Below are 288,358 nucleotides of genomic sequence, written 5' to 3'. Positions count from 1 at the left end.
TTTTCCAGCATAGCCCTCAAAGCGCTCCAAATATCCACTTGCAGATTCTACAAAAAGAGTGTTTCGAAACTGCTCTTTCAAAAGGAAGCTTCAAGTCTGTGAGTTGAATGCACTCATCACAAAGACGTTTCTGAGAATTCATCTGTCTAGTTTTCATGTGAAGATATTTCCGTTTCCTGCATAGGCCTCAAATCGCGCCAAATATTCACTTGCAGATTCTACAAAAAGGGTGTTTCAAAACTTCTCTATCAATAGGTAGGTTGAACTCTGTGAGTTCAATGCACTCATCACAAAGAAGTTTCTGAGAATGCGTCTGTCTACTTTTGATGTGAAGATATGTCCTTTTCCAACATAGGCGTCAAAGCGCTCCAAATAAACACTTGCAGATTCTACAAAAGGAGTGTTTCTAAACTGTTCTATCAAAAGAAACGTTCGAGTCTGTGAGTTGAATGCACTCATCACAAAGAAGTTTCAGAGAATGCTTCTGTCGAGTTTTTATGTGATGAGATTTCGTTTTCCAGCCTTGGCCTCAAAGCGCTCCAAATAGCCACTTGCAGATGCTGCTAAAAGAGTGTTTCAAAACTGCTCTATCAAAAGGAAGCTTCAACTCTGTGAGTTGAATGCACTCATCACAAAGGAGTTTCTGAGAATGCTTCCGTCTAGTTTTTAGGTGAAGATATTTCATTTCCAGCATAGGCCTCAAATCGCTCCAAATATCCACTTGCAGATTCTTCAGAAAGAGTGTTTCAAAACTGCTCTTTCCAAAGGAAGGTTCAAGTGTGTGATTTGAATGCACTCATCACAAAGGAGTTTCTGAGAATGCTTCTGTCTAGGTTTTATGTGAAGATATTTCCTTTTCCAGCAAAGGCCTCACATCGCTCCAAACATCCTCTAGCAAATTCTACAAAAACAGTGTTTTAAAACTGCGCTCTCAAAAGCAACATTGCACTCTGTGAGTTGAATGCGTAAAGCCCATTGAAGTTTCTGAGAATGCTTCCGTCTAGTTTTTACGTGAAGAGATTTCCTTTTCCAGTGTTGGCCTCTTAGCTCTCCAAACATCCACTTGCAGATTCTACTAAAAGAGTGGTTCAAAACTGCTATATCAAAAGGAAGCTTCAACTCTGTGACTTGAATGCGCACATCACTAAGAAGTTTCTGAGAATGCTTCTGTCTAGTTTTGATGGGAAGATATTTCCTTTCCCAGGATAGGCCTCCAAACCTTCCAAATATCGACTTGCAGATTCTACCACAAGAGTGTTTCAAAACTGTTCTATCAAAAGGAAGGTTCAACTCTGTGAGTGGAATGCAGAGAGCACAGGGAAGTCTCTGAGAATTCTTCTGTCTAGATTCCAAGTGAAGATATTTGCTTTTACAGTGTAGCACTCAAAGCACTCCAAATATCCACTCGCAGGTACTACAGACAGAGTGTTTCAAAACTGCTCTATCTAAAGGAAGGTTCAACTCGGTGAGTTGAATGCGCACATCAGAAAAACTTTCTGGGAATACTTCTGTCTAGGTTTTATGTGAAGAGATTTCCTTTTCCAGCATAGGCCCCAAAGCGCTCCAAATAGCCACTTGCAGATTCCACAAAAAGAGTGTTTCAAAACTGTTCTATCAAAAGGAAGGTTCAACTCTGTGAGTAGAATGCAGTCATCACAAAGAAGTTTCTGAGAATGGATGTATCTTGTTTTCATCTGAATGTATTTCCCTATCCACTAGATGCCGCCATCGCACCAAATAAGCACTTTCACTTTCCACCGAAAGGGTGTTGCAAAACTGCTCTATGTAAAGGAATGTTCAACTCTGTGAGTTCAATCCCCACATGACAAAGAAGTTTCTGAGAATGCTTCTGTCTAGTTTGTAGACGAAGATATTTCCTTTTCCAGCATAAGCCTCAAAGAGCTCCAAATAGCCACTTGCGGATTCTACAAAAACAGTGTTTCAAAACTGGTCTATCGAAAGGAAGGTTCCACTCTGCGAGGTGAATGCACTCGTCACAAGGAAGTTTCTGAGAACGCTTCCATCTAGTTTTTATGCAATGATAATTCCTTTGGCGGCAGAGGCCTCAAAGCGCTCCAAATATCCACTTGCAGATTCTACAAAAAGAGTGTTTCAAAACTGCTCTATCAAAGGGAATGTTCAACTCTGTGAGTTGAATGCACAAAGCACAGGGAACTGTCTGAGAATGCTTTTGTCTCGTTTCTACGTGAAGGTATTTCCTTTTCCAGCATAGGCCTCAAATCACTCCATCCATCCACTTGAAGATTCTACGAAAAGAGTGTTTCAAAACTTCTGTATCAAAAGAAAGGTTCAACTCTGTGAGTTCAATGCACACGTCACAAAGAAGTTTCTGAGTATGCGTCTGTCTAGTTTTTAGGTGAAGGTATTAACTTTTCCAGCATAGCCCTCAAAGCGCTCCAAATATCCACTTGCAGATTCTACAAAAAGAGTGTTTCGAAACTGCTCTTTCAAAAGGAAGCTTCAAGTCTGTGAGTTGAATGCACTCATCACAAAGACGTTTCTGAGAATTCATCTGTCTAGTTTTCATGTGAAGATATTTCCGTTTCCTGCATAGGCCTCAAATCGCGCCAAATATTCACTTGCAGATTCTACAAAAAGGGTGTTTCAAAACTTCTCTATCAATAGGTAGGTTGAACTCTGTGAGTTCAATGCACTCATCACAAAGAAGTTTCTGAGAATGCGTCTGTCTACTTTTGATGTGAAGATATGTCCTTTTCCAACATAGGCCTCAAAGCGCTCCAAATAAACACTTGCAGATTCTACAAAAGGAGTGTTTCTAAACTGTTCTATCAAAAGAAACGTTCAAGTCTGTGAGTTGAATGCACTCATCACAAAGAAGTTTCAGAGAATGCTTCTGTCGAGTTTTTATGTGATGAGATTTCGTTTTCCAGCCTTGGCCTCAAAGCGCTCCAAATAGCCACTTGCAGATGCTGCTAAAAGAGTGTTTCAAAACTGCTCTATCAAAAGGAAGCTTCAACTCTGTGAGTTGAATGCACTCATCACAAAGGAGTTTCTGAGAATGCTTCCGTCTAGTTTTTAGGTGAAGATATTTCATTTCCAGCATAGGCCTCAAATCGCTCCAAATATCCACTTGCAGATTCTTCAGAAAGAGTGTTTCAAAACTGCTCTTTCCAAAGGAAGGTTCAAGTGTGTGATTTGAATGCACTCATCACAAAGGAGTTTCTGAGAATGCTTCTGTCTAGGTTTTATGTGAAGATATTTCCTTTTCCAGCAAAGGCCTCACATCGCTCCAAACATCCTCTAGCAAATTCTACAAAAACAGTGTTTTAAAACTGCGCTCTCAAAAGCAACATTGCACTCTGTGAGTTGAATGCGTAAAGCCCATTGAAGTTTCTGAGAATGCTTCCGTCTAGTTTTTACGTGAAGAGATTTCCTTTTCCAGTGTTGGCCTCTTAGCTCTCCAAACATCCACTTGCAGATTCTACTAAAAGAGTGGTTCAAAACTGCTATATCAAAAGGAAGCTTCAACTCTGTGACTTGAATGCGCACATCACTAAGAAGTTTCTGAGAATGCTTCTGTCTAGTTTTGATGGGAAGATATTTCCTTTCCCAGGATAGGCCTCCAAACCTTCCAAATATCGACTTGCAGATTCTACCACAAGAGTGTTTCAAAACTGTTCTATCAAAAGGAAGGTTCAACTCTGTGAGTGGAATGCAGAGAGCACAGGGAAGTCTCTGAGAATTCTTCTGTCTAGATTCCAAGTGAAGATATTTGCTTTTACAGTGTAGCACTCAAAGCACTCCAAATATCCACTCGCAGGTACTACAGACAGAGTGTTTCAAAACTGCTCTATCTAAAGGAAGGTTCAACTCGGTGAGTTGAATGCGCACATCAGAAAAACTTTCTGGGAATACTTCTGTCTAGGTTTTATGTGAAGAGATTTCCTTTTCCAGCATAGGCCTCAAAGCGCTCCAAATAGCCACTTGCAGATTCCACAAAAAGAGTGTTTCAAAACTGTTCTATCAAAAGGAAGGTTCAACTCTGTGAGTAGAATGCAGTCATCACAAAGAAGTTTCTGAGAATGGATGTATCTTGTTTTCATCTGAATGTATTTCCCTATCCACTAGATGCCGCCATCGCACCAAATAAGCACTTTCACTTTCCACCGAAAGGGTGTTGCAAAACTGCTCTATGTAAAGGAATGTTCAACTCTGTGAGTTCAATCCCCACATGACAAAGAAGTTTCTGAGAATGCTTCTGTCTAGTTTGTAGACGAAGATATTTCCTTTTCCAGCATAAGCCTCAAAGAGCTCCAAATAGCCACTTGCGGATTCTACAAAAACAGTGTTTCAAAACTGGTCTATCGAAAGGAAGGTTCCACTCTGCGAGGTGAATGCACTCGTCACAAGGAAGTTTCTGAGAACGCTTCCATCTAGTTTTTATGCAATGATAATTCCTTTGGCGGCAGAGGCCTCAAAGCGCTCCAAATATCCACTTGCAGATTCTACAAAAAGAGTGTTTCAAAACTGCTCTATCAAAGGGAATGTTCAACTCTGTGAGTTGAATGCACAAAGCACAGGGAACTGTCTGAGAATGCTTTTGTCTCGTTTCTACGTGAAGGTATTTCCTTTTCCAGCATAGGCCTCAAATCACTCCATCCATCCACTTGAAGATTCTACGAAAAGAGTGTTTCAAAACTTCTGTATCAAAAGAAAGGTTCAACTCTGTGAGTTCAATGCACACGTCACAAAGAAGTTTCTGAGTATGCGTCTGTCTAGTTTTTAGGTGAAGGTATTAACTTTTCCAGCATAGCCCTCAAAGCGCTCCAAATATCCACTTGCAGATTCTACAAAAAGAGTGTTTCGAAACTGCTCTTTCAAAAGGAAGCTTCAAGTCTGTGAGTTGAATGCACTCATCACAAAGACGTTTCTGAGAATTCATCTGTCTAGTTTTCATGTGAAGATATTTCCGTTTCCTGCATAGGCCTCAAATCGAGCCAAATATTCACTTGCAGATTCTACAAAAAGGGTGTTTCAAAACTTCTCTATCAATAGGTAGGTTCAACTCTGTGAGTTCAATGCACTCATCACAAAGAAGTTTCTGAGAATGCGTCTGTCTACTTTTGATGTGAAGATATGTCCTTTTCCAACATAGGCCTCAAAGCGCTCCAAATAAACACTTGCAGATTCTACAAAAGGAGTGTTTCTAAACTGTTCTATCAAAAGAAACGTTCGAGTCTGTGAGTTGAATGCACTCATCACAAAGAAGTTTCAGAGAATGCTTCTGTCGAGTTTTTATGTGATGAGATTTCGTTTTCCAGCCTTGGCCTCAAAGCGCTCCAAATAGCCACTTGCAGATGCTGCTAAAAGAGTGTTTCAAAACTGCTCTATCAAAAGGAAGCTTCAACTCTGTGAGTTGAATGCACTCATCACAAAGGAGTTTCTGAGAATGCTTCCGTCTAGTTTTTAGGTGAAGATATTTCATTTCCAGCATAGGCCTCAAATCGCTCCAAATATCCACTTGCAGATTCTTCAGAAAGAGTGTTTCAAAACTGCTCTTTCCAAAGGAAGGTTCAAGTGTGTGATTTGAATGCACTCATCACAAAGGAGTTTCTGAGAATGCTTCTGTCTAGGTTTTATGTGAAGATATTTCCTTTTCCAGCAAAGGCCTCACATCGCTCCAAACATCCTCTAGCAAATTCTACAAAAACAGTGTTTTAAAACTGCGCTCTCAAAAGCAACATTGCACTCTGTGAGTTGAATGCGTAAAGCCCATTGAAGTTTCTGAGAATGCTTCCGTCTAGTTTTTACGTGAAGAGATTTCCTTTTCCAGTGTTGGCCTCTTAGCTCTCCAAACATCCACTTGCAGATTCTACTAAAAGAGTGGTTCAAAACTGCTATATCAAAAGGAAGCTTCAACTCTGTGACTTGAATGCGCACATCACTAAGAAGTTTCTGAGAATGCTTCTGTCTAGTTTTGATGGGAAGATATTTCCTTTCCCAGGATAGGCCTCCAAACCTTCCAAATATCGACTTGCAGATTCTACCACAAGAGTGTTTCAAAACTGTTCTATCAAAAGGAAGGTTCAACTCTGTGAGTGGAATGCAGAGAGCACAGGGAAGTCTCTGAGAATTCTTCTGTCTAGATTCCAAGTGAAGATATTTGCTTTTACAGTGTAGCACTCAAAGCACTCCAAATATCCACTCGCAGGTACTACAGACAGAGTGTTTCAAAACTGCTCTATCTAAAGGAAGGTTCAACTCGGTGAGTTGAATGCGCACATCAGAAAAACTTTCTGGGAATACTTCTGTCTAGGTTTTATGTGAAGAGATTTCCTTTTCCAGCATAGGCCCCAAAGCGCTCCAAATAGCCACTTGCAGATTCCACAAAAAGAGTGTTTCAAAACTGTTCTATCAAAAGGAAGGTTCAACTCTGTGAGTAGAATGCAGTCATCACAAAGAAGTTTCTGAGAATGGATGTATCTTGTTTTCATCTGAATGTATTTCCCTATCCACTAGATGCCGCCATCGCACCAAATAAGCACTTTCACTTTCCACCGAAAGGGTGTTGCAAAACTGCTCTATGTAAAGGAATGTTCAACTCCCTGAGTTCAATCCCCACATGACAAAGAAGTTTCTGAGAATGCTTCTGTCTAGTTTGTAGACGAAGATATTTCCTTTTCCAGCATAAGCCTCAAAGAGCTCCAAACAGCCACTTGCGGATTCTACAAAAACAGTGTTTCAAAACTGGTCTATCGAAAGGAAGGTTCCACTCTGCGAGTTGAATGCACTCGTCACAAGGAAGTTTCTGAGAACGCTTCCATCTAGTTTTTATGCAATGATAATTCCTTTGGCGGCAGAGGCCTCAAAGCGCTCCAAATATCCACTTGCAGATTCTACAAAAAGAGTGTTTCAAAACTGCTCTATCAAAGGGAATGTTCAACTCTGTGAGTTGAATGCACAAAGCACAGGGAACTGTCTGAGAATGCTTTTGTCTCGTTTCTACGTGAAGGTATTTCCTTTTCCAGCATAGGCCTCAAATCACTCCATCCATCCACTTGAAGATTCTACGAAAAGAGTGTTTCAAAACTTCTGTATCAAAAGAAAGGTTCAACTCTGTGAGTTCAATGCACACGTCACAAAGAAGTTTCTGAGTATGCGTCTGTCTAGTTTTTAGGTGAAGGTATTAACTTTTCCAGCATAGCCCTCAAAGCGCTCCAAATATCCACTTGCAGATTCTACAAAAAGAGTGTTTCGAAACTGCTCTTTCAAAAGGAAGCTTCAAGTCTGTGAGTTGAATGCACTCATCACAAAGACGTTTCTGAGAATTCATCTGTCTAGTTTTCATGTGAAGATATTTCCGTTTCCTGCATAGGCCTCAAATCGCGCCAAATATTCACTTGCAGATTCTACAAAAAGGGTGTTTCAAAACTTCTCTATCAATAGGTAGGTTCAACTCTGTGAGTTCAATGCACTCATCACAAAGAAGTTTCTGAGAATGCGTCTGTCTACTTTTGATGTGAAGATATGTCCTTTTCCAACATAGGCCTCAAAGCGCTCCAAATAAACACTTGCAGATTCTACAAAAGGAGTGTTTCTAAACTGTTCTATCAAAAGAAACGTTCGAGTCTGTGAGTTGAATGCACTCATCACAAAGAAGTTTCAGAGAATGCTTCTGTCGAGTTTTTATGTGATGAGATTTCGTTTTCCAGCCTTGGCCTCAAAGCGCTCCAAATAGCCACTTGCAGATGCTGCTAAAAGAGTGTTTCAAAACTGCTCTATCAAAAGGAAGCTTCAACTCTGTGAGTTGAATGCACTCATCACAAAGGAGTTTCTGAGAATGCTTCCGTCTAGTTTTTAGGTGAAGATATTTCATTTCCAGCATAGGCCTCAAATCGCTCCAAATATCCACTTGCAGATTCTTCAGAAAGAGTGTTTCAAAACTGCTCTTTCCAAAGGAAGGTTCAAGTGTGTGATTTGAATGCACTCATCACAAAGGAGTTTCTGAGAATGCTTCTGTCTAGGTTTTATGTGAAGATATTTCCTTTTCCAGCAAAGGCCTCACATCGCTCCAAACATCCTCTAGCAAATTCTACAAAAACAGTGTTTTAAAACTGCGCTCTCAAAAGCAACATTGCACTCTGTGAGTTGAATGCGTAAAGCCCATTGAAGTTTCTGAGAATGCTTCCGTCTAGTTTTTACGTGAAGAGATTTCCTTTTCCAGTGTTGGCCTCTTAGCTCTCCAAACATCCACTTGCAGATTCTACTAAAAGAGTGGTTCAAAACTGCTATATCAAAAGGAAGCTTCAACTCTGTGACTTGAATGTGCACATCACTAAGAAGTTTCTGAGAATGCTTCTGTCTAGTTTTGATGGGAAGATATTTCCTTTCCCAGGATAGGCCTCCAAACCTTCCAAATATCGACTTGCAGATTCTACCACAAGAGTGTTTCAAAACTGTTCTATCAAAAGGAAGGTTCAACTCTGTGAGTGGAATGCAGAGAGCACAGGGAAGTCTCTGAGAATTCTTCTGTCTAGATTCCAAGTGAAGATATTTGCTTTTACAGTGTAGCACTCAAAGCACTCCAAATATCCACTCGCAGGTACTACAGACAGAGTGTTTCAAAACTGCTCTATCTAAAGGAAGGTTCAACTCGGTGAGTTGAATGCGCACATCAGAAAAACTTTCTGGGAATACTTCTGTCTAGGTTTTATGTGAAGAGATTTCCTTTTCCAGCATAGGCCTCAAAGCGCTCCAAATAGCCACTTGCAGATTCCACAAAAAGAGTGTTTCAAAACTGTTCTATGAAAAGGAAGGTTCAACTCTGTGAGTAGAATGCAGTCATCACAAAGAAGTTTCTGAGAATGGATGTATCTTGTTTTCATCTGAATGTATTTCCCTATCCACTAGATGCCGCCGTCGCACCAAATAAGCACTTTCACTTTCCACCGAAAGGGTGTTGCAAAACTGCTCTATGTAAAGGAATGTTCAACTCTGTGAGTTCAATCCCCACATGACAAAGAAGTTTCTGAGAATGCTTCTGTCTAGTTTGTAGACGAAGATATTTCCTTTTCCAGCATAAGCCTCAAAGAGCTCCAAATAGCCACTTGCGGATTCTACAAAAACAGTGTTTCAAAACTGGTCTATCGAAAGGAAGGTTCCACTCTGCGAGGTGAATGCACTCGTCACAAGGAAGTTTCTGAGAACGCTTCCATCTAGTTTTTATGCAATGATAATTCCTTTGGCGGCAGAGGCCTCAAAGCGCTCCAAATATCCACTTGCAGATTCTACAAAAAGAGTGTTTCAAAACTGCTGTATCAAAGGGAATGTTCAACTCTGTGAGTTGAATGCACAAAGCACAGGGAACTGTCTGAGAATGCTTTTGTCTCGTTTCTACGTGAAGGTATTTCCTTTTCCAGCATAGGCCTCAAATCACTCCATCCATCCACTTGAAGATTCTACGAAAAGAGTGTTTCAAAACTTCTGTATCAAAAGAAAGGTTCAACTCTGTGAGTTCAATGCACACGTCACAAAGAAGTTTCTGAGTATGCGTCTGTCTAGTTTTTAGGTGAAGGTATTAACTTTTCCAGCATAGCCCTCAAAGCGCTCCAAATATCCACTTGCAGATTCTACAAAAAGAGTGTTTCGAAACTGCTCTTTCAAAAGGAAGCTTCAAGTCTGTGAGTTGAATGCACTCATCACAAAGACGTTTCTGAGAATTCATCTGTCTAGTTTTCATGTGAAGATATTTCCGTTTCCTGCATAGGCCTCAAATCGCGCCAAATATTCACTTGCAGATTCTACAAAAAGGGTGTTTCAAAACTTCTCTATCAATAGGTAGGTTCAACTCTGTGAGTTCAATGCACTCATCACAAAGAAGTTTCTGAGAATGCGTCTGTCTACTTTTGATGTGAAGATATGTCCTTTTCCAACATAGGCCTCAAAGCGCTCCAAATAAACACTTGCAGATTCTACAAAAGGAGTGTTTCTAAACTGTTCTATCAAAAGAAACGTTCGAGTCTGTGAGTTGAATGCACTCATCACAAAGAAGTTTCAGAGAATGCTTCTGTCGAGTTTTTATGTGATGAGATTTCGTTTTCCAGCCTTGGCCTCAAAGCGCTCCAAATAGCCACTTGCAGATGCTGCTAAAAGAGTGTTTCAAAACTGCTCTATCAAAAGGAAGCTTCAACTCTGTGAGTTGAATGCACTCATCACAAAGGAGTTTCTGAGAATGCTTCCGTCTAGTTTTTAGGTGAAGATATTTCATTTCCAGCATAGGCCTCAAATCGCTCCAAATATCCACTTGCAGATTCTTCAGAAAGAGTGTTTCAAAACTGCTCTTTCCAAAGGAAGGTTCAAGTGTGTGATTTGAATGCACTCATCACAAAGGAGTTTCTGAGAATGCTTCTGTCTAGGTTTTATGTGAAGATATTTCCTTTTCCAGCAAAGGCCTCACATCGCTCCAAACATCCTCTAGCAAATTCTACAAAAACAGTGTTTTAAAACTGCGCTCTCAAAAGCAACATTGCACTCTGTGAGTTGAATGCGTAAAGCCCATTGAAGTTTCTGAGAATGCTTCCGTCTAGTTTTTACGTGAAGAGATTTCCTTTTCCAGTGTTGGCCTCTTAGCTCTCCAAACATCCACTTGCAGATTCTACTAAAAGAGTGGTTCAAAACTGCTATATCAAAAGGAAGCTTCAACTCTGTGACTTGAATGCGCACATCACTAAGAAGTTTCTGAGAATGCTTCTGTCTAGTTTTGATGGGAAGATATTTCCTTTCCCAGGATAGGCCTCCAATCCTTCCAAATATCGACTTGCAGATTCTACCACAAGAGTGTTTCAAAACTGTTCTATCAAAAGGAAGGTTCAACTCTGTGAGTGGAATGCAGAGAGCACAGGGAAGTCTCTGAGAATTCTTCTGTCTAGATTCCAAGTGAAGATATTTGCTTTTACAGTGTAGCACTCAAAGCACTCCAAATATCCACTCGCAGGTACTACAGACAGAGTGTTTCAAAACTGCTCTATCTAAAGGAAGGTTCAACTCGGTGAGTTGAATGCGCACATCAGAAAAACTTTCTGGGAATACTTCTGTCTAGGTTTTATGTGAAGAGATTTCCTTTTCCAGCATAGGCCCCAAAGCGCTCCAAATAGCCACTTGCAGATTCCACAAAAAGAGTGTTTCAAAACTGTTCTATCAAAAGGAAGGTTCAACTCTGTGAGTAGAATGCAGTCATCACAAAGAAGTTTCTGAGAATGGATGTATCTTGTTTTCATCTGAATGTATTTCCCTATCCACTAGATGCCGCCATCGCACCAAATAAGCATTTTCACTTTCCACCGAAAGGGTGTTGCAAAACTGCTCTATGTAAAGGAATGTTCAACTCTCTGAGTTCAATCCCCACATGACAAAGAAGTTTCTGAGAATGCTTCTGTCTAGTTTGTAGACGAAGATATTTCCTTTTCCAGCATAAGCCTCAAAGAGCTCCAAACAGCCACTTGCGGATTCTACAAAAACAGTGTTTCAAAACTGGTCTATCGAAAGGAAGGTTCCACTCTGCGAGTTGAATGCACTCGTCACAAGGAAGTTTCTGAGAACGCTTCCATCTAGTTTTTATGCAATGATAATTCCTTTGGCGGCAGAGGCCTCAAAGCGCTCCAAATATCCACTTGCAGATTCTACAAAAAGAGTGTTTCAAAACTGCTCTATCAAAGGGAATGTTCAACTCTGTGAGTTGAATGCACAAAGCACAGGGAACTGTCTGAGAATGCTTTTGTCTCGTTTCTACGTGAAGGTATTTCCTTTTCCAGCATAGGCCTCAAATCACTCCATCCATCCACTTGAAGATTCTACGAAAAGAGTGTTTCAAAACTTCTGTATCAAAAGAAAGGTTCAACTCTGTGAGTTCAATGCACACGTCACAAAGAAGTTTCTGAGTATGCGTCTGTCTAGTTTTTAGGTGAAGGTATTAACTTTTCCAGCATAGCCCTCAAAGCGCTCCAAATATCCACTTGCAGATTCTACAAAAAGAGTGTTTCGAAACTGCTCTTTCAAAAGGAAGCTTCAAGTCTGTGAGTTGAATGCACTCATCACAAAGACGTTTCTGAGAATTCATCTGTCTAGTTTTCATGTGAAGATATTTCCGTTTCCTGCATAGGCCTCAAATCGCGCCAAATATTCACTTGCAGATTCTACAAAAAGGGTGTTTCAAAACTTCTCTATCAATAGGTAGGTTCAACTCTGTGAGTTCAATGCACTCATCACAAAGAAGTTTCTGAGAATGCGTCTGTCTACTTTTGATGTGAAGATATGTCCTTTTCCAACATAGGCGTCAAAGCGCTCCAAATAAACACTTGCAGATTCTACAAAAGGAGTGTTTCTAAACTGTTCTATCAAAAGAAACGTTCGAGTCTGTGAGTTGAATGCACTCATCACAAAGAAGTTTCAGAGAATGCTTCTGTCGAGTTTTTATGTGATGATATTTCGTTTTCCAGCCTTGGCCTCAAAGCGCTCCAAATATCCACTTGCAGATGCTGCTAAAAGAGTGTTTCAAAACTGCTCTATCAAAAGGAAGCTTCAACTCTGTGAGTTGAATGCACTCATCACAAAGGAGTTTCTGAGAATGCTTCCGTCTAGTTTTTAGGTGAAGATATTTCATTTCCAGCATAGGCCTCAAATCGCTCCAAATATCCACTTGCAGATTCTTCAGAAAGAGTGTTTCAAAACTGCTCTTTCCAAAGGAAGGTTCAAGTGTGTGATTTGAATGCACTCATCACAAAGGAGTTTCTGAGAATGCTTCTGTCTAGGTTTTATGTGAAGATATTTCCTTTTCCAGCAAAGGCCTCACATCGCTCCAAACATCCTCTAGCAAATTCTACAAAAACAGTGTTTTAAAACTGCGCCCTCAAAAGCAACATTGCACTCTGTGAGTTGAATGCGTAAAGCCCATTGAAGTTTCTGAGAATGCTTCCGTCTAGTTTTTACGTGAAGAGATTTCCTTTTCCAGTGTTGGCCTCTTAGCTCTCCAAACATCCACTTGCAGATTCTACTAAAAGAGTGGTTCAAAACTGCTATATCAAAAGGAAGCTTCAACTCTGTGACTTGAATGTGCACATCACTAAGAAGTTTCTGAGAATGCTTCTGTCTAGTTTTGATGGGAAGATATTTCCTTTCCCAGGATAGGCCTCCAAACCTTCCAAATATCGACTTGCAGATTCTACCACAAGAGTGTTTCAAAACTGTTCTATCAAAAGGAAGGTTCAACTCTGTGAGTGGAATGCAGAGAGCACAGGGAAGTCTCTGAGAATTCTTCTGTCTAGATTCCAAGTGAAGATATTTGCTTTTACAGTGTAGCACTCAAAGCACTCCAAATATCCACTCGCAGGTACTACAGACAGAGTGTTTCAAAACTGCTCTATCTAAAGGAAGGTTCAACTCGGTGAGTTGAATGCGCACATCAGAAAAACTTTCTGGGAATACTTCTGTCTAGGTTTTATGTGAAGAGATTTCCTTTTCCAGCATAGGCCTCAAAGCGCTCCAAATAGCCACTTGCAGATTCCACAAAAAGAGTGTTTCAAAACTGTTCTATGAAAAGGAAGGTTCAACTCTGTGAGTAGAATGCAGTCATCACAAAGAAGTTTCTGAGAATGGATGTATCTTGTTTTCATCTGAATGTATTTCCCTATCCACTAGATGCCGCCATCGCACCAAATAAGCACTTTCACTTTCCACCGAAAGGGTGTTGCAAAACTGCTCTATGTAAAGGAATGTTCAACTCTGTGAGTTCAATCCCCACATGACAAAGAAGTTTCTGAGAATGCTTCTGTCTAGTTTGTAGACGAAGATATTTCCTTTTCCAGCATAAGCCTCAAAGAGCTCCAAATAGCCACTTGCGGATTCTACAAAAACAGTGTTTCAAAACTGGTCTATCGAAAGGAAGGTTCCACTCTGCGAGTTGAATGCACTCGTCACAAGGAAGTTTCTGAGAACGCTTCCATCTAGTTTTTATGCAATGATAATTCCTTTGGCGGCAGAGGCCTCAAAGCGCTCCAAATATCCACTTGCAGATTCTACAAAAAGAGTGTTTCAAAACTGCTCTATCAAAGGGAATGTTCAACTCTGTGAGTTGAATGCACAAAGCACAGGGAACTGTCTGAGAATGCTTTTGTCTCGTTTCTACGTGAAGGTATTTCCTTTTCCAGCATAGGCCTCAAATCACTCCATCCATCCACTTGAAGATTCTACGAAAAGAGTGTTTCAAAACTTCTGTATCAAAAGAAAGGTTCAACTCTGTGAGTTCAATGCACACGTCACAAAGAAGTTTCTGAGTATGCGTCTGTCTAGTTTTTAGGTGAAGGTATTAACTTTTCCAGCATAGCCCTCAAAGCGCTCCAAATATCCACTTGCAGATTCTACAAAAAGAGTGTTTCGAAACTGCTCTTTCAAAAGGAAGCTTCAAGTCTGTGAGTTGAATGCACTCATCACAAAGACGTTTCTGAGAATTCATCTGTCTAGTTTTCATGTGAAGATATTTCCGTTTCCTGCATAGGCCTCAAATCGCGCCAAATATTCACTTGCAGATTCTACAAAAAGGGTGTTTCAAAACTTCTCTATCAATAGGTAGGTTCAACTCTGTGAGTTCAATGCACTCATCACAAAGAAGTTTCTGAGAATGCGTCTGTCTACTTTTGATGTGAAGATATGTCCTTTTCCAACATAGGCGTCAAAGCGCTCCAAATAAACACTTGCAGATTCTACAAAAGGAGTGTTTCTAAACTGTTCTATCAAAAGAAACGTTCGAGTCTGTGAGTTGAATGCACTCATCACAAAGAAGTTTCAGAGAATGCTTCTGTCGAGTTTTTATGTGATGATATTTCGTTTTCCAGCCTTGGCCTCAAAGCGCTCCAAATATCCACTTGCAGATGCTGCTAAAAGAGTGTTTCAAAACTGCTCTATCAAAAGGAAGCTTCAACTCTGTGAGTTGAATGCACTCATCACAAAGGAGTTTCTGAGAATGCTTCCGTCTAGTTTTTAGGTGAAGATATTTCATTTCCAGCATAGGCCTCAAATCGCTCCAAATATCCACTTGCAGATTCTTCAGAAAGAGTGTTTCAAAACTGCTCTTTCCAAAGGAAGGTTCAAGTGTGTGATTTGAATGCACTCATCACAAAGGAGTTTCTGAGAATGCTTCTGTCTAGGTTTTATGTGAAGATATTTCCTTTTCCAACAAAGGCCTCACATCGCTCCAAACATCCTCTAGCAAATTCTACAAAAACAGTGTTTTAAAACTGCGCTCTCAAAAGCAACATTGCACTCTGTGAGTTGAATGCGTAAAGCCCATTGAAGTTTCTGAGAATGCTTCCGTCTAGTTTTTACGTGAAGAGATTTCCTTTTCCAGTGTTGGCCTCTTAGCTCTCCAAACATCCACTTGCAGATTCTACTAAAAGAGTGGTTCAAAACTGCTATATCAAAAGGAAGCTTCAACTCTGTGACTTGAATGCGCACATCACTAAGAAGTTTCTGAGAATGCTTCTGTCTAGTTTTGATGGGAAGATATTTCCTTTCCCAGGATAGGCCTCCAAACCTTCCAAATATCGACTTGCAGATTCTACCACAAGAGTGTTTCAAAACTGTTCTATCAAAAGGAAGGTTCAACTCTGTGAGTGGAATGCAGAGAGCACAGGGAAGTCTCTGAGAATTCTTCTGTCTAGATTCCAAGTGAAGATATTTGCTTTTACAGTGTAGCACTCAAAGCACTCCAAATATCCACTCGCAGGTACTACAGACAGAGTGTTTCAAAACTGCTCTATCTAAAGGAAGGTTCAACTCGGTGAGTTGAATGCGCACATCAGAAAAACTTTCTGGGAATACTTCTGTCTAGGTTTTATGTGAAGAGATTTCCTTTTCCAGCATAGGCCCCAAAGCGCTCCAAGTAGCCACTTGCAGATTCCACAAAAAGAGTGTTTCAAAACTGTTCTATCAAAAGGAAGGTTCAACTCTGTGAGTAGAATGCAGTCATCACAAAGAAGTTTCTGAGAATGGATGTATCTTGTTTTCATCTGAATGTATTTCCCTATCCACTAGATGCCGCCATCGCACCAAATAAGCACTTTCACTTTCCACCGAAAGGGTGTTGCAAAACTGCTCTATGTAAAGGAATGTTCAACTCTCTGAGTTCAATCCCCACATGACAAAGAAGTTTCTGAGAATGCTTCTGTCTAGTTTGTAGACGAAGATATTTCCTTTTCCAGCATAAGCCTCAAAGAGCTCCAAACAGCCACTTGCGGATTCTACAAAAACAGTGTTTCAAAACTGGTCTATCGAAAGGAAGGTTCCACTCTGCGAGTTGAATGCACTCATCACAAGGAAGTTTCTGAGAACGCTTCCATCTAGTTTTTATGCAATGATAATTCCTTTGGCGGCAGAGGCCTCAAAGCGCTCCAAATATCCACTTGCAGATTCTACAAAAAGAGTGTTTCAAAACTGCTCTATCAAAGGGAATGTTCAACTCTGTGAGTTGAATGCACAAAGCACAGGGAACTGTCTGAGAATGCTTTTGTCTCGTTTCTACGTGAAGGTATTTCCTTTTCCAGCATAGGCCTCAAATCACTCCATCCATCCACTTGAAGATTCTACGAAAAGAGTGTTTCAAAACTTCTGTATCAAAAGAAAGGTTCAACTCTGTGAGTTCAATGCACACGTCACAAAGAAGTTTCTGAGTATGCTTCTGTCTAGTTTTTAGGTGAAGGTATTAACTTTTCCAGCATAGCCCTCAAAGCGCTCCAAATATCCACTTGCAGATTCTACAAAAAGAGTGTTTCGAAACTGCTCTTTCAAAAGGAAGCTTCAAGTCTGTGAGTTGAATGCACTCATCACAAAGACGTTTCTGAGAATTCATCTGTCTAGTTTTCATGTGAAGATATTTCCGTTTCCTGCATAGGCCTCAAATCGCGCCAAATATTCACTTGCAGATTCTACAAAAAGGGTGTTTCAAAACTTCTCTATCAATAGGTAGGTTGAACTCTGTGAGTTCAATGCACTCATCACAAAGAAGTTTCTGAGAATGCGTCTGTCTACTTTTGATGTGAAGATATGTCCTTTTCCAACATAGGCCTCAAAGCGCTCCAAATAAACACTTGCAGATTCTACAAAAGGAGTGTTTCTAAACTGTTCTATCAAAAGAAACGTTCGAGTCTGTGAGTTGAATGCACTCATCACAAAGAAGTTTCAGAGAATGCTTCTGTCGAGTTTTTATGTGATGAGATTTCGTTTTCCAGCCTTGGCCTCAAAGCGCTCCAAATATCCACTTGCAGATGCTGCTAAAAGAGTGTTTCAAAACTGCTCTATCAAAAGGAAGCTTCAACTCTGTGAGTTGAATGCACTCATCACAAAGGAGTTTCTGAGAATGCTTCCGTCTAGTTTTTAGGTGAAGATATTTCATTTCCAGCATAGGCCTCAAATCGCTCCAAATATCCACTTGCAGATTCTTCAGAAAGAGTGTTTCAAAACTGCTCTTTCCAAAGGAAGGTTCAAGTGTGTGATTTGAATGCACTCATCACAAAGGAGTTTCTGAGAATGCTTCTGTCTAGGTTTTATGTGAAGATATTTCCTTTTCCAGCAAAGGCCTCACATCGCTCCAAACATCCTCTAGCAAATTCTACAAAAACAGTGTTTTAAAACTGCGCTCTCAAAAGCAACATTGCACTCTGTGAGTTGAATGCGTAAAGCCCATTGAAGTTTCTGAGAATGCTTCCGTCTAGTTTTTACGTGAAGAGATTTCCTTTTCCAGTGTTGGCCTCTTAGCTCTCCAAACATCCACTTGCAGATTCTACTAAAAGAGTGGTTCAAAACTGCTATATCAAAAGGAAGCTTCAACTCTGTGACTTGAATGCGCACATCACTAAGAAGTTTCTGAGAATGCTTCTGTCTAGTTTTGATGGGAAGATATTTCCTTTCCCAGGATAGGCCTCCAAACCTTCCAAATATCGACTTGCAGATTCTACCACAAGAGTGTTTCAAAACTGTTCTATCAAAAGGAAGGTTCAACTCTGTGAGTGGAATGCAGAGAGCACAGGGAAGTCTCTGAGAATTCTTCTGTCTAGATTCCAAGTGAAGATATTTGCTTTTACAGTGTAGCACTCAAAGCACTCCAAATATCCACTCGCAGGTACTACAGACAGAGTGTTTCAAAACTGCTCTATCTAAAGGAAGGTTCAACTCGGTGAGTTGAATGCGCACATCAGAAAAACTTTCTGGGAATACTTCTGTCTAGGTTTTATGTGAAGAGATTTCCTTTTCCAGCATAGGCCTCAAAGCGCTCCAAATAGCCACTTGCAGATTCCACAAAAAGAGTGTTTCAAAACTGTTCTATCAAAAGGAAGGTTCAACTCTGTGAGTAGAATGCAGTCATCACAAAGAAGTTTCTGAGAATGGATGTATCTTGTTTTCATCTGAATGTATTTCCCTATCCACTAGATGCCGCCATCGCACCAAATAAGCACTTTCACTTTCCACCGAAAGGGTGTTGCAAAACTGCTCTATGTAAAGGAATGTTCAACTCTGTGAGTTCAATCCCCACATGACAAAGAAGTTTCTGAGAATGCTTCTGTCTAGTTTGTAGACGAAGATATTTCCTTTTCCAGCATAAGCCTCAAAGAGCTCCAAATAGCCACTTGCGGATTCTACAAAAACAGTGTTTCAAAACTGGTCTATCGAAAGGAAGGTTCCACTCTGCGAGTTGAATGCACTCATCACAAGGAAGTTTCTGAGAACGCTTCCATCTAGTTTTTATGCAATGATAATTCCTTTGGCGGCAGAGGCCTCAAAGCGCTCCAAATATCCACTTGCAGATTCTACAAAAAGAGTGTTTCAAAACTGCTCTATCAAAGGGAATGTTCAACTCTGTGAGTTGAATGCACAAAGCACAGGGAACTGTCTGAGAATGCTTTTGTCTCGTTTCTACGTGAAGGTATTTCCTTTTCCAGCATAGGCCTCAAATCACTCCATCCATCCACTTGAAGATTCTACGAAAAGAGTGTTTCAAAACTTCTGTATCAAAAGAAAGGTTCAACTCTGTGAGTTCAATGCACACGTCACAAAGAAGTTTCTGAGTATGCGTCTGTCTAGTTTTTAGGTGAAGGTATTAACTTTTCCAGCATAGCCCTCAAAGCGCTCCAAATATCCACTTGCAGATTCTACAAAAAGAGTGTTTCGAAACTGCTCTTTCAAAAGGAAGCTTCAAGTCTGTGAGTTGAATGCACTCATCACAAAGACGTTTCTGAGAATTCATCTGTCTAGTTTTCATGTGAAGATATTTCCGTTTCCTGCATAGGCCTCAAATCGCGCCAAATATTCACTTGCAGATTCTACAAAAAGGGTGTTTCAAAACTTCTCTATCAATAGGTAGGTTCAACTCTGTGAGTTCAATGCACTCATCACAAAGAAGTTTCTGAGAATGCGTCTGTCTACTTTTGATGTGAAGATATGTCCTTTTCCAACATAGGCGTCAAAGCGCTCCAAATAAACACTTGCAGATTCTACAAAAGGAGTGTTTCTAAACTGTTCTATCAAAAGAAACGTTCGAGTCTGTGAGTTGAATGCACTCATCACAAAGAAGTTTCAGAGAATGCTTCTGTCGAGTTTTTATGTGATGAGATTTCGTTTTCCAGCCTTGGCCTCAAAGCGCTCCAAATAGCCACTTGCAGATGCTGCTAAAAGAGTGTTTCAAAACTGCTCTATCAAAAGGAAGCTTCAACTCTGTGAGTTGAATGCACTCATCACAAAGGAGTTTCTGAGAATGCTTCCGTCTAGTTTTTAGGTGAAGATATTTCATTTCCAGCATAGGCCTCAAATCGCTCCAAATATCCACTTGCAGATTCTTCAGAAAGAGTGTTTCAAAACTGCTCTTTCCAAAGGAAGGTTCAAGTGTGTGATTTGAATGCACTCATCACAAAGGAGTTTCTGAGAATGCTTCTGTCTAGGTTTTATGTGAAGATATTTCCTTTTCCAGCAAAGGCCTCACATCGCTCCAAACATCCTCTAGCAAATTCTACAAAAACAGTGTTTTAAAACTGCGCTCTCAAAAGCAACATTGCACTCTGTGAGTTGAATGCGTAAAGCCCATTGAAGTTTCTGAGAATGCTTCCGTCTAGTTTTTACGTGAAGAGATTTCCTTTTCCAGTGTTGGCCTCTTAGCTCTCCAAACATCCACTTGCAGATTCTACTAAAAGTGTGGTTCAAAACTGCTATATCAAAAGGAAGCTTCAACTCTGTGACTTGAATGCGCACATCACTAAGAAGTTTCTGAGAATGCTTCTGTCTAGTTTTGATGGGAAGATATTTCCTTTCCCAGGATAGGCCTCCAAACCTTCCAAATATCGACTTGCAGATTCTACCACAAGAGTGTTTCAAAACTGTTCTATCAAAAGGAAGGTTCAACTCTGTGAGTGGAATGCAGAGAGCACAGGGAAGTCTCTGAGAATTCTTCTGTCTAGATTCCAAGTGAAGATATTTGCTTTTACAGTGTAGCACTCAAAGCACTCCAAATATCCACTCGCAGGTACTACAGACAGAGTGTTTCAAAACTGCTCTATCTAAAGGAAGGTTCAACTCGGTGAGTTGAATGCGCACATCAGAAAAACTTTCTGGGAATACTTCTGTCTAGGTTTTATGTGAAGAGATTTCCTTTTCCAGCATAGGCCCCAAAGCGCTCCAAGTAGCCACTTGCAGATTCCACAAAAAGAGTGTTTCAAAACTGTTCTATCAAAAGGAAGGTTCAACTCTGTGAGTAGAATGCAGTCATCACAAAGAAGTTTCTGAGAATGGATGTATCTTGTTTTCATCTGAATGTATTTCCCTATCCACTAGATGCCGCCATCGCACCAAATAAGCACTTTCACTTTCCACCGAAAGGGTGTTGCAAAACTGCTCTATGTAAAGGAATGTTCAACTCTCTGAGTTCAATCCCCACATGACAAAGAAGTTTCTGAGAATGCTTCTGTCTAGTTTGTAGACGAAGATATTTCCTTTTCCAGCATAAGCCTCAAAGAGCTCCAAACAGCCACTTGCGGATTCTACAAAAACAGTGTTTCAAAACTGGTCTATCGAAAGGAAGGTTCCACTCTGCGAGTTGAATGCACTCATCACAAGGAAGTTTCTGAGAACGCTTCCATCTAGTTTTTATGCAATGATAATTCCTTTGGCGGCAGAGGCCTCAAAGCGCTCCAAATATCCACTTGCAGATTCTACAAAAAGAGTGTTTCAAAACTGCTCTATCAAAGGGAATGTTCAACTCTGTGAGTTGAATGCACAAAGCACAGGGAACTGTCTGAGAATGCTTTTGTCTCGTTTCTACGTGAAGGTATTTCCTTTTCCAGCATAGGCCTCAAATCACTCCATCCATCCACTTGAAGATTCTACGAAAAGAGTGTTTCAAAACTTCTGTATCAAAAGAAAGGTTCAACTCTGTGAGTTCAATGCACACGTCACAAAGAAGTTTCTGAGTATGCGTCTGTCTAGTTTTTAGGTGAAGGTATTAACTTTTCCAGCATAGCCCTCAAAGCGCTCCAAATATCCACTTGCAGATTCTACAAAAAGAGTGTTTCGAAACTGCTCTTTCAAAAGGAAGCTTCAAGTCTGTGAGTTGAATGCACTCATCACAAAGACGTTTCTGAGAATTCATCTGTCTAGTTTTCATGTGAAGATATTTCCGTTTCCTGCATAGGCCTCAAATCGCGCCAAATATTCACTTGCAGATTCTACAAAAAGGGTGTTTCAAAACTTCTCTATCAATAGGTAGGTTGAACTCTGTGAGTTCAATGCACTCATCACAAAGAAGTTTCTGAGAATGCGTCTGTCTACTTTTGATGTGAAGATATGTCCTTTTCCAACATAGGCCTCAAAGCGCTCCAAATAAACACTTGCAGATTCTACAAAAGGAGTGTTTCTAAACTGTTCTATCAAAAGAAACGTTCGAGTCTGTGAGTTGAATGCACTCATCACAAAGAAGTTTCAGAGAATGCTTCTGTCGAGTTTTTATGTGATGAGATTTCGTTTTCCAGCCTTGGCCTCAAAGCGCTCCAAATATCCACTTGCAGATGCTGCTAAAAGAGTGTTTCAAAACTGCTCTATCAAAAGGAAGCTTCAACTCTGTGAGTTGAATGCACTCATCACAAAGGAGTTTCTGAGAATGCTTCCGTCTAGTTTTTAGGTGAAGATATTTCATTTCCAGCATAGGCCTCAAATCGCTCCAAATATCCACTTGCAGATTCTTCAGAAAGAGTGTTTCAAAACTGCTCTTTCCAAAGGAAGGTTCAAGTGTGTGATTTGAATGCACTCATCACAAAGGAGTTTCTGAGAATGCTTCTGTCTAGGTTTTATGTGAAGATATTTCCTTTTCCAGCAAAGGCCTCACATCGCTCCAAACATCCTCTAGCAAATTCTACAAAAACAGTGTTTTAAAACTGCGCTCTCAAAAGCAACATTGCACTCTGTGAGTTGAATGCGTAAAGCCCATTGAAGTTTCTGAGAATGCTTCCGTCTAGTTTTTACGTGAAGAGATTTCCTTTTCCAGTGTTGGCCTCTTAGCTCTCCAAACATCCACTTGCAGATTCTACTAAAAGAGTGGTTCAAAACTGCTATATCAAAAGGAAGCTTCAACTCTGTGACTTGAATGCGCACATCACTAAGAAGTTTCTGAGAATGCTTCTGTCTAGTTTTGATGGGAAGATATTTCCTTTCCCAGGATAGGCCTCCAAACCTTCCAAATATCGACTTGCAGATTCTACCACAAGAGTGTTTCAAAACTGTTCTATCAAAAGGAAGGTTCAACTCTGTGAGTGGAATGCAGAGAGCACAGGGAAGTCTCTGAGAATTCTTCTGTCTAGATTCCAAGTGAAGATATTTGCTTTTACAGTGTAGCACTCAAAGCACTCCAAATATCCACTCGCAGGTACTACAGACAGAGTGTTTCAAAACTGCTCTATCTAAAGGAAGGTTCAACTCGGTGAGTTGAATGCGCACATCAGAAAAACTTTCTGGGAATACTTCTGTCTAGGTTTTATGTGAAGAGATTTCCTTTTCCAGCATAGGCCCCAAAGCGCTCCAAGTAGCCACTTGCAGATTCCACAAAAAGAGTGTTTCAAAACTGTTCTATCAAAAGGAAGGTTCAACTCTGTGAGTAGAATGCAGTCATCACAAAGAAGTTTCTGAGAATGGATGTATCTTGTTTTCATCTGAATGTATTTCCCTATCCACTAGATGCCGCCATCGCACCAAATAAGCACTTTCACATTCCACCGAAAGGGTGTTGCAAAACTGCTCTATGTAAAGGAATGTTCAACTCTCTGAGTTCAATCCCCACATGACAAAGAAGTTTCTGAGAATGCTTCTGTCTAGTTTGTAGACGAAGATATTTCCTTTTCCAGCATAAGCCTCAAAGAGCTCCAAACAGCCACTTGCTGATTCTACAAAAACAGTGTTTCAAAACTGGTCTATCGAAAGGAAGGTTCCACTCTGCGAGTTGAATGCACTCATCACAAGGAAGTTTCTGAGAACGCTTCCATCTAGTTTTTATGCAATGATAATTCCTTTGGCAGCAGAGGCCTCAAAGCGCTCCAAATATCCACTTGCAGATTCTACAAAAAGAGTGTTTCAAAACTGCTCTATCAAAGGGAATGTTCAACTCTGTGAGTTGAATGCACAAAGCACAGGGAACTGTCTGAGAATGCTTTTGTCTCGTTTCTACGTGAAGGTATTTCCTTTTCCAGCATAGGCCTCAAATCACTCCATCCATCCACTTGAAGATTCTACGAAAAGAGTGTTTCAAAACTTCTGTATCAAAAGAAAGGTTCAACTCTGTGAGTTCAATGCACTCGTCACAAAGAAGTTTCTGAGTATGCTTCTGTCTAGTTTTTAGGTGAAGGTATTAACTTTTCCAGCATAGCCCTCAAAGCGCTCCAAATATCCACTTGCAGATTCTACAAAAAGAGTGTTTCGAAACTGCTCTTTCAAAAGGAAGCTTCAAGTCTGTGAGTTGAATGCACTCATCACAAAGACGTTTCTGAGAATTCATCTGTCTAGTTTTCATGTGAAGATATTTCCGTTTCCTGCATAGGCCTCAAATCGCGCCAAATATTCACTTGCAGATTCTACAAAAAGGGTGTTTCAAAACTTCTCTATCAATAGGTAGGTTGAACTCTGTGAGTTCAATGCACTCATCACAAAGAAGTTTCTGAGAATGCGTCTGTCTACTTTTGATGTGAAGATATGTCCTTTTCCAACATAGGCGTCAAAGCGCTCCAAATAAACACTTGCAGATTCTACAAAAGGAGTGTTTCTAAACTGTTCTATCAAAAGAAACGTTCGAGTCTGTGAGTTGAATGCACTCATCACAAAGAAGTTTCAGAGAATGCTTCTGTCGAGTTTTTATGTGATGATATTTCGTTTTCCAGCCTTGGCCTCAAAGCGCTCCAAATAGCCACTTGCAGATGCTGCTAAAAGAGTGTTTCAAAACTGCTCTATCAAAAGGAAGCTTCAACTCTGTGAGTTGAATGCACTCATCACAAAGGAGTTTCTGAGAATGCTTCCGTCTAGTTTTTAGGTGAAGATATTTCATTTCCAGCATAGGCCTCAAATCGCTCCAAATATCCACTTGCAGATTCTTCAGAAAGAGTGTTTCAAAACTGCTCTTTCCAAAGGAAGGTTCAAGTGTGTGATTTGAATGCACTCATCACAAAGGAGTTTCTGAGAATGCTTCTGTCTAGGTTTTATGTGAAGATATTTCCTTTTCCAGCAAAGGCCTCACATCGCTCCAAACATCCTCTAGCAAATTCTACAAAAACAGTGTTTTAAAACTGCGCTCTCAAAAGCAACATTGCACTCTGTGAGTTGAATGCGTAAAGCCCATTGAAGTTTCTGAGAATGCTTCCGTCTAGTTTTTACGTGAAGAGATTTCCTTTTCCAGTGTTGGCCTCTTAGCTCTCCAAACATCCACTTGCAGATTCTACTAAAAGAGTGGTTCAAAACTGCTATATCAAAAGGAAGCTTCAACTCTGTGACTTGAATGCGCACATCACTAAGAAGTTTCTGAGAATGCTTCTGTCTAGTTTTGATGGGAAGATATTTCCTTTCCCAGGATAGGCCTCCAAACCTTCCAAATATCGACTTGCAGATCCTACCACAAGAGTGTTTCAAAACTGTTCTATCAAAAGGAAGGTTCAACTCTGTGAGTGGAATGCAGAGAGCACAGGGAAGTCTCTGAGAATTCTTCTGTCTAGATTCCAAGTGAAGATATTTGCTTTTACAGTGTAGCACTCAAAGCACTCCAAATATCCACTCGCAGGTACTACAGACAGAGTGTTTCAAAACTGCTCTATCTAAAGGAAGGTTCAACTCGGTGAGTTGAATGCGCACATCAGAAAAACTTTCTGGGAATACTTCTGTCTAGGTTTTATGTGAAGAGATTTCCTTTTCCAGCATAGGCCCCAAAGCGCTCCAAGTAGCCACTTGCAGATTCCACAAAAAGAGTGTTTCAAAACTGTTCTATCAAAAGGAAGGTTCAACTCTGTGAGTAGAATGCAGTCATCACAAAGAAGTTTCTGAGAATGGATGTATCTTGTTTTCATCTGAATGTATTTCCCTATCCACTAGATGCCGCCATCGCACCAAATAAGCACTTTCACTTTCCACCGAAAGGGTGTTGCAAAACTGCTCTATGTAAAGGAATGTTCAACTCTCTGAGTTCAATCCCCACATGACAAAGAAGTTTCTGAGAATGCTTCTGTCTAGTTTGTAGACGAAGATATTTCCTTTTCCAGCATAAGCCTCAAAGAGCTCCAAACAGCCACTTGCGGATTCTACAAAAACAGTGTTTCAAAACTGGTCTATCGAAAGGAAGGTTCCACTCTGCGAGTTGAATGCACTCATCACAAGGAAGTTTCTGAGAACGCTTCCATCTAGTTTTTATGCAATGATAATTCCTTTGGCAGCAGAGGCCTCAAAGCGCTCCAAATATCCACTTGCAGATTCTACAAAAAGAGTGTTTCAAAACTGCTCTATCAAAGGGAATGTTCAACTCTGTGAGTTGAATGCACAAAGCACAGGGAACTGTCTGAGAATGCTTTTGTCTCGTTTCTACGTGAAGGTATTTCCTTTTCCAGCATAGGCCTCAAATCACTCCATCCATCCACTTGAAGATTCTACGAAAAGAGTGTTTCAAAACTTCTGTATCAAAAGAAAGGTTCAACTCTGTGAGTTCAATGCACACGTCACAAAGAAGTTTCTGAGTATGCTTCTGTCTAGTTTTTAGGTGAAGGTATTAACTTTTCCAGCATAGCCCTCAAAGCGCTCCAAATATCCACTTGCAGATTCTACAAAAAGAGTGTTTCGAAACTGCTCTTTCAAAAGGAAGCTTCAAGTCTGTGAGTTGAATGCACTCATCACAAAGACGTTTCTGAGAATTCATCTGTCTAGTTTTCATGTGAAGATATTTCCGTTTCCTGCATAGGCCTCAAATCGCGCCAAATATTCACTTGCAGATTCTACAAAAAGGGTGTTTCAAAACTTCTCTATCAATAGGTAGGTTGAACTCTGTGAGTTCAATGCACTCATCACAAAGAAGTTTCTGAGAATGCGTCTGTCTACTTTTGATGTGAAGATATGTCCTTTTCCAACATAGGCGTCAAAGCGCTCCAAATAAACACTTGCAGATTCTACAAAAGGAGTGTTTCTAAACTGTTCTATCAAAAGAAACGTTCGAGTCTGTGAGTTGAATGCACTCATCACAAAGAAGTTTCAGAGAATGCTTCTGTCGAGTTTTTATGTGATGATATTTCGTTTTCCAGCCTTGGCCTCAAAGCGCTCCAAATAGCCACTTGCAGATGCTGCTAAAAGAGTGTTTCAAAACTGCTCTATCAAAAGGAAGCTTCAACTCTGTGAGTTGAATGCACTCATCACAAAGGAGTTTCTGAGAATGCTTCCGTCTAGTTTTTAGGTGAAGATATTTCATTTCCAGCATAGGCCTCAAATCGCTCCAAATATCCACTTGCAGATTCTTCAGAAAGAGTGTTTCAAAACTGCTCTTTCCAAAGGAAGGTTCAAGTGTGTGATTTGAATGCACTCATCACAAAGGAGTTTCTGAGAATGCTTCTGTCTAGGTTTTATGTGAAGATATTTCCTTTTCCAGCAAAGGCCTCACATCGCTCCAAACATCCTCTAGCAAATTCTACAAAAACAGTGTTTTAAAACTGCGCTCTCAAAAGCAACATTGCACTCTGTGAGTTGAATGCGTAAAGCCCATTGAAGTTTCTGAGAATGCTTCCGTCTAGTTTTTACGTGAAGAGATTTCCTTTTCCAGTGTTGGCCTCTTAGCTCTCCAAACATCCACTTGCAGATTCTACTAAAAGAGTGGTTCAAAACTGCTATATCAAAAGGAAGCTTCAACTCTGTGACTTGAATGCGCACATCACTAAGAAGTTTCTGAGAATGCTTCTGTCTAGTTTTGATGGGAAGATATTTCCTTTCCCAGGATAGGCCTCCAAACCTTCCAAATATCGACTTGCAGATTCTACCACAAGAGTGTTTCAAAACTGTTCTATCAAAAGGAAGGTTCAACTCTGTGAGTGGAATGCAGAGAGCACAGGGAAGTCTCTGAGAATTCTTCTGTCTAGATTCCAAGTGAAGATATTTGCTTTTACAGTGTAGCACTCAAAGCACTCCAAATATCCACTCGCAGGTACTACAGACAGAGTGTTTCAAAACTGCTCTATCTAAAGGAAGGTTCAACTCGGTGAGTTGAATGCGCACATCAGAAAAACTTTCTGGGAATACTTCTGTCTAGGTTTTATGTGCAGAGATTTCCTTTTCCAGCATAGGCCCCAAAGCGCTCCAAATAGCCACTTGCAGATTCCACAAAAAGAGTGTTTCAAAACTGTTCTATCAAAAGGAAGGTTCAACTCTGTGAGTAGAATGCAGTCATCACAAAGAAGTTTCTGAGAATGGATGTATCTTGTTTTCATCTGAATGTATTTCCCTATCCACTAGATGCCGCCATCGCACCAAATAAGCACTTTCACTTTCCACCGAAAGGGTGTTGCAAAACTGCTCTATGTAAAGGAATGTTCAACTCTCTGAGTTCAATCCCCACATGACAAAGAAGTTTCTGAGAATGCTTCTGTCTAGTTTGTAGACGAAGATATTTCCTTTTCCAGCATAAGCCTCAAAGAGCTTCAAACAGCCACTTTCGGATTCTACAAAAACAGTGTTTCAAAACTGGTCTATCGAAAGGAAGGTTCCACTCTGCGAGTTGAATGCACTCGTCACAAGGAAGTTTCTGAGAACGCTTCCATCTAGTTTTTATGCAATGATAATTCCTTTGGCGGCAGAGGCCTCAAAGCGCTCCAAATATCCACTTGCAGATTCTACAAAAAGAGTGTTTCAAAACTGCTCTATCAAAGGGAATGTTCAACTCTGTGAGTTGAATGCACAAAGCACAGGGAACTGTCTGAGAATGCTTTTGTCTCGTTTCTACGTGAAGGTATTTCCTTTTCCAGCATAGGCCTCAAATCACTCCATCCATCCACTTGAAGATTCTACGAAAAGAGTGTTTCAAAACTTCTGTATCAAAAGAAAGGTTCAACTCTGTGAGTTCAATGCACACGTCACAAAGAAGTTTCTGAGTATGCGTCTGTCTAGTTTTTAGGTGAAGGTATTAACTTTTCCAGCATAGCCCTCAAAGCGCTCCAAATATCCACTTGCAGATTCTACAAAAAGAGTGTTTCGAAACTGCTCTTTCAAAAGGAAGCTTCAAGTCTGTGAGTTGAATGCACTCATCACAAAGACGTTTCTGAGAATTCATCTGTCTAGTTTTCATGTGAAGATATTTCCGTTTCCTGCATAGGCCTCAAATCGCGCCAAATATTCACTTGCAGATTCTACAAAAAGGGTGTTTCAAAACTTCTCTATCAATAGGTAGGTTGAACTCTGTGAGTTCAATGCACTCATCACAAAGAAGTTTCTGAGAATGCGTCTGTCTACTTTTGATGTGAAGATATGTCCTTTTCCAACATAGGCGTCAAAGCGCTCCAAATAAACACTTGCAGATTCTACAAAAGGAGTGTTTCTAAACTGTTCTATCAAAAGAAACGTTCGAGTCTGTGAGTTGAATGCACTCATCACAAAGAAGTTTCAGAGAATGCTTCTGTCGAGTTTTTATGTGATGATATTTCGTTTTCCAGCCTTGGCCTCAAAGCGCTCCAAATAGCCACTTGCAGATGCTGCTAAAAGAGTGTTTCAAAACTGCTCTATCAAAAGGAAGCTTCAACTCTGTGACTTGAATGCACTCATCACAAAGGAGTTTCTGAGAATGCTTCCGTCTAGTTTTTAGGTGAAGATATTTCATTTCCAGCATAGGCCTCAAATCGCTCCAAATATCCACTTGCAGATTCTTCAGAAAGAGTGTTTCAAAACTGCTCTTTCCAAAGGAAGGTTCAAGTGTGTGATTTGAATGCACTCATCACAAAGGAGTTTCTGAGAATGCTTCTGTCTAGGTTTTATGTGAAGATATTTCCTTTTCCAGCAAAGGCCTCACATCGCTCCAAACATCCTCTAGCAAATTCTACAAAAACAGTGTTTTAAAACTGCGCTCTCAAAAGCAACATTGCACTCTGTGAGTTGAATGCGTAAAGCCCATTGAAGTTTCTGAGAATGCTTCCGTCTAGTTTTTACGTGAAGAGATTTCCTTTTCCAGTGTTGGCCTCTTAGCTCTCCAAACATCCACTTGCAGATTCTACTAAAAGAGTGGTTCAAAACTGCTATATCAAAAGGAAGCTTCAACTCTGTGACTTGAATGCGCACATCACTAAGAAGTTTCTGAGAATGCTTCTGTCTAGTTTTGATGGGAAGATATTTCCTTTCCCAGGATAGGCCTCCAAACCTTCCAAATATCGACTTGCAGATTCTACCACAAGAGTGTTTCAAAACTGTTCTATCAAAAGGAAGGTTCAACTCTGTGAGTGGAATGCAGAGAGCACAGGGAAGTCTCTGAGAATTCTTCTGTCTAGATTCCAAGTGAAGATATTTGCTTTTACAGTGTAGCACTCAAAGCACTCCAAATATCCACTCGCAGGTACTACAGACAGAGTGTTTCAAAACTGCTCTATCTAAAGGAAGGTTCAACTCGGTGAGTTGAATGCGCACATCAGAAAAACTTTCTGGGAATACTTCTGTCTAGGTTTTATGTGCAGAGATTTCCTTTTCCAGCATAGGCCCCAAAGCGCTCCAAATAGCCACTTGCAGATTCCACAAAAAGAGTGTTTCAAAACTGTTCTATCAAAAGGAAGGTTCAACTCTGTGAGTAGAATGCAGTCATCACAAAGAAGTTTCTGAGAATGGATGTATCTTGTTTTCATCTGAATGTATTTCCCTATCCACTAGATGCCGCCATCGCACCAAATAAGCACTTTCACTTTCCACCGAAAGGGTGTTGCAAAACTGCTCTATGTAAAGGAATGTTCAACTCTCTGAGTTCAATCCCCACATGACAAAGAAGTTTCTGAGAATGCTTCTGTTTAGTTTGTAGACGAAGATATTTCCTTTTCCAGCATAAGCCTCAAAGAGCTTCAAACAGCCACTTTCGGATTCTACAAAAACAGTGTTTCAAAACTGGTCTATCGAAAGGAAGGTTCCACTCTGCGAGTTGAATGCACTCGTCACAAGGAAGTTTCTGAGAACGCTTCCATCTAGTTTTTATGCAATGATAATTCCTTTGGCGGCAGAGGCCTCAAAGCGCTCCAAATATCCACTTGCAGATTCTACAAAAAGAGTGTTTCAAAACTGCTCTATCAAAGGGAATGTTCAACTCTGTGAGTTGAATGCACAAAGCACAGGGAACTGTCTGAGAATGCTTTTGTCTCGTTTCTACGTGAAGGTATTTCCTTTTCCAGCATAGGCCTCAAATCACTCCATCCATCCACTTGAAGATTCTACGAAAAGAGTGTTTCAAAACTTCTGTATCAAAAGAAAGGTTCAACTCTGTGAGTTCAATGCACACGTCACAAAGAAGTTTCTGAGTATGCGTCTGTCTAGTTTTTAGGTGAAGGTATTAACTTTTCCAGCATAGCCCTCAAAGCGCTCCAAATATCCACTTGCAGATTCTACAAAAAGAGTGTTTCGAAACTGCTCTTTCAAAAGGAAGCTTCAAGTCTGTGAGTTGAATGCACTCATCACAAAGACGTTTCTGAGAATTCATCTGTCTAGTTTTCATGTGAAGATATTTCCGTTTCCTGCATAGGCCTCAAATCGCGCCAAATATTCACTTGCAGATTCTACAAAAAGGGTGTTTCAAAACTTCTCTATCAATAGGTAGGTTGAACTCTGTGAGTTCAATGCACTCATCACAAAGAAGTTTCTGAGAATGCGTCTGTCTACTTTTGATGTGAAGATATGTCCTTTTCCAACATAGGCGTCAAAGCGCTCCAAATAAACACTTGCAGATTCTACAAAAGGAGTGTTTCTAAACTGTTCTATCAAAAGAAACGTTCGAGTCTGTGAGTTGAATGCACTCATCACAAAGAAGTTTCAGAGAATGCTTCTGTCGAGTTTTTATGTGATGATATTTCGTTTTCCAGCCTTGGCCTCAAAGCGCTCCAAATAGCCACTTGCAGATGCTGCTAAAAGAGTGTTTCAAAACTGCTCTATCAAAAGGAAGCTTCAACTCTGTGAGTTGAATGCACTCATCACAAAGGAGTTTCTGAGAATGCTTCCGTCTAGTTTTTAGGTGAAGATATTTCATTTCCAGCATAGGCCTCAAATCGCTCCAAATATCCACTTGCAGATTCTTCAGAAAGAGTGTTTCAAAACTGCTCTTTCCAAAGGAAGGTTCAAGTGTGTGATTTGAATGCACTCATCACAAAGGAGTTTCTGAGAATGCTTCTGTCTAGGTTTTATGTGAAGATATTTCCTTTTCCAGCAAAGGCCTCACATCGCTCCAAACATCCTCTAGCAAATTCTACAAAAACAGTGTTTTAAAACTGCGCTCTCAAAAGCAACATTGCACTCTGTGAGTTGAATGCGTAAAGCCCATTGAAGTTTCTGAGAATGCTTCCGTCTAGTTTTTACGTGAAGAGATTTCCTTTTCCAGTGTTGGCCTCTTAGCTCTCCAAACATCCACTTGCAGATTCTACTAAAAGAGTGGTTCAAAACTGCTATATCAAAAGGAAGCTTCAACTCTGTGACTTGAATGCGCACATCACTAAGAAGTTTCTGAGAATGCTTCTGTCTAGTTTTGATGGGAAGATATTTCCTTTCCCAGGATAGGCCTCCAAACCTTCCAAATATCGACTTGCAGATTCTACCACAAGAGTGTTTCAAAACTGTTCTATCAAAAGGAAGGTTCAACTCTGTGAGTGGAATGCAGAGAGCACAGGGAAGTCTCTGAGAATTCTTCTGTCTAGATTCCAAGTGAAGATATTTGCTTTTACAGTGTAGCACTCAAAGCACTCCAAATATCCACTCGCAGGTACTACAGACAGAGTGTTTCAAAACTGCTCTATCTAAAGGAAGGTTCAACTCGGTGAGTTGAATGCGCACATCAGAAAAACTTTCTGGGAATACTTCTGTCTAGGTTTTATGTGCAGAGATTTCCTTTTCCAGCATAGGCCCCAAAGCGCTCCAAATAGCCACTTGCAGATTCCACAAAAAGAGTGTTTCAAAACTGTTCTATCAAAAGGAAGGTTCAACTCTGTGAGTAGAATGCAGTCATCACAAAGAAGTTTCTGAGAATGGATGTATCTTGTTTTCATCTGAATGTATTTCCCTATCCACTAGATGCCGCCATCGCACCAAATAAGCACTTTCACTTTCCACCGAAAGGGTGTTGCAAAACTGCTCTATGTAAAGGAATGTTCAACTCTCTGAGTTCAATCCCCACATGACAAAGAAGTTTCTGAGAATGCTTCTGTCTAGTTTGTAGACGAAGATATTTCCTTTTCCAGCATAAGCCTCAAAGAGCTTCAAACAGCCACTTTCGGATTCTACAAAAACAGTGTTTCAAAACTGGTCTATCGAAAGGAAGGTTCCACTCTGCGAGTTGAATGCACTCGTCACAAGGAAGTTTCTGAGAACGCTTCCATCTAGTTTTTATGCAATGATAATTCCTTTGGCGGCAGAGGCCTCAAAGCGCTCCAAATATCCACTTGCAGATTCTACAAAAAGAGTGTTTCAAAACTGCTCTATCAAAGGGAATGTTCAACTCTGTGAGTTGAATGCACAAAGCACAGGGAACTGTCTGAGAATGCTTTTGTCTCGTTTCTACGTGAAGGTATTTCCTTTTCCAGCATAGGCCTCAAATCACTCCATCCATCCACTTGAAGATTCTACGAAAAGAGTGTTTCAAAACTTCTGTATCAAAAGAAAGGTTCAACTCTGTGAGTTCAATGCACACGTCACAAAGAAGTTTCTGAGTATGCGTCTGTCTAGTTTTTAGGTGAAGGTATTAACTTTTCCAGCATAGCCCTCAAAGCGCTCCAAATATCCACTTGCAGATTCTACAAAAAGAGTGTTTCGAAACTGCTCTTTCAAAAGGAAGCTTCAAGTCTGTGAGTTGAATGCACTCATCACAAAGACGTTTCTGAGAATTCATCTGTCTAGTTTTCATGTGAAGATATTTCCGTTTCCTGCATAGGCCTCAAATCGCGCCAAATATTCACTTGCAGATTCTACAAAAAGGGTGTTTCAAAACTTCTCTATCAATAGGTAGGTTGAACTCTGTGAGTTCAATGCACTCATCACAAAGAAGTTTCTGAGAATGCGTCTGTCTACTTTTGATGTGAAGATATGTCCTTTTCCAACATAGGCGTCAAAGCGCTCCAAATAAACACTTGCAGATTCTACAAAAGGAGTGTTTCTAAACTGTTCTATCAAAAGAAACGTTCGAGTCTGTGAGTTGAATGCACTCATCACAAAGAAGTTTCAGAGAATGCTTCTGTCGAGTTTTTATGTGATGATATTTCGTTTTCCAGCCTTGGCCTCAAAGCGCTCCAAATATCCACCTGCAGATGCTGCTAAAAGAGTGTTTCAAAACTGCTCTATCAAAAGGAAGCTTCAACTCTGTGAGTTGAATGCACTCATCACAAAGGAGTTTCTGAGAATGCTTCCGTCTAGTTTTTAGGTGAAGATATTTCATTTCCAGCATAGGCCTCAAATCGCTCCAAATATCCACTTGCAGATTCTTCAGAAAGAGTGTTTCAAAACTGCTCTTTCCAAAGGAAGGTTCAAGTGTGTGATTTGAATGCACTCATCACAAAGGAGTTTCTGAGAATGCTTCTGTCTAGGTTTTATGTGAAGATATTTCCTTTTCCAGCAAAGGCCTCACATCGCTCCAAACATCCTCTAGCAAATTCTACAAAAACAGTGTTTTAAAACTGTGCTCTCAAAAGCAACATTGCACTCTGTGAGTTGAATGCGTAAAGCCCATTGAAGTTTCTGAGAATGCTTCCGTCTAGTTTTTACGTGAAGAGATTTCCTTTTCCAGTGTTGGCCTCTTAGCTCTCCAAACATCCACTTGCAGATTCTACTAAAAGAGTGGTTCAAAACTGCTATATCAAAAGGAAGCTTCAACTCTGTGACTTGAATGCGCACATCACTAAGAAGTTTCTGAGAATGCTTCTGTCTAGTTTTGATGGGAAGATATTTCCTTTCCCAGGATAGGCCTCCAAACCTTCCAAATATCGACTTGCAGATTCTACCACAAGAGTGTTTCAAAACTGTTCTATCAAAAGAAAGGTTCAACTCTGTGAGTGGAATGCAGAGAGCACAGGGAAGTCTCTGAGAATTCTTCTGTCTAGATTCCAAGTGAAGATATTTGCTTTTACAGTGTAGCACTCAAAGCACTCCAAATATCCACTCGCAGGTACTACAGACAGAGTGTTTCAAAACTGCTCTATCTAAAGGAAGGTTCAACTCGGTGAGTTGAATGCGCACATCAGAAAATCTTTCTGGGAATACTTCTGTCTAGGTTTTATGTGAAGAGATTTCATTTTCCAGCATAGGCCCCAAAGCGCTCCAAATAGCCACTTGCAGATTCCACAAAAAGAGTGTTTCAAAACTGTTCTATCAAAAGGAAGGTTCAACTCTGTGAGTAGAATGCAGTCATCACAAAGAAGTTTCTGAGAATGGATGTATCTTGTTTTCATCTGAATGTATTTCCCTATCCACTAGATGCCGCCATCGCACCAAATAAGCACTTTCACTTTCCACCGAAAGGGTGTTGCAAAACTGCTCTATGTAAAGGAATGTTCAACTCTCTGAGTTCAATCCCCACATGACAAAGAAGTTTCTGAGAATGCTTCTGTCTAGTTTGTAGACGAAGATATTTCCTTTTCCAGCATAAGCCTCAAAGAGCTCCAAACAGCCACTTGCGGATTCTACAAAAACAGTGTTTCAAAACTGGTCTATCGAAAGGAAGGTTCCACTCTGCGAGTTGAATGCACTCATCACAAGGAAGTTTCTGAGAACGCTTCCATCTAGTTTTTATGCAATGATAATTCCTTTGGCAGCAGAGGCCTCAAAGCGCTCCAAATATCCACTTGCAGATTCTACAAAAAGAGTGTTTCAAAACTGCTCTATCAAAGGGAATGTTCAACTCTGTGAGTTGAATGCACAAAGCACAGGGAACTGTCTGAGAATGCTTTTGTCTCGTTTCTACGTGAAGGTATTTCCTTTTCCAGCATAGGCCTCAAATCACTCCATCCATCCACTTGAAGATTCTACGAAAAGAGTGTTTCAAAACTTCTGTATCAAAAGAAAGGTTCAACTCTGTGAGTTCAATGCACACGTCACAAAGAAGTTTCTGAGTATGCTTCTGTCTAGTTTTTAGGTGAAGGTATTAACTTTTCCAGCATAGCCCTCAAAGCGCTCCAAATATCCACTTGCAGATTCTTCAAAAAGAGTGTTTCGAAACTGCTCTTTCAAAAGGAAGCTTCAAGTCTGTGAGTTGAATGCACTCATCACAAAGACGTTTCTGAGAATTCATCTGTCTAGTTTTCATGTGAAGATATTTCTGTTTCCTGCATAGGCCTCAAATCGCGCCAAATATTCACTTGCAGATTCTACAAAAAGGGTGTTTCAAAACTTCTCTATCAATAGGTAGGTTCAACTCTGTGAGTTCAATGCACTCATCACAAAGAAGTTTCTGAGAATGCGTCTGTCTACTTTTGATGTGAAGATATGTCCTTTTCCAACATAGGCCTCAAAGCGCTCCAAATAAACACTTGCAGATTCTACAAAAGGAGTGTTTCTAAACTGTTCTATCAAAAGAAACGTTCGAGTCTGTGAGTTGAATGCACTCATCACAAAGAAGTTTCAGAGAATGCTTCTGTCGAGTTTTTATGTGATGAGATTTCGTTTTCCAGCCTTGGCCTCAAAGCGCTCCAAATATCCACTTGCAGATGCTGCTAAAAGAGTGTTTCAAAACTGCTCTATCAAAAGGAAGCTTCAACTCTGTGAGTTGAATGCACTCATCACAAAGGAGTTTCTGAGAATGCTTCCGTCTAGTTTTTAGGTGAAGATATTTCATTTCCAGCATAGGCCTCAAATCGCTCCAAATATCCACTTGCAGATTCTTCAGAAAGAGTGTTTCAAAACTGCTCTTTCCAAAGGAAGGTTCAAGTGTGTGATTTGAATGCACTCATCACAAAGGAGTTTCTGAGAATGCTTCTGTCTAGGTTTTATGTGAAGATATTTCCTTTTCCAGCAAAGGCCTCACATCGCTCCAAACATCCTCTAGCAAATTCTACAAAAACAGTGTTTTAAAACTGCGCTCTCAAAAGCAACATTGCACTCTGTGAGTTGAATGCGTAAAGCCCATTGAAGTTTCTGAGAATGCTTCCGTCTAGTTTTTACGTGAAGAGATTTCCTTTTCCAGTGTTGGCCTCTTAGCTCTCCAAACATCCACTTGCAGATTCCACTAAAAGAGTGGTTCAAAACTGCTATATCAAAAGGAAGCTTCAACTCTGTGACTTGAATGCGCACATCACTAAGAAGTTTCTGAGAATGCTTCTGTCTAGTTTTGATGGGAAGATATTTCCTTTCCCAGGATAGGCCTCCAAACCTTCCAAATATCGACTTGCAGATTCTACCACAAGAGTGTTTCAAAACTGTTCTATCAAAAGGAAGGTTCAACTCTGTGAGTGGAATGCAGAGAGCACAGGGAAGTCTCTGAGAATTCTTCTGTCTAGATTCCAAGTGAAGATATTTGCTTTTACAGTGTAGCACTCAAAGCACTCCAAATATCCACTCGCAGGTACTACAGACAGAGTGTTTCAAAACTGCTCTATCTAAAGGAAGGTTCAACTCGGTGAGTTGAATGCGCACATCAGAAAAACTTTCTGGGAATACTTCTGTCTAGGTTTTATGTGCAGAGATTTCCTTTTCCAGCATAGGCCCCAAAGCGCTCCAAATAGCCACTTGCAGATTCCACAAAAAGAGTGTTTCAAAACTGTTCTATCAAAAGGAAGGTTCAACTCTGTGAGTAGAATGCAGTCATCACAAAGAAGTTTCTGAGAATGGATGTATCTTGTTTTCATCTGAATGTATTTCCCTATCCACTAGATGCCGCCATCGCACCAAATAAGCACTTTCACTTTCCACCGAAAGGGTGTTGCAAAACTGCTCTATGTAAAGGAATGTTCAACTCTCTGAGTTCAATCCCCACATGACAAAGAAGTTTCTGAGAATGCTTCTGTCTAGTTTGTAGACGAAGACATTTCCTTTTCCAGCATAAGCCTCAAAGAGCTCCAAACAGCCACTTGCGGATTCTACAAATCAGTGTTTCAAAACTGGTCTATCGAAAGGAAGGTTCCACTCTGCGAGTTGAATGCACTCATCACAAGGAAGTTTCTGAGAACGCTTCCATCTAGTTTTTATGCAATGATAATTCCTTTGGCAGCAGAGGCCTCATAGCGCTCCAAATATCCACTTGCAGATTCTACAAAAAGAGTGTTTCAAAACTGCTCTATCAAAGGGAATGTTCAACTCTGTGAGTTGAATGCACAAAGCACAGGGAACTGTCTGAGAATGCTTTTGTCTCGTTTCTACGTGAAGGTATTTCCTTTTCCAGCATAGGCCTCAAATCACTCCATCCATCCACTTGAAGATTCTACGAAAAGAGTGTTTCAAAACCTCTGTATCAAAAGAAAGGTTCAACTCTGTGAGTTCAATGCACACGTCACAAAGAAGTTTCTGAGTATGCTTCTGTCTAGTTTTTAGGTGAAGGTATTAACTTTTCCAGCATAGCCCTCAAAGCGCTCCAAATATCCACTTGCAGATTCTACAAAAAGAGTGTTTCGAAACTGCTCTTTCAAAAGGAAGCTTCAAGTCTGTGAGTTGAATGCACTCATCACAAAGACGTTTCTGAGAATTCATCTGTCTAGTTTTCATGTGAAGATATTTCCGTTTCCTGCATAGGCCTCAAATCGCGCCAAATATTCACTTGCAGATTCTACAAAAAGGGTGTTTCAAAACTTCTCTATCAATAGGTAGGTTCAACTCTGTGAGTTCAATGCACTCATCACAAAGAAGTTTCTGAGAATGCGTCTGTCTACTTTTGATGTGAAGATATGTCCTTTTCCAACATAGGCCTCAAAGCGCTCCAAATAAACACTTGCAGATTCTACAAAAGGAGTGTTTCTAAACTGTTCTATCAAAAGAAACGTTCGAGTCTGTGAGTTGAATGCACTCATCACAAAGAAGTTTCAGAGAATGCTTCTGTCGAGTTTTTATGTGATGAGATTTCGTTTTCCAGCCTTGGCCTCAAAGCGCTCCAAATATCCACTTGCAGATGCTGCTAAAAGAGTGTTTCAAAACTGCTCTATCAAAAGGAAGCTTCAACTCTGTGAGTTGAATGCACTCATCACAAAGGAGTTTCTGAGAATGCTTCCGTCTAGTTTTTAGGTGAAGATATTTCATTTCCAGCATAGGCCTCAAATCGCTCCAAATATCCACTTGCAGATTCTTCAGAAAGAGTGTTTCAAAACTGCTCTTTCCAAAGGAAGGTTCAAGTGTGTGATTTGAATGCACTCATCACAAAGGAGTTTCTGAGAATGCTTCTGTCTAGGTTTTATGTGAAGATATTTCCTTTTCCAGCAAAGGCCTCACATCGCTCCAAACATCCTCTAGCAAATTCTACAAAAACAGTGTTTTAAAACTGCGCTCTCAAAAGCAACATTGCACTCTGTGAGTTGAATGCGTAAAGCCCATTGAAGTTTCTGAGAATGCTTCCGTCTAGTTTCTACGTGAAGAGATTTCCTTTTCCAGTGTTGGCCTCTTAGCTCTCCGAACATCCACTTGCAGATTCTACTAAAAGAGTGGTTCAAAACTGCTATATCAAAAGGAAGCTTCAACTCTGTGACTTGAATGCGCACATCACTAAGAAGTTTCTGAGAATGCTTCTGTCTAGTTTTGATGGGAAGATATTTCCTTTCCCAGGATAGGCCTCCAAACCTTCCAAATATCGACTTGCAGATTCTACCACAAGAGTGTTTCAAAACTGTTCTATCAAAAGGAAGGTTCAACTCTGTGAGTGGAATGCAGAGAGCACAGGGAAGTCTCTGAGAATTCTTCTGTCTAGATTCCAAGTGAAGATATTTGCTTTTACAGTGTAGCACTCAAAGCACTCCAAATATCCACTCGCAGGTACTACAGACAGAGTGTTTCAAAACTGCTCTATCTAAAGGAAGGTTCAACTCGGTGAGTTGAATGCGCACATCAGAAAAACTTTCTGGGAATACTTCTGTCTAGGTTTTATGTGAAGAGATTTCATTTTCCAGCATAGGCCCCAAAGCGCTCCAAATAGCCACTTGCAGATTCCACAAAAAGAGTGTTTCAAAACTGTTCTATCAAAAGGAAGGTTCAACTCTGTGAGTAGAATGCAGTCATCACAAAGAAGTTTCTGAGAATGGATGTATCTTGTTTTCATCTGAATGTATTTCCCTATCCACTAGATGCCGCCATAGCACCAAATAAGCACTTTCACTTTCCACCGAAAGGGTGTTGCAAAACTGCTCTATGTAAAGGAATGTTCAACTCTCTGAGTTCAATCCCCACATGACAAAGAAGTTTCTGAGAATGCTTCTGTCTAGTTTATAGACGAAGATATTTCCTTTTCCAGCATAAGCCTCAAAGAGCTCCAAACAGCCACTTGCGGATTCTACAAAAACAGTGTTTCAAAACTGGTCTATCGAAAGGAAGGTTCCACTCTGCGAGTTGAATGCACTCATCACAAGGAAGTTTCTGAGAACGCTTCCATCTAGTTTTTATGCAATGATAATTCCTTTGGCAGCAGAGGCCTCAAAGCGCTCCAAATATCCACTTGCAGATTCTACAAAAAGAGTGTTTCAAAACTGCTCTATCAAAGGGAATGTTCAACTCTGTGAGTTGAATGCACAAAGCACAGGGAACTGTCTGAGAATGCTTTTGTCTCGTTTCTACGTGAAGGTATTTCCTTTTCCAGCATAGGCCTCAAATCACTCCATCCATCCACTTGAAGATTCTACGAAAAGAGTGTTTCAAAACTTCTGTATCAAAAGAAAGGTTCAACTCTGTGAGTTCAATGCACACGTCACAAAGAAGTTTCTGAGTATGCTTCTGTCTAGTTTTTAGGTGAAGGTATTAACTTTTCCAGCATAGCCCTCAAAGCGCTCCAAATATCCACTTGCAGATTCTACAAAAAGAGTGTTTCGAAACTGCTCTTTCAAAAGGAAGCTTCAAGTCTGAGTTGAATGCACTCATCACAAAGACGTTTCTGAGAATTCATCTGTCTAGTTTTCATGTGAAGATATTTCCGTTTCCTGCATAGGCCTCAAATCGCGCCAAATATTCACTTGCAGATTCTACAAAAAGGGTGTTTCAAAACTTCTCTATCAATAGGTAGGTTCAACTCTGTGAGTTCAATGCACTCATCACAAAGAAGTTTCTGAGAATGCGTCTGTCTACTTTTGATGTGAAGATATGTCCTTTTCCAACATAGGCCTCAAAGCGCTCCAAATAAACACTTGCAGATTCTACAAAAGGAGTGTTTCTAAACTGTTCTATCAAAAGAAACGTTCGAGTCTGTGAGTTGAATGCACTCATCACAAAGAAGTTTCAGAGAATGCTTCTGTCGAGTTTTTATGTGATGAGATTTCGTTTTCCAGCCTTGGCCTCAAAGCGCTCCAAATATCCACTTGCAGATGCTGCTAAAAGAGTGTTTCAAAACTGCTCTATCAAAAGGAAGCTTCAACTCTGTGAGTTGAATGCACTCATCACAAAGGAGTTTCTGAGAATGCTTCCGTCTAGTTTTTAGGTGAAGATATTTCATTTCCAGCATAGGCCTCAAATCGCTCCAAATATCCACTTGCAGATTCTTCAGAAAGAGTGTTTCAAAACTGCTCTTTCCAAAGGAAGGTTCAAGTGTGTGATTTGAATGCACTCATCACAAAGGAGTTTCTGAGAATGCTTCTGTCTAGGTTTTATGTGAAGATATTTCCTTTTCCAGCAAAGGCCTCACATCGCTCCAAACATCCTCTAGCAAATTCTACAAAAACAGTGTTTTAAAACTGCGCTCTCAAAAGCAACATTGCACTCTGTGAGTTGAATGCGTAAAGCCCATTGAAGTTTCTGAGAATGCTTCCGTCTAGTTTTTAGGTGAAGAGATTTCCTTTTCCAGTGTTGGCCTCTTAGCTCTCCAAACATCCACTTGCAGATTCTACTAAAAGAGTGGTTCAAAACTGCTATATCAAAAGGAAGCTTCAACTCTGTGACTTGAATGCGCACATCACTAAGGAGTTTCTGAGAATGCTTCTGTCTAGTTTTGATGGGAAGACATTTCCTTTCCCAGGATAGGCCTCCAAACCTTCCAAATATCGACTTGCAGATTCTACCACAAGAGTGTTTCAAAACTGTTCTATCAAAAGGAAGGTTCAACTCTGTGAGTGGAATGCAGAGAGCACAGGGAAGTCTCTGAGAATTCTTCTGTCTAGATTCCAAGTGAAGATATTTGCTTTTACAGTGTAGCACTCAAAGCACTCCAAATATCCACTCGCAGGTACTACAGACAGAGTGTTTCAAAACTGCTCTATCTAAAGGAAGGTTCAACTCGGTGAGTTGAATGCGCACATCAGAAAAACTTTCTGGGAATACTTCTGTCTAGGTTTTATGTGAAGAGATTTCCTTTTCCAGCATAGGCCTCAAAGCGCTCCAAATAGCCACTTGCAGATTCCACAAAAAGAGTGTTTCAAAACTGTTCTATCAAAAGGAAGGTTCAACTCTGTGAGTAGAATGCAGTCATCACAAAGAAGTTTCTGAGAATGGATGTATCTTGTTTTCATCTGAATGTATTTCCTTATCCACTAGATGCCGCCATCGCACCAAATAAGCACTTTCACTTTCCACCGAAAGGGTGTTGCAAAACTGCTCTATGTAAAGGAATGTTCAACTCTGTGAGTTCAATCCCCACATGACAAAGAAGTTTCTGAGAATGCTTCTGTCTAGTTTGTAGACGAAGATATTTCCTTTTCCAGCATAAGCCTCAAAGAGCTCCAAATAGCCACTTGCGGATTCTACAAAAACAGTGTTTCAAAACTGGTCTATCGAAAGGAAGGTTCCACTCTGCGAGTTGAATGCACTCATCACAAGGAAGTTTCTGAGAACGCTTCCATCTAGTTTTTATGCAATGATAATTCCTTTGGCGGCAGAGGCCTCAAAGCGCTCCAAATATCCACTTGCAGATTCTACAAAAAGAGTGTTTCAAAACTGCTCTATCAAAGGGAATGTTCAACTCTGTGAGTTGAATGCACAAAGCACAGGGAACTGTCTGAGAATGCTTTTGTCTCGTTTCTACGTGAAGGTATTTCCTTTTCCATCATAGGCCTCAAATCACTCCATCCATCCACTTGAAGATTCTACGAAAAGAGTGTTTCAAAACTTCTGTATCAAAAGAAAGGTTCAACTCTGTGAGTTCAATGCACACGTCACAAAGAAGTTTCTGAGTATGCGTCTGTCTAGTTTTTAGGTGAAGGTATTAACTTTTCCAGCATAGCCCTCAAAGCGCTCCAAATATCCACTTGCAGATTCTACAAAAAGAGTGTTTCGAAACTGCTCTTTCAAAAGGAAGCTTCAAGTCTGAGTTGAATGCACTCATCACAAAGTCGTTTCTGAGAATTCATCTGTCTAGTTTTCATGTGAAGATATTTCCGTTTCCTGCATAGGCCTCAAATCGCGCCAAATATTCACTTGCAGATTCTACAAAAAGGGTGTTTCAAAACTTCTCTATCAATAGGTAGGTTCAACTCTGTGAGTTCAATGCACTCATCACAAAGAAGTTTCTGAGAATGCGTCTGTCTACTTTTGATGTGAAGATATGTCCTTTTCCAACATAGGCCTCAAAGCGCACCAAATAAACACTTGCAGTTTCTACAAAAGGAGTGTTTCTAAACTGTTCTATCAAAAGAAACGTTCGAGTCTGTGAGTTGAATGCACTCATCACAAAGAAGTTTCAGAGAATGCTTCTGTCGAGTTTTTATGTGATGAGATTTCGTTTTCCAGCCTTGGCCTCAAAGCGCTCCAAATATCCACTTGCAGATGCTGCTAAAAGAGTGTTTCAAAACTGCTCTATCAAAAGGAAGCTTCAACTCTGTGAGTTGAATGCACTCATCCCAAAGGAGTTTCTGAGAATGCTTCCGTCTAGTTTTTAGGTGAAGATATTTCATTTCCAGCATAGGCCTCAAATCGCTCCAAATATCCACTTGCAGATTCTTCAGAAAGAGAGTTTCAAAACTGCTCTTTCCAAAGGAAGGTTCAAGTGTGTGATTTGAATGCACTCATCACAAAGGAGTTTCTGAGAATGCTTCTGTCTAGGTTTTATGTGAAGATATTTCCTTTTCCAGCAAAGGCCTCACATCGCTCCAAACATCCTCTAGCAAATTCTACAAAAACAGTGTTTTAAAACTGCGCTCTCAAAAGCAACATTGCACTCTGTGAGTTGAATGCGTAAAGCCCATTGAAGTTTCTGAGAATGCTTCCGTCTAGTTTTTACGTGAAGAGATTTCCTTTTCCAGTGTTGGCCTCTTAGCTCTCCGAACATCCACTTGCAGATTCTACTAAAAGAGTGGTTCAAAACTGCTATATCAAAAGGAAGCTTCAACTCTGTGACTTGAATGCGCACATCACTAAGAAGTTTCTGAGAATGCTTCTGTCTAGTTTTGATGGGAAGATATTTCCTTTCCCAGGATAGGCCTCCAAACCTTCCAAATATCGACTTGCAGATTCTACCACAAGAGTGTTTCAAAACTGTTCTATCAAAAGGAAGGTTCAACTCTGTGAGTGGAATGCAGAGAGCACAGGGAAGTCTCTGAGAATTCTTCTGTCTAGATTCCAAGTGAAGATATTTGCTTTTACAGTGTAGCACTCAAAGCACTCCAAATATCCACTCGCAGGTACTACAGACAGAGTGTTTCAAAACTGCTCTATCTAAAGGAAGGTTCAACTCGGTGAGTTGAATGCGCACATCAGAAAAACTTTCTGGGAATACTTCTGTCTAGGTTTTATGTGAAGAGATTTCCTTTTCCAGCATAGGCCCCAAAGCGCTCCAAATAGCCACTTGCAGATTCCACAAAAAGAGTGTTTCAAAACTGTTCTATCAAAAGGAAGGTTCAACTCTGTGAGTAGAATGCAGTCATCACAAAGAAGTTTCTGAGAATGGATGTATCTTGTTTTCATCTGAATGTATTTCCCTATCCACTAGATGCCGCCATCGCACCAAATAAGCACTTTCACTTTCCACCGAAAGGGTGTTGCAAAACTGCTCTATGTAAAGGAATGTTCAACTCTCTGAGTTCAATCCCCACATGACAAAGAAGTTTCTGAGAATGCTTCTGTCTAGTTTGTAGACGAAGACATTTCCTTTTCCAGCATAAGCCTCAAAGAGCTCCAAACAGCCACTTGCGGATTCTACAAAAACAGTGTTTCAAAACTGGTCTATCGAAAGGAAGGTTCCACTCTGCGAGTTGAATGCACTCATCACAAGGAAGTTTCTGAGAACGCTTCCATCTAGTTTTTATGCAATGATAATTCCTTTGGCAGCAGAGGCCTCATAGCGCTCCAAATATCCACTTGCAGATTCTACAAAAAGAGTGTTTCAAAACTGCTCTATCAAAGGGAATGTTCAACTCTGTGAGTTGAATGCACAAAGCACAGGGAACTGTCTGAGAATGCTTTTGTCTCGTTTCTACGTGAAGGTATTTCCTTTTCCAGCATAGGCCTCAAATCACTCCATCCATCCACTTGAAGATTCTACGAAAAGAGTGTTTCAAAACTTCTGTATCAAAAGAAAGGTTCAACTCTGTGAGTTCAATGCACACGTCACAAAGAAGTTTCTGAGTATGCTTCTGTCTAGTTTTTAGGTGAAGGTATTAACTTTTCCAGCATAGCCCTCAAAGCGCTCCAAATATCCACTTGCAGATTCTACAAAAAGAGTGTTTCGAAACTGCTCTTTCAAAAGGAAGCTTCAAGTCTGTGAGTTGAATGCACTCATCACAAAGACGTTTCTGAGAATTCATCTGTCTAGTTTTCATGTGAAGATATTTCCGTTTCCTGCATAGGCCTCAAATCGCGCCAAATATTCACTTGCAGATTCTACAAAAAGGGTGTTTCAAAACTTCTCTATCAATAGGTAGGTTCAACTCTGTGAGTTCAATGCACTCATCACAAAGAAGTTTCTGAGAATGCGTCTGTCTACTTTTGATGTGAAGATATGTCCTTTTCCAACATAGGCCTCAAAGCGCTCCAAATAAACACTTGCAGATTCTACAAAAGGAGTGTTTCTAAACTGTTCTATCAAAAGAAACGTTCGAGTCTGTGAGTTGAATGCACTCATCACAAAGAAGTTTCAGAGAATGCTTCTGTCGAGTTTTTATGTGATGAGATTTCGTTTTCCAGCCTTGGCCTCAAAGCGCTCCAAATATCCACTTGCAGATGCTGCTAAAAGAGTGTTTCAAAACTGCTCTATCAAAAGGAAGCTTCAACTCTGTGAGTTGAATGCACTCATCACAAAGGAGTTTCTGAGAATGCTTCCGTCTAGTTTTTAGGTGAAGATATTTCATTTCCAGCATAGGCCTCAAATCGCTCCAAATATCCACTTGCAGATTCTTCAGAAAGAGTGTTTCAAAACTGCTCTTTCCAAAGGAAGGTTCAAGTGTGTGATTTGAATGCACTCATCACAAAGGAGTTTCTGAGAATGCTTCTGTCTAGGTTTTATGTGAAGATATTTCCTTTTCCAGCAAAGGCCTCACATCGCTCCAAACATCCTCTAGCAAATTCTACAAAAACAGTGTTTTAAAACTGCGCTCTCAAAAGCAACATTGCACTCTGTGAGTTGAATGCGTAAAGCCCATTGAAGTTTCTGAGAATGCTTCCGTCTAGTTTTTAGGTGAAGAGATTTCCTTTTCCAGTGTTGGCCTCTTAGCTCTCCAAACATCCACTTGCAGATTCTACTAAAAGAGTGGTTCAAAACTGCTATATCAAAAGGAAGCTTCAACTCTGTGACTTGAATGCGCACATCACTAAGAAGTTTCTGAGAATGCTTCTGTCTAGTTTTGATGGGAAGATATTTCCTTTCCCAGGATAGGCCTCCAAACCTTCCAAATATCGACTTGCAGATTCTACCACAAGAGTGTTTCAAAACTGTTCTATCAAAAGGAAGGTTCAACTCTGTGAGTGGAATGCAGAGAGCACAGGGAAGTCTCTGAGAATTCTTCTGTCTAGATTCCAAGTGAAGATATTTGCTTTTACAGTGTAGCACTCAAAGCACTCCAAATATCCACTCGCAGGTACTACAGACAGAGTGTTTCAAAACTGCTCTATCTAAAGGAAGGTTCAACTCGGTGAGTTGAATGCGCACATCAGAAAAACTTTCTGGGAATACTTCTGTCTAGGTTTTATGTGAAGAGATTTCCTTTTCCAGCATAGGCCCCAAAGCGCTCCAAATAGCCACTTGCAGATTCCACAAAAAGAGTGTTTCAAAACTGTTCTATCAAAAGGAAGGTTCAACTCTGTGAGTAGAATGCAGTCATCACAAAGAAGTTTCTGAGAATGGATGTATCTTGTTTTCATCTGAATGTATTTCCCTATCCACTAGATGCCGCAATCGCACCAAATAAGCACTTTCACTTTCCACCGAAAGGGTGTTGCAAAACTGCTCTATGTAAAGGAATGTTCAACTCTCTGAGTTCAATCCCCACATGACAAAGAAGTTTCTGAGAATGCTTCTGTCTAGTTTGTAGACGAAGACATTTCCTTTTCCAGCATAAGCCTCAAAGAGCTCCAAACAGCCACTTGCGGATTCTACAAAAACAGTGTTTCAAAACTGGTCTATCGAAAGGAAGGTTCCACTCTGCGAGTTGAATGCACTCATCACAAGGAAGTTTCTGAGAACGCTTCCATCTAGTTTTTATGCAATGATAATTCCTTTGGCAGCAGAGGCCTCATAGCGCTCCAAATATCCACTTGCAGATTCTACAAAAAGAGTGTTTCAAAACTGCTCTATCAAAGGGAATGTTCAACTCTGTGAGTTGAATGCACAAAGCACAGGGAACTGTCTGAGAATGCTTTTGTCTCGTTTCTACGTGAAGGTATTTCCTTTTCCAGCATAGGCCTCAAATCACTCCATCCATCCACTTGAAGATTCTACGAAAAGAGTGTTTCAAAACTTCTGTATCAAAAGAAAGGTTCAACTCTGTGAGTTCAATGCACACGTCACAAAGAAGTTTCTGAGTATGCTTCTGTCTAGTTTTTAGGTGAAGGTATTAACTTTTCCAGCATAGCCCTCAAAGCGCTCCAAATATCCACTTGCAGATTCTACAAAAAGAGTGTTTCGAAACTGCTCTTTCAAAAGGAAGCTTCAAGTCTGTGAGTTGAATGCACTCATCACAAAGACGTTTCTGAGAATTCATCTGTCTAGTTTTCATGTGAAGATATTTCCGTTTCCTGCATAGGCCTCAAATCGCGCCAAATATTCACTTGCAGATTCTACAAAAAGGGTGTTTCAAAACTTCTCTATCAATAGGTAGGTTCAACTCTGTGAGTTCAATGCACTCATCACAAAGAAGTTTCTGAGAATGCGTCTGTCTACTTTTGATGTGAAGATATGTCCTTTTCCAACATAGGCCTCAAAGCGCTCCAAATAAACACTTGCAGATTCTACAAAAGGAGTGTTTCTAAACTGTTCTATCAAAAGAAACGTTCGAGTCTGTGAGTTGAATGCACTCATCACAAAGAAGTTTCAGAGAATGCTTCTGTCGAGTTTTTATGTGATGAGATTTCGTTTTCCAGCCTTGGCCTCAAAGCGCTCCAAATATCCACTTGCAGATGCTGCTAAAAGAGTGTTTCAAAACTGCTCTATCAAAAGGAAGCTTCAACTCTGTGAGTTGAATGCACTCATCACAAAGGAGTTTCTGAGAATGCTTCCGTCTAGTTTTTAGGTGAAGATATTTCATTTCCAGCATAGGCCTCAAATCGCTCCAAATATCCACTTGCAGATTCTTCAGAAAGAGTGTTTCAAAACTGCTCTTTCCAAAGGAAGGTTCAAGTGTGTGATTTGAATGCACTCATCACAAAGGAGTTTCTGAGAATGCTTCTGTCTAGGTTTTATGTGAAGATATTTCCTTTTCCAGCAAAGGCCTCACATCGCTCCAAACATCCTCTAGCAAATTCTACAAAAACAGTGTTTTAAAACTGCGCTCTCAAAAGCAACATTGCACTCTGTGAGTTGAATGCGTAAAGCCCATTGAAGTTTCTGAGAATGCTTCCGTCTAGTTTTTACGTGAAGAGATTTCCTTTTCCAGTGTTGGCCTCTTAGCTCTCCAAACATCCACTTGCAGATTCTACTAAAAGAGTGGTTCAAAACTGCTATATCAAAAGGAAGCTTCAACTCTGTGACTTGAATGCGCACATCACTAAGAAGTTTCTGAGAATGCTTCTGTCTAGTTTTGATGGGAAGATATTTCCTTTCCCAGGATAGGCCTCCAAACCTTCCAAATATCGACTTGCAGATTCTACCACAAGAGTGTTTCAAAACTGTTCTATCAAAAGGAAGGTTCAACTCTGTGAGTGGAATGCAGAGAGCACAGGGAAGTCTCTGAGAATTCTTCTGTCTAGATTCCAAGTGAAGATATTTGCTTTTACAGTGTAGCACTCAAAGCACTCCAAATATCCACTCGCAGGTACTACAGACAGAGTGTTTCAAAACTGCTCTATCTAAAGGAAGGTTCAACTCGGTGAGTTGAATGCGCACATCAGAAAAACTTTCTGGGAATACTTCTGTCTAGGTTTTATGTGAAGAGATTTCATTTTCCAGCATAGGCCCCAAAGCGCTCCAAATAGCCACTTGCAGATTCCACAAAAAGAGTGTTTCAAAACTGTTCTATCAAAAGGAAGGTTCAACTCTGTGAGTAGAATGCAGTCATCACAAAGAAGTTTCTGAGAATGGATGTATCTTGTTTTCATCTGAATGTATTTCCCTATCCACTAGATGCCGCCATCGCACCAAATAAGCACTTTCACTTTCCACCGAAAGGGTGTTGCAAAACTGCTCTATGTAAAGGAATGTTCAACTCTCTGAGTTCAATCCCCACATGACAAAGAAGTTTCTGAGAATGCTTCTGTCTAGTTTATAGACGAAGATATTTCCTTTTCCAGCATAAGCCTCAAAGAGCTCCAAACAGCCACTTGCGGATTCTACAAAAACAGTGTTTCAAAACTGGTCTATCGAAAGGAAGGTTCCACTCTGCGAGTTGAATGCACTCATCACAAGGAAGTTTCTGAGAACGCTTCCATCTAGTTTTTATGCAATGATAATTCCTTTGGCAGCAGAGGCCTCAAAGCGCTCCAAATATCCACTTGCAGATTCTACAAAAAGAGTGTTTCAAAACTGCTCTATCAAAGGGAATGTTCAACTCTGTGAGTTGAATGCACAAAGCACAGGGAACTGTCTGAGAATGCTTTTGTCTCGTTTCTACGTGAAGGTATTTCCTTTTCCAGCATAGGCCTCAAATCACTCCATCCATCCACTTGAAGATTCTACGAAAAGAGTGTTTCAAAACTTCTGTATCAAAAGAAAGGTTCAACTCTGTGAGTTCAATGCACACGTAACAAAGAAGTTTCTGAGTATGCTTCTGTCTAGTTTTTAGGTGAAGGTATTAACTTTTCCAGCATAGCCCTCAAAGCGCTCCAAATATCCACTTGCAGATTCTACAAAAAGAGTGTTTCGAAACTGCTCTTTCAAAAGGAAGCTTCAAGTCTGAGTTGAATGCACTCATCACAAAGACGTTTCTGAGAATTCATCTGTCTAGTTTTCATGTGAAGATATTTCCGTTTCCTGCATAGGCCTCAAATCGCGCCAAATATTCACTTGCAGATTCTACAAAAAGGGTGTTTCAAAACTTCTCTATCAATAGGTAGGTTCAACTCTGTGAGTTCAATGCACTCATCACAAAGAAGTTTCTGAGAATGCGTCTGTCTACTTTTGATGTGAAGATATGTCCTTTTCCAACATAGGCCTCAAAGCGCTCCAAATAAACACTTGCAGATTCTACAAAAGGAGTGTTTCTAAACTGTTCTATCAAAAGAAACGTTCGAGTCTGTGAGTTGAATGCACTCATCACAAAGAAGTTTCAGAGAATGCTTCTGTCGAGTTTTTATGTGATGAGATTTCGTTTTCCAGCCTTGGCCTCAAAGCGCTCCAAATATCCACTTGCAGATGCTGCTAAAAGAGTGTTTCAAAACTGCTCTATCAAAAGGAAGCTTCAACTCTGTGAGTTGAATGCACTCATCACAAAGGAGTTTCTGAGAATGCTTCCGTCTAGTTTTTAGGTGAAGATATTTCATTTCCAGCATAGGCCTCAAATCGCTCCAAATATCCACTTGCAGATTCTTCAGAAAGAGTGTTTCAAAACTGCTCTTTCCAAAGGAAGGTTCAAGTGTGTGATTTGAATGCACTCATCACAAAGGAGTTTCTGAGAATGCTTCTGTCTAGGTTTTATGTGAAGATATTTCCTTTTCCAGCAAAGGCCTCACATCGCTCCAAACATCCTCTAGCAAATTCTACAAAAACAGTGTTTTAAAACTGCGCTCTCAAAAGCAACATTGCACTCTGTGAGTTGAATGCGTAAAGCCCATTGAAGTTTCTGAGAATGCTTCCGTCTAGTTTTTAGGTGAAGAGATTTCCTTTTCCAGTGTTGGCCTCTTAGCTCTCCAAACATCCACTTGCAGATTCTACTAAAAGAGTGGTTCAAAACTGCTATATCAAAAGGAAGCTTCAACTCTGTGACTTGAATGCGCACATCACTAAGAAGTTTCTGAGAATGCTTCTGTCTAGTTTTGATGGGAAGATATTTCCTTTCCCAGGATAGGCCTCCAAACCTTCCAAATATCGACTTGCAGATTCTACCACAAGAGTGTTTCAAAACTGTTCTATCAAAAGGAAGGTTCAACTCTGTCAGTGGAATGCAGAGAGCACAGGGAAGTCTCTGAGAATTCTTCTGTCTAGATTCCAAGTGAAGATATTTGCTTTTACAGTGTAGCACTCAAAGCACTCCAAATATCCACTCGCAGGTACTACAGACAGAGTGTTTCAAAACTGCTCTATCTAAAGGAAGGTTCAACTCGGTGAGTTGAATGCGCACATCAGAAAAACTTTCTGGGAATACTTCTGTCTAGGTTTTATGTGAAGAGATTTCCTTTTCCAGCATAGGCCCCAAAGCGCTCCAAATAGCCACTTGCAGATTCCACAAAAAGAGTGTTTCAAAACTGTTCTATCAAAAGGAAGGTTCAACTCTGTGAGTAGAATGCAGTCATCACAAAGAAGTTTCTGAGAATGGATGTATCTTGTTTTCATCTGAATGTATTTCCCTATCCACTAGATGCCGCCATCGCACCAAATAAGCACTTTCACTTTCCACCGAAAGGGTGTTGCAAAACTGCTCTATGTAAAGGAATGTTCAACTCTCTGAGTTCAATCCCCACATGACAAAGAAGTTTCTGAGAATGCTTCTGTCTAGTTTATAGACGAAGATATTTCCTTTTCCAGCATAAGCCTCAAAGAGCTCCAAACAGCCACTTGCGGATTCTACAAAAACAGTGTTTCAAAACTGGTCTATCGAAAGGAAGGTTCCACTCTGCGAGTTGAATGCACTCATCACAAGGAAGTTTCTGAGAACGCTTCCATCTAGTTTTTATGCAATGATAATTCCTTTGGCGGCAGAGGCCTCAAAGCGCTCCAAATATCCACTTGCAGATTCTACAAAAAGAGTGTTTCAAAACTGCTCTATCAAAGGGAATGTTCAACTCTGTGAGTTGAATGCACAAAGCACAGGGAACTGTCTGAGAATGCTTTTGTCTCGTTTCTACGTGAAGGTATTTCCTTTTCCAGCATAGGCCTCAAATCACTCCATCCATCCACTTGAAGATTCTACGAAAAGAGTGTTTCAAAACTTCTGTATCAAAAGAAAGGTTCAACTCTGTGAGTTCAATGCACACGTCACAAAGAAGTTTCTGAGTATGCTTCTGTCTAGTTTTTAGGTGAAGGTATTAACTTTTCCAGCATAGCCCTCAAAGCGCTCCAAATATCCACTTGCAGATTCTACAAAAAGAGTGTTTCGAAACTGCTCTTTCAAAAGGAAGCTTCAAGTCTGAGTTGAATGCACTCATCACAAAGACGTTTCTGAGAATTCATCTGTCTAGTTTTCATGTGAAGATATTTCTGTTTCCTGCATAGGCCTCAAATCGCGCCAAATATTCACTTGCAGATTCTACAAAAAGGGTGTTTCAAAACTTCTCTATCAATAGGTAGGTTCAACTCTGTGAGTTCAATGCACTCATCACAAAGAAGTTTCTGAGAATGCGTCTGTCTACTTTTGATGTGAAGATATGTCCTTTTCCAACATAGGCCTCAAAGCGCTCCAAATAAACACTTGCAGATTCTACAAAAGGAGTGTTTCTAAACTGTTCTATCAAAAGAAACGTTCGAGTCTGTGAGTTGAATGCACTCATCACAAAGAAGTTTCAGAGAATGCTTCTGTCGAGTTTTTATGTGATGAGATTTCGTTTTCCAGCCTTGGCCTCAAAGCGCTCCAAATATCCACTTGCAGATGCTGCTAAAAGAGTGTTTCAAAACTGCTCTATCAAAAGGAAGCTTCAACTCTGTGAGTTGAATGCACTCATCACAAAGGAGTTTCTGAGAATGCTTCCGTCTAGTTTTTAGGTGAAGATATTTCATTTCCAGCATAGGCCTCAAATCGCTCCAAATATCCACTTGCAGATTCTTCAGAAAGAGTGTTTCAAAACTGCTCTTTCCAAAGGAAGGTTCAAGTGTGTGATTTGAATGCACTCATCACAAAGGAGTTTCTGAGAATGCTTCTGTCTAGGTTTTATGTGAAGATATTTCCTTTTCCAGCAAAGGCCTCACATCGCTCCAAACATCCTCTAGCAAATTCTACAAAAACAGTGTTTTAAAACTGCGCTCTCAAAAGCAACATTGCACTCTGTGAGTTGAATGCGTAAAGCCCATTGAAGTTTCTGAGAATGCTTCCGTCTAGTTTTTACGTGAAGAGATTTCCTTTTCCAGTGTTGGCCTCTTAGCTCTCCGAACATCCACTTGCAGATTCTACTAAAAGAGTGGTTCAAAACTGCTATATCAAAAGGAAGCTTCAACTCTGTGACTTGAATGCGCACATCACTAAGGAGTTTCTGAGAATGCTTCTGTCTAGTTTTGATGGGAAGACATTTCCTTTCCCAGGATAGGCCTCCAAACCTTCCAAATATCGACTTGCAGATTCTACCACAAGAGTGTTTCAAAACTGTTCTATCAAAAGGAAGGTTCAACTCTGTGAGTGGAATGCAGAGAGCACAGGGAAGTCTCTGAGAATTCTTCTGTCTAGATTCCAAGTGAAGATATTTGCTTTTACAGTGTAGCACTCAAAGCACTCCAAATATCCACTCGCAGGTACTACAGACAGAGTGTTTCAAAACTGCTCTATCTAAAGGAAGGTTCAACTCGGTGAGTTGAATGCGCACATCAGAAAAACTTTCTGGGAATACTTCTGTCTAGGTTTTATGTGAAGAGATTTCCTTTTCCAGCATAGGCCTCAAAGCGCTCCAAATAGCCACTTGCAGATTCCACAAAAAGAGTGTTTCAAAACTGTTCTATCAAAAGGAAGGTTCAACTCTGTGAGTAGAATGCAGTCATCACAAAGAAGTTTCTGAGAATGGATGTATCTTGTTTTCATCTGAATGTATTTCCTTATCCACTAGATGCCGCCATCGCACCAAATAAGCACTTTCACTTTCCACCGAAAGGGTGTTGCAAAACTGCTCTATGTAAAGGAATGTTCAACTCTGTGAGTTCAATCCCCACATGACAAAGAAGTTTCTGAGAATGCTTCTGTCTAGTTTGTAGACGAAGATATTTCCTTTTCCAGCATAAGCCTCAAAGAGCTCCAAATAGCCACTTGCGGATTCTACAAAAACAGTGTTTCAAAACTGGTCTATCGAAAGGAAGGTTCCACTCTGCGAGTTGAATGCACTCATCACAAGGAAGTTTCTGAGAACGCTTCCATCTAGTTTTTATGCAATGATAATTCCTTTGGCGGCAGAGGCCTCAAAGCGCTCCAAATATCCACTTGCAGATTCTACAAAAAGAGTGTTTCAAAACTGCTCTATCAAAGGGAATGTTCAACTCTGTGAGTTGAATGCACAAAGCACAGGGAACTGTCTGAGAATGCTTTTGTCTCGTTTCTACGTGAAGGTATTTCCTTTTCCATCATAGGCCTCAAATCACTCCATCCATCCACTTGAAGATTCTACGAAAAGAGTGTTTCAAAACTTCTGTATCAAAAGAAAGGTTCAACTCTGTGAGTTCAATGCACACGTCACAAAGAAGTTTCTGAGTATGCGTCTGTCTAGTTTTTAGGTGAAGGTATTAACTTTTCCAGCATAGCCCTCAAAGCGCTCCAAATATCCACTTGCAGATTCTACAAAAAGAGTGTTTCGAAACTGCTCTTTCAAAAGGAAGCTTCAAGTCTGAGTTGAATGCACTCATCACAAAGTCGTTTCTGAGAATTCATCTGTCTAGTTTTCATGTGAAGATATTTCCGTTTCCTGCATAGGCCTCAAATCGCGCCAAATATTCACTTGCAGATTCTACAAAAAGGGTGTTTCAAAACTTCTCTATCAATAGGTAGGTTCAACTCTGTGAGTTGAATGCACTCATCACAAAGAAGTTTCTGAGAATGCGTCTGTCTACTTTTGATGTGAAGATATGTCCTTTTCCAACATAGGCCTCAAAGCGCACCAAATAAACACTTGCAGTTTCTACAAAAGGAGTGTTTCTAAACTGTTCTATCAAAAGAAACGTTCGAGTCTGTGAGTTGAATGCACTCATCACAAAGAAGTTTCAGAGAATGCTTCTGTCGAGTTTTTATGTGATGAGATTTCGTTTTCCAGCCTTGGCCTCAAAGCGCTCCAAATATCCACTTGCAGATGCTGCTAAAAGAGTGTTTCAAAACTGCTCTATCAAAAGGAAGCTTCAACTCTGTGAGTTGAATGCACTCATCCCAAAGGAGTTTCTGAGAATGCTTCCGTCTAGTTTTTAGGTGAAGATATTTCATTTCCAGCATAGGCCTCAAATCGCTCCAAATATCCACTTGCAGATTCTTCAGAAAGAGAGTTTCAAAACTGCTCTTTCCAAAGGAAGGTTCAAGTGTGTGATTTGAATGCACTCATCACAAAGGAGTTTCTGAGAATGCTTCTGTCTAGGTTTTATGTGAAGATATTTCCTTTTCCAGCAAAGGCCTCACATCGCTCCAAACATCCTCTAGCAAATTCTACAAAAACAGTGTTTTAAAACTGCGCTCTCAAAAGCAACATTGCACTCTGTGAGTTGAATGCGTAAAGCCCATTGAAGTTTCTGAGAATGCTTCCGTCTAGTTTTTACGTGAAGAGATTTCCTTTTCCAGTGTTGGCCTCTTAGCTCTCCGAACATCCACTTGCAGATTCTACTAAAAGAGTGGTTCAAAACTGCTATATCAAAAGGAAGCTTCAACTCTGTGACTTGAATGCGCACATCACTAAGAAGTTTCTGAGAATGCTTCTGTCTAGTTTTGATGGGAAGATATTTCCTTTCCCAGGATAGGCCTCCAAACCTTCCAAATATCGACTTGCAGATTCTACCACAAGAGTGTTTCAAAACTGTTCTATCAAAAGGAAGGTTCAACTCTGTGAGTGGAATGCAGAGAGCACAGGGAAGTCTCTGAGAATTCTTCTGTCTAGATTCCAAGTGAAGATATTTGCTTTTACAGTGTAGCACTCAAAGCACTCCAAATATCCACTCGCAGGTACTACAGACAGAGTGTTTCAAAACTGCTCTATCTAAAGGAAGGTTCAACTCGGTGAGTTGAATGCGCACATCAGAAAAACTTTCTGGGAATACTTCTGTCTAGGTTTTATGTGAAGAGATTTCCTTTTCCAGCATAGGCCTCAAAGCGCTCCAAATAGCCACTTGCAGATTCCACAAAAAGAGTGTTTCAAAACTGTTCTATCAAAAGGAAGGTTCAACTCTGTGAGTAGAATGCAGTCATCACAAAGAAGTTTCTGAGAATGGATGTATCTTGTTTTCATCTGCATGTATTTCCTTATCCACTAGATGCCGCCATCGCAACAAATAAGCACTTTCACTTTCCACCGAAAGGGTGTTGCAAAACTGCTCTATGTAAAGGAATGTTCAACTGTGTGAGTTCAATCCCCACATGACAAAGAAGTTTCTGAGAATGCTTCTGTCTAGTTTGTAGACGAAGATATTTCCTTTTCCAGCATAAGCCTCAAAGAGCTCCAAATAGCCACTTGCGGATTCTACAAAAACAGTGTTTCAAAACTGGTCTATCGAAAGGAAGGTTCCACTCTGCGAGTTGAATGCACTCATCACAAGGAAGTTTCTGAGAACGCTTCCATCTAGTTTTTATGCAATGATAATTCCTTTGGCGGCAGAGGCCTCAAAGCGCTCCAAATATCCACTTGCAGATTCTACAAAAAGAGTGTTTCAAAACTGCTCTATCAAAGGGAATGTTCAACTCTGTGAGTTGAATGCACAAAGCACAGGGAACTGTCTGAGAATGCTTTTGTCTCGTTTCTACGTGAAGGTATTTCCTTTTCCATCATAGGCCTCAAATCACTCCATCCATCCACTTGAAGATTCTACGAAAAGAGTGTTTCAAAACTTCTGTATCAAAAGAAAGGTTCAACTCTGTGAGTTCAATGCACACGTCACAAAGAAGTTTCTGAGTTTGCGTCTGTCTAGTTTTTAGGTGAAGGTATTAACTTTTCCAGCATAGCCCTCAAAGCGCTCCAAATATCCACTTGCAGATTCTACAAACAGAGTGTTTCGAAACTGCTCTTTCAAAAGGAAGCTTCAAGTCTGTGAGTTGAATGCACTCATCACAAAGACGTTTCTGAGAATTCATCTGTCTAGTTTTCATGTGAAGATATTTCCGTTTCCTGCATAGGCCTCAAATCGCGCCAAATATTCACTTGCAGATTCTACAAAAAGGGTGTTTCAAAACTTCTCTATCAATAGGTAGGTTCAACTCTGTGAGTTCAATGCACTCATCACAAAGAAGTTTCTGAGAATGCGTCTGTCTACTTTTGATGTGAAGATATGTCCTTTTCCAACATAGGCCTCAAAGCGCTCCAAATAAACACTTGCAGATTCTACAAAAGGAGTGTTTCTAAACTGTTCTATCAAAAGAAACGTTCGAGTCTGTGAGTTGAATGCACTCATCACAAAGAAGTTTCAGAGAATGCTTCTGTCGAGTTTTTATGTGATGAGATTTCGTTTTCCAGCCTTGGCCTCAAAGCGCTCCAAATATCCACTTGCAGATGCTGCTAAAAGAGTGTTTCAAAACTGCTCTATCAAAAGGAAGCTTCAACTCTGTGAGTTGAATGCACTCATCACAAAGAAGTTTCTGAGAATGCGTCTGTCTACTTTTGATGTGAAGATATGTCCTTTTCCAACATAGGCCTCAAAGCGCTCCGAATAAACACTTGCAGATTCTACAAAAGGAGTGTTTCTAAACTGTTCTATCAAAAGAAACGTTCGAGTCTGTGAGTTGAATGCACTCATCACAAAGAAGTTTCAGAGAACGCTTCTGTCGAGTTTTTATGTGATGAGATTTCGTATTCCAGCCTTGGCCTCAAAGCGCTCCAAATATCCACTTGCAGATGCTGCTAAAAGAGTGTTTCAAAACTGCTCTATCAAAAGGAAGCTTCAACTCTGTGAGTTGAATGCACTCATCACAAAGGAGTTTCTGAGAATGCTTCCGTCTAGTTTTTAGGTGAAGATATTTCATTTCCAGCAGAGGCCTCAAATCGCTCCAAATATCCACTTGCAGATACTTCAGAAAGAGTGTTTCAAAACTGCTCTTTCCAAAGGAAGGTTCAAGTGTGTGATTTGAATGCACTCATCACAAAGGAGTTTCTAAGAATGCTTCTGTCTAGGTTTTATGTGAAGATATTTCCTTTTCCAGCAAAGGCCTCACATCGCTCCAAACATCCTCTAGCAAATTCTACAAAAACAGTGTTTTAAAACTGCGCTCTCAAAAGCAACATTGCACTCTGTGAGTTGAATGCGTAAAGCCCATTGAAGTTTCTGAGAATGCTTCCGTCTAGTTTTTACGTGAAGAGATTTCCTTTTCCAGTGTTGGCCTCTTAGCTCTCCGAACATCCACTTGCAGATTCCACTAAAAGAGTGGTTCAAAACTGCTATATCAAAAGGAAGCTTCAACTCTGTGACTTGAATGCGCACATCACTAAGAAGCTTCTGAGAATGCTTCTGTCTAGTTTTGATGGGAAGATATTTCCTTTCCCAGGATATGCCTCCAAACCTTCCAAATATCGACTTGCAGATTCTACCACAAGAGTGTTTCAAAACTGTTCTATCAAAAGGAAGGTTCAACTCTGTGAGTGGAATGCAGAGAGCACAGGGAAGTCTCTGAGAATTCTTCTGTCTAGATTCCAAGTGAAGATATTTGCTTTTACAGTGTAGCACTCAAAGCACTCCAAATATCCACTCGCAGGTACTACAGACAGAGTGTTTCAAAACTGCTCTATCTAAAGGAAGGTTCAACTCGGTGAGTTGAATGCGCACATCAGAACAACTTTCTGGGAATACTTCTGTCTAGGTTTTATGTGAAGAGATTTCCTTTTCCAGCATAGGCCTCAAAGCGCTCCAAATAGCCACTTGCAGATTCCACAAAAAGAGTGTTTCAAAACTGTTCTATCAAAAGGAAGGTTCAACTCTGTGAGTAGAATGCAGTCATCACAAAGAAGTTTCTGAGAATGGATGTATCTTGTTTTCATCTGAATGTATTTCCTTATCCACTAGATGCCGCCATCGCACCAAATAAGCACTTTCACTTTCCACCGAAAGGGTGTTGCAAAACTGCTCTATGTAAAGGAATGTTCAACTCTGTGAGTTCAATCCCCACATGACAAAGAAGTTTCTGAGAATGCTTCTGTCTAGTTTGTAGACGAAGATATTTCCTTTTCCAGCATAAGCCTCAAAGAGCTCCAAATACCCACTTGCGGATTCTACAAAAACAGTGTTTCAAAACTGGTCTATCGAAAGGAAGGTTCCACTCTGCGAGTTGAATGCACTCGTCACAAGGAAGTTTCTGAGAACGCTTCCATCTAGTTTTTATGCAATGATAATTCCTTTGGCGGCAGAGGCCTCAAAGCGCTCCAAATATCCACTTGCAGATTCTACAAAAAGAGTGTTTCAAAACTGCTCTATCAAAGGGAATGTTCAACTCTGTGAGTTGAATGCACAAAGCACAGGGAACTTTGTGAGAATGCTTTTGTCTCGTTTCTACGTGAAGGTATTTCCTTTTCCAGCATAGGCCTCAAATCACACCATCCATCCACTTGAAGATTCTACGAAAAGAGTGTTTCAAAACCTCTGTATCAAAAGAAAGGTTCAACTCTGTGAGTTCAATGCACACGTCACAAAGAAGTTTCTGAGTTTGCGTCTGTCTAGTTTTTAGGTGAAGGTATTATCTTTTCCAGCATAGCCCTCAAAGCGCTCCAAATATCCACTTGCAGATTCTACAAAAAGAGTGTTTCAAAACTGCTCTTTCAAAAGGAAGCTTCAAGTCTGTGAGTTGAATGCACTCATCACAAAGACGTTTCTGAGAATTCATCTGTCTAGTTTTCATGTGAAGATATTTCCGTTTCCTGCATAGGCCTCAAATCGCGCCAAATATTCACTTGCAGATTCTACAAAAAGGGTGTTTCAAAACTTCTCTATCAATAGGCAGGTTCAACTCTGTGAGTTCAATGCACTCATCACAAAGAAGTTTCTGAGAATGCGTCTGTCTACTTTTGATGTGAAGATATGTCCTTTTCCAACATAGGCCTCAAAGCGCTCCAAATAAACACTTGCAGATTCTACAAAAGGAGTGTTTCTAAACTGTTCTATCAAAAGAAACGTTCGAGTCTGTGAGTTGAATGCACTCATCACAAAGAAGTTTCAGAGAATGCTTCTGTCGAGTTTTTATGTGATGAGATTTCGTTTTCCAGCCTTGGCCTCAAAGCGCTCCAAATATCCACTTGCAGATGCTGCTAAAAGAGTGTTTCAAAACTGCTCTATCAAAAGGAAGCTTCAACTCTGTGAGTTGAATGCACTCATCACAAAGAAGTTTCTGAGAATGCGTCTGTCTACTTTTGATGTGAAGATATGTCCTTTTCCAACATAGGCCTCAAAGCGCTCCGAATAAACACTTGCAGATTCTACAAAAGGAGTGTTTCTAAACTGTTCTATCAAAAGAAACGTTCGAGTCTGTGAGTTGAATGCACTCATCACAAAGAAGTTTCAGAGAACGCTTCTGTCGAGTTTTTATGTGATGAGATTTCGTATTCCAGCCTTGGCCTCAAAGCGCTCCAAATATCCACTTGCAGATGCTGCTAAAAGAGTGTTTCAAAACTGCTCTATCAAAAGGAAGCTTCAACTCTGTGAGTTGAATGCACTCATCACAAAGGAGTTTCTGAGAATGCTTCCGTCTAGTTTTTAGGTGAAGATATTTCATTTCCAGCAGAGGCCTCAAATCGCTCCAAATATCCACTTGCAGATACTTCAGAAAGAGTGTTTCAAAACTGCTCTTTCCAAAGGAAGGTTCAAGTGTGTGATTTGAATGCACTCATCACAAAGGAGTTTCTAAGAATGCTTCTGTCTAGGTTTTATGTGAAGATATTTCCTTTTCCAGCAAAGGCCTCACATCGCTCCAAACATCCTCTAGCAAATTCTACAAAAACAGTGTTTTAAAACTGCGCTCTCAAAAGCAACATTGCACTCTGTGAGTTGAATGCGTAAAGCCCATTGAAGTTTCTGAGAATGCTTCCGTCTAGTTTTTACGTGAAGAGATTTCCTTTTCCAGTGTTGGCCTCTTAGCTCTCCGAACATCCACTTGCAGATTCCACTAAAAGAGTGGTTCAAAACTGCTATATCAAAAGGAAGCTTCAACTCTGTGACTTGAATGCGCACATCACTAAGAAGCTTCTGAGAATGCTTCTGTCTAGTTTTGATGGGAAGATATTTCCTTTCCCAGGATATGCCTCCAAACCTTCCAAATATCGACTTGCAGATTCTACCACAAGAGTGTTTCAAAACTGTTCTATCAAAAGGAAGGTTCAACTCTGTGAGTGGAATGCAGAGAGCACAGGGAAGTCTCTGAGAATTCTTCTGTCTAGATTCCAAGTGAAGATATTTGCTTTTACAGTGTAGCACTCAAAGCACTCCAAATATCCACTCGCAGGTACTACAGACAGAGTGTTTCAAAACTGCTCTATCTAAAGGAAGGTTCAACTCGGTGAGTTGAATGCGCACATCAGAACAACTTTCTGGGAATACTTCTGTCTAGGTTTTATGTGAAGAGATTTCCTTTTCCAGCATAGGCCTCAAAGCGCTCCAAATAGCCACTTGCAGATTCCACAAAAAGAGTGTTTCAAAACTGTTCTATCAAAAGGAAGGTTCAACTCTGTGAGTAGAATGCAGTCATCACAAAGAAGTTTCTGAGAATGGATGTATCTTGTTTTCATCTGAATGTATTTCCTTATCCACTAGATGCCGCCATCGCACCAAATAAGCACTTTCACTTTCCACCGAAAGGGTGTTGCAAAACTGCTCTATGTAAAGGAATGTTCAACTCTGTGAGTTCAATCCCCACATGACAAAGAAGTTTCTGAGAATGCTTCTGTCTAGTTTGTAGACGAAGATATTTCCTTTTCCAGCATAAGCCTCAAAGAGCTCCAAATACCCACTTGCGGATTCTACAAAAACAGTGTTTCAAAACTGGTCTATCGAAAGGAAGGTTCCACTCTGCGAGTTGAATGCACTCGTCACAAGGAAGTTTCTGAGAACGCTTCCATCTAGTTTTTATGCAATGATAATTCCTTTGGCGGCAGAGGCCTCAAAGCGCTCCAAATATCCACTTGCAGATTCTACAAAAAGAGTGTTTCAAAACTGCTCTATCAAAGGGAATGTTCAACTCTGTGAGTTGAATGCACAAAGCACAGGGAACTTTGTGAGAATGCTTTTGTCTCGTTTCTACGTGAAGGTATTTCCTTTTCCAGCATAGGCCTCAAATCACACCATCCATCCACTTGAAGATTCTACGAAAAGAGTGTTTCAAAACCTCTGTATCAAAAGAAAGGTTCAACTCTGTGAGTTCAATGCACACGTCACAAAGAAGTTTCTGAGTTTGCGTCTGTCTAGTTTTTAGGTGAAGGTATTAACTTTTCCAGCATAGCCCTCAAAGCGCTCCAAATATCCACTTGCAGATTCTACAAAAAGAGTGTTTCAAAACTGCTCTTTCAAAAGGAAGCTTCAAGTCTGTGAGTTGAATGCACTCATCACAAAGACGTTTCTGAGAATTCATCTGTCTAGTTTTCATGTGAAGATATTTCCGTTTCCTGCATAGGCCTCAAATCGCGCCAAATATTCACTTGCAGATTCTACAAAAAGGGTGTTTCAAAACTTCTCTATCAATAGGTAGGTTCAACTCTGTGAGTTCAATGCACTCATCACAAAGAAGTTTCTGAGAATGCGTCTGTCTACTTTTGATGTGAAGATATGTCCTTTTCCAACATAGGCCTCAAAGCGCTCCAAATAAACACTTGCAGATTCTACAAAAGGAGTGTTTCTAAACTGTTCTATCAAAAGAAACGTTCGAGTCTGTGAGTTGAATGCACTCATCACAAAGAAGTTTCAGAGAATGCTTCTGTCGAGTTTTTATGTGATGAGATTTCGTTTTCCAGCCTTGGCCTCAAAGCGCTCCAAATATCCACTTGCAGATGCTGCTAAAAGAGTGTTTCAAAACTGCTCTATCAAAAGGAAGCTTCAACTCTGTGAGTTGAATGCACTCATCACAAAGAAGTTTCTGAGAATGCGTCTGTCTACTTTTGATGTGAAGATATGTCCTTTTCCAACATAGGCCTCAAAGCGCTCCGAATAAACACTTGCAGATTCTACAAAAGGAGTGTTTCTAAACTGTTCTATCAAAAGAAACGTTCGAGTCTGTGAGTTGAATGCACTCATCACAAAGAAGTTTCAGAGAACGCTTCTGTCGAGTTTTTATGTGATGAGATTTCGTATTCCAGCCTTGGCCTCAAAGCGCTCCAAATATCCACTTGCAGATGCTGCTAAAAGAGTGTTTCAAAACTGCTCTATCAAAAGGAAGCTTCAACTCTGTGAGTTGAATGCACTCATCACAAAGGAGTTTCTGAGAATGCTTCCGTCTAGTTTTTAGGTGAAGATATTTCATTTCCAGCAGAGGCCTCAAATCGCTCCAAATATCCACTTGCAGATACTTCAGAAAGAGTGTTTCAAAACTGCTCTTTCCAAAGGAAGGTTCAAGTGTGTGATTTGAATGCACTCATCACAAAGGAGTTTCTAAGAATGCTTCTGTCTAGGTTTTATGTGAAGATATTTCCTTTTCCAGCAAAGGCCTCACATCGCTCCAAACATCCTCTAGCAAATTCTACAAAAACAGTGTTTTAAAACTGCGCTCTCAAAAGCAACATTGCACTCTGTGAGTTGAATGCGTAAAGCCCATTGAAGTTTCTGAGAATGCTTCCGTCTAGTTTTTACGTGAAGAGATTTCCTTTTCCAGTGTTGGCCTCTTAGCTCTCCGAACATCCACTTGCAGATTCCACTAAAAGAGTGGTTCAAAACTGCTATATCAAAAGGAAGCTTCAACTCTGTGACTTGAATGCGCACATCACTAAGAAGCTTCTGAGAATGCTTCTGTCTAGTTTTGATGGGAAGATATTTCCTTTCCCAGGATATGCCTCCAAACCTTCCAAATATCGACTTGCAGATTCTACCACAAGAGTGTTTCAAAACTGTTCTATCAAAAGGAAGGTTCAACTCTGTGAGTGGAATGCAGAGAGCACAGGGAAGTCTCTGAGAATTCTTCTGTCTAGATTCCAAGTGAAGATATTTGCTTTTACAGTGTAGCACTCAAAGCACTCCAAATATCCACTCGCAGGTACTACAGACAGAGTGTTTCAAAACTGCTCTATCTAAAGGAAGGTTCAACTCGGTGAGTTGAATGCGCACATCAGAACAACTTTCTGGGAATACTTCTGTCTAGGTTTTATGTGAAGAGATTTCCTTTTCCAGCATAGGCCTCAAAGCGCTCCAAATAGCCACTTGCAGATTCCACAAAAAGAGTGTTTCAAAACTGTTCTATCAAAAGGAAGGTTCAACTCTGTGAGTAGAATGCAGTCATCACAAAGAAGTTTCTGAGAATGGATGTATCTTGTTTTCATCTGAATGTATTTCCTTATCCACTAGATGCCGCCATCGCACCAAATAAGCACTTTCACTTTCCACCGAAAGGGTGTTGCAAAACTGCTCTATGTAAAGGAATGTTCAACTCTGTGAGTTCAATCCCCACATGACAAAGAAGTTTCTGAGAATGCTTCTGTCTAGTTTGTAGACGAAGATATTTCCTTTTCCAGCATAAGCCTCAAAGAGCTCCAAATACCCACTTGCGGATTCTACAAAAACAGTGTTTCAAAACTGGTCTATCGAAAGGAAGGTTCCACTCTGCGAGTTGAATGCACTCGTCACAAGGAAGTTTCTGAGAACGCTTCCATCTAGTTTTTATGCAATGATAATTCCTTTGGCGGCAGAGGCCTCAAAGCGCTCCAAATATCCACTTGCAGATTCTACAAAAAGAGTGTTTCAAAACTGCTCTATCAAAGGGAATGTTCAACTCTGTGAGTTGAATGCACAAAGCACAGGGAACTTTGTGAGAATGCTTTTGTCTCGTTTCTACGTGAAGGTATTTCCTTTTCCAGCATAGGCCTCAAATCACACCATCCATCCACTTGAAGATTCTACGAAAAGAGTGTTTCAAAACCTCTGTATCAAAAGAAAGGTTCAACTCTGTGAGTTCAATGCACACGTCACAAAGAAGTTTCTGAGTTTGCGTCTGTCTAGTTTTTAGGTGAAGGTATTAACTTTTCCAGCATAGCCCTCAAAGCGCTCCAAATATCCACTTGCAGATTCTACAAAAAGAGTGTTTCGAAACTGCTCTTTCAAAAGGAAGCTTCAAGTCTGTGAGTTGAATGCACTCATCACAAAGACGTTTCTGAGAATTCATCTGTCTAGTTTTCATGTGAAGATATTTCCGTTTCCTGCATAGGCCTCAAATCGCGCCAAATATTCACTTGCAGATTCTACAAAAAGGGTGTTTCAAAACTTCTCTATCAATAGGTAGGTTCAACTCTGTGAGTTCAATGCACTCATCACAAAGAAGTTTCTGAGAATGCGTCTGTCTACTTTTGATGTGAAGATATGTCCTTTTCCAACATAGGCCTCAAAGCGCTCCAAATAAACCCTTGCACATTGTACAAAAGGAGTGTTTCTTTTTTTTTTTTTTTTTTTTTTTTTTTTATGATCAACGTGGTAGAATTTATTGGCAATCTGGAAAAAATGTAGACTTATATCTAACACAATCTTAGAATTGTGAACTGTGTGATCATTACAGACTTAGGTTTTCAAAGCCCACTCTAAAACACTGTGTATTTCCTCTCAGAAGTTCACCATCGCCACGTACTAAGACGCATGGACAGAGGCATAATGGTTCTGTCTGCATGTTCCCACAGGCCCACTTCACCAAAAGGAAATGCATGACATGGTTTATTTCTGAACATATATTAAAACAGCCATCTATTATAACTGCTAAGCCTATAAATTAACTTATATTATTGATGATTGTGTTTGAGTAGGTTATGTACTGTTCATAACAGTGATTCTCACCCTCATTTTGTACTCAGTACAAAAGAAGTATAGGAAATATAGCCTATCAGTAATAGTGGCTACCCACAATAGAACTTCTCATCAGATGGAGGGTACCACAAGACATATTAGAATTTGAATGGGATGGCATAAGCACTGAAGCCGCAAATTAAGTCCTACTTCTCTACCCAAAGAGATTCTGCTACAACTTCTAAAAGCATATGGCCACTTCCTTCCCTGTCCTCAACTATACCACACCACATTAAACATCACAGATTTAAACCATAATGTGAAGACTTACAGTCATTGGACCATAACTAAACATAATTTATTCACTTATTGCCATATATTTAATGAACCCCGCCACCTGGCAGATGACAGTCGAGGAGCTGAGAGCCCCTCCCTCAAGAGCACAGACAGAAACTGCTATGCTCACAGAGCTGACAGTCTAGAGTGGGGAACGGAGATACAAACAGGCAACTACAACACACAGCCATCAGGAAAAGATCAATCAAACTGGATAAATCTAAAAGGAGTGTTTCTAAACTGTTCTATCAAAAGAAACGTTCGAGTCTGTGAGTTGAATGCACTCATCAGAAAGAAGTTTCAGAGAATGCTTCTGTCGAGTTTTTATGTGATGAGATTTCGTTTTCCAGCCTTGGCCTCAAAGCGCTCCAAATATCCACTTGCAGATGCTGCTAAAAGAGTGTTTCAAAACTGCTCTATCAAAAAGAAGCTTCAACTTTGTGAGTTGAATGCACTCATCACAAAGGAGTTTCTGAGAATGCTTCCGTCTAGTTTTTAGGTGAAGATATTTCATTTCCAGCAGAGGCCTCAAATCGCTCCAAATATCCACTTGCAGATTCTTCAGAAAGAGTGTTTCAAAACTGCTCTTTCCAAAGGAAGGTTCAAGGGTGTGATTTGAATGCACTCATCACAAAGGAGTTTCTGAGAATGCTTCTGTCTAGGTTTTATGTGAAGATATTTCCTTTTCCAGCAAAGGCCTCACATCGCTCCAAACATCCTCTAGCAAATTCTACAAAAACAGTGTTTTAAAACTGCGCTCTCAAAAGCAACATTGCACTCTGTGAGTTGAATGCGTAAAGCCCATTGAAGTTTCTGAGAATGCTTCCGTCTAGTTTTTACGTGAAGAGATTTCCTTTTCCAGTGTTGGCCTCTTAGCTCTCCAAACATCCACTTGCAGATTCTACTAAAAGAGTGGTTCAAAACTGCTATATCAAAAGGAAGCTTCAACTCTGTGACTTGAATGCACACATCACTAAGAAGTTTCTGAGAATGCTTCTGTCTAGTTTTGATGGGAAGATATTTCCTTTCCCAGGATAGGCCTCCAAACCTTCCAAATATCGACTTGCAGATTCTACCACAAGAGTGTTTCAAAACTGTTCTATCAAAAGGAAGGTTCAACTCTGTGAGTGGAATGCAGAGAGCACAGGGAAGTCTCTGAGAATTCTTCTGTCTAGATTCCAAGTGAAGATATTTGCTTTTACAGTGTAGCACTCAAAGCACTCCAAATATCCACTCGCAGGTACTACAGACAGAGTGTTTCAAAACTGCTCTATCTAAAGGAAGGTTCAACTCGGTGAGTTGAATGCGCACATCAGAAAAACTTTCTGGGAATACTTCTGTCTAGGTTTTATGTGAAGAGATTTCCTTTTCCAGCATAGGCCTCAAAGCGCTCCAAATAGCCACTTGCAGATTCCACAAAAAGAGTGTTTCAAAACTGTTCTATCAAAAGGAAGGTTCAACTCTGTGAGTAGAATGCAGTCATCACAAAGAAGTTTCTGAGAATGGATGTATCTTGTTTTCATCTGAATGTATTTCCTTATCCACTAGATGCCGCCATCGCACCAAATAAGCACTTTCACTTTCCACCGAAAGGGTGTTGCAAAACTGCTCTATGTAAAGGAATGTTCAACTCTGTGAGTTCAATCCCCACATGACAAAGAAGTTTCTGAGAATGCTTCTGTCTAGTTTGTAGACGAAGATATTTCCTTTTCCAGCATAAGCCTCAAAGAGCTCCAAATAGCCACTTGCGGATTCTACAAAAACAGTGTTTCAAAACTGGTCTATCGAAAGGAAGGTTCCACTCTGCGAGTTGAATGCACTCGTCACAAGGAAGTTTCTGAGAACGATTCCATCTAGTTTTTATGCAATGATAATTCCTTTGGCGGCAGAGGCCTCAAAGCGCTCCAAATATCCACTTGCAGATTCTACAAAAAGAGTGTTTCAAAACTGCTCTATCAAAGGGAATGTTCAACGCTGTGAGTTGAATGCACAAAGCACAGGGAACTTTCTGAGAATGCTTTTGTCTCGTTTCTACGTGAAGGTATTTCCTTTTCCAGCATAGGCCTCAAATCACACCATCCATCCACTTGAAGATTCTACGAAAAGAGTGTTTCAAAACCTCTGTATCAAAAGAAAGGTTCAACTCTGTGAGTTCAATGCACACGTCACAAAGAAGTTTCTGAGTTTGCGTCTGTCTAGTTTTTAGGTGAAGGTATTAACTTTTCCAGCATAGCCCTCAAAGCGCTCCAAATATCCACTTGCAGATTCTACAAAAAGAGTGTTTCGAAACTGCTCTTTCAAAAGGAAGCTTCAAGTCTGTGAGTTGAATGCACTCATCACAAAGACGTTTCTGAGAATTCATCTGTCTAGTTTTCATGTGAAGATATTTCCGTTTCCTGCATAGGCCTCAAATCGCGCCAAATATTCACTTGCAGATTCTACAAAAAGGGTGTTTCAAAACTTCTCTATCAATAGGTAGGTTCAACTCTGTGAGTTCAATGCACTCATCACAAAGAAGTTTCTGAGAATGCGTCTGTCAACTTTTGATGTGAAGATATGTCCTTTTCCAACATAGGCCTCAAAGCGCTCCAAATAAACACTTGCAGATTCTACAAAAGGAGTGTTTCTAAACTGTTCTATCAAAAGAAACGTTCGAGTCTGTGAGTTGAATGCACTCATCACAAAGAAGTTTCAGAGAATGCTTCTGTCGAGTTTTTATGTGATGATATTTCGTTTTCCAGCCTTGGCCTCAAAGCGCTCCAAATATCCACTTGCAGATGCTGCTAAAAGAGTGTTTCAAAACGGCTCTATCAAAAGGAAGCTTCAACTCTGTGAGTTGAATGCACTCATCACAAAGGAGTTTCTGAGAATGCTTCCGTCTAGTTTTTAGGTGAAGATATTTCATTTCCAGCATAGGCCTCAAATCGCTCCAAATATCCACTTGCAGATTCTTCAGAAAGAGTGTTTCAAAACTGCTCTTTCCAAAGGAAGGTTCAAGTGTGTGATTTGAATGCACTCATCACAAAGGAGTTTCTGAGAATGCTTCTGTCTAGGTTTTATGTGAAGATATTTCCTTTTCCAGCAAAGGCCTCACATCGCTCCAAACAACCTCTAGCAAATTCTACAAAAACAGTGTTTTAAAACTGCGCTCTCAAAAGCAACATTGCACTCTGTGAGTTGAATGCGTAAAGCCCATTGAAGTTTCTGAGAATGCTTCCGTCTAGTTTTTACGTGAAGAGATTTCCTTTTCCAGTGTTGGCCTCTTAGCTCTCCGAACATCCACTTGCAGATTCTACTAAAAGAGTGGTTCAAAACTGCTATATCAAAAGGAAGCTTCAACTCTGTGACTTGAATGCGCACATCACTAAGAAGTTTCTGAGAATGCTTCTGTCTAGTTTTGATGGGAAGATATTTCCTTTCCCAGGATAGGCCTCCAAACCTTCCAAATATCGACTTGCAGATTCTACCACAAGAGTGTTTCAAAACTGTTCTATCAAAAGGAAGGTTCAACTCTGTGAGTGGAATGCAGAGAGCACAGGAAAGTCTCTGAGAATTCTTCTGTCTAGATTCCAAGTGAAGACATTTGCTTTTACAGTGTAGCACTCAAAGCACTCCAAATATCCACTCGCAGGTACTACAGACAGAGTGTTTCAAAACTGCTCCATCTAAAGGAAGGTTCAACTCGGTGAGTTGAATGCGCACATCAGAAAAACTTTCTGGGAATACTTCTGTCTAGGTTTTATGTGAAGAGATTTCCTTTTCCAGCATAGGCCTCAAAGCGCTCCAAATAGCCACTTGCAGATTCCACAAAAAGAGTGTTTCAAAACTGTTCTATCAAAAGGAAGGTTCAACTCTGTGAGTAGAATGCAGTCATCACAAAGAAGTTTCTGAGAATGGATGTATCTTGTTTTCATCTGAATGTATTTCCTTATCCACTAGATGCCGCCATCGCACCAAATAAGCACTTTCATTTTCCACCGAAAGGGTGTTGCAAAACTGCTCTGTAAAGGAATGCTCAACTGTGTGAGTTCAATCACCACATGACAAAGAAGTTTCTGAGAATGCTTCTGTCTAGTTTGTAGACGAAGATATTTCCTTTTCCAGCATAAGCCTCAAAGAGCTCCAAATAGCCACTTGCGGATTCTGCAAAAACAGTGTTTCAAAACTGGTCTATCGAAACAAAGGTTCCACTCTGCGAGTTGAATGCACTCATCACAAGGAAGTTTCTGAGAACGCTTCCATCTAGTTTTTATGCAATGATAATTCCTTTGGCGGCAGAGGCCTCAAAGCGCTCTAAATATCCACTTGCAGATTCTACAAAAAGAGTGTTTCAAAACTGCTCTATCAAAGGGAATGTTCAACTCTGTGAGTTGAATGCACAAAGCACAGGGAACTTTCTGAGAATGCTTTTGTCTCGTTTCTACGTGAAGGTAATTCCTTTTCCAGCATAGGCCTCAAATCACTCCATCCATCCACTTGAAGATTCTACGAAAAGAGTGTTTCAAAACTTCTGTATCAAAAGAAAGGTTCAACTCTGTGAGTTCAATGCACACGTCACAAAGAAGTTTCTGAGTATGCTTCTGTCTAGTTTTTAGGTGAAGGTATTAACTTTTCCAGCATAGCCCTCAAAGCGCTCCAAATATCCACTTGCAGATTCTACAAAAAGAGTGTTTCGAAACTACTCTTTCAAAAGGAAGCTTCAAGTCTGTGAGTTGAATGCACTCATCACAAAGACGTTTCTGAGAATTCATCTGTCTAGTTTTCATGTGAAGATATTTCCGTTTCCTGCATAGGCCTCAAATCGCGCCAAATATTCACTTGCAGATTCTACAAAAAGGGTGTTTCAAAACTTCTCTATCAATAGGTAGGTTCAACTCTGTGAGTTCAATGAACTCATCACAAAGAAGTTTCTGAGAATGCGTCTGTCTACTTTTGATGTGAAGATATGTCCTTTTCCAACATAGGCCTCCAAACGCTCCAAATAAACACTTGCAGATTCTACAAAAGGAGTGTTTCTAAACTGTTCTATCAAAAGAAACGTTCGAGTCTGTGAGTTGAATGCACTCATCACAAAGAAGTTTCAGAGAATGCTTCTGTCGAGTTTTTATGTGATGATATTTCGTTTTCCAGCCTTGGCCTCAAAGCGCTCCAAGTATCCACTTGCAGATGCTGCTAAAAGAGTGTTTCAAAACTGCTCTATCAAAAGGAAGCTTCAACTCTGTGAGTTGAATGCACTCATCACAAAGGAGTTTCTGAGAATGCTTCCGTCTAGTTTTTAGGTGAAGATATTTCATTTCCAGCATAGGCCTCAAATCGCTCCAAATATCCACTTGCAGATTCTTCAGAAAGAGTGTTTCGAAACTGCTCTTTCCAAAGGAAGGTTCAAGTGTGTGATTTGAATGCACTCATCACAAAGGAGTTTCTGAGAATGCTTCTGTCTAGGTTTTATGTGAAGATATTTCCTTTTCCAGCAAAGGCCTCACATCGCTCCAAACATCCTCTAGCAAATTCTACAAAAACAGTGTTTTAAAACTGCGCTCTCAAAAGCAACATTGCACTCTGTGAGTTGAATGCGTAAAGCCCATTGAAGTTTCTGAGAATGCTTCCGTCTAGTTTTTACGTGAAGAGATTTCCTTTTCCAGTGTTGGCCTCTTAGCTCTCCAAACATCCACTTGCAGATTCTACTAAAAGAGTGGTTCAAAACTGCTATATCAAAAGGAAGCTTCAACTCTGTGACTTGAATGCGCACATCACTAAGAAGTTTCTGAGAATGCTTCTGTCTAGTTTTGATGGGAAGATATTTCCTTTCCCAGGATAGGCCTCCAAACCTTCCAAATATCGACTTGCAGATTCTACCACAAGAGTGTTTCAAAACTGTTCTATCAAAAGGAAGGTTCAACTCTGTGAGTGGAATGCAGAGAGCACAGGGAAGTCTCTGAGAATTCTTCTGTCTAGATTCCAAGTGAAGATATTTGCTTTTACAGTGTAGCACTCAAAGCACTCCAAATATCCACTCGCAGGTACTACAGACAGAGTGTTTCAAAACTGCTCTATCTAAAGGAAGGTTCAACTCGGTGAGTTGAATGCGCACATCAGAAAAACTTTCTGGGAATACTTCTGTCTAGGTTTTATGTGAAGAGATTTCCTTTTCCAGCATAGGCCTCAAAGCGCTCCAAATAGCCACTTGCAGATTCCACAAAAAGAGTGTTTCAAAACTGTTCTATCAAAAGGAAGGTTCAACTCTGTGAGTAGAATGCAGTCATCACAAAGAAGTTTCTGAGAATGGATGTATCTTGTTTTCATCTGAATGTATTTCCTTATCCACTAGATGCCGCCATCGCACCAAATAAGCACTTTCATTTTCCACCGAAAGGGTGTTGCAAAACTGCTCTGTAAAGGAATGCTCAACTGTGTGAGTTCAATCACCACATGACAAAGAAGTTTCTGAGAATGCTTCTGTCTAGTTTGTAGACGAAGATATTTCCTTTTCCAGCATAAGCCTCAAAGAGCTCCAAATAGCCACTTGCGGATTCTACAAAAACAATGTTTCAAAACTGGTCTATCGAAACAAAGGTTCCACTCTGCGAGTTGAATGCACTCATCACAAGGAAGTTTCTGAGAACGCTTCCATCTAGTTTTTATGCAATGATAATTCCTTTGGCGGCAGAGGCCTCAAAGCGCTCTAAATATCCACTTGCAGATTCTACAAAAAGAGTGTTTCAAAACTGCTCTATCAAAGGGAATGTTCAACTCTGTGAGTTGAATGCACAAAGCACAGGGAACTTTCTGAGAATGCTTTTGTCTCGTTTCTACGTGAAGGTAATTCCTTTTCCAGCATAGGCCTCAAATCACTCCATCCATCCACTTGAAGATTCTACGAAAAGAGTGTTTCAAAACTTCTGTATCAAAAGAAAGGTTCAACTCTGTGAGTTCAATGCACACGTCACAAAGAAGTTTCTGAGTATGCTTCTGTCTAGTTTTTAGGTGAAGGTATTAACTTTTCCAGCATAGCCCTCAAAGCGCTCCAAATATCCACTTGCAGATTCTACAAAAAGAGTGTTTCGAAACTACTCTTTCAAAAGGAAGCTTCAAGTCTGTGAGTTGAATGCACTCATCACAAAGACGTTTCTGAGAATTCATCTGTCTAGTTTTCATGTGAAGATATTTCCGTTTCCTGCATAGGCCTCAAATCGCGCCAAATATTCACTTGCAGATTCTACAAAAAGGGTGTTTCAAAACTTCTCTATCAATAGGTAGGTTCAACTCTGTGAGTTCAATGAACTCATCACAAAGAAGTTTCTGAGAATGCGTCTGTCTACTTTTGATGTGAAGATATGTCCTTTTCCAACATAGGCCTCCAAACGCTCCAAATAAACACTTGCAGATTCTACAAAAGGAGTGTTTCTAAACTGTTCTATCAAAAGAAACGTTCGAGTCTGTGAGTTGAATGCACTCATCACAAAGAAGTTTCAGAGAATGCTTCTGTCGAGTTTTTATGTGATGATATTTCGTTTTCCAGCCTTGGCCTCAAAGCGCTCCAAATATCCACTTGCAGATGCTGCTAAAAGAGTGTTTCAAAACTGCTCTATCAAAAGGAAGCTTCAACTCTGTGAGTTGAATGCACTCATCACAAAGGAGTTTCTGAGAATGCTTCCGTCTAGTTTTTAGGTGAAGATATTTCATTTCCAGCATAGGCCTCAAATCGCTCCAAATATCCACTTGCAGATTCTTCAGAAAGAGTGTTTCGAAACTGCTCTTTCCAAAGGAAGGTTCAAGTGTGTGATTTGAATGCACTCATCACAAAGGAGTTTCTGAGAATGCTTCTGTCTAGGTTTTATGTGAAGATATTTCCTTTTCCAGCAAAGGCCTCACATCGCTCCAAACATCCTCTAGCAAATTCTACAAAAACAGTGTTTTAAAACTGCGCTCTCAAAAGCAACATTGCACTCTGTGAGTTGAATGCGTAAAGCCCATTGAAGTTTCTGAGAATGCTTCCGTCTAGTTTTTACGTGAAGAGATTTCCTTTTCCAGTGTTGGCCTCTTAGCTCTCCAAACATCCACTTGCAGATTCTACTAAAAGAGTGGTTCAAAACTGCTATATCAAAAGGAAGCTTCAACTCTGTGACTTGAATGCGCACATCACTAAGAAGTTTCTGAGAATGCTTCTGTCTAGTTTTGATGGGAAGATATTTCCTTTCCCAGGATAGGCCTCCAAACCTTCCAAATATCGACTTGCAGATTCTACCACAAGAGTGTTTCAAAACTGTTCTATCAAAAGGAAGGTTCAACTCTGTGAGTGGAATGCAGAGAGCACAGGGAAGTCTCTGAGAATTCTTCTGTCTAGATTCCAAGTGAAGATATTTGCTTTTACAGTGTAGCACTCAAAGCACTCCAAATATCCACTCGCAGGTACTACAGACAGAGTGTTTCAAAACTGCTCTATCTAAAGGAAGGTTCAACTCGGTGAGTTGAATGCGCACATCAGAAAAACTTTCTGGGAATACTTCTGTCTAGGTTTTATGTGAAGAGATTTCCTTTTCCAGCATAGGCCCCAAAGCGCTCCAAGTAGCCACTTGCAGATTCCACAAAAAGAGTGTTTCAAAACTGTTCTATCAAAAGGAAGGTTCAACTCTGTGAGTAGAATGCAGTCATCACAAAGAAGTTTCTGAGAATGGATGTATCTTGTTTTCATCTGAATGTATTTCCTTATCCACTAGATGCCGCCATCGCACCAAATAAGCACTTTCACTTTCCACCGAAAGGGTGTTGCAAAACTGCTCTATGTAAAGGAATGCTCAACTGTGTGAGTTCAATCCCCACATGACAAAGAAGTTTCTGAGAATGCTTCTGTCTAGTTTGTAGACGAAGATATTTCCTTCTCCAGCATAAGCCTCAAAGAGCTCCAAATAGCCACTTGCGGATTCTACAAAAACAGTGTTTCAAAACTGGGCTATCGAAAGGAAGGTTCCACTTTGCGAATTGAATGCACTCATCACAAGGAAGTTTCTGAGAACGCTTCCATCTAGTTTTTATGCAATGATAATTCCTTTGGCGGCAGAGGCCTCAAAGCGCTCCAAATATCCACTTGCAGATTCTACAAAAAGATTGTTTCAAAACTGCTCTATCAAAGGGAATGTTCAACTCTGTGAGTTGAATGCACAAAGCACAGGGAACTTTCTGAGAATGCTTTTGTCTCGTTTCTACGTGAAGGTATTTCCTTTTCCAGCATAGGCCTCAAATCACTCCATCCATCCACTTGAAGATTCTACGAAAAGAGTGTTTCAAAACTTCTGTATCAAAAGAAAGGTTCAACTCTGTGAGTTCAATGCACACGTCACAAAGAAGTTTCTGAGTATGCTTCTGTCTAGTTTTTAGGTGAGGGTATTAACTTTTCCAGCATAGCCCTCAAAGCGCTCCAAATATCCACTTGCAGATTCTACAAAAAGAGTGTTTCGAAACTGCTCTTTCAAAAGGAAGCTTCAAGTCTGTGAGTTGAATGCACTCATCACAAAGACGTTTCTGAGAATTCATCTGTCTAGTTTTCATGTGAAGATATTTCCGTTTCCTGCCTAGGCCTCAAATCGCGCCAAATATTCACTTGCAGATTCTACAAAAAGGGTGTTTCAAAACTTCTCTATCAATAGGTAGGTTGAACTCTGTGAGTTCAATGCACTCATCACAAAGAAGTTTCTGAGAATTCGTCTGTCTACTTTTGATGTGAAGATATGTCCTTTTCCAACATAGGCCTCAAAGCGCTCCAAATAAACACTTGCAGATTCTACAAAAGGAGTGTTTCTAAACTGTTCTATCAAAAGAAACGTTCGAGTCTGTGAGTTGAATGCACTCATCACAAAGAAGTTTCAGAGAATGCTTCTGTCGAGTTTTTATGTGATGAGATTTCGTTTTCCAGCCTTGGCCTCAAAGCGCTCCAAATATCCACTTGCAGATGCTGCTAAAAGAGTGTTTCAAAACTGCTCTATCAAAAGGAAGCTTCAACTCTGTGAGTTGAATGCACTCATCACAAAGGAGTTTCTGAGAATGCTTCCGTCTAATTTTTAGGTGAAGATATTTCATTTCCAGCATAGGCCTCAAATCGCTCCAAATATCCACTTGCAGATTCTTCAGAAAGAGTGTTTCAAAACTGCTCTTTCCAAAGGAAGGTTCAAGTGTGTGATTTGAATGCACTCATCACAAAGGAGTTTCTGAGAATGCTTCTGTCTAGGTTTTATGTGAAGATATTTCCTTTTCCAGCAAAGGCCTCACATCGCTCCAAACATCCTCTAGCAAATTCTACAAAAACAGTGTTTTAAAACTGCGCTCTCAAAAGCAACATTGCACTCTGTGAGTTGAATGCGTAAAGCCCATTGAAGTTTCTGAGAATGCTTCCGTCTAGTTTTTACGTGAAGAGATTTCCTTTTCCAGTGTTGGCCTCTTAGCTCTCCAAACATCCACTTGCAGATTCTACTAAAAGAGTGGTTCAAAACTGCTATATCAAAAGGAAGCTTCAACTCTGTGACTTGAATGCACACATCACTAAGAAGTTTCTGAGAATGCTTCTGTCTAGTTTTGATGGGAAGATATTTCCTTTCCCAGGATAGGCCTCCAAACCTTCCAAATATCGACTTGCAGATTCTACCACAAGAGTGTTTCAAAACTGTTCTATCAAAAGGAAGGTTCAACTCTGTGAGTGGAATGCAGAGAGCACAGGGAAGTCTCTGAGAATTCTTCTGTCTAGATTCCAAGTGAAGATATTTGCTTTTACAGTGTAGCACTCAAAGCACTCCAAATATCCACTCGCAGGTACTACAGACAGAGTGTTTCAAAACTGCTCTATCTAAAGGAAGGTTCAACTCGGTGAGTTGAATGCGCACATCAGAAAAACTTTCTGGGAATACTTCTGTCTAGGTTTTATGTGAAGAGATTTCCTTTTCCAGCATAGGCCTCAAACCGCACCAAATAGCCACTTGCAGACTCCACAAAACGAGTGTTTCAAAACTGTTCTATCAAAAGGAAGGTTCAACTCTGTGAGTAGAATGCAGTCATCACAAAGAAGTTTCTGAGAATGGATGTATCTTGTTTTCATCTGAATGTATTTCCTTATCCACTAGACGCCGCCATCGCACCAAATAAGCACTTTCACTTTCCACCGAAAGGGTGTTGCAAAACTGCTCTATGTAAAGGAATGTTCAACTCTGTCAGTTCAATCCCCACATGACAAAGAAGTTTCTGAGAATGCTTCTGTCTAGTTTGTAGACGAAGATATTTCCTTTTCCAGCATAAGCCTCAAAGAGCTCCAAATAGCCACTTGCGGATTCTACAAAAACAGTGTTTCAAAACTGGTCTATCGAAAGGAAGGTTCCACTTTGCGAGTTGAATGCACTCATCACAAGGAAGTTTCTGAGAACGCTTCCATCTAGTTTTTATGCAATGATAATTCCTTTGGCGGCAGAGGCCTCAAAGCGCTCCAAATATCCACTTGCAGATTCTACAAAAAGAGTGTTTCAAAACTGCTCTATCAAAGGGAATGTTCAACTCTGTGAGTTGAATGCACAAAGCACAGGGAACTTTCTGAGAATGCTTTTGTCTCGTTTCTACGTGAAGGTATTTCCTTTTCCAGCATAGGCCTCAAATCACACCATCCATCCACTTGAAGATTCTACGAAAAGAGTGTTTCAAAACTTCTGTATCAAAAGAAAGGTTCAACTCTGTGAGTTCAATGCACACATCACAAAGAAGTTTCTGAGTTTGCGTCTGTCTAGTTTTTAGGTGAAGGTATTAACATTTCCAGCATAGCCCTCAAAGCGCTCCAAATATCCACTTGCAGATTCTACAAAAAGAGTGTTTCGAAACTGCTCTTTCAAAAGGAAGCTTCAAGTCTGTGAGTTGAATGCACTCATCACAAAGACGTTTCTGAGAATTCATCTGTCTAGTTTTCATGTGAAGATATTTCCGTTTCCTGCATAGGCCTCAAATCGCGCCAAATATTCACTTGCAGATTCTACAAAAAGGGTGTTTCAAAACTTCTCTATCAATAGGTAGGTTGAACTCTGTGAGTTCAATGCACTCATCACAAAGAAGTTTCTGAGAATGCGTCTGTCTACTTTTGATGTGAAGATATGTCCTTTTCCAACATAGGCCTCAAAGCGCTCCAAATAAACACTTGCACATTCTACAAAAGGAGTGTTTCTTTTTTTTTTTTTTTTTTTTTTTTTTTTTTATGATCAACGTGGTAGAATTTATTGGCAATCTGGAAAAAATGTAGACTTATATCTAACACAATCTTAGAATTGTGAACTGTGTGATCATTACAGACTTAGGTTTTCAAAGCCCACTCTAAAACACTGTGTATTTCCTCTCAGAAGTTCACTATCGCCACGTACTAAGACGCATGGACAGAGGCATAATGGTTCTGTCTGCATGTTCCCACAGGCCCACTTCACCAAAAGGAAATGCATGACATGGTTTATTTCTGAACATATATTAAAACAGCCATCTATTATAACTGCTAAGCCTATAAATTAACTTATATTATTGTTGATTGTGTTTGAGTAGGTTATGTACTGTTCATAACAGTGATTCTCACCCTCATTTTGTACTCAGTACAAAAGAAGTATAGGAAATATAGTCTATCAGTAATAGTGGCTACCCACAATAGAACTTCTCATCAGATGGAGGGTACCACAAGACATATTAGAATTTGAATGGGATGGCATAAGCACTGAAGCCGCAAATTAAGTCCTACTTCTCTACCCAAAGAGATTCTGCTACAACTTCTAAAAGCATATGGCCACTTCCTTCCCTGTCCTCAACTATACCACACCACATTAAACATCACAGATTTAAACCATAATGTGAAGACTTACAGTCATTGGACCATAACTAAACATAATTTATTCACTTATTGCCATATATTTAATGAACCCCACCACCTGGCAGATGACAGTCGAGGAGCTGAGAGCCCCTCCCTCAAGAGCACAGACAGAAACTGCTATGCTCACAGAGCTGACAGTCTAGAGTGGGGAACGGAGATATAAACAGGCAACTACAACACACAGCCATCAGGAAAAGATCAATCAAACTGGATAAATCTAAAAGGAGTGTTTATAAACTGTTCTATCAAAAGAAACGTTCGAGTCTGTGAGTTGAATGCACTCATCACAAAGAAGTTTCAGAGAATGCTTCTGTCGAGTTTTTATGTGATGAGATTTCGTTTTCCAGCCTTGGCCTCAAAGCGCTCCAAATATCCACTTGCAGATGCTGCTAAAAGAGTGTTTCAAAACTGCTCTATCAAAAGGAAGCTTCAACTCTGTGAGTTGAATGCACTCATCACAAAGGAGTTTCTGAGAATGCTTCCGTCTAGTTTTTAGGTGAAGATATTTCATTTCCAGCAGAGGCCTCAAATCGCTCCAAATATCCACTTGCAGATTCTTCAGAAAGAGTGTTTCAAAACTGTTCTTTCCAAAGGAAGGTTCAAGTGTGTGATTTGAATGCACTCATCACAAAGGAGTTTCTGAGAATGCTTCTGTCTAGGTTTTATGTGAAGATATTTCCTTTTCCAGCAAAGGCCTCACATCGCTCCAAACATCCTCTAGCAAATTCTACAAAAACAGTGTTTTAAAACTGCGCTCTCAAAAGCAACCTTGCACTCTGTGAGTTGAATGCGTAAAGCCCATTGAAGTTTCTGAGAATGCTTCCGTCTAGTTTTTACGTGAAGAGATTTCCTTTTCCAGTGTTGGCCTCTTAGCTCTCCGAACATCCACTTGAACATTCCACTAAAAGAGTGGTTCAAAACTGCTATATCAAAAGGAAGCTTCAACTCTGTGACTTGAATGCGCACATCACTAAGAAGCTTCTGAGAATGCTTCTGTCTAGTTTTGATGGGAAGATATTTCCTTTCCCAGGATAGGCCTCCAAACCTTCCAAATATCGACTTGCAGATTCTACCACAAGAGTGTTTCAAAACTGTTCTATCAAAAGGAAGGTTCAACTCTGTGAGTGGAATGCAGAGAGCACAGGGAAGTCTCTGAGAATTCTTCTGTCTAGATTCCAAGTGAAGATATTTGCTTTTACAGTGTAGCACTCAAAGCACTCCAAATATCCACTCGCAGGTACTACAGACAGAGTGTTTCAAAACTGCTCTAACTAAAGGAAGGTTCAACTCGGTGAGTTGAATGCGCACATCAGAAAAACTTTCTGGGAATACTTCTGTCTAGGTTTTATGTGAAGAGATTTCCTTTTCCAGCATAGGCCTCAAAGCGCTCCAAATAGCCACTTGCAGATTCCACAAAAAGAGTGTTTCAAAACTGTTCTATCAAAAGGAAGGTTCAACTCTGTGAGTAGAATGCAGTCATCACAAAGAAGTTTCTGAGAATGGATGTATCTTGTTTTCATCTGAATGTATTTCCTTATCCACCAGATGCCGCCATCGCACCAAATAAGCACTTTCACTTTCCACCGAAAGGGTGTTGCAAAACTGCTCTATGTAAAGGAATGTTCAACTCTGTGAGTTCAATCCCCACATGACAAAGAAGTTTCTGAGAATGCTTCTGTCTAGTTTGTAGACGAAGATATTTCCTTTTCCAGCATAAGCCTCAAAGAGCTCCAAATAGCCACTTGCGGATTCTACAAAAACAGTGTTTCAAAACTGGTCTATCGAAAGGAAGGTTCCACACTGCGAGTTGAATGCACTCATCACAAGGAAGTTTCTGAGAACGCTTCCATCTAGTTTTTATGCAATGATAATTCCTTTGGCGGCAGAGGCCTCAAAGCGCTCCAAATATCCACTTGCAGATTCTACAAAAAGAGTGTTTCAAAACTGCTCTATCAAAGGGAATGTTCACCTCTGTGAGTTGAATGCACAAAGCACAGGGAACTTTCTGAGAATGCTTTTGTCTCGTTTCTACGTGAAGGTATTTCCTTTTCCAGCATAGGCCTCAAATCACTCCATCCATCCACTTGAAGATTCTACGAAAAGAGTGTTTCAAAACTTCTGTATCAAAAGAAAGGTTCAACTCTGTGAGTTCAATGCACACGTCACAAAGAAGTTTCTGAGTTTGCGTCTGTCTAGTTTTTAGGTGAAGGTATTAACTTTTCCAGCATAGCCCTCAAAGCGGTCCAAATATCCACTTGCAGATTCTACAAAAAGAGTGTTTCGAAACTGCTCTTTCAAAAGGAAGCTTCAAGTCTGTGAGTTGAATGCACTCATCACAAAGATGTTTCGGAGAATTCATCTGTCTAGCTTTCATGTGAAGATATTTCCGTTTCCTGCATAGGCCTCAAATCACGCCAAATATTCACTTGCAGATTCTACAAAAAGGGTGTTTCAAAACTTCTCTATCAATAGGTAGGTTCAACTCTGTGAGTTCAATGCACTCATCACAAAGACGTTTCTGAGAATGCGTCTGTCTACTCTTGATGTGAAGATATGTCCTTTTCCAACATAGGCCTCCAAGCGCTCCAAATAAACACTTGCAGATTCTACAAAAGGAGTGTTTCTAAACTGTTCTATCAAAAGCAACGTTCGAGTCTGTGAGTTGAATGCACTCATCACAAAGAAGTTTCAGAGAATGCTTCTGTCGAGTTTTTATGTGATGATATTTCGTTTTCCAGCCTTGGCCTCAAAGCGCTCCAAATATCCACCTGCAGATGCTGCTAAAAGAGTGTTTCAAAACTGCTCTATCAAAAGGAAGCTTCAACTCTGTGAGTTGAATGCACTCATCACAAAGGAGTTTCTGAGAATGCTTCCGTCTAGTTTTTAGGTGAAGATATTTCATTTCCAGCATAGGCCTCAAATCGCTCCAAATATTCACTTGCAGATTCTTCAGAAAGAGTGTTTCAAAACTGCTCTTTCCAAAGGAAGGTTCAAGTGTGTGATTTGAATGCACTCATCACAAAGGAGTTTCTGAGAATGCTTCTGTCTAGGTTTTATGTGAAGATATTTCCTTTTCCAGCAAAGGCCTCACATCGCTCCAAACATCCTCTAGCAAATTCTACAAAAACAGTGTTTTAAAACTGCGCTCTCAAAAGCAACATTGCACTCTGTGAGTTGAATGCGTAAAGCCCATTGAAGTTTCTGAGAATGCTTCCGTCTAGTTTTTACGTGAAGAGATTTCCTTTTCCAGTGTTGGCCTCTTAGCTCTCCGAACATCCACTTGCAGATTCCACTAAAAGAGTGGTTCAAAACTGCTATATCAAAAGGAAGCTTCAACTCTGTGACTTGAATGCGCACATCACTAAGAAGTTTCTGAGAATGCTTCTGTCTAGTTTTGATGGGAAGATATTTCCTTTCCCAGGATAGGCCTCCAAACCTTCCAAATATCGACTTGCAGATTCTACCACAAGAGTGTTTCAAAACTGTTCTATCAAAAGGAAGGTTCAACTCTGTGAGTGGAATGCAGAGAGCACAGGGAAGTCTCTGAGAATTCTTCTGTCTAGATTCCAAGTGAAGATATTTGCTTTTACAGTGTAGCACTCAAAGCACTCCAAATATCCACTCGCAGGTACTACAGACAGAGTGTTTCAAAACTGCTCTAACTAAAGGAAGGTTCAACTCGGTGAGTTGAATGCGCACATCAGAAAAACTTTCTGGGAATACTTCTGTCTAGGTTTTATGTGAAGAGATTTCCTTTTCCAGCATAGGCCTCAAAGCGCTCCAAATAGCCACTTGCAGATTCCACAAAAAGAGTGTTTCAAAACTGTTCTATCAAAAGGAAGGTTCAACTCTGTGAGTAGAATGCAGTCATCACAAAGAAGTTTCTGAGAATGGATGTATCTTGTTTTCATCTGAATGTATTTCCTTATCCACTAGATGCCGCCATCGCACCAAATAAGCACTTTCACTTTCCACCGAAAGGGTGTTGCAAAACTGCTCTATGTAAAGGAATGTTCAACTCTGTGAGTTCAATCCCCACATGACAAAGAAGTTTCTGAGAATGCTTCTGTCTAGTTTGTAGACGAAGATATTTCCTTTTCCAGCATAAGCCTCAAAGAGCTCCAAATAGCCACTTGCGGATTCTACAAAAACAGTGTTTCAAAACTGGTCTATCGAAAGGAAGGTTCCACACTGCGAGTTGAATGCACTCATCACAAGGAAGTTTCTGAGAACGCTTCCATCTAGTTTTTATGCAATGATAATTCCTTTGGCGGCAGAGGCCTCAAAGCGCTCCAAATATCCACTTGCAGATTCTACAAAAAGAGTGTTTCAAAACTGCTCTATCAAAGGGAATGTTCACCTCTGTGAGTTGAATGCACAAAGCACAGGGAACTTTCTGAGAATGCTTTTGTCTCGTTTCTACGTGAAGGTATTTCCTTTTCCAGCATAGGCCTCAAATCACTCCATCCATCCACTTGAAGATTCTACGAAAAGAGTGTTTCAAAACTTCTGTATCAAAAGAAAGGTTCAACTCTGTGAGTTCAATGCGCACGTCACAAAGAAGTTTCTGAGTTTGCGTCTGTCTAGTTTTTAGGTGAAGGTATTAACTTTTCCAGCATAGCCCTCAAAGCGCTCCAAATATCCACTTGCAGATTCTACAAAAAGAGTGTTTCGAAACTGCTCTTTCAAAAGGAAGCTTCAAGTCTGTGAGTTGAATGCACTCATCACAAAGACGTTTCGGAGAATTCATCTGTCTAGCTTTCATGTGAAGATATTTCCGTTTCCTGCATAGGCCTCAAATCGCGCCAAATATTCACTTGCAGATTCTACAAAAAGGGTGTTTCAAAACTTCTCTATCAATAGGTAGGTTCAACTCTGTGAGTTCAATGCACTCATCACAAAGAAGTTTCTGAGAATGCGTCTGTCTACTCTTGATGTGAAGATATGTCCTTTTCCAACATAGGCCTCCAAGCGCTCCAAATAAACACTTGCAGATTCTACAAAAGGAGTGTTTCTAAACTGTTCTATCAAAAGCAACGTTCGAGTCTGTGAGTTGAATGCACTCATCACAAAGAAGTTTCAGAGAATGCTTCTGTCGAGTTTTTATGTGATGATATTTCGTTTTCCAGCCTTGGCCTCAAAGCGCTCCAAATATCCACCTGCAGATGTTGCTAAAAGAGTGTTTCAAAACTGCTCTATCAAAAGGAAGCTTCAACTCTGTGAGTTGAATGCACTCATCACAAAGGAGTTTCTGAGAATGCTTCCGTCTAGTTTTTAGGTGAAGATATTTCATTTCCAGCATAGGCCTCAAATCGCTCCAAATATCCACTTGCAGATTCTTCACAAAGAGTGTTTCAAAACTGCTCTTTCCAAAGGAAGGTTCAAGTGTGTGATTTGAATGCACTCATCACAAAGGAGTTTCTGAGAATGCTTCTGTCTAGGTTTTATGTGAAGATATTTCCTTTTCCAGCAAAGGCCTCACATCGCTCCAAACATCCTCTAGCAAATTCTACAAAAACAGTCTTTTAAAACTGCGCTCTCAAAAGCAACATTGCACTGTGAGTTGAATGCGTAAAGCCCATTGAAGTTTCTGAGAATGCTTCCGTCTAGTTTTTACGTGAAGAGATTTCCTTTTCCAGTGTTGGCCTCTTAGCTCTCCGAACATCCACTTGCAGATTCCACTAAAAGAGTGGTTCAAAACTGCTATATCAAAAGGAAGCTTCAACTCTGTGACTTGAATGCGCACATCACTAAGAAGTTTCTGAGAATGCTTCTGTCTAGTTTTGATGGGAAGATATTTCCTTTCCCAGGATAGGCCTCCAAACCTTCCAAATATCGACTTGCAGATTCTACCACAAGAGTGTTTCAAAACTGTTCTATCAAAAGGAAGGTTCAACTCTGTGAGTGGAATGCAGAGAGCACAGGGAAGTCTCTGAGAATTCTTCTGTCTAGATTCCAAGTGAAGATATTTGCTTTTACAGTGTAGCACTCAAAGCACTCCAAATATCCACTCGCAGGTACTACAGACAGAGTGTTTCAAAACTGCTCTAACTAAAGGAAGGTTCAACTCGGTGAGTTGAATGCGCACATCAGAAAAACTTTCTGGGAATACTTCTGTCTAGGTTTTATGTGAAGAGATTTCCTTTTCCAGCATAGGCCTCAAAGCGCTCCAAATAGCCACTTGCAGATTCCACAAAAAGAGTGTTTCAAAACTGTTCTATCAAAAGGAAGGTTCAACTCTGTGAGTAGAATGCAGTCATCACAAAGAAGTTTCTGAGAATGGATGTATCTTGTTTTCATCTGAATGTATTTCCTTATCCACTAGATGCCGCCATCGCACCAAATAAGCACTTTCACTTTCCACCGAAAGGGTGTTGCAAAACTGCTCTATGTAAAGGAATGTTCAACTCTGTGAGTTCAATCCCCACATGACAAAGAAGTTTCTGAGAATGCTTCTGTCTAGTTTGTAGACGAAGATATTTCCTTTTCCAGCATAAGCCTCAAAGAGCTCCAAATAGCCACTTGCGGATTCTACAAAAACAGTGTTTCAAAACTGGTCTATCGAAAGGAAGGTTCCACACTGCGAGTTGAATGCACTCATCACAAGGAAGTTTCTGAGAACGCTTCCATCTAGTTTTTATGCAATGATAATTCCTTTGGCGGCAGAGGCCTCAAAGCGCTCCAAATATCCACTTGCAGATTCTACAAAAAGAGTGTTTCAAAACTGCTCTATCAAAGGGAATGTTCACCTCTGTGAGTTGAATGCACAAAGCACAGGGAACTTTCTGAGAATGCTTTTGTCTCGTTTCTACGTGAAGGTATTTCCTTTTCCAGCATAGGCCTCAAATCACTCCATCCATCCACTTGAAGATTCTACGAAAAGAGTGTTTCAAAACTTCTGTATCAAAAGAAAGGTTCAACTCTGTGAGTTCAATGCGCACGTCACAAAGAAGTTTCTGAGTTTGCGTCTGTCTAGTTTTTAGGTGAAGGTATTAACTTTTCCAGCATAGCCCTCAAAGCGCTCCAAATATCCACTTGCAGATTCTACAAAAAGAGTGTTTCGAAACTGCTCTTTCAAAAGGAAGCTTCAAGTCTGTGAGTTGAATGCACTCATCACAAAGACGTTTCGGAGAATTCATCTGTCTAGCTTTCATGTGAAGATATTTCCGTTTCCTGCATCGGCCTCAAATCGCGCCAAATATTCACTTGCAGATTCTACAAAAAGGGTGTTTCAAAACTTCTCTATCAATAGGTAGGTTCAACTCTGTGAGTTCAATGCACTCATCACAAAGAAGTTTCTGAGAATGCGTCTGTCTACTCTTGATGTGAAGATATGTCCTTTTCCAACATAGGCCTCCAAGCGCTCCAAATAAACACTTGCAGATTCTACAAAAGGAGTGTTTCTAAACTGTTCTATCAAAAGCAACGTTCGAGTCTGTGAGTTGAATGCACACATCACAAAGAAGTTTCAGAGAATGCTTCTGTCGAGTTTTTATGTGATGATATTTCGTTTTCCAGCCTTGGCCTCAAAGCGCTCCAAATATCCACCTGCAGATGCTGCTAAAAGAGTGTTTCAAAACTGCTCTATCAAAAGGAAGCTTCAACTCTGTGAGTTGAATGCACTCATCACAAAGGAGTTTCTGAGAATGCTTCCGTCTAGTTTTTAGGTGAAGATATTTCATTTCCAGCAGAGGCCTCAAATCGCTCCAAATATCCACTTGCAGATTCTTCACAAAGAGTGTTTCAAAACTGCTCTTTCCAAAGGAAGGTTCAAGTGTGTGATTTGAATGCACTCATCACAAAGGAGTTTCTGAGAATGCTTCTGTCTAGGTTTTATGTGAAGATATTTCCTTTTCCAGCAAAGGCCTCACATCGCTCCAAACATCCTCTAGCAAATTCTACAAAAACAGTCTTTTAAAACTGCGCTCGCAAAAGCAACATTGCACTCTGTGAGTTGAATGCGTAAAGCCCATTGAAGTTTCTGAGAATGCTTCCGTCTAGTTTTTACGTGAAGAGATTTCCTTTTCCAGTGTTGGCCTCTTAGCTCTCCGAACATCCACTTGCAGATTCCACTAAAAGAGTGGTTCAAAACTGCTATATCAAAAGGAAGCTTCAACTCTGTGACTTGAATGCGCACATCACTAAGAAGTTTCTGAGAATGCTTCTGTCTAGTTTTGATGGGAAGATATTTCCTTTCCCAGGATAGGCCTCCAAACCTTCCAAATATCGACTTGCAGATTCTACCACAAGAGTGTTTCAAAACTGTTCTATCAAAAGGAAGGTTCAACTCTGTGAGTGGAATGCAGAGAGCACAGGGAAGTCTCTGAGAATTCTTCTGTCTAGATTCCAAGTGAAGATATTTGCTTTTACAGTGTAGCACTCAAAGCACTCCAAATATCCACTCGCAGGTACTACAGACAGAGTGTTTCAAAACTGCTCTATCTAAAGGAAGGTTCAACTCGGTGAGTTGAATGCGCACATCAGAAAAACTTTCTGGGAATACTTCTGTCTAGGTTTTATGTGAAGAGATTTCCTTTTCCAGCATAGGCCTCAAAGCGCTCCAAATAGCCACTTGCAGATTCCACAAAAAGAGTGTTTCAAAACTGTACTATCAAAAGGAAGGTTCAACTCTGTGAGTAGAATGCAGTCATCACAAAGAAGTTTCTGAGAATGGATGTATCTTGTTTTCATCTGAATGTATTTCCTTATCCACTAGATGCCGCCATCGCACCAAATAAGCACTTTCACTTTCCACCGAAAGGGTGTTGCAAAACGGCTCTATGTAAAGGAATGTTCAACTCTGTGAGTTCAATCCCCACATGACAAAGAAGTTTCTGAGAATGCTTCTGTCTAGTTTGTAGACGAAGAGATTTCCTTCTCCAGCATAAGCCTCAAAGAGCTCCAAATAGCCACTTGCGGATTCTACAAAAACAGTGTTTCAAAACTGGTCTATCGAAAGGAAGGTTCCACTCTGCGAGTTGAAGGCACTCATCACAAGGAAGTTTCTGAGAACGCTTCCATCTAGTTTTTATGCAATGATAATTCCTTTGGCGGCAGAGGCCTCAAAGCGCTCCAAATATCCACTTGCAGATTCTACAAGAAGAGTGTTTCAAAACTGCTCTATCAAAGGGAATGTTCAACTCTGTGAGTTGAATGCACAAAGCACAGGGAACTTTCTGAGAATGCTTTTGTCTCGTTTCTACGTGAAGGTATTTCCTTTTCCAGCATAGGCCTCAAATCACTCCATCCATCCACTTGAAGATTCTACGAAAAGAGTGTTTCAAAACTTCTGTATCAAAAGAAAGGTTCAACTCTGTGAGTTCAATGCGCACGTCACAAAGAAGTTTCTGAGTTTGCGTCTGTCTAGTTTTTAGGTGAAGGTATTAACTTTTCCAGCATAGCCCTCAAAGCGCTCCAAATATCCACTTGCAGATTCTACAAAAAGAGTGTTTCGAAACTGCTCTTTCAAAAGGAAGCTTCAAGTCTGTGAGTTGAATGCACTCATCACAAAGACGTTTCGGAGAATTCATCTGTCTAGCTTTCATGTGAAGATATTTCCGTTTCCTGCATCGACCTCAAATCGTGCCAAATATTCACTTGCAGATTCTACAAAAAGGGTGTATCAAAACTTCTCTATCAATAGGTAGGTTCAACTCTGTGAGTTCAATGCACTCATCACAAAGAAGTTTCTGAGAATGCGTCTGTCTACTCTTGATGTGAAGATATGTCCTTTTCCAACATAGGCCTCCAAGCGCTCCAAATAAACACTTGCAGATTCTACAAAAGGAGTGTTTCTAAACTGTTCTATCAAAAGCAACGTTCGAGTCTGTGAGTTGAATGCACTCATCACAAAGAAGTTTCAGAGAATGCTTCTGTCGAGTTTTTATGTGATGATATTTCGTTTTCCAGCCTTGGCCTCAAAGCGCTCCAAATATCCACCTGCAGATGCTGCTAAAAGAGTGTTTCAAAACTGCTCTATCAAAAGGAAGCTTCAACTCTGTGAGTTGAATGCACTCATCACAAAGGAGTTTCTGAGAATGCTTCCGTCTAGTTTTTAGGTGAAGATATTTCATTTCCAGCAGAGGCCTCAAATCGCTCCAAATATCCCCTTGCAGATTCTTCAGAAAGAGTGTTTCAAAACTGCTCTTTCCAAAGGAAGGTTCAAGTGTGTGATTTGAATGCACTCATCACAAAGGAGTTTCTGAGAATGCTTCTGTCTAGGTTTTATGTGAAGATATTTCCTTTTCCAGCAAAGGCCTCACATCGCTCCAAACATCCTCTAGCAAATTCTACAAAAACAGTCTTTTAAAACTGCGCTCGCAAAAGCAACATTGCACTCTGTGAGTTGAATGCGTAAAGCCCATTGAAGTTTCTGAGAATGCTTCCGTCTAGTTTTTACGTGAAGAGATTTCCTTTTCCAGTGTTGGCCTCTTAGCTCTCCGAACATCCACTTGCAGATTCCACTAAAAGAGTGGTTCAAAACTGCTATATCAAAAGGAAGCTTCAACTCTGTGACTTGAATGCGCACATCACTAAGAAGCTTCTGAGAATGCTTCTGTCTAGTTTTGATGGGAAGATATTTCCTTTCCCAGGATAGGCCTCCAAACCTTCCAAATATCGACTTGCAGATTCTACCACAAGAGTGTTTCAAAACTGTTCTATCAAAAGGAAGGTTCAACTCTGTGAGTGGAATGCAGAGAGCACAGGGAAGTCTCTGAGAATTCTTCTGTCTAGATTCCAAGTGAAGATATTTGCTTTTACAGTGTAGCACTCAAACACTCCAAATATCCACTCGCAGGTACTACAGACAGAGTGTTTCAAAACTGCTCTATCTAAAGGAAGGTTCAACTCGGTGAGTTGAATGCGCACATCAGAAAAACTTTCTGGGAATACTTCTGTCTAGGTTTTATGTGAAGAGATTTCCTTTTCCAGCATAGGCCTCAAAGCGCTCCAAATAGCCAATTGCAGATTCCACAAAAAGAGTGTTTCAAAACTGCTCTATCAAAAGGAAGGTTCAACTCTGTGAGTAGAATGCAGTCATCACAAAGAAGTTTCTGAGAATGGATGTATCTTGTTTTCATCTGAATGTATTTCCTTATCCACTAGATGCCGCCATCGCACCAAATAAGCACTTTCACTTTCCACCGAAAGGGTGTTGAAAAACTGCTCTATGTAAAGGAATGTTCAACTCTGTGAGTTCAATCCCCACATGACAAAGAAGTTTCTGAGAATGCTTCTGTCTAGTTTGTAGACGAAGATATTTCCTTTTCCAGTATAAGCCTCAAAGAGCTCCAAATAGCCACTTGCGGATTCTACAAAAACAGTGTTTCAAAACTGGTCTATCGAAAGGAAGGTTCCACTCTGCGAGTTGAAGGCACTCATCACAAGGAAGTTTCTGAGAACGCTTCCATCTAGTTTTTATGCAATGATAATTCCTTTGGCGGCAGAGGCCTCAAAGCGCTCCAAATATCCACTTGCAGATTCTACAAGAAGAGTGTTTCAAAACTGCTCTATCAAAGGGAATGTTCAACTCTGTGAGTTGAATGCACAAAGCACAGGGAACTTTCTGAGAATGCTTTTGTCTCGTTTCTACGTGAAGGTATTTCCTTTTCCAGCATAGGCCTCAAATCACTCCATCCATCCACTTGAAGATTCTACGAAAAGAGTGTTTCAAAACTTCTGTATCAAAAGAAAGGTTCAACTCTGTGAGTTCAATGCGCACGTCACAAAGAAGTTTCTGAGTTTGCGTCTGTCTAGTTTTTAGGTGAAGGTATTAACTTTTCCAGCATAGCCCTCAAAGCGCTCCAAATATCCACTTGCAGATTCTACAAAAAGAGTGTTTCGAAACTGCTCTTTCAGAAGGAAGCTTCAAGTCTGTGAGTTGAATGCACTCATCACAAAGACGTTTCGGAGAATTCATCTGTCTAGCTTTCATGTGAAGATATTTCCGTTTCCTGCATCGGCCTCAAATCGCGCCAAATATTCACTTGCAGATTCTACAAAAAGGGTGTTTCAAAACTTCTCTATCAATAGGTAGGTTCAACTCTGTGAGTTCAATGCACTCATCACAAAGAAGTTTCTGAGAATGCGTCTGTCTACTCTTGATGTGAAGATATGTCCTTTTCCAACATAGGCCTCCAAGCGCTCCAAATAAACACTTGCAGATTCTACAAAAGGAGTGTTTCTAAACTGTTCTATCAAAAGCAACGTTCGAGTCTGTGAGTTGAATGCACTCATCACAAAGAAGTTTCAGAGAATGCTTCTGTCGAGTTTTTATGTGATGATATTTCGTTTTCCAGCCTTGGCCTCAAAGCGCTCCAAATATCCACCTGCAGATGCTGCTAAAAGAGTGTTTCAAAACTGCTCTATCAAAAGGAAGCTTCAACTCTGTGAGTTGAATGCACTCATCACAAAGGAGTTTCTGAGAATGCTTCCGTCTAGTTTTTAGGTGAAGATATTTCATTTCCAGCATAGGCCTCAAATCGCTCCAAATATCCCCTTGCAGATTCTTCAGAAAGAGTGTTTCAAAACTGCTCTTTCCAAAGGAAGGTTCAAGTGTGTGATTTGAATGCACTCATCACAAAGGAGTTTCTGAGAATGCTTCTGTCTAGGTTTTATGTGAAGATATTTCCTTTTCCAGCAAAGGCCTCACATCGCTCCAAACATCCTCTAGCAAATTCTACAAAAACAGTCTTTTAAAACTGCGCTCGCAAAAGCAACATTGCACTCTGTGAGTTGAATGCGTAAAGCCCATTGAAGTTTCTGAGAATGCTTCCGTCTAGTTTTTACGTGAAGAGATTTCCTTTTCCAGTGTTGGCCTCTTAGCTCTCCGAACATCCACTTGCAGATTCCACTAAAAGAGTGGTTCAAAACTGCTATATCAAAAGGAAGCTTCAACTCTGTGACTTGAATGCGCACATCACTAAGAAGCTTCTGAGAATGCTTCTGTCTAGTTTTGATGGGAAGATATTTCCTTTCCCAGGATAGGCCTCCAAACCTTCCAAATATCGACTTGCAGATTCTACCACAAGAGTGTTTCAAAACTGTTCTATCAAAAGGAAGGTTCAACTCTGTGAGTGGAATGCAGAGAGCACAGGGAAGTCTCTGAGAATTCTTCTGTCTAGATTCCAAGTGAAGATATTTGCTTTTACAGTGTAGCACTCAAAGCACTCCAAATATCCACTCGCAGGTACTACAGACAGAGTGTTTCAAAACTGCTCTAACTAAAGGAAGGTTCAACTCGGTGAGTTGAATGCGCACATCAGAAAAACTTTCTGGGAATACTTCTGTCTAGGTTTTATGTGAAGAGATTTCCTTTTCCAGCATAGGCCTCAAAGCGCTCCAAATAGCCACTTGCAGATTCCACAAAAAGAGTGTTTCAAAACTGTTCTATCAAAAGGAAGGTTCAACTCTGTGAGTAGAATGCAGTCATCACAAAGAAGTTTCTGAGAATGGATGTATCTTGTTTTCATCTGAATGTATTTCCTTATCCACTAGATGCCGCCATCGCACCAAATAAGCACTTTCACTTTCCACCGAAAGGGTGTTGCAAAACTGCTCTATGTAAAGGAATGTTCAACTCTGTGAGTTCAATCCCCACATGACAAAGAAGTTTCTGAGAATGCTTCTGTCTAGTTTGTAGACGAAGATATTTCCTTTTCCAGCATAAGCCTCAAAGAGCTCCAAATAGCCACTTGCGGATTCTACAAAAACAGTGTTTCAAAACTGGTCTATCGAAAGGAAGGTTCCACTCTGCGAGTTGAATGCACTCGTCACAAGGAAGTTTCTGAGAACGATTCCATCTAGTTTTTATGCAATGATAATTCCTTTGGCGGCAGAGGCCTCAAAGCGCTCCAAATATCCACTTGCAGATTCTACAAAAAGAGTGTTTCAAAACTGCTCTATCAAAGGGAATGTTCAACGCTGTGAGTTGAATGCACAAAGCACAGGGAACTTTCTGAGAATGCTTTTGTCTCGTTTCTACGTGAAGGTATTTCCTTTTCCAGCATAGGCCTCAAATCACACCATCCATCCACTTGAAGATTCTACGAAAAGAGTGTTTCAAAACCTCTGTATCAAAAGAAAGGTTCAACTCTGTGAGTTCAATGCACACGTCACAAAGAAGTTTCTGAGTTTGCGTCTGTCTAGTTTTTAGGTGAAGGTATTAACTTTTCCAGCATAGCCCTCAAAGCGCTCCAAATATCCACTTGCAGATTCTACAAAAAGAGTGTTTCGAAACTGCTCTTTCAAAAGGAAGCTTCAAGTCTGTGAGTTGAATGCACTCATCACAAAGACGTTTCTGAGAATTCATCTGTCTAGTTTTCATGTGAAGATATTTCCGTTTCCTGCATAGGCCTCAAATCGCGCCAAATATTCACTTGCAGATTCTACAAAAAGGGTGTTTCAAAACTTCTCTATCAATAGGTAGGTTCAACTCTGTGAGTTCAATGCACTCATCACAAAGAAGTTTCTGAGAATGCGTCTGTCAACTTTTGATGTGAAGATATGTCCTTTTCCAACATAGGCCTCAAAGCGCTCCAAATAAACACTTGCAGATTCTACAAAAGGAGTGTTTCTAAACTGTTCTATCAAAAGAAACGTTCGAGTCTGTGAGTTGAATGCACTCATCACAAAGAAGTTTCAGAGAATGCTTCTGTCGAGTTTTTATGTGATGATATTTCGTTTTCCAGCCTTGGCCTCAAAGCGCTCCAAATATCCACTTGCAGATGCTGCTAAAAGAGTGTTTCAAAACGGCTCTATCAAAAGGAAGCTTCAACTCTGTGAGTTGAATGCACTCATCACAAAGGAGTTTCTGAGAATGCTTCCGTCTAGTTTTTAGGTGAAGATATTTCATTTCCAGCATAGGCCTCAAATCGCTCCAAATATCCACTTGCAGATTCTTCAGAAAGAGTGTTTCAAAACTGCTCTTTCCAAAGGAAGGTTCAAGTGTGTGATTTGAATGCACTCATCACAAAGGAGTTTCTGAGAATGCTTCTGTCTAGGTTTTATGTGAAGATATTTCCTTTTCCAGCAAAGGCCTCACATCGCTCCAAACAACCTCTAGCAAATTCTACAAAAACAGTGTTTTAAAACTGCGCTCTCAAAAGCAACATTGCACTCTGTGAGTTGAATGCGTAAAGCCCATTGAAGTTTCTGAGAATGCTTCCGTCTAGTTTTTACGTGAAGAGATTTCCTTTTCCAGTGTTGGCCTCTTAGCTCTCCGAACATCCACTTGCAGATTCTACTAAAAGAGTGGTTCAAAACTGCTATATCAAAAGGAAGCTTCAACTCTGTGACTTGAATGCGCACATCACTAAGAAGTTTCTGAGAATGCTTCTGTCTAGTTTTGATGGGAAGATATTTCCTTTCCCAGGATAGGCCTCCAAACCTTCCAAATATCGACTTGCAGATTCTACCACAAGAGTGTTTCAAAACTGTTCTATCAAAAGGAAGGTTCAACTCTGTGAGTGGAATGCAGAGAGCACAGGAAAGTCTCTGAGAATTCTTCTGTCTAGATTCCAAGTGAAGACATTTGCTTTTACAGTGTAGCACTCAAAGCACTCCAAATATCCACTCGCAGGTACTACAGACAGAGTGTTTCAAAACTGCTCCATCTAAAGGAAGGTTCAACTCGGTGAGTTGAATGCGCACATCAGAAAAACTTTCTGGGAATACTTCTGTCTAGGTTTTATGTGAAGAGATTTCCTTTTCCAGCATAGGCCTCAAAGCGCTCCAAATAGCCACTTGCAGATTCCACAAAAAGAGTGTTTCAAAACTGCTCTATCAAAAGGAAGGTTCAACTCTGTGAGTAGAATGCAGTCATCACAAAGAAGTTTCTGAGAATGGATGTATCTTGTTTTCATCTGAATGTATTTCCTTATCCACTAGATGCCGCCATCGCACCAAATAAGCACTTTCACTTTCCACCGAAAGGGTGTTGAAAAACTGCTCTATGTAAAGGAATGTTCAACTCTGTGAGTTCAATCCCCACATGACAAAGAAGTTTCTGAGAATGCTTCTGTCTAGTTTGTAGACGAAGAGATTTCCTTCTCCAGCATAAGCCTCAAAGAGCTCCAAATAGCCACTTGCGGATTCTACAAAAACAGTGTTTCAAAACTGGTCTATCGAAAGGAAGGTTCCACTCTGCGAGTTGAAGGCACTCATCACAAGGAAGTTTCTGAGAACGCTTCCATCTAGTTTTTATGCAATGATAATTCCTTTGGCGGCAGAGGCCTCAAAGCGCTCCAAATATCCACTTGCAGATTCTACAAGAAGAGTGTTTCAAAACTGCTCTATCAAAGGGAATGTTCAACTCTGTGAGTTGAATGCACAAAGCACAGGGAACTTTCTGAGAATGCTTTTGTCTCGTTTCTACGTGAAGGTATTTCCTTTTCCAGCATAGGCCTCAAATCACTCCATCCATCCACTTGAAGATTCTACGAAAAGAGTGTTTCAAAACTTCTGTATCAAAAGAAAGGTTCAACTCTGTGAGTTCAATGCGCACGTCACAAAGAAGTTTCTGAGTTTGCGTCTGTCTAGTTTTTAGGTGAAGGTATTAACTTTTCCAGCATAGCCCTCAAAGCGCTCCAAATATCCACTTGCAGATTCTACAAAAAGAGTGTTTCGAAACTGCTCTTTCAGAAGGAAGCTTCAAGTCTGTGAGTTGAATGCACTCATCACAAAGACGTTTCGGAGAATTCATCTGTCTAGCTTTCATGTGAAGATATTTCCGTTTCCTGCATCGGCCTCAAATCGCGCCAAATATTCACTTGCAGATTCTACAAAAAGGGTGTTTCAAAACTTCTCTATCAATAGGTAGGTTCAACTCTGTGAGTTCAATGCACTCATCACAAAGAAGTTTCTGAGAATGCGTCTGTCTACTCTTGATGTGAAGATATGTCCTTTTCCAACATAGGCCTCCAAGCGCTCCAAATAAACACTTGCAGATTCTACAAAAGGAGTGTTTCTAAACTGTTCTATCAAAAGCAACGTTCGAGTCTGTGAGTTGAATGCACTCATCACAAAGAAGTTTCAGAGAATGCTTCTGTCGAGTTTTTATGTGATGATATTTCGTTTTCCAGCCTTGGCCTCAAAGCGCTCCAAATATCCACCTGCAGATGCTGCTAAAAGAGTGTTTCAAAACTGCTCTATCAAAAGGAAGCTTCAACTCTGTGAGTTGAATGCACTCATCACAAAGGAGTTTCTGAGAATGCTTCCGTCTAGTTTTTAGGTGAAGATATTTCATTTCCAGCATAGGCCTCAAATCGCTCCAAATATCCCCTTGCAGATTCTTCAGAAAGAGTGTTTCAAAACTGCTCTTTCCAAAGGAAGGTTCAAGTGTGTGATTTGAATGCACTCATCACAAAGGAGTTTCTGAGAATGCTTCTGTCTAGGTTTTATGTGAAGATATTTCCTTTTCCAGCAAAGGCCTCACATCGCTCCAAACATCCTCTAGCAAATTCTACAAAAACAGTCTTTTAAAACTGCGCTCGCAAAAGCAACATTGCACTCTGTGAGTTGAATGCGTAAAGCCCATTGAAGTTTCTGAGAATGCTTCCGTCTAGTTTTTACGTGAAGAGATTTCCTTTTCCAGTGTTGGCCTCTTAGCTCTCCGAACATCCACTTGCAGATTCCACTAAAAGAGTGGTTCAAAACTGCTATATCAAAAGGAAGCTTCAACTCTGTGACTTGAATGCGCACATCACTAAGAAGCTTCTGAGAATGCTTCTGTCTAGTTTTGATGGGAAGATATTTCCTTTCCCAGGATAGGCCTCCAAACCTTCCAAATATCGACTTGCAGATTCTACCACAAGAGTGTTTCAAAACTGTTCTATCAAAAGGAAGGTTCAACTCTGTGAGTGGAATGCAGAGAGCACAGGGAAGTCTCTGAGAATTCTTCTGTCTAGATTCCAAGTGAAGATATTTGCTTTTACAGTGTAGCACTCAAAGCACTCCAAATATCCACTCGCAGGTACTACAGACAGAGTGTTTCAAAACTGCTCTAACTAAAGGAAGGTTCAACTCGGTGAGTTGAATGCGCACATCAGAAAAACTTTCTGGGAATACTTCTGTCTAGGTTTTATGTGAAGAGATTTCCTTTTCCAGCATAGGCCTCAAAGCGCTCCAAATAGCCACTTGCAGATTCCACAAAAAGAGTGTTTCAAAACTGTTCTATCAAAAGGAAGGTTCAACTCTGTGAGTAGAATGCAGTCATCACAAAGAAGTTTCTGAGAATGGATGTATCTTGTTTTCATCTGAATGTATTTCCTTATCCACTAGATGCCGCCATCGCACCAAATAAGCACTTTCACTTTCCACCGAAAGGGTGTTGCAAAACTGCTCTATGTAAAGGAATGTTCAACTCTGTGAGTTCAATCCCCACATGACAAAGAAGTTTCTGAGAATGCTTCTGTCTAGTTTGTAGACGAAGATATTTCCTTTTCCAGCATAAGCCTCAAAGAGCTCCAAATAGCCACTTGCGGATTCTACAAAAACAGTGTTTCAAAACTGGTCTATCGAAAGGAAGGTTCCACTCTGCGAGTTGAATGCACTCGTCACAAGGAAGTTTCTGAGAACGATTCCATCTAGTTTTTATGCAATGATAATTCCTTTGGCGGCAGAGGCCTCAAAGCGCTCCAAATATCCACTTGCAGATTCTACAAAAAGAGTGTTTCAAAACTGCTCTATCAAAGGGAATGTTCAACGCTGTGAGTTGAATGCACAAAGCACAGGGAACTTTCTGAGAATGCTTTTGTCTCGTTTCTACGTGAAGGTATTTCCTTTTCCAGCATAGGCCTCAAATCACACCATCCATCCACTTGAAGATTCTACGAAAAGAGTGTTTCAAAACCTCTGTATCAAAAGAAAGGTTCAACTCTGTGAGTTCAATGCACACGTCACAAAGAAGTTTCTGAGTTTGCGTCTGTCTAGTTTTTAGGTGAAGGTATTAACTTTTCCAGCATAGCCCTCAAAGCGCTCCAAATATCCACTTGCAGATTCTACAAAAAGAGTGTTTCGAAACTGCTCTTTCAAAAGGAAGCTTCAAGTCTGTGAGTTGAATGCACTCATCACAAAGACGTTTCTGAGAATTCATCTGTCTAGTTTTCATGTGAAGATATTTCCGTTTCCTGCATAGGCCTCAAATCGCGCCAAATATTCACTTGCAGATTCTACAAAAAGGGTGTTTCAAAACTTCTCTATCAATAGGTAGGTTCAACTCTGTGAGTTCAATGCACTCATCACAAAGAAGTTTCTGAGAATGCGTCTGTCAACTTTTGATGTGAAGATATGTCCTTTTCCAACATAGGCCTCAAAGCGCTCCAAATAAACACTTGCAGATTCTACAAAAGGAGTGTTTCTAAACTGTTCTATCAAAAGAAACGTTCGAGTCTGTGAGTTGAATGCACTCATCACAAAGAAGTTTCAGAGAATGCTTCTGTCGAGTTTTTATGTGATGATATTTCGTTTTCCAGCCTTGGCCTCAAAGCGCTCCAAATATCCACTTGCAGATGCTGCTAAAAGAGTGTTTCAAAACGGCTCTATCAAAAGGAAGCTTCAACTCTGTGAGTTGAATGCACTCATCACAAAGGAGTTTCTGAGAATGCTTCCGTCTAGTTTTTAGGTGAAGATATTTCATTTCCAGCATAGGCCTCAAATCGCTCCAAATATCCACTTGCAGATTCTTCAGAAAGAGTGTTTCAAAACTGCTCTTTCCAAAGGAAGGTTCAAGTGTGTGATTTGAATGCACTCATCACAAAGGAGTTTCTGAGAATGCTTCTGTCTAGGTTTTATGTGAAGATATTTCCTTTTCCAGCAAAGGCCTCACATCGCTCCAAACAACCTCTAGCAAATTCTACAAAAACAGTGTTTTAAAACTGCGCTCTCAAAAGCAACATTGCACTCTGTGAGTTGAATGCGTAAAGCCCATTGAAGTTTCTGAGAATGCTTCCGTCTAGTTTTTACGTGAAGAGATTTCCTTTTCCAGTGTTGGCCTCTTAGCTCTCCGAACATCCACTTGCAGATTCTACTAAAAGAGTGGTTCAAAACTGCTATATCAAAAGGAAGCTTCAACTCTGTGACTTGAATGCGCACATCACTAAGAAGTTTCTGAGAATGCTTCTGTCTAGTTTTGATGGGAAGATATTTCCTTTCCCAGGATAGGCCTCCAAACCTTCCAAATATCGACTTGCAGATTCTACCACAAGAGTGTTTCAAAACTGTTCTATCAAAAGGAAGGTTCAACTCTGTGAGTGGAATGCAGAGAGCACAGGAAAGTCTCTGAGAATTCTTCTGTCTAGATTCCAAGTGAAGACATTTGCTTTTACAGTGTAGCACTCAAAGCACTCCAAATATCCACTCGCAGGTACTACAGACAGAGTGTTTCAAAACTGCTCCATCTAAAGGAAGGTTCAACTCGGTGAGTTGAATGCGCACATCAGAAAAACTTTCTGGGAATACTTCTGTCTAGGTTTTATGTGAAGAGATTTCCTTTTCCAGCATAGGCCTCAAAGCGCTCCAAATAGCCACTTGCAGATTCCACAAAAAGAGTGTTTCAAAACTGCTCTATCAAAAGGAAGGTTCAACTCTGTGAGTAGAATGCAGTCATCACAAAGAAGTTTCTGAGAATGGATGTATCTTGTTTTCATCTGAATGTATTTCCTTATCCACTAGATGCCGCCATCGCACCAAATAAGCACTTTCACTTTCCACCGAAAGGGTGTTGAAAAACTGCTCTATGTAAAGGAATGTTCAACTCTGTGAGTTCAATCCCCACATGACAAAGAAGTTTCTGAGAATGCTTCTGTCTAGTTTGTAGACGAAGAGATTTCCTTCTCCAGCATAAGCCTCAAAGAGCTCCAAATAGCCACTTGCGGATTCTACAAAAACAGTGTTTCAAAACTGGTCTATCGAAAGGAAGGTTCCACTCTGCGAGTTGAAGGCACTCATCACAAGGAAGTTTCTGAGAACGCTTCCATCTAGTTTTTATGCAATGATAATTCCTTTGGCGGCAGAGGCCTCAAAGCGCTCCAAATATCCACTTGCAGATTCTACAAGAAGAGTGTTTCAAAACTGCTCTATCAAAGGGAATGTTCAACTCTGTGAGTTGAATGCACAAAGCACAGGGAACTTTCTGAGAATGCTTTTGTCTCGTTTCTACGTGAAGGTATTTCCTTTTCCAGCATAGGCCTCAAATCACTCCATCCATCCACTTGAAGATTCTACGAAAAGAGTGTTTCAAAACTTCTGTATCAAAAGAAAGGTTCAACTCTGTGAGTTCAATGCGCACGTCACAAAGAAGTTTCTGAGTTTGCGTCTGTCTAGTTTTTAGGTGAAGGTATTAACTTTTCCAGCATAGCCCTCAAAGCGCTCCAAATATCCACTTGCAGATTCTACAAAAAGAGTGTTTCGAAACTGCTCTTTCAGAAGGAAGCTTCAAGTCTGTGAGTTGAATGCACTCATCACAAAGACGTTTCGGAGAATTCATCTGTCTAGCTTTCATGTGAAGATATTTCCGTTTCCTGCATCGGCCTCAAATCGTGCCAAATATTCACTTGCAGATTCTACAAAAAGGGTGTTTCAAAACTTCTCTATCAATAGGTAGGTTCAACTCTGTGAGTTCAATGCACTCATCACAAAGAAGTTTCTGAGAATGCGTCTGTCTACTCTTGATGTGAAGATATGTCCTTTTCCAACATAGGCCTCCAAGCGCTCCAAATAAACACTTGCAGATTCTACAAAAGGAGTGTTTCTAAACTGTTCTATCAAAAGCAACGTTCGAGTCTGTGAGTTGAATGCACTCATCACAAAGAAGTTTCAGAGAATGCTTCTGTCGAGTTTTTATGTGATGATATTTCGTTTTCCAGCCTTGGCCTCAAAGCGCTCCAAATATCCACCTGCAGATGCTGCTAAAAGAGTGTTTCAAAACTGCTCTATCAAAAGGAAGCTTCAACTCTGTGAGTTGAATGCACTCATCACAAAGGAGTTTCTGAGAATGCTTCCGTCTAGTTTTTAGGTGAAGATATTTCATTTCCAGCAGAGGCCTCAAATCGCTCCAAATATCCCCTTGCAGATTCTTCAGAAAGAGTGTTTCAAAACTGCTCTTTCCAAAGGAAGGTTCAAGTGTGTGATTTGAATGCACTCATCACAAAGGAGTTTCTGAGAATGCTTCTGTCTAGGTTTTATGTGAAGATATTTCCTTTTCCAGCAAAGGCCTCACATCGCTCCAAACATCCTCTAGCAAATTCTACAAAAACAGTCTTTTAAAACTGCGCTCGCAAAAGCAACATTGCACTCTGTGAGTTGAATGCGTAAAGCCCATTGAAGTTTCTGAGAATGCTTCCGTCTAGTTTTTACGTGAAGAGATTTCCTTTTCCAGTGTTGGCCTCTTAGCTCTCCGAACATCCACTTGCAGATTCCACTAAAAGAGTGGTTCAAAACTGCTATATCAAAAGGAAGCTTCAACTCTGTGACTTGAATGCGCACATCACTAAGAAGCTTCTGAGAATGCTTCTGTCTAGTTTTGATGGGAAGATATTTCCTTTCCCAGGATAGGCCTCCAAACCTTCCAAATATCGACTTGCAGATTCTACCACAAGAGTGTTTCAAAACTGTTCTATCAAAAGGAAGGTTCAACTCTGTGAGTGGAATGCAGAGAGCACAGGGAAGTCTCTGAGAATTCTTCTGTCTAGATTCCAAGTGAAGATATTTGCTTTTACAGTGTAGCACTCAAACACTCCAAATATCCACTCGCAGGTACTACAGACAGAGTGTTTCAAAACTGCTCTATCTAAAGGAAGGTTCAACTCGGTGAGTTGAATGCGCACATCAGAAAAACTTTCTGGGAATACTTCTGTCTAGGTTTTATGTGAAGAGATTTCCTTTTCCAGCATAGGCCTCAAAGCGCTCCAAATAGCCAATTGCAGATTCCACAAAAAGAGTGTTTCAAAACTGCTCTATCAAAAGGAAGGTTCAACTCTGTGAGTAGAATGCAGTCATCACAAAGAAGTTTCTGAGAATGGATGTATCTTGTTTTCATCTGAATGTATTTCCTTATCCACTAGATGCCGCCATCGCACCAAATAAGCACTTTCACTTTCCACCGAAAGGGTGTTGAAAAACTGCTCTATGTAAAGGAATGTTCAACTCTGTGAGTTCAATCCCCACATGACAAAGAAGTTTCTGAGAATGCTTCTGTCTAGTTTGTAGACGAAGATATTTCCTTTTCCAGTATAAGCCTCAAAGAGCTCCAAATAGCCACTTGCGGATTCTACAAAAACAGTGTTTCAAAACTGGTCTATCGAAAGGAAGGTTCCACTCTGCGAGTTGAAGGCACTCATCACAAGGAAGTTTCTGAGAACGCTTCCATCTAGTTTTTATGCAATGATAATTCCTTTGGCGGCAGAGGCCTCAAAGCGCTCCAAATATCCACTTGCAGATTCTACAAGAAGAGTGTTTCAAAACTGCTCTATCAAAGGGAATGTTCAACTCTGTGAGTTGAATGCACAAAGCACAGGGAACTTTCTGAGAATGCTTTTGTCTCGTTTCTACGTGAAGGTATTTCCTTTTCCAGCATAGGCCTCAAATCACTCCATCCATCCACTTGAAGATTCTACGAAAAGAGTGTTTCAAAACTTCTGTATCAAAAGAAAGGTTCAACTCTGTGAGTTCAATGCGCACGTCACAAAGAAGTTTCTGAGTTTGCGTCTGTCTAGTTTTTAGGTGAAGGTATTAACTTTTCCAGCATAGCCCTCAAAGCGCTCCAAATATCCACTTGCAGATTCTACAAAAAGAGTGTTTCGAAACTGCTCTTTCAGAAGGAAGCTTCAAGTCTGTGAGTTGAATGCACTCATCACAAAGACGTTTCGGAGAATTCATCTGTCTAGCTTTCATGTGAAGATATTTCCGTTTCCTGCATCGGCCTCAAATCGCGCCAAATATTCACTTGCAGATTCTACAAAAAGGGTGTTTCAAAACTTCTCTATCAATAGGTAGGTTCAACTCTGTGAGTTCAATGCACTCATCACAAAGAAGTTTCTGAGAATGCGTCTGTCTACTCTTGATGTGAAGATATGTCCTTTTCCAACATAGGCCTCCAAGCGCTCCAAATAAACACTTGCAGATTCTACAAAAGGAGTGTTTCTAAACTGTTCTATCAAAAGCAACGTTCGAGTCTGTGAGTTGAATGCACTCATCACAAAGAAGTTTCAGAGAATGCTTCTGTCGAGTTTTTATGTGATGATATTTCGTTTTCCAGCCTTGGCCTCAAAGCGCTCCAAATATCCACCTGCAGATGCTGCTAAAAGAGTGTTTCAAAACTGCTCTATCAAAAGGAAGCTTCAACTCTGTGAGTTGAATGCACTCATCACAAAGGAGTTTCTGAGAATGCTTCCGTCTAGTTTTTAGGTGAAGATATTTCATTTCCAGCATAGGCCTCAAATCGCTCCAAATATCCCCTTGCAGATTCTTCAGAAAGAGTGTTTCAAAACTGCTCTTTCCAAAGGAAGGTTCAAGTGTGTGATTTGAATGCACTCATCACAAAGGAGTTTCTGAGAATGCTTCTGTCTAGGTTTTATGTGAAGATATTTCCTTTTCCAGCAAAGGCCTCACATCGCTCCAAACATCCTCTAGCAAATTCTACAAAAACAGTCTTTTAAAACTGCGCTCGCAAAAGCAACATTGCACTCTGTGAGTTGAATGCGTAAAGCCCATTGAAGTTTCTGAGAATGCTTCCGTCTAGTTTTTACGTGAAGAGATTTCCTTTTCCAGTGTTGGCCTCTTAGCTCTCCGAACATCCACTTGCAGATTCCACTAAAAGAGTGGTTCAAAACTGCTATATCAAAAGAAAGCTTCAACTCTGTGACTTGAATGCGCACATCACTAAGAAGCTTCTGAGAATGCTTCTGTCTAGTTTTGATGGGAAGATATTTCCTTTCCCAGGATAGGCCTCCAAACCTTCCAAATATCGACTTGCAGATTCTACCACAAGAGTGTTTCAAAACTGTTCTATCAAAAGGAAGGTTCAACTCTGTGAGTGGAATGCAGAGAGCACAGGGAAGTCTCTGAGAATTCTTCTGTCTAGATTCCAAGTGAAGATATTTGCTTTTACAGTGTAGCACTCAAAGCACTCCAAATATCCACTCGCAGGTACTACAGACAGAGTGTTTCAAAACTGCTCTAACTAAAGGAAGGTTCAACTCGGTGAGTTGAATGCGCACATCAGAAAAACTTTCTGGGAATACTTCTGTCTAGGTTTTATGTGAAGAGATTTCCTTTTCCAGCATAGGCCTCAAAGCGCTCCAAATAGCCACTTGCAGATTCCACAAAAAGAGTGTTTCAAAACTGTTCTATCAAAAGGAAGGTTCAACTCTGTGAGTAGAATGCAGTCATCACAAAGAAGTTTCTGAGAATGGATGTATCTTGTTTTCATCTGAATGTATTTCCTTATCCACTAGATGCCGCCATCGCACCAAATAAGCACTTTCACTTTCCACCGAAAGGGTGTTGCAAAACTGCTCTATGTAAAGGAATGTTCAACTCTGTGAGTTCAATCCCCACATGACAAAGAAGTTTCTGAGAATGCTTCTGTCTAGTTTGTAGACGAAGATATTTCCTTTTCCAGCATAAGCCTCAAAGAGCTCCAAATAGCCACTTGCGGATTCTACAAAAACAGTGTTTCAAAACTGGTCTATCGAAAGGAAGGTTCCACTCTGCGAGTTGAATGCACTCGTCACAAGGAAGTTTCTGAGAACGATTCCATCTAGTTTTTATGCAATGATAATTCCTTTGGCGGCAGAGGCCTCAAAGCGCTCCAAATATCCACTTGCAGATTCTACAAAAAGAGTGTTTCAAAACTGCTCTATCAAAGGGAATGTTCAACGCTGTGAGTTGAATGCACAAAGCACAGGGAACTTTCTGAGAATGCTTTTGTCTCGTTTCTACGTGAAGGTATTTCCTTTTCCAGCATAGGCCTCAAATCACACCATCCATCCACTTGAAGATTCTACGAAAAGAGTGTTTCAAAACCTCTGTATCAAAAGAAAGGTTCAACTCTGTGAGTTCAATGCACACGTCACAAAGAAGTTTCTGAGTTTGCGTCTGTCTAGTTTTTAGGTGAAGGTATTAACTTTTCCAGCATAGCCCTCAAAGCGCTCCAAATATCCACTTGCAGATTCTACAAAAAGAGTGTTTCGAAACTGCTCTTTCAAAAGGAAGCTTCAAGTCTGTGAGTTGAATGCACTCATCACAAAGACGTTTCTGAGAATTCATCTGTCTAGTTTTCATGTGAAGATATTTCCGTTTCCTGCATAGGCCTCAAATCGCGCCAAATATTCACTTGCAGATTCTACAAAAAGGGTGTTTCAAAACTTCTCTATCAATAGGTAGGTTCAACTCTGTGAGTTCAATGCACTCATCACAAAGAAGTTTCTGAGAATGCGTCTGTCAACTTTTGATGTGAAGATATGTCCTTTTCCAACATAGGCCTCAAAGCGCTCCAAATAAACACTTGCAGATTCTACAAAAGGAGTGTTTCTAAACTGTTCTATCAAAAGAAACGTTCGAGTCTGTGAGTTGAATGCACTCATCACAAAGAAGTTTCAGAGAATGCTTCTGTCGAGTTTTTATGTGATGATATTTCGTTTTCCAGCCTTGGCCTCAAAGCGCTCCAAATATCCACTTGCAGATGCTGCTAAAAGAGTGTTTCAAAACGGCTCTATCAAAAGGAAGCTTCAACTCTGTGAGTTGAATGCACTCATCACAAAGGAGTTTCTGAGAATGCTTCCGTCTAGTTTTTAGGTGAAGATATTTCATTTCCAGCATAGGCCTCAAATCGCTCCAAATATCCACTTGCAGATTCTTCAGAAAGAGTGTTTCAAAACTGCTCTTTCCAAAGGAAGGTTCAAGTGTGTGATTTGAATGCACTCATCACAAAGGAGTTTCTGAGAATGCTTCTGTCTAGGTTTTATGTGAAGATATTTCCTTTTCCAGCAAAGGCCTCACATCGCTCCAAACAACCTCTAGCAAATTCTACAAAAACAGTGTTTTAAAACTGCGCTCTCAAAAGCAACATTGCACTCTGTGAGTTGAATGCGTAAAGCCCATTGAAGTTTCTGAGAATGCTTCCGTCTAGTTTTTACGTGAAGAGATTTCCTTTTCCAGTGTTGGCCTCTTAGCTCTCCGAACATCCACTTGCAGATTCTACTAAAAGAGTGGTTCAAACCTGCTATATCAAAAGGAAGCTTCAACTCTGTGACTTGAATGCGCACATCACTAAGAAGTTTCTGAGAATGCTTCTGTCTAGTTTTGATGGGAAGATATTTCCTTTCCCAGGATAGGCCTCCAAACCTTCCAAATATCGACTTGCAGATTCTACCACAAGAGTGTTTCAAAACTGTTCTATCAAAAGGAAGGTTCAACTCTGTGAGTGGAATGCAGAGAGCACAGGAAAGTCTCTGAGAATTCTTCTGTCTAGATTCCAAGTGAAGACATTTGCTTTTACAGTGTAGCACTCAAAGCACTCCAAATATCCACTCGCAGGTACTACAGACAGAGTGTTTCAAAACTGCTCCATCTAAAGGAAGGTTCAACTCGGTGAGTTGAATGCGCACATCAGAAAAACTTTCTGGGAATACTTCTGTCTAGGTTTTATGTGAAGAGATTTCCTTTTCCAGCATAGGCCTCAAAGCGCTCCAAATAGCCACTTGCAGATTCCACAAAAAGAGTGTTTCAAAACTGTTCTATCAAAAGGAAGGTTCAACTCTGTGAGTAGAATGCAGTCATCACAAAGAAGTTTCTGAGAATGGATGTATCTTGTTTTCATCTGAATGTATTTCCTTATCCACTAGATGCCGCCATCGCACCAAATAAGCACTTTCATTTTCCACCGAAAGGGTGTTGCAAAACTGCTCTGTAAAGGAATGCTCAACTGTGTGAGTTCAATCACCACATGACAAAGAAGTTTCTGAGAATGCTTCTGTCTAGTTTGTAGACGAAGATATTTCCTTTTCCAGCATAAGCCTCAAAGAGCTCCAAATAGCCACTTGCGGATTCTACAAAAACAGTGTTTCAAAACTGGTCTATCGAAACAAAGGTTCCACTCTGCGAGTTGAATGCACTCATCACAAGGAAGTTTCTGAGAACGCTTCCATCTAGTTTTTATGCAATGATAATTCCTTTGGCGGCAGAGGCCTCAAAGCGCTCTAAATATCCACTTGCAGATTCTACAAAAAGAGTGTTTCAAAACTGCTCTATCAAAGGGAATGTTCAACTCTGTGAGTTGAATGCACAAAGCACAGGGAACTTTCTGAGAATGCTTTTGTCTCGTTTCTACGTGAAGGTAATTCCTTTTCCAGCATAGGCCTCAAATCACTCCATCCATCCACTTGAAGATTCTACGAAAAGAGTGTTTCAAAACTTCTGTATCAAAAGAAAGGTTCAACTCTGTGAGTTCAATGCACACGTCACAAAGAAGTTTCTGAGTATGCTTCTGTCTAGTTTTTAGGTGAAGGTATTAACTTTTCCAGCATAGCCCTCAAAGCGCTCCAAATATCCACTTGCAGATTCTACAAAAAGAGTGTTTCGAAACTACTCTTTCAAAAGGAAGCTTCAAGTCTGTGAGTTGAATGCACTCATCACAAAGACGTTTCTGAGAATTCATCTGTCTAGTTTTCATGTGAAGATATTTCCGTTTCCTGCATAGGCCTCAAATCGCGCCAAATATTCACTTGCAGATTCTACAAAAAGGGTGTTTCAAAACTTCTCTATCAATAGGTAGGTTCAACTCTGTGAGTTCAATGAACTCATCACAAAGAAGTTTCTGAGAATGCGTCTGTCTACTTTTGATGTGAAGATATGTCCTTTTCCAACATAGGCCTCCAAACGCTCCAAATAAACACTTGCAGATTCTACAAAAGGAGTGTTTCTAAACTGTTCTATCAAAAGAAACGTTCGAGTCTGTGAGTTGAATGCACTCATCACAAAGAAGTTTCAGAGAATGCTTCTGTCGAGTTTTTATGTGATGATATTTCGTTTTCCAGCCTTGGCCTCAAAGCGCTCCAAATATCCACTTGCAGATGCTGCTAAAAGAGTGTTTCAAAACTGCTCTATCAAAAGGAAGCTTCAACTCTGTGAGTTGAATGCACTCATCACAAAGGAGTTTCTGAGAATGCTTCCGTCTAGTTTTTAGGTGAAGATATTTCATTTCCAGCATAGGCCTCAAATCGCTCCAAATATCCACTTGCAGATTCTTCAGAAAGAGTGTTTCGAAACTGCTCTTTCCAAAGGAAGGTTCAAGTGTGTGATTTGAATGCACTCATCACAAAGGAGTTTCTGAGAATGCTTCTGTCTAGGTTTTATGTGAAGATATTTCCTTTTCCAGCAAAGGCCTCACATCGCTCCAAACATCCTCTAGCAAATTCTACAAAAACAGTGTTTTAAAACTGCGCTCTCAAAAGCAACATTGCACTCTGTGAGTTGAATGCGTAAAGCCCATTGAAGTTTCTGAGAATGCTTCCGTCTAGTTTTTACGTGAAGAGATTTCCTTTTCCAGTGTTGGCCTCTTAGCTCTCCAAACATCCACTTGCAGATTCTACTAAAAGAGTGGTTCAAAACTGCTATATCAAAAGGAAGCTTCAACTCTGTGACTTGAATGCGCACATCACTAAGAAGTTTCTGAGAATGCTTCTGTCTAGTTTTGATGGGAAGATATTTCCTTTCCCAGGATAGGCCTCCAAACCTTCCAAATATCGACTTGCAGATTCTACCACAAGAGTGTTTCAAAACTGTTCTATCAAAAGGAAGGTTCAACTCTGTGAGTGGAATGCAGAGAGCACAGGGAAGTCTCTGAGAATTCTTCTGTCTAGATTCCAAGTGAAGATATTTGCTTTTACAGTGTAGCACTCAAAGCACTCCAAATATCCACTCGCAGGTACTACAGACAGAGTGTTTCAAAACTGCTCTATCTAAAGGAAGGTTCAACTCGGTGAGTTGAATGCGCACATCAGAAAAACTTTCTGGGAATACTTCTGTCTAGGTTTTATGTGAAGAGATTTCCTTTTCCAGCATAGGCCCCAAAGCGCTCCAAGTAGCCACTTGCAGATTCCACAAAAAGAGTGTTTCAAAACTGTTCTATCAAAAGGAAGGTTCAACTCTGTGAGTAGAATGCAGTCATCACAAAGAAGTTTCTGAGAATGGATGTATCTTGTTTTCATCTGAATGTATTTCCTTATCCACTAGATGCCGCCATCGCACCAAATAAGCACTTTCACTTTCCACCGAAAGGGTGTTGCAAAACTGCTCTATGTAAAGGAATGCTCAACTGTGTGAGTTCAATCCCCACATGACAAAGAAGTTTCTGAGAATGCTTCTGTCTAGTTTGTAGACGAAGATATTTCCTTCTCCAGCATAAGCCTCAAAGAGCTCCAAATAGCCACTTGCGGATTCTACAAAAACAGTGTTTCAAAACTGGGCTATCGAAAGGAAGGTTCCACTTTGCGAATTGAATGCACTCATCACAAGGAAGTTTCTGAGAACGCTTCCATCTAGTTTTTATGCAATGATAATTCCTTTGGCGGCAGAGGCCTCAAAGCGCTCCAAATATCCACTTGCAGATTCTACAAAAAGAGTGTTTCAAAACTGCTCTATCAAAGGGAATGTTCAACTCTGTGAGTTGAATGCACAAAGCACAGGGAACTTTCTGAGAATGCTTTTGTCTCGTTTCTACGTGAAGGTATTTCCTTTTCCAGCATAGGCCTCAAATCACTCCATCCATCCACTTGAAGATTCTACGAAAAGAGTGTTTCAAAACTTCTGTATCAAAAGAAAGGTTCAACTCTGTGAGTTCAATGCACACGTCACAAAGAAGTTTCTGAGTATGCTTCTGTCTAGTTTTTAGGTGAGGGTATTAACTTTTCCAGCATAGCCCTCAAAGCGCTCCAAATATCCACTTGCAGATTCTACAAAAAGAGTGTTTCGAAACTGCTCTTTCAAAAGGAAGCTTCAAGTCTGTGAGTTGAATGCACTCATCACAAAGACGTTTCTGAGAATTCATCTGTCTAGTTTTCATGTGAAGATATTTCCGTTTCCTGCCTAGGCCTCAAATCGCGCCAAATATTCACTTGCAGATTCTACAAAAAGGGTGTTTCAAAACTTCTCTATCAATAGGTAGGTTGAACTCTGTGAGTTCAATGCACTCATCACAAAGAAGTTTCTGAGAATTCGTCTGTCTACTTTTGATGTGAAGATATGTCCTTTTCCAACATAGGCCTCAAAGCGCTCCAAATAAACACTTGCAGATTCTACAAAAGGAGTGTTTCTAAACTGTTCTATCAAAAGAAACGTTCGAGTCTGTGAGTTGAATGCACTCATCACAAAGAAGTTTCAGAGAATGCTTCTGTCGAGTTTTTATGTGATGAGATTTCGTTTTCCAGCCTTGGCCTCAAAGCGCTCCAAATATCCACTTGCAGATGCTGCTAAAAGAGTGTTTCAAAACTGCTCTATCAAAAGGAAGCTTCAACTCTGTGAGTTGAATGCACTCATCACAAAGGAGTTTCTGAGAATGCTTCCGTCTAATTTTTAGGTGAAGATATTTCATTTCCAGCATAGGCCTCAAATCGCTCCAAATATCCACTTGCAGATTCTTCAGAAAGAGTGTTTCAAAACTGCTCTTTCCAAAGGAAGGTTCAAGTGTGTGATTTGAATGCACTCATCACAAAGGAGTTTCTGAGAATGCTTCTGTCTAGGTTTTATGTGAAGATATTTCCTTTTCCAGCAAAGGCCTCACATCGCTCCAAACATCCTCTAGCAAATTCTACAAAAACAGTGTTTTAAAACTGCGCTCTCAAAAGCAACATTGCACTCTGTGAGTTGAATGCGTAAAGCCCATTGAAGTTTCTGAGAATGCTTCCGTCTAGTTTTTACGTGAAGAGATTTCCTTTTCCAGTGTTGGCCTCTTAGCTCTCCGAACATCCACTTGCAGATTCTACTAAAAGAGTGGTTCAAAACTGCTATATCAAAAGGAAGCTTCAACTCTGTGACTTGAATGCGCACATCACTAAGAAGTTTCTGAGAATGCTTCTGTCTAGTTTTGATGGGAAGATATTTCCTTTCCCAGGATAGGCCTCCAAACCTTCCAAATATCGACTTGCAGATTCTACCACAAGAGTGTTTCAAAACTGTTCTATCAAAAGGAAGGTTCAACTCTGTGAGTGGAATGCAGAGAGCACAGGAAAGTCTCTGAGAATTCTTCTGTCTAGATTCCAAGTGAAGACATTTGCTTTTACAGTGTAGCACTCAAAGCACTCCAAATATCCACTCGCAGGTACTACAGACAGAGTGTTTCAAAACTGCTCCATCTAAAGGAAGGTTCAACTCGGTGAGTTGAATGCGCACATCAGAAAAACTTTCTGGGAATACTTCTGTCTAGGTTTTATGTGAAGAGATTTCCTTTTCCAGCATAGGCCTCAAAGCGCTCCAAATAGCCACTTGCAGATTCCACAAAAAGAGTGTTTCAAAACTGTTCTATCAAAAGGAAGGTTCAACTCTGTGAGTAGAATGCAGTCATCACAAAGAAGTTTCTGAGAATGGATGTATCTTGTTTTCATCTGAATGTATTTCCTTATCCACTAGATGCCGCCATCGCACCAAATAAGCACTTTCATTTTCCACCGAAAGGGTGTTGCAAAACTGCTCTGTAAAGGAATGCTCAACTGTGTGAGTTCAATCACCACATGACAAAGAAGTTTCTGAGAATGCTTCTGTCTAGTTTGTAGACGAAGATATTTCCTTTTCCAGCATAAGCCTCAAAGAGCTCCAAATAGCCACTTGCGGATTCTACAAAAACAGTGTTTCAAAACTGGTCTATCGAAACAAAGGTTCCACTCTGCGAGTTGAATGCACTCATCACAAGGAAGTTTCTGAGAACGCTTCCATCTAGTTTTTATGCAATGATAATTCCTTTGGCGGCAGAGGCCTCAAAGCGCTCTAAATATCCACTTGCAGATTCTACAAAAAGAGTGTTTCAAAACTGCTCTATCAAAGGGAATGTTCAACTCTGTGAGTTGAATGCACAAAGCACAGGGAACTTTCTGAGAATGCTTTTGTCTCGTTTCTACGTGAAGGTAATTCCTTTTCCAGCATAGGCCTCAAATCACTCCATCCATCCACTTGAAGATTCTACGAAAAGAGTGTTTCAAAACTTCTGTATCAAAAGAAAGGTTCAACTCTGTGAGTTCAATGCACACGTCACAAAGAAGTTTCTGAGTATGCTTCTGTCTAGTTTTTAGGTGAAGGTATTAACTTTTCCAGCATAGCCCTCAAAGCGCTCCAAATATCCACTTGCAGATTCTACAAAAAGAGTGTTTCGAAACTACTCTTTCAAAAGGAAGCTTCAAGTCTGTGAGTTGAATGCACTCATCACAAAGACGTTTCTGAGAATTCATCTGTCTAGTTTTCATGTGAAGATATTTCCGTTTCCTGCATAGGCCTCAAATCGCGCCAAATATTCACTTGCAGATTCTACAAAAAGGGTGTTTCAAAACTTCTCTATCAATAGGTAGGTTCAACTCTGTGAGTTCAATGAACTCATCACAAAGAAGTTTCTGAGAATGCGTCTGTCTACTTTTGATGTGAAGATATGTCCTTTTCCAACATAGGCCTCCAAACGCTCCAAATAAACACTTGCAGATTCTACAAAAGGAGTGTTTCTAAACTGTTCTATCAAAAGAAACGTTCGAGTCTGTGAGTTGAATGCACTCATCACAAAGAAGTTTCAGAGAATGCTTCTGTCGAGTTTTTATGTGATGATATTTCGTTTTCCAGCCTTGGCCTCAAAGCGCTCCAAATATCCACTTGCAGATGCTGCTAAAAGAGTGTTTCAAAACTGCTCTATCAAAAGGAAGCTTCAACTCTGTGAGTTGAATGCACTCATCACAAAGGAGTTTCTGAGAATGCTTCCGTCTAGTTTTTAGGTGAAGATATTTCATTTCCAGCATAGGCCTCAAATCGCTCCAAATATCCACTTGCAGATTCTTCAGAAAGAGTGTTTCGAAACTGCTCTTTCCAAAGGAAGGTTCAAGTGTGTGATTTGAATGCACTCATCACAAAGGAGTTTCTGAGAATGCTTCTGTCTAGGTTTTATGTGAAGATATTTCCTTTTCCAGCAAAGGCCTCACATCGCTCCAAACATCCTCTAGCAAATTCTACAAAAACAGTGTTTTAAAACTGCGCTCTCAAAAGCAACATTGCACTCTGTGAGTTGAATGCGTAAAGCCCATTGAAGTTTCTGAGAATGCTTCCGTCTAGTTTTTACGTGAAGAGATTTCCTTTTCCAGTGTTGGCCTCTTAGCTCTCCAAACATCCACTTGCAGATTCTACTAAAAGAGTGGTTCAAAACTGCTATATCAAAAGGAAGCTTCAACTCTGTGACTTGAATGCGCACATCACTAAGAAGTTTCTGAGAATGCTTCTGTCTAGTTTTGATGGGAAGATATTTCCTTTCCCAGGATAGGCCTCCAAACCTTCCAAATATCGACTTGCAGATTCTACCACAAGAGTGTTTCAAAACTGTTCTATCAAAAGGAAGGTTCAACTCTGTGAGTGGAATGCAGAGAGCACAGGGAAGTCTCTGAGAATTCTTCTGTCTAGATTCCAAGTGAAGATATTTGCTTTTACAGTGTAGCACTCAAAGCACTCCAAATATCCACTCGCAGGTACTACAGACAGAGTGTTTCAAAACTGCTCTATCTAAAGGAAGGTTCAACTCGGTGAGTTGAATGCGCACATCAGAAAAACTTTCTGGGAATACTTCTGTCTAGGTTTTATGTGAAGAGATTTCCTTTTCCAGCATAGGCCCCAAAGCGCTCCAAGTAGCCACTTGCAGATTCCACAAAAAGAGTGTTTCAAAACTGTTCTATCAAAAGGAAGGTTCAACTCTGTGAGTAGAATGCAGTCATCACAAAGAAGTTTCTGAGAATGGATGTATCTTGTTTTCATCTGAATGTATTTCCTTATCCACTAGATGCCGCCATCGCACCAAATAAGCACTTTCACTTTCCACCGAAAGGGTGTTGCAAAACTGCTCTATGTAAAGGAATGCTCAACTGTGTGAGTTCAATCCCCACATGACAAAGAAGTTTCTGAGAATGCTTCTGTCTAGTTTGTAGACGAAGATATTTCCTTCTCCAGCATAAGCCTCAAAGAGCTCCAAATAGCCACTTGCGGATTCTACAAAAACAGTGTTTCAAAACTGGGCTATCGAAAGGAAGGTTCCACTTTGCGAATTGAATGCACTCATCACAAGGAAGTTTCTGAGAACGCTTCCATCTAGTTTTTATGCAATGATAATTCCTTTGGCGGCAGAGGCCTCAAAGCGCTCCAAACATCCACTTGCAGATTCTACAAAAAGAGTGTTTCAAAACTGCTCTATCAAAGGGAATGTTCAACTCTGTGAGTTGAATGCACAAAGCACAGGGAACTTTCTGAGAATGCTTTTGTCTCGTTTCTACGTGAAGGTATTTCCTTTTCCAGCATAGGCCTCAAATCACTCCATCCATCCACTTGAAGATTCTACGAAAAGAGTGTTTCAAAACTTCTGTATCAAAAGAAAGGTTCAACTCTGTGAGTTCAATGCACACGTCACAAAGAAGTTTCTGAGTATGCTTCTGTCTAGTTTTTAGGTGAGGGTATTAACTTTTCCAGCATAGCCCTCAAAGCGCTCCAAATATCCACTTGCAGATTCTACAAAAAGAGTGTTTCGAAACTGCTCTTTCAAAAGGAAGCTTCAAGTCTGTGAGTTGAATGCACTCATCACAAAGACGTTTCTGAGAATTCATCTGTCTAGTTTTCATGTGAAGATATTTCCGTTTCCTGCCTAGGCCTCAAATCGCGCCAAATATTCACTTGCAGATTCTACAAAAAGGGTGTTTCAAAACTTCTCTATCAATAGGTAGGTTGAACTCTGTGAGTTCAATGCACTCATCACAAAGAAGTTTCTGAGAATTCGTCTGTCTACTTTTGATGTGAAGATATGTCCTTTTCCAACATAGGCCTCAAAGCGCTCCAAATAAACACTTGCAGATTCTACAAAAGGAGTGTTTCTAAACTGTTCTATCAAAAGAAACGTTCGAGTCTCTGAGTTGAATGCACTCATCACAAAGAAGTTTCAGAGAATGCTTCTGTCGAGTTTTTATGTGATGAGATTTCGTTTTCCAGCCTTGGCCTCAAAGCGCTCCAAATATCCACTTGCAGATGCTGCTAAAAGAGTGTTTCAAAACTGCTCTATCAAAAGGAAGCTTCAACTCTGTGAGTTGAATGCACTCATCACAAAGGAGTTTCTGAGAATGCTTCCGTCTAATTTTTAGGTGAAGATATTTCATTTCCAGCATAGGCCTCAAATCGCTCCAAATATCCACTTGCAGATTCTTCAGAAAGAGTGTTTCAAAACTGCTCTTTCCAAAGGAAGGTTCAAGTGTGTGATTTGAATGCACTCATCACAAAGGAGTTTCTGAGAATGCTTCTGTCTAGGTTTTATGTGAAGATATTTCCTTTTCCAGCAAAGGCCTCACATCGCTCCAAACATCCTCTAGCAAATTCTACAAAAACAGTGTTTTAAAACTGCGCTCTCAAAAGCAACATTGCACTCTGTGAGTTGAATGCGTAAAGCCCATTGAAGTTTCTGAGAATGCTTCCGTCTAGTTTTTACGTGAAGAGATTTCCTTTTCCAGTGTTGGCCTCTTAGCTCTCCAAACATCCACTTGCAGATTCTACTAAAAGAGTGGTTCAAAACTGCTATATCAAAAGGAAGCTTCAACTCTGTGACTTGAATGCACACATCACTAAGAAGTTTCTGAGAATGCTTCTGTCTAGTTTTGATGGGAAGATATTTCCTTTCCCAGGATAGGCCTCCAAACCTTCCAAATATCGACTTGCAGATTCTACCACAAGAGTGTTTCAAAACTGTTCTATCAAAAGGAAGGTTCAACTCTGTGAGTGGAATGCAGAGAGCACAGGGAAGTCTCTGAGAATTCTTCTGTCTAGATTCCAAGTGAAGATATTTGCTTTTACAGTGTAGCACTCAAAGCACTCCAAATATCCACTCGCAGGTACTACAGACAGAGTGTTTCAAAACTGCTCTATCTAAAGGAAGGTTCAACTCGGTGAGTTGAATGCGCACATCAGAAAAACTTTCTGGGAATACTTCTGTCTAGGTTTTATGTGAAGAGATTTCCTTTTCCAGCATAGGCCTCAAACCGCACCAAATAGCCACTTGCAGACTCCACAAAACGAGTGTTTCAAAACTGTTCTATCAAAAGGAAGGTTCAACTCTGTGAGTAGAATGCAGTCATCACAAAGAAGTTTCTGAGAATGGATGTATCTTGTTTTCATCTGAATGTATTTCCTTATCCACTAGACGCCGCCATCGCACCAAATAAGCACTTTCACTTTCCACCGAAAGGGTGTTGCAAAACTGCTCTATGTAAAGGAATGTTCAACTCTGTCAGTTCAATCCCCACATGACAAAGAAGTTTCTGAGAATGCTTCTGTCTAGTTTGTAGACGAAGATATTTCCTTTTCCAGCATAAGCCTCAAAGAGCTCCAAATAGCCACTTGCGGATTCTACAAAAACAGTGTTTCAAAACTGGTCTATCGAAAGGAAGGTTCCACTTTGCGAGTTGAATGCACTCATCACAAGGAAGTTTCTGAGAACGCTTCCATCTAGTTTTTATGCAATGATAATTCCTTTGGCGGCAGAGGCCTCAAAGCGCTCCAAATATCCACTTGCAGATTCTACAAAAAGAGTGTTTCAAAACTGCTCTATCAAAGGGAATGTTCAACTCTGTGAGTTGAATGCACAAAGCACAGGGAACTTTCTGAGAATGCTTTTGTCTCGTTTCTACGTGAAGGTATTTCCTTTTCCAGCATAGGCCTCAAATCACACCATCCATCCACTTGAAGATTCTACGAAAAGAGTGTTTCAAAACTTCTGTATCAAAAGAAAGGTTCAACTCTGTGAGTTCAATGCACACATCACAAAGAAGTTTCTGAGTTTGCGTCTGTCTAGTTTTTAGGTGAAGGTATTAACATTTCCAGCATAGCCCTCAAAGCGCTCCAAATATCCACTTGCAGATTCTACAAAAAGAGTGTTTCGAAACTGCTCTTTCAAAAGGAAGCTTCAAGTCTGTGAGTTGAATGCACTCATCACAAAGACGTTTCTGAGAATTCATCTGTCTAGTTTTCATGTGAAGATATTTCCGTTTCCTGCATAGGCCTCAAATCGCGCCAAATATTCACTTGCAGATTCTACAAAAAGGGTGTTTCAAAACTTCTCTATCAATAGGTAGGTTCAACTCTGTGAGTTCAATGAACTCATCACAAAGAAGTTTCTGAGAATGCGTCTGTCTACTTTTGATGTGAAGATATGTCCTTTTCCAACATAGGCCTCCAAACGCTCCAAATAAACACTTGCAGATTCTACAAAAGGAGTGTTTCTAAACTGTTCTATCAAAAGAAACGTTCGAGTCTGTGAGTTGAATGCACTCATCACAAAGAAGTTTCAGAGAATGCTTCTGTCGAGTTTTTATGTGATGATATTTCGTTTTCCAGCCTTGGCCTCAAAGCGCTCCAAATATCCACTTGCAGATGCTGCTAAAAGAGTGTTTCAAAACTGCTCTATCAAAAGGAAGCTTCAACTCTGTGAGTTGAATGCACTCATCACAAAGGAGTTTCTGAGAATGCTTCCGTCTAGTTTTTAGGTGAAGATATTTCATTTCCAGCATAGGCCTCAAATCGCTCCAAATATCCACTTGCAGATTCTTCAGAAAGAGTGTTTCGAAACTGCTCTTTCCAAAGGAAGGTTCAAGTGTGTGATTTGAATGCACTCATCACAAAGGAGTTTCTGAGAATGCTTCTGTCTAGGTTTTATGTGAAGATATTTCCTTTTCCAGCAAAGGCCTCACATCGCTCCAAACATCCTCTAGCAAATTCTACAAAAACAGTGTTTTAAAACTGCGCTCTCAAAAGCAACATTGCACTCTGTGAGTTGAATGCGTAAAGCCCATTGAAGTTTCTGAGAATGCTTCCGTCTAGTTTTTACGTGAAGAGATTTCCTTTTCCAGTGTTGGCCTCTTAGCTCTCCAAACATCCACTTGCAGATTCTACTAAAAGAGTGGTTCAAAACTGCTATATCAAAAGGAAGCTTCAACTCTGTGACTTGAATGCGCACATCACTAAGAAGTTTCTGAGAATGCTTCTGTCTAGTTTTGATGGGAAGATATTTCCTTTCCCAGGATAGGCCTCCAAACCTTCCAAATATCGACTTGCAGATTCTACCACAAGAGTGTTTCAAAACTGTTCTATCAAAAGGAAGGTTCAACTCTGTGAGTGGAATGCAGAGAGCACAGGGAAGTCTCTGAGAATTCTTCTGTCTAGATTCCAAGTGAAGATATTTGCTTTTACTGTGTAGCACTCAAAGCACTCCAAATATCCACTCGCAGGTACTACAGACAGAGTGTTTCAAAACTGCTCTATCTAAAGGAAGGTTCAACTCGGTGAGTTGAATGCGCACATCAGAAAAACTTTCTGGGAATACTTCTGTCTAGGTTTTATGTGAAGAGATTTCCTTTTCCAGCATAGGCCTCAAACCGCACCAAATAGCCACTTGCAGACTCCACAAAACGAGTGTTTCAAAACTGTTCTATCAAAAGGAAGGTTCAACTCTGTGAGTAGAATGCAGTCATCACAAAGAAGTTTCTGAGAATGGATGTATCTTGTTTTCATCTGAATGTATTTCCTTATCCACTAGACGCCGCCATCGCACCAAATAAGCACTTTCACTTTCCACCGAAAGGGTGTTGCAAAACTGCTCTATGTAAAGGAATGTTCAACTCTGTCAGTTCAATCCCCACATGACAAAGAAGTTTCTGAGAATGCTTCTGTCTAGTTTGTAGACGAAGATATTTCCTTTTCCAGCATAAGCCTCAAAGAGCTCCAAATAGCCACTTGCGGATTCTACAAAAACAGTGTTTCAAAACTGGTCTATCGAAAGGAAGGTTCCACTTTGCGAGTTGAATGCACTCATCACAAGGAAGTTTCTGAGAACGCTTCCATCTAGTTTTTATGCAATGATAATTCCTTTGGCGGCAGAGGCCTCAAAGCGCTCCAAATATCCACTTGCAGATTCTACAAAAAGAGTGTTTCAAAACTGCTCTATCAAAGGGAATGTTCAACTCTGTGAGTTGAATGCACAAAGCACAGGGAACTTTCTGAGAATGCTTTTGTCTCGTTTCTACGTGAAGGTATTTCCTTTTCCAGCATAGGCCTCAAATCACACCATCCATCCACTTGAAGATTCTACGAAAAGAGTGTTTCAAAACTTCTGTATCAAAAGAAAGGTTCAACTCTGTGAGTTCAATGCACACATCACAAAGAAGTTTCTGAGTTTGCGTCTGTCTAGTTTTTAGGTGAAGGTATTAACATTTCCAGCATAGCCCTCAAAGCGCTCCAAATATCCACTTGCAGATTCTACAAAAAGAGTGTTTCGAAACTGCTCTTTCAAAAGGAAGCTTCAAGTCTGTGAGTTGAATGCACTCATCACAAAGACGTTTCTGAGAATTCATCTGTCTAGTTTTCATGTGAAGATATTTCCGTTTCCTGCATAGGCCTCAAATCGCGCCAAATATTCACTTGCAGATTCTACAAAAAGGGTGTTTCAAAACTTCTCTATCAATAGGTAGGTTGAACTCTGTGAGTTCAATGCACTCATCACAAAGAAGTTTCTGAGAATGCGTCTGTCTACTTTTGATGTGAAGATATGTCCTTTTCCAACATAGGCCTCAAAGCGCTCCAAATAAACACTTGCACATTCTACAAAAGGAGTGTTTCTTTTTTTTTTTTTTTTTTTTTTTTTTTTTATGATCAACGTGGTAGAATTTATTGGCAATCTGGAAAAAATGTAGACTTATATCTAACACAATCTTAGAATTGTGAACTGTGTGATCATTACAGACTTAGGTTTTCAAAGCCCACTCTAAAACACTGTGTATTTCCTCTCAGAAGTTCACTATCGCCACGTACTAAGACGCATGGACAGAGGCATAATGGTTCTGTCTGCATGTTCCCACAGGCCCACTTCACCAAAAGGAAATGCATGACATGGTTTATTTCTGAACATATATTAAAACAGCCATCTATTATAACTGCTAAGCCTATAAATTAACTTATATTATTGTTGATTGTGTTTGAGTAGGTTATGTACTGTTCATAACAGTGATTCTCACCCTCATTTTGTACTCAGTACAAAAGAAGTATAGGAAATATAGTCTATCAGTAATAGTGGCTACCCACAATAGAACTTCTCATCAGATGGAGGGTACCACAAGACATATTAGAATTTGAATGGGATGGCATAAGCACTGAAGCCGCAAATTAAGTCCTACTTCTCTACCCAAAGAGATTCTGCTACAACTTCTAAAAGCATATGGCCACTTCCTTCCCTGTCCTCAACTATACCACACCACATTAAACATCACAGATTTAAACCATAATGTGAAGACTTACAGTCATTGGACCATAACTAAACATAATTTATTCACTTATTGCCATATATTTAATGAACCCCACCACCTGGCAGATGACAGTCGAGGAGCTGAGAGCCCCTCCCTCAAGAGCACAGACAGAAACTGCTATGCTCACAGAGCTGACAGTCTAGAGTGGGGAACGGAGATATAAACAGGCAACTACAACACACAGCCATCAGGAAAAGATCAATCAAACTGGATAAATCTAAAAGGAGTGTTTCTAAACTGTTCTATCAAAAGAAACGTTCGAGTCTGTGAGTTGAATGCACTCATCACAAAGAAGTTTCAGAGAATGCTTCTGTCGAGTTTTTATGTGATGAGATTTCGTTTTCCAGCCTTGGCCTCAAAGCGCTCCAAATATCCACTTGCAGATGCTGCTAAAAGAGTGTTTCAAAACTGCTCTATCAAAAGGAAGCTTCAACTCTGTGAGTTGAATGCACTCATCACAAAGGAGTTTCTGAGAATGCTTCCGTCTAGTTTTTAGGTGAAGATATTTCATTTCCAGCAGAGGCCTCAAATCGCTCCAAATATCCACTTGCAGATTCTTCAGAAAGAGTGTTTCAAAACTGTTCTTTCCAAAGGAAGGTTCAAGTGTGTGATTTGAATGCACTCATCACAAAGGAGTTTCTGAGAATGCTTCTGTCTAGGTTTTATGTGAAGATATTTCCTTTTCCAGCAAAGGCCTCACATCGCTCCAAACATCCTCTAGCAAATTCTACAAAAACAGTGTTTTAAAACTGCGCTCTCAAAAGCAACCTTGCACTCTGTGAGTTGAATGCGTAAAGCCCATTGAAGTTTCTGAGAATGCTTCCGTCTAGTTTTTACGTGAAGAGATTTCCTTTTCCAGTGTTGGCCTCTTAGCTCTCCGAACATCCACTTGAACATTCCACTAAAAGAGTGGTTCAAAACTGCTATATCAAAAGGAAGCTTCAACTCTGTGACTTGAATGCGCACATCACTAAGAAGCTTCTGAGAATGCTTCTGTCTAGTTTTGATGGGAAGATATTTCCTTTCCCAGGATAGGCCTCCAAACCTTCCAAATATCGACTTGCAGATTCTACCACAAGAGTGTTTCAAAACTGTTCTATCAAAAGGAAGGTTCAACTCTGTGAGTGGAATGCAGAGAGCACAGGGAAGTCTCTGAGAATTCTTCTGTCTAGATTCCAAGTGAAGATATTTGCTTTTACAGTGTAGCACTCAAAGCACTCCAAATATCCACTCGCAGGTACTACAGACAGAGTGTTTCAAAACTGCTCTAACTAAAGGAAGGTTCAACTCGGTGAGTTGAATGCGCACATCAGAAAAACTTTCTGGGAATACTTCTGTCTAGGTTTTATGTGAAGAGATTTCCTTTTCCAGCATAGGCCTCAAAGCGCTCCAAATAGCCACTTGCAGATTCCACAAAAAGAGTGTTTCAAAACTGTTCTATCAAAAGGAAGGTTCAACTCTGTGAGTAGAATGCAGTCATCACAAAGAAGTTTCTGAGAATGGATGTATCTTGTTTTCATCTGAATGTATTTCCTTATCCACCAGATGCCGCCATCGCACCAAATAAGCACTTTCACTTTCCACCGAAAGGGTGTTGCAAAACTGCTCTATGTAAAGGAATGTTCAACTCTGTGAGTTCAATCCCCACATGACAAAGAAGTTTCTGAGAATGCTTCTGTCTAGTTTGTAGACGAAGATATTTCCTTTTCCAGCATAAGCCTCAAAGAGCTCCAAATAGCCACTTGCGGATTCTACAAAAACAGTGTTTCAAAACTGGTCTATCGAAAGGAAGGTTCCACTTTGCGAGTTGAATGCACTCATCACAAGGAAGTTTCTGAGAACGCTTCCATCTAGTTTTTATGCAATGATAATTCCTTTGGCGGCAGAGGCCTCAAAGCGCTCCAAATATCCACTTGCAGATTCTACAAAAAGAGTGTTTCAAAACTGCTCTATCAAAGGGAATGTTCAACTCTGTGAGTTGAATGCACAAAGCACAGGGAACTTTCTGAGAATGCTTTTGTCTCGTTTCTACGTGAAGGTATTTCCTTTTCCAGCATAGGCCTCAAATCACACCATCCATCCACTTGAAGATTCTACGAAAAGAGTGTTTCAAAACTTCTGTATCAAAAGAAAGGTTCAACTCTGTGAGTTCAATGCACACATCACAAAGAAGTTTCTGAGTTTGCGTCTGTCTAGTTTTTAGGTGAAGGTATTAACATTTCCAGCATAGCCCTCAAAGCGCTCCAAATATCCACTTGCAGATTCTACAAAAAGAGTGTTTCGAAACTGCTCTTTCAAAAGGAAGCTTCAAGTCTGTGAGTTGAATGCACTCATCACAAAGACGTTTCTGAGAATTCATCTGTCTAGTTTTCATGTGAAGATATTTCCGTTTCCTGCATAGGCCTCAAATCGCGCCAAATATTCACTTGCAGATTCTACAAAAAGGGTGTTTCAAAACTTCTCTATCAATAGGTAGGTTGAACTCTGTGAGTTCAATGCACTCATCACAAAGAAGTTTCTGAGAATGCGTCTGTCTACTTTTGATGTGAAGATATGTCCTTTTCCAACATAGGCCTCAAAGCGCTCCAAATAAACACTTGCACATTCTACAAAAGGAGTGTTTCTTTTTTTTTTTTTTTTTTTTTTTTTTTTATGATCAACGTGGTAGAATTTATTGGCAATCTGGAAAAAATGTAGACTTATATCTAACACAATCTTAGAATTGTGAACTGTGTGATCATTACAGACTTAGGTTTTCAAAGCCCACTCTAAAACACTGTGTATTTCCTCTCAGAAGTTCACTATCGCCACGTACTAAGACGCATGGACAGAGGCATAATGGTTCTGTCTGCATGTTCCCACAGGCCCACTTCACCAAAAGGAAATGCATGACATGGTTTATTTCTGAACATATATTAAAACAGCCATCTATTATAACTGCTAAGCCTATAAATTAACTTATATTATTGTTGATTGTGTTTGAGTAGGTTATGTACTGTTCATAACAGTGATTCTCACCCTCATTTTGTACTCAGTACAAAAGAAGTATAGGAAATATAGTCTATCAGTAATAGTGGCTACCCACAATAGAACTTCTCATCAGATGGAGGGTACCACAAGACATATTAGAATTTGAATGGGATGGCATAAGCACTGAAGCCGCAAATTAAGTCCTACTTCTCTACCCAAAGAGATTCTGCTACAACTTCTAAAAGCATATGGCCACTTCCTTCCCTGTCCTCAACTATACCACACCACATTAAACATCACAGATTTAAACCATAATGTGAAGACTTACAGTCATTGGACCATAACTAAACATAATTTATTCACTTATTGCCATATATTTAATGAACCCCACCACCTGGCAGATGACAGTCGAGGAGCTGAGAGCCCCTCCCTCAAGAGCACAGACAGAAACTGCTATGCTCACAGAGCTGACAGTCTAGAGTGGGGAACGGAGATATAAACAGGCAACTACAACACACAGCCATCAGGAAAAGATCAATCAAACTGGATAAATCTAAAAGGAGTGTTTCTAAACTGTTCTATCAAAAGAAACGTTCGAGTCTGTGAGTTGAATGCACTCATCACAAAGAAGTTTCAGAGAATGCTTCTGTCGAGTTTTTATGTGATGAGATTTCGTTTTCCAGCCTTGGCCTCAAAGCGCTCCAAATATCCACTTGCAGATGCTGCTAAAAGAGTGTTTCAAAACTGCTCTATCAAAAGGAAGCTTCAACTCTGTGAGTTGAATGCACTCATCACAAAGGAGTTTCTGAGAATGCTTCCGTCTAGTTTTTAGGTGAAGATATTTCATTTCCAGCAGAGGCCTCAAATCGCTCCAAATATCCACTTGCAGATTCTTCAGAAAGAGTGTTTCAAAACTGTTCTTTCCAAAGGAAGGTTCAAGTGTGTGATTTGAATGCACTCATCACAAAGGAGTTTCTGAGAATGCTTCTGTCTAGGTTTTATGTGAAGATATTTCCTTTTCCAGCAAAGGCCTCACATCGCTCCAAACATCCTCTAGCAAATTCTACAAAAACAGTGTTTTAAAACTGCGCTCTCAAAAGCAACCTTGCACTCTGTGAGTTGAATGCGTAAAGCCCATTGAAGTTTCTGAGAATGCTTCCGTCTAGTTTTTACGTGAAGAGATTTCCTTTTCCAGTGTTGGCCTCTTAGCTCTCCGAACATCCACTTGAACATTCCACTAAAAGAGTGGTTCAAAACTGCTATATCAAAAGGAAGCTTCAACTCTGTGACTTGAATGCGCACATCACTAAGAAGCTTCTGAGAATGCTTCTGTCTAGTTTTGATGGGAAGATATTTCCTTTCCCAGGATAGGCCTCCAAACCTTCCAAATATCGACTTGCAGATTCTACCACAAGAGTGTTTCAAAACTGTTCTATCAAAAGGAAGGTTCAACTCTGTGAGTGGAATGCAGAGAGCACAGGGAAGTCTCTGAGAATTCTTCTGTCTAGATTCCAAGTGAAGATATTTGCTTTTACAGTGTAGCACTCAAAGCACTCCAAATATCCACTCGCAGGTACTACAGACAGAGTGTTTCAAAACTGCTCTAACTAAAGGAAGGTTCAACTCGGTGAGTTGAATGCGCACATCAGAAAAACTTTCTGGGAATACTTCTGTCTAGGTTTTATGTGAAGAGATTTCCTTTTCCAGCATAGGCCTCAAAGCGCTCCAAATAGCCACTTGCAGATTCCACAAAAAGAGTGTTTCAAAACTGTTCTATCAAAAGGAAGGTTCAACTCTGTGAGTAGAATGCAGTCATCACAAAGAAGTTTCTGAGAATGGATGTATCTTGTTTTCATCTGAATGTATTTCCTTATCCACCAGATGCCGCCATCGCACCAAATAAGCACTTTCACTTTCCACCGAAAGGGTGTTGCAAAACTGCTCTATGTAAAGGAATGTTCAACTCTGTGAGTTCAATCCCCACATGACAAAGAAGTTTCTGAGAATGCTTCTGTCTAGTTTGTAGACGAAGATATTTCCTTTTCCAGCATAAGCCTCAAAGAGCTCCAAATAGCCACTTGCGGATTCTACAAAAACAGTGTTTCAAAACTGGTCTATCGAAAGGAAAGTTCCACACTGCGAGTTGAATGCACTCATCACAAGGAAGTTTCTGAGAACGCTTCCATCTAGTTTTTATGCAATGATAATTCCTTTGGCGGCAGAGGCCTCAAAGCGCTCCAAATATCCACTTGCAGATTCTACAAAAAGAGTGTTTCAAAACTGCTCTATCAAAGGGAATGTTCACCTCTGTGAGTTGAATGCACAAAGCACAGGGAACTTTCTGAGAATGCTTTTGTCTCGTTTCTACGTGAAGGTATTTCCTTTTCCAGCATAGGCCTCAAATCACTCCATCCATCCACTTGAAGATTCTACGAAAAGAGTGTTTCAAAACTTCTGTATCAAAAGAAAGGTTCAACTCTGTGAGTTCAATGCACACGTCACAAAGAAGTTTCTGAGTTTGCGTCTGTCTAGTTTTTAGGTGAAGGTATTAACTTTTCCAGCATAGCCCTCAAAGCGGTCCAAATATCCACTTGCAGATTCTACAAAAAGAGTGTTTCGAAACTGCTCTTTCAAAAGGAAGCTTCAAGTCTGTGAGTTGAATGCACTCATCACAAAGATGTTTCGGAGAATTCATCTGTCTAGCTTTCATGTGAAGATATTTCCGTTTCCTGCATAGGCCTCAAATCACGCCAAATATTCACTTGCAGATTCTACAAAAAGGGTGTTTCAAAACTTCTCTATCAATAGGTAGGTTCAACTCTGTGAGTTCAATGCACTCATCACAAAGACGTTTCTGAGAATGCGTCTGTCTACTCTTGATGTGAAGATATGTCCTTTTCCAACATAGGCCTCCAAGCGCTCCAAATAAACACTTGCAGATTCTACAAAAGGAGTGTTTCTAAACTGTTCTATCAAAAGCAACGTTCGAGTCTGTGAGTTGAATGCACTCATCACAAAGAAGTTTCAGAGAATGCTTCTGTCGAGTTTTTATGTGATGATATTTCGTTTTCCAGCCTTGGCCTCAAAGCGCTCCAAATATCCACCTGCAGATGCTGCTAAAAGAGTGTTTCAAAACTGCTCTATCAAAAGGAAGCTTCAACTCTGTGAGTTGAATGCACTCATCACAAAGGAGTTTCTGAGAATGCTTCCGTCTAGTTTTTAGGTGAAGATATTTCATTTCCAGCAGAGGCCTCAAATCGCTCCAAATATCCCCTTGCAGATTCTTCAGAAAGAGTGTTTCAAAACTGCTCTTTCCAAAGGAAGGTTCAAGTGTGTGATTTGAATGCACTCATCACAAAGGAGTTTCTGAGAATGCTTCTGTCTAGGTTTTATGTGAAGATATTTCCTTTTCCAGCAAAGGCCTCACATCGCTCCAAACATCCTCTAGCAAATTCTACAAAAACAGTCTTTTAAAACTGCGCTCGCAAAAGCAACATTGCACTCTGTGAGTTGAATGCGTAAAGCCCATTGAAGTTTCTGAGAATGCTTCCGTCTAGTTTTTACGTGAAGAGATTTCCTTTTCCAGTGTTGGCCTCTTAGCTCTCCGAACATCCACTTGCAGATTCCACTAAAAGAGTGGTTCAAAACTGCTATATCAAAAGGAAGCTTCAACTCTGTGACTTGAATGCGCACATCACTAAGAAGCTTCTGAGAATGCTTCTGTCTAGTTTTGATGGGAAGATATTTCCTTTCCCAGGATAGGCCTCCAAACCTTCCAAATATCGACTTGCAGATTCTACCACAAGAGTGTTTCAAAACTGTTCTATCAAAAGGAAGGTTCAACTCTGTGAGTGGAATGCAGAGAGCACAGGGAAGTCTCTGAGAATTCTTCTGTCTAGATTCCAAGTGAAGATATTTGCTTTTACAGTGTAGCACTCAAACACTCCAAATATCCACTCGCAGGTACTACAGACAGAGTGTTTCAAAACTGCTCTATCTAAAGGAAGGTTCAACTCGGTGAGTTGAATGCGCACATCAGAAAAACTTTCTGGGAATACTTCTGTCTAGGTTTTATGTGAAGAGATTTCCTTTTCCAGCATAGGCCTCAAAGCGCTCCAAATAGCCACTTGCAGATTCCACAAAAAGAGTGTTTCAAAACTGCTCTATCAAAAGGAAGGTTCAACTCTGTGAGTAGAATGCAGTCATCACAAAGAAGTTTCTGAGAATGGATGTATCTTGTTTTCATCTGAATGTATTTCCTTATCCACTAGATGCCGCCATCGCACCAAATAAGCACTTTCACTTTCCACCGAAAGGGTGTTGAAAAACTGCTCTATGTAAAGGAATGTTCAACTCTGTGAGTTCAATCCCCACATGACAAAGAAGTTTCTGAGAATGCTTCTGTCTAGTTTGTAGACGAAGATATTTCCTTTTCCAGTATAAGCCTCAAAGAGCTCCAAATAGCCACTTGCGGATTCTACAAAAACAGTGTTTCAAAACTGGTCTATCGAAAGGAAGGTTCCACTCTGCGAGTTGAAGGCACTCATCACAAGGAAGTTTCTGAGAACGCTTCCATCTAGTTTTTATGCAATGATAATTCCTTTGGCGGCAGAGGCCTCAAAGCGCTCCAAATATCCACTTGCAGATTCTACAAGAAGAGTGTTTCAAAACTGCTCTATCAAAGGGAATGTTCAACTCTGTGAGTTGAATGCACAAAGCACAGGGAACTTTCTGAGAATGCTTTTGTCTCGTTTCTACGTGAAGGTATTTCCTTTTCCAGCATAGGCCTCAAATCACTCCATCCATCCACTTGAAGATTCTACGAAAAGAGTGTTTCAAAACTTCTGTATCAAAAGAAAGGTTCAACTCTGTGAGTTCAATGCGCACGTCACAAAGAAGTTTCTGAGTTTGCGTCTGTCTAGTTTTTAGGTGAAGGTATTAACTTTTCCAGCATAGCCCTCAAAGCGCTCCAAATATCCACTTGCAGATTCTACAAAAAGAGTGTTTCGAAACTGCTCTTTCAGAAGGAAGCTTCAAGTCTGTGAGTTGAATGCACTCATCACAAAGACGTTTCGGAGAATTCATCTGTCTAGCTTTCATGTGAAGATATTTCCGTTTCCTGCATCGGCCTCAAATCGCGCCAAATATTCACTTGCAGATTCTACAAAAAGGGTGTTTCAAAACTTCTCTATCAATAGGTAGGTTCAACTCTGTGAGTTCAATGCACTCATCACAAAGAAGTTTCTGAGAATGCGTCTGTCTACTCTTGATGTGAAGATATGTCCTTTTCCAACATAGGCCTCCAAGCGCTCCAAATAAACACTTGCAGATTCTACAAAAGGAGTGTTTCTAAACTGTTCTATCAAAAGCAACGTTCGAGTCTGTGAGTTGAATGCACTCATCACAAAGAAGTTTCAGAGAATGCTTCTGTCGAGTTTTTATGTGATGATATTTCGTTTTCCAGCCTTGGCCTCAAAGCGCTCCAAATATCCACCTGCAGATGCTGCTAAAAGAGTGTTTCAAAACTGCTCTATCAAAAGGAAGCTTCAACTCTGTGAGTTGAATGCACTCATCACAAAGGAGTTTCTGAGAATGCTTCCGTCTAGTTTTTAGGTGAAGATATTTCATTTCCAGCATAGGCCTCAAATCGCTCCAAATATCCCCTTGCAGATTCTTCAGAAAGAGTGTTTCAAAACTGCTCTTTCCAAAGGAAGGTTCAAGTGTGTGATTTGAATGCACTCATCACAAAGGAGTTTCTGAGAATGCTTCTGTCTAGGTTTTATGTGAAGATATTTCCTTTTCCAGCAAAGGCCTCACATCGCTCCAAACATCCTCTAGCAAATTCTACAAAAACAGTCTTTTAAAACTGCGCTCGCAAAAGCAACATTGCACTCTGTGAGTTGAATGCGTAAAGCCCATTGAAGTTTCTGAGAATGCTTCCGTCTAGTTTTTACGTGAAGAGATTTCCTTTTCCAGTGTTGGCCTCTTAGCTCTCCGAACATCCACTTGCAGATTCCACTAAAAGAGTGGTTCAAAACTGCTATATCAAAAGGAAGCTTCAACTCTGTGACTTGAATGCGCACATCACTAAGAAGCTTCTGAGAATGCTTCTGTCTAGTTTTGATGGGAAGATATTTCCTTTCCCAGGATAGGCCTCCAAACCTTCCAAATATCGACTTGCAGATTCTACCACAAGAGTGTTTCAAAACTGTTCTATCAAAAGGAAGGTTCAACTCTGTGAGTGGAATGCAGAGAGCACAGGGAAGTCTCTGAGAATTCTTCTGTCTAGATTCCAAGTGAAGATATTTGCTTTTACAGTGTAGCACTCAAAGCACTCCAAATATCCACTCGCAGGTACTACAGACAGAGTGTTTCAAAACTGCTCTAACTAAAGGAAGGTTCAACTCGGTGAGTTGAATGCGCACATCAGAAAAACTTTCTGGGAATACTTCTGTCTAGGTTTTATGTGAAGAGATTTCCTTTTCCAGCATAGGCCTCAAAGCGCTCCAAATAGCCACTTGCAGATTCCACAAAAAGAGTGTTTCAAAACTGTTCTATCAAAAGGAAGGTTCAACTCTGTGAGTAGAATGCAGTCATCACAAAGAAGTTTCTGAGAATGGATGTATCTTGTTTTCATCTGAATGTATTTCCTTATCCACTAGATGCCGCCATCGCACCAAATAAGCACTTTCACTTTCCACCGAAAGGGTGTTGCAAAACTGCTCTATGTAAAGGAATGTTCAACTCTGTGAGTTCAATCCCCTCATGACAAAGAAGTTTCTGAGAATGCTTCTGTCTAGTTTGTAGACGAAGATATTTCCTTTTCCAGCATAAGCCTCAAAGAGCTCCAAATAGCCACTTGCGGATTCTACAAAAACAGTGTTTCAAAACTGGTCTATCGAAAGGAAGGTTCCACACTGCGAGTTGAATGCACTCATCACAAGGAAGTTTCTGAGAACGCTTCCATCTAGTTTTTATGCAATGATAATTCCTTTGGCGGCAGAGGCCTCAAAGCGCTCCAAATATCCACTTGCAGATTCTACAAAAAGAGTGTTTCAAAACTGCTCTATCAAAGGGAATGTTCACCTCTGTGAGTTGAATGCACAAAGCACAGGGAACTTTCTGAGAATGCTTTTGTCTCGTTTCTACGTGAAGGTATTTCCTTTTCCAGCATAGGCCTCAAATCACTCCATCCATCCACTTGAAGATTCTACGAAAAGAGTGTTTCAAAACTTCTGTATCAAAAGAAAGGTTCAACTCTGTGAGTTCAATGCACACGTCACAAAGAAGTTTCTGAGTTTGCGTCTGTCTAGTTTTTAGGTGAAGGTATTAACTTTTCCAGCATAGCCCTCAAAGCGCTCCAAATATCCACTTGCAGATTCTACAAAAAGAGTGTTTCGAAACTGCTCTTTCAAAAGGAAGCTTCAAGTCTGTGAGTTGAATGCACTCATCACAAAGATGTTTCGGAGAATTCATCTGTCTAGCTTTCATGTGAAGATATTTCCGTTTCCTGCATAGGCCTCAAATCGCGCCAAATATTCACTTGCAGATTCTACAAAAAGGGTGTTTCAAAACTTCTCTATCAATAGGTAGGTTCAACTCTGTGAGTTCAATGCACTCATCACAAAGACGTTTCTGAGAATGCGTCTGTCTACTCTTGATGTGAAGATATGTCCTTTTCCAGCATAGGCCTCCAAGCGCTCCAAATAAACACTTGCAGATTCTACAAAAGGAGTGTTTCTAAACTGTTCTATCAAAAGCAACGTTCGAGTCTGTGAGTTGAATGCACTCATCACAAAGAAGTTTCAGAGAATGCTTCTGTCGAGTTTTTATGTGATGATATTTCGTTTTCCAGCCTTGGCCTCAAAGCGCTCCAAATATCCACCTGCAGATGCTGCTAAAAGAGTGTTTCAAAACTGCTCTATCAAAAGGAAGCTTCAACTCTGTGAGTTGAATGCACTCATCACAAAGGAGTTTCTGAGAATGCTTCCGTCTAGTTTTTAGGTGAAGATATTTCATTTCCAGCATAGGCCTCAAATCGCTCCAAATATCCACTTGCAGATTCTTCAGAAAGAGTGTTTCAAAACTGCTCTTTCCAAAGGAAGGTTCAAGTGTGTGATTTGAATGCACTCATCACAAAGGAGTTTCTGAGAATGCTTCTGTCTAGGTTTTATGTGAAGATATTTCCTTTTCCAGCAAAGGCCTCACATCGCTCCAAACATCCTCTAGCAAATTCTACAAAAACAGTGTTTTAAAACTGCGCTCTCAAAAGCAACATTGCACTCTGTGAGTTGAATGCGTAAAGCCCATTGAAGTTTCTGAGAATGCTTCCGTCTAGTTTTTACGTGAAGAGATTTCCTTTTCCAGTGTTGGCCTCTTAGCTCTCCGAACATCCACTTGCAGATTCCACTAAAAGAGTGGTTCAAAACTGCTATATCAAAAGGAAGCTTCAACTCTGTGACTTGAATGCGCACATCACTAAGAAGTTTCTGAGAATGCTTCTGTCTAGTTTTGATGGGAAGATATTTCCTTTCCCAGGATAGGCCTCCAAACCTTCCAAATATCGACTTGCAGATTCTACCACAAGAGTGTTTCAAAACTGTTCTATCAAAAGGAAGGTTCAACTCTGTGAGTGGAATGCAGAGAGCACAGGGAAGTCTCTGAGAATTCTTCTGTCTAGATTCCAAGTGAAGATATTTGCTTTTACAGTGTAGCACTCAAAGCACTCCAAATATCCACTCGCAGGTACTACAGACAGAGTGTTTCAAAACTGCTCTATCTAAAGGAAGGTTCAACTCGGTGAGTTGAATGCGCACATCAGAAAAACTTTCTGGGAATACTTCTGTCTAGGTTTTATGTGAAGAGATTTCCTTTTCCAGCATAGGCCTCAAAGCGCTCCAAATAGCCACTTGCAGATTCCACAGAAAGTGTGTTTCAAAACTGCTCTATCAAAAGGAAGGTTCAACTCTGTGAGTAGAATGCAGTCATCACAAAGAAGTTTCTGAGAATGGATGTATCTTGTTTTCATCTGAATGTATTTCCTTATCCACTAGATGCCGCCATCGCACCAAATAAGCACTTTCACTTTCCACCGAAAGGGTGTTGCAAAACGGCTCTATGTAAAGGAATGTTCAACTCTGTGAGTTCAATCCCCACATGACAAAGAAGTTTCTGAGAATCCTTCTGTCTAGTTTGTAGACGAAGAGATTTCCTTCTCCAGCATAAGCCTCAAAGAGCTCCAAATAGCCACTTGCGGATTCTACAAAAACAGTGTTTCAAAACTGGTCTATCGAAAGGAAGGTTCCACTCTGCGAGTTGAAGGCACTCATCACAAGGAAGTTTCTGAGAACGCTTCCATCTAGTTTTTATGCAATGATAATTCCTTTGGCGGCAGAGGCCTCAAAGCGCTCCAAATATCCACTTGCAGATTCTACAAAAAGAGTGTTTCAAAACTGCTCTATCAAAGGGAATGTTCAACTCTGTGAGTTGAATGCACAAAGCACAGGGAACTTTCTGAGAATGCTTTTGTCTCGTTTCTACGTGAAGGTATTTCCTTTTCCAGCATAGGCCTCAAATCACTCCATCCATCCACTTGAAGATTCTACGAAAAGAGTGTTTCAAAACTTCTGTATCAAAAGAAAGGTTCAACTCTGTGAGTTCAATGCGCACGTCACAAAGAAGTTTCTGAGTTTGCGTCTGTCTAGTTTTTAGGTGAAGGTATTAACTTTTCCAGCATAGCCCTCAAAGCGCTCCAAATATCCACTTGCAGATTCTATAAAAAGAGTGTTTCGAAACTGCTCTTTCAAAAGGAAGCTTCAAGTCTGTGAGTTGAATGCACTCATCACAAAGACGTTTCGGAGAATTCATCTGTCTAGCTTTCATGTGAAGATATTTCCGTTTCCTGCATCGGCCTCAAATCGCGCCAAATATTCACTTGCAGATTCTACAAAAAGGGTGTTTCAAAACTTCTCTATCAATAGGTAGGTTCAACTCTGTGAGTTCAATGCACTCATCACAAAGAAGTTTCTGAGAATGCGTCTGTCTACTCTTGATGTGAAGATATGTCCTTTTCCAACATAGGCCTCCAAGCGCTCCAAATAAACACTTGCAGATTCTACAAAAGGAGTGTTTCTAAACTGTTCTATCAAAAGCAACGTTCGAGTCTGTGAGTTGAATGCACTCATCACAAAGAAGTTTCAGAGAATGCTTCTGTCGAGTTTTTATGTGATGATATTTCGTTTTCCAGCCTTGGCCTCAAAGCGCTCCAAATATCCACCTGCAGATGCTGCTAAAAGAGTGTTTCAAAACTGCTCTATCAAAAGGAAGCTTCAACTCTGTGAGTTGAATGCACTCATCACAAAGGAGTTTCTGAGAATGCTTCCGTCTAGTTTTTAGGTGAAGATATTTCATTTCCAGCAGAGGCCTCAAATCGCTCCAAATATCCCCTTGCAGATTCTTCAGAAAGAGTGTTTCAAAACTGCTCTTTCCAAAGGAAGGTTCAAGTGTGTGATTTGAATGCACTCATCACAAAGGAGTTTCTGAGAATGCTTCTGTCTAGGTTTTATGTGAAGATATTTCCTTTTCCAGCAAAGGCCTCACATCGCTCCAAACATCCTCTAGCAAATTCTACAAAAACAGTCTTTTAAAACTGCGCTCGCAAAAGCAACATTGCACTCTGTGAGTTGAATGCGTAAAGCCCATTGAAGTTTCTGAGAATGCTTCCGTCTAGTTTTTACGTGAAGAGATTTCCTTTTCCAGTGTTGGCCTCTTAGCTCTCCGAACATCCACTTGCAGATTCCACTAAAAGAGTGGTTCAAAACTGCTATATCAAAAGGAAGCTTCAACTCTGTGACTTGAATGCGCACATCACTAAGAAGCTTCTGAGAATGCTTCTGTCTAGTTTTGATGGGAAGATATTTCCTTTCCCAGGATAGGCCTCCAAACCTTCCAAATATCGACTTGCAGATTCTACCACAAGAGTGTTTCAAAACTGTTCTATCAAAAGGAAGGTTCAACTCTGTGAGTGGAATGCAGAGAGCACAGGGAAGTCTCTGAGAATTCTTCTGTCTAGATTCCAAGTGAAGATATTTGCTTTTACAGTGTAGCACTCAAAGCACTCCAAATATCCACTCGCAGGTACTACAGACAGAGTGTTTCAAAACTGCTCTATCTAAAGGAAGGTTCAACTCGGTGAGTTGAATGCGCACATCAGAAAAACTTTCTGGGAATACTTCTGTCTAGGTTTTATGTGAAGAGATTTCCTTTTCCAGCATAGGCCTCAAAGCGCTCCAAATAGCCACTTGCAGATTCCACAAAAAGAGTGTTTCAAAACTGCTCTATCAAAAGGAAGGTTCAACTCTGTGAGTAGAATGCAGTCATCACAAAGAAGTTTCTGAGAATGGATGTATCTTGTTTTCATCTGAATGTATTTCCTTATCCACTAGATGCCGCCATCGCACCAAATAAGCACTTTCACTTTCCACCGAAAGGGTGTTGCAAAACTGCTCTATGTAAAGGAATGTTCAACTCTGTGAGTTCAATCCCCTCATGACAAAGAAGTTTCTGAGAATGCTTCTGTCTAGTTTGTAGACGAAGATATTTCCTTTTCCAGCATAAGCCTCAAAGAGCTCCAAATAGCCACTTGCGGATTCTACAAAAACAGTGTTTCAAAACTGGTCTATCGAAAGGAAGGTTCCACACTGCGAGTTGAATGCACTCATCACAAGGAAGTTTCTGAGAACGCTTCCATCTAGTTTTTATGCAATGATAATTCCTTTGGCGGCAGAGGCCTCAAAGCGCTCCAAATATCCACTTGCAGATTCTACAAAAAGAGTGTTTCAAAACTGCTCTATCAAAGGGAATGTTCACCTCTGTGAGTTGAATGCACAAAGCACAGGGAACTTTCTGAGAATGCTTTTGTCTCGTTTCTACGTGAAGGTATTTCCTTTTCCAGCATAGGCCTCAAATCACTCCATCCATCCACTTGAAGATTCTACGAAAAGAGTGTTTCAAAACTTCTGTATCAAAAGAAAGGTTCAACTCTGTGAGTTCAATGCACACGTCACAAAGAAGTTTCTGAGTTTGCGTCTGTCTAGTTTTTAGGTGAAGGTATTAACTTTTCCAGCATAGCCCTCAAAGCGCTCCAAATATCCACTTGCAGATTCTACAAAAAGAGTGTTTCGAAACTGCTCTTTCAAAAGGAAGCTTCAAGTCTGTGAGTTGAATGCACTCATCACAAAGATGTTTCGGAGAATTCATCTGTCTAGCTTTCATGTGAAGATATTTCCGTTTCCTGCATAGGCCTCAAATCGCGCCAAATATTCACTTGCAGATTCTACAAAAAGGGTGTTTCAAAACTTCTCTATCAATAGGTAGGTTCAACTCTGTGAGTTCAATGCACTCATCACAAAGACGTTTCTGAGAATGCGTCTGTCTACTCTTGATGTGAAGATATGTCCTTTTCCAGCATAGGCCTCCAAGCGCTCCAAATAAACACTTGCAGATTCTACAAAAGGAGTGTTTCTAAACTGTTCTATCAAAAGCAACGTTCGAGTCTGTGAGTTGAATGCACTCATCACAAAGAAGTTTCAGAGAATGCTTCTGTCGAGTTTTTATGTGATGATATTTCGTTTTCCAGCCTTGGCCTCAAAGCGCTCCAAATATCCACCTGCAGATGCTGCTAAAAGAGTGTTTCAAAACTGCTCTATCAAAAGGAAGCTTCAACTCTGTGAGTTGAATGCACTCATCACAAAGGAGTTTCTGAGAATGCTTCCGTCTAGTTTTTAGGTGAAGATATTTCATTTCCAGCATAGGCCTCAAATCGCTCCAAATATCCACTTGCAGATTCTTCAGAAAGAGTGTTTCAAAACTGCTCTTTCCAAAGGAAGGTTCAAGTGTGTGATTTGAATGCACTCATCACAAAGGAGTTTCTGAGAATGCTTCTGTCTAGGTTTTATGTGAAGATATTTCCTTTTCCAGCAAAGGCCTCACATCGCTCCAAACATCCTCTAGCAAATTCTACAAAAACAGTGTTTTAAAACTGCGCTCTCAAAAGCAACATTGCACTCTGTGAGTTGAATGCGTAAAGCCCATTGAAGTTTCTGAGAATGCTTCCGTCTAGTTTTTACGTGAAGAGATTTCCTTTTCCAGTGTTGGCCTCTTAGCTCTCCGAACATCCACTTGCAGATTCCACTAAAAGAGTGGTTCAAAACTGCTATATCAAAAGGAAGCTTCAACTCTGTGACTTGAATGCGCACATCACTAAGAAGTTTCTGAGAATGCTTCTGTCTAGTTTTGATGGGAAGATATTTCCTTTCCCAGGATAGGCCTCCAAACCTTCCAAATATCGACTTGCAGATTCTACCACAAGAGTGTTTCAAAACTGTTCTATCAAAAGGAAGGTTCAACTCTGTGAGTGGAATGCAGAGAGCACAGGGAAGTCTCTGAGAATTCTTCTGTCTAGATTCCAAGTGAAGATATTTGCTTTTACAGTGTAGCACTCAAAGCACTCCAAATATCCACTCGCAGGTACTACAGACAGAGTGTTTCAAAACTGCTCTATCTAAAGGAAGGTTCAACTCGGTGAGTTGAATGCGCACATCAGAAAAACTTTCTGGGAATACTTCTGTCTAGGTTTTATGTGAAGAGATTTCCTTTTCCAGCATAGGCCTCAAAGCGCTCCAAATAGCCACTTGCAGATTCCACAGAAAGTGTGTTTCAAAACTGCTCTATCAAAAGGAAGGTTCAACTCTGTGAGTAGAATGCAGTCATCACAAAGAAGTTTCTGAGAATGGATGTATCTTGTTTTCATCTGAATGTATTTCCTTATCCACTAGATGCCGCCATCGCACCAAATAAGCACTTTCACTTTCCACCGAAAGGGTGTTGCAAAACGGCTCTATGTAAAGGAATGTTCAACTCTGTGAGTTCAATCCCCACATGACAAAGAAGTTTCTGAGAATCCTTCTGTCTAGTTTGTAGACGAAGAGATTTCCTTCTCCAGCATAAGCCTCAAAGAGCTCCAAATAGCCACTTGCGGATTCTACAAAAACAGTGTTTCAAAACTGGTCTATCGAAAGGAAGGTTCCACTCTGCGAGTTGAAGGCACTCATCACAAGGAAGTTTCTGAGAACGCTTCCATCTAGTTTTTATGCAATGATAATTCCTTTGGCGGCAGAGGCCTCAAAGCGCTCCAAATATCCACTTGCAGATTCTACAAAAAGAGTGTTTCAAAACTGCTCTATCAAAGGGAATGTTCAACTCTGTGAGTTGAATGCACAAAGCACAGGGAACTTTCTGAGAATGCTTTTGTCTCGTTTCTACGTGAAGGTATTTCCTTTTCCAGCATAGGCCTCAAATCACTCCATCCATCCACTTGAAGATTCTACGAAAAGAGTGTTTCAAAACTTCTGTATCAAAAGAAAGGTTCAACTCTGTGAGTTCAATGCGCACGTCACAAAGAAGTTTCTGAGTTTGCGTCTGTCTAGTTTTTAGGTGAAGGTATTAACTTTTCCAGCATAGCCCTCAAAGCGCTCCAAATATCCACTTGCAGATTCTATAAAAAGAGTGTTTCGAAACTGCTCTTTCAAAAGGAAGCTTCAAGTCTGTGAGTTGAATGCACTCATCACAAAGACGTTTCGGAGAATTCATCTGTCTAGCTTTCATGTGAAGATATTTCCGTTTCCTGCATCGGCCTCAAATCGCGCCAAATATTCACTTGCAGATTCTACAAAAAGGGTGTTTCAAAACTTCTCTATCAATAGGTAGGTTCAACTCTGTGAGTTCAATGCACTCATCACAAAGAAGTTTCTGAGAATGCGTCTGTCTACTCTTGATGTGAAGATATGTCCTTTTCCAACATAGGCCTCCAAGCGCTCCAAATAAACACTTGCAGATTCTACAAAAGGAGTGTTTCTAAACTGTTCTATCAAAAGCAACGTTCGAGTCTGTGAGTTGAATGCACTCATCACAAAGAAGTTTCAGAGAATGCTTCTGTCGAGTTTTTATGTGATGATATTTCGTTTTCCAGCCTTGGCCTCAAAGCGCTCCAAATATCCACCTGCAGATGCTGCTAAAAGAGTGTTTCAAAACTGCTCTATCAAAAGGAAGCTTCAACTCTGTGAGTTGAATGCACTCATCACAAAGGAGTTTCTGAGAATGCTTCCGTCTAGTTTTTAGGTGAAGATATTTCATTTCCAGCAGAGGCCTCAAATCGCTCCAAATATCCCCTTGCAGATTCTTCAGAAAGAGTGTTTCAAAACTGCTCTTTCCAAAGGAAGGTTCAAGTGTGTGATTTGAATGCACTCATCACAAAGGAGTTTCTGAGAATGCTTCTGTCTAGGTTTTATGTGAAGATATTTCCTTTTCCAGCAAAGGCCTCACATCGCTCCAAACATCCTCTAGCAAATTCTACAAAAACAGTCTTTTAAAACTGCGCTCGCAAAAGCAACATTGCACTCTGTGAGTTGAATGCGTAAAGCCCATTGAAGTTTCTGAGAATGCTTCCGTCTAGTTTTTACGTGAAGAGATTTCCTTTTCCAGTGTTGGCCTCTTAGCTCTCCGAACATCCACTTGCAGATTCCACTAAAAGAGTGGTTCAAAACTGCTATATCAAAAGGAAGCTTCAACTCTGTGACTTGAATGCGCACATCACTAAGAAGCTTCTGAGAATGCTTCTGTCTAGTTTTGATGGGAAGATATTTCCTTTCCCAGGATAGGCCTCCAAACCTTCCAAATATCGACTTGCAGATTCTACCACAAGAGTGTTTCAAAACTGTTCTATCAAAAGGAAGGTTCAACTCTGTGAGTGGAATGCAGAGAGCACAGGGAAGTCTCTGAGAATTCTTCTGTCTAGATTCCAAGTGAAGATATTTGCTTTTACAGTGTAGCACTCAAAGCACTCCAAATATCCACTCGCAGGTACTACAGACAGAGTGTTTCAAAACTGCTCTATCTAAAGGAAGGTTCAACTCGGTGAGTTGAATGCGCACATCAGAAAAACTTTCTGGGAATACTTCTGTCTAGGTTTTATGTGAAGAGATTTCCTTTTCCAGCATAGGCCTCAAAGCGCTCCAAATAGCCACTTGCAGATTCCACAAAAAGAGTGTTTCAAAACTGCTCTATCAAAAGGAAGGTTCAACTCTGTGAGTAGAATGCAGTCATCACAAAGAAGTTTCTGAGAATGGATGTATCTTGTTTTCATCTGAATGTATTTCCTTATCCACTAGATGCCGCCATCGCACCAAATAAGCACTTTCACTTTCCACCGAAAGGGTGTTGCAAAACGGCTCTATGTAAAGGAATGTTCAACTCTGTGAGTTCAATCCCCACATGACAAAGAAGTTTCTGAGAATGCTTCTGTCTAGTTTGTAGACGAAGAGATTTCCTTCTCCAGCATAAGCCTCAAAGAGCTCCAAATAGCCACTTGCGGATTCTACAAAAACAGTGTTTCAAAACTGGTCTATCGAAAGGAAGGTTCCACTCTGCGAGTTGAGGGCACTCATCACAAGGAAGTTTCTGAGAACGCTTCCATCTAGTTTTTATGCAATGATAATTCCTTTGGCGGCAGAGGCCTCAAAGCGCTCCAAATATCCACTTGCAGATTCTACAAAAAGAGTGTTTCAAAACTGCTCTATCAAAGGGAATGTTCAACTCTGTGAGTTGAATGCACAAAGCACAGGGAACTTTCTGAGAATGCTTTTGTCTCGTTTCTACGTGAAGGTATTTCCTTTTCCAGCATAGGCCTCAAATCACTCCATCCATCCACTTGAAGATTCTACGAAAAGAGTGTTTCAAAACTTCTGTATCAAAAGAAAGGTTCAACTCTGTGAGTTCAATGCGCACGTCACAAAGAAGTTTCTGAGTTTGCGTCTGTCTAGTTTTTAGGTGAAGGTATTAACTTTTCCAGCATAGCCCTCAAAGCGCTCCAAATATCCACTTGCAGATTCTACAAAAAGAGTGTTTCGAAACTGCTCTTTCAAAAGGAAGCTTCAAGTCTGTGAGTTGAATGCACTCATCACAAAGACGTTTCGGAGAATTCATCTGTCTAGCTTTCATGTGAAGATATTTCCGTTTCCTGCATAGGCCTCAAATCGCGCCAAATATTCACTTGCAGATTCTACAAAAAGGGTGTTTCAAAACTTCTCTATCAATAGGTAGGTTCAACTCTGTGAGTTCAATGCACTCATCACAAAGAAGTTTCTGAGAATGCGTCTGTCTACTCTTGATGTGAAGATATGTCCTTTTCCAACATAGGCCTCCAAGCGCTCCAAATAAACACTTGCAGATTCTACAAAAGGAGTGTTTCTAAACTGTTCTATCAAAAGCAACGTTCGAGTCTGTGAGTTGAATGCACTCATCACAAAGAAGTTTCAGAGAATGCTTCTGTCGAGTTTTTATGTGATGATATTTCGTTTTCCAGCCTTGGCCTCAAAGCGCTCCAAATATCCACCTGCAGATGTTGCTAAAAGAGTGTTTCAAAACTGCTCTATCAAAAGGAAGCTTCAACTCTGTGAGTTGAATGCACTCATCACAAAGGAGTTTCTGAGAATGCTTCCGTCTAGTTTTTAGGTGAAGATATTTCATTTCCAGCATAGGCCTCAAATCGCTCCAAATATCCACTTGCAGATTCTTCACAAAGAGTGTTTCAAAACTGCTCTTTCCAAAGGAAGGTTCAAGTGTGTGATTTGAATGCACTCATCACAAAGGAGTTTCTGAGAATGCTTCTGTCTAGGTTTTATGTGAAGATATTTCCTTTTCCAGCAAAGGCCTCACATCGCTCCAAACATCCTCTAGCAAATTCTACAAAAACAGTCTTTTAAAACTGCGCTCTCAAAAGCAACATTGCACTGTGAGTTGAATGCGTAAAGCCCATTGAAGTTTCTGAGAATGCTTCCGTCTAGTTTTTACGTGAAGAGATTTCCTTTTCCAGTGTTGGCCTCTTAGCTCTCCGAACATCCACTTGCAGATTCCACTAAAAGAGTGGTTCAAAACTGCTATATCAAAAGGAAGCTTCAACTCTGTGACTTGAATGCGCACATCACTAAGAAGTTTCTGAGAATGCTTCTGTCTAGTTTTGATGGGAAGATATTTCCTTTCCCAGGATAGGCCTCCAAACCTTCCAAATATCGACTTGCAGATTCTACCACAAGAGTGTTTCAAAACTGTTCTATCAAAAGGAAGGTTCAACTCTGTGAGTGGAATGCAGAGAGCACAGGGAAGTCTCTGAGAATTCTTCTGTCTAGATTCCAAGTGAAGATATTTGCTTTTACAGTGTAGCACTCAAAGCACTCCAAATATCCACTCGCAGGTACTACAGACAGAGTGTTTCAAAACTGCTCTATCTAAAGGAAGGTTCAACTCGGTGAGTTGAATGCGCACATCAGAAAAACTTTCTGGGAATACTTCTGTCTAGGTTTTATGTGAAGAGATTTCCTTTTCCAGCATAGGCCTCAAAGCGCTCCAAATAGCCACTTGCAGATTCCACAAAAAGAGTGTTTCAAAACTGCTCTATCAAAAGGAAGGTTCAACTCTGTGAGTAGAATGCAGTCATCACAAAGAAGTTTCTGAGAATGGATGTATCTTGTTTTCATCTGAATGTATTTCCTTATCCACTAGATGCCGCCATCGCACCAAATAAGCACTTTCACTTTCCACCGAAAGGGTGTTGCAAAACGGCTCTATGTAAAGGAATGTTCAACTCTGTGAGTTCAATCCCCACATGACAAAGAAGTTTCTGAGAATGCTTCTGTCTAGTTTGTAGACGAAGAGATTTCCTTCTCCAGCATAAGCCTCAAAGAGCTCCAAATAGCCACTTGCGGATTCTACAAAAACAGTGTTTCAAAACTGGTCTATCGAAAGGAAGGTTCCACTCTGCGAGTTGAAGGCACTCATCACAAGGAAGTTTCTGAGAACGCTTCCATCTAGTTTTTATGCAATGATAATTCCTTTGGCGGCAGAGGCCTCAAAGCGCTCCAAATATCCACTTGCAGATTCTACAAGAAGAGTGTTTCAAAACTGCTCTATCAAAGGGAATGTTCAACTCTGTGAGTTGAATGCACAAAGCACAGGGAACTTTCTGAGAATGCTTTTGTCTCGTTTCTACGTGAAGGTATTTCCTTTTCCAGCATAGGCCTCAAATCACTCCATCCATCCACTTGAAGATTCTACGAAAAGAGTGTTTCAAAACTTCTGTATCAAAAGAAAGGTTCAACTCTGTGAGTTCAATGCGCACGTCACAAAGAAGTTTCTGAGTTTGCGTCTGTCTAGTTTTTAGGTGAAGGTATTAACTTTTCCAGCATAGCCCTCAAAGCGCTCCAAATATCCACTTGCAGATTCTACAAAAAGAGTGTTTCGAAACTGCTCTTTCAAAAGGAAGCTTCAAGTCTGTGAGTTGAATGCACTCATCACAAAGACGTTTCGGAGAATTCATCTGTCTAGCTTTCATGTGAAGATATTTCCGTTTCCTGCATCGACCTCAAATCGTGCCAAATATTCACTTGCAGATTCTACAAAAAGGGTGTTTCAAAACTTCTCTATCAATAGGTAGGTTCAACTCTGTGAGTTCAATGCACTCATCACAAAGAAGTTTCTGAGAATGCGTCTGTCTTCTCTTGATGTGAAGATATGTCCTTTTCCAACATAGGCCTCCAAGCGCTCCAAATAAACACTTGCAGATTCTACAAAAGGAGTGTTTCTAAACTGTTCTATCAAAAGCAACGTTCGAGTCTGTGAGTTGAATGCACTCATCACAAAGAAGTTTCAGAGAATGCTTCTGTCGAGTTTTTATGTGATGATATTTCGTTTTCCAGCCTTGGCCTCAAAGCGCTCCAAATATCCACCTGCAGATGCTGCTAAAAGAGTGTTTCAAAACTGCTCTATCAAAAGGAAGCTTCAACTCTGTGAGTTGAATGCACTCATCACAAAGGAGTTTCTGAGAATGCTTCCGTCTAGTTTTTAGGTGAAGATATTTCATTTCCAGCAGAGGCCTCAAATCGCTCCAAATATCCCCTTGCAGATTCTTCAGAAAGAGTGTTTCAAAACTGCTCTTTCCAAAGGAAGGTTCAAGTGTGTGATTTGAATGCACTCATCACAAAGGAGTTTCTGAGAATGCTTCTGTCTAGGTTTTATGTGAAGATATTTCCTTTTCCAGCAAAGGCCTCACATCGCTCCAAACATCCTCTAGCAAATTCTACAAAAACAGTCTTTTAAAACTGCGCTCGCAAAAGCAACATTGCACTCTGTGAGTTGAATGCGTAAAGCCCATTGAAGTTTCTGAGAATGCTTCCGTCTAGTTTTTACGTGAAGAGATTTCCTTTTCCAGTGTTGGCCTCTTAGCTCTCCGAACATCCACTTGCAGATTCCACTAAAAGAGTGGTTCAAAACTGCTATATCAAAAGGAAGCTTCAACTCTGTGACTTGAATGCGCACATCACTAAGAAGCTTCTGAGAATGCTTCTGTCTAGTTTTGATGGGAAGATATTTCCTTTCCCAGGATAGGCCTCCAAACCTTCCAAATATCGACTTGCAGATTCTACCACAAGAGTGTTTCAAAACTGTTCTATCAAAAGGAAGGTTCAACTCTGTGAGTGGAATGCAGAGAGCACAGGGAAGTCTCTGAGAATTCTTCTGTCTAGATTCCAAGTGAAGATATTTGCTTTTACAGTGTAGCACTCAAACACTCCAAATATCCACTCGCAGGTACTACAGACAGAGTGTTTCAAAACTGCTCTATCTAAAGGAAGGTTCAACTCGGTGAGTTGAATGCGCACATCAGAAAAACTTTCTGGGAATACTTCTGTCTAGGTTTTATGTGAAGAGATTTCCTTTTCCAGCATAGGCCTCAAAGCGCTCCAAATAGCCAATTGCAGATTCCACAAAAAGAGTGTTTCAAAACTGCTCTATCAAAAGGAAGGTTCAACTCTGTGAGTAGAATGCAGTCATCACAAAGAAGTTTCTGAGAATGGATGTATCTTGTTTTCATCTGAATGTATTTCCTTATCCACTAGATGCCGCCATCGCACCAAATAAGCACTTTCACTTTCCACCGAAAGGGTGTTGAAAAACTGCTCTATGTAAAGGAATGTTCAACTCTGTGAGTTCAATCCCCACATGACAAAGAAGTTTCTGAGAATGCTTCTGTCTAGTTTGTAGACGAAGATATTTCCTTTTCCAGTATAAGCCTCAAAGAGCTCCAAATAGCCACTTGCGGATTCTACAAAAACAGTGTTTCAAAACTGGTCTATCGAAAGGAAGGTTCCACTCTGCGAGTTGAAGGCACTCATCACAAGGAAGTTTCTGAGAACGCTTCCATCTAGTTTTTATGCAATGATAATTCCTTTGGCGGCAGAGGCCTCAAAGCGCTCCAAATATCCACTTGCAGATTCTACAAGAAGAGTGTTTCAAAACTGCTCTATCAAAGGGAATGTTCAACTCTGTGAGTTGAATGCACAAAGCACAGGGAACTTTCTGAGAATGCTTTTGTCTCGTTTCTACCTGAAGGTATTTCCTTTTCCAGCATAGGCCTCAAATCACTCCATCCATCCACTTGAAGATTCTACGAAAAGAGTGTTTCAAAACTTCTGTATCAAAAGAAAGGTTCAACTCTGTGAGTTCAATGCGCACGTCACAAAGAAGTTTCTGAGTTTGCGTCTGTCTAGTTTTTAGGTGAAGGTATTAACTTTTCCAGCATAGCCCTCAAAGCGCTCCAAATATCCACTTGCAGATTCTACAAAAAGAGTGTTTCGAAACTGCTCTTTCAGAAGGAAGCTTCAAGTCTGTGAGTTGAATGCACTCATCACAAAGACGTTTCGGAGAATTCATCTGTCTAGCTTTCATGTGAAGATATTTCCGTTTCCTGCATCGGCCTCAAATCGCGCCAAATATTCACTTGCAGATTCTACAAAAAGGGTGTTTCAAAACTTCTCTATCAATAGGTAGGTTCAACTCTGTGAGTTCAATGCACTCATCACAAAGAAGTTTCTGAGAATGCGTCTGTCTACTCTTGATGTGAAGATATGTCCTTTTCCAACATAGGCCTCCAAGCGCTCCAAATAAACACTTGCAGATTCTACAAAAGGAGTGTTTCTAAACTGTTCTATCAAAAGCAACGTTCGAGTCTGTGAGTTGAATGCACTCATCACAAAGAAGTTTCAGAGAATGCTTCTGTCGAGTTTTTATGTGATGATATTTCGTTTTCCAGCCTTGGCCTCAAAGCGCTCCAAATATCCACCTGCAGATGCTGCTAAAAGAGTGTTTCAAAACTGCTCTATCAAAAGGAAGCTTCAACTCTGTGAGTTGAATGCACTCATCACAAAGGAGTTTCTGAGAATGCTTCCGTCTAGTTTTTAGGTGAAGATATTTCATTTCCAGCATAGGCCTCAAATCGCTCCAAATATCCCCTTGCAGATTCTTCAGAAAGAGTGTTTCAAAACTGCTCTTTCCAAAGGAAGGTTCAAGTGTGTGATTTGAATGCACTCATCACAAAGGAGTTTCTGAGAATGCTTCTGTCTAGGTTTTATGTGAAGATATTTCCTTTTCCAGCAAAGGCCTCACATCGCTCCAAACATCCTCTAGCAAATTCTACAAAAACAGTCTTTTAAAACTGCGCTCGCAAAAGCAACATTGCACTCTGTGAGTTGAATGCGTAAAGCCCATTGAAGTTTCTGAGAATGCTTCCGTCTAGTTTTTACGTGAAGAGATTTCCTTTTCCAGTGTTGGCCTCTTAGCTCTCCGAACATCCACTTGCAGATTCCACTAAAAGAGTGGTTCAAAACTGCTATATCAAAAGGAAGCTTCAACTCTGTGACTTGAATGCGCACATCACTAAGAAGCTTCTGAGAATGCTTCTGTCTAGTTTTGATGGGAAGATATTTCCTTTCCCAGGATAGGCCTCCAAACCTTCCAAATATCGACTTGCAGATTCTACCACAAGAGTGTTTCAAAACTGTTCTATCAAAAGGAAGGTTCAACTCTGTGAGTGGAATGCAGAGAGCACAGGGAAGTCTCTGAGAATTCTTCTGTCTAGATTCCAAGTGAAGATATTTGCTTTTACAGTGTAGCACTCAAAGCACTCCAAATATCCACTCGCAGGTACTACAGACAGAGTGTTTCAAAACTGCTCTAACTAAAGGAAGGTTCAACTCGGTGAGTTGAATGCGCACATCAGAAAAACTTTCTGGGAATACTTCTGTCTAGGTTTTATGTGAAGAGATTTCCTTTTCCAGCATAGGCCTCAAAGCGCTCCAAATAGCCACTTGCAGATTCCACAAAAAGAGTGTTTCAAAACTGTTCTATCAAAAGGAAGGTTCAACTCTGTGAGTAGAATGCAGTCATCACAAAGAAGTTTCTGAGAATGGATGTATCTTGTTTTCATCTGAATGTATTTCCTTATCCACTAGATGCCGCCATCGCACCAAATAAGCACTTTCACTTTCCACCGAAAGGGTGTTGCAAAACTGCTCTATGTAAAGGAATGTTCAACTCTGTGAGTTCAATCCCCACATGACAAAGAAGTTTCTGAGAATGCTTCTGTCTAGTTTGTAGACGAAGATATTTCCTTTTCCAGCATAAGCCTCAAAGAGCTCCAAATAGCCACTTGCGGATTCTACAAAAACAGTGTTTCAAAACTGGTCTATCGAAAGGAAGGTTCCACACTGCGAGTTGAATGCACTCATCACAAGGAAGTTTCTGAGAACGCTTCCATCTAGTTTTTATGCAATGATAATTCCTTTGGCGGCAGAGGCCTCAAAGCGCTCCAAATATCCACTTGCAGATTCTACAAAAAGAGTGTTTCAAAACTGCTCTATCAAAGGGAATGTTCACCTCTGTGAGTTGAATGCACAAAGCACAGGGAACTTTCTGAGAATGCTTTTGTCTCGTTTCTACGTGAAGGTATTTCCTTTTCCAGCATAGGCCTCAAATCACTCCATCCATCCACTTGAAGATTCTACGAAAAGAGTGTTTCAAAACTTCTGTATCAAAAGAAAGGTTCAACTCTGTGAGTTCAATGCACACGTCACAAAGAAGTTTCTGAGTTTGCGTCTGTCTAGTTTTTAGGTGAAGGTATTAACTTTTCCAGCATAGCCCTCAAAGCGCTCCAAATATCCACTTGCAGATTCTACAAAAAGAGTGTTTCGAAACTGCTCTTTCAAAAGGAAGCTTCAAGTCTGTGAGTTGAATGCACTCATCACAAAGATGTTTCGGAGAATTCATCTGTCTAGCTTTCATGTGAAGATATTTCCGTTTCCTGCATAGGCCTCAAATCGCGCCAAATATTCACTTGCAGATTCTACAAAAAGGGTGTTTCAAAACTTCTCTATCAATAGGTAGGTTCAACTCTGTGAGTTCAATGCACTCATCACAAAGACGTTTCTGAGAATGCGTCTGTCTACTCTTGATGTGAAGATATGTCCTTTTCCAGCATAGGCCTCCAAGCGCTCCAAATAAACACTTGCAGATTCTACAAAAGGAGTGTTTCTAAACTGTTCTATCAAAAGCAACGTTCGAGTCTGTGAGTTGAATGCACTCATCACAAAGAAGTTTCAGAGAATGCTTCTGTCGAGTTTTTATGTGATGATATTTCGTTTTCCAGCCTTGGCCTCAAAGCGCTCCAAATATCCACCTGCAGATGCTGCTAAAAGAGTGTTTCAAAACTGCTCTATCAAAAGGAAGCTTCAACTCTGTGAGTTGAATGCACTCATCACAAAGGAGTTTCTGAGAATGCTTCCGTCTAGTTTTTAGGTGAAGATATTTCATTTCCAGCATAGGCCTCAAATCGCTCCAAATATCCACTTGCAGATTCTTCAGAAAGAGTGTTTCAAAACTGCTCTTTCCAAAGGAAGGTTCAAGTGTGTGATTTGAATGCACTCATCACAAAGGAGTTTCTGAGAATGCTTCTGTCTAGGTTTTATGTGAAGATATTTCCTTTTCCAGCAAAGGCCTCACATCGCTCCAAACATCCTCTAGCAAATTCTACAAAAACAGTGTTTTAAAACTGCGCTCTCAAAAGCAACATTGCACTCTGTGAGTTGAATGCGTAAAGCCCATTGAAGTTTCTGAGAATGCTTCCGTCTAGTTTTTACGTGAAGAGATTTCCTTTTCCAGTGTTGGCCTCTTAGCTCTCCGAACATCCACTTGCAGATTCCACTAAAAGAGTGGTTCAAAACTGCTATATCAAAAGGAAGCTTCAACTCTGTGACTTGAATGCGCACATCACTAAGAAGTTTCTGAGAATGCTTCTGTCTAGTTTTGATGGGAAGATATTTCCTTTCCCAGGATAGGCCTCCAAACCTTCCAAATATCGACTTGCAGATTCTACCACAAGAGTGTTTCAAAACTGTTCTATCAAAAGGAAGGTTCAACTCTGTGAGTGGAATGCAGAGAGCACAGGGAAGTCTCTGAGAATTCTTCTGTCTAGATTCCAAGTGAAGATATTTGCTTTTACAGTGTAGCACTCAAAGCACTCCAAATATCCACTCGCAGGTACTACAGACAGAGTGTTTCAAAACTGCTCTATCTAAAGGAAGGTTCAACTCGGTGAGTTGAATGCGCACATCAGAAAAACTTTCTGGGAATACTTCTGTCTAGGTTTTATGTGAAGAGATTTCCTTTTCCAGCATAGGCCTCAAAGCGCTCCAAATAGCCACTTGCAGATTCCACAGAAAGTGTGTTTCAAAACTGCTCTATCAAAAGGAAGGTTCAACTCTGTGAGTAGAATGCAGTCATCACAAAGAAGTTTCTGAGAATGGATGTATCTTGTTTTCATCTGAATGTATTTCCTTATCCACTAGATGCCGCCATCGCACCAAATAAGCACTTTCACTTTCCACCGAAAGGGTGTTGCAAAACGGCTCTATGTAAAGGAATGTTCAACTCTGTGAGTTCAATCCCCACATGACAAAGAAGTTTCTGAGAATCCTTCTGTCTAGTTTGTAGACGAAGAGATTTCCTTCTCCAGCATAAGCCTCAAAGAGCTCCAAATAGCCACTTGCGGATTCTACAAAAACAGTGTTTCAAAACTGGTCTATCGAAAGGAAGGTTCCACTCTGCGAGTTGAAGGCACTCATCACAAGGAAGTTTCTGAGAACGCTTCCATCTAGTTTTTATGCAATGATAATTCCTTTGGCGGCAGAGGCCTCAAAGCGCTCCAAATATCCACTTGCAGATTCTACAAAAAGAGTGTTTCAAAACTGCTCTATCAAAGGGAATGTTCAACTCTGTGAGTTGAATGCACAAAGCACAGGGAACTTTCTGAGAATGCTTTTGTCTCGTTTCTACGTGAAGGTATTTCCTTTTCCAGCATAGGCCTCAAATCACTCCATCCATCCACTTGAAGATTCTACGAAAAGAGTGTTTCAAAACTTCTGTATCAAAAGAAAGGTTCAACTCTGTGAGTTCAATGCGCACGTCACAAAGAAGTTTCTGAGTTTGCGTCTGTCTAGTTTTTAGGTGAAGGTATTAACTTTTCCAGCATAGCCCTCAAAGCGCTCCAAATATCCACTTGCAGATTCTACAAAAAGAGTGTTTCGAAACTGCTCTTTCAAAAGGAAGCTTCAAGTCTGTGAGTTGAATGCACTCATCACAAAGACGTTTCGGAGAATTCATCTGTCTAGCTTTCATGTGAAGATATTTCCGTTTCCTGCATCGGCCTCAAATCGCGCCAAATATTCACTTGCAGATTCTACAAAAAGGGTGTTTCAAAACTTCTCTATCAATAGGTAGGTTCAACTCTGTGAGTTCAATGCACTCATCACAAAGAAGTTTCTGAGAATGCGTCTGTCTACTCTTGATGTGAAGATATGTCCTTTTCCAACATAGGCCTCCAAGCGCTCCAAATAAACACTTGCAGATTCTACAAAAGGAGTGTTTCTAAACTGTTCTATCAAAAGCAACGTTCGAGTCTGTGAGTTGAATGCACTCATCACAAAGAAGTTTCAGAGAATGCTTCTGTCGAGTTTTTATGTGATGATATTTCGTTTTCCAGCCTTGGCCTCAAAGCGCTCCAAATATCCACCTGCAGATGCTGCTAAAAGAGTGTTTCAAAACTGCTCTATCAAAAGGAAGCTTCAACTCTGTGAGTTGAATGCACTCATCACAAAGGAGTTTCTGAGAATGCTTCCGTCTAGTTTTTAGGTGAAGATATTTCATTTCCAGCAGAGGCCTCAAATCGCTCCAAATATCCCCTTGCAGATTCTTCAGAAAGAGTGTTTCAAAACTGCTCTTTCCAAAGGAAGGTTCAAGTGTGTGATTTGAATGCACTCATCACAAAGGAGTTTCTGAGAATGCTTCTGTCTAGGTTTTATGTGAAGATATTTCCTTTTCCAGCAAAGGCCTCACATCGCTCCAAACATCCTCTAGCAAATTCTACAAAAACAGTCTTTTAAAACTGCGCTCGCAAAAGCAACATTGCACTCTGTGAGTTGAATGCGTAAAGCCCATTGAAGTTTCTGAGAATGCTTCCGTCTAGTTTTTACGTGAAGAGATTTCCTTTTCCAGTGTTGGCCTCTTAGCTCTCCGAACATCCACTTGCAGATTCCACTAAAAGAGTGGTTCAAAACTGCTATATCAAAAGGAAGCTTCAACTCTGTGACTTGAATGCGCACATCACTAAGAAGCTTCTGAGAATGCTTCTGTCTAGTTTTGATGGGAAGATATTTCCTTTCCCAGGATAGGCCTCCAAACCTTCCAAATATCGACTTGCAGATTCTACCACAAGAGTGTTTCAAAACTGTTCTATCAAAAGGAAGGTTCAACTCTGTGAGTGGAATGCAGAGAGCACAGGGAAGTCTCTGAGAATTCTTCTGTCTAGATTCCAAGTGAAGATATTTGCTTTTACAGTGTAGCACTCAAAGCACTCCAAATATCCACTCGCAGGTACTACAGACAGAGTGTTTCAAAACTGCTCTATCTAAAGGAAGGTTCAACTCGGTGAGTTGAATGCGCACATCAGAAAAACTTTCTGGGAATACTTCTGTCTAGGTTTTATGTGAAGAGATTTCCTTTTCCAGCATAGGCCTCAAAGCGCTCCAAATAGCCACTTGCAGATTCCACAAAAAGAGTGTTTCAAAACTGCTCTATCAAAAGGAAGGTTCAACTCTGTGAGTAGAATGCAGTCATCACAAAGAAGTTTCTGAGAATGGATGTATCTTGTTTTCATCTGAATGTATTTCCTTATCCACTAGATGCCGCCATCGCACCAAATAAGCACTTTCACTTTCCACCGAAAGGGTGTTGCAAAACGGCTCTATGTAAAGGAATGTTCAACTCTGTGAGTTCAATCCCCACATGACAAAGAAGTTTCTGAGAATGCTTCTGTCTAGTTTGTAGACGAAGAGATTTCCTTCTCCAGCATAAGCCTCAAAGAGCTCCAAATAGCCACTTGCGGATTCTACAAAAACAGTGTTTCAAAACTGGTCTATCGAAAGGAAGGTTCCACTCTGCGAGTTGAGGGCACTCATCACAAGGAAGTTTCTGAGAACGCTTCCATCTAGTTTTTATGCAATGATAATTCCTTTGGCGGCAGAGGCCTCAAAGCGCTCCAAATATCCACTTGCAGATTCTACAAAAAGAGTGTTTCAAAACTGCTCTATCAAAGGGAATGTTCAACTCTGTGAGTTGAATGCACAAAGCACAGGGAACTTTCTGAGAATGCTTTTGTCTCGTTTCTACGTGAAGGTATTTCCTTTTCCAGCATAGGCCTCAAATCACTCCATCCATCCACTTGAAGATTCTACGAAAAGAGTGTTTCAAAACTTCTGTATCAAAAGAAAGGTTCAACTCTGTGAGTTCAATGCGCACGTCACAAAGAAGTTTCTGAGTTTGCGTCTGTCTAGTTTTTAGGTGAAGGTATTAACTTTTCCAGCATAGCCCTCAAAGCGCTCCAAATATCCACTTGCAGATTCTACAAAAAGAGTGTTTCGAAACTGCTCTTTCAAAAGGAAGCTTCAAGTCTGTGAGTTGAATGCACTCATCACAAAGACGGTTCGGAGAATTCATCTGTCTAGCTTTCATGTGAAGATATTTCCGTTTCCTGCATAGGCCTCAAATCGCGCCAAATATTCACTTGCAGATTCTACAAAAAGGGTGTTTCAAAACTTCTCTATCAATAGGTAGGTTCAACTCTGTGAGTTCAATGCACTCATCACAAAGAAGTTTCTGAGAATGCGTCTGTCTACTCTTGATGTGAAGATATGTCCTTTTCCAACATAGGCCTCCAAGCGCTCCAAATAAACACTTGCAGATTCTACAAAAGGAGTGTTTCTAAACTGTTCTATCAAAAGCAACGTTCGAGTCTGTGAGTTGAATGCACTCATCACAAAGAAGTTTCAGAGAATGCTTCTGTCGAGTTTTTATGTGATGATATTTCGTTTTCCAGCCTTGGCCTCAAAGCGCTCCAAATATCCACCTGCAGATGTTGCTAAAAGAGTGTTTCAAAACTGCTCTATCAAAAGGAAGCTTCAACTCTGTGAGTTGAATGCACTCATCACAAAGGAGTTTCTGAGAATGCTTCCGTCTAGTTTTTAGGTGAAGATATTTCATTTCCAGCATAGGCCTCAAATCGCTCCAAATATCCACTTGCAGATTCTTCACAAAGAGTGTTTCAAAACTGCTCTTTCCAAAGGAAGGTTCAAGTGTGTGATTTGAATGCACTCATCACAAAGGAGTTTCTGAGAATGCTTCTGTCTAGGTTTTATGTGAAGATATTTCCTTTTCCAGCAAAGGCCTCACATCGCTCCAAACATCCTCTAGCAAATTCTACAAAAACAGTCTTTTAAAACTGCGCTCGCAAAAGCAACATTGCACTGTGAGTTGAATGCGTAAAGCCCATTGAAGTTTCTGAGAATGCTTCCGTCTAGTTTTTACGTGAAGAGATTTCCTTTTCCAGTGTTGGCCTCTTAGCTCTCCGAACATCCACTTGCAGATTCCACTAAAAGAGTGGTTCAAAACTGCTATATCAAAAGGAAGCTTCAACTCTGTGACTTGAATGCGCACATCACTAAGAAGTTTCTGAGAATGCTTCTGTCTAGTTTTGATGGGAAGATATTTCCTTTCCCAGGATAGGCCTCCAAACCTTCCAAATATCGACTTGCAGATTCTACCACAAGAGTGTTTCAAAACTGTTCTATCAAAAGGAAGGTTCAACTCTGTGAGTGGAATGCAGAGAGCACAGGGAAGTCTCTGAGAATTCTTCTGTCTAGATTCCAAGTGAAGATATTTGCTTTTACAGTGTAGCACTCAAAGCACTCCAAATATCCACTCGCAGGTACTACAGACAGAGTGTTTCAAAACTGCTCTATCTAAAGGAAGGTTCAACTCGGTGAGTTGAATGCGCACATCAGAAAAACTTTCTGGGAATACTTCTGTCTAGGTTTTATGTGAAGAGATTTCCTTTTCCAGCATAGGCCTCAAAGCGCTCCAAATAGCCACTTGCAGATTCCACAAAAAGAGTGTTTCAAAACTGTACTATCAAAAGGAAGGTTCAACTCTGTGAGTAGAATGCAGTCATCACAAAGAAGTTTCTGAGAATGGATGTATCTTGTTTTCATCTGAATGTATTTCCTTATCCACTAGATGCCGCCATCGCACCAAATAAGCACTTTCACTTTCCACCGAAAGGGTGTTGCAAAACGGCTCTATGTAAAGGAATGTTCAACTCTGTGAGTTCAATCCCCACATGACAAAGAAGTTTCTGAGAATGCTTCTGTCTAGTTTGTAGACGAAGAGATTTCCTTCTCCAGCATAAGCCTCAAAGAGCTCCAAATAGCCACTTGCGGATTCTACAAAAACAGTGTTTCAAAACTGGTCTATCGAAAGGAAGGTTCCACTCTGCGAGTTGAAGGCACTCATCACAAGGAAGTTTCTGAGAACGCTTCCATCTAGTTTTTATGCAATGATAATTCCTTTGGCGGCAGAGGCCTCAAAGCGCTCCAAATATCCACTTGCAGATTCTACAAGAAGAGTGTTTCAAAACTGCTCTATCAAAGGGAATGTTCAACTCTGTGAGTTGAATGCACAAAGCACAGGGAACTTTCTGAGAATGCTTTTGTCTCGTTTCTACGTGAAGGTATTTCCTTTTCCAGCATAGGCCTCAAATCACTCCATCCATCCACTTGAAGATTCTACGAAAAGAGTGTTTCAAAACTTCTGTATCAAAAGAAAGGTTCAACTCTGTGAGTTCAATGCGCACGTCACAAAGAAGTTTCTGAGTTTGCGTCTGTCTAGTTTTTAGGTGAAGGTATTAACTTTTCCAGCATAGCCCTCAAAGCGCTCCAAATATCCACTTGCAGATTCTACAAAAAGAGTGTTTCGAAACTGCTCTTTCAAAAGGAAGCTTCAAGTCTGTGAGTTGAATGCACTCATCACAAAGACGTTTCGGAGAATTCATCTGTCTAGCTTTCATGTGAAGATATTTCCGTTTCCTGCATCGACCTCAAATCGTGCCAAATATTCACTTGCAGATTCTACAAAAAGGGTGTTTCAAAACTTCTCTATCAATAGGTAGGTTCAACTCTGTGAGTTCAATGCACTCATCACAAAGAAGTTTCTGAGAATGCGTCTGTCTACTCTTGATGTGAAGATATGTCCTTTTCCAACATAGGCCTCCAAGCGCTCCAAATAAACACTTGCAGATTCTACAAAAGGAGTGTTTCTAAACTGTTCTATCAAAAGCAACGTTCGAGTCTGTGAGTTGAATGCACTCATCACAAAGAAGTTTCAGAGAATGCTTCTGTCGAGTTTTTATGTGATGATATTTCGTTTTCCAGCCTTGGCCTCAAAGCGCTCCAAATATCCACCTGCAGATGCTGCTAAAAGAGTGTTTCAAAACTGCTCTATCAAAAGGAAGCTTCAACTCTGTGAGTTGAATGCACTCATCACAAAGGAGTTTCTGAGAATGCTTCCGTCTAGTTTTTAGGTGAAGATATTTCATTTCCAGCAGAGGCCTCAAATCGCTCCAAATATCCCCTTGCAGATTCTTCAGAAAGAGTGTTTCAAAACTGCTCTTTCCAAAGGAAGGTTCAAGTGTGTGATTTGAATGCACTCATCACAAAGGAGTTTCTGAGAATGCTTCTGTCTAGGTTTTATGTGAAGATATTTCCTTTTCCAGCAAAGGCCTCACATCGCTCCAAACATCCTCTAGCAAATTCTACAAAAACAGTCTTTTAAAACTGCGCTCGCAAAAGCAACATTGCACTCTGTGAGTTGAATGCGTAAAGCCCATTGAAGTTTCTGAGAATGCTTCCGTCTAGTTTTTACGTGAAGAGATTTCCTTTTCCAGTGTTGGCCTCTTAGCTCTCCGAACATCCACTTGCAGATTCCACTAAAAGAGTGGTTCAAAACTGCTATATCAAAAGGAAGCTTCAACTCTGTGACTTGAATGCGCACATCACTAAGAAGCTTCTGAGAATGCTTCTGTCTAGTTTTGATGGGAAGATATTTCCTTTCCCAGGATAGGCCTCCAAACCTTCCAAATATCGACTTGCAGATTCTACCACAAGAGTGTTTCAAAACTGTTCTATCAAAAGGAAGGTTCAACTCTGTGAGTGGAATGCAGAGAGCACAGGGAAGTCTCTGAGAATTCTTCTGTCTAGATTCCAAGTGAAGATATTTGCTTTTACAGTGTAGCACTCAAACACTCCAAATATCCACTCGCAGGTACTACAGACAGAGTGTTTCAAAACTGCTCTATCTAAAGGAAGGTTCAACTCGGTGAGTTGAATGCGCACATCAGAAAAACTTTCTGGGAATACTTCTGTCTAGGTTTTATGTGAAGAGATTTCCTTTTCCAGCATAGGCCTCAAAGCGCTCCAAATAGCCAATTGCAGATTCCACAAAAAGAGTGTTTCAAAACTGCTCTATCAAAAGGAAGGTTCAACTCTGTGAGTAGAATGCAGTCATCACAAAGAAGTTTCTGAGAATGGATGTATCTTGTTTTCATCTGAATGTATTTCCTTATCCACTAGATGCCGCCATCGCACCAAATAAGCACTTTCACTTTCCACCGAAAGGGTGTTGAAAAACTGCTCTATGTAAAGGAATGTTCAACTCTGTGAGTTCAATCCCCACATGACAAAGAAGTTTCTGAGAATGCTTCTGTCTAGTTTGTAGACGAAGATATTTCCTTTTCCAGTATAAGCCTCAAAGAGCTCCAAATAGCCACTTGCGGATTCTACAAAAACAGTGTTTCAAAACTGGTCTATCGAAAGGAAGGTTCCACTCTGCGAGTTGAAGGCACTCATCACAAGGAAGTTTCTGAGAACGCTTCCATCTAGTTTTTATGCAATGATAATTCCTTTGGCGGCAGAGGCCTCAAAGCGCTCCAAATATCCACTTGCAGATTCTACAAGAAGAGTGTTTCAAAACTGCTCTATCAAAGGGAATGTTCAACTCTGTGAGTTGAATGCACAAAGCACAGGGAACTTTCTGAGAATGCTTTTGTCTCGTTTCAACGTGAAGGTATTTCCTTTTCCAGCATAGGCCTCAAATCACTCCATCCATCCACTTGAAGATTCTACGAAAAGAGTGTTTCAAAACTTCTGTATCAAAAGAAAGGTTCAACTCTGTGAGTTCAATGCGCACGTCACAAAGAAGTTTCTGAGTTTGCGTCTGTCTAGTTTTTAGGTGAAGGTATTAACTTTTCCAGCATAGCCCTCAAAGCGCTCCAAATATCCACTTGCAGATTCTACAAAAAGAGTGTTTCGAAACTGCTCTTTCAGAAGGAAGCTTCAAGTCTGTGAGTTGAATGCACTCATCACAAAGACGTTTCGGAGAATTCATCTGTCTAGCTTTCATGTGAAGATATTTCCGTTTCCTGCATCGGCCTCAAATCGCGCCAAATATTCACTTGCAGATTCTACAAAAAGGGTGTTTCAAAACTTCTCTATCAATAGGTAGGTTCAACTCTGTGAGTTCAATGCACTCATCACAAAGAAGTTTCTGAGAATGCGTCTGTCTACTCTTGATGTGAAGATATGTCCTTTTCCAACATAGGCCTCCAAGCGCTCCAAATAAACACTTGCAGATTCTACAAAAGGAGTGTTTCTAAACTGTTCTATCAAAAGCAACGTTCGAGTCTGTGAGTTGAATGCACTCATCACAAAGAAGTTTCAGAGAATGCTTCTGTCGAGTTTTTATGTGATGATATTTCGTTTTCCAGCCTTGGCCTCAAAGCGCTCCAAATATCCACCTGCAGATGCTGCTAAAAGAGTGTTTCAAAACTGCTCTATCAAAAGGAAGCTTCAACTCTGTGAGTTGAATGCACTCATCACAAAGGAGTTTCTGAGAATGCTTCCGTCTAGTTTTTAGGTGAAGATATTTCATTTCCAGCATAGGCCTCAAATCGCTCCAAATATCCCCTTGCAGATTCTTCAGAAAGAGTGTTTCAAAACTGCTCTTTCCAAAGGAAGGTTCAAGTGTGTGATTTGAATGCACTCATCACAAAGGAGTTTCTGAGAATGCTTCTGTCTAGGTTTTATGTGAAGATATTTCCTTTTCCAGCAAAGGCCTCACATCGCTCCAAACATCCTCTAGCAAATTCTACAAAAACAGTCTTTTAAAACTGCGCTCGCAAAAGCAACATTGCACTCTGTGAGTTGAATGCGTAAAGCCCATTGAAGTTTCTGAGAATGCTTCCGTCTAGTTTTTACGTGAAGAGATTTCCTTTTCCAGTGTTGGCCTCTTAGCTCTCCGAACATCCACTTGCAGATTCCACTAAAAGAGTGGTTCAAAACTGCTATATCAAAAGGAAGCTTCAACTCTGTGACTTGAATGCGCACATCACTAAGAAGCTTCTGAGAATGCTTCTGTCTAGTTTTGATGGGAAGATATTTCCTTTCCCAGGATAGGCCTCCAAACCTTCCAAATATCGACTTGCAGATTCTACCACAAGAGTGTTTCAAAACTGTTCTATCAAAAGGAAGGTTCAACTCTGTGAGTGGAATGCAGAGAGCACAGGGAAGTCTCTGAGAATTCTTCTGTCTAGATTCCAAGTGAAGATATTTGCTTTTACAGTGTAGCACTCAAAGCACTCCAAATATCCACTCGCAGGTACTACAGACAGAGTGTTTCAAAACTGCTCTATCTAAAGGAAGGTTCAACTCGGTGAGTTGAATGCGCACATCAGAAAAACTTTCTGGGAATACTTCTGTCTAGGTTTTATGTGAAGAGATTTCCTTTTCCAGCATAGGCCTCAAAGCGCTCCAAATAGCCACTTGCAGATTCCACAAAAAGAGTGTTTCAAAACTGCTCTATCAAAAGGAAGGTTCAACTCTGTGAGTAGAATGCAGTCATCACAAAGAAGTTTCTGAGAATGGATGTATCTTGTTTTCATCTGAATGTATTTCCTTATCCACTAGATGCCGCCATCGCACCAAATAAGCACTTTCACTTTCCACCGAAAGGGTGTTGCAAAACGGCTCTATGTAAAGGAATGTTCAACTCTGTGAGTTCAATCCCCACATGACAAAGAAGTTTCTGAGAATGCTTCTGTCTAGTTTGTAGACGAAGAGATTTCCTTCTCCAGCATAAGCCTCAAAGAGCTCCAAATAGCCACTTGCGGATTCTACAAAAACAGTGTTTCAAAACTGGTCTATCGAAAGGAAGGTTCCACTCTGCGAGTTGAAGGCACTCATCACAAGGAAGTTTCTGAGAACGCTTCCATCTAGTTTTTATGCAATGATAATTCCTTTGGCGGCAGAGGCCTCAAAGCGCTCCAAATATCCACTTGCAGATTCTACAAAAAGAGTGTTTCAAAACTGCTCTATCAAAGGGAATGTTCAACTCTGTGAGTTGAATGCACAAAGCACAGGGAACTTTCTGAGAATGCTTTTGTCTCGTTTCTACGTGAAGGTATTTCCTTTTCCAGCATAGGCCTCAAATCACTCCATCCATCCACTTGAAGATTCTACGAAAAGAGTGTTTCAAAACTTCTGTATCAAAAGAAAGGTTCAACTCTGTGAGTTCAATGCGCACGTCACAAAGAAGTTTCTGAGTTTGCGTCTGTCTAGTTTTTAGGTGAAGGTATTAACTTTTCCAGCATAGCCCTCAAAGCGCTCCAAATATCCACTTGCAGATTCTACAAAAAGAGTGTTTCGAAACTGCTCTTTCAAAAGGAAGCTTCAAGTCTGTGAGTTGAATGCACTCATCACAAAGACGTTTCGGAGAATTCATCTGTCTAGCTTTCATGTGAAGATATTTCCGTTTCCTGCATCGGCCTCAAATCGCGCCAAATATTCACTTGCAGATTCTACAAAAAGGGTGTTTCAAAACTTCTCTATCAATAGGTAGGTTCAACTCTGTGAGTTCAATGCACTCATCACAAAGAAGTTTCTGAGAATGCGTCTGTCTACTCTTGATGTGAAGATATGTCCTTTTCCAACATAGGCCTCCAAGCGCTCCAAATAAACACTTGCAGATTCTACAAAAGGAGTGTTTCTAAACTGTTCTATCAAAAGCAACGTTCGAGTCTGTGAGTTGAATGCACTCATCACAAAGAAGTTTCAGAGAATGCTTCTGTCGAGTTTTTATGTGATGATATTTCGTTTTCCAGCCTTGGCCTCAAAGCGCTCCAAATATCCACCTGCAGATGCTGCTAAAAGAGTGTTTCAAAACTGCTCTATCAAAAGGAAGCTTCAACTCTGTGAGTTGAATGCACTCATCACAAAGGAGTTTCTGAGAATGCTTCCGTCTAGTTTTTAGGTGAAGATATTTCATTTCCAGCATAGGCCTCAAATCGCTCCAAATATCCCCTTGCAGATTCTTCAGAAAGAGTGTTTCAAAACTGCTCTTTCCAAAGGAAGGTTCAAGTGTGTGATTTGAATGCACTCATCACAAAGGAGTTTCTGAGAATGCTTCTGTCTAGGTTTTATGTGAAGATATTTCCTTTTCCAGCAAAGGCCTCACATCGCTCCAAACATCCTCTAGCAAATTCTACAAAAACAGTCTTTTAAAACTGCGCTCGCAAAAGCAACATTGCACTCTGTGAGTTGAATGCGTAAAGCCCATTGAAGTTTCTGAGAATGCTTCCGTCTAGTTTTTACGTGAAGAGATTTCCTTTTCCAGTGTTGGCCTCTTAGCTCTCCGAACATCCACTTGCAGATTCCACTAAAAGAGTGGTTCAAAACTGCTATATCAAAAGGAAGCTTCAACTCTGTGACTTGAATGCGCACATCACTAAGAAGCTTCTGAGAATGCTTCTGTCTAGTTTTGATGGGAAGATATTTCCTTTCCCAGGATAGGCCTCCAAACCTTCCAAATATCGACTTGCAGATTCTACCACAAGAGTGTTTCAAAACTGTTCTATCAAAAGGAAGGTTCAACTCTGTGAGTGGAATGCAGAGAGCACAGGGAAGTCTCTGAGAATTCTTCTGTCTAGATTCCAAGTGAAGATATTTGCTTTTACAGTGTAGCACTCAAAGCACTCCAAATATCCACTCGCAGGTACTACAGACAGAGTGTTTCAAAACTGCTCTATCTAAAGGAAGGTTCAACTCGGTGAGTTGAATGCGCACATCAGAAAAACTTTCTGGGAATACTTCTGTCTAGGTTTTATGTGAAGAGATTTCCTTTTCCAGCATAGGCCTCAAAGCGCTCCAAATAGCCACTTGCAGATTCCACAAAAAGAGTGTTTCAAAACTGCTCTATCAAAAGGAAGGTTCAACTCTGTGAGTAGAATGCAGTCATCACAAAGAAGTTTCTGAGAATGGATGTATCTTGTTTTCATCTGAATGTATTTCCTTATCCACTAGATGCCGCCATCGCACCAAATAAGCACTTTCACTTTCCACCGAAAGGGTGTTGCAAAACGGCTCTATGTAAAGGAATGTTCAACTCTGTGAGTTCAATCCCCACATGACAAAGAAGTTTCTGAGAATGCTTCTGTCTAGTTTGTAGACGAAGAGATTTCCTTCTCCAGCATAAGCCTCAAAGAGCTCCAAATAGCCACTTGCGGATTCTACAAAAACAGTGTTTCAAAACTGGTCTATCGAAAGGAAGGTTCCACTCTGCGAGTTGAGGGCACTCATCACAAGGAAGTTTCTGAGAACGCTTCCATCTAGTTTTTATGCAATGATAATTCCTTTGGCGGCAGAGGCCTCAAAGCGCTCCAAATATCCACTTGCAGATTCTACAAAAAGAGTGTTTCAAAACTGCTCTATCAAAGGGAATGTTCAACTCTGTGAGTTGAATGCACAAAGCACAGGGAACTTTCTGAGAATGCTTTTGTCTCGTTTCTACGTGAAGGTATTTCCTTTTCCAGCATAGGCCTCAAATCACTCCATCCATCCACTTGAAGATTCTACGAAAAGAGTGTTTCAAAACTTCTGTATCAAAAGAAAGGTTCAACTCTGTGAGTTCAATGCGCACGTCACAAAGAAGTTTCTGAGTTTGCGTCTGTCTAGTTTTTAGGTGAAGGTATTAACTTTTCCAGCATAGCCCTCAAAGCGCTCCAAATATCCACTTGCAGATTCTACAAAAAGAGTGTTTCGAAACTGCTCTTTCAAAAGGAAGCTTCAAGTCTGTGAGTTGAATGCACTCATCACAAAGACGGTTCGGAGAATTCATCTGTCTAGCTTTCATGTGAAGATATTTCCGTTTCCTGCATAGGCCTCAAATCGCGCCAAATATTCACTTGCAGATTCTACAAAAAGGGTGTTTCAAAACTTCTCTATCAATAGGTAGGTTCAACTCTGTGAGTTCAATGCACTCATCACAAAGAAGTTTCTGAGAATGCGTCTGTCTACTCTTGATGTGAAGATATGTCCTTTTCCAACATAGGCCTCCAAGCGCTCCAAATAAACACTTGCAGATTCTACAAAAGGAGTGTTTCTAAACTGTTCTATCAAAAGCAACGTTCGAGTCTGTGAGTTGAATGCACTCATCACAAAGAAGTTTCAGAGAATGCTTCTGTCGAGTTTTTATGTGATGATATTTCGTTTTCCAGCCTTGGCCTCAAAGCGCTCCAAATATCCACCTGCAGATGTTGCTAAAAGAGTGTTTCAAAACTGCTCTATCAAAAGGAAGCTTCAACTCTGTGAGTTGAATGCACTCATCACAAAGGAGTTTCTGAGAATGCTTCCGTCTAGTTTTTAGGTGAAGATATTTCATTTCCAGCATAGGCCTCAAATCGCTCCAAATATCCACTTGCAGATTCTTCACAAAGAGTGTTTCAAAACTGCTCTTTCCAAAGGAAGGTTCAAGTGTGTGATTTGAATGCACTCATCACAAAGGAGTTTCTGAGAATGCTTCTGTCTAGGTTTTATGTGAAGATATTTCCTTTTCCAGCAAAGGCCTCACATCGCTCCAAACATCCTCTAGCAAATTCTACAAAAACAGTCTTTTAAAACTGCGCTCGCAAAAGCAACATTGCACTGTGAGTTGAATGCGTAAAGCCCATTGAAGTTTCTGAGAATGCTTCCGTCTAGTTTTTACGTGAAGAGATTTCCTTTTCCAGTGTTGGCCTCTTAGCTCTCCGAACATCCACTTGCAGATTCCACTAAAAGAGTGGTTCAAAACTGCTATATCAAAAGGAAGCTTCAACTCTGTGACTTGAATGCGCACATCACTAAGAAGTTTCTGAGAATGCTTCTGTCTAGTTTTGATGGGAAGATATTTCCTTTCCCAGGATAGGCCTCCAAACCTTCCAAATATCGACTTGCAGATTCTACCACAAGAGTGTTTCAAAACTGTTCTATCAAAAGGAAGGTTCAACTCTGTGAGTGGAATGCAGAGAGCACAGGGAAGTCTCTGAGAATTCTTCTGTCTAGATTCCAAGTGAAGATATTTGCTTTTACAGTGTAGCACTCAAAGCACTCCAAATATCCACTCGCAGGTACTACAGACAGAGTGTTTCAAAACTGCTCTATCTAAAGGAAGGTTCAACTCGGTGAGTTGAATGCGCACATCAGAAAAACTTTCTGGGAATACTTCTGTCTAGGTTTTATGTGAAGAGATTTCCTTTTCCAGCATAGGCCTCAAAGCGCTCCAAATAGCCACTTGCAGATTCCACAAAAAGAGTGTTTCAAAACTGTACTATCAAAAGGAAGGTTCAACTCTGTGAGTAGAATGCAGTCATCACAAAGAAGTTTCTGAGAATGGATGTATCTTGTTTTCATCTGAATGTATTTCCTTATCCACTAGATGCCGCCATCGCACCAAATAAGCACTTTCACTTTCCACCGAAAGGGTGTTGCAAAACGGCTCTATGTAAAGGAATGTTCAACTCTGTGAGTTCAATCCCCACATGACAAAGAAGTTTCTGAGAATGCTTCTGTCTAGTTTGTAGACGAAGAGATTTCCTTCTCCAGCATAAGCCTCAAAGAGCTCCAAATAGCCACTTGCGGATTCTACAAAAACAGTGTTTCAAAACTGGTCTATCGAAAGGAAGGTTCCACTCTGCGAGTTGAAGGCACTCATCACAAGGAAGTTTCTGAGAACGCTTCCATCTAGTTTTTATGCAATGATAATTCCTTTGGCGGCAGAGGCCTCAAAGCGCTCCAAATATCCACTTGCAGATTCTACAAGAAGAGTGTTTCAAAACTGCTCTATCAAAGGGAATGTTCAACTCTGTGAGTTGAATGCACAAAGCACAGGGAACTTTCTGAGAATGCTTTTGTCTCGTTTCTACGTGAAGGTATTTCCTTTTCCAGCATAGGCCTCAAATCACTCCATCCATCCACTTGAAGATTCTACGAAAAGAGTGTTTCAAAACTTCTGTATCAAAAGAAAGGTTCAACTCTGTGAGTTCAATGCGCACGTCACAAAGAAGTTTCTGAGTTTGCGTCTGTCTAGTTTTTAGGTGAAGGTATTAACTTTTCCAGCATAGCCCTCAAAGCGCTCCAAATATCCACTTGCAGATTCTACAAAAAGAGTGTTTCGAAACTGCTCTTTCAAAAGGAAGCTTCAAGTCTGTGAGTTGAATGCACTCATCACAAAGACGTTTCGGAGAATTCATCTGTCTAGCTTTCATGTGAAGATATTTCCGTTTCCTGCATCGACCTCAAATCGTGCCAAATATTCACTTGCAGATTCTACAAAAAGGGTGTTTCAAAACTTCTCTATCAATAGGTAGGTTCAACTCTGTGAGTTCAATGCACTCATCACAAAGAAGTTTCTGAGAATGCGTCTGTCTACTCTTGATGTGAAGATATGTCCTTTTCCAACATAGGCCTCCAAGCGCTCCAAATAAACACTTGCAGATTCTACAAAAGGAGTGTTTCTAAACTGTTCTATCAAAAGCAACGTTCGAGTCTGTGAGTTGAATGCACTCATCACAAAGAAGTTTCAGAGAATGCTTCTGTCGAGTTTTTATGTGATGATATTTCGTTTTCCAGCCTTGGCCTCAAAGCGCTCCAAATATCCACCTGCAGATGCTGCTAAAAGAGTGTTTCAAAACTGCTCTATCAAAAGGAAGCTTCAACTCTGTGAGTTGAATGCACTCATCACAAAGGAGTTTCTGAGAATGCTTCCGTCTAGTTTTTAGGTGAAGATATTTCATTTCCAGCAGAGGCCTCAAATCGCTCCAAATATCCCCTTGCAGATTCTTCAGAAAGAGTGTTTCAAAACTGCTCTTTCCAAAGGAAGGTTCAAGTGTGTGATTTGAATGCACTCATCACAAAGGAGTTTCTGAGAATGCTTCTGTCTAGGTTTTATGTGAAGATATTTCCTTTTCCAGCAAAGGCCTCACATCGCTCCAAACATCCTCTAGCAAATTCTACAAAAACAGTCTTTTAAAACTGCGCTCGCAAAAGCAACATTGCACTCTGTGAGTTGAATGCGTAAAGCCCATTGAAGTTTCTGAGAATGCTTCCGTCTAGTTTTTACGTGAAGAGATTTCCTTTTCCAGTGTTGGCCTCTTAGCTCTCCGAACATCCACTTGCAGATTCCACTAAAAGAGTGGTTCAAAACTGCTATATCAAAAGGAAGCTTCAACTCTGTGACTTGAATGCGCACATCACTAAGAAGCTTCTGAGAATGCTTCTGTCTAGTTTTGATGGGAAGATATTTCCTTTCCCAGGATAGGCCTCCAAACCTTCCAAATATCGACTTGCAGATTCTACCACAAGAGTGTTTCAAAACTGTTCTATCAAAAGGAAGGTTCAACTCTGTGAGTGGAATGCAGAGAGCACAGGGAAGTCTCTGAGAATTCTTCTGTCTAGATTCCAAGTGAAGATATTTGCTTTTACAGTGTAGCACTCAAACACTCCAAATATCCACTCGCAGGTACTACAGACAGAGTGTTTCAAAACTGCTCTATCTAAAGGAAGGTTCAACTCGGTGAGTTGAATGCGCACATCAGAAAAACTTTCTGGGAATACTTCTGTCTAGGTTTTATGTGAAGAGATTTCCTTTTCCAGCATAGGCCTCAAAGCGCTCCAAATAGCCAATTGCAGATTCCACAAAAAGAGTGTTTCAAAACTGCTCTATCAAAAGGAAGGTTCAACTCTGTGAGTAGAATGCAGTCATCACAAAGAAGTTTCTGAGAATGGATGTATCTTGTTTTCATCTGAATGTATTTCCTTATCCACTAGATGCCGCCATCGCACCAAATAAGCACTTTCACTTTCCACCGAAAGGGTGTTGAAAAACTGCTCTATGTAAAGGAATGTTCAACTCTGTGAGTTCAATCCCCACATGACAAAGAAGTTTCTGAGAATGCTTCTGTCTAGTTTGTAGACGAAGATATTTCCTTTTCCAGTATAAGCCTCAAAGAGCTCCAAATAGCCACTTGCGGATTCTACAAAAACAGTGTTTCAAAACTGGTCTATCGAAAGGAAGGTTCCACTCTGCGAGTTGAAGGCACTCATCACAAGGAAGTTTCTGAGAACGCTTCCATCTAGTTTTTATGCAATGATAATTCCTTTGGCGGCAGAGGCCTCAAAGCGCTCCAAATATCCACTTGCAGATTCTACAAGAAGAGTGTTTCAAAACTGCTCTATCAAAGGGAATGTTCAACTCTGTGAGTTGAATGCACAAAGCACAGGGAACTTTCTGAGAATGCTTTTGTCTCGTTTCAACGTGAAGGTATTTCCTTTTCCAGCATAGGCCTCAAATCACTCCATCCATCCACTTGAAGATTCTACGAAAAGAGTGTTTCAAAACTTCTGTATCAAAAGAAAGGTTCAACTCTGTGAGTTCAATGCGCACGTCACAAAGAAGTTTCTGAGTTTGCGTCTGTCTAGTTTTTAGGTGAAGGTATTAACTTTTCCAGCATAGCCCTCAAAGCGCTCCAAATATCCACTTGCAGATTCTACAAAAAGAGTGTTTCGAAACTGCTCTTTCAGAAGGAAGCTTCAAGTCTGTGAGTTGAATGCACTCATCACAAAGACGTTTCGGAGAATTCATCTGTCTAGCTTTCATGTGAAGATATTTCCGTTTCCTGCATCGGCCTCAAATCGCGCCAAATATTCACTTGCAGATTCTACAAAAAGGGTGTTTCAAAACTTCTCTATCAATAGGTAGGTTCAACTCTGTGAGTTCAATGCACTCATCACAAAGAAGTTTCTGAGAATGCGTCTGTCTACTCTTGATGTGAAGATATGTCCTTTTCCAACATAGGCCTCCAAGCGCTCCAAATAAACACTTGCAGATTCTACAAAAGGAGTGTTTCTAAACTGTTCTATCAAAAGCAACGTTCGAGTCTGTGAGTTGAATGCACTCATCACAAAGAAGTTTCAGAGAATGCTTCTGTCGAGTTTTTATGTGATGATATTTCGTTTTCCAGCCTTGGCCTCAAAGCGCTCCAAATATCCACCTGCAGATGCTGCTAAAAGAGTGTTTCAAAACTGCTCTATCAAAAGGAAGCTTCAACTCTGTGAGTTGAATGCACTCATCACAAAGGAGTTTCTGAGAATGCTTCCGTCTAGTTTTTAGGTGAAGATATTTCATTTCCAGCATAGGCCTCAAATCGCTCCAAATATCCCCTTGCAGATTCTTCAGAAAGAGTGTTTCAAAACTGCTCTTTCCAAAGGAAGGTTCAAGTGTGTGATTTGAATGCACTCATCACAAAGGAGTTTCTGAGAATGCTTCTGTCTAGGTTTTATGTGAAGATATTTCCTTTTCCAGCAAAGGCCTCACATCGCTCCAAACATCCTCTAGCAAATTCTACAAAAACAGTCTTTTAAAACTGCGCTCGCAAAAGCAACATTGCACTCTGTGAGTTGAATGCGTAAAGCCCATTGAAGTTTCTGAGAATGCTTCCGTCTAGTTTTTACGTGAAGAGATTTCCTTTTCCAGTGTTGGCCTCTTAGCTCTCCGAACATCCACTTGCAGATTCCACTAAAAGAGTGGTTCAAAACTGCTATATCAAAAGGAAGCTTCAACTCTGTGACTTGAATGCGCACATCACTAAGAAGCTTCTGAGAATGCTTCTGTCTAGTTTTGATGGGAAGATATTTCCTTTCCCAGGATAGGCCTCCAAACCTTCCAAATATCGACTTGCAGATTCTACCACAAGAGTGTTTCAAAACTGTTCTATCAAAAGGAAGGTTCAACTCTGTGAGTGGAATGCAGAGAGCACAGGGAAGTCTCTGAGAATTCTTCTGTCTAGATTCCAAGTGAAGATATTTGCTTTTACAGTGTAGCACTCAAAGCACTCCAAATATCCACTCGCAGGTACTACAGACAGAGTGTTTCAAAACTGCTCTATCTAAAGGAAGGTTCAACTCGGTGAGTTGAATGCGCACATCAGAAAAACTTTCTGGGAATACTTCTGTCTAGGTTTTATGTGAAGAGATTTCCTTTTCCAGCATAGGCCTCAAAGCGCTCCAAATAGCCACTTGCAGATTCCACAAAAAGAGTGTTTCAAAACTGCTCTATCAAAAGGAAGGTTCAACTCTGTGAGTAGAATGCAGTCATCACAAAGAAGTTTCTGAGAATGGATGTATCTTGTTTTCATCTGAATGTATTTCCTTATCCACTAGATGCCGCCATCGCACCAAATAAGCACTTTCACTTTCCACCGAAAGGGTGTTGCAAAACGGCTCTATGTAAAGGAATGTTCAACTCTGTGAGTTCAATCCCCACATGACAAAGAAGTTTCTGAGAATGCTTCTGTCTAGTTTGTAGACGAAGAGATTTCCTTCTCCAGCATAAGCCTCAAAGAGCTCCAAATAGCCACTTGCGGATTCTACAAAAACAGTGTTTCAAAACTGGTCTATCGAAAGGAAGGTTCCACTCTGCGAGTTGAAGGCACTCATCACAAGGAAGTTTCTGAGAACGCTTCCATCTAGTTTTTATGCAATGATAATTCCTTTGGCGGCAGAGGCCTCAAAGCGCTCCAAATATCCACTTGCAGATTCTACAAAAAGAGTGTTTCAAAACTGCTCTATCAAAGGGAATGTTCAACTCTGTGAGTTGAATGCACAAAGCACAGGGAACTTTCTGAGAATGCTTTTGTCTCGTTTCTACGTGAAGGTATTTCCTTTTCCAGCATAGGCCTCAAATCACTCCATCCATCCACTTGAAGATTCTACGAAAAGAGTGTTTCAAAACTTCTGTATCAAAAGAAAGGTTCAACTCTGTGAGTTCAATGCGCACGTCACAAAGAAGTTTCTGAGTTTGCGTCTGTCTAGTTTTTAGGTGAAGGTATTAACTTTTCCAGCATAGCCCTCAAAGCGCTCCAAATATCCACTTGCAGATTCTACAAAAAGAGTGTTTCGAAACTGCTCTTTCAAAAGGAAGCTTCAAGTCTGTGAGTTGAATGCACTCATCACAAAGACGTTTCGGAGAATTCATCTGTCTAGCTTTCATGTGAAGATATTTCCGTTTCCTGCATCGGCCTCAAATCGCGCCAAATATTCACTTGCAGATTCTACAAAAAGGGTGTTTCAAAACTTCTCTATCAATAGGTAGGTTCAACTCTGTGAGTTCAATGCACTCATCACAAAGAAGTTTCTGAGAATGCGTCTGTCTACTCTTGATGTGAAGATATGTCCTTTTCCAACATAGGCCTCCAAGCGCTCCAAATAAACACTTGCAGATTCTACAAAAGGAGTGTTTCTAAACTGTTCTATCAAAAGCAACGTTCGAGTCTGTGAGTTGAATGCACTCATCACAAAGAAGTTTCAGAGAATGCTTCTGTCGAGTTTTTATGTGATGATATTTCGTTTTCCAGCCTTGGCCTCAAAGCGCTCCAAATATCCACCTGCAGATGCTGCTAAAAGAGTGTTTCAAAACTGCTCTATCAAAAGGAAGCTTCAACTCTGTGAGTTGAATGCACTCATCACAAAGGAGTTTCTGAGAATGCTTCCGTCTAGTTTTTAGGTGAAGATATTTCATTTCCAGCATAGGCCTCAAATCGCTCCAAATATCCCCTTGCAGATTCTTCAGAAAGAGTGTTTCAAAACTGCTCTTTCCAAAGGAAGGTTCAAGTGTGTGATTTGAATGCACTCATCACAAAGGAGTTTCTGAGAATGCTTCTGTCTAGGTTTTATGTGAAGATATTTCCTTTTCCAGCAAAGGCCTCACATCGCTCCAAACATCCTCTAGCAAATTCTACAAAAACAGTCTTTTAAAACTGCGCTCGCAAAAGCAACATTGCACTCTGTGAGTTGAATGCGTAAAGCCCATTGAAGTTTCTGAGAATGCTTCCGTCTAGTTTTTACGTGAAGAGATTTCCTTTTCCAGTGTTGGCCTCTTAGCTCTCCGAACATCCACTTGCAGATTCCACTAAAAGAGTGGTTCAAAACTGCTATATCAAAAGGAAGCTTCAACTCTGTGACTTGAATGCGCACATCACTAAGAAGCTTCTGAGAATGCTTCTGTCTAGTTTTGATGGGAAGATATTTCCTTTCCCAGGATAGGCCTCCAAACCTTCCAAATATCGACTTGCAGATTCTACCACAAGAGTGTTTCAAAACTGTTCTATCAAAAGGAAGGTTCAACTCTGTGAGTGGAATGCAGAGAGCACAGGGAAGTCTCTGAGAATTCTTCTGTCTAGATTCCAAGTGAAGATATTTGCTTTTACAGTGTAGCACTCAAAGCACTCCAAATATCCACTCGCAGGTACTACAGACAGAGTGTTTCAAAACTGCTCTATCTAAAGGAAGGTTCAACTCGGTGAGTTGAATGCGCACATCAGAAAAACTTTCTGGGAATACTTCTGTCTAGGTTTTATGTGAAGAGATTTCCTTTTCCAGCATAGGCCTCAAAGCGCTCCAAATAGCCACTTGCAGATTCCACAAAAAGAGTGTTTCAAAACTGCTCTATCAAAAGGAAGGTTCAACTCTGTGAGTAGAATGCAGTCATCACAAAGAAGTTTCTGAGAATGGATGTATCTTGTTTTCATCTGAATGTATTTCCTTATCCACTAGATGCCGCCATCGCACCAAATAAGCACTTTCACTTTCCACCGAAAGGGTGTTGCAAAACGGCTCTATGTAAAGGAATGTTCAACTCTGTGAGTTCAATCCCCACATGACAAAGAAGTTTCTGAGAATGCTTCTGTCTAGTTTGTAGACGAAGAGATTTCCTTCTCCAGCATAAGCCTCAAAGAGCTCCAAATAGCCACTTGCGGATTCTACAAAAACAGTGTTTCAAAACTGGTCTATCGAAAGGAAGGTTCCACTCTGCGAGTTGAAGGCACTCATCACAAGGAAGTTTCTGAGAACGCTTCCATCTAGTTTTTATGCAATGATAATTCCTTTGGCGGCAGAGGCCTCAAAGCGCTCCAAATATCCACTTGCAGATTCTACAAGAAGAGTGTTTCAAAACTGCTCTATCAAAGGGAATGTTCAACTCTGTGAGTTGAATGCACAAAGCACAGGGAACTTTCTGAGAATGCTTTTGTCTCGTTTCTACGTGAAGGTATTTCCTTTTCCAGCATAGGCCTCAAATCACTCCATCCATCCACTTGAAGATTCTACGAAAAGAGTGTTTCAAAACTTCTGTATCAAAAGAAAGGTTCAACTCTGTGAGTTCAATGCGCACGTCACAAAGAAGTTTCTGAGTTTGCGTCTGTCTAGTTTTTAGGTGAAGGTATTAACTTTTCCAGCATAGCCCTCAAAGCGCTCCAAATATCCACTTGCAGATTCTACAAAAAGAGTGTTTCGAAACTGCTCTTTCAAAAGGAAGCTTCAAGTCTGTGAGTTGAATGCACTCATCACAAAGACGTTTCGGAGAATTCATCTGTCTAGCTTTCATGTGAAGATATTTCCGTTTCCTGCATCGACCTCAAATCGTGCCAAATATTCACTTGCAGATTCTACAAAAAGGGTGTTTCAAAACTTCTCTATCAATAGGTAGGTTCAACTCTGTGAGTTCAATGCACTCATCACAAAGAAGTTTCTGAGAATGCGTCTGTCTACTCTTGATGTGAAGATATGTCCTTTTCCAACATAGGCCTCCAAGCGCTCCAAATAAACACTTGCAGATTCTACAAAAGGAGTGTTTCTAAACTGTTCTATCAAAAGCAACGTTCGAGTCTGTGAGTTGAATGCACTCATCACAAAGAAGTTTCAGAGAATGCTTCTGTCGAGTTTTTATGTGATGATATTTCGTTTTCCAGCCTTGGCCTCAAAGCGCTCCAAATATCCACCTGCAGATGCTGCTAAAAGAGTGTTTCAAAACTGCTCTATCAAAAGGAAGCTTCAACTCTGTGAGTTGAATGCACTCATCACAAAGGAGTTTCTGAGAATGCTTCCGTCTAGTTTTTAGGTGAAGATATTTCATTTCCAGCAGAGGCCTCAAATCGCTCCAAATATCCCCTTGCAGATTCTTCAGAAAGAGTGTTTCAAAACTGCTCTTTCCAAAGGAAGGTTCAAGTGTGTGATTTGAATGCACTCATCACAAAGGAGTTTCTGAGAATGCTTCTGTCTAGGTTTTATGTGAAGATATTTCCTTTTCCAGCAAAGGCCTCACATCGCTCCAAACATCCTCTAGCAAATTCTACAAAAACAGTCTTTTAAAACTGCGCTCGCAAAAGCAACATTGCACTCTGTGAGTTGAATGCGTAAAGCCCATTGAAGTTTCTGAGAATGCTTCCGTCTAGTTTTTACGTGAAGAGATTTCCTTTTCCAGTGTTGGCCTCTTAGCTCTCCGAACATCCACTTGCAGATTCCACTAAAAGAGTGGTTCAAAACTGCTATATCAAAAGGAAGCTTCAACTCTGTGACTTGAATGCGCACATCACTAAGAAGCTTCTGAGAATGCTTCTGTCTAGTTTTGATGGGAAGATATTTCCTTTCCCAGGATAGGCCTCCAAACCTTCCAAATATCGACTTGCAGATTCTACCACAAGAGTGTTTCAAAACTGTTCTATCAAAAGGAAGGTTCAACTCTGTGAGTGGAATGCAGAGAGCACAGGGAAGTCTCTGAGAATTCTTCTGTCTAGATTCCAAGTGAAGATATTTGCTTTTACAGTGTAGCACTCAAACACTCCAAATATCCACTCGCAGGTACTACAGACAGAGTGTTTCAAAACTGCTCTATCTAAAGGAAGGTTCAACTCGGTGAGTTGAATGCGCACATCAGAAAAACTTTCTGGGAATACTTCTGTCTAGGTTTTATGTGAAGAGATTTCCTTTTCCAGCATAGGCCTCAAAGCGCTCCAAATAGCCAATTGCAGATTCCACAAAAAGAGTGTTTCAAAACTGCTCTATCAAAAGGAAGGTTCAACTCTGTGAGTAGAATGCAGTCATCACAAAGAAGTTTCTGAGAATGGATGTATCTTGTTTTCATCTGAATGTATTTCCTTATCCACTAGATGCCGCCATCGCACCAAATAAGCACTTTCACTTTCCACCGAAAGGGTGTTGAAAAACTGCTCTATGTAAAGGAATGTTCAACTCTGTGAGTTCAATCCCCACATGACAAAGAAGTTTCTGAGAATGCTTCTGTCTAGTTTGTAGACGAAGATATTTCCTTTTCCAGTATAAGCCTCAAAGAGCTCCAAATAGCCACTTGCGGATTCTACAAAAACAGTGTTTCAAAACTGGTCTATCGAAAGGAAGGTTCCACTCTGCGAGTTGAAGGCACTCATCACAAGGAAGTTTCTGAGAACGCTTCCATCTAGTTTTTATGCAATGATAATTCCTTTGGCGGCAGAGGCCTCAAAGCGCTCCAAATATCCACTTGCAGATTCTACAAGAAGAGTGTTTCAAAACTGCTCTATCAAAGGGAATGTTCAACTCTGTGAGTTGAATGCACAAAGCACAGGGAACTTTCTGAGAATGCTTTTGTCTCGTTTCAACGTGAAGGTATTTCCTTTTCCAGCATAGGCCTCAAATCACTCCATCCATCCACTTGAAGATTCTACGAAAAGAGTGTTTCAAAACTTCTGTATCAAAAGAAAGGTTCAACTCTGTGAGTTCAATGCGCACGTCACAAAGAAGTTTCTGAGTTTGCGTCTGTCTAGTTTTTAGGTGAAGGTATTAACTTTTCCAGCATAGCCCTCAAAGCGCTCCAAATATCCACTTGCAGATTCTACAAAAAGAGTGTTTCGAAACTGCTCTTTCAGAAGGAAGCTTCAAGTCTGTGAGTTGAATGCACTCATCACAAAGACGTTTCGGAGAATTCATCTGTCTAGCTTTCATGTGAAGATATTTCCGTTTCCTGCATCGGCCTCAAATCGCGCCAAATATTCACTTGCAGATTCTACAAAAAGGGTGTTTCAAAACTTCTCTATCAATAGGTAGGTTCAACTCTGTGAGTTCAATGCACTCATCACAAAGAAGTTTCTGAGAATGCGTCTGTCTACTCTTGATGTGAAGATATGTCCTTTTCCAACATAGGCCTCCAAGCGCTCCAAATAAACACTTGCAGATTCTACAAAAGGAGTGTTTCTAAACTGTTCTATCAAAAGCAACGTTCGAGTCTGTGAGTTGAATGCACTCATCACAAAGAAGTTTCAGAGAATGCTTCTGTCGAGTTTTTATGTGATGATATTTCGTTTTCCAGCCTTGGCCTCAAAGCGCTCCAAATATCCACCTGCAGATGCTGCTAAAAGAGTGTTTCAAAACTGCTCTATCAAAAGGAAGCTTCAACTCTGTGAGTTGAATGCACTCATCACAAAGGAGTTTCTGAGAATGCTTCCGTCTAGTTTTTAGGTGAAGATATTTCATTTCCAGCATAGGCCTCAAATCGCTCCAAATATCCCCTTGCAGATTCTTCAGAAAGAGTGTTTCAAAACTGCTCTTTCCAAAGGAAGGTTCAAGTGTGTGATTTGAATGCACTCATCACAAAGGAGTTTCTGAGAATGCTTCTGTCTAGGTTTTATGTGAAGATATTTCCTTTTCCAGCAAAGGCCTCACATCGCTCCAAACATCCTCTAGCAAATTCTACAAAAACAGTCTTTTAAAACTGCGCTCGCAAAAGCAACATTGCACTCTGTGAGTTGAATGCGTAAAGCCCATTGAAGTTTCTGAGAATGCTTCCGTCTAGTTTTTACGTGAAGAGATTTCCTTTTCCAGTGTTGGCCTCTTAGCTCTCCGAACATCCACTTGCAGATTCCACTAAAAGAGTGGTTCAAAACTGCTATATCAAAAGGAAGCTTCAACTCTGTGACTTGAATGCGCACATCACTAAGAAGCTTCTGAGAATGCTTCTGTCTAGTTTTGATGGGAAGATATTTCCTTTCCCAGGATAGGCCTCCAAACCTTCCAAATATCGACTTGCAGATTCTACCACAAGAGTGTTTCAAAACTGTTCTATCAAAAGGAAGGTTCAACTCTGTGAGTGGAATGCAGAGAGCACAGGGAAGTCTCTGAGAATTCTTCTGTCTAGATTCCAAGTGAAGATATTTGCTTTTACAGTGTAGCACTCAAAGCACTCCAAATATCCACTCGCAGGTACTACAGACAGAGTGTTTCAAAACTGCTCTAACTAAAGGAAGGTTCAACTCGGTGAGTTGAATGCGCACATCAGAAAAACTTTCTGGGAATACTTCTGTCTAGGTTTTATGTGAAGAGATTTCCTTTTCCAGCATAGGCCTCAAAGCGCTCCAAATAGCCACTTGCAGATTCCACAAAAAGAGTGTTTCAAAACTGTTCTATCAAAAGGAAGGTTCAACTCTGTGAGTAGAATGCAGTCATCACAAAGAAGTTTCTGAGAATGGATGTATCTTGTTTTCATCTGAATGTATTTCCTTATCCACTAGATGCCGCCATCGCACCAAATAAGCACTTTCACTTTCCACCGAAAGGGTGTTGCAAAACTGCTCTATGTAAAGGAATGTTCAACTCTGTGAGTTCAATCCCCACATGACAAAGAAGTTTCTGAGAATGCTTCTGTCTAGTTTGTAGACGAAGATATTTCCTTTTCCAGCATAAGCCTCAAAGAGCTCCAAATAGCCACTTGCGGATTCTACAAAAACAGTGTTTCAAAACTGGTCTATCGAAAGGAAGGTTCCACACTGCGAGTTGAATGCACTCATCACAAGGAAGTTTCTGAGAACGCTTCCATCTAGTTTTTATGCAATGATAATTCCTTTGGCGGCAGAGGCCTCAAAGCGCTCCAAATATCCACTTGCAGATTCTACAAAAAGAGTGTTTCAAAACTGCTCTATCAAAGGGAATGTTCACCTCTGTGAGTTGAATGCACAAAGCACAGGGAACTTTCTGAGAATGCTTTTGTCTCGTTTCTACGTGAAGGTATTTCCTTTTCCAGCATAGGCCTCAAATCACTCCATCCATCCACTTGAAGATTCTACGAAAAGAGTGTTTCAAAACTTCTGTATCAAAAGAAAGGTTCAACTCTGTGAGTTCAATGCACACGTCACAAAGAAGTTTCTGAGTTTGCGTCTGTCTAGTTTTTAGGTGAAGGTATTAACTTTTCCAGCATAGCCCTCAAAGCGCTCCAAATATCCACTTGCAGATTCTACAAAAAGAGTGTTTCGAAACTGCTCTTTCAAAAGGAAGCTTCAAGTCTGTGAGTTGAATGCACTCATCACAAAGATGTTTCGGAGAATTCATCTGTCTAGCTTTCATGTGAAGATATTTCCGTTTCCTGCATAGGCCTCAAATCGCGCCAAATATTCACTTGCAGATTCTACAAAAAGGGTGTTTCAAAACTTCTCTATCAATAGGTAGGTTCAACTCTGTGAGTTCAATGCACTCATCACAAAGACGTTTCTGAGAATGCGTCTGTCTACTCTTGATGTGAAGATATGTCCTTTTCCAGCATAGGCCTCCAAGCGCTCCAAATAAACACTTGCAGATTCTACAAAAGGAGTGTTTCTAAACTGTTCTATCAAAAGCAACGTTCGAGTCTGTGAGTTGAATGGACTCATCACAAAGAAGTTTCAGAGAATGCTTCTGTCGAGTTTTTATGTGATGATATTTCGTTTTCCAGCCTTGGCCTCAAAGCGCTCCAAATATCCACCTGCAGATGCTGCTAAAAGAGTGTTTCAAAACTGCTCTATCAAAAGGAAGCTTCAACTCTGTGAGTTGAATGCACTCATCACAAAGGAGTTTCTGAGAATGCTTCCGTCTAGTTTTTAGGTGAAGATATTTCATTTCCAGCATAGGCCTCAAATCGCTCCAAATATCCACTTGCAGATTCTTCAGAAAGAGTGTTTCAAAACTGCTCTTTCCAAAGGAAGGTTCAAGTGTGTGATTTGAATGCACTCATCACAAAGGAGTTTCTGAGAATGCTTCTGTCTAGGTTTTATGTGAAGATATTTCCTTTTCCAGCAAAGGCCTCACATCGCTCCAAACATCCTCTAGCAAATTCTACAAAAACAGTGTTTTAAAACTGCGCTCTCAAAAGCAACATTGCACTCTGTGAGTTGAATGCGTAAAGCCCATTGAAGTTTCTGAGAATGCTTCCGTCTAGTTTTTACGTGAAGAGATTTCCTTTTCCAGTGTTGGCCTCTTAGCTCTCCGAACATCCACTTGCAGATTCCACTAAAAGAGTGGTTCAAAACTGCTATATCAAAAGGAAGCTTCAACTCTGTGACTTGAATGCGCACATCACTAAGAAGTTTCTGAGAATGCTTCTGTCTAGTTTTGATGGGAAGATATTTCCTTTCCCAGGATAGGCCTCCAAACCTTCCAAATATCGACTTGCAGATTCTACCACAAGAGTGTTTCAAAACTGTTCTATCAAAAGGAAGGTTCAACTCTGTGAGTGGAATGCAGAGAGCACAGGGAAGTCTCTGAGAATTCTTCTGTCTAGATTCCAAGTGAAGATATTTGCTTTTACAGTGTAGCACTCAAAGCACTCCAAATATCCACTCGCAGGTACTACAGACAGAGTGTTTCAAAACTGCTCTATCTAAAGGAAGGTTCAACTCGGTGAGTTGAATGCGCACATCAGAAAAACTTTCTGGGAATACTTCTGTCTAGGTTTTATGTGAAGAGATTTCCTTTTCCAGCATAGGCCTCAAAGCGCTCCAAATAGCCACTTGCAGATTCCACAGAAAGTGTGTTTCAAAACTGCTCTATCAAAAGGAAGGTTCAACTCTGTGAGTAGAATGCAGTCATCACAAAGAAGTTTCTGAGAATGGATGTATCTTGTTTTCATCTGAATGTATTTCCTTATCCACTAGATGCCGCCATCGCACCAAATAAGCACTTTCACTTTCCACCGAAAGGGTGTTGCAAAACGGCTCTATGTAAAGGAATGTTCAACTCTGTGAGTTCAATCCCCACATGACAAAGAAGTTTCTGAGAATCCTTCTGTCTAGTTTGTAGACGAAGAGATTTCCTTCTCCAGCATAAGCCTCAAAGAGCTCCAAATAGCCACTTGCGGATTCTACAAAAACAGTGTTTCAAAACTGGTCTATCGAAAGGAAGGTTCCACTCTGCGAGTTGAAGGCACTCATCACAAGGAAGTTTCTGAGAACGCTTCCATCTAGTTTTTATGCAATGATAATTCCTTTGGCGGCAGAGGCCTCAAAGCGCTCCAAATATCCACTTGCAGATTCTACAAAAAGAGTGTTTCAAAACTGCTCTATCAAAGGGAATGTTCAACTCTGTGAGTTGAATGCACAAAGCACAGGGAACTTTCTGAGAATGCTTTTGTCTCGTTTCTACGTGAAGGTATTTCCTTTTCCAGCATAGGCCTCAAATCACTCCATCCATCCACTTGAAGATTCTACGAAAAGAGTGTTTCAAAACTTCTGTATCAAAAGAAAGGTTCAACTCTGTGAGTTCAATGCGCACGTCACAAAGAAGTTTCTGAGTTTGCGTCTGTCTAGTTTTTAGGTGAAGGTATTAACTTTTCCAGCATAGCCCTCAAAGCGCTCCAAATATCCACTTGCAGATTCTACAAAAAGAGTGTTTCGAAACTGCTCTTTCAAAAGGAAGCTTCAAGTCTGTGAGTTGAATGCACTCATCACAAAGACGTTTCGGAGAATTCATCTGTCTAGCTTTCATGTGAAGATATTTCCGTTTCCTGCATCGGCCTCAAATCGCGCCAAATATTCACTTGCAGATTCTACAAAAAGGGTGTTTCAAAACTTCTCTATCAATAGGTAGGTTCAACTCTGTGAGTTCAATGCACTCATCACAAAGAAGTTTCTGAGAATGCGTCTGTCTACTCTTGATGTGAAGATATGTCCTTTTCCAACATAGGCCTCCAAGCGCTCCAAATAAACACTTGCAGATTCTACAAAAGGAGTGTTTCTAAACTGTTCTATCAAAAGCAACGTTCGAGTCTGTGAGTTGAATGCACTCATCACAAAGAAGTTTCAGAGAATGCTTCTGTCGAGTTTTTATGTGATGATATTTCGTTTTCCAGCCTTGGCCTCAAAGCGCTCCAAATATCCACCTGCAGATGCTGCTAAAAGAGTGTTTCAAAACTGCTCTATCAAAAGGAAGCTTCAACTCTGTGAGTTGAATGCACTCATCACAAAGGAGTTTCTGAGAATGCTTCCGTCTAGTTTTTAGGTGAAGATATTTCATTTCCAGCAGAGGCCTCAAATCGCTCCAAATATCCCCTTGCAGATTCTTCAGAAAGAGTGTTTCAAAACTGCTCTTTCCAAAGGAAGGTTCAAGTGTGTGATTTGAATGCACTCATCACAAAGGAGTTTCTGAGAATGCTTCTGTCTAGGTTTTATGTGAAGATATTTCCTTTTCCAGCAAAGGCCTCACATCGCTCCAAACATCCTCTAGCAAATTCTACAAAAACAGTCTTTTAAAACTGCGCTCGCAAAAGCAACATTGCACTCTGTGAGTTGAATGCGTAAAGCCCATTGAAGTTTCTGAGAATGCTTCCGTCTAGTTTTTACGTGAAGAGATTTCCTTTTCCAGTGTTGGCCTCTTAGCTCTCCGAACATCCACTTGCAGATTCCACTAAAAGAGTGGTTCAAAACTGCTATATCAAAAGGAAGCTTCAACTCTGTGACTTGAATGCGCACATCACTAAGAAGCTTCTGAGAATGCTTCTGTCTAGTTTTGATGGGAAGATATTTCCTTTCCCAGGATAGGCCTCCAAACCTTCCAAATATCGACTTGCAGATTCTACCACAAGAGTGTTTCAAAACTGTTCTATCAAAAGGAAGGTTCAACTCTGTGAGTGGAATGCAGAGAGCACAGGGAAGTCTCTGAGAATTCTTCTGTCTAGATTCCAAGTGAAGATATTTGCTTTTACAGTGTAGCACTCAAAGCACTCCAAATATCCACTCGCAGGTACTACAGACAGAGTGTTTCAAAACTGCTCTATCTAAAGGAAGGTTCAACTCGGTGAGTTGAATGCGCACATCAGAAAAACTTTCTGGGAATACTTCTGTCTAGGTTTTATGTGAAGAGATTTCCTTTTCCAGCATAGGCCTCAAAGCGCTCCAAATAGCCACTTGCAGATTCCACAAAAAGAGTGTTTCAAAACTGCTCTATCAAAAGGAAGGTTCAACTCTGTGAGTAGAATGCAGTCATCACAAAGAAGTTTCTGAGAATGGATGTATCTTGTTTTCATCTGAATGTATTTCCTTATCCACTAGATGCCGCCATCGCACCAAATAAGCACTTTCACTTTCCACCGAAAGGGTGTTGCAAAACGGCTCTATGTAAAGGAATGTTCAACTCTGTGAGTTCAATCCCCACATGACAAAGAAGTTTCTGAGAATGCTTCTGTCTAGTTTGTAGACGAAGAGATTTCCTTCTCCAGCATAAGCCTCAAAGAGCTCCAAATAGCCACTTGCGGATTCTACAAAAACAGTGTTTCAAAACTGGTCTATCGAAAGGAAGGTTCCACTCTGCGAGTTGAGGGCACTCATCACAAGGAAGTTTCTGAGAACGCTTCCATCTAGTTTTTATGCAATGATAATTCCTTTGGCGGCAGAGGCCTCAAAGCGCTCCAAATATCCACTTGCAGATTCTACAAAAAGAGTGTTTCAAAACTGCTCTATCAAAGGGAATGTTCAACTCTGTGAGTTGAATGCACAAAGCACAGGGAACTTTCTGAGAATGCTTTTGTCTCGTTTCTACGTGAAGGTATTTCCTTTTCCAGCATAGGCCTCAAATCACTCCATCCATCCACTTGAAGATTCTACGAAAAGAGTGTTTCAAAACTTCTGTATCAAAAGAAAGGTTCAACTCTGTGAGTTCAATGCGCACGTCACAAAGAAGTTTCTGAGTTTGCGTCTGTCTAGTTTTTAGGTGAAGGTATTAACTTTTCCAGCATAGCCCTCAAAGCGCTCCAAATATCCACTTGCAGATTCTACAAAAAGAGTGTTTCGAAACTGCTCTTTCAAAAGGAAGCTTCAAGTCTGTGAGTTGAATGCACTCATCACAAAGACGGTTCGGAGAATTCATCTGTCTAGCTTTCATGTGAAGATATTTCCGTTTCCTGCATAGGCCTCAAATCGCGCCAAATATTCACTTGCAGATTCTACAAAAAGGGTGTTTCAAAACTTCTCTATCAATAGGTAGGTTCAACTCTGTGAGTTCAATGCACTCATCACAAAGAAGTTTCTGAGAATGCGTCTGTCTACTCTTGATGTGAAGATATGTCCTTTTCCAACATAGGCCTCCAAGCGCTCCAAATAAACACTTGCAGATTCTACAAAAGGAGTGTTTCTAAACTGTTCTATCAAAAGCAACGTTCGAGTCTGTGAGTTGAATGCACTCATCACAAAGAAGTTTCAGAGAATGCTTCTGTCGAGTTTTTATGTGATGATATTTCGTTTTCCAGCCTTGGCCTCAAAGCGCTCCAAATATCCACCTGCAGATGTTGCTAAAAGAGTGTTTCAAAACTGCTCTATCAAAAGGAAGCTTCAACTCTGTGAGTTGAATGCACTCATCACAAAGGAGTTTCTGAGAATGCTTCCGTCTAGTTTTTAGGTGAAGATATTTCATTTCCAGCATAGGCCTCAAATCGCTCCAAATATCCACTTGCAGATTCTTCACAAAGAGTGTTTCAAAACTGCTCTTTCCAAAGGAAGGTTCAAGTGTGTGATTTGAATGCACTCATCACAAAGGAGTTTCTGAGAATGCTTCTGTCTAGGTTTTATGTGAAGATATTTCCTTTTCCAGCAAAGGCCTCACATCGCTCCAAACATCCTCTAGCAAATTCTACAAAAACAGTCTTTTAAAACTGCGCTCGCAAAAGCAACATTGCACTGTGAGTTGAATGCGTAAAGCCCATTGAAGTTTCTGAGAATGCTTCCGTCTAGTTTTTACGTGAAGAGATTTCCTTTTCCAGTGTTGGCCTCTTAGCTCTCCGAACATCCACTTGCAGATTCCACTAAAAGAGTGGTTCAAAACTGCTATATCAAAAGGAAGCTTCAACTCTGTGACTTGAATGCGCACATCACTAAGAAGTTTCTGAGAATGCTTCTGTCTAGTTTTGATGGGAAGATATTTCCTTTCCCAGGATAGGCCTCCAAACCTTCCAAATATCGACTTGCAGATTCTACCACAAGAGTGTTTCAAAACTGTTCTATCAAAAGGAAGGTTCAACTCTGTGAGTGGAATGCAGAGAGCACAGGGAAGTCTCTGAGAATTCTTCTGTCTAGATTCCAAGTGAAGATATTTGCTTTTACAGTGTAGCACTCAAAGCACTCCAAATATCCACTCGCAGGTACTACAGACAGAGTGTTTCAAAACTGCTCTATCTAAAGGAAGGTTCAACTCGGTGAGTTGAATGCGCACATCAGAAAAACTTTCTGGGAATACTTCTGTCTAGGTTTTATGTGAAGAGATTTCCTTTTCCAGCATAGGCCTCAAAGCGCTCCAAATAGCCACTTGCAGATTCCACAAAAAGAGTGTTTCAAAACTGTACTATCAAAAGGAAGGTTCAACTCTGTGAGTAGAATGCAGTCATCACAAAGAAGTTTCTGAGAATGGATGTATCTTGTTTTCATCTGAATGTATTTCCTTATCCACTAGATGCCGCCATCGCACCAAATAAGCACTTTCACTTTCCACCGAAAGGGTGTTGCAAAACGGCTCTATGTAAAGGAATGTTCAACTCTGTGAGTTCAATCCCCACATGACAAAGAAGTTTCTGAGAATGCTTCTGTCTAGTTTGTAGACGAAGAGATTTCCTTCTCCAGCATAAGCCTCAAAGAGCTCCAAATAGCCACTTGCGGATTCTACAAAAACAGTGTTTCAAAACTGGTCTATCGAAAGGAAGGTTCCACTCTGCGAGTTGAAGGCACTCATCACAAGGAAGTTTCTGAGAACGCTTCCATCTAGTTTTTATGCAATGATAATTCCTTTGGCGGCAGAGGCCTCAAAGCGCTCCAAATATCCACTTGCAGATTCTACAAGAAGAGTGTTTCAAAACTGCTCTATCAAAGGGAATGTTCAACTCTGTGAGTTGAATGCACAAAGCACAGGGAACTTTCTGAGAATGCTTTTGTCTCGTTTCTACGTGAAGGTATTTCCTTTTCCAGCATAGGCCTCAAATCACTCCATCCATCCACTTGAAGATTCTACGAAAAGAGTGTTTCAAAACTTCTGTATCAAAAGAAAGGTTCAACTCTGTGAGTTCAATGCGCACGTCACAAAGAAGTTTCTGAGTTTGCGTCTGTCTAGTTTTTAGGTGAAGGTATTAACTTTTCCAGCATAGCCCTCAAAGCGCTCCAAATATCCACTTGCAGATTCTACAAAAAGAGTGTTTCGAAACTGCTCTTTCAAAAGGAAGCTTCAAGTCTGTGAGTTGAATGCACTCATCACAAAGACGTTTCGGAGAATTCATCTGTCTAGCTTTCATGTGAAGATATTTCCGTTTCCTGCATCGACCTCAAATCGTGCCAAATATTCACTTGCAGATTCTACAAAAAGGGTGTTTCAAAACTTCTCTATCAATAGGTAGGTTCAACTCTGTGAGTTCAATGCACTCATCACAAAGAAGTTTCTGAGAATGCGTCTGTCTACTCTTGATGTGAAGATATGTCCTTTTCCAACATAGGCCTCCAAGCGCTCCAAATAAACACTTGCAGATTCTACAAAAGGAGTGTTTCTAAACTGTTCTATCAAAAGCAACGTTCGAGTCTGTGAGTTGAATGCACTCATCACAAAGAAGTTTCAGAGAATGCTTCTGTCGAGTTTTTATGTGATGATATTTCGTTTTCCAGCCTTGGCCTCAAAGCGCTCCAAATATCCACCTGCAGATGCTGCTAAAAGAGTGTTTCAAAACTGCTCTATCAAAAGGAAGCTTCAACTCTGTGAGTTGAATGCACTCATCACAAAGGAGTTTCTGAGAATGCTTCCGTCTAGTTTTTAGGTGAAGATATTTCATTTCCAGCAGAGGCCTCAAATCGCTCCAAATATCCCCTTGCAGATTCTTCAGAAAGAGTGTTTCAAAACTGCTCTTTCCAAAGGAAGGTTCAAGTGTGTGATTTGAATGCACTCATCACAAAGGAGTTTCTGAGAATGCTTCTGTCTAGGTTTTATGTGAAGATATTTCCTTTTCCAGCAAAGGCCTCACATCGCTCCAAACATCCTCTAGCAAATTCTACAAAAACAGTCTTTTAAAACTGCGCTCGCAAAAGCAACATTGCACTCTGTGAGTTGAATGCGTAAAGCCCATTGAAGTTTCTGAGAATGCTTCCGTCTAGTTTTTACGTGAAGAGATTTCCTTTTCCAGTGTTGGCCTCTTAGCTCTCCGAACATCCACTTGCAGATTCCACTAAAAGAGTGGTTCAAAACTGCTATATCAAAAGGAAGCTTCAACTCTGTGACTTGAATGCGCACATCACTAAGAAGCTTCTGAGAATGCTTCTGTCTAGTTTTGATGGGAAGATATTTCCTTTCCCAGGATAGGCCTCCAAACCTTCCAAATATCGACTTGCAGATTCTACCACAAGAGTGTTTCAAAACTGTTCTATCAAAAGGAAGGTTCAACTCTGTGAGTGGAATGCAGAGAGCACAGGGAAGTCTCTGAGAATTCTTCTGTCTAGATTCCAAGTGAAGATATTTGCTTTTACAGTGTAGCACTCAAACACTCCAAATATCCACTCGCAGGTACTACAGACAGAGTGTTTCAAAACTGCTCTATCTAAAGGAAGGTTCAACTCGGTGAGTTGAATGCGCACATCAGAAAAACTTTCTGGGAATACTTCTGTCTAGGTTTTATGTGAAGAGATTTCCTTTTCCAGCATAGGCCTCAAAGCGCTCCAAATAGCCAATTGCAGATTCCACAAAAAGAGTGTTTCAAAACTGCTCTATCAAAAGGAAGGTTCAACTCTGTGAGTAGAATGCAGTCATCACAAAGAAGTTTCTGAGAATGGATGTATCTTGTTTTCATCTGAATGTATTTCCTTATCCACTAGATGCCGCCATCGCACCAAATAAGCACTTTCACTTTCCACCGAAAGGGTGTTGAAAAACTGCTCTATGTAAAGGAATGTTCAACTCTGTGAGTTCAATCCCCACATGACAAAGAAGTTTCTGAGAATGCTTCTGTCTAGTTTGTAGACGAAGATATTTCCTTTTCCAGTATAAGCCTCAAAGAGCTCCAAATAGCCACTTGCGGATTCTACAAAAACAGTGTTTCAAAACTGGTCTATCGAAAGGAAGGTTCCACTCTGCGAGTTGAAGGCACTCATCACAAGGAAGTTTCTGAGAACGCTTCCATCTAGTTTTTATGCAATGATAATTCCTTTGGCGGCAGAGGCCTCAAAGCGCTCCAAATATCCACTTGCAGATTCTACAAGAAGAGTGTTTCAAAACTGCTCTATCAAAGGGAATGTTCAACTCTGTGAGTTGAATGCACAAAGCACAGGGAACTTTCTGAGAATGCTTTTGTCTCGTTTCAACGTGAAGGTATTTCCTTTTCCAGCATAGGCCTCAAATCACTCCATCCATCCACTTGAAGATTCTACGAAAAGAGTGTTTCAAAACTTCTGTATCAAAAGAAAGGTTCAACTCTGTGAGTTCAATGCGCACGTCACAAAGAAGTTTCTGAGTTTGCGTCTGTCTAGTTTTTAGGTGAAGGTATTAACTTTTCCAGCATAGCCCTCAAAGCGCTCCAAATATCCACTTGCAGATTCTACAAAAAGAGTGTTTCGAAACTGCTCTTTCAGAAGGAAGCTTCAAGTCTGTGAGTTGAATGCACTCATCACAAAGACGTTTCGGAGAATTCATCTGTCTAGCTTTCATGTGAAGATATTTCCGTTTCCTGCATCGGCCTCAAATCGCGCCAAATATTCACTTGCAGATTCTACAAAAAGGGTGTTTCAAAACTTCTCTATCAATAGGTAGGTTCAACTCTGTGAGTTCAATGCACTCATCACAAAGAAGTTTCTGAGAATGCGTCTGTCTACTCTTGATGTGAAGATATGTCCTTTTCCAACATAGGCCTCCAAGCGCTCCAAATAAACACTTGCAGATTCTACAAAAGGAGTGTTTCTAAACTGTTCTATCAAAAGCAACGTTCGAGTCTGTGAGTTGAATGCACTCATCACAAAGAAGTTTCAGAGAATGCTTCTGTCGAGTTTTTATGTGATGATATTTCGTTTTCCAGCCTTGGCCTCAAAGCGCTCCAAATATCCACCTGCAGATGCTGCTAAAAGAGTGTTTCAAAACTGCTCTATCAAAAGGAAGCTTCAACTCTGTGAGTTGAATGCACTCATCACAAAGGAGTTTCTGAGAATGCTTCCGTCTAGTTTTTAGGTGAAGATATTTCATTTCCAGCATAGGCCTCAAATCGCTCCAAATATCCCCTTGCAGATTCTTCAGAAAGAGTGTTTCAAAACTGCTCTTTCCAAAGGAAGGTTCAAGTGTGTGATTTGAATGCACTCATCACAAAGGAGTTTCTGAGAATGCTTCTGTCTAGGTTTTATGTGAAGATATTTCCTTTTCCAGCAAAGGCCTCACATCGCTCCAAACATCCTCTAGCAAATTCTACAAAAACAGTCTTTTAAAACTGCGCTCGCAAAAGCAACATTGCACTCTGTGAGTTGAATGCGTAAAGCCCATTGAAGTTTCTGAGAATGCTTCCGTCTAGTTTTTACGTGAAGAGATTTCCTTTTCCAGTGTTGGCCTCTTAGCTCTCCGAACATCCACTTGCAGATTCCACTAAAAGAGTGGTTCAAAACTGCTATATCAAAAGGAAGCTTCAACTCTGTGACTTGAATGCGCACATCACTAAGAAGCTTCTGAGAATGCTTCTGTCTAGTTTTGATGGGAAGATATTTCCTTTCCCAGGATAGGCCTCCAAACCTTCCAAATATCGACTTGCAGATTCTACCACAAGAGTGTTTCAAAACTGTTCTATCAAAAGGAAGGTTCAACTCTGTGAGTGGAATGCAGAGAGCACAGGGAAGTCTCTGAGAATTCTTCTGTCTAGATTCCAAGTGAAGATATTTGCTTTTACAGTGTAGCACTCAAAGCACTCCAAATATCCACTCGCAGGTACTACAGACAGAGTGTTTCAAAACTGCTCTATCTAAAGGAAGGTTCAACTCGGTGAGTTGAATGCGCACATCAGAAAAACTTTCTGGGAATACTTCTGTCTAGGTTTTATGTGAAGAGATTTCCTTTTCCAGCATAGGCCTCAAAGCGCTCCAAATAGCCACTTGCAGATTCCACAAAAAGAGTGTTTCAAAACTGCTCTATCAAAAGGAAGGTTCAACTCTGTGAGTAGAATGCAGTCATCACAAAGAAGTTTCTGAGAATGGATGTATCTTGTTTTCATCTGAATGTATTTCCTTATCCACTAGATGCCGCCATCGCACCAAATAAGCACTTTCACTTTCCACCGAAAGGGTGTTGCAAAACGGCTCTATGTAAAGGAATGTTCAACTCTGTGAGTTCAATCCCCACATGACAAAGAAGTTTCTGAGAATGCTTCTGTCTAGTTTGTAGACGAAGAGATTTCCTTCTCCAGCATAAGCCTCAAAGAGCTCCAAATAGCCACTTGCGGATTCTACAAAAACAGTGTTTCAAAACTGGTCTATCGAAAGGAAGGTTCCACTCTGCGAGTTGAAGGCACTCATCACAAGGAAGTTTCTGAGAACGCTTCCATCTAGTTTTTATGCAATGATAATTCCTTTGGCGGCAGAGGCCTCAAAGCGCTCCAAATATCCACTTGCAGATTCTACAAAAAGAGTGTTTCAAAACTGCTCTATCAAAGGGAATGTTCAACTCTGTGAGTTGAATGCACAAAGCACAGGGAACTTTCTGAGAATGCTTTTGTCTCGTTTCTACGTGAAGGTATTTCCTTTTCCAGCATAGGCCTCAAATCACTCCATCCATCCACTTGAAGATTCTACGAAAAGAGTGTTTCAAAACTTCTGTATCAAAAGAAAGGTTCAACTCTGTGAGTTCAATGCGCACGTCACAAAGAAGTTTCTGAGTTTGCGTCTGTCTAGTTTTTAGGTGAAGGTATTAACTTTTCCAGCATAGCCCTCAAAGCGCTCCAAATATCCACTTGCAGATTCTACAAAAAGAGTGTTTCGAAACTGCTCTTTCAAAAGGAAGCTTCAAGTCTGTGAGTTGAATGCACTCATCACAAAGACGTTTCGGAGAATTCATCTGTCTAGCTTTCATGTGAAGATATTTCCGTTTCCTGCATCGGCCTCAAATCGCGCCAAATATTCACTTGCAGATTCTACAAAAAGGGTGTTTCAAAACTTCTCTATCAATAGGTAGGTTCAACTCTGTGAGTTCAATGCACTCATCACAAAGAAGTTTCTGAGAATGCGTCTGTCTACTCTTGATGTGAAGATATGTCCTTTTCCAACATAGGCCTCCAAGCGCTCCAAATAAACACTTGCAGATTCTACAAAAGGAGTGTTTCTAAACTGTTCTATCAAAAGCAACGTTCGAGTCTGTGAGTTGAATGCACTCATCACAAAGAAGTTTCAGAGAATGCTTCTGTCGAGTTTTTATGTGATGATATTTCGTTTTCCAGCCTTGGCCTCAAAGCGCTCCAAATATCCACCTGCAGATGCTGCTAAAAGAGTGTTTCAAAACTGCTCTATCAAAAGGAAGCTTCAACTCTGTGAGTTGAATGCACTCATCACAAAGGAGTTTCTGAGAATGCTTCCGTCTAGTTTTTAGGTGAAGATATTTCATTTCCAGCATAGGCCTCAAATCGCTCCAAATATCCCCTTGCAGATTCTTCAGAAAGAGTGTTTCAAAACTGCTCTTTCCAAAGGAAGGTTCAAGTGTGTGATTTGAATGCACTCATCACAAAGGAGTTTCTGAGAATGCTTCTGTCTAGGTTTTATGTGAAGATATTTCCTTTTCCAGCAAAGGCCTCACATCGCTCCAAACATCCTCTAGCAAATTCTACAAAAACAGTCTTTTAAAACTGCGCTCGCAAAAGCAACATTGCACTCTGTGAGTTGAATGCGTAAAGCCCATTGAAGTTTCTGAGAATGCTTCCGTCTAGTTTTTACGTGAAGAGATTTCCTTTTCCAGTGTTGGCCTCTTAGCTCTCCGAACATCCACTTGCAGATTCCACTAAAAGAGTGGTTCAAAACTGCTATATCAAAAGGAAGCTTCAACTCTGTGACTTGAATGCGCACATCACTAAGAAGCTTCTGAGAATGCTTCTGTCTAGTTTTGATGGGAAGATATTTCCTTTCCCAGGATAGGCCTCCAAACCTTCCAAATATCGACTTGCAGATTCTACCACAAGAGTGTTTCAAAACTGTTCTATCAAAAGGAAGGTTCAACTCTGTGAGTGGAATGCAGAGAGCACAGGGAAGTCTCTGAGAATTCTTCTGTCTAGATTCCAAGTGAAGATATTTGCTTTTACAGTGTAGCACTCAAAGCACTCCAAATATCCACTCGCAGGTACTACAGACAGAGTGTTTCAAAACTGCTCTATCTAAAGGAAGGTTCAACTCGGTGAGTTGAATGCGCACATCAGAAAAACTTTCTGGGAATACTTCTGTCTAGGTTTTATGTGAAGAGATTTCCTTTTCCAGCATAGGCCTCAAAGCGCTCCAAATAGCCACTTGCAGATTCCACAAAAAGAGTGTTTCAAAACTGCTCTATCAAAAGGAAGGTTCAACTCTGTGAGTAGAATGCAGTCATCACAAAGAAGTTTCTGAGAATGGATGTATCTTGTTTTCATCTGAATGTATTTCCTTATCCACTAGATGCCGCCATCGCACCAAATAAGCACTTTCACTTTCCACCGAAAGGGTGTTGCAAAACGGCTCTATGTAAAGGAATGTTCAACTCTGTGAGTTCAATCCCCACATGACAAAGAAGTTTCTGAGAATGCTTCTGTCTAGTTTGTAGACGAAGAGATTTCCTTCTCCAGCATAAGCCTCAAAGAGCTCCAAATAGCCACTTGCGGATTCTACAAAAACAGTGTTTCAAAACTGGTCTATCGAAAGGAAGGTTCCACTCTGCGAGTTGAAGGCACTCATCACAAGGAAGTTTCTGAGAACGCTTCCATCTAGTTTTTATGCAATGATAATTCCTTTGGCGGCAGAGGCCTCAAAGCGCTCCAAATATCCACTTGCAGATTCTACAAGAAGAGTGTTTCAAAACTGCTCTATCAAAGGGAATGTTCAACTCTGTGAGTTGAATGCACAAAGCACAGGGAACTTTCTGAGAATGCTTTTGTCTCGTTTCTACGTGAAGGTATTTCCTTTTCCAGCATAGGCCTCAAATCACTCCATCCATCCACTTGAAGATTCTACGAAAAGAGTGTTTCAAAACTTCTGTATCAAAAGAAAGGTTCAACTCTGTGAGTTCAATGCGCACGTCACAAAGAAGTTTCTGAGTTTGCGTCTGTCTAGTTTTTAGGTGAAGGTATTAACTTTTCCAGCATAGCCCTCAAAGCGCTCCAAATATCCACTTGCAGATTCTACAAAAAGAGTGTTTCGAAACTGCTCTTTCAAAAGGAAGCTTCAAGTCTGTGAGTTGAATGCACTCATCACAAAGACGTTTCGGAGAATTCATCTGTCTAGCTTTCATGTGAAGATATTTCCGTTTCCTGCATCGACCTCAAATCGTGCCAAATATTCACTTGCAGATTCTACAAAAAGGGTGTTTCAAAACTTCTCTATCAATAGGTAGGTTCAACTCTGTGAGTTCAATGCACTCATCACAAAGAAGTTTCTGAGAATGCGTCTGTCTACTCTTGATGTGAAGATATGTCCTTTTCCAACATAGGCCTCCAAGCGCTCCAAATAAACACTTGCAGATTCTACAAAAGGAGTGTTTCTAAACTGTTCTATCAAAAGCAACGTTCGAGTCTGTGAGTTGAATGCACTCATCACAAAGAAGTTTCAGAGAATGCTTCTGTCGAGTTTTTATGTGATGATATTTCGTTTTCCAGCCTTGGCCTCAAAGCGCTCCAAATATCCACCTGCAGATGCTGCTAAAAGAGTGTTTCAAAACTGCTCTATCAAAAGGAAGCTTCAACTCTGTGAGTTGAATGCACTCATCACAAAGGAGTTTCTGAGAATGCTTCCGTCTAGTTTTTAGGTGAAGATATTTCATTTCCAGCAGAGGCCTCAAATCGCTCCAAATATCCCCTTGCAGATTCTTCAGAAAGAGTGTTTCAAAACTGCTCTTTCCAAAGGAAGGTTCAAGTGTGTGATTTGAATGCACTCATCACAAAGGAGTTTCTGAGAATGCTTCTGTCTAGGTTTTATGTGAAGATATTTCCTTTTCCAGCAAAGGCCTCACATCGCTCCAAACATCCTCTAGCAAATTCTACAAAAACAGTCTTTTAAAACTGCGCTCGCAAAAGCAACATTGCACTCTGTGAGTTGAATGCGTAAAGCCCATTGAAGTTTCTGAGAATGCTTCCGTCTAGTTTTTACGTGAAGAGATTTCCTTTTCCAGTGTTGGCCTCTTAGCTCTCCGAACATCCACTTGCAGATTCCACTAAAAGAGTGGTTCAAAACTGCTATATCAAAAGGAAGCTTCAACTCTGTGACTTGAATGCGCACATCACTAAGAAGCTTCTGAGAATGCTTCTGTCTAGTTTTGATGGGAAGATATTTCCTTTCCCAGGATAGGCCTCCAAACCTTCCAAATATCGACTTGCAGATTCTACCACAAGAGTGTTTCAAAACTGTTCTATCAAAAGGAAGGTTCAACTCTGTGAGTGGAATGCAGAGAGCACAGGGAAGTCTCTGAGAATTCTTCTGTCTAGATTCCAAGTGAAGATATTTGCTTTTACAGTGTAGCACTCAAACACTCCAAATATCCACTCGCAGGTACTACAGACAGAGTGTTTCAAAACTGCTCTATCTAAAGGAAGGTTCAACTCGGTGAGTTGAATGCGCACATCAGAAAAACTTTCTGGGAATACTTCTGTCTAGGTTTTATGTGAAGAGATTTCCTTTTCCAGCATAGGCCTCAAAGCGCTCCAAATAGCCAATTGCAGATTCCACAAAAAGAGTGTTTCAAAACTGCTCTATCAAAAGGAAGGTTCAACTCTGTGAGTAGAATGCAGTCATCACAAAGAAGTTTCTGAGAATGGATGTATCTTGTTTTCATCTGAATGTATTTCCTTATCCACTAGATGCCGCCATCGCACCAAATAAGCACTTTCACTTTCCACCGAAAGGGTGTTGAAAAACTGCTCTATGTAAAGGAATGTTCAACTCTGTGAGTTCAATCCCCACATGACAAAGAAGTTTCTGAGAATGCTTCTGTCTAGTTTGTAGACGAAGATATTTCCTTTTCCAGTATAAGCCTCAAAGAGCTCCAAATAGCCACTTGCGGATTCTACAAAAACAGTGTTTCAAAACTGGTCTATCGAAAGGAAGGTTCCACTCTGCGAGTTGAAGGCACTCATCACAAGGAAGTTTCTGAGAACGCTTCCATCTAGTTTTTATGCAATGATAATTCCTTTGGCGGCAGAGGCCTCAAAGCGCTCCAAATATCCACTTGCAGATTCTACAAGAAGAGTGTTTCAAAACTGCTCTATCAAAGGGAATGTTCAACTCTGTGAGTTGAATGCACAAAGCACAGGGAACTTTCTGAGAATGCTTTTGTCTCGTTTCAACGTGAAGGTATTTCCTTTTCCAGCATAGGCCTCAAATCACTCCATCCATCCACTTGAAGATTCTACGAAAAGAGTGTTTCAAAACTTCTGTATCAAAAGAAAGGTTCAACTCTGTGAGTTCAATGCGCACGTCACAAAGAAGTTTCTGAGTTTGCGTCTGTCTAGTTTTTAGGTGAAGGTATTAACTTTTCCAGCATAGCCCTCAAAGCGCTCCAAATATCCACTTGCAGATTCTACAAAAAGAGTGTTTCGAAACTGCTCTTTCAGAAGGAAGCTTCAAGTCTGTGAGTTGAATGCACTCATCACAAAGACGTTTCGGAGAATTCATCTGTCTAGCTTTCATGTGAAGATATTTCCGTTTCCTGCATCGGCCTCAAATCGCGCCAAATATTCACTTGCAGATTCTACAAAAAGGGTGTTTCAAAACTTCTCTATCAATAGGTAGGTTCAACTCTGTGAGTTCAATGCACTCATCACAAAGAAGTTTCTGAGAATGCGTCTGTCTACTCTTGATGTGAAGATATGTCCTTTTCCAACATAGGCCTCCAAGCGCTCCAAATAAACACTTGCAGATTCTACAAAAGGAGTGTTTCTAAACTGTTCTATCAAAAGCAACGTTCGAGTCTGTGAGTTGAATGCACTCATCACAAAGAAGTTTCAGAGAATGCTTCTGTCGAGTTTTTATGTGATGATATTTCGTTTTCCAGCCTTGGCCTCAAAGCGCTCCAAATATCCACCTGCAGATGCTGCTAAAAGAGTGTTTCAAAACTGCTCTATCAAAAGGAAGCTTCAACTCTGTGAGTTGAATGCACTCATCACAAAGGAGTTTCTGAGAATGCTTCCGTCTAGTTTTTAGGTGAAGATATTTCATTTCCAGCATAGGCCTCAAATCGCTCCAAATATCCCCTTGCAGATTCTTCAGAAAGAGTGTTTCAAAACTGCTCTTTCCAAAGGAAGGTTCAAGTGTGTGATTTGAATGCACTCATCACAAAGGAGTTTCTGAGAATGCTTCTGTCTAGGTTTTATGTGAAGATATTTCCTTTTCCAGCAAAGGCCTCACATCGCTCCAAACATCCTCTAGCAAATTCTACAAAAACAGTCTTTTAAAACTGCGCTCGCAAAAGCAACATTGCACTCTGTGAGTTGAATGCGTAAAGCCCATTGAAGTTTCTGAGAATGCTTCCGTCTAGTTTTTACGTGAAGAGATTTCCTTTTCCAGTGTTGGCCTCTTAGCTCTCCGAACATCCACTTGCAGATTCCACTAAAAGAGTGGTTCAAAACTGCTATATCAAAAGGAAGCTTCAACTCTGTGACTTGAATGCGCACATCACTAAGAAGCTTCTGAGAATGCTTCTGTCTAGTTTTGATGGGAAGATATTTCCTTTCCCAGGATAGGCCTCCAAACCTTCCAAATATCGACTTGCAGATTCTACCACAAGAGTGTTTCAAAACTGTTCTATCAAAAGGAAGGTTCAACTCTGTGAGTGGAATGCAGAGAGCACAGGGAAGTCTCTGAGAATTCTTCTGTCTAGATTCCAAGTGAAGATATTTGCTTTTACAGTGTAGCACTCAAAGCACTCCAAATATCCACTCGCAGGTACTACAGACAGAGTGTTTCAAAACTGCTCTATCTAAAGGAAGGTTCAACTCGGTGAGTTGAATGCGCACATCAGAAAAACTTTCTGGGAATACTTCTGTCTAGGTTTTATGTGAAGAGATTTCCTTTTCCAGCATAGGCCTCAAAGCGCTCCAAATAGCCACTTGCAGATTCCACAAAAAGAGTGTTTCAAAACTGCTCTATCAAAAGGAAGGTTCAACTCTGTGAGTAGAATGCAGTCATCACAAAGAAGTTTCTGAGAATGGATGTATCTTGTTTTCATCTGAATGTATTTCCTTATCCACTAGATGCCGCCATCGCACCAAATAAGCACTTTCACTTTCCACCGAAAGGGTGTTGCAAAACTGCTCTATGTAAAGGAATGTTCAACTCTGTGAGTTCAATCCCCACATGACAAAGAAGTTTCTGAGAATGCTTCTGTCTAGTTTGTAGACGAAGAGATTTCCTTCTCCAGCATAAGCCTCAAAGAGCTCCAAATAGCCACTTGCGGATTCTACAAAAACAGTGTTTCAAAACTGGTCTATCGAAAGGAAGGTTCCACTCTGCGAGTTGAAGGCACTCATCACAAGGAAGTTTCTGAGAACGCTTCCATCTAGTTTTTATGCAATGATAATTCCTTTGGCGGCAGAGGCCTCAAAGCGCTCCAAATATCCACTTGCAGATTCTACAAAAAGAGTGTTTCAAAACTGCTCTATCAAAGGGAATGTTCAACTCTGTGAGTTGAATGCACAAAGCACAGGGAACTTTCTGAGAATGCTTTTGTCTCGTTTCTACGTGAAGGTATTTCCTTTTCCAGCATAGGCCTCAAATCACTCCATCCATCCACTTGAAGATTCTACGAAAAGAGTGTTTCAAAACTTCTGTATCAAAAGAAAGGTTCAACTCTGTGAGTTCAATGCGCACGTCACAAAGAAGTTTCTGAGTTTGCGTCTGTCTAGTTTTTAGGTGAAGGTATTAACTTTTCCAGCATAGCCCTCAAAGCGCTCCAAATATCCACTTGCAGATTCTACAAAAAGAGTGTTTCGAAACTGCTCTTTCAAAAGGAAGCTTCAAGTCTGTGAGTTGAATGCACTCATCACAAAGACGTTTCGGAGAATTCATCTGTCTAGCTTTCATGTGAAGATATTTCCGTTTCCTGCATCGGCCTCAAATCGCGCCAAATATTCACTTGCAGATTCTACAAAAAGGGTGTTTCAAAACTTCTCTATCAATAGGTAGGTTCAACTCTGTGAGTTCAATGCACTCATCACAAAGAAGTTTCTGAGAATGCGTCTGTCTACTCTTGATGTGAAGATATGTCCTTTTCCAACATAGGCCTCCAAGCGCTCCAAATAAACACTTGCAGATTCTACAAAAGGAGTGTTTCTAAACTGTTCTATCAAAAGCAACGTTCGAGTCTGTGAGTTGAATGCACTCATCACAAAGAAGTTTCAGAGAATGCTTCTGTCGAGTTTTTATGTGATGATATTTCGTTTTCCAGCCTTGGCCTCAAAGCGCTCCAAATATCCACCTGCAGATGCTGCTAAAAGAGTGTTTCAAAACTGCTCTATCAAAAGGAAGCTTCAACTCTGTGAGTTGAATGCACTCATCACAAAGGAGTTTCTGAGAATGCTTCCGTCTAGTTTTTAGGTGAAGATATTTCATTTCCAGCATAGGCCTCAAATCGCTCCAAATATCCCCTTGCAGATTCTTCAGAAAGAGTGTTTCAAAACTGCTCTTTCCAAAGGAAGGTTCAAGTGTGTGATTTGAATGCACTCATCACAAAGGAGTTTCTGAGAATGCTTCTGTCTAGGTTTTATGTGAAGATATTTCCTTTTCCAGCAAAGGCCTCACATCGCTCCAAACATCCTCTAGCAAATTCTACAAAAACAGTCTTTTAAAACTGCGCTCGCAAAAGCAACATTGCACTCTGTGAGTTGAATGCGTAAAGCCCATTGAAGTTTCTGAGAATGCTTCCGTCTAGTTTTTACGTGAAGAGATTTCCTTTTCCAGTGTTGGCCTCTTAGCTCTCCGAACATCCACTTGCAGATTCCACTAAAAGAGTGGTTCAAAACTGCTATATCAAAAGGAAGCTTCAACTCTGTGACTTGAATGCGCACATCACTAAGAAGCTTCTGAGAATGCTTCTGTCTAGTTTTGATGGGAAGATATTTCCTTTCCCAGGATAGGCCTCCAAACCTTCCAAATATCGACTTGCAGATTCTACCACAAGAGTGTTTCAAAACTGTTCTATCAAAAGGAAGGTTCAACTCTGTGAGTGGAATGCAGAGAGCACAGGGAAGTCTCTGAGAATTCTTCTGTCTAGATTCCAAGTGAAGATATTTGCTTTTACAGTGTAGCACTCAAAGCACTCCAAATATCCACTCGCAGGTACTACAGACAGAGTGTTTCAAAACTGCTCTATCTAAAGGAAGGTTCAACTCGGTGAGTTGAATGCGCACATCAGAAAAACTTTCTGGGAATACTTCTGTCTAGGTTTTATGTGAAGAGATTTCCTTTTCCAGCATAGGCCTCAAAGCGCTCCAAATAGCCACTTGCAGATTCCACAAAAAGAGTGTTTCAAAACTGCTCTATCAAAAGGAAGGTTCAACTCTGTGAGTAGAATGCAGTCATCACAAAGAAGTTTCTGAGAATGGATGTATCTTGTTTTCATCTGAATGTATTTCCTTATCCACTAGATGCCGCCATCGCACCAAATAAGCACTTTCACTTTCCACCGAAAGGGTGTTGCAAAACGGCTCTATGTAAAGGAATGTTCAACTCTGTGAGTTCAATCCCCACATGACAAAGAAGTTTCTGAGAATGCTTCTGTCTAGTTTGTAGACGAAGAGATTTCCTTCTCCAGCATAAGCCTCAAAGAGCTCCAAATAGCCACTTGCGGATTCTACAAAAACAGTGTTTCAAAACTGGTCTATCGAAAGGAAGGTTCCACTCTGCGAGTTGAAGGCACTCATCACAAGGAAGTTTCTGAGAACGCTTCCATCTAGTTTTTATGCAATGATAATTCCTTTGGCGGCAGAGGCCTCAAAGCGCTCCAAATATCCACTTGCAGATTCTACAAAAAGAGTGTTTCAAAACTGCTCTATCAAAGGGAATGTTCAACTCTGTGAGTTGAATGCACAAAGCACAGGGAACTTTCTGAGAATGCTTTTGTCTCGTTTCTACGTGAAGGTATTTCCTTTTCCAGCATAGGCCTCAAATCACTCCATCCATCCACTTGAAGATTCTACGAAAAGAGTGTTTCAAAACTTCTGTATCAAAAGAAAGGTTCAACTCTGTGAGTTCAATGCGCACGTCACAAAGAAGTTTCTGAGTTTGCGTCTGTCTAGTTTTTAGGTGAAGGTATTAACTTTTCCAGCATAGCCCTCAAAGCGCTCCAAATATCCACTTGCAGATTCTACAAAAAGAGTGTTTCGAAACTGCTCTTTCAAAAGGAAGCTTCAAGTCTGTGAGTTGAATGCACTCATCACAAAGACGTTTCGGAGAATTCATCTGTCTAGCTTTCATGTGAAGATATTTCCGTTTCCTGCATCGGCCTCAAATCGCGCCAAATATTCACTTGCAGATTCTACAAAAAGGGTGTTTCAAAACTTCTCTATCAATAGGTAGGTTCAACTCTGTGAGTTCAATGCACTCATCACAAAGAAGTTTCTGAGAATGCGTCTGTCTACTCTTGATGTGAAGATATGTCCTTTTCCAACATAGGCCTCCAAGCGCTCCAAATAAACACTTGCAGATTCTACAAAAGGAGTGTTTCTAAACTGTTCTATCAAAAGCAACGTTCGAGTCTGTGAGTTGAATGCACTCATCACAAAGAAGTTTCAGAGAATGCTTCTGTCGAGTTTTTATGTGATGATATTTCGTTTTCCAGCCTTGGCCTCAAAGCGCTCCAAATATCCACCTGCAGATGCTGCTAAAAGAGTGTTTCAAAACTGCTCTATCAAAAGGAAGCTTCAACTCTGTGAGTTGAATGCACTCATCACAAAGGAGTTTCTGAGAATGCTTCCGTCTAGTTTTTAGGTGAAGATATTTCATTTCCAGCATAGGCCTCAAATCGCTCCAAATATCCCCTTGCAGATTCTTCAGAAAGAGTGTTTCAAAACTGCTCTTTCCAAAGGAAGGTTCAAGTGTGTGATTTGAATGCACTCATCACAAAGGAGTTTCTGAGAATGCTTCTGTCTAGGTTTTATGTGAAGATATTTCCTTTTCCAGCAAAGGCCTCACATCGCTCCAAACATCCTCTAGCAAATTCTACAAAAACAGTCTTTTAAAACTGCGCTCGCAAAAGCAACATTGCACTCTGTGAGTTGAATGCGTAAAGCCCATTGAAGTTTCTGAGAATGCTTCCGTCTAGTTTTTACGTGAAGAGATTTCCTTTTCCAGTGTTGGCCTCTTAGCTCTCCGAACATCCACTTGCAGATTCCACTAAAAGAGTGGTTCAAAACTGCTATATCAAAAGGAAGCTTCAACTCTGTGACTTGAATGCGCACATCACTAAGAAGCTTCTGAGAATGCTTCTGTCTAGTTTTGATGGGAAGATATTTCCTTTCCCAGGATAGGCCTCCAAACCTTCCAAATATCGACTTGCAGATTCTACCACAAGAGTGTTTCAAAACTGTTCTATCAAAAGGAAGGTTCAACTCTGTGAGTGGAATGCAGAGAGCACAGGGAAGTCTCTGAGAATTCTTCTGTCTAGATTCCAAGTGAAGATATTTGCTTTTACAGTGTAGCACTCAAAGCACTCCAAATATCCACTCGCAGGTACTACAGACAGAGTGTTTCAAAACTGCTCTATCTAAAGGAAGGTTCAACTCGGTGAGTTGAATGCGCACATCAGAAAAACTTTCTGGGAATACTTCTGTCTAGGTTTTATGTGAAGAGATTTCCTTTTCCAGCATAGGCCTCAAAGCGCTCCAAATAGCCACTTGCAGATTCCACAAAAAGAGTGTTTCAAAACTGCTCTATCAAAAGGAAGGTTCAACTCTGTGAGTAGAATGCAGTCATCACAAAGAAGTTTCTGAGAATGGATGTATCTTGTTTTCATCTGAATGTATTTCCTTATCCACTAGATGCCGCCATCGCACCAAATAAGCACTTTCACTTTCCACCGAAAGGGTGTTGCAAAACGGCTCTATGTAAAGGAATGTTCAACTCTGTGAGTTCAATCCCCACATGACAAAGAAGTTTCTGAGAATGCTTCTGTCTAGTTTGTAGACGAAGAGATTTCCTTCTCCAGCATAAGCCTCAAAGAGCTCCAAATAGCCACTTGCGGATTCTACAAAAACAGTGTTTCAAAACTGGTCTATCGAAAGGAAGGTTCCACTCTGCGAGTTGAAGGCACTCATCACAAGGAAGTTTCTGAGAACGCTTCCATCTAGTTTTTATGCAATGATAATTCCTTTGGCGGCAGAGGCCTCAAAGCGCTCCAAATATCCACTTGCAGATTCTACAAAAAGAGTGTTTCAAAACTGCTCTATCAAAGGGAATGTTCAACTCTGTGAGTTGAATGCACAAAGCACAGGGAACTTTCTGAGAATGCTTTTGTCTCGTTTCTACGTGAAGGTATTTCCTTTTCCAGCATAGGCCTCAAATCACTCCATCCATCCACTTGAAGATTCTACGAAAAGAGTGTTTCAAAACTTCTGTATCAAAAGAAAGGTTCAACTCTGTGAGTTCAATGCGCACGTCACAAAGAAGTTTCTGAGTTTGCGTCTGTCTAGTTTTTAGGTGAAGGTATTAACTTTTCCAGCATAGCCCTCAAAGCGCTCCAAATATCCACTTGCAGATTCTACAAAAAGAGTGTTTCGAAACTGCTCTTTCAAAAGGAAGCTTCAAGTCTGTGAGTTGAATGCACTCATCACAAAGACGTTTCGGAGAATTCATCTGTCTAGCTTTCATGTGAAGATATTTCCGTTTCCTGCATCGGCCTCAAATCGCGCCAAATATTCACTTGCAGATTCTACAAAAAGGGTGTTTCAAAACTTCTCTATCAATAGGTAGGTTCAACTCTGTGAGTTCAATGCACTCATCACAAAGAAGTTTCTGAGAATGCGTCTGTCTACTCTTGATGTGAAGATATGTCCTTTTCCAACATAGGCCTCCAAGCGCTCCAAATAAACACTTGCAGATTCTACAAAAGGAGTGTTTCTAAACTGTTCTATCAAAAGCAACGTTCGAGTCTGTGAGTTGAATGCACTCATCACAAAGAAGTTTCAGAGAATGCTTCTGTCGAGTTTTTATGTGATGATATTTCGTTTTCCAGCCTTGGCCTCAAAGCGCTCCAAATATCCACCTGCAGATGCTGCTAAAAGAGTGTTTCAAAACTGCTCTATCAAAAGGAAGCTTCAACTCTGTGAGTTGAATGCACTCATCACAAAGGAGTTTCTGAGAATGCTTCCGTCTAGTTTTTAGGTGAAGATATTTCATTTCCAGCAGAGGCCTCAAATCGCTCCAAATATCCCCTTGCAGATTCTTCAGAAAGAGTGTTTCAAAACTGCTCTTTCCAAAGGAAGGTTCAAGTGTGTGATTTGAATGCACTCATCACAAAGGAGTTTCTGAGAATGCTTCTGTCTAGGTTTTATGTGAAGATATTTCCTTTTCCAGCAAAGGCCTCACATCGCTCCAAACATCCTCTAGCAAATTCTACAAAAACAGTCTTTTAAAACTGCGCTCGCAAAAGCAACATTGCACTCTGTGAGTTGAATGCGTAAAGCCCATTGAAGTTTCTGAGAATGCTTCCGTCTAGTTTTTACGTGAAGAGATTTCCTTTTCCAGTGTTGGCCTCTTAGCTCTCCGAACATCCACTTGCAGATTCCACTAAAAGAGTGGTTCAAAACTGCTATATCAAAAGGAAGCTTCAACTCTGTGACTTGAATGCGCACATCACTAAGAAGCTTCTGAGAATGCTTCTGTCTAGTTTTGATGGGAAGATATTTCCTTTCCCAGGATAGGCCTCCAAACCTTCCAAATATCGACTTGCAGATTCTACCACAAGAGTGTTTCAAAACTGTTCTATCAAAAGGAAGGTTCAACTCTGTGAGTGGAATGCAGAGAGCACAGGGAAGTCTCTGAGAATTCTTCTGTCTAGATTCCAAGTGAAGATATTTGCTTTTACAGTGTAGCACTCAAAGCACTCCAAATATCCACTCGCAGGTACTACAGACAGAGTGTTTCAAAACTGCTCTATCTAAAGGAAGGTTCAACTCGGTGAGTTGAATGCGCACATCAGAAAAACTTTCTGGGAATACTTCTGTCTAGGTTTTATGTGAAGAGATTTCCTTTTCCAGCATAGGCCTCAAAGCGCTCCAAATAGCCAATTGCAGATTCCACAAAAAGAGTGTTTCAAAACTGCTCTATCAAAAGGAAGGTTCAACTCTGTGAGTAGAATGCAGTCATCACAAAGAAGTTTCTGAGAATGGATGTATCTTGTTTTCATCTGAATGTATTTCCTTATCCACTAGATGCCGCCATCGCACCAAATAAGCACTTTCACTTTCCACCGAAAGGGTGTTGAAAAACTGCTCTATGTAAAGGAATGTTCAACTCTGTGAGTTCAATCCCCACATGACAAAGAAGTTTCTGAGAATGCTTCTGTCTAGTTTGTAGACGAAGATATTTCCTTTTCCAGTATAAGCCTCAAAGAGCTCCAAATAGCCACTTGCGGATTCTACAAAAACAGTGTTTCAAAACTGGTCTATCGAAAGGAAGGTTCCACTCTGCGAGTTGAAGGCACTCATCACAAGGAAGTTTCTGAGAACGCTTCCATCTAGTTTTTATGCAATGATAATTCCTTTGGCGGCAGAGGCCTCAAAGCGCTCCAAATATCCACTTGCAGATTCTACAAGAAGAGTGTTTCAAAACTGCTCTATCAAAGGGAATGTTCAACTCTGTGAGTTGAATGCACAAAGCACAGGGAACTTTCTGAGAATGCTTTTGTCTCGTTTCAACGTGAAGGTATTTCCTTTTCCAGCATAGGCCTCAAATCACTCCATCCATCCACTTGAAGATTCTACGAAAAGAGTGTTTCAAAACTTCTGTATCAAAAGAAAGGTTCAACTCTGTGAGTTCAATGCGCACGTCACAAAGAAGTTTCTGAGTTTGCGTCTGTCTAGTTTTTAGGTGAAGGTATTAACTTTTCCAGCATAGCCCTCAAAGCGCTCCAAATATCCACTTGCAGATTCTACAAAAAGAGTGTTTCGAAACTGCTCTTTCAGAAGGAAGCTTCAAGTCTGTGAGTTGAATGCACTCATCACAAAGACGTTTCGGAGAATTCATCTGTCTAGCTTTCATGTGAAGATATTTCCGTTTCCTGCATCGGCCTCAAATCGCGCCAAATATTCACTTGCAGATTCTACAAAAAGGGTGTTTCAAAACTTCTCTATCAATAGGTAGGTTCAACTCTGTGAGTTCAATGCACTCATCACAAAGAAGTTTCTGAGAATGCGTCTGTCTACTCTTGATGTGAAGATATGTCCTTTTCCAACATAGGCCTCCAAGCGCTCCAAATAAACACTTGCAGATTCTACAAAAGGAGTGTTTCTAAACTGTTCTATCAAAAGCAACGTTCGAGTCTGTGAGTTGAATGCACTCATCACAAAGAAGTTTCAGAGAATGCTTCTGTCGAGTTTTTATGTGATGATATTTCGTTTTCCAGCCTTGGCCTCAAAGCGCTCCAAATATCCACCTGCAGATGCTGCTAAAAGAGTGTTTCAAAACTGCTCTATCAAAAGGAAGCTTCAACTCTGTGAGTTGAATGCACTCATCACAAAGGAGTTTCTGAGAATGCTTCCGTCTAGTTTTTAGGTGAAGATATTTCATTTCCAGCAGAGGCCTCAAATCGCTCCAAATATCCCCTTGCAGATTCTTCAGAAAGAGTGTTTCAAAACTGCTCTTTCCAAAGGAAGGTTCAAGTGTGTGATTTGAATGCACTCATCACAAAGGAGTTTCTGAGAATGCTTCTGTCTAGGTTTTATGTGAAGATATTTCCTTTTCCAGCAAAGGCCTCACATCGCTCCAAACATCCTCTAGCAAATTCTACAAAAACAGTCTTTTAAAACTGCGCTCGCAAAAGCAACATTGCACTCTGTGAGTTGAATGCGTAAAGCCCATTGAAGTTTCTGAGAATGCTTCCGTCTAGTTTTTACGTGAAGAGATTTCCTTTTCCAGTGTTGGCCTCTTAGCTCTCCGAACATCCACTTGCAGATTCCACTAAAAGAGTGGTTCAAAACTGCTATATCAAAAGGAAGCTTCAACTCTGTGACTTGAATGCGCACATCACTAAGAAGCTTCTGAGAATGCTTCTGTCTAGTTTTGATGGGAAGATATTTCCTTTCCCAGGATAGGCCTCCAAACCTTCCAAATATCGACTTGCAGATTCTACCACAAGAGTGTTTCAAAACTGTTCTATCAAAAGGAAGGTTCAACTCTGTGAGTGGAATGCAGAGAGCACAGGGAAGTCTCTGAGAATTCTTCTGTCTAGATTCCAAGTGAAGATATTTGCTTTTACAGTGTAGCACTCAAAGCACTCCAAATATCCACTCGCAGGTACTACAGACAGAGTGTTTCAAAACTGCTCTATCTAAAGGAAGGTTCAACTCGGTGAGTTGAATGCGCACATCAGAAAAACTTTCTGGGAATACTTCTGTCTAGGTTTTATGTGAAGAGATTTCCTTTTCCAGCATAGGCCTCAAAGCGCTCCAAATAGCCACTTGCAGATTCCACAAAAAGAGTGTTTCAAAACTGCTCTATCAAAAGGAAGGTTCAACTCTGTGAGTAGAATGCAGTCATCACAAAGAAGTTTCTGAGAATGGATGTATCTTGTTTTCATCTGAATGTATTTCCTTATCCACTAGATGCCGCCATCGCACCAAATAAGCACTTTCACTTTCCACCGAAAGGGTGTTGCAAAACGGCTCTATGTAAAGGAATGTTCAACTCTGTGAGTTCAATCCCCACATGACAAAGAAGTTTCTGAGAATGCTTCTGTCTAGTTTGTAGACGAAGAGATTTCCTTCTCCAGCATAAGCCTCAAAGAGCTCCAAATAGCCACTTGCGGATTCTACAAAAACAGTGTTTCAAAACTGGTCTATCGAAAGGAAGGTTCCACTCTGCGAGTTGAAGGCACTCATCACAAGGAAGTTTCTGAGAACGCTTCCATCTAGTTTTTATGCAATGATAATTCCTTTGGCGGCAGAGGCCTCAAAGCGCTCCAAATATCCACTTGCAGATTCTACAAAAAGAGTGTTTCAAAACTGCTCTATCAAAGGGAATGTTCAACTCTGTGAGTTGAATGCACAAAGCACAGGGAACTTTCTGAGAATGCTTTTGTCTCGTTTCTACGTGAAGGTATTTCCTTTTCCAGCATAGGCCTCAAATCACTCCATCCATCCACTTGAAGATTCTACGAAAAGAGTGTTTCAAAACTTCTGTATCAAAAGAAAGGTTCAACTCTGTGAGTTCAATGCGCACGTCACAAAGAAGTTTCTGAGTTTGCGTCTGTCTAGTTTTTAGGTGAAGGTATTAACTTTTCCAGCATAGCCCTCAAAGCGCTCCAAATATCCACTTGCAGATTCTACAAAAAGAGTGTTTCGAAACTGCTCTTTCAGAAGGAAGCTTCAAGTCTGTGAGTTGAATGCACTCATCACAAAGACGTTTCGGAGAATTCATCTGTCTAGCTTTCATGTGAAGATATTTCCGTTTCCTGCATCGGCCTCAAATCGCGCCAAATATTCACTTGCAGATTCTACAAAAAGGGTGTTTCAAAACTTCTCTATCAATAGGTAGGTTCAACTCTGTGAGTTCAATGCACTCATCACAAAGAAGTTTCTGAGAATGCGTCTGTCTACTCTTGATGTGAAGATATGTCCTTTTCCAACATAGGCCTCCAAGCGCTCCAAATAAACACTTGCAGATTCTACAAAAGGAGTGTTTCTAAACTGTTCTATCAAAAGCAACGTTCGAGTCTGTGAGTTGAATGCACTCATCACAAAGAAGTTTCAGAGAATGCTTCTGTCGAGTTTTTATGTGATGATATTTCGTTTTCCAGCCTTGGCCTCAAAGCGCTCCAAATATCCACCTGCAGATGCTGCTAAAAGAGTGTTTCAAAACTGCTCTATCAAAAGGAAGCTTCAACTCTGTGAGTTGAATGCACTCATCACAAAGGAGTTTCTGAGAATGCTTCCGTCTAGTTTTTAGGTGAAGATATTTCATTTCCAGCATAGGCCTCAAATCGCTCCAAATATCCCCTTGCAGATTCTTCAGAAAGAGTGTTTCAAAACTGCTCTTTCCAAAGGAAGGTTCAAGTGTGTGATTTGAATGCACTCATCACAAAGGAGTTTCTGAGAATGCTTCTGTCTAGGTTTTATGTGAAGATATTTCCTTTTCCAGCAAAGGCCTCACATCGCTCCAAACATCCTCTAGCAAATTCTACAAAAACAGTCTTTTAAAACTGCGCTCGCAAAAGCAACATTGCACTCTGTGAGTTGAATGCGTAAAGCCCATTGAAGTTTCTGAGAATGCTTCCGTCTAGTTTTTACGTGAAGAGATTTCCTTTTCCAGTGTTGGCCTCTTAGCTCTCCGAACATCCACTTGCAGATTCCACTAAAAGAGTGGTTCAAAACTGCTATATCAAAAGGAAGCTTCAACTCTGTGACTTGAATGCGCACATCACTAAGAAGCTTCTGAGAATGCTTCTGTCTAGTTTTGATGGGAAGATATTTCCTTTCCCAGGATAGGCCTCCAAACCTTCCAAATATCGACTTGCAGATTCTACCACAAGAGTGTTTCAAAACTGTTCTATCAAAAGGAAGGTTCAACTCTGTGAGTGGAATGCAGAGAGCACAGGGAAGTCTCTGAGAATTCTTCTGTCTAGATTCCAAGTGAAGATATTTGCTTTTACAGTGTAGCACTCAAAGCACTCCAAATATCCACTCGCAGGTACTACAGACAGAGTGTTTCAAAACTGCTCTATCTAAAGGAAGGTTCAACTCGGTGAGTTGAATGCGCACATCAGAAAAACTTTCTGGGAATACTTCTGTCTAGGTTTTATGTGAAGAGATTTCCTTTTCCAGCATAGGCCTCAAAGCGCTCCAAATAGCCACTTGCAGATTCCACAAAAAGAGTGTTTCAAAACTGCTCTATCAAAAGGAAGGTTCAACTCTGTGAGTAGAATGCAGTCATCACAAAGAAGTTTCTGAGAATGGATGTATCTTGTTTTCATCTGAATGTATTTCCTTATCCACTAGATGCCGCCATCGCACCAAATAAGCACTTTCACTTTCCACCGAAAGGGTGTTGCAAAACGGCTCTATGTAAAGGAATGTTCAACTCTGTGAGTTCAATCCCCACATGACAAAGAAGTTTCTGAGAATGCTTCTGTCTAGTTTGTAGACGAAGAGATTTCCTTCTCCAGCATAAGCCTCAAAGAGCTCCAAATAGCCACTTGCGGATTCTACAAAAACAGTGTTTCAAAACTGGTCTATCGAAAGGAAGGTTCCACTCTGCGAGTTGAAGGCACTCATCACAAGGAAGTTTCTGAGAACGCTTCCATCTAGTTTTTATGCAATGATAATTCCTTTGGCGGCAGAGGCCTCAAAGCGCTCCAAATATCCACTTGCAGATTCTACAAAAAGAGTGTTTCAAAACTGCTCTATCAAAGGGAATGTTCAACTCTGTGAGTTGAATGCACAAAGCACAGGGAACTTTCTGAGAATGCTTTTGTCTCGTTTCTACGTGAAGGTATTTCCTTTTCCAGCATAGGCCTCAAATCACTCCATCCATCCACTTGAAGATTCTACGAAAAGAGTGTTTCAAAACTTCTGTATCAAAAGAAAGGTTCAACTCTGTGAGTTCAATGCGCACGTCACAAAGAAGTTTCTGAGTTTGCGTCTGTCTAGTTTTTAGGTGAAGGTATTAACTTTTCCAGCATAGCCCTCAAAGCGCTCCAAATATCCACTTGCAGATTCTACAAAAAGAGTGTTTCGAAACTGCTCTTTCAGAAGGAAGCTTCAAGTCTGTGAGTTGAATGCACTCATCACAAAGACGTTTCGGAGAATTCATCTGTCTAGCTTTCATGTGAAGATATTTCCGTTTCCTGCATCGGCCTCAAATCGCGCCAAATATTCACTTGCAGATTCTACAAAAAGGGTGTTTCAAAACTTCTCTATCAATAGGTAGGTTCAACTCTGTGAGTTCAATGCACTCATCACAAAGAAGTTTCTGAGAATGCGTCTGTCTACTCTTGATGTGAAGATATGTCCTTTTCCAACATAGGCCTCCAAGCGCTCCAAATAAACACTTGCAGATTCTACAAAAGGAGTGTTTCTAAACTGTTCTATCAAAAGCAACGTTCGAGTCTGTGAGTTGAATGCACTCATCACAAAGAAGTTTCAGAGAATGCTTCTGTCGAGTTTTTATGTGATGATATTTCGTTTTCCAGCCTTGGCCTCAAAGCGCTCCAAATATCCACCTGCAGATGCTGCTAAAAGAGTGTTTCAAAACTGCTCTATCAAAAGGAAGCTTCAACTCTGTGAGTTGAATGCACTCATCACAAAGGAGTTTCTGAGAATGCTTCCGTCTAGTTTTTAGGTGAAGATATTTCATTTCCAGCATAGGCCTCAAATCGCTCCAAATATCCCCTTGCAGATTCTTCAGAAAGAGTGTTTCAAAACTGCTCTTTCCAAAGGAAGGTTCAAGTGTGTGATTTGAATGCACTCATCACAAAGGAGTTTCTGAGAATGCTTCTGTCTAGGTTTTATGTGAAGATATTTCCTTTTCCAGCAAAGGCCTCACATCGCTCCAAACATCCTCTAGCAAATTCTACAAAAACAGTCTTTTAAAACTGCGCTCGCAAAAGCAACATTGCACTCTGTGAGTTGAATGCGTAAAGCCCATTGAAGTTTCTGAGAATGCTTCCGTCTAGTTTTTACGTGAAGAGATTTCCTTTTCCAGTGTTGGCCTCTTAGCTCTCCGAACATCCACTTGCAGATTCCACTAAAAGAGTGGTTCAAAACTGCTATATCAAAAGGAAGCTTCAACTCTGTGACTTGAATGCGCACATCACTAAGAAGCTTCTGAGAATGCTTCTGTCTAGTTTTGATGGGAAGATATTTCCTTTCCCAGGATAGGCCTCCAAACCTTCCAAATATCGACTTGCAGATTCTACCACAAGAGTGTTTCAAAACTGTTCTATCAAAAGGAAGGTTCAACTCTGTGAGTGGAATGCAGAGAGCACAGGGAAGTCTCTGAGAATTCTTCTGTCTAGATTCCAAGTGAAGATATTTGCTTTTACAGTGTAGCACTCAAAGCACTCCAAATATCCACTCGCAGGTACTACAGACAGAGTGTTTCAAAACTGCTCTATCTAAAGGAAGGTTCAACTCGGTGAGTTGAATGCGCACATCAGAAAAACTTTCTGGGAATACTTCTGTCTAGGTTTTATGTGAAGAGATTTCCTTTTCCAGCATAGGCCTCAAAGCGCTCCAAATAGCCACTTGCAGATTCCACAAAAAGAGTGTTTCAAAACTGCTCTATCAAAAGGAAGGTTCAACTCTGTGAGTAGAATGCAGTCATCACAAAGAAGTTTCTGAGAATGGATGTATCTTGTTTTCATCTGAATGTATTTCCTTATCCACTAGATGCCGCCATCGCACCAAATAAGCACTTTCACTTTCCACCGAAAGGGTGTTGCAAAACGGCTCTATGTAAAGGAATGTTCAACTCTGTGAGTTCAATCCCCACATGACAAAGAAGTTTCTGAGAATGCTTCTGTCTAGTTTGTAGACGAAGAGATTTCCTTCTCCAGCATAAGCCTCAAAGAGCTCCAAATAGCCACTTGCGGATTCTACAAAAACAGTGTTTCAAAACTGGTCTATCGAAAGGAAGGTTCCACTCTGCGAGTTGAAGGCACTCATCACAAGGAAGTTTCTGAGAACGCTTCCATCTAGTTTTTATGCAATGATAATTCCTTTGGCGGCAGAGGCCTCAAAGCGCTCCAAATATCCACTTGCAGATTCTACAAGAAGAGTGTTTCAAAACTGCTCTATCAAAGGGAATGTTCAACTCTGTGAGTTGAATGCACAAAGCACAGGGAACTTTCTGAGAATGCTTTTGTCTCGTTTCTACGTGAAGGTATTTCCTTTTCCAGCATAGGCCTCAAATCACTCCATCCATCCACTTGAAGATTCTACGAAAAGAGTGTTTCAAAACTTCTGTATCAAAAGAAAGGTTCAACTCTGTGAGTTCAATGCGCACGTCACAAAGAAGTTTCTGAGTTTGCGTCTGTCTAGTTTTTAGGTGAAGGTATTAACTTTTCCAGCATAGCCCTCAAAGCGCTCCAAATATCCACTTGCAGATTCTACAAAAAGAGTGTTTCGAAACTGCTCTTTCAGAAGGAAGCTTCAAGTCTGTGAGTTGAATGCACTCATCACAAAGACGTTTCGGAGAATTCATCTGTCTAGCTTTCATGTGAAGATATTTCCGTTTCCTGCATCGGCCTCAAATCGCGCCAAATATTCACTTGCAGATTCTACAAAAAGGGTGTTTCAAAACTTCTCTATCAATAGGTAGGTTCAACTCTGTGAGTTCAATGCACTCATCACAAAGAAGTTTCTGAGAATGCGTCTGTCTACTCTTGATGTGAAGATATGTCCTTTTCCAACATAGGCCTCCAAGCGCTCCAAATAAACACTTGCAGATTCTACAAAAGGAGTGTTTCTAAACTGTTCTATCAAAAGCAACGTTCGAGTCTGTGAGTTGAATGCACTCATCACAAAGAAGTTTCAGAGAATGCTTCTGTCGAGTTTTTATGTGATGATATTTCGTTTTCCAGCCTTGGCCTCAAAGCGCTCCAAATATCCACCTGCAGATGCTGCTAAAAGAGTGTTTCAAAACTGCTCTATCAAAAGGAAGCTTCAACTCTGTGAGTTGAATGCACTCATCACAAAGGAGTTTCTGAGAATGCTTCCGTCTAGTTTTTAGGTGAAGATATTTCATTTCCAGCATAGGCCTCAAATCGCTCCAAATATCCCCTTGCAGATTCTTCAGAAAGAGTGTTTCAAAACTGCTCTTTCCAAAGGAAGGTTCAAGTGTGTGATTTGAATGCACTCATCACAAAGGAGTTTCTGAGAATGCTTCTGTCTAGGTTTTATGTGAAGATATTTCCTTTTCCAGCAAAGGCCTCACATCGCTCCAAACATCCTCTAGCAAATTCTACAAAAACAGTCTTTTAAAACTGCGCTCGCAAAAGCAACATTGCACTCTGTGAGTTGAATGCGTAAAGCCCATTGAAGTTTCTGAGAATGCTTCCGTCTAGTTTTTACGTGAAGAGATTTCCTTTTCCAGTGTTGGCCTCTTAGCTCTCCGAACATCCACTTGCAGATTCCACTAAAAGAGTGGTTCAAAACTGCTATATCAAAAGGAAGCTTCAACTCTGTGACTTGAATGCGCACATCACTAAGAAGCTTCTGAGAATGCTTCTGTCTAGTTTTGATGGGAAGATATTTCCTTTCCCAGGATAGGCCTCCAAACCTTCCAAATATCGACTTGCAGATTCTACCACAAGAGTGTTTCAAAACTGTTCTATCAAAAGGAAGGTTCAACTCTGTGAGTGGAATGCAGAGAGCACAGGGAAGTCTCTGAGAATTCTTCTGTCTAGATTCCAAGTGAAGATATTTGCTTTTACAGTGTAGCACTCAAAGCACTCCAAATATCCACTCGCAGGTACTACAGACAGAGTGTTTCAAAACTGCTCTATCTAAAGGAAGGTTCAACTCGGTGAGTTGAATGCGCACATCAGAAAAACTTTCTGGGAATACTTCTGTCTAGGTTTTATGTGAAGAGATTTCCTTTTCCAGCATAGGCCTCAAAGCGCTCCAAATAGCCACTTGCAGATTCCACAAAAAGAGTGTTTCAAAACTGCTCTATCAAAAGGAAGGTTCAACTCTGTGAGTAGAATGCAGTCATCACAAAGAAGTTTCTGAGAATGGATGTATCTTGTTTTCATCTGAATGTATTTCCTTATCCACTAGATGCCGCCATCGCACCAAATAAGCACTTTCACTTTCCACCGAAAGGGTGTTGCAAAACGGCTCTATGTAAAGGAATGTTCAACTCTGTGAGTTCAATCCCCACATGACAAAGAAGTTTCTGAGAATGCTTCTGTCTAGTTTGTAGACGAAGAGATTTCCTTCTCCAGCATAAGCCTCAAAGAGCTCCAAATAGCCACTTGCGGATTCTACAAAAACAGTGTTTCAAAACTGGTCTATCGAAAGGAAGGTTCCACTCTGCGAGTTGAAGGCACTCATCACAAGGAAGTTTCTGAGAACGCTTCCATCTAGTTTTTATGCAATGATAATTCCTTTGGCGGCAGAGGCCTCAAAGCGCTCCAAATATCCACTTGCAGATTCTACAAGAAGAGTGTTTCAAAACTGCTCTATCAAAGGGAATGTTCAACTCTGTGAGTTGAATGCACAAAGCACAGGGAACTTTCTGAGAATGCTTTTGTCTCGTTTCTACGTGAAGGTATTTCCTTTTCCAGCATAGGCCTCAAATCACTCCATCCATCCACTTGAAGATTCTACGAAAAGAGTGTTTCAAAACTTCTGTATCAAAAGAAAGGTTCAACTCTGTGAGTTCAATGCGCACGTCACAAAGAAGTTTCTGAGTTTGCGTCTGTCTAGTTTTTAGGTGAAGGTATTAACTTTTCCAGCATAGCCCTCAAAGCGCTCCAAATATCCACTTGCAGATTCTACAAAAAGAGTGTTTCGAAACTGCTCTTTCAAAAGGAAGCTTCAAGTCTGTGAGTTGAATGCACTCATCACAAAGACGTTTCGGAGAATTCATCTGTCTAGCTTTCATGTGAAGATATTTCCGTTTCCTGCATCGACCTCAAATCGTGCCAAATATTCACTTGCAGATTCTACAAAAAGGGTGTTTCAAAACTTCTCTATCAATAGGTAGGTTCAACTCTGTGAGTTCAATGCACTCATCACAAAGAAGTTTCTGAGAATGCGTCTGTCTACTCTTGATGTGAAGATATGTCCTTTTCCAACATAGGCCTCCAAGCGCTCCAAATAAACACTTGCAGATTCTACAAAAGGAGTGTTTCTAAACTGTTCTATCAAAAGCAACGTTCGAGTCTGTGAGTTGAATGCACTCATCACAAAGAAGTTTCAGAGAATGCTTCTGTCGAGTTTTTATGTGATGATATTTCGTTTTCCAGCCTTGGCCTCAAAGCGCTCCAAATATCCACCTGCAGATGCTGCTAAAAGAGTGTTTCAAAACTGCTCTATCAAAAGGAAGCTTCAACTCTGTGAGTTGAATGCACTCATCACAAAGGAGTTTCTGAGAATGCTTCCGTCTAGTTTTTAGGTGAAGATATTTCATTTCCAGCAGAGGCCTCAAATCGCTCCAAATATCCCCTTGCAGATTCTTCAGAAAGAGTGTTTCAAAACTGCTCTTTCCAAAGGAAGGTTCAAGTGTGTGATTTGAATGCACTCATCACAAAGGAGTTTCTGAGAATGCTTCTGTCTAGGTTTTATGTGAAGATATTTCCTTTTCCAGCAAAGGCCTCACATCGCTCCAAACATCCTCTAGCAAATTCTACAAAAACAGTCTTTTAAAACTGCGCTCGCAAAAGCAACATTGCACTCTGTGAGTTGAATGCGTAAAGCCCATTGAAGTTTCTGAGAATGCTTCCGTCTAGTTTTTACGTGAAGAGATTTCCTTTTCCAGTGTTGGCCTCTTAGCTCTCCGAACATCCACTTGCAGATTCCACTAAAAGAGTGGTTCAAAACTGCTATATCAAAAGGAAGCTTCAACTCTGTGACTTGAATGCGCACATCACTAAGAAGCTTCTGAGAATGCTTCTGTCTAGTTTTGATGGGAAGATATTTCCTTTCCCAGGATAGGCCTCCAAACCTTCCAAATATCGACTTGCAGATTCTACCACAAGAGTGTTTCAAAACTGTTCTATCAAAAGGAAGGTTCAACTCTGTGAGTGGAATGCAGAGAGCACAGGGAAGTCTCTGAGAATTCTTCTGTCTAGATTCCAAGTGAAGATATTTGCTTTTACAGTGTAGCACTCAAACACTCCAAATATCCACTCGCAGGTACTACAGACAGAGTGTTTCAAAACTGCTCTATCTAAAGGAAGGTTCAACTCGGTGAGTTGAATGCGCACATCAGAAAAACTTTCTGGGAATACTTCTGTCTAGGTTTTATGTGAAGAGATTTCCTTTTCCAGCATAGGCCTCAAAGCGCTCCAAATAGCCAATTGCAGATTCCACAAAAAGAGTGTTTCAAAACTGCTCTATCAAAAGGAAGGTTCAACTCTGTGAGTAGAATGCAGTCATCACAAAGAAGTTTCTGAGAATGGATGTATCTTGTTTTCATCTGAATGTATTTCCTTATCCACTAGATGCCGCCATCGCACCAAATAAGCACTTTCACTTTCCACCGAAAGGGTGTTGAAAAACTGCTCTATGTAAAGGAATGTTCAACTCTGTGAGTTCAATCCCCACATGACAAAGAAGTTTCTGAGAATGCTTCTGTCTAGTTTGTAGACGAAGATATTTCCTTTTCCAGTATAAGCCTCAAAGAGCTCCAAATAGCCACTTGCGGATTCTACAAAAACAGTGTTTCAAAACTGGTCTATCGAAAGGAAGGTTCCACTCTGCGAGTTGAAGGCACTCATCACAAGGAAGTTTCTGAGAACGCTTCCATCTAGTTTTTATGCAATGATAATTCCTTTGGCGGCAGAGGCCTCAAAGCGCTCCAAATATCCACTTGCAGATTCTACAAGAAGAGTGTTTCAAAACTGCTCTATCAAAGGGAATGTTCAACTCTGTGAGTTGAATGCACAAAGCACAGGGAACTTTCTGAGAATGCTTTTGTCTCGTTTCAACGTGAAGGTATTTCCTTTTCCAGCATAGGCCTCAAATCACTCCATCCATCCACTTGAAGATTCTACGAAAAGAGTGTTTCAAAACTTCTGTATCAAAAGAAAGGTTCAACTCTGTGAGTTCAATGCGCACGTCACAAAGAAGTTTCTGAGTTTGCGTCTGTCTAGTTTTTAGGTGAAGGTATTAACTTTTCCAGCATAGCCCTCAAAGCGCTCCAAATATCCACTTGCAGATTCTACAAAAAGAGTGTTTCGAAACTGCTCTTTCAGAAGGAAGCTTCAAGTCTGTGAGTTGAATGCACTCATCACAAAGACGTTTCGGAGAATTCATCTGTCTAGCTTTCATGTGAAGATATTTCCGTTTCCTGCATCGGCCTCAAATCGCGCCAAATATTCACTTGCAGATTCTACAAAAAGGGTGTTTCAAAACTTCTCTATCAATAGGTAGGTTCAACTCTGTGAGTTCAATGCACTCATCACAAAGAAGTTTCTGAGAATGCGTCTGTCTACTCTTGATGTGAAGATATGTCCTTTTCCAACATAGGCCTCCAAGCGCTCCAAATAAACACTTGCAGATTCTACAAAAGGAGTGTTTCTAAACTGTTCTATCAAAAGCAACGTTCGAGTCTGTGAGTTGAATGCACTCATCACAAAGAAGTTTCAGAGAATGCTTCTGTCGAGTTTTTATGTGATGATATTTCGTTTTCCAGCCTTGGCCTCAAAGCGCTCCAAATATCCACCTGCAGATGCTGCTAAAAGAGTGTTTCAAAACTGCTCTATCAAAAGGAAGCTTCAACTCTGTGAGTTGAATGCACTCATCACAAAGGAGTTTCTGAGAATGCTTCCGTCTAGTTTTTAGGTGAAGATATTTCATTTCCAGCATAGGCCTCAAATCGCTCCAAATATCCCCTTGCAGATTCTTCAGAAAGAGTGTTTCAAAACTGCTCTTTCCAAAGGAAGGTTCAAGTGTGTGATTTGAATGCACTCATCACAAAGGAGTTTCTGAGAATGCTTCTGTCTAGGTTTTATGTGAAGATATTTCCTTTTCCAGCAAAGGCCTCACATCGCTCCAAACATCCTCTAGCAAATTCTACAAAAACAGTCTTTTAAAACTGCGCTCGCAAAAGCAACATTGCACTCTGTGAGTTGAATGCGTAAAGCCCATTGAAGTTTCTGAGAATGCTTCCGTCTAGTTTTTACGTGAAGAGATTTCCTTTTCCAGTGTTGGCCTCTTAGCTCTCCGAACATCCACTTGCAGATTCCACTAAAAGAGTGGTTCAAAACTGCTATATCAAAAGGAAGCTTCAACTCTGTGACTTGAATGCGCACATCACTAAGAAGCTTCTGAGAATGCTTCTGTCTAGTTTTGATGGGAAGATATTTCCTTTCCCAGGATAGGCCTCCAAACCTTCCAAATATCGACTTGCAGATTCTACCACAAGAGTGTTTCAAAACTGTTCTATCAAAAGGAAGGTTCAACTCTGTGAGTGGAATGCAGAGAGCACAGGGAAGTCTCTGAGAATTCTTCTGTCTAGATTCCAAGTGAAGATATTTGCTTTTACAGTGTAGCACTCAAAGCACTCCAAATATCCACTCGCAGGTACTACAGACAGAGTGTTTCAAAACTGCTCTATCTAAAGGAAGGTTCAACTCGGTGAGTTGAATGCGCACATCAGAAAAACTTTCTGGGAATACTTCTGTCTAGGTTTTATGTGAAGAGATTTCCTTTTCCAGCATAGGCCTCAAAGCGCTCCAAATAGCCACTTGCAGATTCCACAAAAAGAGTGTTTCAAAACTGCTCTATCAAAAGGAAGGTTCAACTCTGTGAGTAGAATGCAGTCATCACAAAGAAGTTTCTGAGAATGGATGTATCTTGTTTTCATCTGAATGTATTTCCTTATCCACTAGATGCCGCCATCGCACCAAATAAGCACTTTCACTTTCCACCGAAAGGGTGTTGCAAAACGGCTCTATGTAAAGGAATGTTCAACTCTGTGAGTTCAATCCCCACATGACAAAGAAGTTTCTGAGAATGCTTCTGTCTAGTTTGTAGACGAAGAGATTTCCTTCTCCAGCATAAGCCTCAAAGAGCTCCAAATAGCCACTTGCGGATTCTACAAAAACAGTGTTTCAAAACTGGTCTATCGAAAGGAAGGTTCCACTCTGCGAGTTGAAGGCACTCATCACAAGGAAGTTTCTGAGAACGCTTCCATCTAGTTTTTATGCAATGATAATTCCTTTGGCGGCAGAGGCCTCAAAGCGCTCCAAATATCCACTTGCAGATTCTACAAAAAGAGTGTTTCAAAACTGCTCTATCAAAGGGAATGTTCAACTCTGTGAGTTGAATGCACAAAGCACAGGGAACTTTCTGAGAATGCTTTTGTCTCGTTTCTACGTGAAGGTATTTCCTTTTCCAGCATAGGCCTCAAATCACTCCATCCATCCACTTGAAGATTCTACGAAAAGAGTGTTTCAAAACTTCTGTATCAAAAGAAAGGTTCAACTCTGTGAGTTCAATGCGCACGTCACAAAGAAGTTTCTGAGTTTGCGTCTGTCTAGTTTTTAGGTGAAGGTATTAACTTTTCCAGCATAGCCCTCAAAGCGCTCCAAATATCCACTTGCAGATTCTACAAAAAGAGTGTTTCGAAACTGCTCTTTCAAAAGGAAGCTTCAAGTCTGTGAGTTGAATGCACTCATCACAAAGACGTTTCGGAGAATTCATCTGTCTAGCTTTCATGTGAAGATATTTCCGTTTCCTGCATCGGCCTCAAATCGCGCCAAATATTCACTTGCAGATTCTACAAAAAGGGTGTTTCAAAACTTCTCTATCAATAGGTAGGTTCAACTCTGTGAGTTCAATGCACTCATCACAAAGAAGTTTCTGAGAATGCGTCTGTCTACTCTTGATGTGAAGATATGTCCTTTTCCAACATAGGCCTCCAAGCGCTCCAAATAAACACTTGCAGATTCTACAAAAGGAGTGTTTCTAAACTGTTCTATCAAAAGCAACGTTCGAGTCTGTGAGTTGAATGCACTCATCACAAAGAAGTTTCAGAGAATGCTTCTGTCGAGTTTTTATGTGATGATATTTCGTTTTCCAGCCTTGGCCTCAAAGCGCTCCAAATATCCACCTGCAGATGCTGCTAAAAGAGTGTTTCAAAACTGCTCTATCAAAAGGAAGCTTCAACTCTGTGAGTTGAATGCACTCATCACAAAGGAGTTTCTGAGAATGCTTCCGTCTAGTTTTTAGGTGAAGATATTTCATTTCCAGCATAGGCCTCAAATCGCTCCAAATATCCCCTTGCAGATTCTTCAGAAAGAGTGTTTCAAAACTGCTCTTTCCAAAGGAAGGTTCAAGTGTGTGATTTGAATGCACTCATCACAAAGGAGTTTCTGAGAATGCTTCTGTCTAGGTTTTATGTGAAGATATTTCCTTTTCCAGCAAAGGCCTCACATCGCTCCAAACATCCTCTAGCAAATTCTACAAAAACAGTCTTTTAAAACTGCGCTCGCAAAAGCAACATTGCACTCTGTGAGTTGAATGCGTAAAGCCCATTGAAGTTTCTGAGAATGCTTCCGTCTAGTTTTTACGTGAAGAGATTTCCTTTTCCAGTGTTGGCCTCTTAGCTCTCCGAACATCCACTTGCAGATTCCACTAAAAGAGTGGTTCAAAACTGCTATATCAAAAGGAAGCTTCAACTCTGTGACTTGAATGCGCACATCACTAAGAAGCTTCTGAGAATGCTTCTGTCTAGTTTTGATGGGAAGATATTTCCTTTCCCAGGATAGGCCTCCAAACCTTCCAAATATCGACTTGCAGATTCTACCACAAGAGTGTTTCAAAACTGTTCTATCAAAAGGAAGGTTCAACTCTGTGAGTGGAATGCAGAGAGCACAGGGAAGTCTCTGAGAATTCTTCTGTCTAGATTCCAAGTGAAGATATTTGCTTTTACAGTGTAGCACTCAAAGCACTCCAAATATCCACTCGCAGGTACTACAGACAGAGTGTTTCAAAACTGCTCTATCTAAAGGAAGGTTCAACTCGGTGAGTTGAATGCGCACATCAGAAAAACTTTCTGGGAATACTTCTGTCTAGGTTTTATGTGAAGAGATTTCCTTTTCCAGCATAGGCCTCAAAGCGCTCCAAATAGCCACTTGCAGATTCCACAAAAAGAGTGTTTCAAAACTGCTCTATCAAAAGGAAGGTTCAACTCTGTGAGTAGAATGCAGTCATCACAAAGAAGTTTCTGAGAATGGATGTATCTTGTTTTCATCTGAATGTATTTCCTTATCCACTAGATGCCGCCATCGCACCAAATAAGCACTTTCACTTTCCACCGAAAGGGTGTTGCAAAACGGCTCTATGTAAAGGAATGTTCAACTCTGTGAGTTCAATCCCCACATGACAAAGAAGTTTCTGAGAATGCTTCTGTCTAGTTTGTAGACGAAGAGATTTCCTTCTCCAGCATAAGCCTCAAAGAGCTCCAAATAGCCACTTGCGGATTCTACAAAAACAGTGTTTCAAAACTGGTCTATCGAAAGGAAGGTTCCACTCTGCGAGTTGAAGGCACTCATCACAAGGAAGTTTCTGAGAACGCTTCCATCTAGTTTTTATGCAATGATAATTCCTTTGGCGGCAGAGGCCTCAAAGCGCTCCAAATATCCACTTGCAGATTCTACAAAAAGAGTGTTTCAAAACTGCTCTATCAAAGGGAATGTTCAACTCTGTGAGTTGAATGCACAAAGCACAGGGAACTTTCTGAGAATGCTTTTGTCTCGTTTCTACGTGAAGGTATTTCCTTTTCCAGCATAGGCCTCAAATCACTCCATCCATCCACTTGAAGATTCTACGAAAAGAGTGTTTCAAAACTTCTGTATCAAAAGAAAGGTTCAACTCTGTGAGTTCAATGCGCACGTCACAAAGAAGTCTCTGAGTTTGCGTCTGTCTAGTTTTTAGGTGAAGGTATTAACTTTTCCAGCATAGCCCTCAAAGCGCTCCAAATATCCACTTGCAGATTCTACAAAAAGAGTGTTTCGAAACTGCTCTTTCAAAAGGAAGCTTCAAGTCTGTGAGTTGAATGCACTCATCACAAAGACGTTTCGGAGAATTCATCTGTCTAGCTTTCATGTGAAGATATTTCCGTTTCCTGCATCGGCCTCAAATCGCGCCAAATATTCACTTGCAGATTCTACAAAAAGGGTGTTTCAAAACTTCTCTATCAATAGGTAGGTTCAACTCTGTGAGTTCAATGCACTCATCACAAAGAAGTTTCTGAGAATGCGTCTGTCTACTCTTGATGTGAAGATATGTCCTTTTCCAACATAGGCCTCCAAGCGCTCCAAATAAACACTTGCAGATTCTACAAAAGGAGTGTTTCTAAACTGTTCTATCAAAAGCAACGTTCGAGTCTGTGAGTTGAATGCACTCATCACAAAGAAGTTTCAGAGAATGCTTCTGTCGAGTTTTTATGTGATGATATTTCGTTTTCCAGCCTTGGCCTCAAAGCGCTCCAAATATCCACCTGCAGATGCTGCTAAAAGAGTGTTTCAAAACTGCTCTATCAAAAGGAAGCTTCAACTCTGTGAGTTGAATGCACTCATCACAAAGGAGTTTCTGAGAATGCTTCCGTCTAGTTTTTAGGTGAAGATATTTCATTTCCAGCATAGGCCTCAAATCGCTCCAAATATCCCCTTGCAGATTCTTCAGAAAGAGTGTTTCAAAACTGCTCTTTCCAAAGGAAGGTTCAAGTGTGTGATTTGAATGCACTCATCACAAAGGAGTTTCTGAGAATGCTTCTGTCTAGGTTTTATGTGAAGATATTTCCTTTTCCAGCAAAGGCCTCACATCGCTCCAAACATCCTCTAGCAAATTCTACAAAAACAGTCTTTTAAAACTGCGCTCGCAAAAGCAACATTGCACTCTGTGAGTTGAATGCGTAAAGCCCATTGAAGTTTCTGAGAATGCTTCCGTCTAGTTTTTACGTGAAGAGATTTCCTTTTCCAGTGTTGGCCTCTTAGCTCTCCGAACATCCACTTGCAGATTCCACTAAAAGAGTGGTTCAAAACTGCTATATCAAAAGGAAGCTTCAACTCTGTGACTTGAATGCGCACATCACTAAGAAGCTTCTGAGAATGCTTCTGTCTAGTTTTGATGGGAAGATATTTCCTTTCCCAGGATAGGCCTCCAAACCTTCCAAATATCGACTTGCAGATTCTACCACAAGAGTGTTTCAAAACTGTTCTATCAAAAGGAAGGTTCAACTCTGTGAGTGGAATGCAGAGAGCACAGGGAAGTCTCTGAGAATTCTTCTGTCTAGATTCCAAGTGAAGATATTTGCTTTTACAGTGTAGCACTCAAAGCACTCCAAATATCCACTCGCAGGTACTACAGACAGAGTGTTTCAAAACTGCTCTATCTAAAGGAAGGTTCAACTCGGTGAGTTGAATGCGCACATCAGAAAAACTTTCTGGGAATACTTCTGTCTAGGTTTTATGTGAAGAGATTTCCTTTTCCAGCATAGGCCTCAAAGCGCTCCAAATAGCCACTTGCAGATTCCACAAAAAGAGTGTTTCAAAACTGCTCTATCAAAAGGAAGGTTCAACTCTGTGAGTAGAATGCAGTCATCACAAAGAAGTTTCTGAGAATGGATGTATCTTGTTTTCATCTGAATGTATTTCCTTATCCACTAGATGCCGCCATCGCACCAAATAAGCACTTTCACTTTCCACCGAAAGGGTGTTGCAAAACGGCTCTATGTAAAGGAATGTTCAACTCTGTGAGTTCAATCCCCACATGACAAAGAAGTTTCTGAGAATGCTTCTGTCTAGTTTGTAGACGAAGAGATTTCCTTCTCCAGCATAAGCCTCAAAGAGCTCCAAATAGCCACTTGCGGATTCTACAAAAACAGTGTTTCAAAACTGGTCTATCGAAAGGAAGGTTCCACTCTGCGAGTTGAAGGCACTCATCACAAGGAAGTTTCTGAGAACGCTTCCATCTAGTTTTTATGCAATGATAATTCCTTTGGCGGCAGAGGCCTCAAAGCGCTCCAAATATCCACTTGCAGATTCTACAAAAAGAGTGTTTCAAAACTGCTCTATCAAAGGGAATGTTCAACTCTGTGAGTTGAATGCACAAAGCACAGGGAACTTTCTGAGAATGCTTTTGTCTCGTTTCTACGTGAAGGTATTTCCTTTTCCAGCATAGGCCTCAAATCACTCCATCCATCCACTTGAAGATTCTACGAAAAGAGTGTTTCAAAACTTCTGTATCAAAAGAAAGGTTCAACTCTGTGAGTTCAATGCGCACGTCACAAAGAAGTTTCTGAGTTTGCGTCTGTCTAGTTTTTAGGTGAAGGTATTAACTTTTCCAGCATAGCCCTCAAAGCGCTCCAAATATCCACTTGCAGATTCTACAAAAAGAGTGTTTCGAAACTGCTCTTTCAAAAGGAAGCTTCAAGTCTGTGAGTTGAATGCACTCATCACAAAGACGTTTCGGAGAATTCATCTGTCTAGCTTTCATGTGAAGATATTTCCGTTTCCTGCATCGGCCTCAAATCGCGCCAAATATTCACTTGCAGATTCTACAAAAAGGGTGTTTCAAAACTTCTCTATCAATAGGTAGGTTCAACTCTGTGAGTTCAATGCACTCATCACAAAGAAGTTTCTGAGAATGCGTCTGTCTACTCTTGATGTGAAGATATGTCCTTTTCCAACATAGGCCTCCAAGCGCTCCAAATAAACACTTGCAGATTCTACAAAAGGAGTGTTTCTAAACTGTTCTATCAAAAGCAACGTTCGAGTCTGTGAGTTGAATGCACTCATCACAAAGAAGTTTCAGAGAATGCTTCTGTCGAGTTTTTATGTGATGATATTTCGTTTTCCAGCCTTGGCCTCAAAGCGCTCCAAATATCCACCTGCAGATGCTGCTAAAAGAGTGTTTCAAAACTGCTCTATCAAAAGGAAGCTTCAACTCTGTGAGTTGAATGCACTCATCACAAAGGAGTTTCTGAGAATGCTTCCGTCTAGTTTTTAGGTGAAGATATTTCATTTCCAGCAGAGGCCTCAAATCGCTCCAAATATCCCCTTGCAGATTCTTCAGAAAGAGTGTTTCAAAACTGCTCTTTCCAAAGGAAGGTTCAAGTGTGTGATTTGAATGCACTCATCACAAAGGAGTTTCTGAGAATGCTTCTGTCTAGGTTTTATGTGAAGATATTTCCTTTTCCAGCAAAGGCCTCACATCGCTCCAAACATCCTCTAGCAAATTCTACAAAAACAGTCTTTTAAAACTGCGCTCGCAAAAGCAACATTGCACTCTGTGAGTTGAATGCGTAAAGCCCATTGAAGTTTCTGAGAATGCTTCCGTCTAGTTTTTACGTGAAGAGATTTCCTTTTCCAGTGTTGGCCTCTTAGCTCTCCGAACATCCACTTGCAGATTCCACTAAAAGAGTGGTTCAAAACTGCTATATCAAAAGGAAGCTTCAACTCTGTGACTTGAATGCGCACATCACTAAGAAGCTTCTGAGAATGCTTCTGTCTAGTTTTGATGGGAAGATATTTCCTTTCCCAGGATAGGCCTCCAAACCTTCCAAATATCGACTTGCAGATTCTACCACAAGAGTGTTTCAAAACTGTTCTATCAAAAGGAAGGTTCAACTCTGTGAGTGGAATGCAGAGAGCACAGGGAAGTCTCTGAGAATTCTTCTGTCTAGATTCCAAGTGAAGATATTTGCTTTTACAGTGTAGCACTCAAAGCACTCCAAATATCCACTCGCAGGTACTACAGACAGAGTGTTTCAAAACTGCTCTATCTAAAGGAAGGTTCAACTCGGTGAGTTGAATGCGCACATCAGAAAAACTTTCTGGGAATACTTCTGTCTAGGTTTTATGTGAAGAGATTTCCTTTTCCAGCATAGGCCTCAAAGCGCTCCAAATAGCCAATTGCAGATTCCACAAAAAGAGTGTTTCAAAACTGCTCTATCAAAAGGAAGGTTCAACTCTGTGAGTAGAATGCAGTCATCACAAAGAAGTTTCTGAGAATGGATGTATCTTGTTTTCATCTGAATGTATTTCCTTATCCACTAGATGCCGCCATCGCACCAAATAAGCACTTTCACTTTCCACCGAAAGGGTGTTGAAAAACTGCTCTATGTAAAGGAATGTTCAACTCTGTGAGTTCAATCCCCACATGACAAAGAAGTTTCTGAGAATGCTTCTGTCTAGTTTGTAGACGAAGATATTTCCTTTTCCAGTATAAGCCTCAAAGAGCTCCAAATAGCCACTTGCGGATTCTACAAAAACAGTGTTTCAAAACTGGTCTATCGAAAGGAAGGTTCCACTCTGCGAGTTGAAGGCACTCATCACAAGGAAGTTTCTGAGAACGCTTCCATCTAGTTTTTATGCAATGATAATTCCTTTGGCGGCAGAGGCCTCAAAGCGCTCCAAATATCCACTTGCAGATTCTACAAGAAGAGTGTTTCAAAACTGCTCTATCAAAGGGAATGTTCAACTCTGTGAGTTGAATGCACAAAGCACAGGGAACTTTCTGAGAATGCTTTTGTCTCGTTTCAACGTGAAGGTATTTCCTTTTCCAGCATAGGCCTCAAATCACTCCATCCATCCACTTGAAGATTCTACGAAAAGAGTGTTTCAAAACTTCTGTATCAAAAGAAAGGTTCAACTCTGTGAGTTCAATGCGCACGTCACAAAGAAGTTTCTGAGTTTGCGTCTGTCTAGTTTTTAGGTGAAGGTATTAACTTTTCCAGCATAGCCCTCAAAGCGCTCCAAATATCCACTTGCAGATTCTACAAAAAGAGTGTTTCGAAACTGCTCTTTCAGAAGGAAGCTTCAAGTCTGTGAGTTGAATGCACTCATCACAAAGACGTTTCGGAGAATTCATCTGTCTAGCTTTCATGTGAAGATATTTCCGTTTCCTGCATCGGCCTCAAATCGCGCCAAATATTCACTTGCAGATTCTACAAAAAGGGTGTTTCAAAACTTCTCTATCAATAGGTAGGTTCAACTCTGTGAGTTCAATGCACTCATCACAAAGAAGTTTCTGAGAATGCGTCTGTCTACTCTTGATGTGAAGATATGTCCTTTTCCAACATAGGCCTCCAAGCGCTCCAAATAAACACTTGCAGATTCTACAAAAGGAGTGTTTCTAAACTGTTCTATCAAAAGCAACGTTCGAGTCTGTGAGTTGAATGCACTCATCACAAAGAAGTTTCAGAGAATGCTTCTGTCGAGTTTTTATGTGATGATATTTCGTTTTCCAGCCTTGGCCTCAAAGCGCTCCAAATATCCACCTGCAGATGCTGCTAAAAGAGTGTTTCAAAACTGCTCTATCAAAAGGAAGCTTCAACTCTGTGAGTTGAATGCACTCATCACAAAGGAGTTTCTGAGAATGCTTCCGTCTAGTTTTTAGGTGAAGATATTTCATTTCCAGCATAGGCCTCAAATCGCTCCAAATATCCCCTTGCAGATTCTTCAGAAAGAGTGTTTCAAAACTGCTCTTTCCAAAGGAAGGTTCAAGTGTGTGATTTGAATGCACTCATCACAAAGGAGTTTCTGAGAATGCTTCTGTCTAGGTTTTATGTGAAGATATTTCCTTTTCCAGCAAAGGCCTCACATCGCTCCAAACATCCTCTAGCAAATTCTACAAAAACAGTCTTTTAAAACTGCGCTCGCAAAAGCAACATTGCACTCTGTGAGTTGAATGCGTAAAGCCCATTGAAGTTTCTGAGAATGCTTCCGTCTAGTTTTTACGTGAAGAGATTTCCTTTTCCAGTGTTGGCCTCTTAGCTCTCCGAACATCCACTTGCAGATTCCACTAAAAGAGTGGTTCAAAACTGCTATATCAAAAGGAAGCTTCAACTCTGTGACTTGAATGCGCACATCACTAAGAAGCTTCTGAGAATGCTTCTGTCTAGTTTTGATGGGAAGATATTTCCTTTCCCAGGATAGGCCTCCAAACCTTCCAAATATCGACTTGCAGATTCTACCACAAGAGTGTTTCAAAACTGTTCTATCAAAAGGAAGGTTCAACTCTGTGAGTGGAATGCAGAGAGCACAGGGAAGTCTCTGAGAATTCTTCTGTCTAGATTCCAAGTGAAGATATTTGCTTTTACAGTGTAGCACTCAAAGCACTCCAAATATCCACTCGCAGGTACTACAGACAGAGTGTTTCAAAACTGCTCTATCTAAAGGAAGGTTCAACTCGGTGAGTTGAATGCGCACATCAGAAAAACTTTCTGGGAATACTTCTGTCTAGGTTTTATGTGAAGAGATTTCCTTTTCCAGCATAGGCCTCAAAGCGCTCCAAATAGCCACTTGCAGATTCCACAAAAAGAGTGTTTCAAAACTGCTCTATCAAAAGGAAGGTTCAACTCTGTGAGTAGAATGCAGTCATCACAAAGAAGTTTCTGAGAATGGATGTATCTTGTTTTCATCTGAATGTATTTCCTTATCCACTAGATGCCGCCATCGCACCAAATAAGCACTTTCACTTTCCACCGAAAGGGTGTTGCAAAACGGCTCTATGTAAAGGAATGTTCAACTCTGTGAGTTCAATCCCCACATGACAAAGAAGTTTCTGAGAATGCTTCTGTCTAGTTTGTAGACGAAGAGATTTCCTTCTCCAGCATAAGCCTCAAAGAGCTCCAAATAGCCACTTGCGGATTCTACAAAAACAGTGTTTCAAAACTGGTCTATCGAAAGGAAGGTTCCACTCTGCGAGTTGAAGGCACTCATCACAAGGAAGTTTCTGAGAACGCTTCCATCTAGTTTTTATGCAATGATAATTCCTTTGGCGGCAGAGGCCTCAAAGCGCTCCAAATATCCACTTGCAGATTCTACAAAAAGAGTGTTTCAAAACTGCTCTATCAAAGGGAATGTTCAACTCTGTGAGTTGAATGCACAAAGCACAGGGAACTTTCTGAGAATGCTTTTGTCTCGTTTCTACGTGAAGGTATTTCCTTTTCCAGCATAGGCCTCAAATCACTCCATCCATCCACTTGAAGATTCTACGAAAAGAGTGTTTCAAAACTTCTGTATCAAAAGAAAGGTTCAACTCTGTGAGTTCAATGCGCACGTCACAAAGAAGTTTCTGAGTTTGCGTCTGTCTAGTTTTTAGGTGAAGGTATTAACTTTTCCAGCATAGCCCTCAAAGCGCTCCAAATATCCACTTGCAGATTCTACAAAAAGAGTGTTTCGAAACTGCTCTTTCAAAAGGAAGCTTCAAGTCTGTGAGTTGAATGCACTCATCACAAAGACGTTTCGGAGAATTCATCTGTCTAGCTTTCATGTGAAGATATTTCCGTTTCCTGCATCGGCCTCAAATCGCGCCAAATATTCACTTGCAGATTCTACAAAAAGGGTGTTTCAAAACTTCTCTATCAATAGGTAGGTTCAACTCTGTGAGTTCAATGCACTCATCACAAAGAAGTTTCTGAGAATGCGTCTGTCTACTCTTGATGTGAAGATATGTCCTTTTCCAACATAGGCCTCCAAGCGCTCCAAATAAACACTTGCAGATTCTACAAAAGGAGTGTTTCTAAACTGTTCTATCAAAAGCAACGTTCGAGTCTGTGAGTTGAATGCACTCATCACAAAGAAGTTTCAGAGAATGCTTCTGTCGAGTTTTTATGTGATGATATTTCGTTTTCCAGCCTTGGCCTCAAAGCGCTCCAAATATCCACCTGCAGATGCTGCTAAAAGAGTGTTTCAAAACTGCTCTATCAAAAGGAAGCTTCAACTCTGTGAGTTGAATGCACTCATCACAAAGGAGTTTCTGAGAATGCTTCCGTCTAGTTTTTAGGTGAAGATATTTCATTTCCAGCATAGGCCTCAAATCGCTCCAAATATCCCCTTGCAGATTCTTCAGAAAGAGTGTTTCAAAACTGCTCTTTCCAAAGGAAGGTTCAAGTGTGTGATTTGAATGCACTCATCACAAAGGAGTTTCTGAGAATGCTTCTGTCTAGGTTTTATGTGAAGATATTTCCTTTTCCAGCAAAGGCCTCACATCGCTCCAAACATCCTCTAGCAAATTCTACAAAAACAGTCTTTTAAAACTGCGCTCGCAAAAGCAACATTGCACTCTGTGAGTTGAATGCGTAAAGCCCATTGAAGTTTCTGAGAATGCTTCCGTCTAGTTTTTACGTGAAGAGATTTCCTTTTCCAGTGTTGGCCTCTTAGCTCTCCGAACATCCACTTGCAGATTCCACTAAAAGAGTGGTTCAAAACTGCTATATCAAAAGGAAGCTTCAACTCTGTGACTTGAATGCGCACATCACTAAGAAGCTTCTGAGAATGCTTCTGTCTAGTTTTGATGGGAAGATATTTCCTTTCCCAGGATAGGCCTCCAAACCTTCCAAATATCGACTTGCAGATTCTACCACAAGAGTGTTTCAAAACTGTTCTATCAAAAGGAAGGTTCAACTCTGTGAGTGGAATGCAGAGAGCACAGGGAAGTCTCTGAGAATTCTTCTGTCTAGATTCCAAGTGAAGATATTTGCTTTTACAGTGTAGCACTCAAAGCACTCCAAATATCCACTCGCAGGTACTACAGACAGAGTGTTTCAAAACTGCTCTATCTAAAGGAAGGTTCAACTCGGTGAGTTGAATGCGCACATCAGAAAAACTTTCTGGGAATACTTCTGTCTAGGTTTTATGTGAAGAGATTTCCTTTTCCAGCATAGGCCTCAAAGCGCTCCAAATAGCCACTTGCAGATTCCACAAAAAGAGTGTTTCAAAACTGCTCTATCAAAAGGAAGGTTCAACTCTGTGAGTAGAATGCAGTCATCACAAAGAAGTTTCTGAGAATGGATGTATCTTGTTTTCATCTGAATGTATTTCCTTATCCACTAGATGCCGCCATCGCACCAAATAAGCACTTTCACTTTCCACCGAAAGGGTGTTGCAAAACGGCTCTATGTAAAGGAATGTTCAACTCTGTGAGTTCAATCCCCACATGACAAAGAAGTTTCTGAGAATGCTTCTGTCTAGTTTGTAGACGAAGAGATTTCCTTCTCCAGCATAAGCCTCAAAGAGCTCCAAATAGCCACTTGCGGATTCTACAAAAACAGTGTTTCAAAACTGGTCTATCGAAAGGAAGGTTCCACTCTGCGAGTTGAAGGCACTCATCACAAGGAAGTTTCTGAGAACGCTTCCATCTAGTTTTTATGCAATGATAATTCCTTTGGCGGCAGAGGCCTCAAAGCGCTCCAAATATCCACTTGCAGATTCTACAAAAAGAGTGTTTCAAAACTGCTCTATCAAAGGGAATGTTCAACTCTGTGAGTTGAATGCACAAAGCACAGGGAACTTTCTGAGAATGCTTTTGTCTCGTTTCTACGTGAAGGTATTTCCTTTTCCAGCATAGGCCTCAAATCACTCCATCCATCCACTTGAAGATTCTACGAAAAGAGTGTTTCAAAACTTCTGTATCAAAAGAAAGGTTCAACTCTGTGAGTTCAATGCGCACGTCACAAAGAAGTTTCTGAGTTTGCGTCTGTCTAGTTTTTAGGTGAAGGTATTAACTTTTCCAGCATAGCCCTCAAAGCGCTCCAAATATCCACTTGCAGATTCTACAAAAAGAGTGTTTCGAAACTGCTCTTTCAAAAGGAAGCTTCAAGTCTGTGAGTTGAATGCACTCATCACAAAGACGTTTCGGAGAATTCATCTGTCTAGCTTTCATGTGAAGATATTTCCGTTTCCTGCATCGGCCTCAAATCGCGCCAAATATTCACTTGCAGATTCTACAAAAAGGGTGTTTCAAAACTTCTCTATCAATAGGTAGGTTCAACTCTGTGAGTTCAATGCACTCATCACAAAGAAGTTTCTGAGAATGCGTCTGTCTACTCTTGATGTGAAGATATGTCCTTTTCCAACATAGGCCTCCAAGCGCTCCAAATAAACACTTGCAGATTCTACAAAAGGAGTGTTTCTAAACTGTTCTATCAAAAGCAACGTTCGAGTCTGTGAGTTGAATGCACTCATCACAAAGAAGTTTCAGAGAATGCTTCTGTCGAGTTTTTATGTGATGATATTTCGTTTTCCAGCCTTGGCCTCAAAGCGCTCCAAATATCCACCTGCAGATGCTGCTAAAAGAGTGTTTCAAAACTGCTCTATCAAAAGGAAGCTTCAACTCTGTGAGTTGAATGCACTCATCACAAAGGAGTTTCTGAGAATGCTTCCGTCTAGTTTTTAGGTGAAGATATTTCATTTCCAGCATAGGCCTCAAATCGCTCCAAATATCCCCTTGCAGATTCTTCAGAAAGAGTGTTTCAAAACTGCTCTTTCCAAAGGAAGGTTCAAGTGTGTGATTTGAATGCACTCATCACAAAGGAGTTTCTGAGAATGCTTCTGTCTAGGTTTTATGTGAAGATATTTCCTTTTCCAGCAAAGGCCTCACATCGCTCCAAACATCCTCTAGCAAATTCTACAAAAACAGTCTTTTAAAACTGCGCTCGCAAAAGCAACATTGCACTCTGTGAGTTGAATGCGTAAAGCCCATTGAAGTTTCTGAGAATGCTTCCGTCTAGTTTTTACGTGAAGAGATTTCCTTTTCCAGTGTTGGCCTCTTAGCTCTCCGAACATCCACTTGCAGATTCCACTAAAAGAGTGGTTCAAAACTGCTATATCAAAAGGAAGCTTCAACTCTGTGACTTGAATGCGCACATCACTAAGAAGCTTCTGAGAATGCTTCTGTCTAGTTTTGATGGGAAGATATTTCCTTTCCCAGGATAGGCCTCCAAACCTTCCAAATATCGACTTGCAGATTCTACCACAAGAGTGTTTCAAAACTGTTCTATCAAAAGGAAGGTTCAACTCTGTGAGTGGAATGCAGAGAGCACAGGGAAGTCTCTGAGAATTCTTCTGTCTAGATTCCAAGTGAAGATATTTGCTTTTACAGTGTAGCACTCAAAGCACTCCAAATATCCACTCGCAGGTACTACAGACAGAGTGTTTCAAAACTGCTCTATCTAAAGGAAGGTTCAACTCGGTGAGTTGAATGCGCACATCAGAAAAACTTTCTGGGAATACTTCTGTCTAGGTTTTATGTGAAGAGATTTCCTTTTCCAGCATAGGCCTCAAAGCGCTCCAAATAGCCACTTGCAGATTCCACAAAAAGAGTGTTTCAAAACTGCTCTATCAAAAGGAAGGTTCAACTCTGTGAGTAGAATGCAGTCATCACAAAGAAGTTTCTGAGAATGGATGTATCTTGTTTTCATCTGAATGTATTTCCTTATCCACTAGATGCCGCCATCGCACCAAATAAGCACTTTCACTTTCCACCGAAAGGGTGTTGCAAAACGGCTCTATGTAAAGGAATGTTCAACTCTGTGAGTTCAATCCCCACATGACAAAGAAGTTTCTGAGAATGCTTCTGTCTAGTTTGTAGACGAAGAGATTTCCTTCTCCAGCATAAGCCTCAAAGAGCTCCAAATAGCCACTTGCGGATTCTACAAAAACAGTGTTTCAAAACTGGTCTATCGAAAGGAAGGTTCCACTCTGCGAGTTGAAGGCACTCATCACAAGGAAGTTTCTGAGAACGCTTCCATCTAGTTTTTATGCAATGATAATTCCTTTGGCGGCAGAGGCCTCAAAGCGCTCCAAATATCCACTTGCAGATTCTACAAGAAGAGTGTTTCAAAACTGCTCTATCAAAGGGAATGTTCAACTCTGTGAGTTGAATGCACAAAGCACAGGGAACTTTCTGAGAATGCTTTTGTCTCGTTTCTACGTGAAGGTATTTCCTTTTCCAGCATAGGCCTCAAATCACTCCATCCATCCACTTGAAGATTCTACGAAAAGAGTGTTTCAAAACTTCTGTATCAAAAGAAAGGTTCAACTCTGTGAGTTCAATGCGCACGTCACAAAGAAGTTTCTGAGTTTGCGTCTGTCTAGTTTTTAGGTGAAGGTATTAACTTTTCCAGCATAGCCCTCAAAGCGCTCCAAATATCCACTTGCAGATTCTACAAAAAGAGTGTTTCGAAACTGCTCTTTCAGAAGGAAGCTTCAAGTCTGTGAGTTGAATGCACTCATCACAAAGACGTTTCGGAGAATTCATCTGTCTAGCTTTCATGTGAAGATATTTCCGTTTCCTGCATCGGCCTCAAATCGCGCCAAATATTCACTTGCAGATTCTACAAAAAGGGTGTTTCAAAACTTCTCTATCAATAGGTAGGTTCAACTCTGTGAGTTCAATGCACTCATCACAAAGAAGTTTCTGAGAATGCGTCTGTCTACTCTTGATGTGAAGATATGTCCTTTTCCAACATAGGCCTCCAAGCGCTCCAAATAAACACTTGCAGATTCTACAAAAGGAGTGTTTCTAAACTGTTCTATCAAAAGCAACGTTCGAGTCTGTGAGTTGAATGCACTCATCACAAAGAAGTTTCAGAGAATGCTTCTGTCGAGTTTTTATGTGATGATATTTCGTTTTCCAGCCTTGGCCTCAAAGCGCTCCAAATATCCACCTGCAGATGCTGCTAAAAGAGTGTTTCAAAACTGCTCTATCAAAAGGAAGCTTCAACTCTGTGAGTTGAATGCACTCATCACAAAGGAGTTTCTGAGAATGCTTCCGTCTAGTTTTTAGGTGAAGATATTTCATTTCCAGCAGAGGCCTCAAATCGCTCCAAATATCCCCTTGCAGATTCTTCAGAAAGAGTGTTTCAAAACTGCTCTTTCCAAAGGAAGGTTCAAGTGTGTGATTTGAATGCACTCATCACAAAGGAGTTTCTGAGAATGCTTCTGTCTAGGTTTTATGTGAAGATATTTCCTTTTCCAGCAAAGGCCTCACATCGCTCCAAACATCCTCTAGCAAATTCTACAAAAACAGTGTTTTAAAACTGCGCTCGCAAAAGCAACATTGCACTCTGTGAGTTGAATGCGTAAAGCCCATTGAAGTTTCTGAGAATGCTTCCGTCTAGTTTTTACGTGAAGAGATTTCCTTTTCCAGTGTTGGCCTCTTAGCTCTCCGAACATCCACTTGCAGATTCCACTAAAAGAGTGGTTCAAAACTGCTATATCAAAAGGAAGCTTCAACTCTGTGACTTGAATGCGCACATCACTAAGAAGCTTCTGAGAATGCTTCTGTCTAGTTTTGATGGGAAGATATTTCCTTTCCCAGGATAGGCCTCCAAACCTTCCAAATATCGACTTGCAGATTCTACCACAAGAGTGTTTCAAAACTGTTCTATCAAAAGGAAGGTTCAACTCTGTGAGTGGAATGCAGAGAGCACAGGGAAGTCTCTGAGAATTCTTCTGTCTAGATTCCAAGTGAAGATATTTGCTTTTACAGTGTAGCACTCAAAGCACTCCAAATATCCACTCGCAGGTACTACAGACAGAGTGTTTCAAAACTGCTCTATCTAAAGGAAGGTTCAACTCGGTGAGTTGAATGCGCACATCAGAAAAACTTTCTGGGAATACTTCTGTCTAGGTTTTATGTGAAGAGATTTCCTTTTCCAGCATAGGCCTCAAAGCGCTCCAAATAGCCACTTGCAGATTCCACAAAAAGAGTGTTTCAAAACTGCTCTATCAAAAGGAAGGTTCAACTCTGTGAGTAGAATGCAGTCATCACAAAGAAGTTTCTGAGAATGGATGTATCTTGTTTTCATCTGAATGTATTTCCTTATCCACTAGATGCCGCCATCGCACCAAATAAGCACTTTCACTTTCCACCGAAAGGGTGTTGCAAAACGGCTCTATGTAAAGGAATGTTCAACTCTGTGAGTTCAATCCCCACATGACAAAGAAGTTTCTGAGAATCCTTCTGTCTAGTTTGTAGACGAAGAGATTTCCTTCTCCAGCATAAGCCTCAAAGAGCTCCAAATAGCCACTTGCGGATTCTACAAAAACAGTGTTTCAAAACTGGTCTATCGAAAGGAAGGTTCCACTCTGCGAGTTGAAGGCACTCATCACAAGGAAGTTTCTGAGAACGCTTCCATCTAGTTTTTATGCAATGATAATTCCTTTGGCGGCAGAGGCCTCAAAGCGCTCCAAATATCCACTTGCAGATTCTACAAAAAGAGTGTTTCAAAACTGCTCTATCAAAGGGAATGTTCAACTCTGTGAGTTGAATGCACAAAGCACAGGGAACTTTCTGAGAATGCTTTTGTCTCGTTTCTACGTGAAGGTATTTCCTTTTCCAGCATAGGCCTCAAATCACTCCATCCATCCACTTGAAGATTCTACGAAAAGAGTGTTTCAAAACTTCTGTATCAAAAGAAAGGTTCAACTCTGTGAGTTCAATGCGCACGTCACAAAGAAGTTTCTGAGTTTGCGTCTGTCTAGTTTTTAGGTGAAGGTATTAACTTTTCCAGCATAGCCCTCAAAGCGCTCCAAATATCCACTTGCAGATTCTACAAAAAGAGTGTTTCGAAACTGCTCTTTCAAAAGGAAGCTTCAAGTCTGTGAGTTGAATGCACTCATCACAAAGACGTTTCGGAGAATTCATCTGTCTAGCTTTCATGTGAAGATATTTCCGTTTCCTGCATCGGCCTCAAATCGCGCCAAATATTCACTTGCAGATTCTACAAAAAGGGTGTTTCAAAACTTCTCTATCAATAGGTAGGTTCAACTCTGTGAGTTCAATGCACTCATCACAAAGAAGTTTCTGAGAATGCGTCTGTCTACTCTTGATGTGAAGATATGTCCTTTTCCAACATAGGCCTCCAAGCGCTCCAAATAAACACTTGCAGATTCTACAAAAGGAGTGTTTCTAAACTGTTCTATCAAAAGCAACGTTCGAGTCTGTGAGTTGAATGCACTCATCACAAAGAAGTTTCAGAGAATGCTTCTGTCGAGTTTTTATGTGATGATATTTCGTTTTCCAGCCTTGGCCTCAAAGCGCTCCAAATATCCACCTGCAGATGCTGCTAAAAGAGTGTTTCAAAACTGCTCTATCAAAAGGAAGCTTCAACTCTGTGAGTTGAATGCACTCATCACAAAGGAGTTTCTGAGAATGCTTCCGTCTAGTTTTTAGGTGAAGATATTTCATTTCCAGCAGAGGCCTCAAATCGCTCCAAATATCCCCTTGCAGATTCTTCAGAAAGAGTGTTTCAAAACTGCTCTTTCCAAAGGAAGGTTCAAGTGTGTGATTTGAATGCACTCATCACAAAGGAGTTTCTGAGAATGCTTCTGTCTAGGTTTTATGTGAAGATATTTCCTTTTCCAGCAAAGGCCTCACATCGCTCCAAACATCCTCTAGCAAATTCTACAAAAACAGTCTTTTAAAACTGCGCTCGCAAAAGCAACATTGCACTCTGTGAGTTGAATGCGTAAAGCCCATTGAAGTTTCTGAGAATGCTTCCGTCTAGTTTTTACGTGAAGAGATTTCCTTTTCCAGTGTTGGCCTCTTAGCTCTCCGAACATCCACTTGCAGATTCCACTAAAAGAGTGGTTCAAAACTGCTATATCAAAAGGAAGCTTCAACTCTGTGACTTGAATGCGCACATCACTAAGAAGCTTCTGAGAATGCTTCTGTCTAGTTTTGATGGGAAGATATTTCCTTTCCCAGGATAGGCCTCCAAACCTTCCAAATATCGACTTGCAGATTCTACCACAAGAGTGTTTCAAAACTGTTCTATCAAAAGGAAGGTTCAACTCTGTGAGTGGAATGCAGAGAGCACAGGGAAGTCTCTGAGAATTCTTCTGTCTAGATTCCAAGTGAAGATATTTGCTTTTACAGTGTAGCACTCAAAGCACTCCAAATATCCACTCGCAGGTACTACAGACAGAGTGTTTCAAAACTGCTCTATCTAAAGGAAGGTTCAACTCGGTGAGTTGAATGCGCACATCAGAAAAACTTTCTGGGAATACTTCTGTCTAGGTTTTATGTGAAGAGATTTCCTTTTCCAGCATAGGCCTCAAAGCGCTCCAAATAGCCACTTGCAGATTCCACAAAAAGAGTGTTTCAAAACTGCTCTATCAAAAGGAAGGTTCAACTCTGTGAGTAGAATGCAGTCATCACAAAGAAGTTTCTGAGAATGGATGTATCTTGTTTTCATCTGAATGTATTTCCTTATCCACTAGATGCCGCCATCGCACCAAATAAGCACTTTCACTTTCCACCGAAAGGGTGTTGCAAAACGGCTCTATGTAAAGGAATGTTCAACTCTGTGAGTTCAATCCCCACATGACAAAGAAGTTTCTGAGAATGCTTCTGTCTAGTTTGTAGACGAAGAGATTTCCTTCTCCAGCATAAGCCTCAAAGAGCTCCAAATAGCCACTTGCGGATTCTACAAAAACAGTGTTTCAAAACTGGTCTATCGAAAGGAAGGTTCCACTCTGCGAGTTGAAGGCACTCATCACAAGGAAGTTTCTGAGAACGCTTCCATCTAGTTTTTATGCAATGATAATTCCTTTGGCGGCAGAGGCCTCAAAGCGCTCCAAATATCCACTTGCAGATTCTACAAAAAGAGTGTTTCAAAACTGCTCTATCAAAGGGAATGTTCAACTCTGTGAGTTGAATGCACAAAGCACAGGGAACTTTCTGAGAATGCTTTTGTCTCGTTTCTACGTGAAGGTATTTCCTTTTCCAGCATAGGCCTCAAATCACTCCATCCATCCACTTGAAGATTCTACGAAAAGAGTGTTTCAAAACTTCTGTATCAAAAGAAAGGTTCAACTCTGTGAGTTCAATGCGCACGTCACAAAGAAGTTTCTGAGTTTGCGTCTGTCTAGTTTTTAGGTGAAGGTATTAACTTTTCCAGCATAGCCCTCAAAGCGCTCCAAATATCCACTTGCAGATTCTACAAAAAGAGTGTTTCGAAACTGCTCTTTCAAAAGGAAGCTTCAAGTCTGTGAGTTGAATGCACTCATCACAAAGACGTTTCGGAGAATTCATCTGTCTAGCTTTCATGTGAAGATATTTCCGTTTCCTGCATCGGCCTCAAATCGCGCCAAATATTCACTTGCAGATTCTACAAAAAGGGTGTTTCAAAACTTCTCTATCAATAGGTAGGTTCAACTCTGTGAGTTCAATGCACTCATCACAAAGAAGTTTCTGAGAATGCGTCTGTCTACTCTTGATGTGAAGATATGTCCTTTTCCAACATAGGCCTCCAAGCGCTCCAAATAAACACTTGCAGATTCTACAAAAGGAGTGTTTCTAAACTGTTCTATCAAAAGCAACGTTCGAGTCTGTGAGTTGAATGCACTCATCACAAAGAAGTTTCAGAGAATGCTTCTGTCGAGTTTTTATGTGATGATATTTCGTTTTCCAGCCTTGGCCTCAAAGCGCTCCAAATATCCACCTGCAGATGCTGCTAAAAGAGTGTTTCAAAACTGCTCTATCAAAAGGAAGCTTCAACTCTGTGAGTTGAATGCACTCATCACAAAGGAGTTTCTGAGAATGCTTCCGTCTAGTTTTTAGGTGAAGATATTTCATTTCCAGCAGAGGCCTCAAATCGCTCCAAATATCCCCTTGCAGATTCTTCAGAAAGAGTGTTTCAAAACTGCTCTTTCCAAAGGAAGGTTCAAGTGTGTGATTTGAATGCACTCATCACAAAGGAGTTTCTGAGAATGCTTCTGTCTAGGTTTTATGTGAAGATATTTCCTTTTCCAGCAAAGGCCTCACATCGCTCCAAACATCCTCTAGCAAATTCTACAAAAACAGTCTTTTAAAACTGCGCTCGCAAAAGCAACATTGCACTCTGTGAGTTGAATGCGTAAAGCCCATTGAAGTTTCTGAGAATGCTTCCGTCTAGTTTTTACGTGAAGAGATTTCCTTTTCCAGTGTTGGCCTCTTAGCTCTCCGAACATCCACTTGCAGATTCCACTAAAAGAGTGGTTCAAAACTGCTATATCAAAAGGAAGCTTCAACTCTGTGACTTGAATGCGCACATCACTAAGAAGCTTCTGAGAATGCTTCTGTCTAGTTTTGATGGGAAGATATTTCCTTTCCCAGGATAGGCCTCCAAACCTTCCAAATATCGACTTGCAGATTCTACCACAAGAGTGTTTCAAAACTGTTCTATCAAAAGGAAGGTTCAACTCTGTGAGTGGAATGCAGAGAGCACAGGGAAGTCTCTGAGAATTCTTCTGTCTAGATTCCAAGTGAAGATATTTGCTTTTACAGTGTAGCACTCAAAGCACTCCAAATATCCACTCGCAGGTACTACAGACAGAGTGTTTCAAAACTGCTCTATCTAAAGGAAGGTTCAACTCGGTGAGTTGAATGCGCACATCAGAAAAACTTTCTGGGAATACTTCTGTCTAGGTTTTATGTGAAGAGATTTCCTTTTCCAGCATAGGCCTCAAAGCGCTCCAAATAGCCACTTGCAGATTCCACAAAAAGAGTGTTTCAAAACTGCTCTATCAAAAGGAAGGTTCAACTCTGTGAGTAGAATGCAGTCATCACAAAGAAGTTTCTGAGAATGGATGTATCTTGTTTTCATCTGAATGTATTTCCTTATCCACTAGATGCCGCCATCGCACCAAATAAGCACTTTCACTTTCCACCGAAAGGGTGTTGCAAAACGGCTCTATGTAAAGGAATGTTCAACTCTGTGAGTTCAATCCCCACATGACAAAGAAGTTTCTGAGAATGCTTCTGTCTAGTTTGTAGACGAAGAGATTTCCTTCTCCAGCATAAGCCTCAAAGAGCTCCAAATAGCCACTTGCGGATTCTACAAAAACAGTGTTTCAAAACTGGTCTATCGAAAGGAAGGTTCCACTCTGCGAGTTGAAGGCACTCATCACAAGGAAGTTTCTGAGAACGCTTCCATCTAGTTTTTATGCAATGATAATTCCTTTGGCGGCAGAGGCCTCAAAGCGCTCCAAATATCCACTTGCAGATTCTACAAAAAGAGTGTTTCAAAACTGCTCTATCAAAGGGAATGTTCAACTCTGTGAGTTGAATGCACAAAGCACAGGGAACTTTCTGAGAATGCTTTTGTCTCGTTTCTACGTGAAGGTATTTCCTTTTCCAGCATAGGCCTCAAATCACTCCATCCATCCACTTGAAGATTCTACGAAAAGAGTGTTTCAAAACTTCTGTATCAAAAGAAAGGTTCAACTCTGTGAGTTCAATGCACACGTCACAAAGAAGTTTCTGAGTTTGCGTCTGTCTAGTTTTTAGGTGAAGGTATTAACTTTTCCAGCATAGCCCTCAAAGCGCTCCAAATATCCACTTGCAGATTCTACAAAAAGAGTGTTTCGAAACTGCTCTTTCAAAAGGAAGCTTCAAGTCTGTGAGTTGAATGCACTCATCACAAAGACGTTTCGGAGAATTCATCTGTCTAGCTTTCATGTGAAGATATTTCCGTTTCCTGCATCGGCCTCAAATCGCGCCAAATATTCACTTGCAGATTCTACAAAAAGGGTGTTTCAAAACTTCTCTATCAATAGGTAGGTTCAACTCTGTGAGTTCAATGCACTCATCACAAAGACGTTTCTGAGAATGCGTCTGTCTACTCTTGATGTGAAGATATGTCCTTTTCCAACATAGGCCTCCAAGCGCTCCAAATAAACACTTGCAGATTCTACAAAAGGAGTGTTTCTAAACTGTTCTATCAAAAGCAACGTTCGAGTCTGTGAGTTGAATGCACTCATCACAAAGAAGTTTCAGAGAATGCTTCTGTCGAGTTTTTATGTGATGATATTTCGTTTTCCAGCCTTGGCCTCAAAGCGCTCCAAATATCCACCTGCAGATGCTGCTAAAAGAGTGTTTCAAAACTGCTCTATCAAAAGGAAGCTTCAACTCTGTGAGTTGAATGCACTCATCACAAAGGAGTTTCTGAGAATGCTTCCGTCTAGTTTTTAGGTGAAGAAATTTCATTTCCAGCATAGGCCTCAAATCGCTCCAAATATCCACTTGCAGATTCTTCAGAAAGAGTGTTTCAAAACTGCTCTTTCCAAAGGAAGGTTCAAGTGTGTGATTTGAATGCACTCATCACAAAGGAGTTTCTGAGAATGCTTCTGTCTAGGTTTTATGTGAAGATATTTCCTTTTCCAGCAAAGGCCTCACATCGCTCCAAACATCCTCTAGCAAATTCTACAAAAACAGTGTTTTAAAACTGCGCTCTCAAAAGCAACATTGCACTCTGTGAGTTGAATGCGTAAAGCCCATTGAAGTTTCTGAGAATGCTTCTGTCTAGTTTTTACGTGAAGAGATTTCCTTTTCCAGTGTTGGCCTCTTAGCTCTCCGAACATCCACTTGCAGATTCCACTAAAAGAGTGGTTCAAAACTGCTATATCAAAAGGAAGCTTCAACTCTGTGACTTGAATGCGCACATCACTAAGAAGCTTCTGAGAATGCTTCTGTCTAGTTTTGATGGGAAGATATTTCCTTTCCCAGGATAGGCCTCCAAACCTTCCAAATATCGACTTGCAGATTCTACCACAAGAGTGTTTCAAAACTGTTCTATCAAAAGGAAGGTTCAACTCTGTGAGTGGAATGCAGAGAGCACAGGGAAGTCTCTGAGAATTCTTCTGTCTAGATTCCAAGTGAAGATATTTGCTTTTACAGTGTAGCACTCAAAGCACTCCAAATATCCACTCGCAGGTACTACAGACAGAGTGTTTCAAAACTGCTCTATCTAAAGGAAGGTTCAACTCGGTGAGTTGAATGCGCACATCAGAAAAACTTTCTGGGAATACTTCTGTCTAGGTTTTATGTGAAGAGATTTCCTTTTCCAGCATAGGCCTCAAAGCGCTCCAAATAGCCACTTGCAGATTCCACAAAAAGAGTGTTTCAAAACTGCTCTATCAAAAGGAAGGTTCAACTCTGTGAGTAGAATGCAGTCATCACATAGAAGTTTCTGAGAATGGATGTATCTTGTTTTCATCTGAATGTATTTCCTTATCCACTAGATGCCGCCATCGCACCAAATAAGCACTTTCACTTTCCACCGAAAGGGTGTTGCAAAACTGCTCTATGTAAAGGAATGTTCAACTCTGTGAGTTCAATCCCCACATGACAAAGAAGTTTCTGAGAATGCTTCTGTCTAGTTTGTAGACGAAGATATTTCCTTTTCCAGCATAAGCCTCAAAGAGCTCCAAATAGCCACTTGCGGATTCTACAAAAACAGTGTTTCAAAACTGGTCTATCGAAAGGAAGGTTCCACTCTGCGAGTTGAAGGCACTCATCACAAGGAAGTTTCTGAGAACGCTTCCATCTAGTTTTTATGCAATGATAATTCCTTTGGCGGCAGAGGCCTCAAAGCGCTCCAAATATCCACTTGCAGATTCTACAAGAAGAGTGTTTCAAAACTGCTCTATCAAAGGGAATGTTCAACTCTGTGAGTTGAATGCACAAAGCACAGGGAACTTTCTGAGAATGCTTTTGTCTCGTTTCTACGTGAAGGTATTTCCTTTTCCAGCATAGGCCTCAAATCACTCCATCCATCCACTTGAAGATTCTACGAAAAGAGTGTTTCAAAACTTCTGTATCAAAAGAAAGGTTCAAATCTGTGAGTTCAATGCACACGTCACAAAGAAGTTTCTGAGTTTGCGTCTGTCTAGTTTTTAGGTGAAGGTATTAACTTTTCCAGCATAGCCCTCAAAGCGCTCCAAATATCCACTTGCAGATTCTACAAAAAGAGTGTTTCGAAACTGCTCTTTCAAAAGGAAGCTTCAAGTCTGTGAGTTGAATGCACTCATCACAAAGACGTTTCTGAGAATTCATCTGTCTAGTTTTCATGTGAAGATATTTCCGTTTCCTGCATAGGCCTCAAATCGCGCCAAATATTCACTTGCAGATTCTACAAAAAGGGTGTTTCAAAACTTCTCTATCAATAGGTAGGTTCAACTCTGTGAGTTCAATGCACTCATCACAAAGAAGTTTCTGAGAATGCGTCTGTCTACTTTTGATGTGCAGATATGTCCTTTTCCAACATAGGCCTACAAGCGCTCCAAATAAACACTTGCAGATTCTACAAAGGGAGTGTTTCTAAACTGTTCTATCAAAAGCAACGTTCGAGTCTGTGAGTTGAATGCACTCATCACAAAGAAGTTTCAGAGAATGCTTCTGTCGAGTTTTTATGTGATGATATTTCGTTTTCCAGCCTTGACCACAAAGCGCTCCAAATATCCACTTGCAGATGCTGCTAAAAGAGTGTTTCAAAACTGCTCTATCAAAAGGAAGCTTCAACTCTGTGAGTTGAATGCACTCATCACAAAGGAGTTTCTGAGAATGCTTCCGTCTAGTTTTTAGGTGAAGATATTTCATTTCCAGCAGAGGCCTCAAATCCCTCCAAATATCCCCTTGCAGATTCTTCAGAAAGAGTGTTTCAAAACTGCTCTTTCCAAAGGAAGGTTCAAGTGTGTGATTTGAATGCACTCATCACAAATGAGTTTCTGAGAATGCTTCTGTCTAGGTTTTATGAGAAGATATTTCCTTTTCCAACAAAGGCCTCACATCGCTCCAAACATCCTCTAGCAAATTCTACAAAAACAGTGTTTTAAAACTGCGCTCTCAAAAGCAACATTGCACTCTGTGAGTTGAATGCGTAAAGCCCATTGAAGTTTCTGAGAATGCTTCCGTCTAGTTTTTACGTGAAGAGATTTCCTTTTCCAGTGTTGGCCTCTTAGCTTTCCGAACATCCACTTGCAGATTCCACTAAAAGAGTGGTTCAAAACTGCTATATCAAAAGGAAGCTTCAACTCTGTGACTTGAATGCGCACATCACTAAGAAGCTTCTGAGAATGCTTCTGTCTAGTTTTGATGGGAAGATATTTCCTTTCACAGGATAGGCCTCCAAACCTTCCAAATATCGACTTGCAGATTCTACCACAAGAGTGTTTCAAAACTGTTCTATCAAAAGGAAGGTTCAACTCTGTGAGTGGAATGCAGAGAGCACAGGGAAGTCTCTGAGAATTCTTCTGTCTAGATTCCAAGTGAAGATATTTGCTTTTACAGTGTAGCACTCAAAGCACTCCAAATATCCACTCGCAGGTACTACAGACAGAGTGTTTCAAAACTGCTCTATCTAAAGGAAGGTTCAACTCGGTGAGTTGAATGCGCACATCAGAAAAACTTTCTGGGAATACTTCTGTCTAGGTTTTATGTGAAGAGATTTCCTTTTCCAGCATAGGCCTCAAAGCGCTCCAAATAGCCACTTGCAGATTCCACAAAAAGAGTGTTTCAAAACTGCTCTATCAAAAGGAAGGTTCAACTCTGTGAGTAGAATGCAGTCATCACAAAGAAGTTTCTGAGAATGGATGTATCTTGTTTTCATCTGAATGTATTTCCTTATCCACTAGATGCCGCCATCGCACCAAATAAGCACTTTCACTTTCCACCGAAAGGGTGTTGCAAAACTGCTCTATGTAAAGGAATGTTCAACTCTGTGAGTTCAATCCCCACATGACAAAGAAGTTTCTGAGAATGCTTCTGTCTAGTTTGTAGACGAAGATATTTCCTTTTCCAGCATAAGCCTCAAAGAGCTCCAAATAGCCACTTTCGGATTCTACAAAAACAGTGTTTCAAAACTGGTCTATCGAAAGGAAGGTTCCACTCTGCGAGTTGAAGGCACTCATCACAAGGAAGTTTCTGAGAACGCTTCCATCTAGTTTTTATGCAATGATAATTCCTTTGGCGGCAGAGGCCTCAAAGCGCTCCAAATATCCACTTGCAGATTCTACAAGAAGAGTGTTTCAAAACTGCTCTATCAAAGGGAATGTTCAACTCTGTGAGTTGAATGCACAAAGCACAGGGAACTTTCTGAGAATGCTTTTGTCTCGTTTCTACGTGAAGGTATTTCCTTTTCCAGCATAGGCCTCAAATCACTCCATCCATCCACTTGAAGATTCTACGAAAAGAGTGTTTCAAAACTTCTGTATCAAAAGAAAGGTTCAACTCTGTGAGTTCAATGCACACGTCACAAAGAAGTTTCTGAGTTTGCGTCTGTCTAGTTTTTAGGTGAAGGTATTAACTTTTCCAGCATAGCCCTCAAAGCGCTCCAAATATCCACTTGCAGATTCTACAAAAAGAGTGTTTCGAAACTGCTCTTTCAAAAGGAAGCTTCAAGTCTGTGAGTTGAATGCACTCATCACAAAGACGTTTCGGAGAATTCATCTGTCTAGCTTTCATGTGAAGATATTTCCGTTTCCTGCATAGGCTTCAAATCGCGCCAAATATTCACTTGCAGATTCTACAAAAAGGGTGTTTCAAAACTTCTCTATCAACAGGTAGGTTCAACTCTGTGAGTTCAATGCACTCATCACAAAGAAGTTTCTGAGAATGCGTCTGTCTACTCTTGATGTGAAGATATGTCCTTTTCCAACATAGGCCTCCAAGCGCTCCAAATAAACACTTGCAGATTCTACAAAAGGAGTGTTTCTAAACTGTTCTATCAAAAGCAACGTTCGAGTCTGTGAGTTGAATGCACACATCACAAAGAAGTTTCAGAGAATGCTTCTGTCGAGTTTTTATGTGATGATATTTCGTTTTCCAGCCTTGGCCTCAAAGCGCTCCAAATATCCACCTGCAGATGCTGCTAAAAGAGTGTTTCAAAACTGCTCTATCAAAAGGAAGCTTCAACTCTGTGAGTTGAATGCACTCATCACAAAGGAGTTTCTGAGAATGCTTCCGTCTAGTTTTTAGGTGAAGATATTTCATTTCCAGCAGAGGCCTCAAATCGCTCCAAATATCCCCTTGCAGATTCTTCAGAAAGAGTGTTTCAAAACTGCTCTTTCCAAAGGAAGGTTCAAGTGTGTGATTTGAATGCACTCATCACAAAGGAGTTTCTGAGAATGCTTCTGTCTAGGTTTTATGTGAAGATATTTCCTTTTCCAGCAAAGGCCTCACATCGCTCCAAACATCCTCCAGCAAATTCTACAAAAACAGTGTTTTAAAACTGCGCTCTCAAAAGCAACATTGCACTCTGTGAGTTGAATGCGTAAAGCCCATTGAAGTTTCTGAGAATGCTTCCGTCTAGTTTTTACGTGAAGAGATTTCCTTTTCCAGTGTTGGCCTCTTAGCTCTCCGAACATCCACTTGCAGATTCCACTAAAAGAGTGGTTCAAAACTGCTATATCAAAAGGAAGCTTCAACTCTCTGACTTGAATGCGCACATCACTAAGAAGCTTCTGAGAATGCTTCTGTCTAGTTTTGATGGGAAGATATTTCCTTTCCCAGGATAGGCCTCCAAACCTTCCAAATATCGACTTGCAGATTCTACCACAAGAGTGTTTCAAAACTGTTCTATCAAAAGGAAGGTTCAACTCTGTGAGTGGAATGCAGAGAGCACAGGGAAGTCTCTGAGAATTCTTCTGTCTAGATTCCAAGTGAAGATATTTGCTTTTACAGTGTAGCACTCAAAGCACTCCAAATATCCACTCGCAGGTACTACAGACAGAGTGTTTCAAAACTGCTCTATCTAAAGGAAGGTTCAACTCGGTGAGTTGAATGCGCACATCAGAAAAACTTTCTGGGAATACTTCTGTCTAGGTTTTATGTGAAGAGATTTCCTTTTCCAGCATAGGCCTCAAAGCGCTCCAAATAGCCACTTGCAGATTCCACAAAAAGAGTGTTTCAAAACTGCTCTATCAAAAGGAAGGTTCAACTCTGTGAGTAGAATGCAGTCATCACATAGAAGTTTCTGAGAATGGATGTATCTTGTTTTCATCTGAATGTATTTCCTTATCCACTAGATGCCGCCATCGCACCAAATAAGCACTTTCACTTTCCACCGAAAGGGTGTTGCAAAACTGCTCTATGTAAAGGAATGTTCAACTCTGTGAGTTCAATCCCCACATGACAAAGAAGTTTCTGAGAATGCTTCTGTCTAGTTTGTAGACGAAGATATTTCCTTTTCCAGCATAAGCCTCAAAGAGCTCCAAATAGCCACTTGCGGATTCTACAAAAACAGTGTTTCAAAACTGGTCTATCGAAAGGAAGGTTCCACTCTGCGAGTTGAAGGCACTCATCACAAGGAAGTTTCTGAGAACGCTTCCATCTAGTTTTTATGCAATGATAATTCCTTTGGCGGCAGAGGCCTCAAAGCGCTCCAAATATCCACTTGCAGATTCTACAAGAAGAGTGTTTCAAAACTGCTCTATCAAAGGGAATGTTCAACTCTGTGAGTTGAATGCACAAAGCACAGGGAACTTTCTGAGAATGCTTTTGTCTCGTTTCTACGTGAAGGTATTTCCTTTTCCAGCATAGGCCTCAAATCACTCCATCCATCCACTTGAAGATTCTACGAAAAGAGTGTTTCAAAACTTCTGTATCAAAAGAAAGGTTCAAATCTGTGAGTTCAATGCACACGTCACAAAGAAGTTTCTGAGTTTGCGTCTGTCTAGTTTTTAGGTGAAGGTATTAACTTTTCCAGCATAGCCCTCAAAGCGCTCCAAATATCCACTTGCAGATTCTACAAAAAGAGTGTTTCGAAACTGCTCTTTCAAAAGGAAGCTTCAAGTCTGTGAGTTGAATGCACTCATCACAAAGACGTTTCTGAGAATTCATCTGTCTAGTTTTCATGTGAAGATATTTCCGTTTCCTGCATAGGCCTCAAATCGCGCCAAATATTCACTTGCAGATTCTACAAAAAGGGTGTTTCAAAACTTCTCTATCAATAGGTAGGTTCAACTCTGTGAGTTCAATGCACTCATCACAAAGAAGTTTCTGAGAATGCGTCTGTCTACTTTTGATGTGCAGATATGTCCTTTTCCAACATAGGCCTACAAGCGCTCCAAATAAACACTTGCAGATTCTACAAAGGGAGTGTTTCTAAACTGTTCTATCAAAAGCAACGTTCGAGTCTGTGAGTTGAATGCACTCATCACAAAGAAGTTTCAGAGAATGCTTCTGTCGAGTTTTTATGTGATGATATTTCGTTTTCCAGCCTTGACCACAAAGCGCTCCAAATATCCACTTGCAGATGCTGCTAAAAGAGTGTTTCAAAACTGCTCTATCAAAAGGAAGCTTCAACTCTGTGAGTTGAATGCACTCATCACAAAGGAGTTTCTGAGAATGCTTCCGTCTAGTTTTTAGGTGAAGATATTTCATTTCCAGCAGAGGCCTCAAATCCCTCCAAATATCCCCTTGCAGATTCTTCAGAAAGAGTGTTTCAAAACTGCTCTTTCCAAAGGAAGGTTCAAGTGTGTGATTTGAATGCACTCATCACAAAGGAGTTTCTGAGAATGCTTCTGTCTAGGTTTTATGTGAAGATATTTCCTTTTCCAACAAAGGCCTCACATCGCTCCAAACATCCTCTAGCAAATTCTACAAAAACAGTGTTTTAAAACTGCGCTCTCAAAAGCAACATTGCACTCTGTGAGTTGAATGCGTAAAGCCCATTGAAGTTTCTGAGAATGCTTCCGTCTAGTTTTTACGTGAAGAGATTTCCTTTTCCAGTGTTGGCCTCTTAGCTTTCCGAACATCCACTTGCAGATTCCACTAAAAGAGTGGTTCAAAACTGCTATATCAAAAGGAAGCTTCAACTCTGTGACTTGAATGCGCACATCACTAAGAAGCTTCTGAGAATGCTTCTGTCTAGTTTTGATGGGAAGATATTTCCTTTCCCAGGATAGGCCTCCAAACCTTCCAAATATCGACTTGCAGATTCTACCACAAGAGTGTTTCAAAACTGTTCTATCAAAAGGAAGGTTCAACTCTGTGAGTGGAATGCAGAGAGCACAGGGAAGTCTCTGAGAATTCTTCTGTCTAGATTCCAAGTGAAGATATTTGCTTTTACAGTGTAGCACTCAAAGCACTCCAAATATCCACTCGCAGGTACTACAGACAGAGTGTTTCAAAACTGCTCTATCTAAAGGAAGGTTCAACTCGGTGAGTTGAATGCGCACATCAGAAAAACTTTCTGGGAATACTTCTGTCTAGGTTTTATGTGAAGAGATTTCCTTTTCCAGCATAGGCCTCAAAGCGCTCCAAATAGCCACTTGCAGATTCCACAAAAAGAGTGTTTCAAAACTGCTCTATCAAAAGGAAGGTTCAACTCTGTGAGTAGAATGCAGTCATCACAAAGAAGTTTCTGAGAATGGATGTATCTTGTTTTCATCTGAATGTATTTCCTTATCCACTAGATGCCGCCATCGCACCAAATAAGCACTTTCACTTTCCACCGAAAGGGTGTTGCAAAACTGCTCTATGTAAAGGAATGTTCAACTCTGTGAGTTCAATCCCCACATGACAAAGAAGTTTCTGAGAATGCTTCTGTCTAGTTTGTAGACGAAGATATTTCCTTTTCCAGCATAAGCCTCAAAGAGCTCCAAATAGCCACTTTCGGATTCTACAAAAACAGTGTTTCAAAACTGGTCTATCGAAAGGAAGGTTCCACTCTGCGAGTTGAAGGCACTCATCACAAGGAAGTTTCTGAGAACGCTTCCATCTAGTTTTTATGCAATGATAATTCCTTTGGCGGCAGAGGCCTCAAAGCGCTCCAAATATCCACTTGCAGATTCTACAAGAAGAGTGTTTCAAAACTGCTCTATCAAAGGGAATGTTCAACTCTGTGAGTTGAATGCACAAAGCACAGGGAACTTTCTGAGAATGCTTTTGTCTCGTTTCTACGTGAAGGTATTTCCTTTTCCAGCATAGGCCTCAAATCACTCCATCCATCCACTTGAAGATTCTACGAAAAGAGTGTTTCAAAACTTCTGTATCAAAAGAAAGGTTCAACTCTGTGAGTTCAATGCACACGTCACAAAGAAGTTTCTGAGTTTGCGTCTGTCTAGTTTTTAGGTGAAGGTATTAACTTTTCCAGCATAGCCCTCAAAGCGCTCCAAATATCCACTTGCAGATTCTACAAAAAGAGTGTTTCGAAACTGCTCTTTCAAAAGGAAGCTTCAAGTCTGTGAGTTGAATGCACTCATCACAAAGACGTTTCGGAGAATTCATCTGTCTAGCTTTCATGTGAAGATATTTCCGTTTCCTGCATAGGCTTCAAATCGCGCCAAATATTCACTTGCAGATTCTACAAAAAGGGTGTTTCAAAACTTCTCTATCAACAGGTAGGTTCAACTCTGTGAGTTCAATGCACTCATCACAAAGAAGTTTCTGAGAATGCGTCTGTCTACTCTTGATGTGAAGATATGTCCTTTTCCAACATAGGCCTCCAAGCGCTCCAAATAAACACTTGCAGATTCTACAAAAGGAGTGTTTCTAAACTGTTCTATCAAAAGCAACGTTCGAGTCTGTGAGTTGAATGCACTCATCACAAAGAAGTTTCAGAGAATGCTTCTGTCGAGTTTTTATGTGATGATATTTCGTTTTCCAGCCTTGGCCTCAAAGCGCTCCAAATATCCACCTGCAGATGCTGCTAAAAGAGTGTTTCAAAACTGCTCTATCAAAAGGAAGCTTCAACTCTGTGAGTTGAATGCACTCATCACAAAGGAGTTTCTGAGAATGCTTCCGTCTAGTTTTTAGGTGAAGATATTTCATTTCCAGCAGAGGCCTCAAATCGCTCCAAATATCCCCTTGCAGATTCTTCAGAAAGAGTGTTTCAAAACTGCTCTTTCCAAAGGAAGGTTCAAGTGTGTGATTTGAATGCACTCATCACAAAGGAGTTTCTGAGAATGCTTCTGTCTAGGTTTTATGTGAAGATATTTCCTTTTCCAGCAAAGGCCTCACATCGCTCCAAACATCCTCCAGCAAATTCTACAAAAACAGTGTTTTAAAACTGCGCTCTCGAAAGCAACATTGCACTCTGTGAGTTGAATGCGTAAAGCCCATTGAAGTTTCTGAGAATGCTTCCGTCTAGTTTTTACGTGAAGAGATTTCCTTTTCCAGTGTTGGCCTCTTAGCTCTCCGAACATCCACTTGCAGATTCCACTAAAAGAGTGGTTCAAAACTGCTATATCAAAAGGAAGCTTCAACTCTGTGACTTGAATGCGCACATCAATAAGAAGCTTCTGAGAATGCTTCTGTCTAGTTTTGATGGGAAGATATTTCCTTTCCCAGGATAGGCCTCCAAACCTTCCAAATATCGACTTGCAGATTCTACCACAAGAGTGTTTCAAAACTGTTCTATCAAAAGGAAGGTTCAACTCTGTGAGTGGAATGCAGAGAGCACAGGGAAGTCTCTGAGAATTCTTCTGTCTAGATTCCAAGTGAAGATATTTGCTTTTACAGTGTAGCACTCAAAGCACTCCAAATATCCACTCGCAGGTACTACAGACAGAGTGTTTCAAAACTGCTCTATCTAAAGTAAGGTTCAACTCGGTGAGTTGAATGCGCACATCAGAAAAACTTTCTGGGAATACTTCTGTCTAGGTTTTATGTGAAGAGATTTCCTTTTCCAGCATAGGCCTCAAAGCGCTCCAAATAGCCACTTGCAGATTCCACAAAAACAGTGTTTCAAAACTGCTCTATCAAAAGGAAGGTTCAACTCTGTGAGTAGAATGCAGTCATCACAAAGAAGTTTCTGAGAATGGATGTATCTTGTTTTTATCTGAATGTATTTCCTTATCCACTAGATGCCGCCATCGCACCAAATAAGCACTTTCACTTTCCACCGAAAGGGTGTTGCAAAACTGCTCTATGTAAAGGAATGTTCAACTCTGTGAGTTCAATCCCCACATGACAAAGAAGTTTCTGAGAATGCTTCTGTCTAGTTTGTAGACGAAGATATTTCCTTTTCCAGCATAAGCCTCAAAGAGCTCCAAATAGCCACTTGCGGATTCTACAAAAACAGTGTTTCAAAACTGGTCTATCGAAAGGAAGGTTCCACTCTGCGAGTTGAAGGCACTCATCACAAGGAAGTTTCTGAGAACGCTTCCATCTAGTTTTTATGCAATGATAATTCCTTTGGCGGCAGAGGCCTCAAAGCGCTCCAAATATCCACTTGCAGATTCTACAAGAAGAGTGTTTCAAAACTGCTCTATCAAAGGGAATGTTCAACTCTGTGAGTTGAATGCACAAAGCACAGGGAACTTTCTGAGAATGCTTTTGTCTCGTTTCTACGTGAAGGTATTTCCTTTTCCAGCATAGGCCTCAAATCACTCCATCCATCCACTTGAAGATTCTACGGAAAGAGTGTTTCAAAACTTCTGTATCAAAAGAAAGGTTCAACTCTGTGAGTTCAATGCACACATCACAAAGAAGTTTCTGAGTTTGCGTCTGTCTAGTTTTTAGGTGAAGGTATTAACTTTTCCAGCATAGCCCTCAAAGTGCTCCAAATATCCACTTGCAGATTCTACAAAAAGAGTGTTTCGAAACTGCTCTTTCAAAAGGAAGCTTCAAGTCTGTGACTTGAATGCACTCATCACAAAGACGTTTCGGAGAATTCATCTGTCTAGATTTCATGTGAAGATATTTCCGTTTCCTGCATAGGCCTCAAATCGCGCCAAATATTCACTTGCAGATTCTACAAAAAGGGTGTTTCAAAACTTCTCTATCAATAGGTAGGTTCAACTCTGTGAGTTCAATGCACTCATCACAAAGAAGTTTCTGAGAATGCGTCTGTCTACTCTTGATGTGAAGATATGTCCTTTTCCAACATAGGCCTCCAAGCGCTCCAAATAAACACTTGCAGATTCTACAAAAGGAGTGTTTCTAAACTGTTCTATCAAAAGCAACGTTCGAGTCTGTGAGTTGAATGCACTCATCACAAAGAAGTTTCAGAGAATGCTTCTGTCGAGTTTTTATGTGATGATATTTCGTTTTCCAGCCTTGGCCTCAAAGCGCTCCAAATATCCACCTGCAGATGCTGCTAAAAGAGTGTTTCAAAACTGCTCTATCAAAAGGAAGCTTCAACTCTGTGAGTTGAATGCACTCATCACAAAGGAGTTTCTGAGAATGCTTCCGTCTAGTTTTTAGGTGAAGATATTTCATTTCCAGCAGAGGCCTCAAATCGCTCCAAATATCCCCTTGCAGATTCTTCAGAAAGAGTGTTTCAAAACTGCTCTTTCCAAAGGAAGGTTCAAGTGTGTGATTTGAATGCACTCATCACAAAGGAGTTTCTGAGAATGCTTCTGTCTAGGTTTTATGTGAAGATATTTCCTTTTCCAGCAAAGGCCTCACATCGCTCCAAACATCCTCCAGCAAATTCTACAAAAACAGTGTTTTAAAACTGCGCTCTCGAAAGCAACATTGCACTCTGTGAGTTGAATGCGTAAAGCCCATTGAAGTTTCTGAGAATGCTTCCGTCTAGTTTTTACGTGAAGAGATTTCCTTTTCCAGTGTTGGCCTCTTAGCTCTCCGAACATCCACTTGCAGATTCCACTAAAAGAGTGGTTCAAAACTGCTATATCAAAAGGAAGCTTCAACTCTGTGACTTGAATGCGCACATCACTAAGAAGCTTCTGAGAATGCTTCTGTCTAGTTTTGATGGGAAGATATTTCCTTTCCCAGGATAGGCCTCCAAACCTTCCAAATATCGACTTGCAGATTCTACCACAAGAGTGTTTCAAAACTGTTCTATCAAAAGGAAGGTTCAACTCTGTGAGTGGAATGCAGAGAGCACAGGGAAGTCTCTGAGAATTCTTCTGTCTAGATTCCAAGTGAAGATATTTGCTTTTACAGTGTAGCACTCAAAGCACTCCAAATATCCACTCGCAGGTACTACAGACAGAGTGTTTCAAAACTGCTCTATCTAAAGGAAGGTTCAACTCGGTGAGTTGAATGCGCACATCAGAAAAACTTTCTGGGAATACTTCTGTCTAGGTTTTATGTGAAGAGATTTCCTTTTCCAGCTTAGGCCTCAAAGCGCTCCAAATAGCCACTTGCAGATTCCACAAAAAGAGTGTTTCAAAACTGCTCTATCAAAAGGAAGGTTCAACTCTGTGAGTAGAATGCAGTCATCACAAAGAAGTTTCTGAGAATGGATGTATCTTGTTTTCATCTGAATGTATTTCCTTATCCACTAGATGCCGCCATCGCACCAAATAAGCACTTTCACTTTCCACCGAAAGGGTGTTGCAAAACTGCTCTATGTAAAGGAATGTTCAACTCTGTGAGTTCAATCCCCACATGACAAAGAAGTTTCTGAGAATGCTTCTGTCTAGTTTGTAGACGAAGATATTTCCTTTTCCAGCATAAGCCTCAAAGAGCTCCAAATAGCCACTTGCGGATTCTACAAAAACAGTGTTTCAAAACTGGTCTATCGAAAGGAAGGTTCCACTCTGCGAGTTGAAGGCACTCATCACAAGGAAGTTTCTGAGAACGCTTCCATCTAGCTTTTATGCAATGATAATTCCTTTGGCGGCAGAGGCCTCAAAGCGCTCCAAATATCCACTTGCAGATTCTACAAGAACAGTGTTTCAAAACTGCTCTATCAAAGGGAATGTTCAACTCTGTGAGTTGAATGCACAAAGCACAGGGAACTTTCTGAGAATGCTTTTGTCTCGTTTCTACGTGAAGGTATTTCCTTTTCCAGCATAGGCCTCAAATCACTCCATCCATCCACTTGAAGATTCTACGGAAAGAGTGTTTCAAAACTTCTGTATCAAAAGAAAGGTTCAACTCTGTGAGTTCAATGCACACATCACAAAGAAGTTTCTGAGTTTGCGTCTGTCTAGTTTTTAGGTGAAGGTATTAACTTTTCCAGCATAGCCCTCAAAGCGCTCCAAATATCCACTTGCAGATTCTACAAAAAGAGTGTTTCGAAACTGCTCTTTCAAAAGGAAGCTTCAAGTCTGTGAGTTGAATGCACTCATCACAAAGACGTTTCGGAGAATTCATCTGTCTAGATTTCATGTGAAGATATTTCCGTTTCCTGCATAGGCCTCAAATCGCGCCAAATATTCACTTGCAGATTCTACAAAAAGGGTGTTTCAAAACTTCTCTATCAATAGGTAGGTTCAACTCTGTGAGTTCAATGCACTCATCACAAAGAAGTTTCTGAGAATGCGTCTGTCTACTCTTGATGTGAAGATATGTCCTTTTCCAACATAGGCCTCCAAGCGCTCCAAATAAACACTTGCAGATTCTACAAAAGGAGTGTTTCTAAACTGTTCTATCAAAAGCAACGTTCGAGTCTGTGAGTTGAATGCACTCATCACAAAGAAGTTTCAGAGAATGCTTCTGTCGAGTTTTTATGTGATGATATTTCGTTTTCCAGCCTTGGCCTCAAAGCGCTCCAAATATCCACCTGCAGATGCTGCTAAAAGAGTGTTTCAAAACTGCTCTATCAAAAGGAAGCTTCAACTCTGTGAGTTGAATGCACTCATCACAAAGGAGTTTCTGAGAATGCTTCCGTCTAGTTTTTAGGTGAAGATATTTCATTTCCAGCAGAGGCCTCAAATCGCTCCAAATATCCCCTTGCAGATTCTTCAGAAAGAGTGTTTCAAAACTGCTCTTTCCAAAGGAAGGTTCAAGTGTGTGATTTGAATGCACTCATCACAAAGGAGTTTCTGAGAATGCTTCTGTCTAGGTTTTATGTGAAGATATTTCCTTTTCCAGCAAAGGCCTCACATCGCTCCAAACATCCTCTAGCAAATTCTACAAAAACAGTGTTTTAAAACTGCGCTCTCAAAAGCAACATTGCACTCTGTGTGTTGAATGCGTAAAGCCCATTGAAGTTTCTGAGAATGCTTCCGTCTAGTTTTTACGTGAAGAGATTTCCTTTTCCAGTGTTGGCCTCTTAGCTCTCCGAACATCCACTTGCAGATTCTACTAAAAGAGTGGTTCAAAACTGCTATATCAAAAGGAAGCTTCAACTCTGTGACTTGAATGCGCACATCACTAAGAAGTTTCTGAGAATGCTTCTGTCTAGTTTTGATGGGAAGATATTTCCTTTCCCAGGATAGGCCTCCAAACCTTCCAAATATCGACTTGCAGATTCTACCACAAGAGTGTTTCAAAACTGTTCTATCAAAAGGAAGGTTCAACTCTGTGAGTGGAATGCAGAGAGCACAGGAAAGTCTCTGAGAATTCTTCTGTCTAGATTCCAAGTGAAGACATTTGCTTTTACAGTGTAGCACTCAAAGCACTCCAAATATCCACTCGCAGGTACTACAGACAGAGTGTTTCAAAACTGCTCCATCTAAAGGAAGGTTCAACTCGGTGAGTTGAATGCGCACATCAGAAAAACTTTCTGGGAATACTTCTGTCTAGGTTTTATGTGAAGAGATTTCCTTTTCCAGCATAGGCCTCAAAGCGCTCCAAATAGCCACTTGCAGATTCCACAAAAAGGGTGTTTCAAAACTGTTCTATCAAAAGGAAGGTTCAACTCTGTGAGTAGAATGCAGTCATCACAAAGAAGTTTCTGAGAATGGATTTATCTTGTTTTCATCTGAATGTATTTCCTTATCCACTAGATGCCGCCATCGCACCAAATAAGCACTTTCATTTTCCACCGAAAGGGTGTTGCAAAACTGCTCTATGTAAAGGAATGTTCAACTCTGTGAGTTCAATCCCCACATGACAAAGAAGTTTCTGAGAATGCTTCTGTCTAGTTTGTAGACGAAGATATTTCCTTTTCCAGCATAAGCCTCAAAGAGCTCCAAATAGCCACTTGCGGATTCTACAAAAACAGTGTTTCAAAACTGATCTATCGAAACGAAGGTTCCACTCTGCGAGTTGAAGGCACTCATCACAAGGAAGTTTCTGAGAACGCTTCCATCTAGTTTTTATGCAATGATAATTCCTTTGGCGGCAGAGGCCTCAAAGCGCTCTAAATATCCACTTGCAGATTCTACAAGAAGAGTGTTTCAAAACTGCTCTATCAAAGGGAATGTTCAACTCTGTGAGTTGAATGCACAAAGCACAGGGAACTTTCTGAGAATGCTTTTGTCTCGTTTCTACGTGAAGGTATTTCCTTTTCCAGCATAGGCCTCAAATCACTCCATCCATCCACTTGAAGATTCTACGAAAAGAGTGTTTCAAAACTTCTGTATCAAAAGAAAGGTTCAACTCTGTGAGTTCAATGCACACATCACAAAGAAGTTTCTGAGTTTGCGTCTGTCTAGTTTTTAGGTGAAGGTATTAACTTTTCCAGCATAGCCCTCAAAGTGCTCCAAATATCCACTTGCAGATTCTACAAAAAGAGTGTTTCGAAACTGCTCTTTCAAAAGGAAGCTTCAAGTCTGTGACTTGAATGCACTCATCACAAAGACGTTTCGGAGAATTCATCTGTCTAGATTTCATGTGAAGATATTTCCGTTTCCTGCATAGGCCTCAAATCGCGCCAAATATTCACTTGCAGATTCTACAAAAAGGGTGTTTCAAAACTTCTCTATCAATAGGTAGGTTCAACTCTGTGAGTTCAATGCACTCATCACAAAGAAGTTTCTGAGAATGCGTCTGTCTACTCTTGATGTGAAGATATGTCCTTTTCCAACATAGGCCTCCAAGCGCTCCAAATAAACACTTGCAGATTCTACAAAAGGAGTGTTTCTAAACTGTTCTATCAAAAGCAACGTTCGAGTCTGTGAGTTGAATGCACTCATCACAAAGAAGTTTCAGAGAATGCTTCTGTCGAGTTTTTATGTGATGATATTTCGTTTTCCAGCCTTGGCCTCAAAGCGCTCCAAATATCCACCTGCAGATGCTGCTAAAAGAGTGTTTCAAAACTGCTCTATCAAAAGGAAGCTTCAACTCTGTGAGTTGAATGCACTCATCACAAAGGAGTTTCTGAGAATGCTTCCGTCTAGTTTTTAGGTGAAGATATTTCATTTCCAGCAGAGGCCTCAAATCGCTCCAAATATCCCCTTGCAGATTCTTCAGAAAGAGTGTTTCAAAACTGCTCTTTCCAAAGGAAGGTTCAAGTGTGTGATTTGAATGCACTCATCACAAAGGAGTTTCTGAGAATGCTTCTGTCTAGGTTTTATGTGAAGATATTTCCTTTTCCAGCAAAGGCCTCACATCGCTCCAAACATCCTCCAGCAAATTCTACAAAAACAGTGTTTTAAAACTGCGCTCTCGAAAGCAACATTGCACTCTGTGAGTTGAATGCGTAAAGCCCATTGAAGTTTCTGAGAATGCTTCCGTCTAGTTTTTACGTGAAGAGATTTCCTTTTCCAGTGTTGGCCTCTTAGCTCTCCGAACATCCACTTGCAGATTCCACTAAAAGAGTGGTTCAAAACTGCTATATCAAAAGGAAGCTTCAACTCTGTGACTTGAATGCGCACATCACTAAGAAGCTTCTGAGAATGCTTCTGTCTAGTTTTGATGGGAAGATATTTCCTTTCCCAGGATAGGCCTCCAAACCTTCCAAATATCGACTTGCAGATTCTACCACAAGAGTGTTTCAAAACTGTTCTATCAAAAGGAAGGTTCAACTCTGTGAGTGGAATGCAGAGAGCACAGGGAAGTCTCTGAGAATTCTTCTGTCTAGATTCCAAGTGAAGATATTTGCTTTTACAGTGTAGCACTCAAAGCACTCCAAATATCCACTCGCAGGTACTACAGACAGAGTGTTTCAAAACTGCTCTATCTAAAGGAAGGTTCAACTCGGTGAGTTGAATGCGCACATCAGAAAAACTTTCTGGGAATACTTCTGTCTAGGTTTTATGTGAAGAGATTTCCTTTTCCAGCTTAGGCCTCAAAGCGCTCCAAATAGCCACTTGCAGATTCCACAAAAAGAGTGTTTCAAAACTGCTCTATCAAAAGGAAGGTTCAACTCTGTGAGTAGAATGCAGTCATCACAAAGAAGTTTCTGAGAATGGATGTATCTTGTTTTCATCTGAATGTATTTCCTTATCCACTAGATGCCGCCATCGCACCAAATAAGCACTTTCACTTTCCACCGAAAGGGTGTTGCAAAACTGCTCTATGTAAAGGAATGTTCAACTCTGTGAGTTCAATCCCCACATGACAAAGAAGTTTCTGAGAATGCTTCTGTCTAGTTTGTAGACGAAGATATTTCCTTTTCCAGCATAAGCCTCAAAGAGCTCCAAATAGCCACTTGCGGATTCTACAAAAACAGTGTTTCAAAACTGGTCTATCGAAAGGAAGGTTCCACTCTGCGAGTTGAAGGCACTCATCACAAGGAAGTTTCTGAGAACGCTTCCATCTAGCTTTTATGCAATGATAATTCCTTTGGCGGCAGAGGCCTCAAAGCGCTCCAAATATCCACTTGCAGATTCTACAAGAAGAGTGTTTCAAAACTGCTCTATCAAAGGGAATGTTCAACTCTGTGAGTTGAATGCACAAAGCACAGGGAACTTTCTGAGAATGCTTTTGTCTCGTTTCTACGTGAAGGTATTTCCTTTTCCAGCATAGGCCTCAAATCACTCCATCCATCCACTTGAAGATTCTACGGAAAGAGTGTTTCAAAACTTCTGTATCAAAAGAAAGGTTCAACTCTGTGAGTTCAATGCACACATCACAAAGAAGTTTCTGAGTTTGCGTCTGTCTAGTTTTTAGGTGAAGGTATTAACTTTTCCAGCATAGCCCTCAAAGCGCTCCAAATATCCACTTGCAGATTCTACAAAAAGAGTGTTTCGAAACTGCTCTTTCAAAAGGAAGCTTCAAGTCTGTGAGTTGAATGCACTCATCACAAAGACGTTTCGGAGAATTCATCTGTCTAGATTTCATGTGAAGATATTTCCGTTTCCTGCATAGGCCTCAAATCGCGCCAAATATTCACTTGCAGATTCTACAAAAAGGGTGTTTCAAAACTTCTCTATCAACAGGTAGGTTCAACTCTGTGAGTTCAATGCACTCATCACAAAGAAGTTTCTGAGAATGCGTCTGTCTACTCTTGATGTGAAGATATGTCCTTTTCCAACATAGGCCTCCAAGCGCTCCAAATAAACACTTGCAGATTCTACAAAAGGAGTGTTTCTAAACTGTTCTATCAAAAGCAACGTTCGAGTCTGTGAGTTGAATGCACTCATCACAAAGAAGTTTCAGAGAATGCTTCTGTCGAGTTTTTATGTGATGATATTTCGTTTTCCAGCCTTGGCCTCAAAGCGCTCCAAATATCCACCTGCAGATGCTGCTAAAAGAGTGTTTCAAAACTGCTCTATCAAAAGGAAGCTTCAACTCTGTGAGTTGAATGCACTCATCACAAAGGAGTTTCTGAGAATGCTTCCGTCTAGTTTTTAGGTGAAGATATTTCATTTCCAGCAGAGGCCTCAAATCGCTCCAAATATCCCCTTGCAGATTCTTCAGAAAGAGTGTTTCAAAACTGCTCTTTCCAAAGGAAGGTTCAAGTGTGTGATTTGAATGCACTCATCACAAAGGAGTTTCTGAGAATGCTTCTGTCTAGGTTTTATGTGAAGATATTTCCTTTTCCAGCAAAGGCCTCACATCGCTCCAAACATCCTCTAGCAAATTCTACAAAAACAGTGTTTTAAAACTGCGCTCTCAAAAGCAACATTGCACTCTGTGTGTTGAATGCGTAAAGCCCATTGAAGTTTCTGAGAATGCTTCCGTCTAGTTTTTACGTGAAGAGATTTCCTTTTCCAGTGTTGGCCTCTTAGCTCTCCGAACATCCACTTGCAGATTCTACTAAAAGAGTGGTTCAAAACTGCTATATCAAAAGGAAGCTTCAACTCTGTGACTTGAATGCGCACATCACTAAGAAGTTTCTGAGAATGCTTCTGTCTAGTTTTGATGGGAAGATATTTCCTTTCCCAGGATAGGCCTCCAAACCTTCCAAATATCGACTTGCAGATTCTACCACAAGAGTGTTTCAAAACTGTTCTATCAAAAGGAAGGTTCAACTCTGTGAGTGGAATGCAGAGAGCACAGGAAAGTCTCTGAGAATTCTTCTGTCTAGATTCCAAGTGAAGACATTTGCTTTTACAGTGTAGCACTCAAAGCACTCCAAATATCCACTCGCAGGTACTACAGACAGAGTGTTTCAAAACTGCTCCATCTAAAGGAAGGTTCAACTCGGTGAGTTGAATGCGCACATCAGAAAAACTTTCTGGGAATACTTCTGTCTAGGTTTTATGTGAAGAGATTTCCTTTTCCAGCATAGGCCTCAAAGCGCTCCAAATAGCCACTTGCAGATTCCACAAAAAGGGTGTTTCAAAACTGTTCTATCAAAAGGAAGGTTCAACTCTGTGAGTAGAATGCAGTCATCACAAAGAAGTTTCTGAGAATGGATTTATCTTGTTTTCATCTGAATGTATTTCCTTATCCACTAGATGCCGCCATCGCACCAAATAAGCACTTTCATTTTCCACCGAAAGGGTGTTGCAAAACTGCTCTATGTAAAGGAATGTTCAACTCTGTGAGTTCAATCCCCACATGACAAAGAAGTTTCTGAGAATGCTTCTGTCTAGTTTGTAGACGAAGATATTTCCTTTTCCAGCATAAGCCTCAAAGAGCTCCAAATAGCCACTTGCGGATTCTACAAAAACAGTGTTTCAAAACTGATCTATCGAAACGAAGGTTCCACTCTGCGAGTTGAAGGCACTCATCACAAGGAAGTTTCTGAGAACGCTTCCATCTAGTTTTTATGCAATGATAATTCCTTTGGCGGCAGAGGCCTCAAAGCGCTCTAAATATCCACTTGCAGATTCTACAAGAAGAGTGTTTCAAAACTGCTCTATCAAAGGGAATGTTCAACTCTGTGAGTTGAATGCACAAAGCACAGGGAACTTTCTGAGAATGCTTTTGTCTCGTTTCTACGTGAAGGTATTTCCTTTTCCAGCATAGGCCTCAAATCACTCCATCCATCCACTTGAAGATTCTACGAAAAGAGTGTTTCAAAACTTCTGTATCAAAAGAAAGGTTCAACTCTGTGAGTTCAATGCACACATCACAAAGAAGTTTCTGAGTTTGCGTCTGTCTAGTTTTTAGGTGAAGGTATTAACTTTTCCAGCATAGCCCTCAAAGCGCTCCAAATATCCACTTGCAGATTCTACAAAAAGAGTGTTTCGAAACTGCTCTTTCAAAAGGAAGCTTCAAGTCTGTGAGTTGAATGCACTCATCACAACGACGTTTCGGAGAATTCATCTGTCTAGCTTTCATGTGAAGATATTTCCGTTTCCTGCATAGGCCTCAAATCGCGCCAAATATTCACTTGCAGATTCTACAAAAAGGGTGTTTCAAAACTTCTCTATCAATAGGTAGGTTCAACTCTGTGAGTTCAATGCACTCATCACAAAGAAGTTTCTGAGAATGCGTCTGTCTACTCTTGATGTGAAGATATGTCCTTTTCCAACATAGGCCTCCAAGCGCTCCAAATAAACACTTGCAGATTCTACAAAAGGAGTGTTTCTAAACTGTTCTATCAAAAGCAACGTTCGAGTCTGTGAGTTGAATGCACTCATCACAAAGAAGTTTCAGAGAATGCTTCTGTCGAGTTTTTATGTGATGATATTTCGTTTTCCAGCCTTGGCCTCAAAGCGCTGGAAATATCCACCTGCAGATGCTGCTAAAAGAGTGTTTCAAAACTGCTCTATCAAAAGGAAGCTTCAACTCTGTGAGTTGAATGCACTCATCACAAAGGAGTTTCTGAGAATGCTTCCGTCTAGTTTTTAGGTGAAGATATTTCATTTCCAGCAGAGGCCTCAAATCGCTCCAAATATCCACTTGCAGATTCTTCAGAAAGAGTGTTTCAAAACTGCTCTTTCCAAAGGAAGGTTCAAGTGTGTGATTTGAATGCACTCATCACAAAGGAGTTTCTGAGAATGCTTCTGTCTAGGTTTTATGTGAAGATATTTCCTTTTCCAGCAAAGGCCTCACATCGCTCCAAACATCCTCTAGCAAATTCTACAAAAACAGTGTTTTAAAACTGCGCTCTCAAAAGCAAACTTGCACTCTGTGAGTTGAATGCGTAAAGCCCATTGAAGTTTCTGAGAATGCTTCCGTCTAGTTTTTACGTGAAGAGATTTCCTTTTCCAGTGTTGGCCTCTTAGCTCTCCGAACATCCACTTGCACATTCCACTAAAAGAGTGGTTCAAAACTTCTATATCAAAAGGAAGCTTCAACTCTGTGACTTGAATGCGCACATCACTAAGAAGCTTCTGAGAATGCTTCTGTCTAGTTTTGATGGGAAGATATTTCCTTTCCCAGGATAGGCCTCCAAACCTTCCAAATATCGACTTGCAGATTCTACCACAAGAGTGTTTCAAAACTGTTCTATCAAAAGGAAGGTTCAACTCTGTGAGTGGAATGCAGAGAGCACAGGGAAGTCTCTGAGAATTCTTCTGTCTCGATTCCAAGTGAAGATATTTGCTTTTACAGTGTAGCACTCAAAGCACTCCAAATATCCACTCGCAGGTACTACAGACAGAGTGTTTCAAAACTGCTCTTACTAAAGGAAGGTTCAACTCGGTGAGTTGAATGCGCACATCAGAAAAACTTTCTGGGAATACTTCTGTCTAGGTTTTATGTGAAGAGATTTCCTTTTCCAGCATAGGCCTCAAAGCGCTCCAAATAGCCACTTGCAGATTCCACAAAAAGAGTGTTTCAAAACTGTTCTATCAAAAGGAAGGTTCAACTCTGTGAGTAGAATGCAGTCATCACAAAGAAGTTTCTGAGAATGGATGTATCTTGTTTTCATCTGAATGTATTTCCTTATCCACTAGATGCCGCCATCGCACCAAATAAGCACTTTCACTTTCCACCGAAAGGTTGTTGCAAAACTGCTCTATGTAAAGGAATGTTCAACTCTGTGAGTTCAATCCCCACATGACAAAGAAGTTTCTGAGAATGCTTCTGTCTAGTTTGTAGACGAAGATATTTCCTTTTCCAGCATAAGCCTCAAAGAGCTCCAAATAGCCACTTGCGGATTCTACAAAAACAGTGTTTCAAAACTGGTCTATCGAAAGGAAGGTTCCACTCTGCGAGTTGAAGGCACTCATCACAAGGAAGTTTCTGAGAACGCTTCCATCTAGTTTTTATGCAATGATAATTCCTTTGGCGGCAGAGGCCTCAAAGCGCTCCAAATATCCACTTGCAGATTCTACAAAAAGAGTGTTTCAAAACTGCTCTATCAAAGGGAATGTTCACCTCTGTGAGTTGAATGCACAAAGCACAGGGAACTTTCTGAGAATGCTTTTGTCTCGTTTCTACGTGAAGGTATTTCCTTTTCCAGCATAGGCCTCAAATCACTCCATCCATCCACTTGAAGATTCTACGAAAAGAGTGTTTCAAAACTTCTGTATCAAAAGAAAGGTTCAACTCTGTGAGTTCAATGCACACGTCACAAAGAAGTTTCTGAGTTTGCGTCTGTCTAGTTTTTAGGTGAAGGTATTAACTTTTCCAGCATAGCCCTCAAAGCGGTCCAAATATCCACTTGCAGATTCTACAAAAAGAGTGTTTCGAAACTGCTCTTTCAAAAGGAAGCTTCAAGTCTGTGAGTTGAATGCACTCATCACAAAGATGTTTCGGAGAATTCATCTGTCTAGCTTTCATGTGAAGATATTTCCGTTTCCTGCATAGGCCTCAAATCGCGCCAAATATTCACTTGCAGATTCTACAAAAAGGGTGTTTCAAAACTTCTCTATCAATAGGTAGGTTCAACTCTGTGAGTTCAATGCACTCATCACAAAGACGTTTCTGAGAATGCGTCTGTCTACTCTTGATGTGAAGATATGTCCTTTTCCAACATAGGCCTCCAAGCGCTCCAAATAAACACTTGCAGATTCTACAAAAGGAGTGTTTCTAAACTGTTCTATCAAAAGCAACGTTCGAGTCTGTGAGTTGAATGCACTCATCACAAAGAAGTTTCAGAGAATGCTTCTGTCGAGTTTTTATGTGATGATATTTCGTTTTCCAGCCTTGGCCTCAAAGCGCTCCAAATATCCACCTGCAGATGCTGCTAAAAGAGTGTTTCAAAACTGCTCTATCAAAAGGAAGCTTCAACTCTGTGAGTTGAATGCACTCATCACAAAGGAGTTTCTGAGAATGCTTCCGTCTAGTTTTTAGGTGAAGATATTTCATTTCCAGCATAGGCCTCAAATCGCTCCAAATATTCACTTGCAGATTCTTCAGAAAGAGTGTTTCAAAACTGCTCTTTCCAAAGGAAGGTTCAAGTGTGTGATTTGAATGCACTCATCACAAAGGAGTTTCTGAGAATGCTTCTGTCTAGGTTTTATGTGAAGATATTTCCTTTTCCAGCAAAGGCCTCACATCGCTCCAAACATCCTCTAGCAAATTCTACAAAAACAGTGTTTTAAAACTGCGCTCTCAAAAGCAACATTGCACTCTGTGAGTTGAATGCGTAAAGCCCATTGAAGTTTCTGAGAATGCTTCCGTCTAGTTTTTACGTGAAGAGATTTCCTTTTCCAGTGTTGGCCTCTTAGCTCTCCGAACATCCACTTGCAGATTCCACTAAAAGAGTGGTTCAAAACTGCTATATCAAAAGGAAGCTTCAACTCTGTGACTTGAATGCGCACATCACTAAGAAGTTTCTGAGAATGCTTCTGTCTAGTTTTGATGGGAAGATATTTCCTTTCCCAGGATAGGCCTCCAAACCTTCCAAATATCGACTTGCAGATTCTACCACAAGAGTGTTTCAAAACTGTTCTATCAAAAGGAAGGTTCAACTCTGTGAGTGGAATGCAGAGAGCACAGGGAAGTCTCTGAGAATTCTTCTGTCTAGATTCCAAGTGAAGATATTTGCTTTTACAGTGTAGCACTCAAAGCACTCCAAATATCCACTCGCAGGTACTACAGACAGAGTGTTTCAAAACTGCTCTAACTAAAGGAAGGTTCAACTCGGTGAGTTGAATGCGCACATCAGAAAAACTTTCTGGGAATACTTCTGTCTAGGTTTTATGTGAAGAGATTTCCTTTTCCAGCATAGGCCTCAAAGCGCTCCAAATAGCCACTTGCAGATTCCACAAAAAGAGTGTTTCAAAACTGTTCTATCAAAAGGAAGGTTCAACTCTGTGAGTAGAATGCAGTCATCACAAAGAAGTTTCTGAGAATGGATGTATCTTGTTTTCATCTGAATGTATTTCCTTATCCACTAGATGCCGCCATCGCACCAAATAAGCACTTTCACTTTCCACCGAAAGGGTGTTGCAAAACTGCTCTATGTAAAGGAATGTTCAACTCTGTGAGTTCAATCCCCACATGACAAAGAAGTTTCTGAGAATGCTTCTGTCTAGTTTGTAGACGAAGATATTTCCTTTTCCAGCATAAGCCTCAAAGAGCTCCAAATAGCCACTTGCGGATTCTACAAAAACAGTGTTTCAAAACTGGTCTATCGAAAGGAAGGTTCCACACTGCGAGTTGAATGCACTCATCACAAGGAAGTTTCTGAGAACGCTTCCATCTAGTTTTTATGCAATGATAATTCCTTTGGCGGCAGAGGCCTCAAAGCGCTCCAAATATCCACTTGCAGATTCTACAAGAAGAGTGTTTCAAAACTGCTCTATCAAAGGGAATGTTCACCTCTGTGAGTTGAATGCACAAAGCACAGGGAACTTTCTGAGAATGCTTTTGTCTCGTTTCTACGTGAAGGTATTTCCTTTTCCAGCATAGGCCTCAAATCACTCCATCCATCCACTTGAAGATTCTACGAAAAGAGTGTTTCAAAACTTCTGTATCAAAAGAAAGGTTCAACTCTGTGAGTTCAATGCACACGTCACAAAGAAATTTCTGAGTTTGCGTCTGTCTAGTTTTTAGGTGAAGGTATTAACTTTTCCAGCATAGCCCTCAAAGCGGTCCAAATATCCACTTGCAGATTCTACAAAAAGAGTGTTTCGAAACTGCTCTTTCAAAAGGAAGCTTCAAGTCTGTGAGTTAAATGCACTCATCACAAAGATGTTTCGGAGAATTCATCTGTCTAGCTTTCATGTGAAGATATTTCCGTTTCCTGCATAGGCCTCAAATCGCGCCAAATATTCACTTGCAGATTCTACAAAAAGGGTGTTTCAAAACTTCTCTATCAATAGGTAGGTTCAACTCTGTGAGTTCAATGCACTCATCACAAAGACGTTTCTGAGAATGCGTCTGTCTACTCTTGATGTGAAGATATGTCCTTTTCCAGCATAGGCCTCCAAGCGCTCCAAATAAACACTTGCAGATTCTACAAAAGGAGTGTTTCTAAACTGTTCTATCAAAAGCAACGTTCGAGTCTGTGAGTTGAATGCACTCATCACAAAGAAGTTTCAGAGAATGCTTCTGTCGAGTTTTTATGTGATGATATTTCGTTTTCCAGCCTTGGCCTCAAAGCGCTCCAAATATCCACCTGCAGATGCTGCTAAAAGGGTGTTTCAAAACTGCTCTATCAAAAGGAAGCTTCAACTCTGTGAGTTGAATGCACTCATCACAAAGGAGTTTCTGAGAATGCTTCCGTCTAGTTTTTAGGTGAAGATATTTCATTTCCAGCATAGGCCTCAAATCGCTCCAAATATCCACTTGCAGATTCTTCAGAAAGAGTGTTTCAAAACTGCTCTTTCCAAAGGAAGGTTCAAGTGTGTGATTTGAATGCACTCATCACAAAGGAGTTTCTGAGAATGCTTCTGTCTAGGTTTTATGTGAAGATATTTCCTTTTCCAGCAAAGGCCTCACATCGCTCCAAACATCCTCTAGCAAATTCTACAAAAACAGTCTTTTAAAACTGCGCTCTCAAAAGCAACATTGCACTCTGTGAGTTGAATGCGTAAAGCCCATTGAAGTTTCTGAGAATGCTTCCGTCTAGTTTTTACGTGAAGAGATTTCCTTTTCCAGTGTTGGCCTCTTAGCTCTCCGAACATCCACTTGCAGATTCCACTAAAAGAGTGGTTCAAAACTGCTATATCAAAAGGAAGCTTCAACTCTGTGACTTGAATGCGCACATCACTAAGAAGTTTCTGAGAATGCTTCTGTCTAGTTTTGATGGGAAGATATTTCCTTTCCCAGGATAGGCCTCCAAACCTTCCAAATATCGACTTGCAGATTCTACCACAAGAGTGTTTCAAAACTGTTCTATCAAAAGGAAGGTTCAACTCTGTGAGTGGAATGCAGAGAGCACAGGGAAGTCTCTGAGAATTCTTCTGTCTAGATTCCAAGTGAAGATATTTGCTTTTACAGTGTAGCACTCAAAGCACTCCAAATATCCACTCGCAGGTACTACAGACAGAGTGTTTCAAAACTGCTCTATCTAAAGGAAGGTTCAACTCGGTGAGTTGAATGCGCACATCAGAAAAACTTTCTGGGAATACTTCTGTCTAGGTTTTATGTGAAGAGATTTCCTTTTCCAGCATAGGCCTCAAAGCGCTCCAAATAGCCACTTGCAGATTCCACAGAAAGTGTGTTTCAAAACTGTTCTATCAAAAGGAAGGTTCAACTCTGTGAGTAGAATGCAGTCATCACAAAGAAGTTTCTGAGAATGGATGTATCTTGTTTTCATCTGAATGTATTTCCTTATCCACTAGATGCCGCCATCGCACCAAATAAGCACTTTCACTTTCCACCGAAAGGGTGTTGCAAAACGGCTCTATGTAAAGGAATGTTCAACTCTGTGAGTTCAATCCCCACATGACAAAGAAGTTTCTGAGAATGCTTCTGTCTAGTTTGTAGACGAAGATATTTCCTTTTCCAGCGTAAGCCTCAAAGAGCTCCAAATAGCCACTTGCGGATTCTACAAAAACAGTGTTTCAAAACTGGTCTATCGAAAGGAAGGTTCCACTCTGCGAGTTGAAGGCACTCATCACAAGGAAGTTTCTGAGAACGCTTCCATCTAGTTTTTATGCAATGATAATTCCTTTGGCGGCAGAGGCCTCAATGCGCTCCAAATTTCCACTTGCAGATTCTACAAAAAGAGTGTTTCAAAACTGCTCTATCAAAGGGAATGTTCAACTCTGTGAGTTGAATGCACAAAGCACAGGGAACTTTCTGAGAATGCTTTTGTCTCGTTTCTACGTGAAGGTATTTCCTTTTCCAGCATAGGCCTCAAATCACTCCATCCATCCACTTGAAGATTCTACGAAAAGAGTGTTTCAAAACTTCTGTATCAAAAGAAAGGTTCAACTCTGTGAGTTCAATGCGCACGTCACAAAGAAGTTTCTGAGTTTGCGTCTGTCTAGTTTTTAGGTGAAGGTATTAACTTTTCCAGCATAGCCCTCAAAGCGCTCCAAATATCCACTTGCAGATTCTACAAAAAGAGTGTTTCGAAACTGCTCTTTCAAAAGGAAGCTTCAAGTCTGTGAGTTGAATGCACTCATCACAAAGACGTTTCGGAGAATTCATCTGTCTAGCTTTCATGTGAAGATATTTCCGTTTCCTGCATAGGCCTCAAATCGCGCCAAATATTCACTTGCAGATTCTACAAAAAGGGTGTTTCAAAACTTCTCTATCAATAGGTAGGTTCAACTCTGTGAGTTCAATGCACTCATCACAAAGAAGTTTCTGAGAATGCGTCTGTCTACTCTTGATGTGAAGATATGTCCTTTTCCAACATAGGCCTCCAAGCGCTCCAAATAAACACTTGCAGATTCTACAAAAGGAGTGTTTCTAAACTGTTCTATCAAAAGCAACGTTCGAGTCTGTGAGTTGAATGCACTCATCACAAAGAAGTTTCAGAGAATGCTTCTGTCGAGTTTTTATGTGATGATATTTCGTTTTCCAGCCTTGGCCTCAAAGCGCTCCAAATATCCACCTGCAGATGTTGCTAAAAGAGTGTTTCAAAACTGCTCTATCAAAAGGAAGCTTCAACTCTGTGAGTTGAATGCACTCATCACAAAGGAGTTTCTGAGAATGCTTCCGTCTAGTTTTTAGGTGAAGATATTTCATTTCCAGCAGAGGCCTCAAATCGCTCCAAATATCCACTTGCAGATTCTTCAGAAAGAGTGTTTCAAAACTGCTCTTTCCAAAGGAAGGTTCAAGTGTGTGATTTGAATGCACTCATCACAAAGGAGTTTCTGAGAATGCTTCTGTCTAGGTTTTATGTGAAGATATTTCCTTTTCCAGCAAAGGCCTCACATCGCTCCAAACATCCTCTAGCAAATTCTACAAAAACAGTGTTTTAAAACTGCGCTCTCAAAAGCAACATTGCACTCTGTGAGTTGAATGCGTAAAGCCCATTGAAGTTTCTGAGAATGCTTCCGTCTAGTTTTTACGTGAAGAGATTTCCTTTTCCAGTGTTGGCCTCTTAGCTCTCCGAACATCCACTTGCAGATTCCACTAAAAGAGTGGTTCAAAACTGCTATATCAAAAGGAAGCTTCAACTCTGTGACTTGAATGCGCACATCACTAAGAAGTTTCTGAGAATGCTTCTGTCTAGTTTTGATGGGAAGATATTTCCTTTCCCAGGATAGGCCTCCAAACCTTCCAAATATCGACTTGCAGATTCTACCACAAGAGTGTTTCAAAACTGTTCTATCAAAAGGAAGGTTCAACTCTGTGAGTGGAATGCAGAGAGCACAGGGAAGTCTCTGAGAATTCTTCTGTCTAGATTCCAAGTGAAGATATTTGCTTTTACAGTGTAGCACTCAAAGCACTCCAAATATCCACTCGCAGGTACTACAGACAGAGTGTTTCAAAACTGCTCTATCTAAAGGAAGGTTCAACTCGGTGAGTTGAATGCGCACATCAGAAAAACTTTCTGGGAATACTTCTGTCTAGGTTTTATGTGAAGAGATTTCCTTTTCCAGCATAGGCCTCAAAGCGCTCCAAATAGCCACTTGCAGATTCCACAGAAAGTGTGTTTCAAAACTGTTCTATCAAAAGGAAGGTTCAACTCTGTGAGTAGAATGCAGTCATCACAAAGAAGTTTCTGAGAATGGATGTATCTTGTTTTCATCTGAATGTATTTCCTTATCCACTAGATGCCGCCATCGCACCAAATAAGCACTTTCACTTTCCACCGAAAGGGTGTTGCAAAACGGCTCTATGTAAAGGAATGTTCAACTCTGTGAGTTCAATCCCCACATGACAAAGAAGTTTCTGAGAATGCTTCTGTCTAGTTTGTAGACGAAGATATTTCCTTTTCCAGCATAAGCCTCAAAGAGCTCCAAATAGCCACTTGCGGATTCTACAAAAACAGTGTTTCAAAACTGGTCTATCGAAAGGAAGGTTCCACTCTGCGAGTTGAAGGCACTCATCACAAGGAAGTTTCTGAGAACGCTTCCATCTAGTTTTTATGCAATGATAATTCCTTTGGCGGCAGAGGCCTCAATGCGCTCCAAATTTCCACTTGCAGATTCTACAAAAAGAGTGTTTCAAAACTGCTCTATCAAAGGGAATGTTCAACTCTGTGAGTTGAATGCACAAAGCACAGGGAACTTTCTGAGAATGCTTTTGTCTCGTTTCTACGTGAAGGTATTTCCTTTTCCAGCATAGGCCTCAAATCACTCCATCCATCCACTTGAAGATTCTACGAAAAGAGTGTTTCAAAACTTCTGTATCAAAAGAAAGGTTCAACTCTGTGAGTTCAATGCGCACGTCACAAAGAAGTTTCTGAGTTTGCGTCTGTCTAGTTTTTAGGTGAAGGTATTAACTTTTCCAGCATAGCCCTCAAAGCGCTCCAAATATCCACTTGCAGATTCTACAAAAAGAGTGTTTCGAAACTGCTCTTTCAAAAGGAAGCTTCAAGTCTGTGAGTTGAATGCACTCATCACAAAGACGTTTCGGAGAATTCATCTGTCTAGCTTTCATGTGAAGATATTTCCGTTTCCTGCATAGGCCTCAAATCGCGCCAAATATTCACTTGCAGATTCTACAAAAAGGGTGTTTCAAAACTTCTCTATCAATAGGTAGGTTCAACTCTGTGAGTTCAATGCACTCATCACAAAGAAGTTTCTGAGAATGCGTCTGTCTACTCTTGATGTGAAGATATGTCCTTTTCCAACATAGGCCTCCAAGCGCTCCAAATAAACACTTGCAGATTCTACAAAAGGAGTGTTTCTAAACTGTTCTATCAAAAGCAACGTTCGAGTCTGTGAGTTGAATGCACTCATCACAAAGAAGTTTCAGAGAATGCTTCTGTCGAGTTTTTATGTGATGATATTTCGTTTTCCAGCCTTGGCCTCAAAGCGCTCCAAATATCCACCTGCAGATGTTGCTAAAAGAGTGTTTCAAAACTGCTCTATCAAAAGGAAGCTTCAACTCTGTGAGTTGAATGCACTCATCACAAAGGAGTTTCTGAGAATGCTTCCGTCTAGTTTTTAGGTGAAGATATTTCATTTCCAGCATAGGCCTCAAATCGCTCCAAATATCCACTTGCAGATTCTTCACAAAGAGTGTTTCAAAACTGCTCTTTCCAAAGGAAGGTTCAAGTGTGTGATTTGAATGCACTCATCACAAAGGAGTTTCTGAGAATGCTTCTGTCTAGGTTTTATGTGAAGATATTTCCTTTTCCAGCAAAGGCCTCACATCGCTCCAAACATCCTCTAGCAAATTCTACAAAAACAGTCTTTTAAAACTGCGCTCGCAAAAGCAACATTGCACTGTGAGTTGAATGCGTAAAGCCCATTGAAGTTTCTGAGAATGCTTCCGTCTAGTTTTTACGTGAAGAGATTTCCTTTTCCAGTGTTGGCCTCTTAGCTCTCCGAACATCCACTTGCAGATTCCACTAAAAGAGTGGTTCAAAACTGCTATATCAAAAGGAAGCTTCAACTCTGTGACTTGAATGCGCACATCACTAAGAAGTTTCTGAGAATGCTTCTGTCTAGTTTTGATGGGAAGATATTTCCTTTCCCAGGATAGGCCTCCAAACCTTCCAAATATCGACTTGCAGATTCTACCACAAGAGTGTTTCAAAACTGTTCTATCAAAAGGAAGGTTCAACTCTGTGAGTGGAATGCAGAGAGCACAGGGAAGTCTCTGAGAATTCTTCTGTCTAGATTCCAAGTGAAGATATTTGCTTTTACAGTGTAGCACTCAAAGCACTCCAAATATCCACTCGCAGGTACTACAGACAGAGTGTTTCAAAACTGCTCTATCTAAAGGAAGGTTCAACTCGGTGAGTTGAATGCGCACATCAGAAAAACTTTCTGGGAATACTTCTGTCTAGGTTTTATGTGAAGAGATTTCCTTTTCCAGCATAGGCCTCAAAGCGCTCCAAATAGCCACTTGCAGATTCCACAAAAAGAGTGTTTCAAAACTGCTCTATCAAAAGGAAGGTTCAACTCTGTGAGTAGAATGCAGTCATCACAAAGAAGTTTCTGAGAATGGATGTATCTTGTTTTCATCTGAATGTATTTCCTTATCCACTAGATGCCGCCATCGCACCAAATAAGCACTTTCACTTTCCACCGAAAGGGTGTTGCAAAACGGCTCTATGTAAAGGAATGTTCAACTCTGTGAGTTCAATCCCCACATGACAAAGAAGTTTCTGAGAATGCTTCTGTCTAGTTTGTAGACGAAGAGATTTCCTTCTCCAGCATAAGCCTCAAAGAGCTCCAAATAGCCACTTGCGGATTCTACAAAAACAGTGTTTCAAAACTGGTCTATCGAAAGGAAGGTTCCACTCTGCGAGTTGAGGGCACTCATCACAAGGAAGTTTCTGAGAACGCTTCCATCTAGTTTTTATGCAATGATAATTCCTTTGGCGGCAGAGGCCTCAAAGCGCTCCAAATATCCACTTGCAGATTCTACAAAAAGAGTGTTTCAAAACTGCTCTATCAAAGGGAATGTTCAACTCTGTGAGTTGAATGCACAAAGCACAGGGAACTTTCTGAGAATGCTTTTGTCTCGTTTCTACGTGAAGGTATTTCCTTTTCCAGCATAGGCCTCAAATCACTCCATCCATCCACTTGAAGATTCTACGAAAAGAGTGTTTCAAAACTTCTGTATCAAAAGAAAGGTTCAACTCTGTGAGTTCAATGCGCACGTCACAAAGAAGTTTCTGAGTTTGCGTCTGTCTAGTTTTTAGGTGAAGGTATTAACTTTTCCAGCATAGCCCTCAAAGCGCTCCAAATATCCACTTGCAGATTCTACAAAAAGAGTGTTTCGAAACTGCTCTTTCAAAAGGAAGCTTCAAGTCTGTGAGTTGAATGCACTCATCACAAAGACGTTTCGGAGAATTCATCTGTCTAGCTTTCATGTGAAGATATTTCCGTTTCCTGCATAGGCCTCAAATCGCGCCAAATATTCACTTGCAGATTCTACAAAAAGGGTGTTTCAAAACTTCTCTATCAATAGGTAGGTTCAACTCTGTGAGTTCAATGCACTCATCACAAAGAAGTTTCTGAGAATGCGTCTGTCTACTCTTGATGTGAAGATATGTCCTTTTCCAACATAGGCCTCCAAGCGCTCCAAATAAACACTTGCAGATTCTACAAAAGGAGTGTTTCTAAACTGTTCTATCAAAAGCAACGTTCGAGTCTGTGAGTTGAATGCACTCATCACAAAGAAGTTTCAGAGAATGCTTCTGTCGAGTTTTTATGTGATGATATTTCGTTTTCCAGCCTTGGCCTCAAAGCGCTCCAAATATCCACCTGCAGATGTTGCTAAAAGAGTGTTTCAAAACTGCTCTATCAAAAGGAAGCTTCAACTCTGTGAGTTGAATGCACTCATCACAAAGGAGTTTCTGAGAATGCTTCCGTCTAGTTTTTAGGTGAAGATATTTCATTTCCAGCATAGGCCTCAAATCGCTCCAAATATCCACTTGCAGATTCTTCACAAAGAGTGTTTCAAAACTGCTCTTTCCAAAGGAAGGTTCAAGTGTGTGATTTGAATGCACTCATCACAAAGGAGTTTCTGAGAATGCTTCTGTCTAGGTTTTATGTGAAGATATTTCCTTTTCCAGCAAAGGCCTCACATCGCTCCAAACATCCTCTAGCAAATTCTACAAAAACAGTCTTTTAAAACTGCGCTCTCAAAAGCAACATTGCACTGTGAGTTGAATGCGTAAAGCCCATTGAAGTTTCTGAGAATGCTTCCGTCTAGTTTTTACGTGAAGAGATTTCCTTTTCCAGTGTTGGCCTCTTAGCTCTCCGAACATCCACTTGCAGATTCCACTAAAAGAGTGGTTCAAAACTGCTATATCAAAAGGAAGCTTCAACTCTGTGACTTGAATGCGCACATCACTAAGAAGTTTCTGAGAATGCTTCTGTCTAGTTTTGATGGGAAGATATTTCCTTTCCCAGGATAGGCCTCCAAACCTTCCAAATATCGACTTGCAGATTCTACCACAAGAGTGTTTCAAAACTGTTCTATCAAAAGGAAGGTTCAACTCTGTGAGTGGAATGCAGAGAGCACAGGGAAGTCTCTGAGAATTCTTCTGTCTAGATTCCAAGTGAAGATATTTGCTTTTACAGTGTAGCACTCAAAGCACTCCAAATATCCACTCGCAGGTACTACAGACAGAGTGTTTCAAAACTGCTCTATCTAAAGGAAGGTTCAACTCGGTGAGTTGAATGCGCACATCAGAAAAACTTTCTGGGAATACTTCTGTCTAGGTTTTATGTGAAGAGATTTCCTTTTCCAGCATAGGCCTCAAAGCGCTCCAAATAGCCACTTGCAGATTCCACAAAAAGAGTGTTTCAAAACTGCTCTATCAAAAGGAAGGTTCAACTCTGTGAGTAGAATGCAGTCATCACAAAGAAGTTTCTGAGAATGGATGTATCTTGTTTTCATCTGAATGTATTTCCTTATCCACTAGATGCCGCCATCGCACCAAATAAGCACTTTCACTTTCCACCGAAAGGGTGTTGCAAAACGGCTCTATGTAAAGGAATGTTCAACTCTGTGAGTTCAATCCCCACATGACAAAGAAGTTTCTGAGAATGCTTCTGTCTAGTTTGTAGACGAAGAGATTTCCTTCTCCAGCATAAGCCTCAAAGAGCTCCAAATAGCCACTTGCGGATTCTACAAAAACAGTGTTTCAAAACTGGTCTATCGAAAGGAAGGTTCCACTCTGCGAGTTGAAGGCACTCATCACAAGGAAGTTTCTGAGAACGCTTCCATCTAGTTTTTATGCAATGATAATTCCTTTGGCGGCAGAGGCCTCAAAGCGCTCCAAATATCCACTTGCAGATTCTACAAGAAGAGTGTTTCAAAACTGCTCTATCAAAGGGAATGTTCAACTCTGTGAGTTGAATGCACAAAGCACAGGGAACTTTCTGAGAATGCTTTTGTCTCGTTTCTACGTGAAGGTATTTCCTTTTCCAGCATAGGCCTCAAATCACTCCATCCATCCACTTGAAGATTCTACGAAAAGAGTGTTTCAAAACTTCTGTATCAAAAGAAAGGTTCAACTCTGTGAGTTCAATGCGCACGTCACAAAGAAGTTTCTGAGTTTGCGTCTGTCTAGTTTTTAGGTGAAGGTATTAACTTTTCCAGCATAGCCCTCAAAGCGCTCCAAATATCCACTTGCAGATTCTACAAAAAGAGTGTTTCGAAACTGCTCTTTCAAAAGGAAGCTTCAAGTCTGTGAGTTGAATGCACTCATCACAAAGACGTTTCGGAGAATTCATCTGTCTAGCTTTCATGTGAAGATATTTCCGTTTCCTGCATCGACCTCAAATCGTGCCAAATATTCACTTGCAGATTCTACAAAAAGGGTGTTTCAAAACTTCTCTATCAATAGGTAGGTTCAACTCTGTGAGTTCAATGCACTCATCACAAAGAAGTTTCTGAGAATGCGTCTGTCTACTCTTGATGTGAAGATATGTCCTTTTCCAACATAGGCCTCCAAGCGCTCCAAATAAACACTTGCAGATTCTACAAAAGGAGTGTTTCTAAACTGTTCTATCAAAAGCAACGTTCGAGTCTGTGAGTTGAATGCACTCATCACAAAGAAGTTTCAGAGAATGCTTCTGTCGAGTTTTTATGTGATGATATTTCGTTTTCCAGCCTTGGCCTCAAAGCGCTCCAAATATCCACCTGCAGATGCTGCTAAAAGAGTGTTTCAAAACTGCTCTATCAAAAGGAAGCTTCAACTCTGTGAGTTGAATGCACTCATCACAAAGGAGTTTCTGAGAATGCTTCCGTCTAGTTTTTAGGTGAAGATATTTCATTTCCAGCAGAGGCCTCAAATCGCTCCAAATATCCCCTTGCAGATTCTTCAGAAAGAGTGTTTCAAAACTGCTCTTTCCAAAGGAAGGTTCAAGTGTGTGATTTGAATGCACTCATCACAAAGGAGTTTCTGAGAATGCTTCTGTCTAGGTTTTATGTGAAGATATTTCCTTTTCCAGCAAAGGCCTCACATCGCTCCAAACATCCTCTAGCAAATTCTACAAAAACAGTCTTTTAAAACTGCGCTCGCAAAAGCAACATTGCACTCTGTGAGTTGAATGCGTAAAGCCCATTGAAGTTTCTGAGAATGCTTCCGTCTAGTTTTTACGTGAAGAGATTTCCTTTTCCAGTGTTGGCCTCTTAGCTCTCCGAACATCCACTTGCAGATTCCACTAAAAGAGTGGTTCAAAACTGCTATATCAAAAGGAAGCTTCAACTCTGTGACTTGAATGCGCACATCACTAAGAAGCTTCTGAGAATGCTTCTGTCTAGTTTTGATGGGAAGATATTTCCTTTCCCAGGATAGGCCTCCAAACCTTCCAAATATCGACTTGCAGATTCTACCACAAGAGTGTTTCAAAACTGTTCTATCAAAAGGAAGGTTCAACTCTGTGAGTGGAATGCAGAGAGCACAGGGAAGTCTCTGAGAATTCTTCTGTCTAGATTCCAAGTGAAGATATTTGCTTTTACAGTGTAGCACTCAAACACTCCAAATATCCACTCGCAGGTACTACAGACAGAGTGTTTCAAAACTGCTCTATCTAAAGGAAGGTTCAACTCGGTGAGTTGAATGCGCACATCAGAAAAACTTTCTGGGAATACTTCTGTCTAGGTTTTATGTGAAGAGATTTCCTTTTCCAGCATAGGCCTCAAAGCGCTCCAAATAGCCAATTGCAGATTCCACAAAAAGAGTGTTTCAAAACTGCTCTATCAAAAGGAAGGTTCAACTCTGTGAGTAGAATGCAGTCATCACAAAGAAGTTTCTGAGAATGGATGTATCTTGTTTTCATCTGAATGTATTTCCTTATCCACTAGATGCCGCCATCGCACCAAATAAGCACTTTCACTTTCCACCGAAAGGGTGTTGAAAAACTGCTCTATGTAAAGGAATGTTCAACTCTGTGAGTTCAATCCCCACATGACAAAGAAGTTTCTGAGAATGCTTCTGTCTAGTTTGTAGACGAAGATATTTCCTTTTCCAGTATAAGCCTCAAAGAGCTCCAAATAGCCACTTGCGGATTCTACAAAAACAGTGTTTCAAAACTGGTCTATCGAAAGGAAGGTTCCACTCTGCGAGTTGAAGGCACTCATCACAAGGAAGTTTCTGAGAACGCTTCCATCTAGTTTTTATGCAATGATAATTCCTTTGGCGGCAGAGGCCTCAAAGCGCTCCAAATATCCACTTGCAGATTCTACAAGAAGAGTGTTTCAAAACTGCTCTATCAAAGGGAATGTTCAACTCTGTGAGTTGAATGCACAAAGCACAGGGAACTTTCTGAGAATGCTTTTGTCTCGTTTCAACGTGAAGGTATTTCCTTTTCCAGCATAGGCCTCAAATCACTCCATCCATCCACTTGAAGATTCTACGAAAAGAGTGTTTCAAAACTTCTGTATCAAAAGAAAGGTTCAACTCTGTGAGTTCAATGCGCACGTCACAAAGAAGTTTCTGAGTTTGCGTCTGTCTAGTTTTTAGGTGAAGGTATTAACTTTTCCAGCATAGCCCTCAAAGCGCTCCAAATATCCACTTGCAGATTCTACAAAAAGAGTGTTTCGAAACTGCTCTTTCAGAAGGAAGCTTCAAGTCTGTGAGTTGAATGCACTCATCACAAAGACGTTTCGGAGAATTCATCTGTCTAGCTTTCATGTGAAGATATTTCCGTTTCCTGCATCGGCCTCAAATCGCGCCAAATATTCACTTGCAGATTCTACAAAAAGGGTGTTTCAAAACTTCTCTATCAATAGGTAGGTTCAACTCTGTGAGTTCAATGCACTCATCACAAAGAAGTTTCTGAGAATGCGTCTGTCTACTCTTGATGTGAAGATATGTCCTTTTCCAACATAGGCCTCCAAGCGCTCCAAATAAACACTTGCAGATTCTACAAAAGGAGTGTTTCTAAACTGTTCTATCAAAAGCAACGTTCGAGTCTGTGAGTTGAATGCACTCATCACAAAGAAGTTTCAGAGAATGCTTCTGTCGAGTTTTTATGTGATGATATTTCGTTTTCCAGCCTTGGCCTCAAAGCGCTCCAAATATCCACCTGCAGATGCTGCTAAAAGAGTGTTTCAAAACTGCTCTATCAAAAGGAAGCTTCAACTCTGTGAGTTGAATGCACTCATCACAAAGGAGTTTCTGAGAATGCTTCCGTCTAGTTTTTAGGTGAAGATATTTCATTTCCAGCATAGGCCTCAAATCGCTCCAAATATCCCCTTGCAGATTCTTCAGAAAGAGTGTTTCAAAACTGCTCTTTCCAAAGGAAGGTTCAAGTGTGTGATTTGAATGCACTCATCACAAAGGAGTTTCTGAGAATGCTTCTGTCTAGGTTTTATGTGAAGATATTTCCTTTTCCAGCAAAGGCCTCACATCGCTCCAAACATCCTCTAGCAAATTCTACAAAAACAGTCTTTTAAAACTGCGCTCGCAAAAGCAACATTGCACTCTGTGAGTTGAATGCGTAAAGCCCATTGAAGTTTCTGAGAATGCTTCCGTCTAGTTTTTACGTGAAGAGATTTCCTTTTCCAGTGTTGGCCTCTTAGCTCTCCGAACATCCACTTGCAGATTCCACTAAAAGAGTGGTTCAAAACTGCTATATCAAAAGGAAGCTTCAACTCTGTGACTTGAATGCGCACATCACTAAGAAGCTTCTGAGAATGCTTCTGTCTAGTTTTGATGGGAAGATATTTCCTTTCCCAGGATAGGCCTCCAAACCTTCCAAATATCGACTTGCAGATTCTACCACAAGAGTGTTTCAAAACTGTTCTATCAAAAGGAAGGTTCAACTCTGTGAGTGGAATGCAGAGAGCACAGGGAAGTCTCTGAGAATTCTTCTGTCTAGATTCCAAGTGAAGATATTTGCTTTTACAGTGTAGCACTCAAAGCACTCCAAATATCCACTCGCAGGTACTACAGACAGAGTGTTTCAAAACTGCTCTATCTAAAGGAAGGTTCAACTCGGTGAGTTGAATGCGCACATCAGAAAAACTTTCTGGGAATACTTCTGTCTAGGTTTTATGTGAAGAGATTTCCTTTTCCAGCATAGGCCTCAAAGCGCTCCAAATAGCCACTTGCAGATTCCACAAAAAGAGTGTTTCAAAACTGCTCTATCAAAAGGAAGGTTCAACTCTGTGAGTAGAATGCAGTCATCACAAAGAAGTTTCTGAGAATGGATGTATCTTGTTTTCATCTGAATGTATTTCCTTATCCACTAGATGCCGCCATCGCACCAAATAAGCACTTTCACTTTCCACCGAAAGGGTGTTGCAAAACGGCTCTATGTAAAGGAATGTTCAACTCTGTGAGTTCAATCCCCACATGACAAAGAAGTTTCTGAGAATGCTTCTGTCTAGTTTGTAGACGAAGAGATTTCCTTCTCCAGCATAAGCCTCAAAGAGCTCCAAATAGCCACTTGCGGATTCTACAAAAACAGTGTTTCAAAACTGGTCTATCGAAAGGAAGGTTCCACTCTGCGAGTTGAAGGCACTCATCACAAGGAAGTTTCTGAGAACGCTTCCATCTAGTTTTTATGCAATGATAATTCCTTTGGCGGCAGAGGCCTCAAAGCGCTCCAAATATCCACTTGCAGATTCTACAAAAAGAGTGTTTCAAAACTGCTCTATCAAAGGGAATGTTCAACTCTGTGAGTTGAATGCACAAAGCACAGGGAACTTTCTGAGAATGCTTTTGTCTCGTTTCTACGTGAAGGTATTTCCTTTTCCAGCATAGGCCTCAAATCACTCCATCCATCCACTTGAAGATTCTACGAAAAGAGTGTTTCAAAACTTCTGTATCAAAAGAAAGGTTCAACTCTGTGAGTTCAATGCGCACGTCACAAAGAAGTTTCTGAGTTTGCGTCTGTCTAGTTTTTAGGTGAAGGTATTAACTTTTCCAGCATAGCCCTCAAAGCGCTCCAAATATCCACTTGCAGATTCTACAAAAAGAGTGTTTCGAAACTGCTCTTTCAAAAGGAAGCTTCAAGTCTGTGAGTTGAATGCACTCATCACAAAGACGTTTCGGAGAATTCATCTGTCTAGCTTTCATGTGAAGATATTTCCGTTTCCTGCATCGGCCTCAAATCGCGCCAAATATTCACTTGCAGATTCTACAAAAAGGGTGTTTCAAAACTTCTCTATCAATAGGTAGGTTCAACTCTGTGAGTTCAATGCACTCATCACAAAGAAGTTTCTGAGAATGCGTCTGTCTACTCTTGATGTGAAGATATGTCCTTTTCCAACATAGGCCTCCAAGCGCTCCAAATAAACACTTGCAGATTCTACAAAAGGAGTGTTTCTAAACTGTTCTATCAAAAGCAACGTTCGAGTCTGTGAGTTGAATGCACTCATCACAAAGAAGTTTCAGAGAATGCTTCTGTCGAGTTTTTATGTGATGATATTTCGTTTTCCAGCCTTGGCCTCAAAGCGCTCCAAATATCCACCTGCAGATGCTGCTAAAAGAGTGTTTCAAAACTGCTCTATCAAAAGGAAGCTTCAACTCTGTGAGTTGAATGCACTCATCACAAAGGAGTTTCTGAGAATGCTTCCGTCTAGTTTTTAGGTGAAGATATTTCATTTCCAGCATAGGCCTCAAATCGCTCCAAATATCCCCTTGCAGATTCTTCAGAAAGAGTGTTTCAAAACTGCTCTTTCCAAAGGAAGGTTCAAGTGTGTGATTTGAATGCACTCATCACAAAGGAGTTTCTGAGAATGCTTCTGTCTAGGTTTTATGTGAAGATATTTCCTTTTCCAGCAAAGGCCTCACATCGCTCCAAACATCCTCTAGCAAATTCTACAAAAACAGTCTTTTAAAACTGCGCTCGCAAAAGCAACATTGCACTCTGTGAGTTGAATGCGTAAAGCCCATTGAAGTTTCTGAGAATGCTTCCGTCTAGTTTTTACGTGAAGAGATTTCCTTTTCCAGTGTTGGCCTCTTAGCTCTCCGAACATCCACTTGCAGATTCCACTAAAAGAGTGGTTCAAAACTGCTATATCAAAAGGAAGCTTCAACTCTGTGACTTGAATGCGCACATCACTAAGAAGCTTCTGAGAATGCTTCTGTCTAGTTTTGATGGGAAGATATTTCCTTTCCCGGGATAGGCCTCCAAACCTTCCAAATATCGACTTGCAGATTCTACCACAAGAGTGTTTCAAAACTGTTCTATCAAAAGGAAGGTTCAACTCTGTGAGTGGAATGCAGAGAGCACAGGGAAGTCTCTGAGAATTCTTCTGTCTAGATTCCAAGTGAAGATATTTGCTTTTACAGTGTAGCACTCAAAGCACTCCAAATATCCACTCGCAGGTACTACAGACAGAGTGTTTCAAAACTGCTCTATCTAAAGGAAGGTTCAACTCGGTGAGTTGAATGCGCACATCAGAAAAACTTTCTGGGAATACTTCTGTCTAGGTTTTATGTGAAGAGATTTCCTTTTCCAGCATAGGCCTCAAAGCGCTCCAAATAGCCACTTGCAGATTCCACAAAAAGAGTGTTTCAAAACTGCTCTATCAAAAGGAAGGTTCAACTCTGTGAGTAGAATGCAGTCATCACAAAGAAGTTTCTGAGAATGGATGTATCTTGTTTTCATCTGAATGTATTTCCTTATCCACTAGATGCCGCCATCGCACCAAATAAGCACTTTCACTTTCCACCGAAAGGGTGTTGCAAAACGGCTCTATGTAAAGGAATGTTCAACTCTGTGAGTTCAATCCCCACATGACAAAGAAGTTTCTGAGAATGCTTCTGTCTAGTTTGTAGACGAAGAGATTTCCTTCTCCAGCATAAGCCTCAAAGAGCTCCAAATAGCCACTTGCGGATTCTACAAAAACAGTGTTTCAAAACTGGTCTATCGAAAGGAAGGTTCCACTCTGCGAGTTGAAGGCACTCATCACAAGGAAGTTTCTGAGAACGCTTCCATCTAGTTTTTATGCAATGATAATTCCTTTGGCGGCAGAGGCCTCAAAGCGCTCCAAATATCCACTTGCAGATTCTACAAGAAGAGTGTTTCAAAACTGCTCTATCAAAGGGAATGTTCAACTCTGTGAGTTGAATGCACAAAGCACAGGGAACTTTCTGAGAATGCTTTTGTCTCGTTTCAACGTGAAGGTATTTCCTTTTCCAGCATAGGCCTCAAATCACTCCATCCATCCACTTGAAGATTCTACGAAAAGAGTGTTTCAAAACTTCTGTATCAAAAGAAAGGTTCAACTCTGTGAGTTCAATGCGCACGTCACAAAGAAGTTTCTGAGTTTGCGTCTGTCTAGTTTTTAGGTGAAGGTATTAACTTTTCCAGCATAGCCCTCAAAGCGCTCCAAATATCCACTTGCAGATTCTACAAAAAGAGTGTTTCGAAACTGCTCTTTCAGAAGGAAGCTTCAAGTCTGTGAGTTGAATGCACTCATCACAAAGACGTTTCGGAGAATTCATCTGTCTAGCTTTCATGTGAAGATATTTCCGTTTCCTGCATCGGCCTCAAATCGCGCCAAATATTCACTTGCAGATTCTACAAAAAGGGTGTTTCAAAACTTCTCTATCAATAGGTAGGTTCAACTCTGTGAGTTCAATGCACTCATCACAAAGAAGTTTCTGAGAATGCGTCTGTCTACTCTTGATGTGAAGATATGTCCTTTTCCAACATAGGCCTCCAAGCGCTCCAAATAAACACTTGCAGATTCTACAAAAGGAGTGTTTCTAAACTGTTCTATCAAAAGCAACGTTCGAGTCTGTGAGTTGAATGCACTCATCACAAAGAAGTTTCAGAGAATGCTTCTGTCGAGTTTTTATGTGATGATATTTCGTTTTCCAGCCTTGGCCTCAAAGCGCTCCAAATATCCACCTGCAGATGCTGCTAAAAGAGTGTTTCAAAACTGCTCTATCAAAAGGAAGCTTCAACTCTGTGAGTTGAATGCACTCATCACAAAGGAGTTTCTGAGAATGCTTCCGTCTAGTTTTTAGGTGAAGATATTTCATTTCCAGCATAGGCCTCAAATCGCTCCAAATATCCCCTTGCAGATTCTTCAGAAAGAGTGTTTCAAAACTGCTCTTTCCAAAGGAAGGTTCAAGTGTGTGATTTGAATGCACTCATCACAAAGGAGTTTCTGAGAATGCTTCTGTCTAGGTTTTATGTGAAGATATTTCCTTTTCCAGCAAAGGCCTCACATCGCTCCAAACATCCTCTAGCAAATTCTACAAAAACAGTCTTTTAAAACTGCGCTCGCAAAAGCAACATTGCACTCTGTGAGTTGAATGCGTAAAGCCCATTGAAGTTTCTGAGAATGCTTCCGTCTAGTTTTTACGTGAAGAGATTTCCTTTTCCAGTGTTGGCCTCTTAGCTCTCCGAACATCCACTTGCAGATTCCACTAAAAGAGTGGTTCAAAACTGCTATATCAAAAGGAAGCTTCAACTCTGTGACTTGAATGCGCACATCACTAAGAAGCTTCTGAGAATGCTTCTGTCTAGTTTTGATGGGAAGATATTTCCTTTCCCAGGATAGGCCTCCAAACCTTCCAAATATCGACTTGCAGATTCTACCACAAGAGTGTTTCAAAACTGTTCTATCAAAAGGAAGGTTCAACTCTGTGAGTGGAATGCAGAGAGCACAGGGAAGTCTCTGAGAATTCTTCTGTCTAGATTCCAAGTGAAGATATTTGCTTTTACAGTGTAGCACTCAAAGCACTCCAAATATCCACTCGCAGGTACTACAGACAGAGTGTTTCAAAACTGCTCTATCTAAAGGAAGGTTCAACTCGGTGAGTTGAATGCGCACATCAGAAAAACTTTCTGGGAATACTTCTGTCTAGGTTTTATGTGAAGAGATTTCCTTTTCCAGCATAGGCCTCAAAGCGCTCCAAATAGCCACTTGCAGATTCCACAAAAAGAGTGTTTCAAAACTGCTCTATCAAAAGGAAGGTTCAACTCTGTGAGTAGAATGCAGTCATCACAAAGAAGTTTCTGAGAATGGATGTATCTTGTTTTCATCTGAATGTATTTCCTTATCCACTAGATGCCGCCATCGCACCAAATAAGCACTTTCACTTTCCACCGAAAGGGTGTTGCAAAACGGCTCTATGTAAAGGAATGTTCAACTCTGTGAGTTCAATCCCCACATGACAAAGAAGTTTCTGAGAATGCTTCTGTCTAGTTTGTAGACGAAGAGATTTCCTTCTCCAGCATAAGCCTCAAAGAGCTCCAAATAGCCACTTGCGGATTCTACAAAAACAGTGTTTCAAAACTGGTCTATCGAAAGGAAGGTTCCACTCTGCGAGTTGAAGGCACTCATCACAAGGAAGTTTCTGAGAACGCTTCCATCTAGTTTTTATGCAATGATAATTCCTTTGGCGGCAGAGGCCTCAAAGCGCTCCAAATATCCACTTGCAGATTCTACAAGAAGAGTGTTTCAAAACTGCTCTATCAAAGGGAATGTTCAACTCTGTGAGTTGAATGCACAAAGCACAGGGAACTTTCTGAGAATGCTTTTGTCTCGTTTCTACGTGAAGGTATTTCCTTTTCCAGCATAGGCCTCAAATCACTCCATCCATCCACTTGAAGATTCTACGAAAAGAGTGTTTCAAAACTTCTGTATCAAAAGAAAGGTTCAACTCTGTGAGTTCAATGCGCACGTCACAAAGAAGTTTCTGAGTTTGCGTCTGTCTAGTTTTTAGGTGAAGGTATTAACTTTTCCAGCATAGCCCTCAAAGCGCTCCAAATATCCACTTGCAGATTCTACAAAAAGAGTGTTTCGAAACTGCTCTTTCAAAAGGAAGCTTCAAGTCTGTGAGTTGAATGCACTCATCACAAAGACGTTTCGGAGAATTCATCTGTCTAGCTTTCATGTGAAGATATTTCCGTTTCCTGCATCGACCTCAAATCGTGCCAAATATTCACTTGCAGATTCTACAAAAAGGGTGTTTCAAAACTTCTCTATCAATAGGTAGGTTCAACTCTGTGAGTTCAATGCACTCATCACAAAGAAGTTTCTGAGAATGCGTCTGTCTACTCTTGATGTGAAGATATGTCCTTTTCCAACATAGGCCTCCAAGCGCTCCAAATAAACACTTGCAGATTCTACAAAAGGAGTGTTTCTAAACTGTTCTATCAAAAGCAACGTTCGAGTCTGTGAGTTGAATGCACTCATCACAAAGAAGTTTCAGAGAATGCTTCTGTCGAGTTTTTATGTGATGATATTTCGTTTTCCAGCCTTGGCCTCAAAGCGCTCCAAATATCCACCTGCAGATGCTGCTAAAAGAGTGTTTCAAAACTGCTCTATCAAAAGGAAGCTTCAACTCTGTGAGTTGAATGCACTCATCACAAAGGAGTTTCTGAGAATGCTTCCGTCTAGTTTTTAGGTGAAGATATTTCATTTCCAGCAGAGGCCTCAAATCGCTCCAAATATCCCCTTGCAGATTCTTCAGAAAGAGTGTTTCAAAACTGCTCTTTCCAAAGGAAGGTTCAAGTGTGTGATTTGAATGCACTCATCACAAAGGAGTTTCTGAGAATGCTTCTGTCTAGGTTTTATGTGAAGATATTTCCTTTTCCAGCAAAGGCCTCACATCGCTCCAAACATCCTCTAGCAAATTCTACAAAAACAGTCTTTTAAAACTGCGCTCGCAAAAGCAACATTGCACTCTGTGAGTTGAATGCGTAAAGCCCATTGAAGTTTCTGAGAATGCTTCCGTCTAGTTTTTACGTGAAGAGATTTCCTTTTCCAGTGTTGGCCTCTTAGCTCTCCGAACATCCACTTGCAGATTCCACTAAAAGAGTGGTTCAAAACTGCTATATCAAAAGGAAGCTTCAACTCTGTGACTTGAATGCGCACATCACTAAGAAGCTTCTGAGAATGCTTCTGTCTAGTTTTGATGGGAAGATATTTCCTTTCCCAGGATAGGCCTCCAAACCTTCCAAATATCGACTTGCAGATTCTACCACAAGAGTGTTTCAAAACTGTTCTATCAAAAGGAAGGTTCAACTCTGTGAGTGGAATGCAGAGAGCACAGGGAAGTCTCTGAGAATTCTTCTGTCTAGATTCCAAGTGAAGATATTTGCTTTTACAGTGTAGCACTCAAACACTCCAAATATCCACTCGCAGGTACTACAGACAGAGTGTTTCAAAACTGCTCTATCTAAAGGAAGGTTCAACTCGGTGAGTTGAATGCGCACATCAGAAAAACTTTCTGGGAATACTTCTGTCTAGGTTTTATGTGAAGAGATTTCCTTTTCCAGCATAGGCCTCAAAGCGCTCCAAATAGCCAATTGCAGATTCCACAAAAAGAGTGTTTCAAAACTGCTCTATCAAAAGGAAGGTTCAACTCTGTGAGTAGAATGCAGTCATCACAAAGAAGTTTCTGAGAATGGATGTATCTTGTTTTCATCTGAATGTATTTCCTTATCCACTAGATGCCGCCATCGCACCAAATAAGCACTTTCACTTTCCACCGAAAGGGTGTTGAAAAACTGCTCTATGTAAAGGAATGTTCAACTCTGTGAGTTCAATCCCCACATGACAAAGAAGTTTCTGAGAATGCTTCTGTCTAGTTTGTAGACGAAGATATTTCCTTTTCCAGTATAAGCCTCAAAGAGCTCCAAATAGCCACTTGCGGATTCTACAAAAACAGTGTTTCAAAACTGGTCTATCGAAAGGAAGGTTCCACTCTGCGAGTTGAAGGCACTCATCACAAGGAAGTTTCTGAGAACGCTTCCATCTAGTTTTTATGCAATGATAATTCCTTTGGCGGCAGAGGCCTCAAAGCGCTCCAAATATCCACTTGCAGATTCTACAAGAAGAGTGTTTCAAAACTGCTCTATCAAAGGGAATGTTCAACTCTGTGAGTTGAATGCACAAAGCACAGGGAACTTTCTGAGAATGCTTTTGTCTCGTTTCAACGTGAAGGTATTTCCTTTTCCAGCATAGGCCTCAAATCACTCCATCCATCCACTTGAAGATTCTACGAAAAGAGTGTTTCAAAACTTCTGTATCAAAAGAAAGGTTCAACTCTGTGAGTTCAATGCGCACGTCACAAAGAAGTTTCTGAGTTTGCGTCTGTCTAGTTTTTAGGTGAAGGTATTAACTTTTCCAGCATAGCCCTCAAAGCGCTCCAAATATCCACTTGCAGATTCTACAAAAAGAGTGTTTCGAAACTGCTCTTTCAGAAGGAAGCTTCAAGTCTGTGAGTTGAATGCACTCATCACAAAGACGTTTCGGAGAATTCATCTGTCTAGCTTTCATGTGAAGATATTTCCGTTTCCTGCATCGGCCTCAAATCGCGCCAAATATTCACTTGCAGATTCTACAAAAAGGGTGTTTCAAAACTTCTCTATCAATAGGTAGGTTCAACTCTGTGAGTTCAATGCACTCATCACAAAGAAGTTTCTGAGAATGCGTCTGTCTACTCTTGATGTGAAGATATGTCCTTTTCCAACATAGGCCTCCAAGCGCTCCAAATAAACACTTGCAGATTCTACAAAAGGAGTGTTTCTAAACTGTTCTATCAAAAGCAACGTTCGAGTCTGTGAGTTGAATGCACTCATCACAAAGAAGTTTCAGAGAATGCTTCTGTCGAGTTTTTATGTGATGATATTTCGTTTTCCAGCCTTGGCCTCAAAGCGCTCCAAATATCCACCTGCAGATGCTGCTAAAAGAGTGTTTCAAAACTGCTCTATCAAAAGGAAGCTTCAACTCTGTGAGTTGAATGCACTCATCACAAAGGAGTTTCTGAGAATGCTTCCGTCTAGTTTTTAGGTGAAGATATTTCATTTCCAGCATAGGCCTCAAATCGCTCCAAATATCCCCTTGCAGATTCTTCAGAAAGAGTGTTTCAAAACTGCTCTTTCCAAAGGAAGGTTCAAGTGTGTGATTTGAATGCACTCATCACAAAGGAGTTTCTGAGAATGCTTCTGTCTAGGTTTTATGTGAAGATATTTCCTTTTCCAGCAAAGGCCTCACATCGCTCCAAACATCCTCTAGCAAATTCTACAAAAACAGTCTTTTAAAACTGCGCTCGCAAAAGCAACATTGCACTCTGTGAGTTGAATGCGTAAAGCCCATTGAAGTTTCTGAGAATGCTTCCGTCTAGTTTTTACGTGAAGAGATTTCCTTTTCCAGTGTTGGCCTCTTAGCTCTCCGAACATCCACTTGCAGATTCCACTAAAAGAGTGGTTCAAAACTGCTATATCAAAAGGAAGCTTCAACTCTGTGACTTGAATGCGCACATCACTAAGAAGCTTCTGAGAATGCTTCTGTCTAGTTTTGATGGGAAGATATTTCCTTTCCCAGGATAGGCCTCCAAACCTTCCAAATATCGACTTGCAGATTCTACCACAAGAGTGTTTCAAAACTGTTCTATCAAAAGGAAGGTTCAACTCTGTGAGTGGAATGCAGAGAGCACAGGGAAGTCTCTGAGAATTCTTCTGTCTAGATTCCAAGTGAAGATATTTGCTTTTACAGTGTAGCACTCAAAGCACTCCAAATATCCACTCGCAGGTACTACAGACAGAGTGTTTCAAAACTGCTCTATCTAAAGGAAGGTTCAACTCGGTGAGTTGAATGCGCACATCAGAAAAACTTTCTGGGAATACTTCTGTCTAGGTTTTATGTGAAGAGATTTCCTTTTCCAGCATAGGCCTCAAAGCGCTCCAAATAGCCACT

Source organism: Pongo pygmaeus, chromosome 4 (assembly GCF_028885625.2).
Source record: "Pongo pygmaeus isolate AG05252 chromosome 4, NHGRI_mPonPyg2-v2.0_pri, whole genome shotgun sequence".
NCBI classification, from domain to species: Eukaryota; Metazoa; Chordata; class Mammalia; order Primates; family Hominidae; genus Pongo; species Pongo pygmaeus.
This window is presented reverse-complemented; position numbering follows the sequence as displayed.